The 274542-nt window shown below is 44.2% G+C and overlaps 4 protein-coding genes across 6 annotated transcripts; 1 reads left to right on the top strand and 3 right to left on the bottom strand.

Moving 5' to 3' along the window:
• Positions 1-74335: 74335 nt before the first annotated feature.
• Positions 74336-85215, bottom strand: OPN5 (opsin 5). The gene is made up of 6 exons (XM_054970847.1): positions 85047-85215; positions 81732-81851; positions 79221-79391; positions 76477-76811; positions 75234-75478; positions 74336-74402 (listed from the first exon to the last, which is right to left on the bottom strand). The coding sequence occupies exons 1-6, from the start codon at positions 85174-85176 to the stop codon at positions 74336-74338; spliced, it is 1068 nt and encodes a 355-aa protein (XP_054826822.1). The 5' UTR covers positions 85177-85215.
• A 16331-nt stretch (positions 85216-101546) lies between these two features.
• ADGRF4 (adhesion G protein-coupled receptor F4) lies at positions 101547-131508 on the bottom strand. Of its 2 annotated transcripts, none has more exons than XM_055000953.1 (10): positions 131422-131508; positions 126246-126361; positions 120643-120682; positions 116806-116960; positions 111833-112066; positions 106809-108167; positions 104760-104801; positions 104613-104651; positions 103274-103328; positions 101547-102864 (listed from the first exon to the last, which is right to left on the bottom strand). In XM_055000953.1, exons 2-9 carry the CDS (start codon positions 126330-126332, stop codon positions 103290-103292), a joined length of 1995 nt encoding a protein of 664 aa, XP_054856928.1. In that variant the 5' UTR covers positions 126333-126361; positions 131422-131508; the 3' UTR covers positions 101547-102864; positions 103274-103289. The 2 variants fall into 2 exon arrangements, with proteins under 2 accessions (XP_054856928.1, XP_054856936.1); XM_055000961.1 differs by having other exon boundaries at positions 116806-116957.
• A 7645-nt stretch (positions 131509-139153) lies between these two features.
• On the bottom strand, positions 139154-235796 carry CD2AP (CD2 associated protein). 2 transcript variants are annotated; one of them, XM_054998650.1, is made up of 18 exons: positions 235599-235796; positions 207187-207347; positions 184039-184192; positions 175532-175632; positions 172724-172847; positions 171194-171381; positions 170356-170464; positions 168143-168237; positions 167033-167137; positions 164301-164337; positions 163654-163713; positions 159562-159721; positions 158103-158245; positions 153991-154106; positions 151816-151905; positions 149351-149532; positions 148545-148608; positions 139154-147281 (listed from the first exon to the last, which is right to left on the bottom strand). In XM_054998650.1, the coding sequence occupies exons 1-18, from the start codon at positions 235600-235602 to the stop codon at positions 147240-147242; spliced, it is 1935 nt and encodes a 644-aa protein (XP_054854625.1). In that variant the 5' UTR covers positions 235603-235796; the 3' UTR covers positions 139154-147239. The 2 variants fall into 2 exon arrangements, with proteins under 2 accessions (XP_054854625.1, XP_054854548.1); XM_054998573.1 differs by lacking the exons at positions 207187-207347; positions 235599-235796 and adding an exon at positions 194442-194510.
• A 34819-nt stretch (positions 235797-270615) lies between these two features.
• Positions 270616-272764, top strand: LOC129323956 (uncharacterized). The gene is made up of 2 exons (XM_054970835.1): positions 270616-270750; positions 272051-272764. Exons 1-2 carry the CDS (start codon positions 270616-270618, stop codon positions 272762-272764), a joined length of 849 nt encoding a protein of 282 aa, XP_054826810.1.
• Positions 272765-274542: the final 1778 nt, after the last annotated feature.

Raw genomic sequence — 274542 nt, 5'->3', positions numbered from 1 at the left:
CAGTCTAATATTTCAGATGGCCAAATAAACAGCCATACAGGATTGATAGGAAAGCAAACAAAAAGATTCTCAAAGTCAAGTGGCGAAATCGGTCACTGCTAAGAAAGGTTAGGAGGGAAGATCGGAAAAACAAACTAGTTGGCCACAATGCTGATCATGGTTTTTTAAGAAAAAAACCCAAGTGGTCCAAGTAAAACCTATGCAGTTGAGAGGTAGATATTCAATCGATCGAAACCAAAGTTCTTCCCTCCTATGAAACACCCAATTTATTGATATGCCACAGCCGGAAATTGGTGATGTTTGTTCAAAGAGTAAATGGTAGCTGAACCCTGAAACATCGATATAGAGGCTTTGTTCGGCCAAAAGTGAAGCTTTCCTTTGGCTCAAACTTCTTTGAGTCTCTTCCATCAGAGAAAAGTTCCTGGGACCCCAAGGAAGGAATCAGACTTGGCCAAACATAGTGGTAAGATAGAATCTCTCTACATGAGACACCTGACACATGAAGAACACATGTTGGGAGATGCAACGTTAGCTGGGAAGGGTAGTTTAAAAAGACAGAGGCAGCGGCAGGGCAAAGGCTTTGCAATACACTGGAGCGGTGTGAAGGGGCTGTGAAATGCCAGAAGGGAAAGTTCAGCCCATTATAACCTCTCTAGGTCCAAGCCCGGGTCTGGAAGGAAGCTCCAGCCCATTTCCATTCCTTGCTGCCCTCTGGTTGTGATCCACACAGTTTTAGACTGGAGAGGTGGAATGGCTGCCTTCTGGAAGGCGAAGATGAAATTAACAAACCCTCTTAGGAACAATCTCAGTCAGCTCTATCTTGTTAAACTACGCTTCCCGGCTAACATTGCATCTCCCTACATTTGACGAACATGCACCGTGGCGTCTCATGTAGAAGACTCATAGAAGCCAGTATAGATGGAGAAAGAATTTATTAGACATTTTTCGTTTCTACTAAACTGGCATTTGGCAGTTTTCCCGGTGTGGGTGGAGTGACCCTTGGTATCAACAGCTGTCGCACATATACTTAAATTCTGGGAAACACCCCAGGTTCCAGCCACTGCAGTCTTACCTATCATTACTGCAGTGCTGTCCCTTTGACTCCGGCATTCTCTGTACCAGCATTAGGCACAGAATACTAATCAGGCAGATGTGTCAGCCGTAACGATAGATCGCCAGCAATCGACACAGCTGGTTGATCGTTCTCTGTGCCTGAAGTCCAGCCTTGAACACATAGAGACATTCAAGGTGAAACCGTCATGTTCTTTCCCTTGCAAATGTGCTCCGAACTGTTGTGTCTCCTTCGGCAAAACTGATCAGTAAACTATGCCTTTTGGTCACAACAAGAGAGGGAAACAATAATATTTTCACGAGAGTGAAAATAGAAAAGCGGAAAAGCACCGGGCTGTTTTGGAAAGGGGTTTTTATAAAGCATTTATGACTCAATGCCTGATAGAATGTCTGCAACAAAGCAAAGCTTTATGGCTGTTGAGAATTATAGATGAATGCAGTAAATTCTCCCCTTACTGCATGAGATACGAGTTATACTATTGCAAGCAGATAGCCCCCTGCTTTACAAAGCATACATGCTTAGTAGCGCAAGAAAGGAATGAAAAGAGAACGAGCCGATAACACTCAGATCGGGTGAATTTTTGCCCTGTTAAGCCACGTCTCTCTCTCTCTCTCTTTCTCTCTCTCTTCCAAAAGGATCTTAGAAAGGGCTTGCTTTGTGCATTCTTGAATGCAATCTAGCCTTGCGTAAACTAGCAATGTCTTCCTTTTAAATATATATATATATATATTCTGTATGTGATCACTGTTTAAAAAGAATTATCAAGGGGCTGGGGTGGAGTATTGTTGCTTTATTGATTCCGTTCGAACTAGATCTGTACATTTGCAGGACTGTAGCGTATTTGCACACATATGATACAGATCGGTACGGGAGCTTGTATGTATGAGAGGGGATTGAGATAAAGCTTCATAGAGCCCACTGGTTTCCTCCCTGGCTAAACTTCAAATAATTTGGCATCAGCAACTGGTATGCGGAGTGGGGCGGGGGGATGGCTGGGTGAAAATGTGGTTGGTGTTCATGGTCATCACATTGAAAGTAACTTCTGGTCCACAGCCATGACCCTCAAGGCCAGGCAAAACAAGGAGAGAGCCAAAAGGCATCTCTTGAGCCACGTGTTGATCTTCACTCTACATGCAGTTGCACCCATGGGGAGGTGAGGGGTGGATCGTGTTCTTTCTCTGTTTGTATTCAGTAAACTTGTTCCCTTGCCTCCAGTGCTGTAAAACAAATGCGGATAAGCTCAATCTGCCAGATTGCCACCAACCTATGATTTTGCCTTGGGCCCCATCTGTCCATCCATCCATCCAACTGCCGAACTTTATTCTGACGGTCAGAGGTTTCCCAAGATTGCGAGCCATTTCCCAGCAAAGAGAGTCTCTTTTATTGTCAATGGAGATTCTTCTTGATTTGACAATGGAGATTGTCAATGGAGATGGAAATGGGAACAGGGCCTGAGACATTTTTGCATACAAAGTCCATGTTCTAGCAGTGATCCATGGCCCTATCCCTTCAAAGGGTTTTCATTTCATTCTTTCATTCACATATTATGCAAAGCACCTTTGAAAAATGAGACTGATTTCACACACACACACACCCATGAATTTCTTCTGCAACCACAGAGGAACTTCTTCCCTTACACTTTTCTTCAGTGTTGTAGAGGTAGTATCTGAAACAATATCAAAGATTTAAAACTGAGACTGGGTTTTGCCATACCATTTGGTGTGTGTTTTTGGCAACCTTTGAATCAGAGGTTTACATTTTGGCAAAAGGATCTTTGTGTAGGGTTGCCAGGTGTCTGGTTTGCTCCCAGACACTTGCATATTGGCCTGCCCAACATCTCAGACTTCTGGGTGCCAGGGAAGTGGCTCACCCAACTGCTTGGCCTCCTTCATGCCTGTGATGACATCACTTCCGGAAGTGACATCATCACACTGGGGCTGGAAGTGCACACAAAGGCAAAAAAAATGGTGCCAAACCCCCCATCCTGTTTTTTTTGGGGGGGGGGGGGAGCCAACTGGCACCCTATCTTTGTGACAGGTCTTTGCTTATATTGTTTAGAGAGCTAAATGTTTCATTTTTACCTCATACGTCAACATTTCGAAAAGACCTGCTTTCATGTGACCTTTGGCGATATGGAATCTTTTGAAAATTGATTTTGGAACAAGCTGTATTTTGAAAGTTTGTTGCACTAAAAATACGAAATTGGGGTGGGAAGGAAAATATGGTCAGTGAGCCTGAGACATGTTTTGAGGCATGACGCAGTGAAATGTATCTGCTGTCTTTCTCAGGCTCCAATGCACACGAGGCTTTTCTACTAAAGGAAGGGTGCCTGGTGTCAGGGGAAGGCACATCACAGTGGAGGAAAGCACCATGTTATTATTGACACAGATCTGTGTAAGTCAACACATTAATTAGCCATACTCTAGGGTTTGCCTGCTGAATGCTGGAAACCAGTGGGAGCCTTTGGTGAGCAATGTTGCACAATGATGCAAGACATAATGTCACTTCCAGTTTGTAACTGGAAGTAATGTCATGATGCAATCTGTTTGTCTCTATAGGGTTTTTTACCATAGAGATGAGTGATTCCTAGAGCATTGTGATGTCACTTCTGGCTTGTACCTGGAAATGACATCACAACGTTACACATTATCACCCAGTGTCGCTCCCTGCCCCTTCCTTTTGCAGGAATGCTGAGGCCTGAAGGAAGCCTGGGGGGTGGAAGCTTGTCCACTGCCCCCAAGAAGATGGCAGCCCTACTCTACATGCTCATAAAGCCATTCTCCCCCGTCTCATGACACTCTGCTTCCGTACTGCAGGGAACATGGCAGCTGTTCTGTCATGTGACAAAAGACTATCCAGTTTCACCCATGGCCATAGCAGTTACAAGCCCTCTGTAAAATAACACAGGAGGCCCCTTTCAAGATCTCAAGTAACCTGAGCCATTTTTTTACTTTTATATTTTACTTATCTCCTGCATATTATATAGTATAAACAAACCAAAATATGCCATCAACAAAATGCCCCAGGCACTAATGGGTTTAGGGTTGCCAGATCCCCTTATCCTTCCGGTGGGAGAGATGGGTGACCTGGCACTTACCGGCTGTGTCTTTGTTGCACGTGCCATATTGGCCCCCGTGAAGTGCGCGACCATGGCCACTGCTGGGCACAATGACGTCACTTAAGGAAGTGACATCATTGTTCCTGGCAGGAGTGTGCTGGCTGTTTGCTGACCCAGGAGGGTTTTTTACGGTGTTGTATTTGATGTCCTTTGGTCATAGCAGGGCTCACGGTGAATTACCGAAAACAAGTGCAGAAAGGATTTGAGTGTACAGAGGTCACAGAGCAAGTGGCTGTTGCCTTGGCCACGCCGGGGGTAGGTCTAGGCAAATAGTCCTTGTGCATGAATTTCCTTGCTGGATTAGCAGGCGCACAAACTGCCTGGATGCTGATGATACCAAATTGGGAGGAGTGGCAAACACCCAAGAAGATAGAATTAAAATTCTGTCTCTGGAGAAATGGGCAGCTGTGAATAGGATACAATTCAGCAAAGACAAGTGCACAGTATTACATCTGGGCCGCAAAAATGGGAAGCACAAATACTGGATGGGGGATACACTTCTGGGCAGTAGTATATGTGAAAGAGATCTTGGGGTAAGAGTGGACTGTAAACTAAATATGAGCAGTCAGTGTGATGCGGTGGCAAAAAAGGCCAATTCAATCCTGGGTTGTATCAAAGGGGCCGTAGCGTCGAAATCGCAGGAGATCAAAGCCCCTCTCTATACTGCCTTGTTCAGGCTGCACCTGGAGTATTGTGTGCAGTTCTGGAGGCCTCAATTCAAAAAGGATGTGGCCAAAATCGAGAGGGTACAGAGGAGAGCGATGAGGATGATCAAGGGTCTGGAGACTGAGCCCTACGAGGAAAGGCTGAGGACCCTGGGAATGTTTAGTTTGGAGAAGAGGAGGTTGAGGGGGGGACACGATTGCTCTCTTTAAATATTTGAAAGGCTGTCATTTGGAAGAGGGCAGGGAGCTGTTCCAGTTGGCAGCAGAGGGTAGGACCCGAAGCAATGGGCTTAAATTACATGCACAAAGGTACCGGCTGGATATTAGGAAGAACTTTTTCATGGTCAGAGTAGTTCAAAAGTGTAATCAGCTGCCTAGGGAGGGGGTGAGCCCCCCCTCACTGGCAGTTTTCAAGAAGAGGCTGGATGAATATTTGTCAGAGATGCTTTAGGCTGATCCTGCACTGGGCAGGGGGTTGGACTAGATGGCCTCTATGGCCCCTTCCAACTCTATTATTCTATGATGCAGATGCAGCACATTTCAAGCATGGCATCTGGTGGCAATACCCCTCGTTCCATTGTTGATATGGCCGAGTGTTTCTATTCACGAGGCAAAGAAGAAGGGTTTGCTTGCTCCCAACCATTGACTTTGGCGGCCTCAGCTTTATGCGTGGATTGGAGCCAATGTGCTCTGAGATACTGGGGCGGGGGGAGCTCAATCCAGAGAGGAGAATGGCCACTGGCCACTGGATGAAAATTTAGTCTTGTTGTGTTCCGGCAGGGACTCCAGTCAGCTTGTGACCTCATCGAAAGCATCTTGAAAATCATCATTCAGCTATTTCGTTCAGATTGGAAGGTTGGATCCGATGTTCAATTCCATTTGCACGAACACCAAATCCTGTGATGCTAGGCTTTTGCCAGTTCTCCTTTCCACTGCAGTGTCCTCTCCCAACTTACCCCGCACAGCTCCTGAGGGTCCATCAGCCCACAGGATAAGAATTCCTAGCTGCTGCAGGCAGATAGAGCTGGTAAAATTCCATCACCTGAGAGGTTCTTGGCATGCTGCTCCGAGGATCTGCCCCCGCTATATTCAGGGTTGTTTTGGTAACGGTTCCCGTGCTCTTGATTGGAGCATTTTCAGTTCTGCGCTATGCATCTCTCGTTCTCTAATGCAAGGTAGGCATTTACTCTGGAAAAGCTGCAGTCCTTTTGGCTTTGTTTCGCGGACTCATTGAACATCAAGGCATCTAGTGTCAGTTGAGCGATGAGCTCTGAAGTTGCAGGAAAGATACCATCTACTCCGCACTGAGGGCCTCCTTTGTCATGTTTGCGATTCCGCTTGCATTCTTCCCAGCCCTGTTATTGATGTTTGTTCCTTTGATTTCACTTTTTCTGTGCTGAGCACACTCCCCAAATGCCCATTATCAAATCACGCACCCAACTGATGAGATGTAATATGATTACAAATGATGAGGGGGGAAAACCCTTCGCAACATCCATTTTTAGTGTCTCACTAATTTAACTACACACAAGGCAATGTGCACATAATAAGAGAATCAGGTTCGTCCTCACATAATGTCAAAATAAAAGTTTTGTTACATGTTAAATTTCACTGATATAAAACCATGCAATAATGTGAATCATGAGTTTTATTATGGCTGTTGTGCTGTATATTCCAACTTAACAGAAACATCAAAAGTGGATTTAGCACTCTCAATTTTGTTAAAAAACAAACATTTTCCTCTTTTTAATTAATAGTGCCCAGGGGTTAAGTGGTTTGGCTGTGAATCAGCACTCTACTGGTTCGAATCCCACTACTGCCATGAGCTCAGTAGATGGCCTTGGGTAAGCCCCTCCTCTCAGCCCCAGCTCCCCAGCTGTATTGTGGGGATAATAATAACAGTAACTTGTTCACCGCTCTGGGTGAGGCACTAATCTGTCTAGAAGAGCGGTATATAAGCACAATTATTATTATTATTATTACATGGCCAAACTGCCCCAGTTCAATTCAAGTTTCTTTATGGATTTACAATATAATTGGAGTATGTTCTATGGGGAAAAATTACACATATTTGTCCTTGCTACAATTTGTATTGTGGCAATACTCTGTCAAACATGAGAGTTAGAAAAAAGAGTGTCTTTAGAATTTTGGAACCAAATTCAAACTTGAATATTTTTTCCAAGTTTATTTTTAACGGAAGTAATAAAACTAAAAACAACATCTAAAGATTTGTTGACGAATTTTAAGGCAGTAATAAATATTAAGAGCCAGATTCAAGTCCAGTAGCACGTTAAAGTTCCCGGTCACATAAATACCTGGAAGGAGGCAGGGGTTTAATGGCGGAGCTAAGCCATCAAGTTCTCAGAGGATATAATCAGGGCCGCTCAACATAACTTGCCACATCAGTGGCAGCGCCATTCTCTTTCCATTGCTACCACAAGACTTGGAGACATGAGGCAGAAGCAAGAAGTGTGGGAAGGGAACTTCCAGCTATGTCACTCAAGCTAGCCCCAATTTTGGACCCAGGCAGGCCAGCCCTCAGCCTGGGCTCTCCATAGCAGCTGCCATCTGAACTGGGGCTTGCTTGCCTGCTGCCACAACTTGCAAACCCCTTTCAGGGGCGGCAGGCAGCACCAAGCCCAGAAGAGAGGAGCTCGTTGTAGCCTAGGCTGGGAAAGAAGCTTGCAGCAGTTGCTGCTGGAGCCCAGCCTTCCTTGGGCACACCTGCAGTGACATCATCAGTTGGCGCCTGCCTGACAGCAGCATCAGCTCAGCCTGCTCTAGAACATGCCCTGCGGCTCAGGGAAGGCTGGCAGAGGCAGCAAGGGAATGGCCCCTGTGGAGTGTGGCCAGGAGGCGAGAACCCAGCTGGGGCAGATCCAGGGAAGCTGGGGCTGCTCTGGCAGGTGCCCTCTGCCCTTTACCAACCAGCAGCATCCCTACATAGGCAGTGTTTGCTGGGAGCGCTCCCTGCCTTCCTGGCAGGAGGGTTGGGAGTGACAGAAGCCTACAAAAGGGAGACTCCAGGAACAGGCTGTGGTGGAAGGTGGGGGTGGCTTTGCTATCTGAGTAGGGTTATCAGTCCCCAGTGCTCTGGAAGGTAAACCCTGTAGCATAATATCCCTGCTGAGCTCCTTCCCTGTCTCCCTGGACCTTACCCTCAAATCTCCAGGAATTTGCCAACCCAGAGTTGGCACCCCTAGGGCGGGAACACCCAAAGCACGTCCTTCTAAGAGCAGAGCAGGGGATCCCCCACTTTCACCCCCCACCCCCCACACGCACACCATTCACCTGGCCAGTGGGGGGAAAGGTGCAGAAATGGGCCTCCTGGGCATGCTCCCAAGGTGACATGATGATGTCACTTCCTGGGAGTGATGTCATTGCACTGCCCCGAGAGTACTCCCACACTTCACAGTGGGCCGATTTGGGCCCCAAACAAGCTGATTTAGGCCCTTTTGGGGCCCAAATTAGTCTGCTGTGAAGGGTACACTCCTGCGCCTGACCAATGATGTCAACCAGAAGTGACATCGCAGGAAGTGACATCATTGTGCAGGGACACAGAGAAGGTGAGTGCCGAGTTCCCACCCTCTTGAGAGACCACAAACCCAGGACTAAAGGGAGAACAATGTGGTGCGACCCCCTCCTTTGCCCATTCTGAGGCCTAGGGGAGTCTCCCCAGGAAAACCTCCAGGATGGCTGAGGGACGTTGGATGAAGTCAGAGAGGGAGGGGAGTCACTGCTATTTTTGGCTATGATCACAAATATGTCATTTGTGATTGGTTTGGTTAGCTCTATGGGGTATCACACCCCTGCTGTGCTCCCTTCCCTCCTCAAACAGCATCCTCCCCAGGCTACACCCCAAAATCTCCATGAATTTTTGAACCCAGAATTGTCAACCCTAGACCTCCTTCCTTTATCCTCAAGGAGAGAGTGTGACATGGGCAAAACTCGCAAGCCAACCCCATCTACACAGGTGTAAGGCCAAGTAGTCTTGATGGAACTTTCCTTCTGAGAGAACAGATTAGACTATATCCAAGAGTAAATGTTACTTCCTTCAAAAGTTGGCCAGGGAACTAATCCGGGCTCATGCAGACACGCAGACACACAGCACCTCCGGAGAGCCCAAATGGGCTCAGAAAGCTGCCACCAGGTTGAGAGAAAGTTCCTGCCCTTCTTCCAAACCAGTGCAGGAGGATGCTGCATGTGGCAGCAGAAATGGGAAAACTGCCCCCCCCCTCACACACACAATGTTTTTGCATGGGAAAAAAAGCTTGGGAGAAAGGCGGGAACTTCTGGTCCCTGGCTGCAGCTTGCTGAGCCTTTTTGGACTCTTCTTTTTTAATGCAAGCCATTCCCCAGAGCTGCTCTGTGTCTATATGAACCCTGGCTGGCTCCATGGCCAATTTGTGAAGACTGACTCCAAGTTTCTCTCTCTCTCTCTCTCTCTCTCTCTCTGTCCCCCATCTTATCTCTCCCTTACCCTTTCATCTCCTAGGCAGATGCATGTTTTGTTTGCACAAACATTCACTGCCACCAGCTCAGCACAATCTGAAATTACAAAACAGATTAGTGTAATTAGATGGTCAAAAAAACTGAAACCATATTACTTGATATGCATAGTAAAAAAAAAAATTGGCACAATTCAGCAGATAGCTTTTCATTTTTGTGGGAGACCATCTGTGCACCCAGGTTTTTATACATTCTCTGTTATGAAAAAGTCAGCAATATGTGCCATGTAGTCAGGACCATCGTTTAATCTGCTAAGATTCCCCAAATGCTTATTCAGCACCGGAGTATCTGAACTAACAGCAAAAAAGCTGCATTGAGCAAATTAAAAAAACCAAAAGTTCTCAGGAGAATTTATGAATATTATTTAACATCTAGTATGTCATATATCTGGCATGACAAGTCAGAGAAATCAGACAATACGAATATTGTATTTTTCATACTGTCACTTGGAATCTTGCTTCCAAATGCAATAAGAAGGTAAAAGGATTAAGAAAAACTTCATCTGTATTGGATAATCATCTACACCTTTGGGATGAAAGGTGGCTTCGGATACCATTATCACGCATACTTCAGTAGCATAGACGTTACAGAACAGACAATTGCATCTACATTCAATGTGAGGGATATGATTGATAAGAATGAAAAATCCTACTATGGCTAAGGATTAGGCTTTAATCAATTAAGCAGGGCTTTTTTTCAGTGGGAACGCAGTGGAACGGAGTTCTGGAACCTCTTGAAAATGGTCACATGGCTAGTGGCCCCGCCCCCTGATCTCCAGACAGAGGGGAGTTTAGCGTGTGGAGGGCAATCTAAACTCCCCTCTGTCTGGAGATCAGGGGGCGGGGCCACCAGCCATGTGACCATTTTCTCCAAGGGCAACCCATTGAGTTCCACCACCTCTTTTCCCAGAAAAAAGCCCTGCAATTAAGTAATGTGATCAGTCAATGAAATCGACAATTAAATTATCAGATTTTAGGAGGAGTTATGCAGATATCACCCCCAAGATAGTATCTCATGGTAGGACGGTGGCATAACCCTAGTGTCCCCTCGACAAGATGATGAAGGGGAATTTCTACATTCAGAGTTATTAAACATCCAAAGACCAGTGCTAGGAGACAACATCAGGGGAAGGGTGTGATGTAGATGTTGGAAGGTTAGACTAGGACCTGGGACAGTCTCTGTGCCATGGAAGCTCCTCTGCCCATCACAAACTCTCAGCCTATTGTTGTGAAGATATAGTGGAGGAGGGGAGAATTATGTAATTCCCGTTAAGGAGAAAAGTGGGATATAAACAGAAAATATAGGCATCTACTCTGTTTGTTGGCCTTCTAGGTTAACTGGTTGGCTGCTGCATGAAACAGGATGCCGGACTAGATGGGCCACAGGCAGGGCTTTTTTTCTGGGAAAAGAGGTGGCGGAACTCAGTGGGTTGCCCTCAGAGAAAATGGTCACATGGCTGGTGTCCCCGCCCCTGATGTCCAGACAGAGGGGAGTTGAGATTGCCCTCCGCACCGCTGAGCAGTGCGGAGGGCAGTCTAAACTCCCCTCTGTCTGGAGATCAGGGGGCGGGGCCACCGGCCATGTGACCATTTTCAAGAGGTTCTGGAACTCCATTCCACCACGTTCCTGCTGAAAAAAAGCCCTGGCCACGGGTCTGATGTTCATATATTCTTATGTCTTCCAGCAGTTTAGGGCGGAATGCATCGTATAACCATGTATGCTACCACTTTCTCCATCCTATGTTATTACTGCTGCATCCTATTGTTTTTCTAACTGTTCTGGATAAAGCTTCAATTTATACATTCATTCAGTAATTCCCCTGTACAGGTGCATCTGTATGATTTTTGTAGTTCATCCTTCAGATATGTCTGAAGAAAAATAGCTGATTCTATTGAGTTATTCCTTATTTATGTTTTCTGCCATTGTCCTTATTAATAATATTATGCAATACAGTAAAAATCATGTTGGGATTTGCCAGGTCATGCAGTACAATCCTATGCTAAGCTTTTCCCAGGCTAAGCCCATCCATTTTGACGGGTTTAGGCTGCAGTAATTCGTCCTAAGTCTGAACTGCTAAATGTGTACTTAAGTATTGTACTGAAATGAAAGGAACTGACTAGAAAATTAAATTTGACTGGATCATATTCTTAATTTCAGGGGCCCTTGGGCACCATGGCAGCAGTTGACACCTTTCCTAGTGCCCACCAAGTGGTTTTAGAATATGGTCTGCCCAGGTGGGGCTTTTGCCCAGCAGGGCATTTGATTGGCCACTGGAGATTTGATTGGCTGTGCATTTTCTTTAAAAAAAATGTTGCTTTGGCAGCAGCTGGCATCACAGCTCAAGGATCTTCACAGTGTGACTGAAGTTAAGCTGTGGCAGCCATTTTGTGGCTGACTCTGCCTCCTGTGGTGGCCATTTTGTGGCAGCCATTTTGTAGTTGTGTCCACCATATTGTGTCAGAATTCTAAAGGTGCCTAAAAGCTCAAAACAGGTGAGAAGCCCTGTTTAATTCCAAAAATTTCAAATTGTTATTCTCGCTGTATACATTAGTGAGAAGTTCACTCCCTAAGAAACGTTTAGGCAAGTGCTTGTTCAATCCCCTTTTCATTTCTATCTAAAACAAACTGGCTCTAACTGAATTTTTAACTAAAAAACAATGAAGGAGACCATTCGTTTCCACTACCCTCCCCCTCATTGTAGCTTAGTTTATAAAATCTTATTCACAGCAGTAGTCCAATTTGCAGTTGACACCGAAAGATTCAAGTGTAGGTCATAATGTGCCCAAGTCTGTGCTGTTGGCTGAATATTTAAAGAACTTAAGGCTCTGCACAAGCAAGAAGTTATTAATACCAGGGTTTATCTGTGAAGTTTCAATTACCATGGAAGGGGGTGGGGGGAGAGAGAAGGCCTGGAGGCAGAACTTTTCCAAAAAAAGGGGAAACTCATCATATATAGCATAGACTACTTCAAAGGGATTTGGCCGCAAGTAAGAAAGTTCGTGGCAGGAGTAAGCTGTAGATGGTGACGCCATCTCTTGTCACCCTTTGTGGTGTGCAAGCAGTGCCCCCTGATGGGCACTGGCATTGATGCCATTGGCTCCGGACATGCCCATCAAATTCTGAGCCACTAGAAGCTCGTTAGCATTCAGTTCAGGATACTCTACGGTGGCCAGGTTGCCCACAGTACATCTGTTCCCTGCCACCACTGTGTGCCACGGGTGAAAAAACAAGGAGAGTGGTGATGTCGTGAAACACAGCATCACTTCTGGGTGAACTCCCAAAAGTTACATTACTACATTGAGTGCCACTCTAGGAATTTCCCCAATTATAGAGATGCCATGCATTTCTAGAATGTTCATAACATAGGCCATTTCCACACACGTTGAATAATGCACTTTCAATGTACTTTAGCAATACTTTGGAAGTGGATTTTTTGTTCCACACATGGAAAAGCAGTTCCAAATGTTCACTAAAGAGTATCGAAAGTGGATTATCCAACATGTGTGGAAGCAGTCCTTATTTTGTGTTAGATATTGTAATGGGCGTGATGCCCTGAAAGTCAGACACTTTGAAGTCTTGTGGGATTTCCATGGGAATGATTTAGCCACATGTTTTTAAGACACTTTGAAATTAACAGTACTTGTTCCTACTTAACGTTGGCTGGATTGCATCATAAATCAATTTTACTTACTTTGGGGGAAGGATGAAATGGTTGGATGTAATGAACAGGCCATAATATGGGTGTGAAAGCATTATTAACATTTCCCAAACAATTTTTCATTATGTCAGGTTTTGAATTGGGTTAAAATGTATAGTAATAGAGATTGTTATCTTAGGATAGCGCAATAAGTTAACTATCCTCCCAAGGGCAGCAGGCAACTTTCTGCCTCTGGCAGAAGCAAGGAGCGGGGCAGGGAGAAACATTGCACAATGGTGCATGGCATCACTTCCAGTTTGTACCCAGAAATGACATCGTGACCCTCTAGGAATGACTATGGTTAAAACCAGGGCTTTTTTTCTGGGAAAAGAGGTGGTGGAACTCAGTGGGTTGCCAGCACAGGGTGCAAATCCTGGCAGGAGGTGGTGCCCCTGGTACCACATGTGCATGGGTGAAGTGTGCGCACATTCCCAGGACCATGCAATGACATCACTTTGGGTCAGCTGGAACAAGGGGGGGGGGGGTTAAAGTTTAAATCACCCTCAGTGAAAATGGTAACATGGCCAGTGGCCCTGCCCCCTTATCTCCAGACAGAGGGGAATTTAGATTACCCTCCGCACCGCCAGTGGCGCGGAGAGCAATCTAAACTCCCCTCTGTCTGGAGATCCAGCCATGTGACCATTTTCAAGAGGTTCCGGAACTCCGTTCCACTGCGTTCCACCTGAAAAAAAAGCCCCGCTTAAAACACTCCACAAAGATATGCAGTTCGTTGAGCATCACGATGTCGCTTCTAGGTATGAACCATAAACAACATCAAAACATTGTGCATCATTGTGCATCATCACTCCTTGCCAGGGCTTTTTTTCTGGGAAAAGTGGTGGTGAAACTCAGTCAGTTGCCCTCGGAGAAAATGGTCACATGGCTGGTGGCCCCTGCCCCCTGATCTCCAGACAGAGGGGAGTTTAGATTGCCCTCCGTGCTGCCGAGCAGTGCGGAGGGCAATCTCAAATCCCCTCTGTCTGGAGATCAGGGGGCGGGGCCACCAACCATGTGACCATTTTCAAGAGGTTCCGGAACTCCATTCCACTGCATTCCACCTGAAAAAAGCCCTGCTCCTTGCCCACCAAAGGCTCCATGCGGTCACATTATTTTCACAATTACAGACAGACATCCATATCCATAAATGCACACCATTCTGTTTTGATCATATTTTACAGAAAAGGGTTGCTTGTAACTTGGGTGTTTGATTGGAAATGAGTCTGTACTTTTCAGTTTTATTTTCACTCAAGACAGCATAATGTGTGCCCATTCCTCATCAAATTAGTGTTTGTTTCACGTATATATTTCTGCGACAGCTTTAGTACTTACGAAGGATTCAGTAGGAAGCCAGTGAATGAATGCCTATAAATTAGTGCATGCTCCTCTTTGAAACTCCAAGCTTCGTTTTAACAGCTGAATAGCTAAATGAGACAGCAAAACCCGACTTAGACACAAAATGAACAATAGAAATGAATGACTGAAATGAGGTTGCAAAATATTTTATTTTTGTTGTCTTTCAAAGGAAGCTGGCACAGTTTCCCTTTATAGGGTACCTTTGCCCACTGCAGTTTCACATATGCATCTCAAGGAAGCTTCTTTAGTGATGTTTAATGAAGGAGTGTTCCTATGAATCAGCAGTCTGCTGGTTCGACTTCCACTCCTGCTGTGAGAGTCAGACTAGACATGCAGGTTTTTAAAGAGCTGGATCTGGGTTCCCCTGATGCAACCTGGATTCCCTGCAACCACTCAGCAGCTTTGGAGAATGAGTGTTAAAAAATGAAGGAGAGCCCAAACAACTTCCCAATGCCTCTGCAGGGGGGAGAAGTGCCCCTCCTAGGGCTGCCAAGTTCCCTTACTCTCCTGGCGGGAGGGGGGTACCCAGCACTCACCTTTTTGTCGCTCCTCGCATGCATGCTTCCAGGAAGTGACATCATTGCGCAAGCCCAAATTGGCCTGCTGCCGTGAAGCACAGGAGCACACTCAGGGTGGCGCGATGACATCACTCCTGGGAGTGCCACCCTGCGAGCATGCCTGGGAGGCCTGTTCCCCCTCCTTTCCCCCCTGCTGGCCAGGTAAGTGGGGGAGCAGAGGTGGGGGGCACTAATCTGTCCAGAAGGGCTGTATATAAGTAGATATTGCTGCTGCTGCTGCTGTTGGGCCATCTAGCCCAACTTTCTGATCAGGAAATTCAAACCTACAGCATCCCAGACAGAAGGCTGTTCTGTCTCTCCCTGAAAATCTTCAACAAACAAGAGCCCCATCCTCTCCGCCAGGTACTTGGTATGAAGATCAAATTGCTCTTACTGCTTGGAGGTTTCTCGTAATGTTCAGCTGATATCTGTCCTGCTGCAATTTAAGTCTACTAGATCTCACTTTGCCCTCCAAAGCAGCAGAGAAGGAGTCTTTATCCTCTTCTTTGTGACTGACAGCTTTCCAAGTATTTGCAGCGCCTCTGAGTAGAGATCTGTTGAAAGCAAATGTCTGCTTGTTAAACCAAAGAGGTAGAGTGCCATGTTTTCCAGCCTGTAGTATACTACACTGGAATATAATGGCAAGCAGACCCAAACAAATAGAATATCCCAGCCAAGCGCAGATTTCCTTCCTTCCTTCCTTCCTTCCTTCCTTCCTTCCTTCCTTCCTTCCTTCCTTACTTACTTACTTACTTACTTACTTACTTACTTACTTACTCACTCACTCCCAGGACTTTTTTCTGGGAAAAGAGGTGGTAGAACTCAGTGGGTTGCCCTCGGAGAAAATGGTCACATGGCTGGTGGCCCCACCTCCTGATCTCCAGACAGAGGGGAGTTTAGATTGCCCTCGTGCAATCTAAACTCCCCTCTGTCTGGAGATCAGGGGGCGGGGCCACCAGCCATGTGACCATTTTCAAGAGGTTCCGGAACTCCGTTCCACTGTGTTCCCGCTGAAAAAAAAGCCCTGCTTACTTCCAGTGTTAAAATTAATCAGCGCAAAGTGACATGGTGATCATGATGCTTTTTTAAAACAACGATTCATGTAGTAGCTCAACTTCTGTTTTAATTTAAGCTCTTTTTGGGGGGAATAAGAAGCTCTTTCCTTAACATCAGTCGTTTCTCTTCTTCCTTACGCATGCCAGTCCAGCTGCAACTGTGCTTAGGAGGCACATTGTTAATATTCAGCAAAGTGATGTTAGCAAGGAATTCTTAAAATCAAGTTTTTTGCAAACTGGGTCCTTTCAACCAGCTACTTTCTCATCCTGTAAGCTGTAAAATTACTAGAGGTGTGCTCCAAAAAAGTATTCGTACCCATTTCTGTTTTTTCTTTAAAAATGTTCTCTTCATTTTTGCTAGGCATCCACTTATTCCATTTGTTAATACAGCCCCCATTGCTTTCACTGGGAAACATTTTCATCTATAACTTTATTTTCTCTCCAACTGAGACGAAATCTTCAGGGCTTGTATCCCACACTCATGGGATCCTATCTTCCAAATTGCAGGGGAGAAAGGAGAAATCATCCCCCTTTTAGAAACAATTGAAAGCACAGCACATTCCCTCCTCTAACTTAATATTTCACCATCCAATCGGGATGAAGTTCTCAGGGAATTGTACTCCTCGCAGAAAGAATCCTCCTTGTCAAATTTCAAATGGAGGAAGGGGTCTCATTTTAGAGGTAATTAACATTCTCATTTTCGAAAAAGGCTTTAGAACTGGAAGATCTTTGGCACCTCTAGAAAGTCTGGCAAAGCTACAAACCAGCACCGAGACTTGTGTTGAGTGCTTCAAAGGCAGGAACGAAATCATACAGTGTAGCAAATTCAGATGAATAGCAAGTGACCAAGAAGAGAATCCGTAAAAAGAAATACTTGACAAAGACATGGAGGTGGAGGTGGTGCTCAGTGGCTTGTATCTTCCGCTCTTCTCAGCCTAGAATGAAGCCTTCCGACCCAGCCTCTTCCACTGGAGGAATACTCCTTGAGTCGGAGGAAGTCTTCAAACTGAGCTGACTGGTGGAATCCGAGCCAGTGCTTATACACCATCGAAAAGCATTTCTCAGCAGTGCAATGATAAGTTTCTATGCACAACATCACTCCAATCAGTGCATTTCTTTTGGATGGTGAGATCAATATGCACTGGCTGTTTCCACATGACTTACCGGCCTCCGGAGCGTTGCACAAAACTCGCGGAAGATAGCGTCTTCTTGCATGAAATCGCACCAGGAAGATGCTATCATCTGGGAGTTTTGCGTGACATTGCGTCTTCCTGGTGCGATTTCACGCGAGAAGACGCTATCTTCCGCGAGTTTTGCGCAACACTCCGGAGGCTGGTAAGTCGTGTGGAAACAGCCACGCTCTCTGGTAGGTCAACATGCCTGTCTGTCAATTAAATTATTTGCTGGGTCCTCTCACTCCTTGTCAAGCTGAAACAGCATTAGAAGACATTGGAAAACCGGGGTTTTTTTCTCATTATTTTGTAATGCATATAATTTCCCGATAGAGATCAGTTACAACTGAAAGAAGGGTACTCATTGCCCGCTCCCATTTGTTTCCCTATGACACTGCCACATCCCCAGAATCTATGAGACCCAAAGGAAGGTTCTTTGGAGGGGGCTTTTTCCTCCTTTCCTTACCTTGACCTGCTCGAAGGGCTTTTTTCTGGCAGTATTCACTGGAACACTATACCTGAATTTGTTTTGTCCAGTGGAGTTGGGTTCCCAAGGTGATGAACATCACAAGTAACAGCACCTTGGGGTTTTTTAGGGGGAAAAGTACTGTTATTGGTATTAGAAGGGGCAAGTTCGAATCCTTCACAGAATCATGGGAAGGGAGAGAGATGAAAAATTGAGACACCCCCTCCCCAAGAACTACAGAGCAAGATAAAAAGTGCTCTGTTCACCTATCTCAGAGCATCTCAGAGTCTCTCTACACTAGACGTCTGACACATGAAGAACACGTGGCAGCAGATGCAATGGTAGCTGGGAAGGGTAGTTTAAAAAGACAGAGCCAGTGGCAGGGCAAAGGCTTTTCTATACACTGGAGCTGTGTGAAGGGGGTGTGGAATGTCAGAAGGGAAACTTCAGCCCATTATCACCTCTCCAGGTCCAAATCTGACTCTGGAAGGCAGCTCCAGCCCAATTCCATTCCTAGCTGCACTCTAGTTGCAATCCCAAACAATTTTCAATTGGAGAGGTGAAATTGACAGAGCCGGGACGATGAAGATGAAATTTACAAACCTTCTGAGGAGCAATCTACACAGGCTCTGACCTTTAAAACTACGCTTACCAGCTAACATTGCACCCCCCTCCCTTGACAAACACACTCCCAGGTGTCTCGTGTAGAGAGACTCTCATCAACCTGGTGCTGAAGCACTGTGCAGTTACCCTGACTGCTGAATTCCAAGACTAGCAATGGAAATTAAGTTATCCAGGTCAGCAATCTTGGCTCTGTTTACTCAGTTGTAGCTCTCCCCAAAAATATAATATGCTTACTAATTATCAAGTGTAAATTTAGGGTTAAATGTTTCTTTTCCAGTTAGGATCACATCAGTACATTCATCAGCAGTATTCTGGTTTTAGAATGCACAATATAAGCATGGATGGAGAAAATATCAAGCATTGCACCTCCAGATAAAGCGCTTGCAGTGCGCGAGTCAGATCAGACTGTCGCATAGAGTCACTTAAACTGATGTGACTTGATGCTCATTCAGGATCTCCTAATGTCAAGAAAGCAGAGGGCCAACCCTGCCTTCAGGCAATTGCAAAATGACAATGGTATCTTCATCGCTCCCACTAATTGAAGATACTGACATTGTTCCATTTTAAAGGGAAAATATTATCTAGAAACTACCCTTGGGCTGGGGATCAGGGTGGCCAATTATCGTGCATTGTTTGCAGCTTCAAAAGATGCCTCCCTCTTTTGTTGACATTGTGAAGTAGAATGTTCATCTGTTCTGGGATGATTGTCTTTCCTTAATAGGTTTTGTTTGCCATTACTGGCGGCACCACAGTCACTACAGAACCCCTGACTGGCTAGGATCGCTCATGTGCACAATGCAGGAATCATTTGCTTTCACTCTAAATGGGCTAAATTTGCCCTGGAGTCAGCCTGTAATGAAATCTAACAGGCTATGTAGTGTTATGTAACCTTGCCCACTATGTGATCCCTGTTTGGCTAGGAAGGAGAAAGAAAGTCTATTTGAGACACACAAACAGCACCCAAGAAGCAGCAGATAGGAGGAGCAAAGGCCGTAAGCCGCTGTGAAAAGGAAAGGTAACATGCATCTTTAAGGGTTTGGGGGAAATGTATTTGTTTATTTGTTTAAAACATTTGTAGGCCTCCTTTCCACCCAATTAGGTTTTCAAGACGGCAAAAAATTAAAAAGACATTAAAAATAAACTTTTTTAAAAAATACCTATTTATAAAACCTGCAGTTCGAAACAAGCAGGACAGAGGGTCAGTAAGGGTATGCTGGACAAAACAGAAAAGCCTTCACTTGCTCTCAGAAGATAATGATCAAGGGGAATAAACTAATCTCCCTGCTGAAGGAATCCTACATTTTTATCTCCCTTTCTCTCATCTATTTTCATTCTAAAAATCAAATGGTCATCTATTTTGCAATCATCTTTTTTGCAGTCGTCTATTTGAGGCGCAATTGGCAATGGGCAATTAAGTTGAATAACAGACAAGGGTGGGGCTAGAGGGTTTATTGAAGGCTATCATCATAGAATGATATTGCAAAAGGCAGAAGGTAGCTTCCCGTTCCGATAAAGCTTAGAACATTCTGTAAGGTCAAGGACAGCGATCTTGGAAAGCCTATATTGAGAATTGGGAGGTCTCTTTTCAGACTTGTTCTGGCAGGAAGAAAACCTCTCTGACTCTCAAGCCACAGGAGATAATATGAAGGAAAGTTGATTGGTGTGTCTTTGACATCTCAGTAGCAGGAACAGCAATTATCAGCAGACAGGAGAGGCATGCCAACAGCCTCCTTGTCAGTTCCATCAGGATCATAAGAGGTGGCATTAACTGAGACGTCCCAAACCCAGTCTAACAGCTACAGTATGCTATCCTTCACATTGCACACACGTTTGACAGACACACACACAAAAGAAGACAAGTCTTTAGCACTAGGTTGTAGCCACAGGTTTTGAATGTGGAGGCCAAATTTGGGGGCCCTTAAATTGATTAAAACAAAGCAAGCGGAATGCTTTAAGCAGAGAAATCAGTGGCCTACTTTTCAGAAGGGGGTCAGCAGCATCCTGCAGTTTCTACGGGACGCTTGCTTGCTTTGTTCCTTTAAAGTACAATGAAGGTCTTTACAGTGCAATCTACTGCAGTTACTGCAGTCTATACCCACTGAAATTTTGGGGCTTACAGCAAAGTAACACTGCACACAATTGCATTGCTAATGGATTATGTGGGTAATTCACCTTGGGTCTCTGTGGCCAACTGCTATCAGAGGCCATATCTCCAGTGATAACAAGTGACGCTCATATATATATGTCTGTGTGCACACACGCACATGTGCGTGCGTTTCATTCCTGGATAAGTACATATTTAAATGCAGCCACTCTATATTTGCAAGGCAGCAAAGCTAAAGATATTGTCAGAGTTCAAGTGTTTGCATGCTTAGTGTGTGTTTTCTAAGCTGGCATGAGGACACGGAGACACTTTGGCTGTATGTATTTTGGGATCTGAACCCAAAAACAGCAGGCACATTTTTAGAATCATTGCTGCTCCAGCACAAGCCATATTTGGGTGCAAGTAGATGAACTCGGTTGACATTTCGTATCCTGGTACGACTCGCTTCTTCCCCTGCAAGCATGAATAATTGATAGGAGCGCTCATGTTTTATTGCCGAGTACAAATGAATGATTCATTAGTTGTGCTCAAAAACAGTTGTCTGTAATCACAGAATCAGTTGCGTTGGCACATGACCGAGGGACTGGAAGGGGACATGATGAATCAGCAACTTATTACGAAACTGCAGAGGCACGCTGATCTTGAGAAAGTTTATGGGTCCAAGCCTGCTAATAACAGATTATCCCCTGACTGCAAGTCTAAGGAAAACGAGGGCAAAAAATTAGCACTTACCTCCCACTCCATGCAAATAATTGGAAAATATAACATCCTTTCCCCTTGAAGTTCTCAAAATGCAAATTCTGCTTTTACATTTTCTTAACAAAGTACCAATGAAGGGTTGTCGTATTTTTAAAAAATTATAGAGTCCAAGCTCCATTGACTTCGGAGAAAGCAAGCACTTGAACCTGTCCTGCTGAAATGAATTAAAATGTAATTTTGGATTGCACTCTTAATTTATAATACAGGGGCATTTAATTCAGGATTCCAGAGAATAGCTCCAGGGGTACAGAATGCCAGTAAGAAAAGGGTGGACGGAGTATCTCACGTCTTCTGATTAGAGCTCTCATGCCATGACCATTTCCATCCATTTTGGAGATTCAGACTTGCAAAGTAATTATTTTTGTTAATTAGTTAATTTTTTCCTTTCCTAATACATCTCTTTTGACCACAGCCCTCAGCCTAATCCCACATTTTTTTTAAAAAAAAGGAGGGGGGAATCTTACTCCAATCACAAAAGTTTTTGTTTTTTTTTTAAATTAAACTGGATTGCTAAAAGGTAGGATGCCAGCGATCTCGTAATGTATGAGTCTTTATCTTGTGAAAGAAAAGAAAGGCTCTGATTAGTATTTGTGAACTCATTCTTCACAAGTATTGAGGTAATCAATCTCTGTCTCCTCGCTGAAATTGGGACATACAATAACTAGATGAGCCAAGGTACCTATCTTCCCCGTACTGAAGAATCACCCGTGTTCTGCAAAGGGAATTCTCAAAGTTAATTCTCGTAACACTTGGAAGTGGCTGTTGAAATACAGATTACGTAATAATGGACTGAAGCAGGCATGCAGCAGATTCAGCGTTATTTCCAAATTATGGTACACCGTTATTGTGGTTGCTGTCACTCAAAGGGGAAGGGAATTCCTGCCAATCACCCCATCTCACTGCAGACTCCCAAACCAGATCCCACACTATAAGTTTTATTGGGAAAATTGTATTGTGAAGAACTCACTACAGAAGGTGACAAAATTCCAAAATCAAGTTACATAATATACATCATGTTATACAAATCTTAATCATTAACAAAATGTAATTAAAATAGTGATGATTGCAAAAGAAATGTGGAGAACCTTCATTCTTTAAAAGTTTTTCCAATACCGGATACCATTTATTCAGGAAATTTGACTCTGACATAGGATACTCATATGGCCCCCTAACGTCTGCTATTTTGTCAAAGTTTATATAATCCCACAGGCACATGTGCCACTTCTTTATCTCTGGTAACTGGGGGGGCTTCCAATGAGAAGCTATTACTTTTTTAGCTACCAATATTAGCATTACTATTAAATTTTTCTGTATATTAGGGGTGTCTAAATCTGGAAAAATATTCAACAATATTTATTGTATCATGAATGGAATTGTATGTCCAGTAATATAAGTTATTTGTTGCACGATCTTTTTCCAAAATTTAACACCCACTAGATAAGACCACCCACAATGAATACAAGTTCCCTCCCCTCCCACACCACTTCTGAACATCCCTCCAACATCTGGGGTGCAGGCCTTTGCCGTCAGAACAGAGGGGCAGGAAAGATCGGTTCCATGAGCAGAACTTTTGAACACAATCCACAGAAGTCAGCAGGGGAATGGCCAACTCCTCTCTTCCATCCTTTTTGCACCCGTAACCAGCAACGTCACATTTACATTTTACACACAATAAAGTTTTATTCAATAATTAACTTAATCCAGATAATATGGGGAGTGTTTGTGTCCTATTGCCTTTTGAGGGTTATGTGATTTTCTTGATCTTCCTAGTAGACATGGGCACAAACCAGAAAAAAAAACAAACCATGGGGTTCGTGGTTAGAGATGGGCACGATCCAAAAAAAATTAATGATCCAGCTGATCATGGATCGGCGCCGGTGACGATCCCGAACTAACGATCCACACCGATCATCTCCCATTCCTGAGCCGTGGATCGTGTAGGCCAAAGCGAGGCGCGCTGGTATTATGTGGAAAGGCGGGTGGTGCCGGCGGCCGCCGGGTCTGGTGGGCACAGGGAGGCGCCGACGAGCCGCTTCCTTTCAGGGGGCGGGGGGTCTGGCCACTCGTCTGTGTTTGGCCGTCAGAGCTGCCTATCAGGGTTTGCAGGGATGAGATTGGAATGCCCATGGCTACAGAACACCCCCTTCCCCCTCCCTCCCCCGGGTGTCTTCTCCCAACTTGTGACTGCTTTGCTGCTCCGTGGTTGGAAGGAAGCCCTGCTGATCAAGGAAAGCTGGGCTTCCATTCAGGTTTCCAGGGTGACAGAAGGAGGGCAAACAGAGCTCAGGCTTTCCCCTGGCTCCGTTGCCAGGGGAATAGATTGTTGGCGCCTGAGTGTCTGGATCCCCAATCCGAGCCCGAATGCAATGATCCAGGCCTCTCCCGATCGCTGGATCGTTGGCTATGGATGATCATGATCCGCCAGTTCACGATCGCGCGATCGCCATTATCGTGGGGTTTTTTCGATCATAATGCGGATCGTGCCCATCTCTATTTGTGGTTCATGGGGTTTCCACGAACTGGCACAGAACTGGCCCAGTTACGAACCAGTTAATGGTTTGTGGGGTTTAAATGCCCCTTTCCAACAGGGAAAGGGGTGTTTAATCATTTAAAGGGCCCTTTCCTGCCGCTTGCAAGGGGCAGGACCCTTTAAACTAACAGCTGGCAGGCAGCAGAGGGGGATCCCCCCTCCCCCGGGGAAATGGCCATTTAAACTGGCCCTTTAATATGTACCAAATGAACCAGTAGTCCAGTTCATGGAAGTTCGTGGAAACCAGCTTCCACAAACCCTGGTTTGCAAACCCTGAACCGGGCTGGTTCATGGGTTTTTTTGGTTTGTATTTAGGTTCGTGCCCTTCTCTACTTTCTTGCAAAGATTTTGGAACACTTCAATCATTTTAGCTGTCTGGTTTAAAATATTTACTAGGGATCAGCTATTGCAGATCTAGTGCTCCTTTACTGTGTGAATCTAACAATTTATCAAAAGGAAACATGAGAGACCATGGTAATAATCTCTAGCTATCATAGAAACAGATCTTTAGTGACAGTAAAAAAAACCCTTTGTTTTAAAGAGATAACCTATACATTGAAACAGGAGGGAAAAGGGACCTTCATAAAGTGTTTATATGAATGATACTTAAACATCTCAAAGGTATAGTTCATTTATTGCTGTCACTGATTATAAAACTCTCATGGATTTCTGTTATGGTTTCCACCAAATCATAGTTTTATGAGTTGTTCATATTCGGCAAAATCGAGTTTGTCCTCATTCATGGGCAATAGTAGTTCTGCCCAAATCTGTCTTCTGTATGTTTTTGAAAATATATTTGAGCAATAAGGAGCATGTGCAAAAGACAAGCAAAGGTAGAGTACAGTTTGAGTAATATTCAATTGCATTAAATGGGAAACATATTGGGAAGGTTAGATTCATTTCCTAGGAAATACATCACACGCTCTTTAAGCAAATGTATTACTCAGTTGTTCCCTGTAGGCAGCAATCATTATTTTCAGCTAGGCCCAATTAAGATTCAGGATACAAAGCAGCCGATTCATAGTAGCTGCATTTGGGGCTGAGGTAAGCACAGCCAATTACTCGGTTGTCATTGACCATGTGTTATAACTTTACAGATACTAGACTAATATATAATCTGCATAGCTATTGGAATAGCATACCTCATCATTCCAGCTTCTAATTTCCAAATGCCTGAAATTAACTGTGACATAATAATACACAAAGACTTGTTGGTTTACTCATATTTCTTGTATCCTACCACTTACCCCTATTCAAAGCCTTCCTTTGGCCCAAGGCAATTCCTCCACTGGAAGAGCCTCTCGTGCTTTTTCGTTAGAGGAAAGTTCCTTACGTTGGAAGAACGCTTCAGCCATGGCTGAAGAGAATGGTAAGATACAAGCCAGTGAGCTTAAACTCTGTTGTTATTAGCAAAAGATATCCAATGTGCTATGCAAAACAAAAATGCAAACTTGACTTTCTGTCTGTTGATTTCAGCATGAATTACATAGTGGCTAGGGTCACTAGTTAGGAGCTGGTGCCCAGCAGTAGACTGGGAGGGGGAGGACAGAGACATAGGGAGCATTGCATGTGCAACAGTTTTGCGTCACTTCCAGGAAAAATGTCACAGCACTCTAGGATTTAGCAGAAACTCTGTGGTACCCATGGAATTTCCACCGATTCCTAGAGCAGTGTGATGTCATTTCCAGGTTTTCCCCAGAAGTGATATAATGCATTGTGCCAACAGTGATTTTTTTTTTATCTCCCACACCCCGTCGGCCTACCAGTCAGCAGTGGGGGTTGGGGGATGAAAGCAGGAGATCCCCCTCTGGAAATGGGAACGATTGCTCTTTCTGGATGAAACAAAGTAAATGTAAGAAATTAGCTCTTCCTCTTGAAATCCTAAATTAAACCCAGGACTTTTGAAATAAATATACAGATGGAGGCTAGAATCCCACTCCAGTTGTGTCAGGTTCCTGTGTGGACTTGACAACTCAGTTGTGAATGATCATTCTCACCCAATGTCCCACAATGTGTGGCTGTAGCTTGAGTTTCTTAAGCAGCAGGATTGTTCAAGATGCCTAGCCAATTAAAACTGCAATGTTACCGTATGGATTTGATGTAGCCCTTGTGTGCCAGTCTGGTGTAGTGGTTAAGAGCGGCAGGACTCTAATCTGGAGAACCAGGTTTGATTCCCCACTCCTCCACTTGAAGCCAGCTGGGTGACCTTGGGTCAGTCACAGCTCTCTCAGAGCTCTTTCAGCCCCACCCACCTCAGAGGGTGATTGTTGTTGTGGGGATAATAATGGCATACTTTGTAAACCGCTTTGAGTGAGTGTTAAGTTGTCCTGAAGGGCGGTGTATAAATCGAATGCTATTATTATGCTAGTATTATTCCAAACTGCCCCTTCAAGAGAATGGATCCAATCCAGCAAGCTCTTCTGCAGTGTGGCTTCCAACCATCCCAGTGGATTTGTGGGAGAACTCCACACATTCCATAAGCACATTAGAAATGTGCAACAACGGCATCCTATAGACAATATGCACTCTTCCCCCCAATTATTTCATGAACAAAAGAGAAGTTCCCTCCAGCACTGGTCTGAAAGTTTGCATTTCATAGGCTAGCAGATAGCTCATATCATAAACCAGTATGATGCACCAGCATGCGGCACCCACTCCAGCGCACACCCAGGAGTGTGTCCCCCACTATTCCACTCAGCCAAGTTGGATGAAGACTCCTTGGGAGGGAAAAAGTCTTCCAGCTTAGCTGAGCGGAAGGGTGGCGTTCGCGCCAGAGTTTGGACATTCATGAGCACTATTGACTGACGCTATTGCTATCAGAGCCGCACAGCTTTTTGTTTTGCTTTGTTTTCGTTGGTTTGTTGCGTCAGAACCCTTTTACCCCTTTATTATTTTACTGCAGTCACTCGCTGTTTGGCTTGTTGAAAATTGTCAATGAATCCCGATTATGAGAATTGTTCCTTGAAATGTTTCCATAAATACAAACACGCATATATATGCTATTATTGGTAGGGGGTTGACTAATAGGCTTTTTATATTAGAAGTGATAAATTAGGAGATGATAACTTGATGAATGCTGTTCATTATTTTAAATTTTTTAATTACGTTTAATGACGTTCATAGGGGAAAAAAAGAACTATTCTCTCTATCTTGCCAGGATTTATCAGCTTGAGTAATTTTGTATCAAATGAAAAACTGTTTTTTTTTCCTAATTAAAGTTTTATCAAAATAACAAAAAAAAAAGTGTATGTGATTTTTTTCTGGGGGCCTGTGGTATAAAATATTTATCATCATATCCTAGTACAGAGGAGTCTATGGGTTGAATGCAGAGCAGACCTAGTTTTTCTGTTGACAGAAGGCACTCCTGGCTTCAGGAACTTTCCTGCCTCTTAGGAGACAGTGGTCAAGTCCACAAAGTAAAGTGGGCCACAGGGGGAGGCAGAAACATTCCATTGCACGCCCCCCACCCCCAGTTGGAATAAAGAAGCAGGCACAAGTCTTGGGAACTAACGGGCCACTTTGTTAAACAACATTAATTGCAAGCACGGCAAGGGCCTAACTAGTGGTACAGGTTAAGAACTGGGGTCACCCCTAGACTTCCACATTGACCTGTCTGGACGAGCCCCACTGCCCCAGCTGCGAGCCATCCATGCACCTGGCTGGGACCCGGTTGGGCAGGAGAAATGGTCCCGCCCCCATTAAAGCTCCAACCACACCAAACCATGGAGCCTGAGGGGAGGGCAGAGTTGTACAGGGGGTCCCCACCCGCCAGTCTGCCTTCACGATTGGTAGCTAGTAAAACATACCAGCCAATCCTGACAGACTCCGATTCCCCAGCAACAGGGATGTGCCAACTGGCTTTTCCCAAACTCTCTCCCGCCAGTGACAGACCTATTTACAGCTCTACCTTAAGCCAATTACCCCAACCTATCCATGCAGTGCAAGGTAGGTGAAAAAACACCTCTCTTCGATGGCCAACTGGGGAAAAGGGGGGGGGATTCCTACCTGGCCCTGGCCACCAGCAACCAGCAAAACCTGCACTGCTACAGGGCGGGCAGGTGGGCCAAACATGAGGCAGCAACTGCCAAGCCAGGGGGTGGAGCCACCTTTTAAAACATCAAGCTCTGCCCCCCATGCTAAGTACCTGGATGGCTAGGGAAGGGCCCTGCTGCTTTCCCCTTCTGGGGCAGCCAAGGTGGCCCTTGGCCCTAGCATCCATGTCTGCTGGTCGGGAGGGCTGGATTCTATTCACAGAAGTGTCTTCCATGAGCATAAGCTGAACTTTGGATCCAGTCCTATCAATGTCAAATTTGGAATGGAAGCAGGGCCGATTCCAGACGGCCCTCTGCAATCCGAAACGTTGCGCGACAACGCGCAACGTTTTGGATTGCAGAGGGCTGTCTGGAATCGGCCCAGGACTGCCGCGTCTTCTGACAATGTGTGAGTGTGGGCAGGGGTAAGAAAAAATTCCTAGTTGATAAACTTGATATTATGAACAAATTAGTCCTCCATTCAGTATTAGTTTTGAATACATGAATGCCTGCAAGACAGTGGTTGAATTGGGACAAGCCAATCTAATTCCTTCAGAACCTCTTCCACCAGGGGTCAAGGAATTGGTAGCCAAACATGGACAGTTCTGCAGATACAGTTAATGAGAGTTCAGTGTAGCCATCGAGGCGTGGGTGTACCACCAACCGCTCAGGGCCACGCCTTCACACAGTGAAGATTACACTGTATATCACCAGCCCCACCCACCATAATGCAGCCCATTCTTTTTATTGCTCTTCAGAGCAATTCCCAAATCAAACCAGAAACTGAGGGGCATGAGCTATTCTAGCATTTCTGTCTATGCTGATTCCTGCATTCAGCATCCAAATTCTGCCTCCAGCCTCAATGCTGCCTCTCACTCATGTTAGCCGTGGAAGTAGGTATGGCTCCCTGGCATCTCCTCCTATGGAAGTATGTGTCCCATAGACTTTGCTGGCAAGCCACAATTCAGCACAACATTTTCTGAGGCACCGCCAATCTACGCCATCATCCATACCCCTTTGTTGATGTTCAAATGCTTCCTTGCTGGTCATATTGCACTGTTCCAAGATGCACCCTTTTCAGCAGCCTTGGTTATCTGGGCCACGCTGAAGATATGTTTTGCTCTTGGAAATGATATAATTAAAGGAGACACCTGAGAAGTTTGCCAGTGCTAAAGTGTTTCCTTTACACAATTCTCCAAACATGCTTTCCGAAATCTGAAGCCCCTCATTAGAAAAAAAAACACATCATAGGCAAGAGCACACATTAGAATCCAGCCATTAATTTTGATTGTGTTAATAACACTGTGTTGGCTAGAGCAACATCGGCCGCTGAGGGATGAAAAGGAGTCGACTACCCGTGCACGCTTGTGGAAAACAGGACGTTTTATAGAGCAGCCGCTTCAAAGGTGTTCAGAAACATTCATGCTTCAAAAGGTTGGTTCAAAGAATCCTGAGCCTGCAAAATTAAGGCAAACACGTTCACTATTGTACTAGTACACACTTGAGGTTTATTGGGGTTATGCGTTAGATAATCATAAATTCAATCATGGAATGACGATACACTTTTTGACACCACAGAGCACATGTGCTATTGACTGATTATAGTTTTAACATGCTTCATTGTTTGCTTTAAAAATCCCTTGGGGGACTTTTTTACAAAACTGCAGATAACTTACATTCTTTTCAGACCTCAACAACCTGTGATAGATTTCAATATCCTGACTCCAAAGGAATGGTGTTAGATATATAGAAGATGGTGGTGGAGAGTGCCCTCAAGTTAGAGTTGACTTATGGTGACCCCTGGTGGGGTTTTCATGGCAAGAGACTAATGAAGGTGGTCTGCCATTGCCTTCCTCTGCAACCAGGGTGTTCATTGGAGGTCTCCCATCCAATTACTAACCAAGGCCGACCCTGCTTAGCTTCTGAGATCTAACGAGATCAGGCTCACCTGGGCCATCCATATCAGGGCACATTTTCCCATATAATGCTGAACAAAATTTGAGCCAAGTATCCCCTTAAAGACCAACCAAATTTTCCAGGGTATATGTTTTCATGAATCAAGGCTCACTTCATCTGATACAAATTAGGTCCATCATCCCTTATATCCAGGGCCCTTTTCACACTGCTTACCTATATGGGTAGAAACTGATATTACCTTGGAAATATTGCGCAAAAAAACGTGGAAGATAGCATCTTCTCGGAGAGTTTTACGCGACATCGCACAAAACTCTCGCAAGAAGACGCTATCTTCCGTGGGTTTTGCGTGATATTTCGCAACGTTCCGGGAGCAGGTAAGCAGTGTGAAAAGGGCCCAGGTCAGAAGGTAGTATCAGTTTCTACCCATACAAGTTTTGTTTTCATGAGGTTGATGGATTTCTACTCAGTAAAGCTAAATGGGGTGCCTTCTTGGACAGAATGGCTGATGGATCTTCGTTCTCATTTGTATCTGGGGAGTAAGCTTTGCCACATGAAACTCGTACCCTGGAAAAAAAATTAGTCGGTCTTGAAGGTGCTACTGGACACAAATTTTATTGTACTACTGAAAACGAGCCACCTGCAACAGTTTTGCCTACAGACCAGAGAGGTATGCAGAAGGGCAAGGCAGCGAAATTGTTCCTTCTGCCAAACCAGCTGAAAGGTTGATCCCAAGTACACACACACCTTAGTGTTCTTTTTCAGTATTTTCATTTCCCAGAAATTAGCTCCCTCTGCTGTTTAAAGAGAGAACCACAATACTTTCTCTGTAGTCTTTTTCAGTTCTTATGATTTTGGGACTCAAGCAGCATATAAGGAGAGCTCGTGCTACCCGTAATCCTCCCAATTCACGTGAGGATTGTTTTGTGTGAATAGGGTAATGTGTGTATTCTCCAGCGCTGATGAACACGACCGTATAACCTTACAAAATCAGGGTGTCTAATTGTACGTACTGAAGCTGGAAAATATACACATTGCCCTATCCACACATAACAACAAAATGAGAGAGAAATGCAGTGAAAGATGGCAATGCAGCAAGCAACCCGCAAGTACTAACTAAATCTCCTCTTAAGTAATAACAATAAATGCAATTCCTTTGCCAATTACCAGAAGTTTTACTAACGGTAATGCAATGTTTAAACACCTCTGAGATGGTTCACAAATATTCAACTGTATTTTCAAACTGGCTTTCTGTGCTCAGAGAGAGTTAATTCTTAAAGTGCCTCAATATGAACAAACCAATTCCTATAGGATACTTCAATAAACTGATAAAGTGCTAGTGCTAAAGTGCTAATTCCATGTAGAAAGACATATTGCACATAAAATCCATAAAGTGCAAAAATATAGATGGCACCCTTCAACAAAGAGTATCCCCAAAATACTTTTTTCAAGTGTCAAAGTTCATTAGTCTTAAAGTCTAAGGTTCATATATCTAAATAGTCACAGAGTTCATCAATCTTGACTCGATTCTCCTGGAGTGGCTGTGAAAGTTCCTCTATCTTGAATCCTCTAATGGGTTATCTAGATCCTTATTGGCCCATTTCAAAGTGTGTCTTTTTCAAAGAGTCACAGTCAAAAGATTCTCAACATAATTCAAGCTTATAGAAGTGCTTGATTCCTTGTTCAGTCTCACATAGTGAATTAATAATAATAATAATAACAACAATAGATTTATATACTGCCCTTCGGGACAACTTAATGCCCACTCAGAGCAGTTTACAAAGTATGTCGTTATTATCCCCACAACAATAATCACCCTGTGAGGTGGGTAGGGCTGAGAGAGCTCTGAGAGAGCTGCGACTGACCCAAGGTCACCCAGCTGGCTTCAAGTGGAGGAGTGGGGAATCAAACCTGGCTCTCCAGATTAGAGTCCCATTGCTCTTAACCACTACACCAAACGGGCTCTCTCTTTGAGCACAGAAAACCTGGGCCGATTCCAGATGGCCCTCCCCATCCTGAAACGTCGCGCGTTGTCGCGCGGAAAACGCGAAATATTGCGTTTTCTCGTGCGAGTTTTGCGCGACATCGTGCAAAACTCGCGCAAGAAAATGCAATATTTCGCGTTTTCCGCGCGTCGACGCGCAACTTTTCGGGATGGGGAGGGCCGTCTGGAATCGGCCCTGTTTGAAAATACGGTTGAATATTTGTGAACCAGATCAGAAATGTCTATCCACACATAACGGCAACGGCAACTGCACATGGCAGGAGTTCTCTTTCATTTCTTTTCAAAGAGAAGTCAAGGTGCCCTTTTGTATCTTCGGCCCTTCCAGTTGTTTTATGTTATACACTCCAAGGTGGTGCTCTAGCAGGACGATAGGAAGGCTTGGGAAGACATGGCCGATCTCTGAGCATCTGCTCAGCGCAATTCTGACCTTGTGCAGAACCTCCCTCCCTGCCCCGCCTCTCTTCCAATTTCTGTTTGATGAAAAAGGAAAGGAATAGACATTAAGTCCAAATTCCTAAAAAGAGGAAAAGAAAAAGACTGTTGGGTTTCAAGGAGAAACTGGATAAAAAGGGAATAAGGGAATTTCTCTTAAGAATCTTACCCAATGGGAGAGGTGAAGTGTGTGATATGATAGTTAAGAGTGTTGGACTAGGACTCTGGGAATGCCTGAGTTCCTGTTCTGGCCTGTTATGAAGCACATTGGGTGACCTTGGTCCAGTCATTCTCTCTGAGGCTCATTCACAGAGATGCTCTGAAGATCAAGCGGAGGAGGGAGACCCGTTTAGGCCAGCCACAGCTCCTCAGGAGAAGGGCAAGATAAAGATACCCTTGAAAAATGAAAGCCTGCCCTCATGTCGTAGTTGACTTATGGTGACCCCTGGTGGGGTTTTCATGGCAAGGGAATAACAGAGGCGGTTTGCCGTTGCCTGCCTCTGCAACTCTGGTCTATGGAGGTCTCCCATCCAATTACTAACCAAGGCCGACACTGCTTAGCATGGAAGCAAAAGCTCCTGGCTGCAGGATAGCTCCAACACGAACAGTCGTCACAGACAGTCTGTTTCGTTTTTTCTTAAGGGCATCAGCTGGCTGCTGCATTTATTTTTCACAAAAGATATTTTACAAGGTTCACAAAGTCTCTGATCATCCACAATTTTATTTTAATGTCAACAGTCTGTGTCTCCATGCCTCCCCTCGCCCCATTCTGTATCTTGGGCCCGAGCCGCTGAAGTGGGTAATGCATGTCGTGACCTCTGTGTTCTTTCAGGATCCCGGGAGGGGGACCAGGGCTGCGGATTCAAAACCTTCATTATGCTTACTGTGGTATTTTATCAACCAGCCTGCATTTCAAAGTGCTTGGATGGCAGGGTAATGGGCTGGAAAATTCTCATTACCCCATAGACATGTCATTTGTGGCATTCCCCCGTATTCCTATGCAAAGAGAAGGAGTGAGCAAGCGGGTCTGTCAGTTCCCCCTGCTTGCAGGAAAATGCCACTCACAGAAAATGCAAGCTTCGTTTTCACTGGTTGCGTTGCCTTTAGCTGTATCTTAAAACTCGCTTAATTAACACACATCCCCTCTCCCTGAGGAGCCCAGGGGATTATGAGGGAAATTGGCTGCCTAATAGAGAATTCTCAGCACCGTCCCCAGATAAGTTCAGGGATTCTTTTAGGCAAGCCAGGACTGATAAACTGATATAAATCTAATATAAGTTTTGAGCCCTCAGCTGAAACCCAGCTGAGCAGATAAATGCTGTATATGAAGTGCCAGCAAGTCACAGTTGATTTATGGCAACCTCTCATGGGGTTCGCAAGGCAAGAGACATTCTGCCATTGGCTGCGTAGCAATCTTGGCCTTCCTTGCGGGTCTCCCATCCAAGTACTGACCAGGGCCAACCCTGCTTAGCTTCCAAGTTCTGATGAGATCAGGTTAGCCTGGACCGTTCAGGTCAAGAATGAGAGAAGCAAAAGTGGTTTGTCGTTGCTTGCCTCTGTATAGAAACCCTGGAGTTCCTTGGCAATCTCCTGTCCAAGTACTAAGCATGGCCAACCCTACCCTGCTTAGCTTCCGGGATCTGATGTGATCAGGCTAGCCTGGGCCATCCAGGTCAGGGCAGAGAAATGGAACATGGTGATATTTCTTTGGCTGATGCTTTTGCTTCCATGGAAGGGCCCACCACGGGACAGGGACTTCTTGGGTGAGCCACCTTGAGATTCAAATTCACAGCTGCAGAATTAATATTCTGGTCAGTGGAAATGGTTTTGGGCACCTAAACAGCATGTTGTATACAGCTGAAACTGGTAGTCACCACTGCAGTTCCCGCTGCAGGAATATCTGCATATCTGTCCCTCCATCCTCCAGGTGGTTCACTAATATATACAAAGGGGTCACGGTTGTGCTAGCAAACCAACAGTGAAAATAACTCAACCACGAATACAATCAAATTTTTAAAGTGCACAGTACAGCAATATACAAAAGTATGTCACTTTCATACAAAAATCAGTCAAAGAGCTTAACAACTACTCTCTCTTAAGGTGCACTATGCAATCTTAATCAATGATTTTGTAGATCACACAATTACAGTCATCAGTATCCACTTCATACACGTTTTTTCATTGAGAGTTTGAAATGGACAAAGTCCGTGTCAATGAAGTTATAATCAAGACACCGATTTCTTTTCCTTGTACAATTCAAAGCCGAGGCTGGGAAAATTAAATTTTATCGTCAATTGATCAGTCTCTTTACCAGGAGAATCCCTGGAGCGGAAGTGGCTCACGTGGATGCTGTCTCCCGGGCAGGAGAAACTTCAAGGTGCCCAGTCTGTGAATTCTCCTATTCAAGATCTCCTGGAACTAAAGAAATTAAAGCAACATCAAGAGAAGTTAATTTGAAAATAGAGTAATTAAAAGTGTTGGGTACAAAACATGCAAGAAATTCCTGATTAAAAACTATTGATATCAAATTTTAGGTATAAGAGGAGAGGAAGAGGAGAAAACGCACACGCCCAGTGGTAGCTCAGTGGGCAGGAAGAAGCAGGAGCCACTGCCCTCCACTTCCGCCAGCCTGGCAGCAGTCAGGCAGATGGGTGAGAAAGCAAGACCCACAGTTAACCCCCTCACCTCCAAACAGTGGGCAGGATGCCTAAGAGATTAATGGAAAGAAGCTGCCAGGGCTTTGGGGGGGAGGTGGGGGAACCTGGGGGGACTCCTGGGAGGAGGTGGTGCACCTCTTCATGCCTGCAGCATGTACATACTCCCGGGACTGCACGATGACATCACTTCCAGGAAGGCTCGGTCCTGAAGGCTCAGCTGGGGATACCCCCCCTCACAAGGGCGGTGAGCTGATTTATGCGCGCCCGTGGAGACTCATGGACCCAATTGGGTTCCAGAATGCTTTGCAGGATCCAATGCTCCATGGCGGTTTGTTAGATGAGCTGGTGGAGGACTGGCAGTGCCGGCTCTCCAAAACCATCGATGAAATCACCCCCTGTTGCCCTCCTTGCCCCCCGTGCAAGACGGGCTCCCTGGTATACAGAGGAGCTCCGACGGAAGTGGGAGCTAAGATGGCTTGAGCGAGTGTGGCAACGATCTTGGGATGAAGAGGCAAGATAAGCTTATAGGACATTTATGAACGCCTATGAGGTGGCCATGAAGGCTGTGAAGAGTTTTATGCAGCCTCCATCGCGTCAGCTAGCTCATGCCTGGCAAAATTGTTTAATGTGGTTCGGTCATTGGTCTCCTTGCCAGAGGGAGGCCGTCAAATTTTGAATTCAGATATTAGCTGTGAGGCTTTTGAGAGTTTTTTTGCTGATAAAATCTTGTCTCTCCGCCGCGACTTACTAGCCACAGTTGATTCAGTGAATGAGCTAGAGACCCCTTGGCTGTCTTCAGGGCCAATGTTTGATCATTTCAGCCCAATCTTTGGGGAGGAGATTGACAAGACCCTGCGATCAGTTAGGCCCACCACATGTCCCTTGGACCCATGCCCATCGTGGCTGGTAAAGGCCAGTGCTGAGGGGCTGCGGTCCTCGCTGGAGGCCATTGTTAACCTATCCTTAGGCTCCGGGGGGTTTCCTGGGCCATTAAAGGAAGCTGTGGTGAGGCCTCTTTTAAAGAAACCATTGCTGGGCCCCACTGACCTGGTCAATTACCGCCCGGTTTCGAACCTCCCATTTCTGGGAAAGGTGATTGAGCAGGCGGTAGTGGAAGAGCTGCAGGGCTTCCTGAAGGATGTCTCAGCCCTAGACCCCTTCCAGTCCGGGTTCCATCCGGGACATGGGACAGAGACATTGCTGGTCGCCCTCACAGACAATCTTCGTAGACATCTGGATCGAGGCGGCTCGGCGCTGCTGATATTATTGGATCTGTCAGCAGCGTTCGAGACAGTCGATTATGATCTTCTGACTCACCACCTTGCCGATGTGGGGATACGAGGGACTGCCTTACAGTGGCTTGTCTCTTTTCTCCACAGTCGGGGACAGAGGGTGGCACTTGGGGAGAAATTGTCATCCCACAACCCTTTGGTGTGCAGGGTCCCACAGGGAGCAATACTCTCTCCATTATTGTTTAACATTTATATGCGCCCTCTTGCCCAGTTGGTATGAAGTTTCAGACTTGGGTGTCATCAATATGCAGATAACACCCAGTTGTATCTGATGATGGACAGCCGGCCTGACTCAGCCCCAGATGTCCTGGAACATGCTTTTGCAGCCATGACTGGTTGAAGCAGAGTTGGCTGAAACTGAACCCGATGAAGATGGACATCCTGTACTTGAGCCATGGGGGATTAGGTTCGGGACTTCAGCTCCCGGCCCTTGATGGGGCACCGTTAGTGCCAGTTCCAAGGGTTAAGAGCCTGGGGGTGATCTTGAATGCCTCCCTGAAAATGGAGGAACAGGTCACAGAGGTTGTCAGGTCCTCTTTTTTCCATCTGCGGCAGACCAGGCAACTTGTCCCTTACCTGTCAACCTGTGACTTAACTACAGTAATCCAGGCAACGGTCATCTCTAGGCTAGATTACTGTAACTCGCTCTACATGGGGCTGCCCTTGAGCCTGACCTGGAGATTACAGCTGGCCCAGAACAGGCCGCTCCACCATGGGGGAGCACCTCCTGCCCAGCACTGGCTGGATCCGAGCCATTTCAGGCCCAAAACAGCCAGGATCAGCCTGGAACAGGCTGTTGCCACACAGGATAGCCCTCCCCCGCAGGGCAGCAGCCTGAGACTGGCCATTTAGGGCCCAATCTGGGCTGTTCTGGGACCAAATTGGGGCAAAACAGGCCAGAAACAGCCTGGATTGCCCTGGAACAGACTGCTGCCACATGGAAGAGCACTCCCTCGCTGGGCAGTGGCCTGATCCTGGCCATTTTGGACCAGATCCTGGCCATTTCAGGCCTGATCCTAGCTGTTTCGGGCCTGAATTGGGCTTAAAATGGCCGAAAGGGGCCCAAAACAGCCAGGATCGAGCAGCTGCTGGGTGGGGGAGCGTTCCCCCACCCGGCAGAGACCGGTAAATCACCCAGCAGGAGTCCAATCCTGGAAGATCACCTGGCAGAGGCCCAATCTTGGCTGTTTTGGGCCCAATCCTGCCCATTTTGGTCCCAAATTGGACCCAAAATGGCTGAAAGGGGCTGAAAGGGGCTGCTGCTGGGTGGGGCAAGACCAGGACAGGGGCCCGACGCTGGCCGTTTTCTGGCCGATTCTTGCCGTTTGGGGCCTGAATTGGGCCCAAAATGACTGCAATGGGTTGAAAAGGCCCGGCATGGGCCGCTGCTGGGTGGGGGAAACCTCCCTGGCCCGGCACCGGCCCGATCCTGGCTGTTTCAGCCATGATCCAGGCTGTTTTGGGCCCTAAATGGGCCCAAAATGGCTGAAATGTCCCGGATGGGGCCAAAACAGCCTGGATTGGGCCACGGCTGGGCAGGAGGATCCTCCCTCCACCCAGTACCAGCCGTATCCTGGCCATTTTGGCCCTGATCCGGGCTGTTTCGGCCCCAATCCAAGCCTTTTAGGAACCATTTTGGCCCTATTGTGCCCATTTAGAGCCCAAAATGGCCTTGATCAGGGCTAAAATGACTAGAATCGGGGTGATGCTGGGCACCAGCCCAGTGCTAGCTGTTTGGGGCCCTATCTGGGCCCCAAACAGCCAAAATAGGCCATTTTTAAAATACTCATGTGACTCCAGTCATGTGGGTATTTTAAAGAGCTGCCGGAACACCATTCCAGGGCATTCTGGCTCCAAAAAAGCCCTGGAAGCTGCTCCCCCTCCCTCAGCCACTATGTAAACCGCAGACGGGTGACAGAGGAAGGAGTTTGGTCCTAGGTGTTGAGGTGAGATATTCTATTGATCCTTTGTGTCATCTGACCTCTTCTAAGCTTGTAGCCTCAGTACCATCTTTGAGCTGCAAAGCACAGCAGATTGCAAAGAAGTAAATCTCCCTTCTCTGCTTCAGAGGTTTTTGGCAAGGACCAAACAGGAGCCATGTGTACCATCTCAAACTCCTTGAGGGAAAGGTTTGTTATAATGTGAGGAATCGAATTTAAAATTCTTTTTGGTGCTAAGCAAAAATGCTTAGCCTAATCATGCTAACAGTAAGGTGTATGATTTGTTCATACTGCATAGGATTTTCAGAAGGGCTAAGTCATATGGAGAGGGAATTTTGTCTGGGGAGTGCATGATGTGCATTTGTCAAAGTGAAGAAATGCTCGGATGTATGTTCTAAAAGGGCTGTCTTAGCACTGTATGCCAACTTTTAGAAAATGTCATTCTCTAACTGTTACCCCTTACCTAATGATACATATATTTGATTGTAACCGTGGCCATTTTCACACATCTTTAAAATAGCACAAGACTCATCGAACGCTGACGTCTTCATAGCCCGATTTCTGACGTCACCTGGATGCAGGCAGTTATGAGGGTGCCACAAAAACAGCATCATGACGGGGTGACGTCAGAAATCATGTAAATCATGGAATGTGTGTAAAGTGCTGTCAAGTTGCTCCCAATGCAAAAGATGAACGGAGGGGGTTTGCCATTCTCTGCCTCTGCATAGGGAACCTGTGGTGGCCTCCCATTCAAGTATTAATCAGGCCTGATCTTCATTGGCTTTCAAGATCTGACAAGATTGGACTAGCATGGGCCACCCAGGTCAGGACTTCTTTGCAACTACATTTCTAGAAATACTGGAGGGAGAAAAAATCTAAGCTTTAAATTGGGCAATTAGAACTGCTGTGCATATGAATCAGTTGGCCCCAAATCCAATTTAGCTTCTGATCATGTTTAAAAATAGATTCCTGGGATGGCCTTGCCACAACAAAAAATCCCAATCAAACAAGCGTGATCTGAGTCTAGAGACTGGCTCCCCTTTGCAAATCAATGACGGATGTAAGCCATTTGGGCATCTGGGTGCTACATATGGTAAAATCAATCATGCCCACCATCAAAGACTCCCTGAGTCATGTCTGTTGTGAAATGGTATTCACACGGACATCTGCTAACGGATTGTAAGAGTGACCAGTTCTGACAGCCAATCATCTTTGCAGCCTGCAATCTTCCTCTCTATTCCCTGCAAGGCGAACAGGCCTCTCAGAGCTTTCAACAGGAATCATCGGTTCAGGGGAAGCTTGCCATTTGCCCACCCACAAGAGAGTCACAATGCAAAGAGAGGCTCCGCGTAGTAACACTAACAAGCAAACTAAGAACCTACTGCGGTAAGGTCTAATTGACCGAGAATATTTTTAAAGCGCACCATACATCTAATAAGAAACCAGCCTCATATTTAGTCAAAATATACACTTTTATATATATTCTTATGTAAAGTGCTGGGCGCATTACAATGATAAGTCAAACAATAATCAATGGCAAATTGAGATAACGGATTGGAATGAGCAAACCGCGTAACAAGTCCAATATACTGAACAGTCCTTTCCAAATTTACAAATGGAGAGCAAACACGCTTCCTTTCTTTCTTGTGCATTCAAGGATCCAAGACCACTGGTAAGCAAAGAAGACGACTCCTGGACTGGAAATCCCACAATGGAGATACTGGAGATGCGGGAAAAAGCACGGCTATTAAAACGCTCAACAGGGCGCAAGCTTAACTCCTGTTTTGGGGAGCTTTCTCAAGAGCATTTACAAGACAGCAACCAAATAACCATATAGTTCCAAAGATATATTCAATCTCACTTCTCTTATCCCAAATGGGAGACCCAGATACCAGGTCCCACCCACAGCAGGTAAATCCCTATCCTCGTTCCAGTGCCCTTTCCACAAGAATTTGAGAAGAGAAAAAAAGGCTGGGAAATGGTCTCTATAGTAACACTCTAAGAATTACCTAAATAATTACCATCAATACCCCCATGTCTCTATGGTATTTACCATAGAAATTAGGGGAAATTCCGAAAAATCATCATCATCATCATCATCATCATCATTTGATATACCGCCCTTCAGGAAAATTTAATGCCCACTCAGAGCGGTTTACAAAATATGGTATTATTACCCTCACGGCAATCACCCTGTGAGGTGGGTGGGGCTGAGAGAGCTGCAAGAAGCTGTGACTGACCCAAGGCTACCCAGCTGGCTTCAAGTGGAGGAGGGGGGAATCAAACCTGGTTCTCCAGATTAGAGTCAGACATTGAAGAGCAAAAAAACAGGGTTTGCACAGCATATTGGGTTTCCACAGCAATCCAAATGGCACAAAGAGGAAGAAGTGAGGATGGAGGGAAGTAGAACCAGAGCAGAAAGTAGAACCAGAGAAGGAACGGGAAGGAAGCACCAGCAAGAGGGAGGAAAAGAAGAAAACAGAGCCATATGTGAGGGAGGGGGGATAGACCCAGGATAAAGTGGAGGTGAAGTGAAGCCAGTACAAGGACCACATCAAAGAGGATATCTGGATTTCTGGAACTGCACCGGGGGAGACAGCAGGAGTTAGGCAAAGAATGGAATTTCCGTTCTCCTCATGGACCATTTCTTGTTATTATACAGTACAAGCAGGGGCTCCACAAATAGCTGTGTGGTAAATGATCTCCCACCCCCAGCCTCCACTCCCTCCCCTTTTACGGACTCTCACCCTCCCATAGCCACCTTGAGCTGGATAGCCTGATCTCGTCGGATCTCAGACGATAAGCACGGTCAGCTTTAGTAATTGGATGGGAGACCTCCAATGCAGACCAGGGATGCAGAGGCAGGCAAAGGCCAAACCACTTCTGTTTTCTCTTGCTATAAAAACCTCACCAGGGGTCACCATAAGTCAGCTATGACTTGAGGACACTGTCCACCACCACACCCTCCTCCGTCCACCCAGTTGCTGCATTCTCTCCTCCTCCTCTTCACCCTGGTCGCTGCTTTCTCTCTCCTCCCCCAATAACTCCATCAGATGGGGGAAGAGGGTTGAAGGGGAAAGTATTTCCAACCCAGACTCCCTCCCGACTCCCCATCACCGGGCCATCAGTGTGGCGTGATTTCTGCTCCAAGTCTTCCACCTCTACCCTCTGCTTCTGTTCATAAGGTCTCTTTCAGAATTGCGAATAGTGGCTTCTGCACTTGTGCAGATGTTTCTCCTCCATTGGAGGTCAGGTTACCAACTCCAGCTTGGGAAATTCCTGGGGATTTGGGGGTGGAGCCTGCGGAAGGCAGGGTTTGGGGAGGGGAGGGACCTCAATAGGGTATAATGCCATAGAATCCCCCCCTTCAAAACAGTTTTTTTCCTCCAGAAGAACTGGTCTCTGTTGTCTAGAGACCAGTTATAATTCCAGGACATCTCCAGGTTCCACCAGGAGGTTGGCAAACCTAGTTGGAGGGATAACACCCCAAAGATTGGTTTTTTTCTGCAAAGCTGGGTTTGCTTGTTTGTTGTTTTGATTCTCACTCTGGTTTCACATTCAGAATGAGATATAAAGACAAAAAGAGGACTCGTGGAGAAAGAAATTTCATCTGCCCAACTTGCCCTTCACCTCACACTACCTCCACTTCCTCTCTTTTCCTACTCCTCAAATCATTTCAGATTATCCCCTTCCCCACTTCCTTCCTCCACTCTCACCTACTTGTTCAATTCTCATCCATCTTTCACTTTCCCTCTACCCCTTCCTTTCTACACTTCCTTCCATTTCTCCAAACCCCATTTCTCACCCTTGTGCTCTATTTCCTTGTTCCTTCCACTCTAGCTTTTATTCTTTCCCCCATCTTCCTTCTTGTCTTTTGTGCCTCCCCAGTTTCCCCCCACAGCTCTCCTCAAACTAAAAGTGTAGCAGCCATTTTGGATTACCTAGGCAACCACAGAAGTTGCCTAGACAACCCAAAATGGCTGCAGAGATCTCACAAGATCCCAGCATTTAAAAACTTCATTGTATATATTTTTAAATGTTCTTTTTTTCTGCAAACCTGGAGACCCTCACCACCACCCCCAGACTGGTAGAAATGGCCTGCCTTTCTGTACCTGGCCCCACTGTACCATTTTTTTAATCCGTGCTATGGGCCCAGGTTTACAATTTACCATACAGATGTGCTGAGAGGACCAAAAACTCCTCCTTTGGGTCAAATTGTAAACCATTTGTCAGTAGATGAAGTTTTCCTACTTAATTCATTTCTTCTTAGGTGTGAATCTTACCCATTATTTCACATTCAAAGTGCTCCTTTTTGCATAAATTGCCACCGGATCAACTATGATATTAGAGATGTGTCTTTCATAGTCACTGTACAGTATTTTCTTTGCATAAAGAGCAACCTAGTCTGAAAAAAGGATGCTCAGATGTGTAAACGGAAATAAATTCATGCCTTACAGCAATGAAGGTATGGGATGCTTGCAGAAATGCATTAAGCATGAACTTGAAAAGTAATGGTTGCGTTTGAAAGAATTCCCTGGTCCTTCCTGACCGAGGAAGAAATACAAAGCTAAATCCTGCAGTCAAACTAAAAGCTGAGAGTTAAAGATAGATGAATAATGCCCTGATCACAAAAGGCCCACAAGAGTGGAGAACTACAGTGAATTAGACTGTCAAACTATGAGCCATGATAGAGGAATCTAAATGCTCTCCGGCCTTTCCCCAAAGCGCAGGAGTGGGCACAGGCTTCCGTTCTGTGCCATGAGGAAAAAGGCCCCACCATTTATTATTCCCATATTTTATTTATAAAGCGACTAAAATTACGTTACAATGAGTTTCTTCAAAAGGCTGGTTCCCTTTCCAGAGCCTTGCAGGGTAAAAGTGACAGAACAGGACTGGACACTAAAAGAGAGGGAAGGGAGGATTTCTTGTGGGGAGGAGTTGCTGCATGGTACCAGTACAATATCTGGATGACGACCTTGTGTTGGTTTTCCCAGCTGCGTGAAGCTCAGGCGCTTACCATGGAGTGGATCCTTCAACTGTTTCCAAACAAGAATCAAGATGGGTAGCCGTTAATCTGTCTGTAGCAGTCGAAAAGAGCAAGAGTCATCTAAGACTTTACCATGACGCAATTTGCCTAGTGTGGTTGAAAGAGTGGATGACGTTAAAGAATAAGAAACTACTAGCTCTAGAGGGATATAAAAAAATATTTGGATGGCACGCATACCTATGGCATGATAAAGTAAAGGCGAACTCGAGGTTCCTGCATCATTATATACGGAGAAGTTTATATACAATCTGGAAGAAGTACAGAATCTATTTACAAGAAGGAACCCCTTTGTGGGTAGTTCCATATGAGGTGATAGACCCGAGAGCTGTTGATAATGAGCAACAATGTTTAACTTATAAAGAAATAACTAGAACTGAAGCATCTAAACTTAGAATAAAGACTCAGGAGGAACTATCACCTTATTACGATTGGTTCCAGTACAGACAGATTAGAGATTTATATAACTCGGACTCTGTAAAGGGAGGTATACGAACAGAGAATTCGGAACTAGAGCAGACCCTTCTTAAAGAGGACAAGAAAAGAATATCAAGGTATACCAAGTACTGTTGAAATGGTATACTGAGGATGAAATAGTTAAAGTACAAATGGTGAAATGGGCCATAAACTTCAACAAAGAAATAACAATGGAGGCATGGGAATACTTGTGGAAGACTACAATGAAGATAACGACATGCACCAGCATTAAAGAGAACATTTACAAAATGATTTATCGTTGGTACATGACACCAAAGAAGATTGCGCTAGGGAACTTGAATATTTCTAATAAATGCTGGAAATGCAGGAAGCACGAGGGCTCCCTCTATCATATGTGGTGGACCTGTGAGGTAGCTAGGCAGTACTGGGGGGAAATAATAAGAGAAATGAGTGAGATTTTACAATTTCAAGTAAATAAGAACCCAGAACTCCTGCTACTAAACCTGGGAATGGAGGGAATTCCAGCCCATCATAGGACGTTGATTTTTTACATGACGGCTGCAGCTAGACTTTTGTACGCGCAAAAATGGAAAGTACAAGAAGTGCCAACTATTGAAGATTGGATTTACAAATTGTTGTATATGGCAGAAATGGACAAAATGACAAGAAAACTGAGAAATCTGGACCCAGGACAGTTTAACACAGACTGGGAGAAGCTGAAACAATATTTGGAGAAGAAATGGGAGGTGGGAGGAGAACTGTGGCAGTTTGAGAACTATTGAAATATAATAAAATGCAGAGGGGGGTGACTTTACCGGGGGGAGAAGAGGTAAAAATGAATCTCTAAGCAGTTATGTTATTAGATTGATATATATAGAATAATAAATAGAATATTGATAGACAATAACTAACCATAAGGGTTAACTATAAGGATTGACTAACTAATAATATTTTCTTTCTGATTTTGTATAATGTACCAAACTGAATATGTTTATATGAAGGTATATATGAGTCAAATTGATTGATATCATATATAAAATATCAATGTAAACAAATATAACTAAAACAGAAAGAAGAAGATAGAATGAATAATATATAGAGTATAAGTTAAGTTGGTTGATTTATATGATTTTATGGCTTATATAGTTTATATAGTTTACGTTATAGAGAAATATTTGAAAACGGAATTATGGGATAAATTGTTTATCCATTATGGGTACAGAGCATTAAAAATAGTTAAAGGAGTATTGCTTAGAATAAAAGGAGAATATACATTTGATTAGATAGAGGAATATATAAAGAGTAAGGGAAAAGGGACAAAGGGTTGGAAAACTGTTGGAAGTCAACAAAAAAGGGGGGGAAAGGGAGGGGGTTAGAAATTGGGAAATGGGAAAATTGACTGTGATGTGTAAATATATGATCCTAACCCAATAAAAAATTTTCAAAAAAAAGAAAAAAGAAAAAAAAAGAAAAGAGCAAGAGTCCAGTAGCACCCATAAGACTAAAAAAAATTGTGAAAGGGTATGAGCTTTCGTGAGTCACAGCTGATCTGTGACCCAACAAATATGTTCACAGAAATTCTTAGCTGAGTGTTTTACTTTTTTTTCTCAAATATTATGTATCCCCCTTCTTTGTTACAGTTATGATGTTAGGAGAGAATTCCTTTTTCTTGGTCTATCTTTGGATTAGATACATCTGATGAAGAAAGCTGTGATTCTCAAAACCTTATGCTGCTATAAAGTTGGTTAGTCTTAAAGGTGCTACTGGACTCTTTACTAGTTCATGTGCTGAATGCTTTGGCCATTCAGGAACAACACTGATCCATGACAACAAAGAAAACTTTCACCAACAAGCAGGAATGATGTTTTTTTTTTTGAAGGAAGCCTGTACCAAAGGGAGTGAGATTGTGTGGAAAGCTTACAGATCACTCTTACATTGTGTCAATTATTTATTTATTTTTATTTTACTTCTTTTATACTCTATCTTTCTCCCAAACAGGAACCCAAAGCATCGTACATTATTCTCCTTGCCTCCATTTTTTCCTCACAACAACCTTGTGCAGTAAGTTAACCTGAGACACTCTGACTGGCCCAAGATCACCAGTGAGTTTTCATGACAGAACAGGGAACCAAACCTGGCTCACTCGGATCCTAGTCTGTGCCTCTAATCACTCTAGCCACTCCACAACATCAGTTCATAATGGAACATGCCAGCGATTGCCAAATTACGGACATTCTTTCTCATCCTCTGGGATCTTTCCTGTGGGCCTTGTCAACAATGGAAGGCCTACCTACAGGAAAACAAAGAAAGCCACATTAGCTCATTATCTGAAAGTGGTAGAGGTGCCAGGTTGTATATTCAGACTTGGCAGTCGTATAATAACAACAACAACAACATTCGATTTATATACCGCCCCTCAGGACAACTTAATGCCCACTCAAAGTGGTTTACAAAGTATGTTACTATCTATCCCCACAACAAAACACCGTGTGAGGTGTGTGGGGCTCAGAGAGCTCCAGAGAACTATGATTAGCTCAAGGTCACCCAGCTGGCTTCAAGTGGAGGAGTGGGGAATCAAACCCAGCTGTCCAGATTAGAGTCCTGCCGCTCTTAACCACTATACCTCTTAACAAGCAGCTTGTTGGGAATCGTAAATTCTGTTAAGGTGGAACAGCTCAGCATAAGAAACGGTTTCAACTCCTTGATGACATTTGTAAGAGTGTGATTTATCACCTCTACAACACTGTACTTATGGGTAATTATAAGAATTTTTTTTAATTCAAACTTGTGCCTCGTTTGTGTGGCCTTGGTAAGTTTTACACATTTCATTCCTCAGCAGAGAGTAGTTCTCTCATCACAGAAAATGCCAAGGCGAGTTCATATGCTCTTCCAGATGGTGCCACTCTTCACTGTAGCATTTATGGAACACAGGCAGCCACTGCTTCCAGTCCCACACTCAAATTCCCCTCAGCATTCCACTTGAGACTATGCAATCTTGGAGAAAAAGGCTCTGTATGTGTTATGGTACTATTCTTGTGGTCAGCTAACCCAGCTGTGTGAGTGGGAATATGGATGTTTCGCTTGCAAGCATGCAAAGGAGAGCTCTGCAGAACTGTCTTGCTTCTTGCAAGACCAGCAGGAGAGAGAGAACAAATGTTAGGAGGAGGAGTCAGATAGAAGCTTATAGCTCAGACAGAATGAGGCATCACACAAATATAGTCTAATTGTAGTAAAAGGAAAATTATAGTGTGCATCCCGCCCCCCGCCTCCCACAATGTCCAAGCATGCTGAGTCATTTCTATTCCAACAGTTACTTCCCCCTCCCCTCAGGTTGCTCTTAACAATTAGTAGCTCAAGTAGGCGAAATTCTCTTCCCCTATTCCTAATTATTTCTTAAACTAAATTACAACTGCCCTGAATATTCCATGCCTTCTGGCAGGAAATGAACATGACCAGCCCCCATCAGATTAGGGATCCCAGATCCCCTGGTGGGGGTGGGGGATCCCCTGCTCCCAAGCTCAACCACCACCACCACCCCACCACTCACCTGGCAAGGAGAAAAGGCAGGGGAATAGGTCTCCTGGGCGCATGACGCCATTGCACAGCCCTGGGAGCACTCTCGCACTTCCCAGCGGACCAATTTGGGCCCGAAACGTGTGTAAGCTGCTTTGGGTCTTTTGGGGGAGGAAAGTGGCAAAAAAACAAAACCATTCACTGTCAAGCAGGCCAAAATGCAATACAGATTTCTTTCCCATTCCCATCTTCTATGACAGACCTATAGCAAAAGGAAGAAAATATATATTAATCTCCAGGGCTCCATGGGGGAAATGAATCTGCTCCAGAGTTTGTTCTTTGAGAGTATATAATGAAGTTTCCTATTCATGATATAACAACCGTGTTTGGTTTTTTCCTTGCCAGGATAATTGTTTTTATTATCTCATCACATCCCAGTGCAGCAGATTGGAGTTACAGAGCTACAGAGCCTTTATGCCTGTTTTTAAGAAGTATCTAAGAGCAACAATATTGCTTGATTCATTTGTCAAATTCATTTTATACTGTAGCTCTGGGTGACCTCTGAGAACTGAGTAAAGTGATTTCCTAAATGGTATGATAGTTAGCTGGATCCCTAGAGTCACGGAAGGAAACGGGATAACTTAGCCCCATTGTCCAGAATTAAGATGTGAATTCAGCTGCTGTCATACAAAACAAACTTCTGTTTGTGCCCTTGCAGCTGGAGCTGAATCATTAGATCTGTACTGAGGGATGTACTATAATCAATATTTCTTTAAACTGGGTTTTGTGCCAATGCTTTTGAATTCACATCACGGGTATCAAAAGCCGTTATGTATGAGGAAAAGGTCCCGAAAGATCATTCATTCTTTACAGGACACCTCAGCTAAGAAACACCTTCATCTGAGTTCAGCCTGGAAATATGCCATCCTCAATAAAGCCTCTTCATAACTCCATCATTGTGACATTATAGCTAGCTGACAGACCAGGAGGAACCTTAAATTTTGAGGACAGTTTATCACCTAGATACTGTTCCAAACCCAGTACTAAAAGTTTGGGGTCAGATCCAAGGGCAGAAGGAACTTGACTAATGCCTGTGAGGGACACTAGGCAAGAGATTGCTTATAAACATATGTAGACATTTAGACTCAGAGTGGGACCACAAGTGACGCCTGACACAGGTTGGACACTTGCCAGCTTCCCTCAAGTTTTGATGGGGAATGTAGGCAGCTTGGCGGAATGTTGGACAAGTGACAGTTGAAAAGTCCATTGGACAGCAGTCAGAGAGTCAAGCTGCAAGACCAGGATGCCTACATTTCCCATCAAAACCTGAGGGAAGCTGACAAGTGTCCAACCTGTGTCAGGCGTCACTTGTGGTCCCGCTCTAAGACTTGGAAGGTCTGGGTTCAAATCTTCACTCCACCAAGTTCACTGCATAAACTTGGGCTGTTCGTTCTTATTCTAAGGTATCTCACAGGGTTGTTGGAAGGGCAAAATACAGAAGGGGAATGAAGAACCGTGTATGCTGCCCAGGGCTTCTTCTATAGTGTAATAGATTTGACTGCAAAAATAGAAATTGGTAATATCCGGAAATCTTTAAAATGACCACTATTCTGGTGCATCACTGTCTGCTGTTTAAAGTTGCAGAAGGCAAGGGCTGTAGGATGGCAAGTGAGGGGAGAGAATTAACAGCTGAACAAGTTTCAGATGTGTTGCAGTGATCTAGATTAAAGTACATTGTACTAGGCAATGCAGAGTGATGCAGTTGTATTCTGGGTGAACTGTGCGTTTTTTTCAGAATGTTAAGTAACCAAAACAGGTATGCTTTCATCTTTTGACAGCTAATTAAAATTAGTGGACTCTATCTAGATTAATGCTCCTCTATCAGAGAATGAACCAATAGTGATCTACCATCTTAACTCTTTCTGCCATCTCTCACAGACTTATAGTTTTGTTTTGCAAGTTGAGTATAACGTCACTTTTTGGCTAATTAAGAGGTTACACGATAGAAAGTATGAATATGAAACACTAGACCAATCATAGTTTGTTTATGCTATTACATGAAAAGATCTTAGCTATTTGCATAAGATAACCTATAAAACATGCAAATTCAGATAGTATGTTAGAGTTCTGATTGTAAGAAATCTCATGAGAATCTAGGTGAGATTTTTATCTTTTCATTGTAGGCTATGAGAATCTTAATGCATTTCATAGAAACTTTGATTGTTTTAAACTTAAGAGATTAATTAGGAACTATTAGCAAACCTAATACTTATTACCTTTCTGTGCTCTGTTTTTGTAGGAGTTATATTAATAATCATATATATTTTGACAATTTGCTTTATTAAAAAATGAGTGTATTTCAATAAAAGGAAATAATAAACTCTAGAGAGGTGTCTGTGTACTTTGATAAGAAGGGATAAAGCAATAAAGAACCCTATATAAATAAATGTACTGATAAACAGATTGTTCAAAGAACAATTCTGTTTGACAGGTCTTGAACTAATTGTTGAAAGCTGTCCAAGAGAAAAGATAAATCTTTCTTCTGGAATAGTGGAAGCTTAGTTAAGATGGGGAAAGGGATAGCGAAGGGAGCTGTGACTCTCAAAACCTTACACCCTCGAAATCTAGTTGGTCTTTAAGGTGCTACTGAACCTGAAACTTGCTCTTCTAACTGACAGGGTCATCTTCCACCCACAACAGCTAACAGATATTCTTGCCAAAGAAAACCTTCCCAGCAGGTAGTTCTGTACATAGGATTTCCACATTCCACCAACCAGAATACTGTCTTGGTGACTTGAGAGGAAATGTCTTGCTTATATAGAAGCTGCCATGGGTCCTGCATCTTCTACTCCGTTAACTCTGTGTTTACATCTATAAGACAGCTGAACAACAGAAAGTGGTCATTGAAAAACGACATGATCTATCCATTCAAATGTGTATCCAGAGTCAGAAAACAACTTGAGACACTTCATGCATCGGGGGACACTTCACCTGCTTCATGGGGTTGGTGTTGAGCGAGTCACCTGGAAGAGGCACCTAAGGGGTGGAACAGGAAAGCCATCTGGCAAGCTCTTTTCCTCCCTTCCTGCATGTGACAGACTGGAGCCACTTCCCCCTTGTAGCTGCATTCTAAACGGAGTTTGCCTTCTTCCTTGCCCCCTTCACAATTCCTACAGGCAACAATAAAATGAACAGCCTGTGAAATTCAAGAGCTGTGCCTCCTTTCTGCCTCTCTGCTATTGCCCCCCCCTCCAATCTCTCACGCTACATTTAAGACTTGCTGCGAATTTGCTACTTCTGGCTTGCACTGGGGTGCTTGGTTCTCAACAACTGAATGCCCAGGTGGACCTTAATGGAGCTCTACTAACATTAAAAGGGCCGCCTTTATTCATACTTGAAGAGATCTCATCTTTTAAATGTCTCTTCAGAGTGAAGCCATTTCATAACCACATTTTTTTTAATAACGGAAGAGAGAAGCGGCTGCTTGGTATGCCTGTGTTATTCTTAGACGCTGAAGCCGGAAAACAGCACTTCAAATAGGAACCCCAAAACCACACTTGGGCACTCAAAGAGTTGTTTGCAAAAGCCTTCCACATATTTTGTATGTTTTTAAAAGCAGCTCAAGCAGTGGAGTTAGGGTTCCCAGGTGCCCGAGGTCTCCTGCCACTGGCAGGCACCCCAGGAACACATGCCGTGCGTGTGCTCCCAGGGGGTGTGACTTCACGTCTGGGAGTGATGTTATGCTCCCGTGCTTCGTTTGTGGCTAATTTTGGCCCCAAATGGGCCGAATTACTCCATGCAGAGTGCAGGAGTGCTTGCACAGCCAGCGTCATGATGTCACCACTGGAAATGATGTCATTGCACATGTGCTGAGAGCACGTGCATGCAAAGTGCACATGCGATAGGAGACACACTGCCAGAACAAGGTAAGTGCCAGATCCCCTCTCCCACTGGGAAGAGAGAGGGACCTGGCAACCCTAAGTGGAGTGCCAGGAGAAATCCCAATTCCTGAGGAGGAAGAATGGGGTGTGGTGCCCTTACCAGAGGGCACCAGAAGGCAGAGATGGAGTAGACCTGCCAAGTACCTACTTATGGTGGGCAAACTCCTGGGAATTAAAGCCTCTGATTTCAGATCCTCAGCTGATCGGTAGAAGCAGCCGATCGGCAAGCCAGCAAAATGGGAAGTGCAGTCCTCAGCTCCTCATGATGACATCACTTTCGGCATGACCCAGAAGCAAGAGGTCATGCTGGAGCCAATTCTTTAGCATGTGGCCCCAAACGCTATTTTTTTGTCCAGGTGGTAAAGAATCAGCCCCAGCATGATGCTGTTGCTTCCGGGTCATGTTGGAAGTGACATCATCACCTGGAGATGAGGATCACACACACCCTGCAAGTTCACGCCTACCCTTCCCTCTTCTCATCAACTGTAGACCACGCCTACAGCACTACAGAGGTATGCGGCTATGGAATGGATATTAATAGCCAGTATGGGCACAGGTGAGGACATCTCTTCTGGTTTTGCTAGCTAGAGCTTCTCAGTATCTTCGGGAACCACCATTCCCTTACCTGGCAACAGAAGGAGAATTAAAAGCTGAGCCCTTTCCTGCTTCTTTCATTTTTCTTCCCCCTTTGCAATGTAAGTTTGGCAAGAGCGGGGGGAGGAGAGAGATCAATGGCAGGTAGAAGGACTGGCAGAGGCCACCTAAACAACCCAAGCTTGCTTTAGGAAGTCTCAGGAAAAGCACACATTTTCTGGGGAAACTCAGGAAAATGGTCCATTCCAAATCAAGGTGACCAAGTTTAGCCCATCTGTTTTCTGATTCATTCCCACCCATCCTATTATATAAAAAGCAAGCCGTATTCCAGACGACTCAACTCTTATCCTGGTGCACCTCCAGAGGGCAATGAAGTGGCAGGAAGCCCAGCTGAGGCAGCCCACCCCTTCAGAGAGCGTGCCGCAGCGGGAATCCCAGGACGGAATCAGGCGCAGAACAAGAGGTAATGCCTGCCCCCCCTTCACCCAGCCGGGATCAGGAGTGGTTCAGATGGTAATGCCCACCCCCCTTCACACAGCTGGAATCACGTGCAAAGCAGGAGACAATGCCCATCCCCCTTCATCCGGCCGAGACCAGGCGTGGAGCAGGAGATAATACCCACCCCCCTTCACGCGGGCAGAATCAGGCACCGAGCAGGTGGCGATGCCTGCCCGCTCACCCTCCTCTTTCAAGAGCCAGTTGAATTTTTCCCCACAATGGTAGAAGGCATGTCCAAACCTGCCAGTGAAGCTAGCAGCTAGCCAACATGTTATTAATATTGCAGAGCTGCAAAAAGATATCTCTGTGTGTGTTACAATATTGCTTTTTTGCATTTAACTGTGTGTTGTTACCTCACAATGTCAACTGTGACAGCCAACATTCTGTAATGGTTAGAGTGTTGGACTAATAGCTGGGAGTCCCAGGTTTGAATTCCCACTGAGCTGTGGAAGCTTGCTGGGTAACCTTTGGCCATTCACACTCAGCCAAACCTCCCTCACAAGGTTGTTGTGAGGATAAAATGGCAGAGTGGAGAATAATGTAACTCTTTGGGTTCCCGTTGGAGAGAAAAGCCGGTTAGAAATGAAGTAAATAAATCTCCTGCACTACTCAACAAATTGCATAAGCATTATTTGTAAACACATCACAAAAATGCTACTTTCCTTTGCGGATGAAAGTTCCATGAAATTGCAGGCAGAAGAGCAACTGCTTCCAAGTAATGGAATGGGTCATACCGAACGTCAGGAAAAGGTAGCATTTTATCTGCCCAAAGTGCTCGTCCTGATGGCAACTGGCACAGGAAGCATCCCGGGTAATACAGGCTCCTTTCGCCCGGGAGCACTGTGGCATAGGAAGCAACCTCTCTCTATTCACCAGCATCTGGGCCAGTCAGGGCCAACGAGCAGGGTTTCCAACCTCCAAATTGACCTGTAATTCTCCCAGGGCTTTTTTTCTGGGAAAAGAGGTGGTGGAACTCAGTGGGTTGCCCTCAGAGAAAATGGTCACATGGCTGGTGGCCCCGCCCCCTGATCTCCAGACAGAGGGGAGTTTAGATGGCCCTCTGCGCTGCTCAGCGGCGCAGAGGGCCATCTAAAGTCCCCTCTGTCTGGAGATCAGGGGGCGGGGCCACCAGCCATGTGACCATTTTTAAGCAGTTCCGGAACTCCGTTCTACCGCGTTCCAGCTGAAAAAAAGCCCTGAATTCTCCTGAAATTATAGATTACAGAAATCAATTCCCCCAGAGTTTTGGAAGGTGGAATTTATGGGATCGCATCCCTGCTGAGCTCTCCCCGTCCCAAAATGTCCTCTCCAGGCACTTCCCAAACCTCTAGGAATTTCCGAACCCAGAGGTGGTATCCTGACCAATGTGGAAGGGAGTTCAAAAAGTACCAGAACTTAGTTGTTCCAGGAACCTTGAGAGGCCAGTCAGTTCACTTTTCTGTTTTTGCCGTTTTCTGGTACAATGCCTCTAACCGTGGCGCTTCTGCTATAGCTAGCCACCCCCCTAGGAATGCATAAAACACTCGTATTAATTTTTTCTTCATCTTGAAATTATGCAGTCCCGAAGCATGAAAGCTTGTGGAGGCTGGTGCAAGTTGAAGCAGCCAACTGAGCAGGGCTGTTGGCTATGCAAAAGACTAAAACAGCTTGCTACCCATCCATCACCCATCCATTAAGGATTGTTAAATGGGCAGTTGAAATGTTCTTCCAAAGTTCACCTTTTATCAGCAGAGCCAGTGTGACATGACACGAGGGATAAAGTGCTAGGTGTGCACTGGAGAATCCTGGGGTCAAATCCCCTCTGTCCTGCCAACCTTGAAGTTCAGTTGGCGGTCTTGTGTAAGTCACCTTGTCTCAGCCATACCACTTCCAGGGGCTAAAAAGAAATAACTCCCCACACTGCCTGGAGCTTTGGATGGTTTGCCAGATGGTGTTTGGGTAGGTCAGAGTTTGGGGAATATGCAATGTCACTTTGGGGGGACCCTCTAGGCTGCCTCCCCTTGTCTCTATGGTCTTTGCCATAGAGACTAGGGGAAAATTTTAGACTGTCACTATGTGAAGGCCCTTTTTTCTCTCCCTCCTCAGTTCCTCGGGGGCAGGAAATTGGGGCTGCGGGCAGGTAATTCCCTGCCTCACGTGGGCAGATGGGAGTCTTACCAGTGCTCCTTGGAGGATAGGAAGAGTACAAAAATACCATCTAATTTTCTTTGAAAGTAGAATGCCAGTGTGGCAACACATATTAAAATAAATCTCTCTCAGCCACAGAAAGTGTTGCCGTCTGATCCCGGAGCTCTGAATCTTGACATTTCAATGCGGTAGTTCAGCAAACAGCTCATTTACAACTTGGAAAGGTTAAATGCTTTCAAAAGTAAGTATAATGAAGCACAACGATGTGAAAATCCATCATTCATTTGATTACAACTGTAGACGCAAACCTCCTCCTCCTATTAGATAAGCAGAGTGTTTGGCGTGCCCAGTTGTGTTACGGCTCCCCCACAGCTCCTCTCTTGTTTATTTCTTCTTTAAAGAGATCTTATTTAATTAACAAAAAAGTCTTGCTGAAAAAATGCCAGGAATCCATGCATTACTCGCACAATTCTGCTTGCTGTGGTACTCAGGGGCGCTCATACACTATGGCACGGACCCGCCAATATAAGCTTCGACCCGGTTTCTCTTCTTCTTCAGACAAAACAGCACCCAGAAGGTCTGTTGCTTTTTTACCACAGTTACTAAAGTTTTACTAAGTAAAAGTTGGTAAAAGTTGTCGCCAATTGCTGATATTTGAGATCAGATTTCTGGCTCCTCTTCAGGCAAAATCTCCAAGGAACTTCCTTAGGGAAACAAAAAGGGTCTTGGTTAGAGTTGTCAGAGAAATCTGGGGGGTTTTGCATCTCCCTCAATTGCCAGGGGCAAAAACATCAGAGGGATTTAGAGGGAAGGAGAAACTGGCTTGATAACATTTCTTAGGAAGACCCTATTCATGCCTCAGGGCCAGATCTAGGGTTGCCGGTGCCCAGGGCAACCCAAGTCCAGCCTCCCCCCACCCCTGCACGTGCACGCAGCGCACGTGCACTCCCGGTGCTGCGTGATGACGTCACTTCCGTGATGTCATCAGGCAGGGGCGGGGTGTACCGGCCGCACAGCAAGCCGGCCACCCTGGCACACGGTGCACCATGGAGCTGGCGGTAGCAGCGTGGGCAGCTGAGCAGAGGGCTGGGAGGCCACCTGTGTCATTCGCCTGCCCCACTGAAGGGGCGGCCTTGTTGGTGGGGCAGACAAATGGCGCGGACAGCCTCCCAGCCCTCTGTGCAGCCGCCTGCGCTGCCACCGCCAGCTCCTGCGTGCTCCCGGCAGCTGGCAGCTGCGCCCAGCGCCCCCTCTTTGGCAGCATCAGCAGCAGGCTACCCCCCTGCCCCCCTATCGATCCGGCCCTGTCATGCCTAGATATAATCCAACGAAGTTCTGAAGCTGCACCCTGGACAACAGCACAGAACGAGGCCAATTTCATTCATACTCTCTGGTATTTCTTTTCTGGAGAGGGACGTATAGCATTATGTATTTAAATCTCCCTTTTCTCTCCAACAGAACCCCTACGCTGCTTAGAACATCAGTCTCCCCACCTCCATTTTCTCACAACAACAACCCTGTGAGGTAGGTTAGTCTGAGAGAATACGACTATCCCAAGATCACTCCGAGCCAAGCTACAAGAGACAAATTACAAGAGGAGGAGCACATGAAAGGAGTCGCAATGTTATCCGGGAAGCGGAGTTTTAAAAGAGATCAGAAGGCTTTGTCAATTTCCCCTCTCTACAGAGCCAGGGAGATTCCTGCCCAGAGGGTTTGTTAATTTCCTCTTTGCCTCCGGAAGGCTTTGTCAGTTTCACCTCCCCTTCTAAGCAGTGAAGAGGAAATAAATAAACCTTCTGAGCAGCAATCTCCCTGGTTCCCTGGCTCTCTTGAGAGGGGAAGTTGACAAAGCCTTCCGATCTCTTCCCTTCCTGGCTAACATTGCGACTCCTTTCACGTGCTCCTCCTTGGTTAATTCGTCTCTTGTAGCTTAACTCTCAGTGAACTTCCATGGTAGAAGTGCGGATCTGGGTCTCTCAGAATCCTACCCAGATACTCTACCCAGCTACACCACACCAGGGCCTCTTCAGCACTCCACACTTACTCTTCCTTTTTCAAGAAGTCAAGCCCAAACCAGTGCAATAGGCTTGGCCACATTCCCTCTGCACTTCTTCCATGTAATGATGGTATGGTTTTGCTTTATTTATTCTGCTCCTACTCAGATAAATTTGAATTGAAGAGCACTGGTGCTGTCATCACGAATGGCATCATTGTTGGCATCAGAGTGCCAGCCCTTTAATTTTTTTTTCTTTTTGTACATGCTAAATTGTGATGCATCGCTGGAATGCTGAAGGCCGGGGTTGCTATTTCCGGAACTTCTCCTTCTCAGCCCCCTCTTTGTTTATTCGGGCTCTATACTTCCTCCTATACAATATTCCAACCCCTACAAACATGGAAAAATGAAAATAATGAAAACTTTAAGGAATCCTGCACCTCCTGCCCACTTGCAAACCATTGGTGCATCGATCCAATGCTGGATTTTTTGGGGGGGGGGAGAAAAAAGAGGAGGGAAGAGGGGAGGAGGGATGGAAAGGAGGGAAGAGGGAGTGGCTGGATAGATGAGTGGCCAATCACAAAGAAGTGGGCTGGCAGGGGGTAGGAGAGGGGCAGAAGAGGGCCAAGTGCTAAAAGGCAGCATCAAGATTATGCGGGGGGGGGGGGGGCTGGGGAGTGCTGACTGTAAAATGACATTTTAAAAAAGTCAGGGGAAAAGTGCTTGTAGAAAACGCAGGGAAAAGCTGCAGACTCACTACTAATGGCACAAAATAAAGTGTGGAGAGTTGCAAATAAATTGATGCATTTGGGGGAACGAACCGGCAAAATTAACTAGTGCAGAAAGAGTTCAGCTCTTATGCCAGGATCCATTTAAGTGCAACCAAGTTAGAATTCTTTGGGTCATGATGACTCATGACAGATATACTGAAAAGGACTGAATGGTAAGTTAAAATTTCTGTCTCCGTTTTCTCATCATGCAAGACTTCACAAGGCCTCATATATTGCATTCTCTTACCACTTGGCCTCCAGACACCCACTTGCCCCTTTGGTCTTTTAAGCAAAATCCTTTTCTCTTTTGGGGCAATGCTGAGGTCAACACTACATCATGTTTAAAGATCAATGGCGGTCTGGGGTTTCCCCCTCATTATTATTCTTATGATCTGCCTTTTTGCAATGCAAGTCTTAAGGTTAAAGCACTATGAAGAAGATTACAGAACGGCTATCAGTTCCTGAAAAGTAAACCCTGTGTAGGATTACAATTTGGATTGGGGTCACAGGGGAAGACGAGAGGGGATTTAACCCTTTGTGCCCTGTTTGGTTTTGCTATTCAAAATCAATCTTCTCGCACTGCTGTTAGTATTTTAAGGGAGAAAGACAAGTTTGAAAAGGTCTTTTTCCATTCAAAACTTAAAATAACTGCAGAAAGGCCAGTTTCAATCATGGTGCAGAAATTAAGAAAGGAGTTAGAGGTAACCTTAATTTACAAGTTCCATTCTGGGGGAAAGAGGTTCGTGAACTTGTCGGTGCCTTATAAACCAATGTTTTTTCATCCTAGAATTAGTTCTCTGGGACAAGGACATGGGTGCTGGAAGCTGCAGCAATCATTGAACTTCACTGTGGCTTCAAAACTGTATTTACATTGCATTTTAACATATAAAAACATTTTCAGAGATATCAGTGCTGAGATCAGAGATATCAGTAAAGAGATATCTTTACTTCAGCCCTGAAAGGTAAGCCATAATATAACGTAGCAACACTCTGTGATGCAAACACACAGACACACCTCACTTCTTCCACTCAATTTAGGGCTGCCAGTCCCCCACTGAGGGCGGGAGATCTCCTGCCTCCAGCTGCCCTGCCCCCCCCCAGCTCACTGGCCAGGAGGGAGGGAGGTGTGGGGAGGTAGATGGAATATGCAGCAAGATGGCATGCGTGTTCCGTGGCACAAATGGCATCACTTCTGGTTCAAACTGGAAGTGAAGAGTGTCTCCGAGGGGCTAATTCTTTAGGAACTGGCCGGAATTGGTCCCTCTGAGAGCCTCGCTACAAGTGACATCTTTCACGCGAAGGGCACTTGATCATTTTCGCAAGTCTTTCTGGGTACTGAAGTCCCTCTCCCCCACCCCTTTTCCTTCTGTTCCTTCCCCTCTCTGTTAGCACGGCTGCCTGAAGAGACGGAGAAAGCCTACGACAGCAGCTTTTGCAAATCATCTTGCTGGGGGGTGGGGAATGCTCTAGAGAAAGCTGACATGTCGATGAAGTCCTCCCCTCTCTGTTAGAACTGTTAGGATCGCTGCCTTAAAAGTCAGAGAAAGCCTGCGTTTGCAAATCGTTTCTCCAGTCGCAAGCCTGCTCTCAATGATCTTTGGGGGCGGGCAGCTGCAACTTTCTTAGCTTTCTCCAGAGCATCCCCCCCCCTCCCCGAGCAAGACGATTTGCAAAGTTGCAGCTGCCCACCCCCAAAGATCATTGAGAGCAGGCTTGCGACTGGAGAAACGATTTGCAAACGCAGGCTTTCTCTGACTTTTAAGGCAGCGATCCTAACAGTTCTAACAGAGAGGGGAGGACTTCACCGACATGTCAGCTTTCTCCAGAGCATCCCCCCTCCCCGAGCAAGACGATTTGCAAAAGCTGCTGTCGTAGGCTTTCTCCGTCTCTTCAGGCAGCCGTGCTAACAGAGAGGGGAAGGAACAGAAGGAAAAGGGGTGTGGGAGAGGGACTTCAGTACCCAAAAAGACTTGCGAAAATGATCAAGTGCCCTTCGCGTGAAAGATGTCACTTGTAGCGAGGCTCTGAGACAATGCAAGCCCCACAGAGTGCAAGAGCATGAAGGAAAAACTGGCATTCCCTCTCCTCTTCCACCTGGCATCCCAATTCCCCAGAATTAAGGTAGAGAGACTTGCCCTCTCTCCTTCACACACACACCAGTGGTAATGCCAGAATTTGCATCAAGCTGTTTTTGCAGTTGCTCTCCCCCATTTAACGATTCCAAGTCCCAACTATGTCTTTATTTATTTAAAACATTTATATGCCACTTTCCCATCCAAATAGGGTCCCTGAGACTGCAAACAACAGATAGATCCTGAAACATTTCCTTTCCTTTCATCTGATTCAAGCTTTGTGACTAAAAGCCTTGAGGAGTCAAAGCCAGTCCGTTAAGAAGCGTCATCTAGATGCAACACTAAACCAGTGAACGCATCTTGCAATTAACATTTAAAATGTATATAAATACAATTAAAAAATTTAGACTTATAAGCAAACAGCTACATACACACACAACTAAGGAGGAAGTCTAATTTGAGTTTACTGAGGGGGTGGTGGAGAGTGCCCTCGACAGGGCCGGCGCGCCCATTGAGGCCAGGTAGGCAGTAGCCTCAGGCGCGGGGTGCCAGAGGGAGTGCCAGAGGAGGGGCAGGGGGCGGGAGCGCGCGCCACAGAGCTTCAGCCTCCTATCCCTCCCGCCCCGCGCCGCCACCGCCACCAGCACATGTCCCCGGCCGGGTGCAGCAGCCACGGGCAGGCGTCTGCGGCGGCGCAGGCAACCGAGCGGGAGAGCTCAGAGGCCACCCGCACACCGACCCAGCCGCCCGCCACAGTGATTGGGCCTGTGGTGCACCTGTATTCGTGATGACGTCACGTGACGTCATCATGCAGGCCGCTGCATGCGTGCACGCACGGGGGGGGGGGGCGCCCGGCAGGCCAGCCACAAGCGCCGAAAACCCCGGAGCCACCTCTGGCCCTCGAGTGCCCTTAAGTGCCCTCAAGTCACAGCTGACTTATGACGACCCCTGATGGGGTTTTCATGGCAACAGAGGTGGTTTGCCATTGTCTGCCTCTGCAACCCTGGTCTTCATTGGAGGTCTCCCATCCATGGACTAGCCAAGGCCGATCCTGCTTAGCTTCTGAAATCAGATGAGATCAGGCTCACCCAGGCTATCCAGGCGTACTGAGGGTACACCAAACCAAACAAAAAGTCTGTTGCCAACCTCCTGTAAATCATTCTAATGTGTTGTGGTAGTTTTACCATTGTAAGTAACCCCCACAAACATATTCCCGTATTTTCTATGATAAATAATTCCCGCTAAAATATTAGGTTAATCTAATCTACAATGAAGTTGCATTTCTCTTGGGGCCTTCCCCATTGCTGTCGTATCTGGGAAATCTTAGCCTCGATGTGCATCCTAGGCTGACTTCCTGTTCTGCTATTTGGTGAGACTAATTCCCTTCTATCATTTACATTAATATCATTTGAAGCTATTTATAGAACACGGATCCCATTTACTCCCCCGTGCTCTTCTGTGTTCTAGAAGGCTTAAACATAATGTCATCCACATCTCCATATAGTCTATTTTTAAACATCATTTTTTGTTTCTGTTCTTCTTTATTGCCCTCTTTTCTAAAATGGGTCACAGTAAGCACGCTACTATAAAAGAAAAAAATGCCATTAAAACAATTAACCAAAACCATGAGCTATGTTCATATTTTCTGGTGCCACACGGCTTGGCCTATGAGCCACAGGAACTCTGGCTATGCTGGACCACGATGTTCTTCCAGTATGGTGCCAGAAATGTGTCAGGTATCTATGGACCTTGGGCAATGATAGGAATGAGACACGCTACGGTTTGGTGTAGTGGTTAAGAGCATGGGACTCTAATCTGGAGAACTGGGTTTGATTCCCCACTTCTCCACTTGAAGCCAGCTGGGTGACCTGGGCTCTCAGCTCCACCCACCTTACAGGGAGATTGTCATGAGGAGAATAATAATATACTTTGTAAACTGCTCTGAGTGGGCATTAAGTTATAGTGAAGGGCAGTATATAAATCAAATGTTCTCATTGTTGTTAATAACAATACCCAACTTTCTGCATCATACTAACAATATTCGTAACTAATTTGGGCCTATTCAAACATTTGCAGATAACATAAAGGGAAGACACAGAATGACGGGAGGGGACTCCAGGGAGGGTTAATTCCATCCCGTTTAATTTCTCTCCTCTCTTGACACTTCCACCTTCCATCAAAGCTCAAATTTCCCCAGAGCAGGAGTGGATACAGCAGAACCACCCCAAGCTCACCCCAAGGTCGCCAGCTTCAAGCTGGAAAATTCCTGGGGTTTGGGAGTGGAGCCTGAAGAGGGTGGGGATTTGGGGACGGGAGGGGGCCTCATCTGGGTATAATGCCACAGAGCCCACCTTCCGAGGCAGCCATTTTCTCCAGGGGAACTGATCTCAGAAGAACAGTTGTAATTCCAGAAGATCTCCAGCCCCCTCCTGGAGACTGGCAACTTAGCCCCCATTGTCTAGGAAGACTTGGGGGAGGTGATCTGATCTTCTGGGCTTTAATTGATGCATTTAAAGGACTATCTCTGTCCTGACCTGGCTAGCCCAAGTGAGCCTGATCTCATCAGTTCTCAGAAGCTAAGCAGGGTTGGCCTTGGTTAGTAATTGAATGGGAGACCTCCAGCAAAGACCAGAGTTGCAAAGGCAGGCAATGGACAACCATCTCTGCAAGTCTCTTGCCATGACCCGCCCCCCTTGCAGGAGTTGCCATATCAGCTATGACTTAAAGGCACTCTCTACCACCAAAGGACTATTTCTAAGCTCCAGGATCAACTCAGACTGGAACTTGGTTGGGCTGTAGTATAAGAAGATTATTCAGATAGTGATGCTTCGGTAATAGGAAAGGGACTGTAGACTATACTACTGCGAACTGCCTGTTGCTGTCACCAATCTCCTCCTGTGTCATTTCTGCATCTTTTAACAAATCATGTTTAAATCGTTAGGCTTTGTTTCAGCATTGCTTCAGCTCTGGACAATATTTCGGCTTGTTTTCAATTTCTGCAATCCAAACCTTAGTGCACTGTTTGTTGAATGCCTCAGCCATTGATCCTATTGACTTACACTATGTAAGCCGCGTTGAGTCTCGGTGAGAAAGGTGAGCTATAAATCATGTAAATCAAAAAAATTAAAATAAATACATTAGAAATCCCGTGGAGGATTCGGTCCCCTGAGTGGTCCAAGGGAATGAAGACCCAGTCTCAATTGTGAAATCTGAAAGGACTGGACTTCACGATTATCCCTAACGTTGCAGGCTGCTGGGCTTTGCAAGTATAGTGGTGTAGTGGTTACAGTGTCAGACCAGGATCTGGGAGGTTCCAATCCCCCCTCAACTATGGAAGCTTGTTGGGTGACCTTTGCCCAGCCATATGCTCTCAGCCTCACCTACCTCACAGGGTTGTTGTGAGGATAAAATGGAGGAGAGGAGATTAATGTCATCTGCTTTGGGTTACCATTGGGGAGAAAGGTGGGGTAAAAATAAAGGAAATAAATAAATCCTAAAGCTCCATCTTGCTCTTACAAAACTTTGGTGCCTCTAAGACTTTTAAAAGATTTTTTTTTAATTGATGATGAGGTATCAACAAAGCATTACATTTATCTATTCAGACATACAAATAATAACAAAACCACTGTTTTCCGTGTCTGTAATGTACTAAAACTGAGAATTAATTTAACATCAACTTGCATTTTTAAAAACCCTTCTTTTACCATATCTTATACTGCCCTCTAGTTCTTTTTACGTTGTGTATAAATCTATAATAAATCCAACATTTTCAGAAAGAGTGCCATGTCCTTTGCTTCAAGAAACATGGGGAATCAGACCAGGATCAAAGTTTCATTACAAAACTAAAATGTTAGGCAGTATCTCCGGGGCTCCAGATTTATAATGTAAGAAGGATTTTTGACAATACAACCATCTTTTCTCCTGGCTAAAGAGGAAGGAGGGGGTCCTCGAAGACAACCAGAAAAGGCTATGCTGAGAAGCATCATGGAACGAAGCCAGGTGGGACGAGGACTATGGTAGGGAGCAGAATTGAGAAAAGGTGAGTGAAAAAGTTGGCTGGGTCCAACCTAATGAGCCCACAAAGGACTGATACGGTCAAGACTCAATTATAAACACAATTTGCTTTGTCTGACTAGCAGTGTCCCTAGATGGAGATGCGTACCTTCCTCGCCTGTATCAAGTTCAACAGGAACCCAATGAGCACCGTAACACACGGTTATAGTCTCTCTCAGGGGTTTTTTTCTGGGAAAATGTAGGCCGGAGCAGGCATGCCACACAGCCTCCATTAATTGCTCTTTTACATTTCTACATTCCTGATCTCCTGGTCAGTTGGCATGCCACACGGGAAGACTCAGGGAGTAGTTTAAATGTGTAACATTAAGTCTCTCACCATTCACAGAGCACAACATTCCCATACACTCTAAGTAACATTCTCCTATGCTCAGAGGCTCATGATGTACCTTTCTTTCCATTATACTTCCTAGATAAGACAAAAGTCTGATCGCAGCATATTTCGCTTAGTTGGCTGAGAATGGAATGTGTAACTTGTACCTGTTGCTATAACCATATTTGGGCATCCGGGACTTCCTGAATACGAGCTAATAAAACTCTCGCCTCCATCTTTGGAGGGACAGACTTTGCATCCAGATCCTGTCTCGTGTCGTTACTACAGGAAAAGAGGTGGCAGAACTCTCAAGAGGGAAATGAGGAATAAATACACGGGATTATTTGAAATAATATTATTTTCACGCACTATTGCAGAGTATTTTCAAGAGGTGCTGGAACTCCGTTTCACCGCGTTCCCGCTAAAAAAAAGCCCTGGTCTCTCTACAAAAGGCATCTTACACAAGGATGCTCAAATGTAGGGAGATGCAATGTTAGCTGGGAAGGCAAAGATGGAGGCGAAGATAAAATTAACAAGCCCTCTGAGGAGTGATCTCCTCCAGCTCTGTGTAGAGAGGTTAAATTGACAGAGCCTTTGGCTATGTCTTTTTTGTCCGGGGTCAGCAGCCCAGCCCCCAGACTTGCTGACAGGCAGCGGCAGGGGGCAGCCAGGAGACAGCAGTACAACCGCTCTGTCTGGCAAACAGAGCCAGAACCTGCCTACTCCAGGGGGAAGGGGCAAAAGGCCAAAGCCTCAGAAGGCTGGAGGGAGCAGGGAGAAGCCAGCTAGTCCCACCCCCCAGGGGGAAGAGAGGGGGCTAAGCAGGCTAGAGGAAAAGGGCCAAGGCAGGGGGAATAGGGACACAGCAACAACCCAAACAGAGCCCTTACCTTCCAAGGAGGAGAAGCAGCCACTACAGCCCAGAGCCACCCCCTGGCTAGAGGACAGCAGCCTGGCTCAGGAGGTGCTAGGAGCCAAGCCCCTCCATGTGGAGCTGCCACAGGCATTCTGGGGGAGGAGATGGGTAGCCCCGCCCGGCATCAGTGAACAGGCAGCACAGAAGCTGGCCAGGGCAGCTCCTCGCGAGCAAGGCCAGCCAGGCTCAGCAGCACATAAGCCGGCTGGGGCAGCTCCTCATGAGCAAGGCCAAGGAGACCTCAGCTGGGGATGGCTCGCATTCAATCCCACCCTGCCAGCAAGGCAAGGAAGCCAAGAAGGGATTAGTGGTAGGAGGGAAACACCTGAGGGAAGGCCCAGCTGGGCCAAGTCAGGAGATGGCACGAGCCTAGAAGGAGGGCGGGGCGGGGAAAGGAAGCCCTATATAAGGTGGCTAGGAAGAGCTCTGAGGTGGTGGGTGTGAGTGAGGAGTGATGATGTGGAGTGAGAGCAGTAGGATGCAAGGGTGGAGGCTTGGAGGAGAGTGCTGGAAGGAGGAGATGAAGGAGGATGCAGGGGGTAAGCAGGCCAGGTTGAGCAGGCCAGCGAGTGGACTGAGAGGGAGTCTGGGTGAGGTATACCGCCCCTCCTTCCACAGAGCAGGGTCCTGCAGAATCCCTGGCCCCCCTGTGACGTCCGGTGCAGACCGCCCAGTGCCACGCCCAGTGGCAGTCGCGGCAAGCCCTGACATTTTTAAACTACACTTTCCGGCTAACATTGAGTCTCCCTACGCTTGACTGTCCTCATGTAAGAGGCTTTGTGTAGAGAGGCTCTCAGTTCTGAACATTGGAGTGAAACCATTTTCTTTTAGGCTTGCTGCAAATTGCAACACAAATACAATCAACCAGGAGAACTTACCTTGCTCGACTCCCCTGATTAGACGTGAGGGGAGTTCCATATCAAATTGTCTTGATGGTATTTATCAGAGTTCATGTCCAGCAGCTTTGCACCTATGCAGTAGCCCTTTAATATAGTAGGGCCTGGTTGTTGAAGTTTTGATTGTTGTATCTCCAGTTGTTAATCTGTGAACTGCTTGGCACAATTGGCACTTTTAGGAAAACTGAAATGGACACTATCACACTATTTCTACCATTAGGTGATATTCCAAGTATCATGGCACAGTAGCACTAATTGACTCAAATTGAGGGAAAAAATATGAAGTTTTAGTTCTGCTGATGCCAGTAAAAAGAGGGAGAAGAGGATTCATGATCATAACAAATAGACACCTAAGTAGTAAGTCTCAACTCAGTCGGAATGTGTACTTTTAACTATGTGTCTTTTAAAACTGGAGGTGGCAGCAGAGGATCGGGGGGGGGGGCTGCAAAAAAACTTTGTAATTGCGCAAGAATACGGCTCTCCGGGCCAGCACCTTCCACTGATAAGGCCAGGGGCCGCTCTTTGCCTCCTTGGAAGGAGGAGGAGACAGAGCATTTCCATGGTATCTGGGTCTCAGGCCGGAAGGGCAGAGAAAGGACGAAGCGGAAGTTGGTTCCCGGTTCCCAGTTCCTTATTTGCAGTTCCTAGTTCCTTATTTGCAAAACCAAATAAAAATGTTGTGGGGAAATTGAAAAGCTCTGAACCCCATAATGAAGTTTGCAGGGGCATATATTATATGCCTCCAGATTCAGAAGACTCAGCACTCTAAGTGGACCTATACTGGGTCATCCTACAAAACCCAGATCTTGAGCAAACAGCGTGAAAATAGGATGTCCCCAGAACAATTCAATAAGAAGAAAGGAGCGGCAGCTGCAGGAGAAAAAAAACTTTGGGTCACCCCAAATCGCACAGTCCTGAACTCCAGACTGTCCCCTACAAGAGGACATGTGCTGGTTCTGATTCAGTCTCTGGTTCCAGAGTTGAGGCCTACTATTTCACCTTTCTCTCAGAACCTTGTACTTTACATTGCAGTGAAAAAGGAAGTCAGAAATATAAGAGCCCTCTGCACCCCCAAATAATCTTTGGATCACCACATATCAAACAGACCTGAGTTCCAGAGACAGTCCCTCACAACAGGACATGTACTGGTGCTGATCCAATCTCTGCTTCTGGAGCTGAGGCGTCCTATTTGGCCTGCCTCCCAAACCTTCTATCAGACAGTGCTGTGAATAAGGAACTGGGGAAAATAAAAGCCCTCTACGACTCAAATCACCCAAATCACACAGCCTGAACTCCAGAGACTGTCCCCTACAAAAGCACTCTAGCACTCTAGTCCAGGCTCCAAATTTGAGCAGACCAAAGACCAGGTCTGCTTTGAGACAGAATCTGTTCCCAATATATGCTTCTGGGAGGCAGCCCAAATAGGAGGTCACAGCACCAGAACCAATGTTTGGATCAGAACCACCACATAGCTTTTTCTGGGGGACAGTCTCTGGAGTTGAGGGGTATGTGATTTGGAGTGATCCAAAGATTATTTTGGGGTGCAGAGGGCTTATCTTTTCCCCAGTTCCTTATTCACAATAATGTTTGATAGAAGGTTCTGGGAGGCAGACCAAATAGGAGGCCTTAGCTCCGGAACCAGAGACTGGATCAGAACCAGCACAAGTCCTCTTGTAGGGGACGGTCTCTGGAGTTCAGAGCTGTGTGATATGGAGTGATCCAAAGATTGTTTTGGGGTGCAGAGAGTTTATATTTCCCCCACTTCCTTATTCACAGCAATGTAAAGTATAAGGTTCTGAGAGAAAGGTGAAATAGTAGGCCTCAACTCTGGAACTAGAGACTGAATCAGAACCAGCACATGTCCTCTTGAAGGGGACAGTCTCTGGAGTTCAGGGCTGTGTGATTTGGGGTGATCCAAAGATTGTTTGGGGATTCAGAGGGTATATATTTTCCCCACTTCCTTATCCACAGCAATGTCTAATACAAGGTTCTTGCAAGTAGACCACATAGGAGGCCTTAGCTACGGAACCAGAGACTGGATCAGAACCAGCACATGTCCTCTTGTAGTGGACGCAGAGGACCCAGTTCCTTATTCACAGCAATGTCTAATACAAGGTTCTCAGAGAAAGGTGAAATAGTAGGCCTCAGCTCCAGAAGTAGGGACTGGATCAGAACCAGCACATGTCCTCTTGCAGAGGGCAGTCTCTGGAGTTCGGGTCTATGTGAGTTGGGGTGATCCAAAGATTGTTTTGAGGCATAGAGGGCTTTTATTTTCCCCAGTTCCTTATTCACAGCAATGTCTGATAGAAGGTTCTGGGAGGCAGGCCAAATAGGATGCCTCAGCTCCGGAGCAGAGATTGGATCAGCACCAGCACATGTCTTGTTGTGAGGGACAGTTTCTGGAACTCAGGTCTGTTTGATTTGTGGTGATCCAAAGATTATTTGGGGGTGCAGAGGGCTCTTATATTTCTGACTTCCTTTTTCACAGCAATGCAAAGTACACGGTGAAATAGTAGGCCTCAACTCTGGAACCAGAGACTGGATCAGAACCAGCACATGTCCTCTTGTAGGGGACAGTCTCTGGAGTTCAGGACTGTGCGATTTGGGGTGATCCAAAGTTTTTTTCTCCTGCAGCTGCCGCCCCTTTCTTCTTATTGAATTGTTCTGGGGGCATCCTATTTTGACGCTGTTTGCTCAAGATCTGGGTTTTGTAGGATGACCCAGTATAGGTCCACTTAGAGTGCTGAGTCTTCTGAATCTGGAGGCGTATAATATGTGCCCCTGAAAACTTCATTATGGGGTTCAGAGCTTTTCAATTTCCCCACAACATTTTTATTTGGTTTGCGAATAAGGAACTGGGAACCACGAATAAGGAACTGGGAACTGGGAACCAGCTTCAGCTTCGTAGAGAACAGAGCCTTATGGGGCAACTCCACCCAGCTGGCTGGCAGTTGTTCTGCATGCTCAGCCTGAGCACAGCCCACCTAAAGCTCTCTCAGCCAAGCTCCTCGGAGGCTGTTTTGCAGAAGGCCCTCCTGGTTGTGCAGGGATAGCTGCCTGGGAGAAGTGGTGACATTCCCCTGCTTGCTCCCTTCAGACTCCAGGAGGAGAGCCAGGGCCCAGCGCCAGGCTCAGTGGTTTGGCAGAGGCTTTTTCTTACTTACATTTGGGACCTGTTGTCTATCAGTCAGGAGGGCTGAAGCAGGGTGATACCAGCCCTTGCAGGTCTCGGGCCTACCTAGGCACCTTTCTCTCTCTCCCCCCATTTTACTTTGTTGGGAGAGAGTACTTCTAGCCTCAGCAACAGGTTTCGCTGCAGGCCACAGGGGTGAGTTGCAGCCATCTGGAGGGAGGATTAATTCGTACTTTATTCCTACTGGCCTAGCAGGGTGGATGCTGGTAGCCCCCCTCCCCCCGTCTAGGCTTTTCCCTCCCCTGCCGTTACACTTACTTGGGAGGGATTATTTCAAGCGCTAATAGCTCGGCCTAAGGCCTTCAGGCAGCAGGCCCCATTTTGTGGGAGGGCTTGGCAGTTGATTCAGTTGGGTGCAGCTATTTTGAGTGTGTCTCATAGTGGCCTGCTTAGCTTCCTGGCAGTGGCAGCCATGTTGTGAAGGCATCTGCAATATGCACAGCTCTGGGGGTGGCCATTTTGAGTGTGGGCTTTGTGTGTCCTGATTTGCCTCCTGCTTACTGGCAGGAGCAGCCATTTTAGTAGGGCTTTTGCAGCTTATCCTGTGCAAGGGTGGCCATTTTGAGAGTGGCACTCAGTGATCTGCTTAGCTTCCCGGCAATGGTGGCCATGTTGTGAAGGCATCTATAGCATGCATAGCACCGGGGTGGCCATTTTGTGTATGGGCTTTGTTTGGCCTCATTTGCCTTCTGCTTACTGGCAGTAGCAGCCATTTTTGTGGAGCTTTTGCAGCTTATCCTGTGCTGAGAGTGACCATTTTGAGTGTGTCTCACGGTGGCCTGTTTAGCCTCTTTGCACTGGCGGCCATTTTATAGAGGCCTCTGCAGCCTTACTCAGTGTTTGTGCTGCCACTTTGGGGGTGCTGTGTTCCTATTGGGCTTTGAAGTTCTAAAAGCAGTCATTTTACAGTACATTGCATTACTTTACTGTACGTTTCCATCATGCCTCCCAGATAAGGGCAGCCAGAAAACAGGCCTCCTGCAAAGCGGCCCTGCAGACTCTTCCTTTGAGGATGATGAAGTGGCCAAGAAGAGGAGGGAAATACTGGGCTCTCAGTGTCTCTCAGTCAAGAGGGCTGAAGCAGGGTTAGGTCCAGCCCTTGCAGGCCTCCTGCCTATCTAGGCCTCCCTCACTTTTTTCACATTATTTGGAGAGTGTACTTACAGCAGTGAAGGCCTGGCTGAGGCTCGGAAGGGAGGGGGGTCTTGCAGTCATCTGAAGGGTGGTTTGCTGCACACATTATTTCTACTGGCTTAGCAAGGATCTACAGTCCCAGGGTGGTGGCTGGTTACACTCCTCCCCCTTTTCCCTGCTCAGTTTGCAGCCTTTGTGGGCCTAAAGAGCTGTTTTCTTTTTAGGTTTTCTCACTCGGGCCACCTAATGACATGCTGTGTTATTGCATCTGCTGAAATCGGCAAAGCTGTCACGCAGGGCACCGAAGTCTAAGATGTGATCTGATCTTTCTACCAGATTAGCACAATTAATAGCCAGTAGTGGATCTGGCCTGGGCTGCTGTAATCCAGTCATGTTAAAGTGACAGTGGACCTGACTGACAAGATAGGTAAGTCCACTGGCCTCTAGTGCCTGGCTATGGCGGCGCCAGGGGGTCAGGCGACAGCCTCTCGACTCCCATGTTTAGGCTCCTGGGTTGTATCGCCTTGGGTCTTGCCTTTGGGTTTTGCAGTTTGGCCACCGGGTTGTTACTTGACTCAGTCCTAAAGGGACAGCCATAAAGGGAGCAGCATGTTGGGGGTTAACTTTCCTCTTCAGGAAGCAGAGGAGAAGGATGAGGTGGACCTGAGGAGGGGGCAAGTCAATGAGACTTAAGAAAGTTTACTGCACCTGGGCCAGTCGGCTGCTGGCCTTTTTTAATGGGAGCTCCAGCAGTTGGTGGGGAACTGAGCCTTATCTCCAGGGTGTTGGCTCCTAGAAGTGGAGTTTCCTTGGAGTGTCTGCTACCTTGGGGCCCAATGGCTTCTGGGTTTCGTTCAGGGGCACTGGTGGGCTGAGCAGTGGCCCATTGACCAGCCAGTACAGGAGTCTTACTATAAACCATATATGATTGGAATTCTCCAGTCCTCATGGCAGTTGGATTGTGGAGGAGGGAACTAGATAACCCCTCAGCCCACTTCATGTGGACAGTTATGCAGTGGTGCCCATACCTGACCCTGATCCAAGTGGCATATGATTTTGAGGAGGGTTCTGGAGACTGGTCCTGGCGTTTATGTTTTAAGGCAGCGCCCAGTCATGCCTGCAGATGGAATGGTGCAGCTTATCCCTCGGATTTCCTCTGAGCTATGCCTCCAGGGAGGATATTGATTCTTGGCAACCGGGTGTAGCCGGCAGTCTCTAGGCTGGGGTACCAGTTGGTCTGTGGGAGTTATGGCTGAGCTGGTGGATCTCTCCCAGTTATGGGGGAGTGGACTGTTAGGGACCTTGCCTCATATCCAGTGGCAGCCATCAGGAAGCTTAGGCGCATTTAGGTTTACCAGTAAACCCCCCAGTTTGATGTAAGCCCGGGCAGTTTCCGGGGTCGCGGAACATTAATGGTGGGCATGAGAGTTAGATCCTGAGCATTAGCACAGTGATGACCCAAGCCCTTAAGGAAGGGTCTGGCTGACTCCGCATTAGCCACGGGGAAAGTGATGGCTGAGCTGCTGCTTCTGTTTGATGGGATGTGGGGTCCTTTGCCTCACTCCTGGTCATTCACCTGGGGGTAATGAGCTCGGATTCCCACGGGCACGGCCCTTCCATTACAGTCCCCACAGATGTGCATGCATAGACAAGGTGGCCCAGTGTGCTCAAGGGGAGGAGCAGTCCTCCGCTTCATGCACTGGTCATTCACTTGGGCAGTAATGACCTTGGCTGCGGGGCATGGCTGTTCTGGTATAGGCTCACGCAGATTTGCACACATAAGCATGGTGCTCGTGAGCTGGAAGGGAGGAGTGGCCTCCATTTCGTGTTCAGGTCGTTCACTTGGGTGGTATGACCTTATCTCACAGGGCAGGGCCCTTTCCTTACTGGCTCACACAGGCTTGCAGAGCCAAGGCAAGTAGTGGTTGAGGGGAGGTGTGGTCCTCTGCCTCACGTTCCGGTCATTCGCCACGTGGTGTTGACCTTGGCTCACTGGGCATGACCTTGGCTGCAGGGCATGGCCCTTTCATTACAGGCTCACACAAACTTGCAGTGCATAGGCCTGGTGTGTTGATGATCGGTCCTCAATGCTTCCATGTGTGGTGGGAAGCTTGGGACTCATTAGCCCCTCAGAGGGCTAGCTGAAAGGCTAACAGAGCCATACAGAAAGCTTTGGAGGAGGGTCTGGGCATTTATTTGCCACACCTCCACATACTAGGCTGAATTTGCCAACCTTTACCGAGGTAATAGGGGTTCACCTGGCCACTGAAGGCAAGGACATCTTCCTCAATGACCTATGGCAAGGGCTGAGGTTGGCACTAGGCCACCTGTGGGGCGCTAGGGCCTAAGCAGAGGCTTGGCCCTGGCGGTGGCAGGATACAGTTTGGGAATGGGGAGCGGGCCAGTGAGTACCCTAGGCGCTTCTCCACTGATGGGGAAGAGGGGTCTGCCAGGAGCGGATGGTACTGCTTGTGACGGCTGCCATGCTGCGTCGGCAGACTGCCTTGGGGAACCCCATGTGCAAGTCCTTCCCTCACTGCTGTACAGCTGAGGCTTAGGAGCTTGAGCTGGGGGGATCCATTTTGCCGGCTGGCCGGGTCCTAGCTGAGTGTATGACATAAATAAATGTTACACTGTATGGAAATGTTCCACTGTACGGAAACTATGGGTCTTAGCCCTCCATAGGACGGCTTGCACCTGGGGCTTCGGGGCTCACCCAGACAGGTCAAAGCGGAGGTCCAGGGGTGACCCCGTGGCTTGACCTGTACCGCTAGTTGGCCCTTGCCGTATTAATGGTTGACGTTATGTTTAATAAAGTGGCCCTTTCGTTCCAAGCCTTGTGCCGGTCTCATTATTCCAACTAGGGTGGCAAAGCAGCACAATCAAGAGATGCAGCCAAATTAGTTCAGAAGCAGGTAAGCAGTTCTCTGAATGAGCAGCTCCTCGTTTACAATGGGCAAGCAGGACACGAGCAAAACCGGTAGGCGCTCGAGGGCACCCACATTCTTTACAATGCCAGTTAAAATGGGGGGAGGGGGAATTTTTAAAAATTATGTCTCTGCTCCTGCTCTCCTCTTAAAAACATGTTACAACATCCTTGAATAGGTTATTTAAGACCTTTTGGGGCTCTATAAACAACTTGAATAGTTTTTTAAAATGTTGTTTTGTTTGGTGCTCCCCCAGTAACTGTTATTGGCCCTCGTCCCTTATTGTGCTGTTATGTGTGTTCGCGCATTTATGTGTTTTTGTTGCGTTGTTTATTTTATTTATATGCTGCTTTTAATTGTGAAATGTTTTGATGTTGCCACCTTGGGTAGAACAGTGGCACAGAAATGTTTAAAATATTTTAAACATCAGTAGGATTGTTTTGAAAAGAACTGTGCATTAGACTTTAACAGTTCTATTTGACACTTTCCAGCTGGATAAACACATGTCAATATCAGGCACGAGGGCTGTTTGGACTGTGCCTTCACTTATTTGCTCCAGAGAGGCTGTGGTTTGTGTTTGCAAAGGGGCAGATGTTAGTCTGTTACAGCAAAATCAAGCAGAAGTCCATTGGCACCTTAAAGACCAATAACCTTTATTTCAGTATGAGCTTTCATGAATCACAGGGTTGTGACCCATGAAAGCTCATATTAACAAATGTTTTTAGTCCTTTAGGGGCTTTTGGACTTCTTTTTTATTTGGCTGTTTGCGTCCTAGACAATGTGATGACTGGATAGATGATATTTTAACAAATGGAAAGTGGGGAAGGCAGATAGTCAACATTAAATGTGACAAACACGTACCACACACTGTGTGCTGTGACTCATGAAAGCCCATACCCGACCACAAATTTTGTGAGTCTTATAGGTGCTACAGAACTCTTGCTCTTTTCTACTTACCACACAAAACACCTGCTTACCATAGCTTGGATCCCAAAGTGCCATTCTGTTGGCAAAACAGAATTTCCCTTTGTGGAGGTGGGGAGAGCAATTTTTGCAGATTCTTTTCTCGTGCTGCAGATCTCCAACTTTACTCCTGTGATCTATTTATCGTATACATCAAAATAGAATTCCATTCCCCCTCTGATATTTGTATGCATCGCTTTAGTCTCATGGGGAGGAGTCCCTGCTCAATTCTGTTCATTAATTAGAGTTAAAGACTGCATGATCTTCCTCACTTCTTAACTAGTTACCCCCAGGGCTTTTTTTCTGGGAAAAGAGGTGGTGGAACTCAGTGGGTTGCCCTCGGAGAAAATGGTCACGTGGCTGGTGGCCCCGCCCCCTGATCTCCAGACAGAGGGGAGTTGAGATTGCCCTCCGCAGCGCGGAGGGCAATCTAAACTCCCCTCTGTCTGGAGATCAGGGGGCGGGGCCACCAGCCACGTGACCATTTTCAAGAGGTTCCGGAACTCCGTTCCCCCGCGTTCCAGCTGAAAAAAAACCCTGGTTGCCCCTATTCCTGTATCTAAAATATGGGTCATTTTTTAACATTTGTTGTGTGAACCTAAGAGCGGGAAACGGATCGAGAGCTCTATTTCAGATTTACAAGCAAAAGGGAATCTCACAGCTCCCGTGTGGTCTTTGAGGGTCCCTTGACCCACCCCGATCAGAATTTTGGAGGCCAAGTGGACAGCAGCAGAAGAGGGGAGGGCTTATTTATATAAGCATACCTTTATAAGCTATTCATAAAAAATCAAATGACTCAGAGAGAGCATAGCTTTAAAATTAAAAAGGCAACCTTTTAAAAAGCGTCTTCCAGTTAGATTTGGTAGATTGCATGGCACTGTAAGAAAGAAAAAAAATCCCAGTAAAACAAAGCTGCCAGGATTGTAAAGCCATTTGCAGAAGAAGCCCGGTTGAGCTGGCTGCTGGTTGCCAGCACCGATTTATGCCCTGTCCAGTGGAGTTTCATTCATTCCTTCCGACTTGATTTCTGCAGATATAGTGTGCAGCCTGCGGGAAGGAATGGAGATAATCAACGGCAACGAAACACCCCATGCCTGTTAACATCAGAGCCACATACCCAACTTCTGCTTAATTGGGCAAACAGTCTTTATCAATGCAAAGGGCTACAAGGGCTGGATCTTGGGGAAGGATCTTTCCTGTCCCAGCAGCCATTTCTGACCCCAAGAAGGCTGATTTCCACAGTTGGGGAGGGGGGCACATGGAATAATCGCTACGTGGGTTGGGATGCCATGAAGAGGGGAAAGGGCAAAATTATCCTCCATGTCTCTTCTGTTAGTGCAGCGCCACTAACAGAAGAGGGAGAAGAGAGTGGCTCTAGGGTTGCCAGATCTCCCGGATTGGTGAGAGACCTTCCACAGACTGCCCTCTTCCTCCGTCACCACTCAGAGCAGCAGGGGGAGAAATGGAGGGGACACAGGTGATGCGGCGACATCCACTTCCATCATGGCCCAGAAGTGATGTAATGTCACTTCCGGCATGACCTGGAAATGACATCACCTCATAAGGGAGACACTCTAAAATTCGCCCCAAACTCTATGGTTAAATGATGTTGCTAAAGAGTCTCCCTTCCCTGTGCCAGTAAGTCTCCCAGTGGTTGCCAACTTCAGTCAGAAATGGCTTCTAAGGGAGGGGAAAGAGGGAAATTTCCATGATCCATGCAAAAAAGATCCGTGTTTCTTGCCCAGCTCCACCCACTGACATTGTATCCTCATATGTTGCAATTCTCAAATTAAATGCCTCTTCTGAGATAACACCAGAGGACCAAGCAGTCTTTTAAAAAGTAACAGAACAGCTGTCAGAAACACACACAAAAAATACCTGGATTTCTCCATGGAGTTTTTCTTCTGCAGCGGCTTGAGACCATGTGAGCGGCAACAGGCTGATTTGCAGTCAATGACTTGATAAATAATGGGGTTGTACATCGCTGCTGATTTGGCAAGCAGGGTTGGTATCACTGAGACGTTAATGGGGACCGAGTCAGGCCTTCCAAACGCAGACCACACTGACACCACAGCATAGGGGATCCAAGCAATGAGAAATCCTGCGCAGATCAACATTGCCACCTAGTGTGGAAAAGGATTAAATAAAGAGGACAGAAACCTATTACTTCACATAACATCATATTGCATGAAAATAGTTTGAGATGGGCACCCGTGTCGGTCGGCAGTAGAAGAGCAATTGTCGAGAACAGCAGCACCTTAAAGACCAACAAGATTTCCAGGGTATAAGGCTTTCAAGAATCAAGCTTCCTTCATCAGATAGGAGTATGAATGGAGATCCCTGAGCCCTTCTGACTGGGATATAAGAACTCAGGGATCTCCATTCCTATTTGTATCTGACGAAGGGAGCTTGATTCTCGAAAGCTTATACCCTGGATATCTTGTTGGTTTTTAAAGTGCTGTGTGTGTAAAGTGCCATCAAGTCACAACGGACTTTTGGCAACCCCTGCTGGCGCTTTCAAGGCAAGTGAGAAGCAGAGGTGGTGTGTGATTGCCTCCCTCAGCAGAGTCTTCCTTGGTGGTCTCCCATCCAAGTACTCACCCTGCTCAGCTTCTGAGATCTGACAAAATCAGGATATACCATGCCACCTTCGCTCCTTTTAAAGTGCGACTAGGGACTTGAATCCTCCTTCTCATATTGCATATTACTTGTACTGCACAGGGTGTAATATCAGAGCTATAAGTGTACGGAAGCTTTATAAAACAGGGCAACAAATAATTCACAGGTGTCACTTCTAAACTCATCGAGAACACTGTGACTTAGTTCACTTTTTGACATCTGGGCCGATTCCAGACGACTAACCTGAAGGCGCTGCATGCCGCCATGTTCCAGATCGTGACGGGGAAAACGCGATATTTCGTGTTTTCCCCGTTGCGATCTGGAACATGGCGGCATGCAGCGCCTTCAGGTTAGCCGTCTGGAATCGGCCCTGCTGTCTTTATACACATTTTTATCTTTTATTTTGTTAGCAGAAAAGCTCCCATAAGATCAGGCCAATTATGGTTCCCTTTCAAAAGCTTTGCGTGTGCGTATGTGTGTGTGTATGTGTGTTGTACCTTACCTTTGTTAACTTCATTTCCAGGACAGGCGTGTTTTGGATCCTGGTATCATAATGAGCAACTTCTTTGGTGGACGACTTGACTTTTGCTATGATTTTAACATAGGAAAACACGATCACTGCAGTCGGGAGCAGCAAACAGAAGAAAAGGATATTCAGAATAAAAGCCCGCCCAGCCACGGAGCCTTGAGCCAACCACCAGTCCAGGGTACAGGAGGTTCCAAAGGGCTCGGGGGCATAATTGCCCGCCCCAGAGAAGGGCATCACTGCCCAAAAGGTAGCGTAGGACCAGATGAATCCCAGACAGATGAACGCGTGGTGTCTCTTCAGCCAGGTACCTGGAGGGGAATAATTGCAGTATTTTTAATGGAAAATTTAAAGATGTAATGAAACACACAGATCAGAACTCACTGATCTGTCCTCATTGCTGTTCTTTAGAAATTCTCCCACTCGTATGGGATCTACTTTTCTATGAGCATCTTTGCACAAATGGGAGGATGCTCATAGATGCTTTATTCTGTCAAATGCGACTCCATTTTGTATTGCCAGATATAATTCCGTTTCTTGTGGCTAACATTTCAGTGAGTTCTCGCTCGTTCCCTGGTGGCCGGGTGTTTACCGGTTTGAAGCCTGCTTCCTGACTGTGATATGTCTTCTCTCCTTGTAGCCTGATAGCACAAATATGCATAATGTTCTCACACAGAAAGAACAACACTAGGTTGTTTGGAAATTGGGAGGGGGAAGGAACAGGGGTAGAAAAAGGATGTACTTTTCCTATGTAGCCATTCTGGTCAACTTTCTGCTAGAACTGCTTAGTTGCTTACCTTACTTCTAAGTAGACCTTTAGATCTGTATATGGAAAGAACTGATTTCTGAATAAAAGTCATTTAACCAAGAAACTGTGTCTTGCTACAATGAACCAGGGATCTGTCTGCTGTATTTCATCATCCAGAGACTGACACTCACCAACTTGAGAAAAGAAAACATGAAGCTGTCTCATACTGGATCAGATCCTTGGTCCGTCGAGGTCAGTATTGTCCACTCAGACTGGCAGCAGCTCTCCAGGGTCTCAGGCAGAGGTTTTTCATATCACCTGCTACCTGGTGCTTTTAACTGGAGGTGCTGGGGATTGAACCTGGGACCTTCTGAATGGACGACCTTTTGTGCCAATCCCATAGGAAAGACTCAAACTCTCTACACGAGACATCTGACATGTGAAGAACACATGTTGGGAGATGCAATGGTAGACAGGGTAGTTTAAAAAGACAGAGCCAGCGGCAGGGCAAAGGCTTTGCTATACACTGGAGCTGTGTGAAAGGGCTGTGAAATGCCAGAAGGGAAACTTCAGCCCATTAGAACCTCTCCAGGTCCAAGCCTGGCTCTGGAAGGAAGCTCCAGCCCATTTCCATTCCTCACTGCCCTCGGGTTGCATACCCACACAGTTTTAGACTGGAGAGGTGAAATTGACAGAGCCTTCCCAGAGGTGAAGATGAAATTGACAAACCCTCTCAGGAGCAATCTCTGCCAGCTCTGTCTTTTTAAACTACACTTCCCGGCTTATATTGCATCTCCCTACAATTGATGAACACGCGTGTAGAGACTCTTGCATGGTAGGGCTTTGCCCAAATGTTCAGGTCTGTAGATAAGCAGTCCTCATATGAGTGGTGCTTGGAGTGTGTGTGTGTGTGCTCTTCCCTTGATGTCTCTAGTGGCCATAGAGGGTAGAACTCCACCTTAAAGTCAAACCTCCTCATTGGGCAAACAAGCTACCTTTGTGTGATATGGGAGTTTAACCTCATCAGCCCTTCTGTCTTCTCACTCTCAATGGCTAACCATTGGACAGTCCATCTCTCACCAGACAGTGGTCCAGTCTTGATTTGTCTCAGAATAGCTGCCCCGTCTTTGATCTCTCCAGGAGCTCATTTACTACATCTCAGCTCTCCAGCTCTTCCTTCAGTTTCCCCCAGTTTGAGGAATGAGTTGCTCCCACAGAGGTTTTGTGGAGGAGATCCTTCCTCAACAGCTCACTGCCATCTTCCCAGTCTGTGTGTGTGTGCCATCAAGACTTACGGTAACCCCAACAAGGGACTTCCAAGGCAAGTGAAGAGCAAAGGTGGATTCGCCGTGGCATTTGTCTGCAGAGCAACCCCAGTCTTTCTTGGTAGTCTCCCATGCAAGTATTGACCAAGGCTGAACCTGCCTAGCTTCAGAGATCTGATGAGATTGGGCTATACTCACACACATTCCTAGTCTAGGAGGACCTTCCTTATTCTCCCTAGTAAAAGCTGACCCCATGGATCATGTGTTGTGATATCACTTTTGGTTTCATTGAAGCCAGCTTTATTCATGATAGTAATGGGAAGGGTCCTGATTAGAGATGGGCAAAAACTGGCATGAAATTGCCCAGTTCGCGAACCAGTTTGTTTGGTTCATGAATATGTCACTTCAAGGGCAACAGAAAGCCCATCCCCCCCTCCTCATTGCCTAGGAAACTGATTGATCGGCACCAGGCTGTCTGCAGTGACGAACTGAAAAACGAACCAAACAAACTGCTCTAAAAATTGTTGCGGTTTGTCAGAAATGCTCTTCGACAAACCACTGTTTCGCAAACCAAAAAACGGCCTGGTTCATGACGAACTTTGGTTCATATTTCAGTTTGTGCCCACCTCTAGTCCTGACAAGATTCCAGAAAGAGAAGAGAGGGGAGAAGGAAGAATAGCATCACTTTCCTACATTTTGTAACTTACCATAAGATAAATGGCAGATTTTGAAATATCTGTCCAGGCTGACTGTTGTCATGGTAATGAGACTCCCAGTGCCAAAGAAGAAACCAGCCCATCCATACCAGCGGCAGCCACTCCAGCCAAAAATCCAACGGTGGGAGAAAAAGGCAATTATACTGAAAGGCTTCCCTGCCACTACAAAGAAAAAGAGAGTTGGAAACAGGGATGCTTCATACCGCCAGTTTGGCTCACGTTCTGTTCACCAGTCACAGTTGGGAACTAAGTATTTGTTGATCAGTTTGGCTGTTCGCAAACCATTTGAACCCGTTTGTTGGGATACTTTAAATGCATTTAAAACAGTACAACACTGTACAGTGCATTTGACAGTGTTTCGCACATGAACATTTGTGCACCTCTCCCCTCCCACCAGACCTGTTATCACAGCATGCCAGTTTGCACTATGGTTGTGAACTCCAGGCTGGGGAATTCCTGGAGGTGAGATGGGGGGTGGCGGGTGAGGGGAGGGACCTCCGCTAGGGTTGCCAGCTCCAGGTTGGGATATTCCTGGAGGTTTGGGGTGAAGCCTGAAGAGGGAGAGTTTAAGGGAGGGGAATGAGTTCAGCAGGATATAATGCCATAATGTCCACCCTCCAAAGTAGCCATTTTCTTTAGGGGAACTGATCTCTGTGGCCTGGGGATCAGTCATAATTTCAGGAGATCTCTCCACCTGGAGGTTAGCAATCTTAACCTCAGCAGGGTATAATGGCAGAGACTTCAACCTCCCAAACAGCCATTTTCTCCTGGAGAACTGATCCCTGTCATCGGGAGATCGGTTGGCAATCCTAGCTGACAATCAATTGTTTTTAAAAAGAGTGAACAACGCAAGCAGTATGTGGGTTATATCCAGCCCAGTTTTTCCACTGGTGAAAAAGGGAGGAGGGGTTCACCAACAAATTTACTCTGAGGATCTCAGGGCCTGCATGAACAAAAGGCACACTGGATGGGGGGTGTAGTAAGGAGAAGGACTGGGCGAGATTGAAAGAAAAAGCTGGCTGGGTGCAACTCAGTGATTATATACAAACACTGGGTTTTTTAATGTTCGGTGGTCATTTGTGTTATCAAATTATTTCACACAAGCACATGTTGCACAGCCTTATGGGAGCTGTAGTTCCCCCCACAAGCCTTTTAATGACCTGACATGACCATCCATGATTGGAGGGTGGAATTGATTCCACCTCCTCAGCTGATACAAATCCCTCCCAAGGCAAGGAAACAAAACTCCACCCCCAGATCCAGTGTTCAACTGCACAGTTGTTTGCCAGCTGTTTGAGGCATCAGATAGACAGATTTTAGGGATGTCAACAGATTTTGCAGGATGATCATTGTGGCTGTCGGCACCTAAATTCTACTATTCATAATTTATTATTTTTTAAAAATCATTTTAAGTGTTCTTATAAATCAACTAACAAGCACGAACAACAAAATAAAAACAAAGCCAGAATTTATAAGACCTTAAAGTCACATTTTTTAAAAAACAATAATATTATTGATCTCTGTGCTGCATATCAGATTCAGCAGCTCTGCTATGAACCTTGGAAATGTAGAAATGCCAAGGCTGCCCTGAGAGTCTCTCTACACGAGACATCTGACATGTGAAGAACACGTGTTGGGAGATGCAGTGTTAGCTGGGAAAGGTAGTTTAAAAAGACAGAGCTGGGAGGAGGGCAAAGACTTTGCTATACACAGGAGCTGTGTAAAGAGGCTGTGAAACACCAGAAGGGAAACTTGGACCTCTTCAGGTCCAGGAATGGCTCCGGAAGGCAGCTCCAGCCCATTTCCATTCCTTGCTTATCTCTGGTTGCAATCCCATACAGTTCCATTCATTCATTCGACTTATACCCCACCCTTCCCAAAAGCGGGCTCAGGGCGGCTTCCAACAAATATATTATTAAAAATACAATAAAACATAAATAATATAAACCCCAATATTAACACACTATTAATAACAAAGTTATCATCTCTGTACAGGACACATCTATTCTGGACTATTGCTATTGAAAGGAGCCAGGAGGGCCAGCCCAAGGATTTTTGGCACCTTAGGCAGATGACTTTCCCAGCCCAACTATGCCACACGGAAGCCACTACTTCCCTCCACACTGCAGGGAAGCCACCACCTTCCTCCTCGTCCTTCCCCCTGCAGTGTGGGGAAGCTGCCCCTCTCTAACATCTTCCTCACTGGGTCCAGGGCAGTGGCTTGCTGTAGTACCTGACTCCCAAAGAGGAGCTGACTGGGAGGGGGAAACAGCCCTGAAACCGCCCACCTCCCACACACCTGCCCCACAAAGGGAGGGGGAAGGAAGGCGCAGATTTGGCATGAGCCAACTACTGGAGTTTCTTGCTGCAGTAGATGCCATGGGCAGGTGGGGCACCAACAAGACTAGTTTGAGCACCCTTCCACTTCTGACACCCAAGGTGATTCCACTTCTGACACCCAAGGAGATTGCTTCATTCTCAACACACCTGCTATGACTTTACCTGAAATGCCCAGGTCACATACTGCTAAATTGACAGTCATGATCTCTGCAGGCCTCAGTTTCTTTTTCCGTTGTGCAGATGTATAAATCACATATCCATTGCCCAAGGTGGACAGGATCCCTGTATAAAAAGAAGTAACAAGCCCCCCCCCCCAATTGTGTCATCGTCTATTGAGAAGAAAACTGCCCAATATTTCCTAGAACAGGGGTCCCCAAGCTATTTGAGGCTGTGGCCACATTTGGGATTTTGAGAGGAGGTGGTAAGCGCCACACTCAAAATGGCTGCCACAGGTGGCGGAACCAAGCTCCCACCTTGCTTTGCAAAAGAATAACAGAAGAGGAATAAAGGCGATGAAGACAGAAAGGGTTCGTGTTCTCTTTATAGAGATCTTCAACGAACCATTTGCAACAAGCAAAACCAGCAAATCAAAGAATTACTATCTAGTGCCATCAGTTCTTAAAAGGTGGGAAAGGGGGGGGGGGGCAGGATTCAAATTACCAGTTATGTTGTCTGTCAAATTACATGGGTTAATGCAGGCTATTGGTCATTTTCTTATTTTTATATTCTTCAGTTTACATGTTAGCATGTAATAACTTTAAATCTGTTTCCTTAAATTGTAAACCATCCAATCAAGTGAGCAAGATTGACCGCAGCATTAATTAAAGAACATGCTGATATACTCATACTACCGGAAATGCACCTGAAACATAATATTTCTGTTTTGAGAACATTTAAGTTCGATAGACAATTTGCTGTAGTAGTGGGTTCGTCAAAAGCAAGAAGGGTGGCAATTCTCCTAACTAGGAGGTTTTCCTTAGAGGTGGGGTTTTTTTCCGGGAAAAGAGGTGGTGGAGCTCAGCGGGTTGCCCTCGGAGAAAATGGTCACATGGCTGGTGGCCCCACCCCTTGATCTCCAGACAGAGGGGAGTTTAGATTGCCCTCAGCAGCGCAGAGAGCAATCTAAACTCCCTTCTGTCTGGAGATCAGGGGGCGGGGCCACCAGCCATGTAACCATTTTCAAGAGGTTCCAGAATTCTGTTCCACCACGTTCCCCGCTGAAAAAAAGCCCTGCTTAGAGGTATAAGACTATTTGGTAGACCAGAGAGGCAGATGTCTATTTATGAAAGGTAAGGGCTTGATCTCGTCAGATCTCAGAGATAAACATGGTTGGTGTTGATTAGTAATTGGATGGGAGACCTCCAACAAAGACCAGGGTTGCAGAGGCAGGCGATGGCACCTCTGTTAGTTTCTTTCCATGAAACTCCCGCCAGGGGTCGCCATAAGTCAACTATGACTTAAGGGCATTCACCACCACCACAAGAAGGACGTTGGCATGGTCTAGTCTGCTCTCATCAGATCTCAGAAGCCTGGCAGGGTCGGTACTTGAATGGGGAACCACTAGGGAACACTCTGCGAAGAAAGGCAATGGAAACCCACCTCTGCTTCTCAGTTGCCTTGAAAGCCCATTGCCAGGTTGCCATTAGTTGTTTACAACCTGATGGCATATACATATGTACATAATTGGAAAAATAATACATCAACCCCTGGGACATTATATCCTCCAAGTTCTGGCCAACTGGAATTCTTCATTAATACTCTAAAATATTTGAGGACTTTAAAGAAGGAGAGGTTCTCCTAGGGGGTTATTTTAATTCCATCTCCTAAATATGATAGATTCTCCACCCCTTTTAAAAACAGGACAATTTCAAAAATATCCCCCTTTCCAGAAACTTATGAAGCAGTACAATCTGTCTGATATATGGAGAAAATCTATACTTGCAAGAAAAGGACATTCTCACATTCGTAACTGTTCTTTCTTGTATCGATTTATTTTTTTATTTGACTTCTCTGTTATGTAATATTCTGCAAGCTGAAATTGGATTAAATTATGGCCAGATTGCTTACTGATTTCATTTTTGCTCGATACCAAGGAACAAAATGGATTACGACCAGATTGGAAATTAAGACAATTAAAATGACTTAGTGAAGAAATAGCTAAGACACTTGCAGAGGTTTACAATAGTACTCGAAAGAAAATCTTTACAGTGCTAGGGCCCTGCCAAAGAGTGTGGGGTGCATTTAAAGCCGTCATCAAAGGTAAATGCCTAAGCACAGCAGCACGTTTTAAAACTATCAGTGCAATCCTAAACAGAGTTACTTCAGTCTAAACCCATTGATTTTAATGGGCTTAGAGTGAAGTAACTCTTCTTAGGATTGCACTGAAGGAGATGAAGAAAGAATCCTAGCAATCCTACCTGTAGAACAACCTCCAGTCAGCATTCATTTTGGAATTGGTACGGTCTGGATCATGCAAGAAGCAATCTGCTGACCCAAAAGCGATTGATGGGAAAGGATTCTGCATTAGGGGAAAGCTCTTTGCACTGTAAAAAAGCACTTCACTGACTGGGACAGATCTACAAGATTCAACTTTTAATTTATATAGAAACAGAAAATGCGTAGTGAACTCCTATTGAGAGTTCAAGCCTATTGAAGTTGATGGCCTTAGACTGGAGTAACTCTCCATAGGATTGCACTGGTAGTTTCCTTATGTGGCAAAATTAGGCTACTACCTGGCCTGACCTGGATAGCCCAGGTGAGCCTGATATTGTCAGATCTCGGAAGCTAAGCTGGGTTGGCCTTGGTTAGTAACTGGATGGGAGATCGCCGACGAAGACCAGGGTTGCAGAAGCCAGCAATGGCAAACCACCTCTGTGAGTCTCTTGCCATAAAAACCCAACCAAGGGTCACCATAAGTCAGCTATAACTTGAGGGCACTCTCTGCCACCAAGCTATTACCTACTTGGAGTTTTTCTCCCTCGCAATGTTCTTTTATAATAATAATAATAATATTTCGATTTATATACTGCCCTTCAGGACAACTTAACGCCCACTCAGAGCAGTTTACACAGTATGCTATTATTATCCCCACAACAATAATCACCCTGTGAGGTGGGTGGGGCTGAGAGAGCTGCTAGGAGCTGTGACTGACCCAAGGTCACCCGGCTGGCTTCAAGTGGAGGAGTCGGGAAAACCCTGTTCTCCAGATTAGAGTCCTGCGCTCTTAACCACTACACCAAACTGGCTCTTTTAAAAGAAAGTTCCTATTTCTTTCTTTCCAACAAAATGTCCCTTAGTTCATAAACACTGATGGCAGCCCACTCAAAGCTTTGCAGTACGGTATCATGATCTTAAGAATGACAGTAGCTGGTAGACTATTATTAGCCAGCCACGTTGTACTTTCGGGGTTGCATCATTTCAACCAAACAGAAATAGAACAATTCTGTACATTTCCTTGGAAGAATCTGTGAGTCTTACCAATGACCAGTAAATAAAATCCAGCAACGATGTCAGCTTCCTTTGAGAGTTTGGACGCAAAAGGATCTTCATTTTGATGGTAATGAGGCAGATAGTCATCTTGGGATGAGATGTTTTCACTCGACTCCATTCAGATCACGTCGGATTTAGTGACTGAGAAGAACAATAATATGGTTACACAGTTGCCGCTTCCCTGAGGTCTAGGAGAGCGCAGAGGCAAGACGACCTGGGTTTGACTTCCCTTAGATGAGACAGCACTGGAGATTTATGGTGTTTTTGTAATCTTCAGTTTATTTTCAGATATACAAGTCGAAAGTAGACGGTCGTCTGATTCACTATGGATGAATCACACCTGCCACGATGTTCCAAATCTGAAGACCTTATTGATTCCCAAAGAACTTAATGATTCCTGTTTCATGTGCTTCGCCTACGCAGGTTTGCATTTCCACTTTACTCTGGTTCAAAAAGGCCTTTTCCAGCTGGAACGTGGTGGAACGGAGTTCCGGAACCTCTTGAAAATGGTCACATGGCTGGTGGCCCCGCCCCCTGATCTCCAGACAGAGGGGAGTTTAGATTGCCCTCTGCACCATGGCTCAGAGGGTAATCTCAACTCCCCTCTTGTCTGAAGATCAGGGGGCGGGGCCACCAGCCATGTGACCATTTTCTCCGAGGGCAACCCACTGAGTTCCACCACCTCTTTTCCCAGAAAAAAAGCCCTGGCAATGAGCATGGGGGGAAAACAAACCAATGCCACAGCCAACCTGGAGGCCATCTCACAAGAGCGGGGTCTCCCACAAGAAGATGTGAAATGCCCCCCTCCCTAGGCATACGCAACAGTTTGCACATTTTATGAAAGGCCTGGGTGGGTGGCCAAAGATGCAGAGGCTGTCGACCCACTCCGAGCAGGAAGAAAAACTCTAGAAAAGTCCTATTAACATATTATTGAATGAACTGACTTTTTGTATATTGAGTTTTTCCATCAGGGAGGAGGTAATCCCTATACCTCCGGGTGTGGCTTTTCCTCTTATTCACACACCCTCTCACAAAAGAGAGGGATGCCTCTCTTTTGTTGTATTGTCGAAGGCTTTCACGGCCAGAGAACGATGGTTGTTGTGACTGTGACACTGAGAGATCTCTGTCTTTTGGTGCTACACCTCTGAAGATGCCAGCCACAGCTGCTGGCAAAACGTCAGGAACTACAATGCCAAGACCACGGCAATACAGCCCGGAAAACCCACAACAACCATACCTCTCTTTTGTGTTTGCTGATTCAGTCTAAGGCAGTTTAATGTGTCCAAAGGGGGTTCTAATCCATACAAATGTGTGCTGGAATTAAATCTTAGTAGTGTTTAAGGAGCCACTAAATTCTTGTATCTAATATTACTCTTGAAAACCATTCCCATCATAGCGTGAGTCTACATATACGGACCGAACCCTGAGGAAGGAACATTCAAGTTCTTTGAATCATCAAATGGTTCAAGAAACACAGTCTGCCATCCTTAAAACACTTCCCTGAGAGTAAGCCTCATTTAATAAAATGGGAGCAGACCTGGTTAAGGTTGCCAGTTTGGTGTAGTGGTTAAGAGCACGGGACTCTAATCTGGAGAACTGGGTTTGATTCCCCACTCCTCCACTTGAAGCCAGTTGGGTGACCTTGGGTCAGTCACAGCTCTCTCAGAGCTCTCTCAGCCCCACCCACCTCACAGGGCAATTGTTGTAGGGATAATAATAACACACTTTGTAAACTGCTCTGAGTGGGTGTTAAGTCATCCTGAAGGGCAATATATAAATCAAATGTTGTTGTTCTTATAGTTATTATTATTGCTCCTACAGTCGCTTTGCTTTTGTAGTTAAATTTCAAAGCATAAGAAAACAACCTGAAGAAAATTATGTGATCAATGATTTGGGCAGGTTAAGTTATGAATGTGTTTAAATCCCTGCTGTTGAAATCAGCTAGATTTTACCCGGATTTTAAAATTGTATTGACAACAATATGAACCTTTTATTTATTTGTTTATTTACTCCATTTATACTCTTCCTTTCTCCCCAGTGGAGACCCAAAGCAGCTTACATCATTTCCTCTCCTCCATTTTCTCCTCACAACCACCCTGTGAGGTAGGTTAGGCTGAGAGTGGCCAAAGATCACCCAGCAAGCTTCCTTGGCAGGGTGAGTCTATTTTGACACCAACCACTACAACACACTGACTTTAATGACGTTTAACTCTGTGAGAAGCACCAGTCCTATTGCATGAACTTAAAGAACATTAAGAAATCTAACAGAAGCTGTAACTCTTAAGAAAAGTTTTTCAGTTTGGAATCACTCTTCTGAATAAGAGATGTCAATTTTGTGAAAATTTCTCCCTCGCTTACGCCTTCTCATGCAGAGAACTTTACTCAACAGGACGATTCTAAAACCATTCGACAAAATTCATATACACTCACAGAAATTCCATGCAAGCTAAATTTTCTGGATGACAAAAATGATTCAAGTATTTGGAAGTACCTCAGTCTTGAGTATTCCCTCCGAAGTTCTTGGTGTCTAGATCGGAGCCAATTCGTTCCTGAAAAGGATATCCAGGAAAGGCTTAACCACAGCTGTAAGCGACAACTAGAAATACGAAAGGACGATCCCGCTGTGCTGTTTTCCATTTGCTGATTTCTGTTTCTTGCCCTCCCTCTCCGGTGGCGTGGGTTGAGATCTTGATGTTTTATCACATGGAGCTTTTTCATTTGGAGCATTCAACTCTTTGAGACCTCCTCGTCTGCCTCCTGAAGAACAAATGATGCCTTTGGGGAAAGAGGTCTGCAACAGAAAGGGAGGCAACTACAGCCTAGAAAAGAAGTATATTGAGGTTATATTGTGGAGCAAAAATAAAATTAGAAACCCAATGCCAGGGATCATATGCTTAAATAGAAGTTATTTCCCCAATCCTATAAATTGTTAAGTAGTCAATGCTTTTGTAAGGATCGTTGCTTAACTTTCTGTAAAAAAATCAACGTGCTTCTTCATTTACAGGAAGGAAAACTCTTATTTTAGCTAACACCTACAAACACCAAGATTTATTTTGCTGCCAGCTCCGATTCATTTACCACCACCACCACCCGAAAAATTTACATACCACTATATGGGAAGGGGGGGGCGGTTAAGCCAAAAAGATTAAAAGAGGAACTTTGTAAATCCTTGAAATCCTATTTTGTTCTTCTATTTGGAATAAGATTTTTAAAAAAATGATGAGGGACATGAGTTTGGTTATTCTGCAGAGTTGCATTGCATGAGTTTACTAGAAATTCTCTCTCTCTCTCTCTCTCTCTCTCTCTCTCTCTCTCTCTCTCTCTCTCTCTCTCTCAGCTTTTTATACTTCTTGAAAGCGGCCTATGGAATTTGTCGATGGCGCCTGAAATTGAAATTAAGATTGAATTACCGTGATCTCCTTTTATAGCTCTTTGTTTAAAATTTGTATTTATTGTTATTACTGCTACTGTTCGCCAACCTGAGCCCGTTTGCGGAAAGGGCAGGACACAAATCAAATTAAACAAATAAATAAATGTGGGCGCAGTTCTCTTGACACTGTGAAGCACTCTCCAAGTCCACAAAGGGTAATAACTAGGGGTGTGCGCTTCGCTTCAGAAGTCCCGAAGCAAAGCTTTCCGAAGCATTCGTAATGCTTCGGGAAGCTTTGGTTCAAACTTTAAATGCCTGTTTCTTTGCCACTGAGAAGCAGCAGGGAAAGGGGCATTTAAACCCCTGAATCAGCTGCTCATTGGGGGCTTCCCCAACGAGCAGCTGAGTGCCCGAGCCGCTGTTGGGGCCAGAGAACTCCTTGGCCCCATCTGTGGGGGCTGACAGGGGCGGCAGGGACAGGCATATGCCTGCGAGCCCTCACCAAGTGCTCCCTGTCAGCGGATGGGACCGGGACTTCCAGGGCCCCATTGGCAGCGGTTGACAGCAACGGCGGGAACGCAGGCATTTGCCTGCAGCCCCCACCAGAGCTTGCTCTCAGCCGCTGTGGACGGGGCCGGGAAGACCTGGGCCCAGGTGGTAATGGCTGACAGCGGCGGAAGGAATGCAGGTATTTGGCTGCAGACCCTGCTGGAGCTAGCTGCTGCCAGAGCCCAGGGAGTCCCAGGCCCCGGCAGCAGCAGCTGACAGGGGTGGTGGGAACGCAGGCATTTGCCTGCAGCCCCCGCCGGCGCTCGCTTTCAGCTGCTGCGGACAGGGAGTGCTTGGCTGACATCCGCTGTGGCTGACAGGGAGTGCTTGGCATCAAGGAAGTTCACCTTCTTACAAAAATTATGGCAAAAACAAAACAGCCACTGTAAGAATAGCCATTATTGAAACAAGCCAAGACTGAAAAAACAACATTCAGAGCCTGTTTGGAATAGTGGTTAAGAGTGAAAGGACTCTAATTTGGAGATCTGGATTTGATTTCTCACTCCTCCACTTGAAGCCAGCTGGGTGACCTTGGGTCAGTCACAGCTCTCTCAGAGCTCTCTCAGCCTCACCCACCTCACAGGGTGATTGTCATGAGGATAATAACAACACTTTTTGTAAACCGCTCTGAGTAGGCATTAAATTGTCCTGAAGGGCGATATTTAAATCAAATGTTGTTGTTATTGTTGTTATTAAAATGACATCCATAAACCAGCTCTCAGTCTAGAAACAGACCATAAAGACTGCAAAAAAAAAATTAGAACTACTTAGTCAAAAGTAGTGTTTTGCCCAATATTTTAAAAGACAGTAAGGTGGGCAAGCAGGCAAGCCACAACATACAATAGTTCCAAAGGTGAGGTGGTGGTGGAAAGCACCCACAAGTCATAGCTGACTTATGGCAGGGTTATAGCTGACTTATGGCAGCTGGCAGGGTTTTCATGGCCAGAGACTAACTGAGGTGGTTTGCCATTGCCTGTCTCTGCAACCCCGGTCTTCGTTGGAGGTCTCCCATCCAATTACTAACCATGGCCAACTCTGCTTAGCTTCTGAGATCTGACAAGATCAGGCTCACCTGGGCTATCCAGGTCAGGGCTCCAAAGGTGAGGTGCCACCCCTGAAAGGGTCCTGCCACTGGTCACCATCTGCCTTCCCTTTGCAGGCAAGATTTTGGAAGAGGATCTTAACTGAGGAGCTGGGCAGTGATCCCAAGGCAGACTGTTAGTCCTTAAGATGCCACTAGGTTTCAATTTATTTTGGCATCAACAAATTAACAGGACTACCCATGTGTAATTATTAATAGGACACCCAAGTTAGATTTTCCTCCCTTGTTCTGCAGCTGGAAAATTTTATCTGATCTTCATTGGATGCAAAGCCTGCTAATGTAATTTATCACAGCAAGGAATGGAGCAATTAATTAATTGCATTAATCACTACGCAGGCAAAAACATACAACAAGATTTTTGGGTTTGTTCATGGTTAAATGAACAGAGAGGACAGGGGAGGCCTGCTTTTGCTAATAAGATCTAATCAGGCTCCGCTGCACCCACCGTGAGAAAACATTTATGAGTGCTTCGGCACTTGTGGGCTGCATGATATCCCACCTTTGAAACGAAGAGGAGCCTCAAAAGCAATTTAATCCAACATATGGAGCAAGGAGAGGCTGCTGCTGCTGGAAGAAAAACAAATCCACAGCATCCCACAGGGGCTTCTTATTATGCTTTTTGAAAATTACCTGTTGTACTTTTTCCTCTTTTCTCCCTGTTCAGTTTCTCCTTCTTCTTTCCCCTTCCCCTGCTTCCTTCCATCCCTTCCATCAGTTACTCATTTCAGCCACTCCCTCCCCACCGTGGCAGGATTGGCCATTATGGTCTCCAGAAAAAAGATCTTGTCAAGTTGTGAAAGTCACATCAGAACAAGTACCTGAGCAAGTTGTTTGGGGGGCATGGCCAAGCCCAGCCCAGATGCGCAAACTGCATAACAGTGAGTCTGCATAACAAGCAAGCCATGTGACGGCTGATAAATAAATTGTATGTTGGCCCCAGAAACCTAATTAAAAGATTCCATGTTTGGGCTGTTAGCAGAGTTTATCGTTTAGCAGTGGAAGCGTGATTATAGGTGGCTGTGAATTGGTTCTGCTGGCTGGTGTGTGTGCAGGAGAGAAAATAACAAAGCATACGCTTGCTTATAAGAAAGGAAATAAGAGTTCTTTATTATAGGAACTCAATTCTCTGATAGGAAAGGAGGAGAGACAGATTCTATCTACTTATCTAGTCTAAGGATGGATGTGGATACTAGGACAAGTCCTGCATCCATGGTTTGAAGATGGAGGGAGGAAAAGGATAGAGATGATGCCTGGAACAAAGCCAGGAAGAGAAAAGAGTAAGAAGGAGGAAGTCCTGAGAATAGTAATCTACATATCAAAGGGATAGTCAAGAGCAGTAGACAGTAAGCATGATGCCCTGACCTCTCTGTCTTTCTAACTTTTTGGTTAGTCCTCCTCTGAACCCTGAGGAAAGGGACAGCGTTGAGTCCTCCTCTTCCAACTACAGCCACCACCAGGCCCCAGGAAGCCACATAAGTTGTCTGGTAGCAAAGCTCTTGGGCAGATCACACACTGGCTGGTACTAGGCTCAGCCAAGTTGCCCAAGCTGTGTGATAGGCAAGGCAACGAATGGCTTAATAAAGGCCTGATCCAGCCCCTCTTGTGTATGTACTACTGAACATGCAGGAGTTTCCTCAGCAGCAACTCCCTTCCCTTTGTTGCACCTGTAATCACAGCAAGCAGAACTACATACAGCACAGACGAGAGACTTCCAGCGGCAAACAGGTTGGGCTGAAACAATTTGAGAAAATCTTGAAAACGTAAGTCAACATGGAAATGGTAAAGGGAGGGGATACAGGGGCAAGTGATGGGCCCCCTCCATAAGTTCCCCACTGCACAACTTGGTCTGGCCCAACCAGCACAGCATGACTCAGCCAGACTTTTCCCAGGGAGAGTTTGTTAGGGAAGGGACAGAAGGAAAACTGAAGATGGAGGGGGGCAGATAAAGGTAGGTGGTCTGGTGGGTAGGAAGGAGAGAAGGAAGCTGGAAAAGGGGAGAAGCTGTGAGGGCTTTGGTAGAAGGGGAAGAAGAAATAGGGGAGGGGAAAATGAGATGCCCTCCTGCAAGTTCTTGTAGGTCCCCCCTTGTTTATTCTATTTGTATATTGTCTAATTTCAGAGTGAAGAAATCCAGAATCACTTTTCAGAATCCAGAATCTAGGAATCTCCTCGTTCCATAACAGTTGCTGGATGTACCTTATTTAATATAAATCTTTCTTTTTTGGTCTTTCATGTAATTCTTGACCTTTGTGGTCCAAAAACAGCAGATTTGCTCTCCTAATGCTGGTGCAGTCAATTTCCTTGTTGCTGCTTTGCCTTCCGACTGTTATAAACTTAAATTCACTCAATATGTCCAGGCCCTTGCTTGGACTTTCATTCCCCACAGAAGAGATTTGTTCCTCCCCAGCTGCTGCCAGCGTATCAAGGCCAGATAAATTTAAGAACAAGTAAGGGGGAAAGTTGGTGGAAAATATGTAGGAAGATCAAATATAGCATCAGCAACATCGATAGACCATTGGAGAACAACTCACTTTGCTGGAACCATCAACAGCCGCGTCAAATGGAAGGCCAGAATCTTGTTTCTACTCCAGAAAAATACCACCAGATTTCCTAGATATGATGCATCTCTCTTGTACTTGATGATTTTGGGTGAGTTCTTTTGGGCAAGATGACCAATTGTCCAGTTTGCTGTTACATTTAATTAGGGGTACCTGTCTTTTAACCTACTTGACTATTTTTGTTTAGAACAAGATAATTAAACTGACCAATCAGTACACGTTAACCTTCTACAACTAGGAATTGCAATGGAAGTGCCGTATGTCCACACAGAGAGGTAGCGGTGAAATACATTCCAGCAATAGGGTTGTAAGTTTTTGGTGCAACTAGTATACAGGGCTAGTAAATGGAAATTAAATAGGGTTAAGTTGTGGGGTTGGTGAGGATTGAGCGATTGGAAAGTTAAGCAAGTCATCTTGGAGGATAAGGCTACCCTGAGGCATCTGTGCAAGAGGTCTTTGTGAAGAACAGGAGCCAGAATCTTCTTGGGTTAGTCTTTCTGGGCCTCTAGCTATGGTGGGAGGTTCCCAGTGGCAAACCCTATTACTCATTGCCTCTTGGAATAGCAGCAGGAGAAAACATTTAAAAAGTGACATCACCAACTTCACTATGGGGTTCAACCCCATAGAGTTTTCATTCATTCCTACAGCTATCCTTTGTCACTTCCAGGTTGTGCCTGAAAGTGACATAGCAGCATTGGTGACATCACACATATGCCCCCCTTTGCTCCTAGATCTCCCACCAGTTGCCAGGCTCAACCTGCTTCTTGTGTCCTGCTTCTCCTACTTATGCAGGGCTCATCTGCTTCAGCCAGGCCTCCCTTAGCACATCCTTGGGACATGTGGGCTGTGAAAAGCCAAGAGAAGTACTTGTGAACCTCTGGGGTTTGGAGCCAAGATGAAGGAAACACATCGCAAAATATAGCCCTACACATAGAAAGGGTGGGAACTGGGCTCTAGAGCTCATCCTTGCCTGCCCTACATTTTAAAATCTCTGCATCCTCTAAAAAGGCTGTGATCTGTTATATTGAATAGCGTGAAAAAGAGACAGGCCACTTAGGGAGCATTCTTCTCCACACTTTTCCATGAAAGGCCATCAGCTTGTGAAGATCTTTCACGGGTTTCTTAAAGCCTAAAAATCCCATAAGAGTGGTGATAATGACCAACTGTGATTTTTTTTTTAAAAAAAGGTTCCAGTCCTGCCAACACAACTGAGTCTAAATTAAGTTGAAGGGAAAATAGCCAGCTAATACATGTAGGGCTCCTGCATTAGAACCCAGTTAAATCAAGGCATCTCAAACTCTTAGTTTGCATACTTGATTCCCCTTCAAAATCTTCTTCCAGAACCACAAACACAAAATCAGCGGTCTGCTCCTCTTCAAGACAGGCAGAGTTTGTTTTCCTTTTCCCCGTCCTGCTCTTCTTCATGAAGTAAACCTTCCATGTCTTTTTACCCACTCTTTGTTCCATAGCTCCTCCATCTACCCTTCTTGGCCAGTCTGCATATGAGATCTGGTTCTTCCCCATTCATCTATAGCCTGGCAGGGACTCTTTCCTTCTTCCCCAGAATTCTTTCTCCATTTAACCCACCATATTTTCTGTTCCCTTCAAGGAAACCCCTTACCTATCTCTTCTCTCCAGGTTTGCTCTGGACTAGCCACATGAGAATATAATTTAGAACTGGAGATTTAACTAGGGTTGCCAGATCCCTATACCCTCCTGGTAGGAGGGGGAGGTACCTGGTACTTACCTTGGTACTCCCAGGAGATTTTTCCCCACATGCACTTTGCACACATGCTCCCGAGCTTATGCGATGACATCACTTCTAGGAAGTGACATCATCATGCTAGTCACAAGCATGCTTCCATGCTTTGCACAAGGCAAATTCAACCCTATTGGGCCAAAATTGGCCCCAGTGAAGTGCGAGAGCATGCCTGTGGCTGGTGCAATAATGTCACTTCAGGAAGTAATGTCATTGCACCCTGCCAGGAGATCACCCGGTCCATGCTTGCCTGCCAGTGGCTGGCAATTGCCAGGGGGGTTGCAACCTCCTGCCGATCTGACGGATAAGGGGGCAACCCCCTGGGAGATTGCCTTCCATTGGCAGGCAACTGAGAAGCCTAGATTTAGCTAGAAATAACAGAAATATACTCTAAGATTTGGCAAACATTAATGGTTTTATTGGATTGTCATACGTAAATTGCCATGGTCCTAATGGAGTCGAGCAGTTCATTCTCCGTGCTTCCTAACTTCTGTCTTGATTCCCCACTTTCTGTTCTGTATCATGCATAGGGTGATCAAGTTACTTGTTGATTAAGTATTTGTCTCCCTTCCATCTTTGCCTTCATCAAGGATTTATTGTGCCAAACTGGGACCCATGTGTACAATAAACTAAAAAGATTATTTTTGCCCCAGAACTTGTGTTCTCATGTGGGGTGCTTTGCACAGGTCAGGCCTGTCACAGGGACCAATCTGAATATCAACACTGGAGTTCGAATAATAACTCTTACATATTTACTATACAATAAACCATGAAAATAAACTATTACATGTCAGCTATAACCCATGCTAAAAAAAAGTGTGGCCTGGCTACAGTGATAACGTCCAGGTGAGATTAATGTAATGCATGCTACATGGGGCTGCCCTTGAAAATTGTCCAGAAAATTCAGCTGGTCCAAAATGTGGCAGCCAGGCTATTGTCAGGAGGAGTTACCCCAGTTCTGAAAGATCTACATTTGCTGCCCATCTGTTTCCAAGCACAATTCAAAGGGCTAGTTCTTACTTTTAAGGCACTAAAAGACTTGGGGTCATAGTACTTGAAGGTCCACCTCCTCCCTGACTGTTCTGCCTGCCAGTTAAGATCATCTTCTAGAGGAGGGCACAAACCAGGAAAATGGTGGTTCATTGCGGTTCGTGGTTCATCACATTTCATGAATGACGAACCACAAAATGGCATGAAATTGCCCGGTTTGCGAACCAGTTCATTTGGTTCGTGAATATGTCACTTCCAAGGCAGCAGAAGGTCTGCAGAAAAGCCCCCCCCCCCATTGCCTAGAAAACTGATTGATCGGTGTCAGCTGTCTGCAGTGATGAACCGAAAAATGAACCAAACAAACTGGCCTAAAAATCATCATGGTTCGTCAGAAATGCCCTCCAACGAACCGCCAGTTCGTGAACCAAAAAATGGCCCGGTTTGTAACAAACATTGGTTCGTATTTCAGTTTATGCCCACTTCTATCATCTTCCCAACCCCTGCTGTTGGGTCCCCCACGTGCTCAGGAATGGTGGGTTGCGACCAGAGACATAGCTTTGTCTGTGGTGGTGTTTGAGCTCTGAACTGTCCTCTCCTGTAAGACTTAAGAAGTGCCTACCTCACTGCCCTTTAGTCACTAAACTCAAATATTTATTTCCCCTGGCTCTTAGATGATGTTTTAGCATGAGGACTGTTTTATGGATATCATTTTAGTTTACTGTGTATTGTTTTATCCTGTTTCTACGCCTTCGGCTTATTTTTATAGCTTGTTTTATCATTGTTAATTCTTACATTGTTTTTTTTTTATTTTGAGAGCTGCTTTTAGCAGGTCTCTGGAAAGGCAGCATATAAATCTTCTAAATAAATCAGTTATATGCACGAAAGAGTGATGGTGATAAACGTCAGAAACTCTATAAAAGTTATCCTTACATTTTTATGAGAAAATGAGAGTAAATCCTGCATGTTAATAAACGTACAGTGAAATCCTAAGCAGAATTACTCCAGTCTAAGCCATTTGGAGTAACTCTGCTAGGATTTCACTGTTAGAGAAGGACAAAAGTTGTATTATGTGTTGAAGAACTAGGTGGGTTGGATCCAGCCAGTTTCACGCGAAGACCTGAGAAGTCCATTTTCAAATCCCCCCTGGCCAATGCAGACTGTCATGAGAAGGAAAACTGCTTTTCAGTAAAATGTCAGCTTCTATTACATTTGCACCTTCAGTAAGAGTGCAAAATAGGAATGTGTGAATGCAAGGAGGTTTGACCTTGAACTAGCAAAACTGATCTATCAAGGTCATGGAGTATCTCCAACTTTTGACCGAGTACACTCTGTTGATGCGCTCCTTTTGGTACCAAAAAGTGTTTTGGTGTTAAATGACTAAAACTTTAGGTTTATCTTAGTACAAAAGATCTGCGTCTGTGTATTTCCAGTTTTCACATCACCAATCTTGATTTTTCTACAAAATCTAAAACTGCCCAAAGTTGAAATTCAAGGCACATTTTGGCTGAACAGAAAGCAGATGGGAAAGGTGGAACCTTTGAGCTTCAATGCAAAAATTGCTTCAACTTTGCCCTTCCGCCACCATTTTTGAGATTTGGTCAGACTATACCAGAACGATTCTCCTAGCTAAGACAAATTGTCCTGGCTTTTTGAATAACAGAATTTTCAAGTTTGATGATGATGGAAAAGCTGGCTGCCTCTGCAGCCACTTCTGCAAATGTATGGCTGCTTCCACACGTCTTACCTGCCTGTGGAACGTCGTGCGAAAGACCTGGAAGACACCATCTTCTTGCGTGAAATTGCGCCAGGAAGACGCTGTTATCTGGGAGTGAATCACGCAAAACTTCCAGATAACAGCATCTTCCTGGAGCAATTTCGCGCAAGAAGATGGTGTCTTCTGGGTCTTTCGCACGATGTTCCGTAGGTAGGTAAGACGTGTGGAAATGGCCTATAAGGCCTGGACTAATGCTACAGAATTGGTTGGTAATGAGGAGGCAGAATCCTGAGGTGATAGAATGGATTGTAGCATTTCAGACTACAAGTTCCCTTGCATTAATCATTCCCTGTAAGTGGAAAGCTGACCCAGCATGGGAAGGGTAGAGTAGAACCTCTCTGACTGAGGTGCTCATTTGCAGGGAGTTTTTAGATGGGAGAGCATTAAGACTGTACCTTCCACACACCACACATACACCCCTGCACATGATGTCACCAGCAATCAGTGAAAGGTGGCAAATTGCCCAGTCGTTGCCCACCACTGGCAGACAACCTGGCTAAATTCACAGGACACATGCTCTGGTGAGGTGTAATGACATCACTTCTGGACGTGCTGGCCACAGGAGTGCTCCTGTGCTTCGCGTGGGACCAATTTTGGTCCCCAAAGGCAGATTTTCAAAGAATCCTGCCACCTGCAAAATGATGTCAGTTCCGGAAGTGATGCCATCACACAAAGACTAGGAACACTCAATAAGTACTGTCCCTCCTGCCACTGGTTGCCAGGGAGACCTGGCAACCTTATTATCAAAGTATTGATCTTGGGTGTTGCAAACCACTTAATTGTTCATAAGGGTGAAATAATTGAGCTAGATTAGGGCGAGAGGCATCCCTCAACTTTCTTGAGCTTGTAGGCACACTTCTGAAATTTGAGGGAGGGAAAATAGGGGCTATGACAAAATGGCTGCTATAGGGGGGTACTTTGGGACCAATCTCAACATGGCTGCCACAGGGACCCGGAAGAGGGCAGGATGGGTGCTATACTTTAGAAAAGAGATACTGTTTGGTTTTAGTTTCCAAAGAAACTAAGAGCCAGCACCGTGGAGCATGCTGATTCTCTAAAAATTCAGCCCCAAACTTTGGTGTAGTGGTTGTAGTGGTGCAGTTTTGTGTAGTGGTTAAGAGTGGCAGGACTCTAATCTGGGTTTGATTTCCCCACTCCTCTGCTTGAAGCCAGCTGGGTGACCTTGGGTCAGTCACAGCTTCTCAGGGCTCTCTCAGCCTCACCCACCTCACAGGGTGATTGTCATGAGGGTAATAATAACACACTTTGTAAGCCGCTCTGAGTAGGCCTTAAGTCATCCTGAAGGGTGGCATATAAATCGGATATTATTAGTTGTAGTACCCACCACCACCCGCTGCCCCCCAGTCCCCCAGTTTGGCCCCCAGGGGACCTGGCAACCATGGGACTTTTAATGTTTGTGCTTACGAACTTTCTTTTAAAATATTTTTAATGCCTTGGTTTTCACCCTTATTAGCTGTCCTGAGACTCTGCTGGAAGGGCAGAATGTAAATATTTTAAATAAAATCAGTAAATACTCTCTTGTCTGTAGTCACCTCTATGCTGTAAGGATGCTGGTTTTGTAATTGCCGAGCAAACTGCCAACCATTAATGAGACCGAAGTTATGTTCCTCGGCGCTCTATAACTTTTTGTCAAATCCAGCTTGCGCTTGTGCCGTCCTTGCACAGTTAGACGTACTGAGACCCTAAGGAGTTTCAATGTCAACCGAAGCGAAGGCAAGATTTTGACAAAATGAAGAAAGACATGAAACCGGTAACCAGGCAACATAGCCTCTCCAACAAATGCAACTGTGAAAATAATTGAAAAGATAAAAAAGTGGGGGGTTGTACATTCAAAAGTGTGATTTCCAGCCAAGGCCAAACAGCTGTGATATATTGAGGGGTATGATTTAATTAAGAAATCATATCAAGGAAAAGAAAATAGGGCTGCAGGCTGATTTTAGGTTTATTTTTCCCTCAAGATTGTTTGACCAAAGAAGTCTCTCTTTCTCTTCCCCCCTCCACACACATACACTTCCAATGGGGTTGGAGCCATTTCCCCATATATAGATCAATTTCCCATAGATGTGAGGAAAACTTTTCCTCTAGGCCGAAAAGATGGCCTTCCTCTCACACGTACACATTCCCAGAAAAGGTTGAAACCTCAGAGTTCCACCTGCCTGAAGAGACACCCCAGGGGCAATCTTAGCCAATGAGCCACAGGGGCAGCTGCCCTGGACCCCATACTGGTTGTGCAACCTTCCACAGCCCCCCACACTGATGGAAGAAGAAAAAGAGCAGGCTCCCAATGCCACCACTCGAACCCAGGCTATCTGGGGCTTGAGCAATTGTCTCAGTAGCAGACACTTCTTGCTCTATCTGAGATGGTAGGCTGCAGTGCCAGCAAAGACTCCAACCTGCCTCACATGAGGTGAGGACTGCTCCTTGTTTGGCCCTGGCATGAGGGAAGTGGTGGTAGAGGGGCTGAGGGGGCTGTGATTCTTCTGAGGCCCCATCCTGGACTTTTGGCCCAGAATCACGAGGACCACCTCTGAGCCACCCAAGGGTCATAATGAGACTGAAAAGAGGGTTGACAGGGATATTAAGCTTTGCCCCCAGCCCCACAAGTGACGAAGGAGTCCTGGCCAAATGAGAGGGGGTGGAATATCTCTCTGCAAAGCTTGGCTAGCCTGTGCTCCAGATAGGCAGGCATGCACGCCCCCGTTCTAGTGGAAGTTTTTTCTAATACCAGAGAACGGGGGGTTAACAACAACAACAACAACAACAACAACATTCGATTTATATATCACCCTTCAGGATGACTTAACACTCAGAGCGGTTTACAAAGTATGTTATTATTATCCCCACAACAAACACCCTGTGAGGTGGGTGGGGCTGAGAGAGCTCCAAGAAGCTGTGACTGACCCAAGGTCACCCAGCTGGCTTCAAGTGGAGGAGTGGGGAATTAAACCTGGCTCTCCAGATTAGAGTCCTGCTGCTCTTAACTACTACACCAAACTGGGTTCTAAAACACTCACTGCATCCTCAAGCGCTTGGCCCTGAGAAAGAAAATCCTTGAGAGGGTGGTGTACTGCCTGGGATAGCTCTTGTCATGGATGGTGGGTGTGTTATCCGAGGTTTGTGAGTTGAGCAGTTCTTGGCCACCATTTGGCAGGGACACTTCTCTTGGCCTACAATCCTGTTGGGGGCATCATTTAGCAAGGAGTGGACAAAATCAGCAATTGTGTCACCATGTCCCTTTGACCAGGTAATGAATGGGAGGGGAAAGCCACTTGTTATTGGGAGGGGAATTTCTTTTTCCAAAATCCCCCTTTTCAGTTATAGCCATTCAGTCCTCGTTCCTTTTTAAAAGAAATGTTTCTTTTTAAGAGGGGGGGGAAGCAATGCACTTTTTTGTAACTTCAGTGTTTGCAATTGTTTTATGTAACACACCACAGCATTCTAGCAGACGGATAGGAAGGTTTGGGGAGTGATTGCCTGCCTCTGAACATCTACAGAATGAAATCTTGACATTTTGCACAACCTCCCTTCCTGCACCTTCTCTCTTCGAATTTCTCTTTACTCAAAACAGAATTGATTAGAAACAGACTCTAAATTCCTAAAAATAGGAACTGAAACAGATTGTTGGATTTCAGAGATAAATTGGGTAAACAAAAAATAAAATAAAATTTCTCATTATGCAGATGACTCCTGCTGTTCTGTCTCTTCTCTTTACAGTACTGCTGCTCATTTTCTTTTACTCCCCCCCCCCCTCCCACTCGGTCTCATTCTTAAATGGAGCTCTAGAGAGTGTGTACTGACCTGCTTTGCTTTGTCTAGGTAGAAAGACAACATGGAGTTTGAGGTTAAGGTCCCTCCTTCCTACCAAAGTTGCTTTGCTCTGTCTACCAGTCCTGTTTTCTCTGGGGCTTTCCCATGACATAAGACTACAGGCACGTGGATTAACTGAAGTTAGCTGGGAATCTAAACCATGGTTTAATCCAGGATTACAATCTCAGTTTGTGTGTGGAGGGGTACTTAACTCTGGCTAACCCATCTGCCTATATCTGACACTGAAGGAAGGCTGCTGGCCTCCAGGTGGTGGCTGGAGATCTCCCAAAATTACAACTGATCTGCAGGTGACAGGCATCAGTTCCCCTGGAGAAAATGGCTGATCTGGAGGATGGACTCTTTGGCATTATATTCCACTGAGGTCTCCCCCCCTCCAAATCCCACCCTCCCCAGGCTCCACACTCAAATCTCCAGGGAATTCTCAACCCAGATCTGGCAACCCTTCCCTGAAGAGCTGTGAGTAAATAAAACTGACCTCGAGGGTCTGATTCAACACGAGGCAGCTTCATGTGTTCAAATCAACCACAGAGATTTTATACAGAAAAATTTATTGCAGTTGAGCAGATGCATGCCCAGACTCAAATACTTGAGAACTTTTTTTACATTTCAGCATGAATGAAACAATAATCTTAGCGATACTAAGGCAGGGCCAGTTCAAAGGTCAAGTCACCCAGGAAACTGCTTGGGGCGGCACCACGAGGAGGGCATCAATGCACTACAACGGCTTGGCTCGTTTCCACTCACCAGCAGCTGCCAGGGCTAAGCAAAGCCCCTGCAGAAATGCCCCAAGGTAAGGTTGTCAGTCCCCCCGCTCCCACTCTCCACCCACCACCTGCCCCTGCTTACCTGGAAGGCAGGGGGAAAGGAGGGGGAACGCCTCCTGTGGTGCACTCCTGGGCGGGGCGGTGTGCACCCACGTTCCACACCGGGCTGGATTTGGGCCCCAAACGAGTTTGGGACCTAAATTGGCCTGCGGTTAAGCACAGGAGCTCTCTTCAGGGCCCTCCTGACAGCAGGCCAAATTGGGCCCGTTTGGGACTGAAATCGGCCTGCTGCGAAGTGCGGAAGCACTCCAGGGTCTGTTGTGACATCGCAGCAGCACTCTTGCGTTCTGGGAGCACTGCCAGGAGGGCCCTGGAGGGCTGCTGCGCTTCACAGTGGGCCAATTTAGGCCCCAAACAGACCCAATTTGGCCCACTGATGTCTTCCAGTGAATTGGGGAAAAAATGGGGGCCAAATTGGCCCACTGCAGGGCATGGGAGTGTTCCCTGGGGTGGCACGAGGCCCTGCATGATGATGTCACTTCCTGGAAGTGACATTATCACGCCGTCTGGGAGTGCATGCATGCTATGTCCATGCGCAAACGCTACCAATGTAAGTGCCAGGCCTCCCACCTCCCACCCCAAGGGCTTGACTTGGTTTCATCTCAAAGCAGCACAGGACCTCGCAGGAAGTGATGGGTATGACTAAATATTTAACAGAAGCACCTTGAAACAGCCTCGTTCTGAGGCTAGACAATCACACCTAACAGGTGTGAAATCCCCTAAGAGCACCAATGTTTCCTTCTCCTTGAGTAACTCAGCCTTGATGCTAGTTGGTTCCGCTGCCTCCACAGGCTTCCACCCGGGCTGCTCTCCCCTTCCACGCTTTGCAATGCCTTCATCAGACCCTGCTATCCACCCTCTTCCACCTCCAGCATTCCTCAGGTTCACTGTGTGTCCTCAACTGCTCCTCTTTACTCCGGCCACAAGGTGGACACTGAGGGAGTAGGAGGAGACGCACCGGCAAAATGAAAATGGAGCGACACGTTGATTCTGTATGGCACGGTGCTCATATTTTCCTTGGTGTGGAAGCACTGCAGAGAGAGAAAGAAAAGAAGGAAGGCCTGAGTGATGAAACATCTCGAGGGAGGGGGGTTGATATTTTAAAAGCACATCTTTCCATAGCCGCCTATGTGGTACATGGTTTGCCATACATTTTTTTAGAAAGTTTTTATGCCACATTTCCTGGGAACCTGCCCAAAGTGGCTTACAAAATGAAACATAATAAAAACATGAAAAATTAAAAGTTATTAATTGAAATCCAGAATGAAAAAAACCATCCCGAGCTTAAAAATATAGCTCATTGAACAACAGTTTTCAGACTAAAAGTACATTATAAAATGTTATTAAGGGATCAACTCCTTAATTTAAAAAAAAACAGAAATATTCTGGCTAGATAGGGGATTACCACACACAGCAAAGGGGAATTTTGCTTACACTCACTTTTAGATTTCATAGATTATTTCAGGTGACCACATGTGGTATCAGGTGATGGAATCTGAAATGGTGAAAAAAAACCTGGTAAAACCACCATCCCTTTCTAAGCAAAAACATTTTAAACATCCTATATAGATAAAGATTTCTTTTAGAAATACTGTCTTTCATGCAATAAAGCTGGAATCAGGATTTTCCAAGAGAATCACAACAAAGTGAATTTTCTGATTTGTGTCCCTTAAAAGGTGTCTATAGACTTTGGAAGCTTCTCGCCAGTAATAGATTTCATATCGATCATTTACGTTGTATAGTTAACTTTCTTCCTATATCATGGAATCCTAGCAGGATCCATGGCAGGTTTAGGTAAAGGTAAAGGTAGTCCCCTGTGCAAGCACCGAGTCATTACTGACCCATGGAGGGACATCACATCATGACATTTTCTTGGCAGACTTTTTGTTACGGGCTGGTTTGCCATTGACTTCCCCAGTCATATGCACTTTACCCCCAGGAAACTGAGTACTCATTTTACCAACCTCAGAAGGATGGAAGGCTGAGTCAACCTTGAGCTGGCTACCTGAACCCGGCTTCCGCCAGGATCGAACTCAGGTCATGAGCAGAGCTTGGGCTGCAGTACTGCAGCTTACCATTCTGTGCCATGGGGCTCCTATTACGGCAGGTTTATTCACCTTGAATTAAATCTGGTTCCAAGCTATTCAATTGAGGCAATTTTTTAATGTATGTTGGGAAGAAATCAATTAGATTAGTTTCAATAGATTTGTTATGATAGTCTTTCAGATAGGTGGAACATGCTCCAATTGCAACACAGGACACCAATAAAAATCATTTATGTGGGAAATACAGTGTATTTGGCTGCCTAGATCTCCAGAATTACAACTGATCTCCAGACTAGAGAGTTCAGTTCCCCTAAAGAAAATGGCTGCTTCAGAGGGTGGACTGGCATTAGACTCCACTGAGGCCCCTCCCCTCCCTGAACTCCACCCTCGCAGGCTCCACTCCCAAATCTCCAGGAATTTTCCAAGTTCTAACTCAGCCTTAGCAACACTAGCTGAGGCCGAAACAGTTCCTGGTATACTATGAACTTCACTCATGATCCCATTTCATGGTATACTAAATGACTTTACAAGGTTTTAGTAGCTTCTGTGCACCAGACTCTTCCTGTAAAGATGAATGACACATCCTTCTGTAACTTCCAGACAAGCTGTTCAGAGTTCATTCAGAGCCCATGCTGGGAGGATTGTATTCACCAATTTGGTAGTTGTCTATATATTGTAAAAAGTCCAGGTGACAATGAGAATATAATTTTTTTTTCAAGCCATGAATTGCTTACCTTTGAGGGGAAGAACTTCATCCGTAAACTTTCTCTTGTCTACCAAGATGGGAAACAGGGAGACAGAAATGCAAGATAGGTAAATTTATCAGACTTGCACAGGCAAATTTGTGCGCTCTAGAGAAAACATAGCAAAGAGTCCAATACCTTCCTGTCCAGAAGCGTCCCAAACAGCAAGATAAAAAAGCCCTAAATATATGTAAAAGGAAAACAGGGAAAATTAGGCTGTTGCTTAAAATGAACACTTACATTACATCCAGGACTTTTTTTCTGGGGAAAGAGGTGGTGGAACTCAGTGGGTTGCCCTCGGAGAAAATGGTCACATGGCTGGTGGCCCCACCCCCTGATCTCCAGACAGAGGGGAGTTGAGATTGCCCTCCGCAGCACGGAGAGCAATCTCAACTCCCCTCTGTCTGGAGATCAGGGGGCGGGGCCACCAGCCATGTGGCCATTTTCAAGAGGTTCCGGAACTCCGTTCCACCGCATTCCAGCTGAAAAAAAGCCCCGATTACATCTATGCTTTAGAAATACACTGGAATATACTACAATAGGACAACCTAACCCTTCAGCCATGTGTTCTTGTCTGCCATGGTTCTGCTGAGACTAGAAGGGCCTGGCAAGGGACAGAATGCAAATTCTGGGCTTCACTGGACTTGAAAGATCACAGGATGTAAAGGCCTAGAATACCCGGCACCACTGGCAATAAAATAGTTGGCCAGGTGGGAAATTATGCCAGTTGGGGGAACCCTGGTTGGAGATGCCATGTCATCACCAGCATCATGCTGATGTCACTTCCTGTGCACCCAGAAGTAACATCAGTGTGTTGCCAGAGAAGCAGTAGAGTTTTGCCTAAATGCTAGAGAGTCCCCGGAAATGCACTAACATCACTTCTGGGCACATGGGGAGTGATGTCACTGCCTCAGAATTCTGCCCATCTTCTGACCCTAAGTAGCACAAGTATTACTCAACATGATTTGTCCTGTGTTCTTAACATTATTCCAAAAGGTCTTCACACTCTTAAGTCTGGTACAAGCCATAGTCACACTCACTATTTCAAAGTTGCTGCTCTGAACAGTGGTGTAGTGGTTAGTGTGTTGGACTAGAATCTGGGAGACCCAGGTTCGAATCCCTGCTCTGCCATGGAAGCTTGCTGGGTGACCTTAAGCCAATTATACATCCTCAACCTAACCTACCTCACAGGGTTGTTGTAAAGACAAAATGGATGGGAGAACAGTCCCCATTGGTTAGAAAAGTGGGGTATAAATTAAACAAACAAATCATGCCTCCCAAAGGCACTAGAAGCTTGGATCCTAGGACATTGTTCCCCCCACTGTTCTCTCTGGTCATTGTGGAAGATTTTTTTCTGGTGCAGCATCTACTTTCTCTGCTGCGATCAAGATCAAAGTTTTTCAAGGAGTCTATACATAGCATGTAGATGTGCTAGTGGTAGAGGAAGAGAGCACGGCGGTGGAGGAAAGCCTCTGATGCAGCCAGAGAGAGTCAGTTTGGTGTAGTGGTAAAGAGCAGCAGGACTCTAATCTGGAGAGCCAGGTTTAATTCCCCACTCCTCTGTTTGAAGCCATCTGGGTGACCTTGGGTCCGTCACAGCTTCTCGGAGCTCTCTCAGCCCCACCCACCTCACAGGGTGATTGTTGTGGGGATAATAATAATGTACTTTTTAAACTGCTCTGGGTAAACACTCGCTCAGAGCAGTTTACAAAATACATTATTATTATCCCCAAAACAATCACCCTGTGAAGTGGGTGGGGCTGAGAGAGCTTCGAGAGAGCTGTGACGGACCCAAGGTCACCCAGATGGCTTCAAACAGAGGAGCGGGGAATCAACCTCAGTTCTCCAGATTAGAGTCCTGCTGCTCTTAACCATTACACCAAACTGGCTATACTTAAAAGATAAAATTTTAAAAAGGGGAGGGAGCATTCCTGAGGTGAGGTGCCACCACAGAAAATGCCCCGTCTCTAATCACCACCTGCCATAACTCTGAAGATAAGGGGGGGGGGGAAATGCAGGGCTTACTAGGGATATCTTAACTGGTAGGCTGGTCAGTACAGGAGGCGGTGCTTCAGTACCCTGGGCCCAAGCCTTAAATGTAAGAAACAGCCCTTTGAATTTTGCCTGGAAACAGCCCTGCAGATCTTTCAGAACAGGAATACAGACAATAGATTCTTCTGGGTTTACCTGGAACGCATTAAGCAGTGAAAATGTAACATGGAGCGCCAAAGATGCATCGTTAACAACCGTTGCCAGCCCAAATCCCCAGGTGAGTCCTAGCAACGGGGTCAGGAGTGCCACATTTTTGCTCACTCTGATCACTGTAACCAAGTCCTGTGGCTTTGAGCGGTTCCCGACAGAAGATCTTCCCGATCTGGCAATGACAACCAACACCACAATCAGATTGATGCCAATGATCAGGAGGGCTGGTATTATGAAGGCCAAGAGGGCTTTGGTGTGATGCCAGTTCAGCCAGCAGGCACCCTCTCTCAGGTAGCCTTTCCTCGGTTCGGTGATCATTACAGTGAGAAGCGCGATTACCAAAGGGCAGCCGTACCCAATGCCGAAAGCGGCCACCAACAAAGTAGACTTTCTCAGGTGCCAGAAAATGACTAAGAGGCCATACAAGATCAAGAGTCCCAATGCCAGCATCCAGAAAAACAAGGCAAGGTAGAAGAAGTGTACAAAAAATGTGGCGGCAACACACGTATTGTGGTTTCTAGGCATGTTGTTCACAAAGGCTGCTACAATGAATAGAACATCTGCGACTAGCAGGGACACCGCTATGTTCACCAGGCAGATGTGGCGCATGTAGGATATTTGGGTTTGGGTAATCTGATGCCAGACGACCATCTCAATGGCCAGGCACAAAACCAAGCTGCAGATGGAGACAACTAAGCCCACACAAGTAATGGTGTGCAAGGCTGCATTCTTAACGCCATTTTGGGACATGAGAATCGAAAACGATTGGAAGAGGAAGGGCTGGTGTTTGCAGCGGCAGATGGCAACGGCAGAACTCTCTTCTTGCAGGTCGCAGGCAGTTCCGTCCCATTTTTGATTCTTCGAGTGCCAGGCAACACACTGGGATTTCAGGTTTTCTGTTTTATTCATTTTTTCAAACCTGAGGGAAACTTCCTTAAGTACCTCTGGCAACGTTACTGACAATACCATTCCGTTCACAGAGATATTTTTCAAGAGGGTTGTTTCTATAATAGGCCCAAGAGTTGGCAAGGCAACGCTGATCGCTTGAGAATCTGAAGACAAGAGCCGGAGTCCTTCCGGGGGAAGCGAGACTGTCCCGTTGATGTTACTCTTTGAATTGTTAAACCCCAAGGAAAACGTAAAGCTCTTCTCCAGAGTGTTTTTATTGATTCTGGCGCACTTGGTCGCAATGAAACTATTGGATACATTCTGAGGGACGCGCAGTTTCCCAGCAAACGAAATCACAGATTCGAGCAAAACACAGCTGGCGTTTTTTTCGCTAATGAAAGCCCAGTCTGGAAGGAGGGAGCCGTTGAGAATGCGGTCAGCCATTTTGCTGAAGCTCTGCAACAGAGGAGGAAAAAGAGGCCCCGTTATTCTTCCGAGTGGGTTTGAGTGTCACATTTCTGCCTCACGCTTTCTCTAGCAAAATCAGGTTGTTGTTGAGCCATTCAGCCAGGGCTCATTTTGAGGGGGAATGCACAGGAACGCAGTTCTGGTAGTTCCCCATAGAGGTCACATGTCAGGTGGCCCTGCCCACCTGACTCTTGGCCATTTTGGACCCGTTTTGGCCTGGATTGGGGCCGAAATGGCCCAGATCGGTCCTCTGACGGGTGGTGAATCACCCTCCCACTCAGCAGCAGCCCGATCCTGACCATTTTGGGCCCCCTTTCAGCCATTTTCAGCCCCTTTTTGCCATTTTGGGCCCAATTTTGTCCCTGAATAGCCAGGATTGGGTCCAAAACAGCCAGGATAGGTGATGCCAGGGGGTGTGGCATATGCAAATCAGCTGTGCTAATGACACACTTCCGGTGATGTCAAGGGGCGTGGCATATGCTAATGAGTTATGCTAATGAGTTCCTCCAGCTCTTTTTCTACGAAATGACCCCTGCATACAGCAGTATTCCCCAACCAGGGTTCTGTGGAACCCTGGGCTTCCTCAGGACATTCTCAGGGGTTCTAAGAGAAATTGCGAAATGAATGAATAAATAAATTGAAATACCATGAAAAGTTTCCAAATATTCCTCTAAATGTCACTGTTATTAAAGTTATGTAAGCTCTCTCTCTCTCTCTCACACACACACACACACACGCACACACACACTCAAACAGCAACTCTTCACAAATAAATTTTGTTGACATTAATTTAGCAGCAATTGAATTGTGCTTCCCACCACCAACTATTTCTGGCCTGTAAACGTTTTCATAGATAGACATTCCTCAACATCTGAAAATTTAATTTAGGTGTTCCTCCATGGAAAAAAGATTACAGCAACCCTCTGAGAGACTCTCTACACGAGATCTCTTACATGAGGATGCTCAAGTGTAGGGAGACGCAATGTTAGCCAGGAAGCATAGTTCAAAAGACAGAAGCAAAGGCTCTGTCATTTTCACCTCTCTACACAGAGCCAGCAGAGATCACTCCTGAGAGGGTTTATTAATTTGACAGAGCCTTCAGGGGAGGCAAAGATGAAATTCCTGGAGATTTTGGGATTTTTTTTAGCAGGTTCTAATGCCGTAGGACTTCACCATCCAAAGCAGCCATTTTCTCCAAGGGGAATGATCTCTGTGGCCTGGAGATCAGTTGTAATTAATCCCGGGAAATTTCCAGCCACCAGCTGGAGGTTGACAACCGTAGGTCAGAAGCTCCATTACATGATACAGTTTCTTCTATATTTTCTTCTTTTCCCTTCTCCGTTTCCAAAAGCAGCATCTGGAACTGTTTGGATCCAAGAGGAGAAGGTGACTAAACTCAAATCTTTTCACAGGCACAATTTGAACTCAGGGGCTGGTGGTGCAGGAAACATCAATTTCTTGCTTGCAGAAAGACAGCAGTTGCAGCATGCAAACACGTCAGGTGGTGAATAAATCAGCCTGGGCTGAGTAAACAGATGCAAATGGCCGGGCTTTCACAGCCGTTCACAATCTTGGCAAGATTATTGTCCTGGACAAACCAGTTCTGCAGCAGAGCAGAGGTGCCACATCATAAAGTTAATGACAGCAATTGCCAAACACATCAGCAGCCCAGACTGCAGAATTCCTTCCCATGCTAGCCTTGTGCTTCTGTCTGGCTTTGGAAGAAGACGCCCTGCAACCTTTGACGCCGGGTACACTGTTTTGATGCTGAGTCCGGGTCCCGTAAAACTGGGGTGGCTGTAGGGTGGGGCCTAGAGGTCTTCTGAAATTACAGCTGATCTCCAGATGACAGAGGTCAGTTCCTCTGATGAAAGTGGCTGCTTTGGAGGCAGAAGTCTATGGCATTATGCTGAGGTCCCTCCCCTCCTCAGGCCCCACCCCCAACTCTCCAGGCTCCACCCACCACTCTCCAGGCTCCACCCCCAAATCTCCAGTGATTTCCCAGCCCAGGCTTGGCAGCCCTCAAGATGACAGCAATGCCGTTCTACCCTTCAAGGCAGCTTTGTGAAGTTTGTGTTGGAGTTGTGCTTTATTGGTTTGTTTTGTTGGCGTCTAGGTTGTCACCCATCACTGGCAGGCAAACCAGGGACCAACGGGCAGTCTGAGCACTCCGGCCTGGTGCAACAATGTCACTTCCTGAACTGACCTCATTATGCTGGCTGTGGGAGCACTCCCATGCTGTGCGCATGGCTGATTTCAGAATGGGCCTTGTGCAAAGCGCAGGAGCACCCCCGCAGCCAACACGATGACGTCAGTTCCAGAAGTGACATCATGATGTGTCACTCAGAAGTGTGTGTGGGTGCAAAGACAGAGACCCTCCCACCAGTTTCCAGGAGACCTAGTAATCCTATTGGTGGTGGACCTGTTGCCTATTGACAAATTGGGTTTAGGGCAATCTGTATGACAGATCAGATAATGTGATTTTTAAATAAAGTATTGTTAAAGCCAATATCTGTATCTGTTCTGCACTTCATCTTTTCTAACTTCCCACCCTAACTGAATAGAGCCCCGTGGCACAGAGTGGTAAGCTGCAGTATTGCAGCCCAAGCTTTGCTCACGACCTGAGTTTGATCCTGCTGGAAGCCAGGTTCAGGTAAACGGCTGAAGGCTGACTCAGCCTTCCATCCTTCCAAGGTCGGTAAAATGAGTACCGTAACAAATGTCTGACAAGAAAACGTTGTGATGCGACGTCCCTCCATGGGTTAGTAATGACTCAGTGCTTGTACATCTTTATCTTTACCCTAATTGTAACGGAACAATGGGAAGATTTACTTTCAATCATCTATGACGGGGTCCCCAACATGGTGCCCAGGGGCACCACGGCGCCCTCCGACACCTTTTCTGGCACCCCCAAATGCTTTAGAAAGTGGGTGGGGTGAGATGGGCCTTTTGTGCAGCAGGGCTTCTGATTGGCCATCCAAGATCTGATCAGCTGTGCCGATTTTGGAAAACGTTGCTTTTTAATTTTTTACATTAATTATAGTCCGCCTTTCGCACTGAGACCCAAGAAGAATTACATAGTAATAGTTGCATTGGCCAGAAGTGCCAACACACCACCAAGACCTTCACAATGTGATTGAAAGGAAGCAAGAAAATATATTTAAAGATCATTTTAATTTTAAAAGACATCCTGTTAAGCAGAGCTTCCACCTGAAATAGTGAAGATTTACTATTAGAGTCAGGGCTTTTTTTCAGTGGGAATGCGGTGGAATGGAGTTCTGGAACCTCTTGAAAATGGTCACATGGCTGGTGGCCCCGCCCCCTGATCTCCAGACAGAGGGGAGTTTAGATTGCCCTCCGTGCCGCTGGAGTTCCACCACCTCTTTTCCCAGAAAAAAAGCCCTGATTAGAGTTATGCATAAACTGACTCCCCTTGACACTTTTTGGTTGGCTCCACCTCCCATGGCAGCCATTTTGTGCACCCAACACCCTGTGCCAGAGTTTCAAAGGTGCCTGCGGGCTCAAAAAGACTGGGGGCCTCTGACTGACGGCATCCATCAACAAATCTGCTCATCTCTCCTCATTAGAACAAAACCAGCAGTTACAACTGCGCTATGCAATCGTTGGGTATGACCTTCTCTTATGAAACCTACCATTAATTTCTCAATGGTGACATTTGTAGATAAATTTATGGAAATGCTTCTTAGCAGCTTCACAATGTCAACAATGTTTCCTGCAACAGGTGGAGCAGAGAGGATGTCCTGGATTATGCAAGAGAAGTCCATGGGACACGGCCACTCTTCTCCTCTGGTTGTAGAACTATGGCTCGAATAGTGATGCATCTCATATTCTGGTTTTCCAGCAACAATCCGTGGCTTGGAGATCCTCTAGGAAAGAGAAGGACATTTCAGTGATAGTTTGCATTATGTGTAAGACACTAGAAGCTCAGAGACTGCATTATAACAACAACAACATTCAATTTCTATACCGCCCTTCAGGATGACTTAATATCCACTCAGAGCGGTTTACAAAGTATGTTATGATTATCCCCACAACAACAACCACCCTGTGAGGTAGGTGGGGCTGAGAGAGTTCTGAGAGAGCTGTGACTGACTCAAGGTCCCCCAGCTGGCTTCAAGTGGAGGAGTGGGGAATCAAACCCGACCCTCCAAATTACAGTCCTGCCGCTCTTAACCATCACTCCAAACTGGCTCTCAATCACCTGCTATCTTGACAATGAGAATTTGACTATTTTTTATTCAGTGGGGCATTTATATAAGGGTCAAATCCACATTACTCATTCTAAGTCGCATGTTCCCCGCATTCCCCACGCAATCCCGAGTGCCGGTCACATTACCTCATTAAACAGATGCATTTCATTCGCATTTCTCCCAAATATGTGGTCACAGGTTTTCAACGGGAGTTTCACGGTGGCCGTGAACGGGCCAATGCGCAATTTATGCGTTTTTTTAAAAAACCACCCCCTTCCTTTCTCTCTGGCCGTTCCGAGAGTTCCTATTGGCTGATTCAACTTGCAAGTGCTCCGTAGTCTGCAAAAGACTGTTTTTGACTTCATAGCATTGGATTTATTGATTATGCTGTTTCTGAATCAAATCTGGTAGTTTGAAAAATCATTTTGGGGTGAATCCACCCTCAGAACGGACTCGCGAAACTTCCTTTTTAACTGTTTTTTATTTTTTTTATTTTATATTACTGTAATATCGAAATTATGAAATATCGAAATAATGACACTCCAAGGAAGTGAAACTTCAGTAAAATTCAGGCACTGAACTGTCCTGCATAGGAAATGCCCACGAAAGCTTCCCACATGCTTCCAAATTTCCAAAAAAGAAACGGGAGAGAGCCATCAGTGCTGTCAGGGGGGGAAAGAGAGGCATCATTATCTTCAATGATGTTTCTTTATAAGGCAAGATCGAAATAACGGAAAAGTGCGCTCAAAATTTTTTTAAAAAATGGGCGGCGAAAAAAGATCCCGCCCAAAAAAGCGGTTTTCGAGCGGCCGTGTGACCAGAGGGACGCGCGAGAAAGGCGGATTGGAAGCAGGAATGTGAACAAAGAGGAAAAAATCACGGATTGGAGGCAAACGGAAGATATCCGATAAACATGCGGGTAATGGGTGAATGTGGATTCGACCAAGATGGGTTTCCATTTTTAAAGACCTTCAAAGCAGCGGGGGAAATGAAACCAAGTTCAAAATCAACAGAAAAATTGCAGCAGCAAAAGACTCTGAACACATTCTGATGAAATTCAGGAAGAGAGCAGAAACCATCAGTCCATAAGAAAGGCCTTGGCGAATAAAAAGGTTTTAGACAGGTTCCAAAAGGGAAATCACACAGGTGTCTTGCTGTCGTGGCCTCTGAGTCCTCGGAGGATGAAGACCTCGGGGAGGACGACAGGAGTGGGAATACTCCAAGCTCCTCCAGCGTCAGCTGCTTGGAAAACCAGCAGGGACTGGAGCAGCAGGAATCCCTGCCAGAGCAGGTTGAGGAATCCAGGGCAGACTCAGGGACAGAAGCTGCCCCTGTACCTGCATCAGCTCCTGAGACTAGGGCAGCATCCCCACGTAGCTCCCCCGAACCTGATAGGCAGCGCAGAGGGAGGCAGCGGCTTGCTGCACAGGAAAGGAGGTGAAGTGCAAGGCTTCAGGCACTCAAGCAGCGTCGGAACGACCTTGAGTTGTAACAGAGTGCAGCCCCGTCCTGCAGGTGAGAACTCTTAAGCCAGGACGCCCTCTCCTTCGGTGCAGAAGACCCGCCCGGTTCCACTGCAACTCCATTCTGCTCTGACTGCTTTTCGGCTCTGACCCCCTGCATTCGGCTCCTTGGACTACGCTCCCGGCTCACTCCCTTATCGGCTTGTTTGAACTCGGACTGCTGGAGAGGCTCGTGGCTGTCTCCCTGCCTGCATTCCAGCACACTTGCTGATCTGTCTGGGAAGAGAATCCATAAATGGCGTGCCATTAACTCAGAAGGTCACCTTTCTGCATGCGCTCGGAAGGAGGGGAAGATACTATAAGAAGAAAGTGTGGTGCAGGTCTTACAAACTGAGAAGGTTTGTATGGGAGAAGGCAGTCCTTCAAGCATCCTGGCACCAAGGTGTTTAAGACAGGTGTGCAAGGTATTAGGCAGGTGTGGACCCAAGCAGTGTGCAAAAGGTTCTTTTTTTAAAACAAAAGGTGGTGGAAAGTGCTGTCAAGTTTCAGCCAACTTAGGGCACCTTGTAGAGTTTTCAAGGCAAGAGACATTCAGAGGTAGGCTGTGTGCCATTGCCTGTCCCTGCGCAGCGAACCTGGATTTCCTTGGTGGTCTCCCATCCAAGAACTAACCAGGGCTGACCCCGCTTAGCTTCTGAGTTCTGATAAGCTCAGGCTAGTCTGGGCAGTTTTAAATAATGAGTTAGATCTGGTGATCAACTATTGATGCCTCTGTTTTGTAGCACCAAGTTAGAGCTGGTTTTTTAAAATTATTTCTTTTATGAAGCGTTTGAGCCAACGACAGTCATTTTTCCAATTAGTTATACCTGCCTTGTTTCATTTACAACATTAGATGGAGATTTGACAGCGCACACGCGTGCACACGCACACACACGCACACACTCCTTTTCAAGAGAGACACTGAGAAAAAAAAACAGGCTCAGCTATTCCAGCTGCAATATGGTAAAATCAGTCCTCTAAGAACTCTACAAAAACCATCTCAGTAAGCTGGAAAGGAAGCATATTGTAGTGGTTAGAATGTTGGACTAGGATCCCAGAATCCCAGGTGCAAATCCCCTCTCTGCCACAGAGGCTTGCTGGGTGATCTTAGGCAGGGCTTTTTTTCTGGGAAAAGAGGTGGTGGAACTCAGTGGGTTGCCCTCGGAGAAAATGGTCACATGGCCGGTGGCCCTGCCCCCTGATCTCCAGACAGAGGGGAGTTTAGATTGCCCTCCGTGCTGCGGCGTGGAGGGCAATCTAAACTCCCCTCTGTCTGGCGATCAGGGGGCGGGGCCACCCACCATGTGACCATTTTCAAGAGGTTCCGGAACTCCGTCCCACCGCGTTCCAACTGAAAAAAAGCCCTGATCTTAGGTCATCACACTCTCTGTGCAGAACCTACCTACCTCACAGGGTTGCTGTGAGGATAAAACAGAGGAGGGGAGAATGACGTTGCAAGCTACTTTGGGTCTTCACTGAGTAAAAATACCAAAGTAAAAGGATATCCTTGCACCTTTTACAGAATCTTTCCTGCCATATGGTTTCCAAGCTCATTTCTAATTGCTGCTATTGACTTATACAGCCCCAAATGGCTGGAGAACAGAAGGGACTTCCTTGCTATGGGGGGGCTACTTCCAGGTGGGAGCATGGATACAAAAAAGTCAATGACTTCTGTATATCCAACGAAAACTCCCAGAATCTTCTGGTCAAACCTCAGAGTCTATATTCCTTTCACATCTCTGATACATTATTGCCAAAAATAAAATATCTGAATAAGAACAGTTCGTTTTTAAATGCGGAAGTATTTCCCCTCTTCTAACGAACACATGCCCTTCAAAAAAGTATTCTTCCAACCTAAAGCTTCCTGCCACACTCAACAGTTACAGAAACGAAAAGGAGGAAATTTCCAGGATTGCATAAAAATATAAAGATCTTGGGAAAACCCTCCTGTGGACAGAGTTTGGCGGGTGAGCAGAACAATGATTACTTTACTTAGAAATGTTCCTGTTCAGGAAGTATACTGTTCTTTAAATGGAAGCATCACGTATTTAAAGGCTGTCAGGTATTGCCAGGTAATTCCCCAAGCACTTTGCTGCATCACTTGGGTGTATGAGTTAAAGTTACTTTATTGAAGAGAAATACCAGTATCAAGATGTTCAGACAGGGTCATTAGCTGGAATGGCTTAGGGTTGCAAAACAAGGTTAATTATAGGACATAGCGCCCCCCCCCAGTGGAGGAAAATGTCTGTTAGGATTTTGGCACGCAGAGTCTGGGAAGAAGGGAGGAGGGAAAGGATGAGCATTACTCAGTCTCTCAGAAGTTTGGTGTAGTCTCTGCTGTGCTCCAAGGTCACTCTCTCAGGCCTTCCAGGAAACGGTTGCCAAAACACCTGCAAGATAAGCTCCTAGCAGTTCTTGTGCAAAACAGGGTTTACTCTGCATGTTCTCAGAGGCATGGGCCGTTTTCACACTGCTTACCTTCCCTCGCAACGACCTGGAACATCGCACACAAAACGCGGAAGATCGTGATTTCTTGCGCAAGATTTGCACGATGTCATGCAAATCTCGCGTGAGAAAACGCGATCTTCCGCATTTTGTGCACGATGTTCTGGGTCGTTGCGAGGGAAGGTAAGCAGTGTGAAAACAGCCATAGTAATTCAGCTAGCAAAATTCATGACAGACACAATAGGACATATAACTCATGGCAGATGTGCTGGGGCTTATCTGACAAAGGCCTGCTTTGGAAAAAAAAATACTTAGCTGGGACAAATCCATGTGGGGCAGCGCACCCTCTGGCTTCATCACAGCCTTGAAAGTTAGTGTGAAACTTAGAAGTTTAACCAGCAGAACTCTCTCCAGAACCGTGAAGGCTGTGAAAACAACAGACTAGTATATCAGCACTGTAGCACGCACCTGGAGGAGGGATTGGACATCCAGACTGGAACACGTCTCTGTCGACTTCTGCCACTGTCCTGCCAGGCAAACAAAAGTCTTGTTTCCGTGGAAGGGGTTCTTGCAGGGCTCGCTGCATTCCTGTCCACCAGCACGACAATTACCCACACATTCTTCTAGAAACATACAACAATGTTAGCGGAAGACGATGCCAGTGATTTGAAGGTTAGCACCATTACTGAATTTTGCCTCGTTTCATTTTATTCGCTTCATTTGTACCCCCACCTTTCCCCCTAAAAGGGACCCAATGCACTTTACATCGTTCCACGATGTTATCATCACAACAGCCCTGCGAAGAAAGTTAGGCTGGGAATGTGTGAAGGGCAGAGATGGGATTTGAACCTGGGTCTCCTAGATCTTAGCCTGTAACCACTAGGCAACACTGGTTCTCATAATACTAGCCTGTTTTCACACTGGCTTCTGGCTCCTTTCAAATACAGCTTGCCATCTCAAAGGGACAGAAACACTAGATACTGACTTGAAACATTCTGCAACGTGAGAACTATTTTAGTTTTTCTGCACTGGCAAGACATTTTCTAATTCATTTTTATTTGATATTACAGCTCCGTAGAAGGTAAGCCTTAGAGCTGAACGGTTTTTCCTTCACGAGTTCTCCATGGAGCCAATCCCAACTCGCCCAGACACACAGCAGCTCTGGGGAATGGCTTGCATGAAAAAAAAGAGTCCAAATGGGCTCAGAAAGCTGCCATTGATCAGGGCTAAACTTACAGCCCTGATCAGAGATAAAACATTGGCCGATTCCAGACGGCCCTCTGCCTCCCGAAACGTTGCGCGTCGTCGCGCGGAAAACGCGAAATATCGCGTTTTCTCACGCGAGTTTTGCGCGACCTCGCGCAAAACTCGCGCGAGAAAACGCGATATTTCGCGTTTTCCGCGCGACGACGCGCGACGACGCGCAACGTTTCGGGAGGCAGAGGGCCGTCTGGAATCGGCCATTGTCTACCTTTATGATTAACTGGAAACCGCGTATTGACTTTCTGCATGAGATGAGGAAAAATGAACTGATGATTTGTGGTTTTGTTTTCTAACAAGATAAATTTGGGAAGATTAAATAGAAGAGGGACAGTATTGAAAAGGTAAATTTTGGAGATATTAAAACTAAAAGTGTAATGTTCGTTAAAATATGATAGGTGTTGTAGAGAAAAATGAAACGTATTATTTTTCTTTCTTATTCTCAATCTGTGTTCTTCTTTTTCTCTTTGTATTCTTTTTTCTTTACTTTCTTTTTCTATTTCTCTGCCCTTTTTACTGGGCTTTTAACCTTATTAATAAAATAAAAAGCATTCCTAAAAAAAAGAAAAAGGAAAAAAAAAGAAAGCTGCCGCTAGAGGAAGGAGCACTTCTGCCTTTCTCCCAAACTTTTTCCCTCTGTCCAAAAACAGAGAAGGGGGACAGTTTTCCATTTCTGCTGTCTCATGTGCACAAAATACCTCCACGTGGAGCAAACGAATGGGAAACTCTCTCCCTCCCAACTCTCTTTGCATGGGGGAAAGTGGCAGCTTTCCGAGCTCGTTTGTTCTCTCCTTTTTTATGCAAGCCATTCTCCCGAGCTGCTGTGTGACTGTGCAAGCTCAGATTGGCTCCATGAAGAACTCATGAAAGAAGTAACGTTTAGAGTGACCCTTAGTTGGTGACCAGTTCTACAGAAATTAGCAGTATAAGACTGGTTATGGCAAAAATGCACCAATACTTCTCGCACAATTACTTTTGCAAACCATTTGGCATCAGCCAATATGGCTGCATTAACTGTTCTTGCTCTAAGAAGGATATTGTGTAACCTGAACACACAACTTGCCAATTCCTGTCTTTTCTTACTTCTGTAACGTTGTCAGTGCCAGATGCATGTGCTGCTGGCACATACATTTAAGCACAGCTGAAATGGAACCGATTTAATACTGCAAGCAGCTAACACAGTTTAAAATAACATTCTGTAGCATTGTGGTACGATTGCCATCTCCTGCATGTGATGCCGTTGCATCTGCCCTAAGAAGATGCCATTTTTCCCAGGGGAACTGGATCCACAGATCTGGGCATTGTTAAATCACTTGCCAGTATTGTATCTCTGAATCCATGGTGCTTAAAGAAAGCAATGGGAGTGGGGGGTGGCTGTTTCCATCTTACTCTGTTTGCATACTCCCCAAGGACATCTTGTTGGCCAGGGCTGAAGACAGAATGGATCGTCCATCTGATCCATAGGCCATTTTGTACTGTTACTCTCAGTGCAGACTTGACGTTTGTTGAGAGAAATGGGGCTACAACAACAAAATCAGGCATTCCTCAAGATGACCTGAGTGGCCTACCCAGGCTTGCCTATTAGGCAACTCCCTATTTTCCTATAGGTCTACACATGTTTAGGATGAAAACAATATGGAGTTCTATCCAAATCCACACAACTTATTCTTCATGCAAGGTTAGTTAGAAGACAACACACCACTCTAAAAGGCAGTATCTGCACAAATCAAAACTTTGCCATGCACTCCTGCAGTTCCGGAACGTTCCACAATTAACAAAGTAGAGGAACATTTTGGAAGTTCCATTACATTGATAGACTTTACCTGTTCATGCGATATAGATATTTATAGGAAGAGATGGGCATGAACCAGAAAAAAAATGAACTGTGCAGTTCGTGGTTTGTCACATTACACGAACCACGAACTTTCATGAACCTGCCCCCAGTTCATGAACCAGTTCATTTGGTTCGTGAAAACGTCACATCCAGGTCAGCAAATTGTCACTTCCGGGGCAGCAGAAGGTCACTTCTGAGCCAGCAGAAGGTCACTTCCAGGTCAGCAGAAGGTCTGCAGGAAGTCCATCCCCTAGGAAACTGATTCATTGGCGCCAGCCTGTCTGCAGTGACGAACCAAAGAATGAACCAAATGAACCAGCCTAAAGTTAATGGCGATTCATCAGAAATGGGCTCTAACGAACTGCCGGTTCACAAACCACAAATCGGCCTGGTTCGTTACAAACTTAGCTTCATATTTCAGTTTGTGCCCATCTCTATTTATAGTGCTTTGGGACATGGAAAGCATCATCATACATATTCTTCTTCATGATTTGGAACTTACAATTCTAAATTCAATGACTTTCAGAATTTTTCTGAATAACCCATTACACTATGAATATGGATCCAGAGGAGTTAGCCGTGTTAGTCTATAGTAGCAAAATCAAAAAGAGTCCAGTAGCACCTTTAAGACTAACCAACTTTATTGTAGCATAAGCTTTTGAGAATCACAGTTCTCTTCGTCAGATGCATCTGACGAAGAGAACTGTGATTCTCGAAAGCTTATGCTACAATAAAGTTGGTTAGTCTTAAAGGTGCTACTGGACTATGAATATGCAATCTGCAATACACAACACTCTTGGTTAAATATGTGCAAGAACTTTGAAAACCATTCTAAGCAGATCTATTCAGAGGTAAGTCTCATTTTATTTAATGGGGCTTACTCCAAAGAATATTATTTTAGGATAGCAATGTCTCTGTCTTTCCTTGTAAACAGCTTCTTGTTTATGATGCAGAACTGGTTGCAAAATTGAGTTTGTTGGCTGTACTTGTTTTGAGAACATGCCCATATTGCTTGATAAGCACTATGGTGGTGTACAAGGTCACCTGGTGGAACATTGGCAGGAGAGGGATAGCTTTGAACCCTTTTTTTTAAAAAAAAAAAAACTCTTGAAAACCCATGTCTAAAAAGAAATAACACTTATGATGGTGGTCAGGAACCAGAACCTCTGACCCTTCCACACTTTCCTGTTCATCTAAAACTACAGTAGTACCTTGTGGATTTCTTCTGACCTCCAATTTATTGTTGAAGACCTGAAAGATAATTCAAAGGATAAGCTGATGAAATAGGCTGGATGTCAATAACAACTCCCACCAAACCAACTCATCAACATGTGGAATATTTGAGAAGTTACCAGTTCCAAAAACATCAGCAAGTAATATATACTTCACCCCCACCCAATCAGTTTTTGTAGCCCATCCCGGGAAGATCTTAGACACGGCACTTTATTTTACAAAACAATGTGACTGAAATACACAGCAACTCCCACAAGCATTGCACCATGGCCCAACACACAGCTTTTTGTGTCTACTGGAAATAGTATGCCTATAGCATATGCATGGGAGATTGCATAGCCAGTCAACTGGCAAAGTCCAACTACCGATTTGGGGTAATCCTTTGATAAGTATTGTCACATGCTTCCCACTTTGCTGAGTGACAAGAAGTCCAATGGCAGCTCCAGCGTATTTGGATGAGTGATCTACGATATCTTTGTAATTCAGCTCTGCCTTTGTTTCAAAACAAATGTGGAAAAAATGAATTGCATAATACCATTCATTAGAATAATGAAAATAAACTGGAATACTAATGAATGATTCATTTCATTCATTCCCACGATGACTGAGTTTATTTATTCACAATATTTTCATCTTTCTTTCTGCATTATAAAATTCCCAAGGCAGCTTACAGCAAAAATCATTAAAATACATATCAATAAAAGTTAAAAAACATAAATCACAAAATTATTTAAGCCTCAGCAGGTAATAAAAACACAGGCATAGGAACAGCATAAAAAAGAATTTAAAGAATACATTTTTTAAAGGAGCCAGGAAAATATATTCCCTTTCAGATTACTGGAAGGTAATTGAGGGGAATAAGACAGAAGTACTTGTGATTCATGAACTTTTCCTGCAGTTGATTATTAAACTGGGCTGTGAGGACAAATTTCCTGGAGCTGGGGTTTCCTCAGTGCCTGGCCCCAATTCGGATGCACTTGCAGCAAGAATTTATTACCAGAATAGATATGTTCTGATGAGTACTACAGCACAAAGTGCTACTACAACATAGTACTTCAGGTTTTAGCGGACTCCACAAGACTGTTAATTGACACACTATATATGCCACTCTTTTGGACATCCCAAAAAGCCAATCAGTTGACCATAGGAAACCTCTGTTCCAAACCATGCAAGAGAAACCAGTGATCATTAGAGACCGGGGGTGGGGACTACCACTACTTTCACAGCCAGTCCCAGATACCAGAGGGGGAAGGCTTTTTACTCTGAAGCAGTAATGGAAACCTTTGTACTTGCTGTTGGATGTTGAGGAAGACCTGGTGAGGAATTTATTCACTGTGAATCCATGGGAAATGGATTCTGGAATGGTACCTGGACCACCCCGTTCGACATAAACCCAAGATTCATGAGCAGCCAATGGAGTCCTAGGTGCCAGGCCAACTGCAGAACTCCCCCCACCCAAACAGGCCCCTCATGAGAGGCCCGGGCAATCCACAAGTTGTCTCCCACTACATCTCACATCTCACTCAGACCATTATCCTCGCATCTCCAGGAGCTCCTAAAAGTGCACACTTGCCTTAATAACAACAAGCATTCACTGAGGAAACATCAGTCAGTGATTCTGAGCCACCAGCCTAACAAGAGAACAGCCAGCCAACAACCACAACATCATCTTGAAGACCCCAAAGTAACACAAAAATGTTTAGTATCAAAACTTTAGAGACTTCAACTATTCTAATATTAATAACAATCTTTATGATGTGTTAAGTGTCTGTAGTTAGGCAGGCTCATAATTTACAATTTACATGTGGTAAAAGGATATGAGGTAAAAGACACATGAGGTAAAGGACAATTTACAATTTACATGAGGTAAAAGGACATGAAGTAAAGGACAAAGGGAAAATGCAGTTGAAGGGACTAAGTCCTCAAACGTCTTGATAAAGAGATACATCCTAAAATGTTCTTTGAACGTCAAGTAAAGCCATCAAGATACAAGAAGAGGGGGACTAAAGATTCTTTAAGATAGATACTAGTGCTAAATCATAATAAGAATCTACACATACAACTTTTTAAACAGATAAGAGGGTCATTTTCCTCTATTGAGGTTGACTATTGAGTGTTTGAGAACACAAGTCAGCAAAAACAACTTGGGATGATCCACTAAGGGCAACAAACAGAGCTTAGGAGCAATTTCTTATCAGCTCAGGGTTCATTTTGGGTTAGACGCATCTTTAACAGGACCGGTTTTCACAGTACGTTATGAAGAATCTTCAGTGTAGTATGAAAGTTACTGCTGATGTTTTGAATCTCTCATCTTCCAGGACAAACGCAGCAACGAAAAGGGAAAGTGCCAATGTATTGTGATTCAGAGTTTCTCTCCCTCCCTCAAATAGCCCAGGGCTGAAGCCATGGTTCTGTAGCCCTGCCTACACACATGCACACCCTTTCTGTGACTTCCTCCAAACGGGATAAGCCACTGGGTCTTTACAGAGAACAGTGACTCTTCCTGACCAGCTATTCCCAGTAAGAGCCAAACTACAAGTGACATCTTACACAGGTTGGACACTAGTCGGCTTCCCTCAAGTTTTGATGGGAAATGTAGGCATCCTGGTCTTGCAGCTGTAATGGAGAGCCAAGCTGTAAAACCAGGGCGCCTACATTTCCCATCAAAACTTGAGGGAAGCTGGCAAGTGTCCAACCTGTGTAAGGCGTCACTTGTAGTTTGGCTCTAAGTCACAGGTACTGGGTCAGATCCCACAATGTCTGCGTCTGCAGGAATTCCCCTTGCACCAGCCAAAAGTCCTCAACTGGAGGATCTAACCCATTGTTTGTTAATTGGTCAGAGCCTTCAAAGAAGTCACGCCTTAGAAATGCAGCAACCTCCCTTTCTGAAAATATTTCGCTCAGCGTCTATGGTGATTTTGAAAGGTGCCAAGCAGATTTGAACATTCAAGAGGATCGCAAGCGGCTGGCTAGATTCAAGCTGTTGCTTTCTGTTACTGCCACTACATTTTATTGGATTTAACAGGTGATTAAGGAAGATTTCAATAATACTAAAAAAAATCAATAAAAGTTTTGACATCTCTGAATTGCTGAAACCCTTCCTGCTTTGATTCACCTGCGCAACCACCTTGGCACAATAAATTTCAGTTATTTTTACAAGAAGACAAACTTTTAATGTAAATTAACAGGGTTTTTTACCATTTATTATTATTTTGTGAGATTCCAAAAAATTAACATTCAGTTAGAGAACTCTTTTTCAATGGCTTCCAAGCTGGGTAATCTCTACCTCCATATGTATAAAACGGGCAAATCTAAAACATCTTTTGTCCATTGTCATCTCTACAGACAGAGTGTGATTTCTAGAACCATAACAAAATTTATCTTGCTTCAAGGGACTCTGCAGCGATCCAGAGCATGGCAGGTTTGGGGAGCTTCTGCCTCTCAGATATAAATCCTAGAATAATCTGGGAGCAATTGTCATTGTTTTAATTATTTTATAATAGGCATTTTGAAAAGTTGCTTTTAGTCATTTTTATTGTTTGTCGCTTTGGAGACCCTAGGGGTCAAGCTAAACATCCCCCAGACCCAACTCGAGTTTTCTGCAGCTACACAGCAATTTTGGGGAATAGCTATTCAAAAATAAAGAAGAACCCAAACAGCTTCAGAATGCCTCCACGGGGGAGGAGGGGCTTCTCCATCCCGCCCCCAAGCTGTTTCTCGTGTCAAAATAGCATGAAGGGGAGGGTGTTTTCCTCCTCTTGTTTTCTGCTCCACATTCAGTATTCTATCCATGTGGAGCAGTAAAAACAGAAAGGGAAAACTCCCCCCCATGCTATTCTGACACAGGGAAACATGCCCCTTCCCCCACCCCCCACCTCCGGCAGAGGCATTCTGAGGCCGTTTGGGCACTCCTTTATTTTTTAACAGCCATTTCCTTTTTAGCTGCTGCATGGCTATGGAAATCTGAGTTCCTTTAGAAACCCAACTCTCCAAACCTGAACATTTCAGCTTGACCCTGTTTGGGGGTGGAAAGGCAGCATTAACTGACCCGCTCCTGTGTGGCAGGATGTTGGAGTAGAAGGCCCACTGGTCTAATCCAGCAGGGCTCTTCTGATGTTCTTAAAATGCTTTTAATTAATTGGGCAGGGGTGGAGGCTGAGAAGACTGGAGGCATGGTGGGGGAGGGACGGACTTGGCTCCTGCTGTGGGAGTGGCATCACCATACGGCTCCCTGGATGCCAGTGGCATCGTTATGTTCTTTGTCCTCTCAAGTGACATTTTTTCCAATTGTGCTGCTAGGAGTGCAAGGGACATCAGCTATACTACACTGAAATTACATTGCTCATCTGGGAGTATGGGGTGTTCCGCCCACGGGAGGTCTAGCTCAAACAAGAAGAGCACATAGACCATATTAGTGACATCTTTCCAAAAGAGACCACCCACTGCCAGGTTAAGAGTCAACATATCCTGAAGCACGGCAGGTCTCAAGGCACAAGGCTTCCATTGGGTCCACAGCCACACCCTTCCTCAACTCACTTGCCCACATGGGAGCCCTCCCTTCATTTGTGCTCCAGGCTTCATACACTGCCCTGCACTGCTGAGAGAAGGAGGTGCAGGCGACTCATGGCGGTGCTGCTCCCAGCTGCAGACAGTGCCCAGCACCGTCAGTGGAAAATACAGCTGCAAGGTGGTCTCTCCCGCAAAATTGGACCCTGGGAAGAGGGGGGGCAGGACTCACCTTAGACAAGTTCCTTGTGCACGTGCTCCTGGTCCCGTTTTGTGGTGGCAAGTGAGCCAGCTTCCTCCCTACTGGGCCACTCTCTCCCCCTTCTTGCCTTTTCCTTCCCTTCCTCCACTTTTCCTCTATCTCCTGAGTATCCAGTATTTTGAGTGCCTTTCTCCTGGACATCCCAATAAATATTAGACTGTTGGGGTGAAAACTGGACACTTGGCAATTCTAATGGAAAGGCATGCAGGTGGTTCAGAAACTGGCCAGTGGGTAGATACACAGGTGAGTTGGCAGGTAAGAGATGGATGGACAGGTGGGTGATGGGGAAGGCACACACAGATAGGAAGGAAAGTGGGTACGAAAGTGGTCAGAGGAAGGTGACCTGAGTACTCACTGGCCAGCCCCCCTCCCCAACCTAGAACCAGCCCTAATAACTGGGCATTTGGTACAGTATACACTACAGCAGTGTAGTGAACCCCCAATATGGTACTTATGGCTTCCACGGCATCTACGGATGTGTTTCCTAGTGTCCATTTCCTTCTTTCCAGAAGCAAAGACCACATTCTGGCTTTTCCTCCAAAACAGAGCAGGACGGATTGCACTAGAAACGGTTGTCTCCATCGGAGGATGACACATGGCTTGGAACCTCTCAGTTTTTGTAACTGGCTCCAGAATCCTCAGCAGCCATTTTATAGTTGGAGGCACACATAAAGCCCAGTAGCTGCCATTCTGTGGTGGTACCCAATCCCATTCGAATCAAATAGAATCGAATAGAATAGAATAATTTTGTGTATGTGTGTGCATGTACAATCTATATAAGTTCTGGACTAGAGCTGAACTCAGAAAACCTACTTTGCCTTTGATCTGTGGTTCACCTAAGGAAATCCAGACAACACAAAAGACAACCAGTGAGTGGCATATTATCCGTTGTGCAGTCATGCTGGTCGATCACATTTAGATTCTGTTCCCTGAAAGAAAGAAAAAAATATAAAAATCAAAACTGATCTGTAACTCAACATAGTTTATTACATATATTGCAGTGGATCTTCCCCCATCTTGCCACTCTATTAAGCAAAGTTTATTTATTTATGATTTATTAAAATATTTATAGTACCACTTTTCCGTTGGGCTCAAGTTTGAAGTCTCCCTCCAATCTAAGGAGCCTACTCCCTCCCTCTTCTCCCATTGTGGGAATCTTAGCCTGGAGGAAGGCTACTTGACTGATGGATGGGTCCACCCCATTATAACAGGTTTCAGTCATTCTTTCTTTGTTCATGGCATGTGCTTTTGCATGTAATGGCTTTCCCACTGATTTTGGGCAGAAATGATCTCTTGGGATGAGGATGCAACTGCTAAAAAATTAATCCAAGTTTGACGGCATAACAGATATCACCGCTGGAAAGCTGTGTCCAGTTGAAATAAATTAAAATAAAATCACAAGAACAATAAATAAAATTGCACACTCTTAGTTTAGAGAAAGAGATTATTCTCCATTAGTTTGAAAGAAAACATCTAGTGACACCTAATTTTTTTTTAGGTAGCATTGCCAAGTTGCTGCAGTGGCAGGAAATCTCCCAGCACCCAAGCATCATGCAATGCTGCAATGTCACCTCTAGCCACCTATCTGGAAGTGACATCATGGCATCATACAACGCTCTAGGAATCCTCCAAATTTCTATGGTAAAAAATATAAAGGTTTAGAACATTCCTAGAGCATCACACAATGTGGTGATATCACTTCAAGGTATGTGACTGGATGTGATATCACCAGGCCATGTAATGCTGCTTTTGGAGTCTCCACAATACTGAAGCCCAGGGTGCGTGCTTTAAAAAAAATCTTAGCTATACTTGTAAAGTATAATGCTAATGCAACAGATTTGTTTGAAAATATATGCCTTGTCCAGGAATGCTTGTTCCAGATATAGAGAATAAATGGACACAAATCTGACATTAGAAATGGAAACGTCCAAAAACCAGTGGGAGAACACTTCAATCTACCAGGACATTCCACCAAAGACTTAAAGGTCGCTGTGGTTCAACAGAAACCTTTCAAAAACAAAATCCAACGGGAGGCTGCTGAATTGGAATTCATATGCAAATTTGACTCTGTCAAGCTGGGACTGAATAGAGACTATGAATGGTTATCACATTATCACAGGTAACAGATTCTCTTTACAGAGGCGTGATCTGGGGGAGCCCCGTGACGCCTGGTGTGGGCTTTCGGGGACCACAGTTCTCTTTGTCAGATGCAGCTGGCAGGGAGAGCTGTGGTTATTGAAGGCTTATACTACATAGGAATTGGATACTTTCACTGCTACAAACTAATACGGCAAACTGACTGCACACCAAAAGGAGATGTTTATATTTCCAAGCAAAGGAATGTTTTGATTGCCTCCACGCTAATTGCATTCTGTCCCCTTGTGATTTATGTCCCCTTCTTTCCTCTCTCTCTCTCTTTCCCCCTCCTCTTCTGTATCTGTCCAGTTTTGATCAGGCATCTGACGAAGAGAACTTGATTCTCGAAAGCTTATGCTACAATAAAATTGGTTAGTCTTAAAGGTGCTACTGGACTCTTTTTGATTTTACTACCAAGTGTACACGCGATGACCAATACCATGTTTGGTGCTACTTAAAGTGCAAAAGGGCCCTGCTAGTAGGGCTGCCAGGTCCCCTGGTGGAGGTGAGGGATCCCCCACTCTCACCCTCCATCCCCCTGCAAACACTCACCTGGCCAGCAGGGGGGAATGTGGGAGAACATGCCTCCTGGACATGTTCCCAGGGCAGCGCAACAACATCACTCCAGGAAGTGATGTCATTGCGCCACCCTGGGAGCACTCCCGCTGCAAAGCAAGGGAGCAGTCCCAAGCCCTGTGTAATGACATCACGTCCTGGAAGTGATGTCACTGTGCTGCTCCAGGAGCGTGTGCATGCGAAGACAAAGAATAAAGTGAGTGCTGGGTTCCCCCCCTCCCGCCAAGAGCATAAGGGGACCTGGCAGCTCTACCTGCTAGTGGGAATGGACAGCAGCACCTATCCCTCTTTCTCCTCTCAAAGATAACCCTCCGTCCCCTGGGCCATAGCTCTAGTGCAAATTAGAGGCCCTCACACCACCTTAGGAGATCCAAACACAAACCTGAATGCAACTTGTAATGCCTAAGGTACACATAGACTGTGCACAGACATAAAGATAGAATCACGGAGCTCTAAGGAACACCAAAGGTCATCTAGTCCAACCCCTTGCACAATGCAGAAAATTCACAGCTCCCCCCCCCCCGCATGCACACACACTTCTCCTGCTCAATGCCCAGAGGAAGGCACAAAAATCCAGGATCCCTGACCAGTCTTAGACCTCCTAAGAAAGGTCAGGACTATACCGTCAGCCTGCATTCTACCTCCCCATCTGTGCAGAAATTTCTCCTCCATGAAATTTAAAACCGGATTAAGAAACTTGTTTGCAAATACCAGGTCAAAGTTAACAATGGCTAGCATTAACATCCACGCAAAGTAATGCAGCAGCATTTGGTTACCTCCCAAAGCGGAGGTTCCAGGCAAGAGGGAAGGATAGGAGAGCCTGAGTCAGAAAAGTAGTCCCGGCGCTGGGCTGTATTGAATACAAGAATTCTTAACCTGGTCCTGATCCTCTACAGTTGCTCCTTTGCAACTGCTGTGGAAAAACAGGTCAGATTGGTACCATATAGAAGTTCTAGGATGAAATCAAGAGTTTAGCTTCTTTGACACTGTCACAGTTTAGATGCAACTTTAACTTCAGAACCTAAGGGAAAGCTTTGGAAGATGAAATAAATTCTATCTTCCCCACTCAGACTGGAGGTGAAATTTCAGGGGGGGGGGGTTGTGGGATCTTGTAAACTATGGGTCATTTGGGATCTTTTCTGACCGTACAATCAATTAGATTCAAGCTCTATTTTTGTATACAAAATGCAAATATATACTCTTCTGTTTTATTTTTAATGTTTGGTCATTTTTGTGCCTCCCTGTGAATTTTCTACAATGTGCAAGGAGTTTTGAGGTAGTTCTGGCTCCAGATTTTTGTTTGCCGTTCGTCTGGCAGAGAGAGATCTGTAAATACAGGCAGTACAATAAGAAGCATGAGGCTATGAGAAATTATGGAGGGAGTTATTTTAGAATCCCAACACACTCTTCAAAATTACTCCCATAAAAATAGGGGTAATAAGAACTTTTTCATCTTCTAAGATAAGGAGTAGAAATAGGTTTGAATTCCGCACGTGCTGTTTATTTGAAAATATATACCTTTAATAATCCCAATATTGTTCTAACACTCTTAAAGGTTATGATAATTAGTTACATTAGGAAATCAGCATTCAGAGGAGTTAGCTGTTTTAGTCTGTAAAATAGTAGAGTCCAGAAGCACCTTTAAGACTAACCAGCTTTATTGTAGCATAAGCTTTCGAGAGCCACAGCTCTCTTCATCAGATGCTGATGAAGAGAGCTGTGGTTCTCGAAAGCTTATGCTACAATAAAGTTGGTTAGTCTTAAAGGTGCTACTCGACTCTTGACTATTTTGATATCAGCATTGTTATTAAGAAAAGGTAATGATAAAATAAGATAATGATAAGATAGAGGTAATAATGGACTAGTAAGGGTTTTTTTAAGATGAGTAGAAATAGGTTTGAATTCTGCACGTGCTATTTAAAAATATATACATTAAACGCTTTTAATTATTATTCTAACACCTTCAAAGATTATGATTTTTGTACTCTACCTTGATAATCCTTGTAGCACACAGCTTTATATTTGTTTTTCTTGTCTCCTTCATTTATCCCTCTTTTTTCTGTATTCCCTTTTCATTTTAATAAAACAAAATATATTTTTTAAATTACTCCAGTAACTCTGTTTACAATTTCACTATAATTCTGTCTCTTCTCTTTCATGGCTGTCAGCCATTCTTGACCTGACATGTTCCACGAGTACTTTTCACTTCTCATCAGGCTGGTTTTTGAGGTTTCTTCTTCTTTTTTCTCTTTTGATTTACAGTGTCAGATTTTTCTGCATATCTGGGGAATCCAGGGAGTGTACAGAGTCCTCCACTGTGTCTGCAGGTGACGCCACAGGTCACCCTACTGTGCGGACTCATCACAAGTACAGCAACAAGGTTTGCCCTGTTCATACGGTGTATCAAAATACAAAACCCGCTTAATTCCTCTCTTTCTTTTGGAACTCTTTTCAATATGCTGCCTGGGAGAGAGGAAGTAACACGAGGAATTGTACACATCAAGAAAACTTGGAGTGCTATAACTCGCTCACTCTCCTTGGCAAACTTGGAAAGATTCTTTCCAGAATTGATTTAAATATCCAGAAAACAAAAGGGGATGGGATCTGAAATGCCATAAGCAAAGCAAAGCTCACAGAAAGCATCTTTGCCTCGTTATTTTCTGAACCTTCTGCCCTCCATGCTACTGAAAAACCACTTCTGAAGGGTGGGGGGGTGGGGGTGGAGAGATACATGACCCCCAACCTGAGGAGATATACATGACCCCAACCTGAAGAAGATACCTTGGTTTCAGAGGTGCATCATGCTGGATGAAAAAAGAAGGAAGCAGCAAAGATCTTTTTACTGTGAGATCTGCTTTCCTTGCAGAAATTTGAATCCAACCCAGGGGATGGAAAGGAACAACGTCCAGGCTAAAGAAAACATGTACCTAGTGCAAGCATACACAGTCTTTCACCCTTTATATTTAAGATTCCCGGGGCTACCCAGAGGCTGAATATCACGTTCCCAGAACACCAAACGTTTCCTTCCCAGCTTACCCGCATCCTCAAATCTTAGAAATATTTCAAACTACTGGGCCACAAAGGTTGGTTGCTACAAGCTCTCAGGGTCCTAAGTATGCTTTCCTAGGAGTCAAGACTGTTCTCAGAGTTATATTAACACAACCAATTGTATAAGATTCGATAGGATCAAGATGTGTACACAGTCCTGCAATGTACACCAGGAGTGTTTCTTTCTTTTCTTTTCTTTTGCAACAGTTTCCCACTCGATAGTACTCACAGTTTTGGTAGCTCTGAAAGAAAGATGGTCAGATAGCTGAATGAGAAGGTCTCTGCTGCTCCTCCTGCCTTCTCCCTGAGAGTCATGTCATACTACTCCATAGGAGTGGGTAGAGTTCTCGTATTTCCTGACAAACTGGTATAGTATGGAGATTTGACATCGGTACAATCTGTGCGCAATTAGATTGACTCACAATTCTGGCACAAAGCGCAACATACAAGTTCTCGTCATTGCTGGGGGAGGAGGGAGAGCATCGAGTCAGCTGTGTGGGGCTCTTTCATGTATCAACATACAAGTGGCTGTCAACAACACAGTCTCTTTGCCAAGGTTAATGCCCCATCGATGCATTTAGAGAGCTGGGGAACCCAACAAAGCTTCTGTATTTACAAAAGAAAATGTCATTAGGCGCCTGAACCTGGCAACTCCGTATGTTTGAGATATCTCACATACATTTAAAATAAAAAAACGAACACAGAACAGTGTAAACTTAATTTTTTTTTTTTAAGACAGCATACTATTACAAATGAAACCAGGGATTGGTACCTGAGTTTCAATCACGTGTTCAACTGTACATTTGTTGAACGTAACATGAGAATTAGTTACATATTTATTTTATTTATTTATCTCATTTATAGTCTACCTTTCTCACTGAGACTCAAGGCGGATGACCCAGTGTGAGATTAGTTCAGTCAATATCAGGAACATTTCCATAAACAATGACATAGGGTAAATGTTCACAAGTTCATAAAGACATAGCATTAGCAGGAATCCAATACAACATAGCGGTGAAGGTCTATGGTTCTCATTAGCGGATCATCTGAGATCCCATCCCTACCGTACCGCCCCTCCTATCTGAGTAAAAAACCTTTTTGAATAATTTGGTTTTGCATAGTTTGAAGAAAGCCAGGAGCGTGGGGGCTCTCCTGACCTCCTCAGGCAGGCTGTCCCACAGGGTGGGAGCCACCACAGAGAAAGCCCTTGTACGGGCTGCTGTCAGTTTCACTGATGTGCCGGGTGGCACCTGCAGGAGACCCTGTTCAGAAAAGCACAGCTGCTGTGGAAGAGCATAGTGTACACCGTACACAGACTGTGCATGCATTCACGGTAACTTATGAACAGGGCTTCTGTCAGTCAAAGATGCTTGATTTCCCATCTGTTTAGTTCTTGGTCTTCCAACTTGTGATCACTGAAGTCGAACATTTGGCACACACTCGGCACACAGCCTTAAAGTGTTCAGTTAAGAGGGGGGGTGGGATAATGCATATGCAATTATAGACTAGCTTTGCCACAGCTAACCTCTCTCTAGCCAACAAATCCATTGCCGGAGAGCCAAGCTACAAGTGACAAATTGCACGTGCCTGGCAAGTGAACAGACTCACGTGTATTCCTCCCTGTTCACTTGCCCTCCACTACATAGTGATCAAGTGGAGCACAAGTGGAGGGCAAGTGAACTGGGAGGAATGCACGTGAGTCTGTCCACTTGCCAGGCAAGTGTCATTTGTCACTTGTAGCTTGGCTCTCCGACTCCAAAAGTTTAAAGACACATTGTTGGAACCACCGCCCTCCCAATCACAGATTGAAATGCAACTCGCGTGTTAAAAAGTCTTGGGGGTTGTGAGGCGTTGCTTTTGCTTGAGCAGAAATGCTTCGTGTCAGAGGAACATGCACCCCACAGTGGACGAATTGCTGTGCAGGCAGAAAGAAGGTGCAGGATCCAAGCCAAGGATTTCTGGAAGGGCATCAGCAGGAATTTCATCCAGTGCAGGATGTGCTACAGGAATCCGCTTAGGCGGTGAACATTTAGGTGGAAATGCCTAACAAACACCCTGCAGGCAACATCGTTCTTGGCCCACCTTCCTGGGACATACAGCCTGGCACGCACACACGCACCACCCACTTTCTAGTCATCAGTGTGTGATTTCCTTCATGAATTTCCCAGACAAAAATTGAATGTCCATTTCAAACACTAAATAATAAGCAATACATGCAGTTAGCCACTGGGGCCCTTGTTACAAGAAGCATTTAAACCTCTTATTGGAAGAAAAATAGTAAAGAGTCCAGTAGTACCTTTTAAGATTAACCAACTTTACTGTAGCATAAGCTTTCGAGAACCACAGCTCTCTTCATCAGATGCATGGAGGGTATGAAGAAACTGGCCATATATATATAGGTGGGGAGGGGAGGGGGGAATTAGCTATGGAGGGGAGGGGTCACACCCAGCCTGGATTGTGCACTCCACCTCTTTCATGACTTTTGCAACTGATTGCATCTACACCCCTCTCCCCTCACCACCTATATATGTGTGGCCAGTTTCTTCATACCCTCCATTCATCTGATGAAGAGAACTGTGGTTCTCGAAAGCTTATGCTACACTAAAGTTGGTTAGTCTTAAAGGTGCCACTGGACTCTTTACTATTTTGCTACTACTGACTAACACAGCTAACTCCTCTGCATCTATGTTACTAGAAGAAGTTTTCCAGATTTGCTTTTCACTAGCCCGGCCTCCTTCCATTCTGCACAATACTGACTGGCCACATCACTTGGGGATGAATACCCTTTTGGATGTATGGTCGAAGGCTTTCACAGCCGGAGAACGATGGTTGTTGTGGATTTTTCCACAACAACCATCGAATAGCTTTTTGTTCAGTGCTGGCAGTTCTCCCACACTAAAAAGCACAACTTTTGTTCCAACACACCCATTCAACCTAGATTTAAGCATAGGAGTTTGTTTCATTTTTGTTACTAATTCCACAATGGACTGTTTCATTACTGGGTTATTCCATATGGTTTTGTCTTGTTATTGTTTTTTATTATTGTTTTGCTTTCATCATTCTATTTTATTTCACATTGATTTCAACGGAAGACACACACAACCCTTTTCACAGAGCCATACCTTTACACACACAAACACACACACACACTTTTTTTTGAGGTAATAAATGGCAACCATGTTTAACATTAAAGGCTATGGGAGAAGTGATAGGAAAGAGTCCAAAGAGTAATGCAGACAGAACTGCAACCTCTTAGCTTGAAGAACAAGAGCATGAGGACAAGGCCTGCTGAAGACATTTGGTGGCACAAGGACGGTAAGACGTCTTTTCAATATTCTAACCCACCATTTGAAAGTGATTGGCTGAGGCTCCTGGAGGGTGGAACTCGAAACCATCCATCAGTGTGAAGGAGAGAAGGAAGCAGGAAAGATTATTATGGGGGCTTTCAGGGAAGGCAAAGAGGAACCAGTGGGAGAGGGGGAAATGTGATGCCCCCTGTAAGTCCCTGTGGATCCCCCATGTAATTATTATAATTAATACTAAAAGAAAGGCACGCGTCTAGTTCAAATATGACAAACACAAAGCCGATGTGAGGGGGCAGAAGGGGTCTTCACAAGTGGAGCAAAGGCACCAGTTGAAACTTAATCTGCTCACTCAAATCAGTCACCTCCTCGGACCTACTTGGCTCCTCTGGTGAGCTACTATAGTGCTCATTCGCAGCCCTCCGTTCCTTACTCGCCTCACTGGCTATTCTGGAGTCTATGTTCCAGACGATAATGCATCCTGGGACTGCTGGAGAAAGATGTCAGCAGAAGACTGATGACTTGGTCATTGCTCCTGGCTGGCGGAGACTATCGACTATTCCTGCCTTGCTGTGCTCTGGCAGCCTCCTTTGGGGTGTTTACATTGGAGCGACCTAGCGGTACTGCGGGCCTACCAGCTTCCCTGCATTATCAGGAATGGCAACACTTGGTTTGGGGGCTCATGCTCTCCTTTCACTCACTGTGATAGAAGACTTCTTTAGTTAGGATTAGAGATGGGAATGAACCACAAAAAAACCAAACCATACGGTTCATGGTTCGTGGGTTTTCACGAACCAGGAACCACAAACTGGGGCAAGTTCACGAACCAGTTCGTGGTTCGTGGGGTTTAAATGCCCCTTTCTGGACACTTAGCAGTGGCAGGGAAAGGGGCATGTGACAGTTTAAAGGGCCCTTTCCTGCCTTGCAAGTGGCAGTTCCCTGTAAACGGCCCAAACCCCAGCCCCCAGTCCCACACATACTATGCCCTGCCACCCTGCGGGCCCACCCCTCCTCCCATGAGGGGTGGGAAGTCCATTTTTGGCCTCTTCCGCTGCTGCACAGGCCTGCAGTGTGGCAGTGGAGGCAGAAAACGGCCTTCCCACCCCTCACAGGAGGGGGAGGATGCTGCGGGCTCGCAGGGCGGCTGTGCAAGGTAAGTGTGGGATGGGGGCTGTCGTTTGGGCCGATTAAAGGGCCCTGCCACTTGCAAGTGGCAGGTCCCTTTAAACTATCAGCTGGCAGGCGGCAAGGGGGGGATCCCCCCTGCTGCCCGCCAGCTGATAGTTTAAAGGGACCTGCCGCTTGCAAGCAGCAGCAAAGGTTTATGTGGCCATTTACCTGGGGAAATGGTCATTTAACCTGCCCCTTTAATACGACTCAAACGAACCAGTAGACCAGTTTATGGAAGTTGGTGGAAACGAGCTTCCACGAACCACTGGTTCGCAAACCACAAACCAGCATTGTTTTGGGTTGTAATTCGATTCGTGCCCATCTCTAGTTAGGATGTCTTCAGTCTAATCCCAGTTGGTTATGATGATATCTGAATGGAGATGCCCTCAAGTTGGGTTTCTTTCTCAGTAACCAGAATTCTAATCTATGATTTAGAATTACTAGATTTACAAATTACTGAGCATTCCATGAAGCTTTCCAGCTGAAGGCGTATTTTGTCTCTGTGAAGTACAGGTGAGGTTTTTAAACTTCATATTTAGTAATGTTTATTTCTAAGTCTGGGAATATATGAAGAATGTTTGATTGGACATTAATCTTAAAAGGATACAATTATTAAATGTCAGGTTTGTTTCTTTAGAAGATCCTAGGCCAAAGAAATGCTCATTTTTAACTTGCCTTTCTTTAACCAAAAGAAGTTGCTTTTTAAAGCAAATTTAAAAATAAAACTTTTTCTTCAAATGCCTAGGGATCCTAAGATTGCCTATAATATATCTATAGATTCATGCCTCTGGTGCCTACCTATACATGTAAATGCTCTTTTGTATGTACTTAACATACAGCCAAGCTACAAGAGATGAATTACACAAGGAGGAGCACATGAAGGGAGTTGCAATGTTAGCCAGGAAACAGTTTTAAAAGAGATGGGAAGTCTTTGTCAATTTCCCGTCTCTAGGGAGCTAGGGAGATCACTGCTCAGAGGGTTTGTTAATTTCCTCTTTGCCTCCAGAAGGCTCTGTCAGTTTCACCTTCCCTTCTAGGAGGCAAAAAGGAAATTAACAAACCCTCTGAGCAGCGATCTCCCTAGCTCCCTAGAGATGGGAAATTGACAAAGACTTCCGATCCCTTTTAAAACTCAGCTTTCCAGCTAACATTATGACTCCCTTCACATGCTCCTCCTCGTGTACTTCGTCTCTTGTAGCTTAGCTCATAGTAGCAAGTGAACACACATGATTCTGCCTTGGGCCCTTGACCCATCAAGATCAGTATTATCTACTCAGACTGGCAGTGGCTCTCTAGGGTCTAAGGTGGAGGTCTTTCACATCACCTACTGTTTGATCCTTTTTTTAAACTGGAGATACTGGGGATTGAACCTGAGACCTTCTACACGCCAAGCAAATGCTCTACCACTGAGCCACAGCCCATCCTCTAAGTGATAGGTAAATAACATTTGATTTATATACAACCCTTCAAGACAACTTAACACCCACTCAGAGCAGTTTACAAAGGATGTTATTATCCCCACAACAAACACCCTGTGAGATAGGTGGGGCTGAGAGAGCTCTGAGAGAGCTGTGACTGACCCAAGGTCACCCAGCTGGCTTCATGTGGAGGGGTGGGGAATCAAACCCGGTTCTCCAGATTAGAGTCCCGCCGCTCTTAACTACTACACCAAACTGGCTGTCAATGATAACTGCCGTATTGTTGAGTTTTGTAACGGGGCAGGGTTAAATGGGTATTTTATTATTTTATTTAAAACATTTCTATGCCGTCTTTCCACCCAAACGGGCTCCTCCCCAAGGCAGCAAACATGAAAACACTTTTGACATTAAAACAGCATTTCCAATAATATATATATAAAATAAAACAATTCAGTAAAAACATATAAACGTACAAATACACAAAGCACAACAGACAAGAGCAAACAACAATTATTGGGGGTACACCAAACAGAAAGGTCTTCAGGAGATGGCAGAAGACAACAGTAGAGGGAGACAGACGAATCATTCTGGGAAGCTCGGGTGCCACAACTGAGAAGGCCTTTGTTAGGTTGCCACCCACCTTATCTCAGATGGTGGGAGCACTGAAAGCAGAGCCTCTGTAGATGACCGTAATGGATGGGTAGGTTCATATGGGAGAAGTTGCACATCGTGGACTTGCAATGCTTTGAGTGTCAAGGATGGAGACCTCACTACACATTACAAGGCCATTTGGGTTGTGTCTACTCCCCCAGAAGGACTTTTAATCAATGCAAATTGTGATTTCCTCCCTGGGAACTCATTTCCTCAGCATTCGTGGGTCCTATTTGGATCAGAACCATGAACACAGAGAAATGAGGCTTATATATTCATGCCATCTTTCCAACCAATTTCAAGAGGGAATTGTCTCCCTACTCGCTCCATGAATGTCAGTCATTCTGAACTGGTGCTCCTTGTATCTAGACAAGGATCTAGAGGGCGTATATCGAAGCAAGGCTTTCCTTCAGAACCGGAAGGAAGCCATTCCATGACAGGAAGAGGGTGTTCAACGAATCCTTACGAATCAAGACTCCAATTCAGAAGCAGTGTCTTAATTTCCTCTTCACAACCTAAAATAACGTTTATTTTCTGGAGCATTACTGTTCCCAGGTCTTCTTGTCAGTTTAGCTGATATTTTTAATCATTCTTTCAAATAACAGAATTATTTTACTATTGTATGTTCCTATCTTCAAATTAAAATGTGCAAAGCAGCCCAGACGGGTGGCGGCTGTGGAAATCAACCGACTGCTGGTTAAGGAGCATCGTTAAAATGACACTGCATTTAGCATCTCTAAGATCACTGGAGTGAAGTTGGCCATTTAACATATTGCAGAAACAGGCAGGGTGGATTAATGGTCAGACTAGGATCTGGGAGACCTGGGTTTGAATCCCTGCTCCACCACAATGTTCACTGGGTCATGTTGGGCCAGTCATATTCTCTCAGACTAATGTACCTCACAGGGTTGTTGTTGTGAAGGTAAACTGAAGGGAGAATGTTGTTGGTTTGTCCCCACTGTGGAGAAAAGCAGGGTATAATTCTCGAAATAAATACCAGAAGTAGGAACTGGCAGGAACATCAGAAAAATGTTAATATATCACATTTCTGGTGAATAAGCAGCTTCAACATCACAGGTCACACTGTATTTTTGTAGTTATCACTAATTGGAAATTAGATTAAATTCCATTTTTAGTTTTAGGTTCTGCGCTATGGGCAATGAAATAATGTTCTGTGGATAGCCTGATCTCATCAGATCTCAGAAGCTAAGCAGGGTCAGCCTTGGTTAGTAATTGGATGGGGGACCTCCAACGAAGACCAGGGTTGCACGAGCCGGCAACGGCAAGCCCACCTCTGTTAGTCTCTAGCCATGAAAACCCCAGCAGGGGGCACCAGAAGTCAGCTGTGATTTGAAGGCAGGATTTCATTTTCATCCCAGCGGCATGACCCTATCTGAACAAAAAACACATCAACAGCATCTATGCATTATATATGTTTTATTTGTGATGGTGTTTTTTTTATTTTGGAATGTCTGCATACTGCTTCCCACTTTCCATTACAAAATATGAATGTAAGACATTGTTAGGGAGACCTTCTTATCGCTAAAAATATTCATAGCAGCGACTTTCAGAAGTTTATTTAAAAAAATCAAATCAGGTCATTGCACTTGGTCATTTTATTGCTATAGCAAAAAAAGGCCATTAAATAATCATACCTTTAACTGATTGTCTTCTATTCGTGTGCTATACACTTAAGAGGCAGACCGTATTGTCTTCCAACAGCTTATCAATAACTTTTCGTAACCTTGTTGTTTTGCATAATCAGGCTTAAGGTGAAGAGGTAATACTTTGACTAGTCAGCATCAAAGAAAAATTGTGTTCCTTACTCATCCCAGATAGCATATACAGAGGCTTTTCTCTTTACTTTTGATGCAGTTGACTATTTAAATAATTAGTATCAGATTAGTTTACAAAAAGGATGAATCTGCGCAATAGATTAATAACCTGGAGATACATTCATTTATTACTGAGATGACTAAAAATGTAAATTGGCAACAGCAGTTAAACATTACGGAACCAACTTGTTAGATTTGCAAGGTTATGGACAAATAAACTCAAGGGTCATGATTTACTACATGCCCTTAAGTTTCATTTCACAAGTTCTAGATTTTATCCAGATCTACTGCATCTGCTACCGATGCAGAAAAAATGAGATCCAGACCTGCAAACAAGTAACCTGTCAGCATTCTCATCAAACACAGGGAGGAAAGTGGGGCAAGCAAGTATTGCCATTTATATTCTGCTGAGATTGGACCGAGAGATATATACCAAAACGTCTGATGCACAAACCTAGGAATTCATTCTGTTTTAATTTGGCCAACCTAAAAAGCACTCTCAATATATTGCTCTCCCCCTCTATATTCTCTAATAATAGCAATGAAGAAGGGACATGATAACGGAAGTTATATAGTAAGCTTTGGCTTTACTGCACAGCTTCAGTGACCTACACATTTTAAGTGTGTTCCTCCACAGGAAAATGGAGGCCCGTGGCGCAGAGTGGTAAGCGGCAGTACTGCAGCCCAAGCTCTGTTCACGACCTGGGTTCGATCCTGGTGGAAGCTGGGTTCAGGTAGCCAGATGAAGGTTGACTCAGCCTCCCATCCGTCCGAGGTCGGTAAAATGAGTACCCAGTTACCTGGGGGTAAAGTGTAGATTACTGGGGAAGGCAATGGTAAACCACCCCGTAACAAAAAGTCTGCCAAGAAAACATCATGACACGATGTTCCCCATGGGTCAGTGATGGCTCGGTGCTTGCATAGCCTTTACCTTTTTTTTCCTCCACAGGAAATAAATTGGGGTGGGGTGGAGAATCACTATTTTCACTGAATGTAATACCTCCAAAAGAAGTTCTATTGTTTCCTTAGAAAAATCCTCTTGATAGCTGAAGCCTGTTGCAATACTACTGTGTATATAATACTCACATATTTATATAAGACAACAGGGTTGCGCTTACCAGCCAATGGAATTCAGTGAGTGGTCATCCATGCGTGTGTCTCATGAGGGTATTGTGCATACATGGGTCAGCCACAGAAAATTCCAGAGGCCATTGGCAAGGTACTCCCCTCTGCCCCTTTCAGTTGTTTTTTCTGCATCTGGGCCACATGAGAAGCGACAGGCACACCCTTTCTTCTCAGTCCTCCTGGACCACCGAGAGAATTCCCAAGCAATAGTGCTAGGCCAGCTTATGGCAAGGTAGAAAGAAGGGGTGAGGGATTGCATAGATCACCGCTTAATGAATACCAGTTACGGAAGCACAACCCTGGTTTCATCGCTGTGGCCTCTGCACAATCCCACACTGGAGATACGCACATTCACTTACCGAGTGGACGATGGATGTGGGCTCTGGGCTTTAAAGCATACCTAGTGCCCCTTTACCAAGTTCTGTCTTCACAATGATCAATGCCTAGATGTCAATATCTGGAAAGAGGCAGAAGACCACACTCTTAAGTTCATCCATTTCCTCTGCTGGAATCCCCCCTTTTGGAGCACTTGGTGGAACACAAATGTGTGGGAGACACCAAATCTTAAGAGCTTGTAACGTAATGATCAGATCCAAAGAGATACAGATTGCTCGGAAGCTCTGCATCCGTTCCGAGCAGATCAAAGGACAACGGTCTTCCAAATTCTTTATTTCTTTGAAAATAAAATTTGTTTGATGTCTAAGCTGCATAAAGTTGGCTTTCATCAGCAGGTTGAGGGAACTAGGCTGGCCCTACTCTCCTAGTTAACATGGATCAGACAACTTTGGGCAACTGTGCAGCCCAAGACCACTTTGTCCAACATAGTTTTGAAATACATCGTTCCAAGCATGTCTCGAAGCACGTAATTCATTAGTTGTTGTGTGCAGATGTCAACAATAAAAAATGCTGGTTTTGGGGAGCAACCACAGAGAACATGAGTCCAGAGTCTAGAAGAGCTCTGAGATTAATGTGGGTAGAACTAGTCAAAAGCTCCATTGAAGACACAGAGGACTGGAAGGTGGATACATATCCATCATACCTTTTAAGGATTCCTTCTAAGCAAATGAAGTCTTCCTATTGTGGTGGAACCAAAAGCCTTTTTACTGAGATCTTCTACTTCTGGCAACAAGTGAGAACAGGACAGGGACAGTAAAATGGTGAATCAATGCTGTCCGGGCCAACATGGCACTTCAAGAGTGTAGCAGTCAATGCCCTGGTTGGCTTGACACAGGATCAGAGTTTAGGAGGTAAACACAGATTTTCACTGCATTGCCCTCCACCGAGCAGTCCTTTTGAATTTCAGAATGATGATGCTAGGATTCTGGGATCTGTGTAGGCAAACAATCACATAGGCTGTGCCCTACAAGTGAGGAAGGGGGGGAAATATCATCCTACTCCCTTTAGCAAGCAGAGCTTTACTTGCCAAAGTGGTGCTGGCGAGTACTCTCAAGTCAGAGTTGACTTATGGCGACCCCTGGTGGAGTTTTCATGGCAACACAGGTGCTTTGCCATTGTCTACCTCTGCAATCCTGGTCTTCATTGGAGATCTCCTATCCAATTACTAAGGCCAACCCTGCTTAGCTTCAGAGATCAGGCTCACCTGGGCTATCCAGGTCAGGATTACTTGCCAAAGAGGGAGATTACTTCCCCCCCCCTTTATTATAGCCCCAGAATAATCTTTCCAGGAGCCAAGGACTGGCTAGGAAGATCCAGGGAAGATCAGCATCCAACAGTGACTTCCACTGCTGCTTCACTAAGCCAAGGATTTTATGTTCTGGGAATTATTCATTTCCTGTTACAGTTGAAATCTGACAAACCACTTTTTGGAGAGGACTTGTCCTCAATATGGCAAAGAGGACTATCATTTTAGCAGAGGCCATTCATTTCTAGATGTTGTGCATGTAGTGAGAACTCTGCCTTGAAATTGTTGTCTCATGGCGCACATAGCCTTCACCCTTTCTTCTGGAGGATAGACTCTGCCCTGCTCTGAGCCTAGGATTGTGCCTATGAAACAGACTTGAGGAGTTTTCTAAACTGACAAGTAGACGTCATTTTGGGAATCTCTAGGGCTATGTGAACGTATTCTTTCAGAGATTTTTTTTATGGTGCTGGTAGGACAGCTCCATAAAAAAACTATAGGACAGTTGGGTGGACTATAGGACAGTTCGGTGGATAGGGAACTGGTTGGAGGACCGCATTCAAAGAGTGGTGGTCAACAGCGTTTCATCAGATTGGAGGGAGGTGTCCAGCGGGGTGCCGCAGGGCTCAGTTTTGGGCCCGGTACTTTTCAATATTTTTATCAATGATCTGGATGAAGGAGTGGAAGGGCTGCTCATTAAATTTGCTGATACCAAATTGGGAGGGGTAGCAAACACCCAAGAAGATAGAATTAAAATTCAACAAGACCTGAATACTCTGGAGAAGTGGGCAGCTGTGAATAGGATGCAATTCAACAAAGACAAGGGCACAGTATTACATCTGGGCCACAAAAATGGGAAGCACAAATACTGGATGGGGGTTACACTTCTGGGCAGTAGTATATGTGAAAGGGATCTTGGGGTAAGAGTGGACTGTAAACTAAATATGAGCAGTCAGTGTGATGCGGTGGCAAAAAAGGCTAATTCAATCTTCGGTTGTATCAAAGGGGCCATAGCGTCGAAATCGCAGGAGGTCATAGCCCCTCTCTATACTGCCTTGGTCAGGCCGCACCTGGAGTACTGTGTGCAGTTCTGGAGGCCTCAATTCAAAAAGGATGTGGACAAAATCGAGAGGGTGCAGAGGAGAGCGACAAGAATGATCAGGGGTCTGGAGACTGAGCCCTACGAGGAAAGGCTGAGGGCCTTGGGAATGTTTAGTTTGGAGAAGAGGAGGTTGAGGGGGGACATGATTGCTCTCTTTAAATATTTGAAAGGCTGTCATTTGGAGGAGGGTAAGGAGCTGTTCCAGTTGGCAGCAGAGGGTAGGACCCGAAACAATGGGCTTAAATTACATGCACAAAGGTACCGGCTGGATATTAGGAAAAACTTTTTCACGGTCAGAGTAGTTCAAAAGTGGAATCAGCTGCCTAGGGAGGTGATGAGCTCCCCCTCACTGGCAGTTTTCAAGAAGAGGCTGGATGAATACTTGTCAGAGATGCTTTAGGCTGATCCTGCATTGGGAAGGGGGGTTGGACTAGATGGTCTGTATGGCCCCTTCCAACTCCATGATTCTATGTCTATGGTAGATTCCCGTATTTAGGTAACTGGCTCCTGTCCCTTCAAGTCTCAGAGCTAATACTGCTCCACATTTCATAAATATTCAGGTGAGGGGCGCTATGGATAAAAACCATATGCAAAAATTCCTTTAGTTTCAGTCTAAACATTTCCATGCTCAAAGCACAGTTTTTTTAAACCAAAAAGAAGGACATTTCTGTACACGGTGTTGAGAAATGGAAATACGATTTAATGCCAGAAACCAGCAATTTAAATCAAAGAATGGGTTTTAACTGAACCATTCTGAGTTTCGGAGGTTCTATGAATTCACTGAGTGACCTTAGATCAAATACAGTTTCGCTCTCTGCCCGTTATATTCCAGTCAGCTCTTTTTTCCCCCAGATGTGACCTCTCTGGCCATAGGTCTCCCCCGTCAAAGAATTACTCCTGTAAGAACCTGAAGCTTGACTGGGAAGCAGCTGCGAGGAAAAAAGGATGAGAAGGCGGCACCATAATGCTGCTGCTTCCTCCCTCAGGAGTTGGCCTGTGAAAACCAGTCCCCTTGGGCCACCTGGCAGAGCCGGTGTCTGCGCCCAGAGAGGAAGCAGAACAGGAGATGCAGCTGGTGGCCTCACTGGACACTAAGAGCAGCAATGTGGTGTGTTTCCTCAGTACAGCACCCAGCAATGGTTGCAGGACCAGAACTGACATCACAGCTCCAAATCCACAAAGGCCTGGAGGTGTGCTCCAGCCCTTCCGAGCTTGGCTTCATTGCTGTTTTCTGCAAAAAGACAAATATGCTGCTTAAAAGTCTTTATTCGAAAGCATTAAACAATATTGTAAAAGCGGGAGGTTATCTGCTCTCCGTCAGACACTCGCGTTCATAGTCCTTTTGCCTGTAAGAGGGCAGCAATGCTTTTTGGAAAGACTTTATTCCATACAGAATACATGTATCTGGACATGTTCAAGAATTGTTTTCTTCTCCCCTGTAAAATTACAGAGCTCAACTACTCATCCATTCCTTTTCATGCTGAGTGTTGCCAAGACCAATTCCTTTTCCTGAACATGTTAAAAATATTAAATACAATTAAAATAGCAACAGCCATTAAAATCGCAACAAATAAAGCATTAGAGCAGCAAGAGATCCCCACCACGCAGCCTTTTCTCCTGAGCCCCATGCAAGACAACTGTTAACGAGTTTTTTAAAAAAAACTTTGCTCAAGGGAATATAAAATAAAATTTGGTCTCCAGCTTCTCTTTTCCAGGAATGACACCCAGGTCCCCTGCTGCAGTCACAGCCTCTCTGGGGAGCAGAGCCTGTCACAAGTCGTTTCGTGTATAAGGTTGCAGGATAAACTTCTTTGCATGCTCAATGGAACTGGACAGATGAAATCATCTGCTAGTTTCAGGCTTGAGGGGATGACTTCTCTGATTTCGCCACCGGAAACTGGACAGTGAACATTACTGCATTCCACAAGTGTTCTTGGAAATGGAATGATTCTCTTTATTCTCTCGTGTGTTTTTTGCTTTCTTTAACTTCCTCTTGTGGAAAAAAAGTAGTTTCTCTCTCACTCTTATTGCAGGATTTCTTTCAGTGTTTTGTTAAGTTCTGCATTTATTTTGCTGGAAGTTCCAGAGGGCACTGATACGACACCCTATAGACGATACCTGCCTTGCAGTTCTTGCTCTGGATGGTCAAGTTCCAAAGATGGAAAAGAGGACCTTCAGTACTTCTTCTGAGGTAGCGTTTTTCAGCCCCTCACTGGAGGTGTCTCCAACAATCCTAGCTTCTAAAGCCCTTTCCAGGAGGGCAAGTTTAGACAGAAGGCTCTGTTACTTCTTGATTTAGGTGGGAATTTCTTGCATACTGGGTCATGAGGAGTAACTTTGAAATTCCCTTCACCAAAACAGACACAAGGTATTGGGGAGGGACCTTCTACTTTAGGACAGTTTCCCTCAGTGCCCAGAGCATTTTTAAGAGGGCTTTTTATGCAATGGTGGAATAGGAGAATGAAAACGATAGTTGGGGGTATGCTATAATTTTTCATTTCTTTCTCCCCCCCCCCTTTTTTTTTTGAAGTGAGCAAAACCTGAAGTTCTCCATGTGGTGGCAAAGAGGACCAGGAAGAAAGGAAATACCCTCTCTTCCTCATGTGACCCAGAGGCAGAAAAAACTGTTGAAGGAGTTGAGTTGAGTCTCTCATACTTTGATGAGTTTCGGAACCTTCTGCAGCTGGCATGCACACCTGCGCAATTCCCACATGCGATTGTGCAGAGACCACAACAAGGAACTGATCTGTGACTTGTCAAATGCTGTAACAGCCTTGCAGTGGCATTTTTATTTTACGATTGTATTTAGTTGCATACAGAAGACCAGAAGCTAGGACATTTTATTGACACATGAAGATTTTTTGTAAAAAAACCTGAAATCGGGATTCCTAATAAAAAAATAAAGTCATAAGAGTCCTCAGTGTTTAATTATAAATTACAACAGCACAGGAATTATGAATTTCAAGAATGTTTGCATGCCATGTGCTGCAAAATCTAGGCACATCTGGTTGAATTATAAGATCATTTCCGTATTATGCCTGGATTTCCTTACGGTTTTAAGTATTCATCTTGCTGCGGCATTCTTGGTGGTTACATCATAAATCCCTTTTATGAATCATATAGTGCAAGTGACAATGTTCTTCTAAACTAAAAGGATTACCATGGATTAGGGTTGGGATGGGGAGGCAGAAATTGCTTTGCTTTGGCAACTCAGCTAACACATAGCACGAATTCCCAGAATCACCCTGAACTATAAAAAAGTATATTATTAATACTCTCACTGCAGACAGGCATAACAGTGTAGCCCTGGATAGGAATGTTAAAATTAAAAAAAATATACACATATCATATTCCCTTCCGCAGGGTGGGAAAAGTAGTGACTATAATGGCTGCAGGGCTATACCATTTGCCTTCCATAGACTATTTTACAGATTAATTTGCAAAGATACATCACCATATAGTACAGATCTATTAAAAATTAGACTACAGGTATCGATAAAAATTTATTAAGAACCCCCTTCCCTCTCTCCTTTTTATACAGATTTCAGTAGTATTTTCAAGCAAACCAAGAAAATAAAGGTCTGCGATTCCAGCACAGTAAGAAATAAGGCCTCTCTCCTATATTGGCAAGAAACAAACGAACAAAAAAAGTAATCCATTTTCTTCTATTAGCTCACTGAATATAAGATTTATATCCATTTATTCATTTTAAAAAATGGAATGCTAGCATTCATTGGTTTGAAGCAGGAAGATCAACTTCATTCTGAGTTCCTGGTATGTTAAGGACGAACAGTCTACGGCGCTTTCATGTAGTCAACACAGCTTTCTTGAGCTTTTCTATTTCCGCCTGTGGATAACATACACAGCAGGCCGTTAAATAAAACAACGAATGACTCTGTCCACTGCATTTTTAATTTTTTCCCTTTAACATGTATCACTTTGCAAAGCAAGTATGTTTTGATATTCACTAGTACTTAACATATGCTATGGCATCTTAGCCTAAACGTTAATCATTACTGTGATGATAATGACTTCTGCAAATTCGCCTCCCATTGAAAATACTTAGCCCATTCCACTACTGGATCTTTGTTGTTCCCTTAGCAATGAGACTATTTAAATTCAGGTGAATGTAAGGAATTATGGCACATGGGGGAGAGATGGGACAAATGACTGGGAAATTCTGAGCTCGGTATGCTCCCCTTCACAATATTATTGGTTCTTAGGTGACTGAGCAAGTCTCTCTTTAAACTCATTTCCTACTGCTATCTTTTCAGCATTTTGAAGATAATGAATACACTCAATTCTCATTGGGGCATCTGGGGAAGCAGCTGTTCTTTACTTAATAAAATTCTGTTCCGCCATGTTTGGGACTTCCCCTGGGCCTGCAGAAATGGCATCCTGGTCTGTGATCCAACTCCTTCCTGGTCTTCATGGCAGGCACCCAACCATAAAGACTGCTAGTAAAGAAGATGATGGCTAATCCAGGTCATCACAAAAGGTCACGTAAGGGGAGCCTGTCCCCTGGGAACCGATGCATAGATAGTTCAAAGTCTGGCTGACTTCAAGTTTCTGGTGCATGGGTGTGAGGTGAGAGAGCAAACTCCGTAAGCCCCATGAACCCATTTACTGTCCTAGCATGCTGATTAAGTGCCAATCTGGAAGGCTTCTTCATGAGTAATTCAATTCGCAGGAAGCCAGAGCTCAAAGGAAAGCCCTTTTCTGTGCTTTCCTTCACAGTGCCATCCTCCACACTCCTGCTTACAATTTCAAAAGATCAACTTGCCTTGAAATTAAATGTATTCACTTTGCTACAGAAGGTAGCTCTGCTAGCAGCTCAGGGTGGTTAAGAATGTAGTTTGGAAAAAATACCTTATTTTTCAGATCTCCATGATGGAAGATTACAAATACATGGTATCAAATGCGACTTCCCCGTTTTGCTCAGTGTGTGTGTATATGGAGTCTTCCATGTAAGCAAAATAATCAAGTAGAGAATGTAACTTTTCACACTGCTAGACTATACAATAGCTCATGATTTTAAACTGCTGAGAATACTGGAAAAGGTAAAACAAAGCCATTTATGTCTTCACACATCTTACTCTTAAGATGTTACCTCTAGGTTATTCCGCATATGTTTTTCTTCCTCCAAGTCTTTTTTCAATCTTTCCAGTTCTTTCCTTTAAAAATTAAAGGCAGACCTAGTTAATATTTTCATGTTACAATGTTAGTCCCTTACAGGAAGAAAGATAATCCAGCTACAAGCTACATTTGGACCTAAAGGAAAAAAGAAAAGCCGTATGAAATTTAGATAAACTTTACTTCTGGAATTGTCTTAGAGGGAAATCAGAGGTTGGCCTCCGATTCCCTCCTCCTCCCAGGGGGAATCAGAGATATCAAGGGATAGCTTATAGCCTCTTCACCCATTTTCTTTATACATGTGAACAGCTGTGAACAAGCCCAGATATACATTTATTATGTACAAACACAAAGAAATTCTGCTGTCACGACTCATTTTCTAGTTTACGAATGTCCAGAAAGCAGTATTACGTGCAGTAAATTGGCAAGAGCCACGAAACCAGCCAGCAGCCTGGCATATTGGGCAGTGCCAGCCGGACCCATGGACAAAAAATCATCTAAATAATGCACCGTGTCCCAGCATTGAAGCTGTTGGCGCAGCTCCCACTGCAGAAAGGAGCTGAAGCACTCAAATGTGGCTCTCAGCCAATATGATTAAAAAGCAACTAAAAAGGCAGAATAAACACAATTCAAACTGGAGCTATGTTAACATTTTGATCATAGTGCTTTCATATGAAGATGTTAACTCACACAGCTTGTTCCTGCCCCGCTGCCCGTCTCTTAAAGGTATAATGCACCAATCACCATTCAAAGCTCGAGTAAGAAGAAGGGAGTAGAACTTACCCGTGTTCTTTTTTCAGTGTTTCTACAAGAGTCAAAAGCTCAAAAATCTGAGCCTTGAGCTCTTCTACAGAAGATTTTTCCCCTTCATCTGTATCTCGTTTAAGTTTTGGTTCTGCAGCACAACCGCTGAGTATCACAGAGTTTGGTGATGAAGACAGGCGTGTTGAAGTAAATATGGATGGCTGCCAGAGGGAAAATGTGGTTACCAGAAAAGCGCACTATGCAAATACAGGAAGAGTTGCAGGTGATACAAATTTGTTCACCGATGCCAGTGAAACCCTGTTGGGCAGCTGGCATTTAGCTTCTAGTTAAGCTTAGGAAGCTGCTCAATACTTTACAGAAGAATGGCTATTTGAAGTGCTCCTTTTATGGACCATATAGCAGCAAACCAGCCTTATTTCAGAGTTCATACAAGTATTTATTCATCCACATGAAATCATCAATTCCATTTACCCACTCGCTGCAACAGTATATCAATTCTAACTCATATTCAATGACTGCTTCAACGAATAGTTAAATGCAATTGATTTATTTGGAAAATTTCTATGCTGCCACTCCAGGGAACCTGCTCAAGGCAGCTTAACACCATAAAAGTTATTAAAGCCCAGCATCAAAAACACAACCAGAGTGTAAAACAACATAAAACATGAAGCAGCAGCAAACAGGTTTTAAACATTTATCAGGCCAAAAAAAAAAAAAAAAAAAGACGACAGGATGATTTTTTAAAAAATCCCTTAATTAAAAGCAAGGGAAACTTTTTATTTTGCGATCTGTATATGTTCAGATACTGGAATGGCCTCTCGGGGCTGGACGAGGTACTAGGAAACCCGTTTTTCCAAGTTGGATGCCAGCAGGAAACCCAACCACTCTTGAGGAAAGTGCACTGATGCATAGATGACTGACTTGGGGACAGAAAAGGTGTGTTCTCTACACACGTGTCTTTGGATTTGATAAAGAAAGCCTTGTTTGAAAAAGAAGTGGAAAATTGGGAGAAAGCACAAGAAATTCCATGAAAAGCTACTAGTTGGGGGTTTGAACCTATTCAACTTACATCCATGACATAAAAGTAACTTAATTCTATAACCTTCATTTGCACCTAGAGCAAAGTTGAGATTTAGTGGCCGATGATACATTTATACTTTCTTCCTCCCTTGCTGTAAATAGACATTTATTTATTAGACTTTTTTTTTTTTTGCAACATGTAACTTTAACATAAAAGCTATTTTTTTTCCTTTTCAATGTATGGGCTTTCTGCTTTGCAGGCTTTCTGCAGCTTAAGAATCTCACCCTATCCCAAACCAACTCAGATGTATGCCAAGGGGAGAAGATACATAAATGTGTGTGTGTGTTTATAAAGTGCTGTCAAGTCACAGGCCACTTACAGCGACTCCATGGGGGTCCAAGGCAAGAAACTAACAGAAGTTGTTTGCCATTAACTGCCTCTGCTACAACCATGGAATTCTTCATGGACATACAAAACTGCCTTGTGCCAAGACGGATGATTAGTCTGTGTACCTATTGTCTGTTCTGGCTGACAGCAGCTTTCTAAGGTCTCAAGCAAAAAAGTCTCTTTCTTAATGCCAGTCGCTTGTGATTCTTTATTGAAGACTCCCCGGATCGTCTGCATGCAAAGTACGTGTTCTACCACTGGTTCATGGCTCCTCCCCAAGAACGACTTTCTAAAGCCACTCCACTGAGTTCACGGCAGAACTGGATCCGATTCAGAAACTTCTCAGTTCATGCATCAGCCTCGAACCACCAAGCAACAGTAGCTCATCAAGCTGCAGTTCTAAAGGCAAAGGCCTCCCTAACCCCTCTGGCAGAAGTTGCTGCAGGATTTGAGCTAGCACCTGTTCTTTCGGAGGACAGAAAAAGACTTTCCAAGAATTGCTGGCGCCAGCTGGACATATAAACAAAAGATGCTTGACTCCTAGGAAACTGCCCAGCACCCAAAGAAAAAAGAAACTAAGGGAGTGCTTGGGTAGGTCACTTGAAAAAGTGACTCGTGAAAGGTAGCCAAGGGGTGGCGGTGGATATAACTGGCTTTTCTCCAGTGAAAAAGGGAGGAGGTGGTCTCCTCTGACTACGTAAAAACCTATGCTGTGGCTCTTGGAATCTGTATGGACAAAAAGCATGTGGGATGAGGACTGTAGTAAGGTGGAAAGTTGGGTAGAACAGTGAAAGGGTTAGTTAGATCCAATCCAGTTTCTAGAAGATCTCTACCTCCTTCTAGTGGTTGCAGCAGGAAAAGCAGTTTTAAAAGTTTTGTCCTTTTATCAGTGGCAGGGGAAGTGTGTTCACGGAGGTCATGTATCTTAAGATGTTTCATTACTTGGATAAAATGGGGAAGCCCGTAGCGTCTCTTGTATTGGTCTTATCTTACATGTACAGACAAAACATTATTCTGAACAGCGGCCAGTATTAGGCTCCTGTTGCGAGTGACTCAAGTCATGTCAACATCACACCTTTTTAATTTCAGATGGCTTCAGTTTGGCACTTTCTTCTTCCTCTTTATGCACCTTCACAGTTTTTTCTGTGCTTGAATTCTGAATTGACTGGAAGAAGGGAAAAATATGCAATTTGTAAGGGCTGGATACTGGTGCTCTTTGAAGAGCACGTACGCTATCTTCCTGCACTTTTAATTTTAAAACTACAGTTTTGAAATGGTTTATGCACTAGACCTGTTTTTTAAACACAGGCCTAGATTGATGTCTCATGATCAAAGGAAGTACACAGGCTAATCTTTAACGGGACCCTGATATTGATTAGAACCTCTAGAAAGGATCAAAAATTTATAGCGGGGCCAGAGTAAGAATGAAAAACTCCCTCATCCGTATTTCTTTTTGCAGCTTGCTACTGGCAGCACAACCTTAAATATTTATTTTGCCTATCATCATCAGTTCATCACTTTTATTACGGTCCTAAGACCAGCATACAAATTGGTCAAAGAAAAGATACAATTAAAAAAGAATCACGAATTTTAAAAATGCAACTCCCGTAGTTTAAGAATCAGCGCACAGAATTTAGCAACTTGACATGTAATTGTAACATTTTTTTCAGATAAAAACCAGTGAAGCCTTGCTTTGCTTGTGGTTATATGCCCAGTATTTCTTTTTGAAGCTTGCAGCACAATCTTAAATATTTATTTTGTTTATGTAAAACATTTCTGCGCTGCCTTGCCACTCAAGTAGGGTCCCTAAAATGGCAAACTTCCAAATGTTTAAAAATTAAAACAGCATTTTAAATAAGGTATAAGTTAAATGGAAGCCAGTGCCGTTAGTTTAAACAGAACTAACATCCCCACATGTTGGCTTAGGATCCCAACACAATTCTAGTTGTGAATGAGGAGCCCTCAAACGAAACAATGACTCTTTTCAGTTAGTAAATTAGACATACTTAAGTGATGTGGGTAGAAATAAATGCACAAAAAGCAACGTATGAAATGCTGCACACACATTCTGCAGGTATTTGTCCCGTTACCGTTATAATAGGGTTGCCAGCTTCAAGTTGGGAAATTCCTGGAGATCTGGGGGGTGAAACCTGGAGAAAGTGGGGTTTGGGGAGGGAAAGGACCTTGGCATGGCATAATTCCATACAGTCCACCCCCCAAAGTAGCCATTTTCTTCAGGTGAACTGATCTCTGTGGCCTGGAGACCAGTTGTAATTCAGGGAGATCTCCAGCCACTGGTACCACATGCATGTGCGCAAAGTGCGCGCACGCTCCCTGGACTGCACAATGATGTCACTTTGGGTCAACTGGAACACGGGGGGAGTTTAAATTGCCCTTGGAGAAAATGGTCACATGGCTGGTGGCCCTGCCTCTGATCTTCAGACAGAGGAGAGTTTAGATTGCCCCCCGCGCTGCTGGAGCAGCGCGGAGGGCAATCTAAACTCCCCTCTGTCTGGAGATCAGGGGCGGGGCCACCAGCCACGTGACCATTTTCAAGAGGTGCTGGAACTCCGTTCCACCACATTTCAGCTGAAAAAAACCTGGTTATAACGATTCCCTCTCAGAATCTTGTCCGTGCACGCTCCCACCAGTATTTTATAAAGATCTCTGATCTCTATTGGTTAACAAGTCTGCTTACTAACCAAGTTCAAGGTGCTAATTTCAGTTTTAACAGTGCAATCCTAAGCAAAGTACAATTTGTTTAGGATGGCACTGTTAAAGCCTTGAACAGTTTCGTAATAACACACCTGGTGCCTCTCACCCACAGAAACTAATAGCAAGAGGACACGTGACTTCACTGTTAGTGACAATGGCACGTGGCATCAAAACCCGGGCATTTTCCCCCAATGGTGGTGCCAGCACTCCTTTCCCAAAAGAGATGTGCCAGTCCCAACACCAAGGCGGCTGGTGACCCTCTCTCTAGCCCACCAGACTGTGGTTTGTGTACTTGTGCCTTTTTCTTAGTCTGCTGCTGACTAGCTACAACGCTGCTTTATAAAATTGTGTTTTAAATATTTTTGCTACAAAACACTTGGGGGGGGGCTTTTAAAGTGGTATTTAATATAAACCAATACAAATAAAGATATGAACAAAAGACGGGTTGTTGTTTTTTTCTTCCTGCCCATGTTGATACAAAAACACTTCTGATGTGGGGAAACAGATACTAGTGGTCCACCCTCCATATACTCACAGAATTATTGCCATTGAACCGAGCAGGCAACCTTCTGCCGGGCATCTTTGGCCTATTTGCTGTGGGATGCGATAAATTATCTGAGGTAGCTATTATGTCATCAAAACTGAGAAGATCTGAAAGAGAGCGAGAGCGTAAAAAGCAGAGGCTATAATTAAAGCTCCAAAGAATTCCATGAGTAGAACTGTCAGGCTGCAGTTTGAGATTATGTTACCAAGAGAGCAACAATAAAACTAGACCGCTATCTGAATAGGTAATTATATTCTATAATGAAATTAAAACCAAAGCGTGCAGCTTGAAACCTCCTGGAACTGAATATTTTCAGATTAATCCCACACTCAAACTTAACATGATTAATGTTTACCTGGTGCTTATAAGAAATCACAGAGTGAGTTAGTAAATGCACAGACACAAAAAATTGTCCTTGAATATCTACAGAAAACACTTGAGAACACAGAAAACTTTAAAAAAAGGAATTTTCAAATGTACCTTCTACTGAAAATAACTTCTGTACAGGCCAAGAATGCAAGAACTGATATGGAACATAGAATTTGGATCACCACATAGAAAGTTACCTTATCAAAATGAAGAAGGGAAGGGTAATATCCTGACACGTAAGAAGGAAAACATGTCAAACAGGATAGGAAATAAAATCTGGAAAGAAAAGTCAAGTAGAGGAGTATCTAGGAAAAATTCTGAACAAAACAAAACAAAAAAAGATTGCAAAGCAAGTGAAATGCATTTGTTGAGATACCAAAACTCAACATGACAGCATTATGTAATCAGGTAACTGTACTTCCACTATATTCATTTAACCCTAACCAAGTTGGAAGATCAGTGCTATGCTTTGAAATAAACATGTGGCATATAAAAAATACAATTGTTTTAACCTTTAATTTTTTTTAAAAAAAGATCATGACTTTCTTTTCAGAGCTGGTGAATGCCAACTGAAGTCCAGGGTCCTTTTGAACCAGTGATCCCCAACAAGGTACCTTTGAGAGCTATGGCACCCACTGATGTGTTTTCCTGGAAACTCCGTATTTCTCGAGTCTTGATGATGGGGGGGGGGGCTTCACGTTACTCCCTACCAACTGACCAGAAAGAAACTGAGCTGTCCAGAGCAGGCAAATAGCAGCTATGACAATCAGCTTTACTACAGACAAACTTTGTTATGCTTCTGAGACTGATAGCTTTTCAATAGCTGCACCCTCCTCATTTTTTTGGAAATTGAAATCAGCTTCTCTTCTGCAAAGAAAACAGCTGATTCTGCACCCCATAACAACCATTCTGTGAAAGGACCCTCTATTATTCCTCAAAATTCCAAAAAGTAGGGGTTGTGGACCCCTGCTTTACACAAGCAAGCCCACTACTAAAACAGAAGAAAATCTAAATTTTCATTTATGTATCCTTTAAATATATCATCCAATAATAGTTGTAATTTTAATTGATTAGATGTAGTGTGTTAGATGTAATATTTTTAAAATTTTTAATGGCATTTAGTATTTGTATTTCTGTTATCTGCCCTGAGCCTGCGAAAGCAGGGAGGGCGGAATATAAATGTAATAAATTAAATTAAATTAAATAATGTCTGCACATAAATCTCTTCCAACATTTCCCACATTCACAATCTAATCCTAAACCGAGTTACACTCTTCTAAACCAATTGCCCTCAATGGATTTAGAAGGGTGTAACTCTAGTTAGGATTGACCTCTTAGGGTAATCAGCTTTGTAAACCTCGATCTACTTGAAGCACAAGCAATATCTCAATTTGTGGGTTAGTTACAGCCAAGATTGCTCCAATGTGGTCTATGTGTGCCTGTCTCTACAAGCAAGTCTGGAAATGTCCAAGAATGTGGTCTATGGAGCTGAACAGAGCACAACACATAGAACATATAATGTTGATTTTTACATCAACTGGTGGCACTTGCTCTTCTGGCCACAGAAAGCCACATTTGCAATTACCAGGAACTAAAGAGCCACATTTACTTTCAATCCTAGCATGTGGTCTGGCCTTCAGAGAAGATTACAGCTTTCTGTTCCTTTGGCATCAGCTGTCTCAAGGTAGGAACCAACTGCCAATCACAGACCCCAACCCGGCAAGGATCTTTCCCACTTCCCTGAAACATCAGGTGGGTGGCACATTGGGTAATGGTGCTCAGAGGAGCCACGTGTGGTTCTCCGAATCACTGAGTGAGTCTCACTGCAGCTACCACACTGGCTTCCAGTCAGTTTCCAGGTCTTATGCCGAAGCATTGCCCTTAACTCTTAAAATTCTGAACAAGCAATCCACATCTGGGATAGCTTAAGGCTGCCTTCACACACATGAGCCTACCTACAAAGATCTTCCTCCGAGGCTCTGTTTTGTGGATTGTGGATCTTATAATTTTTGTGAGAAGGTCTCCCAGAGCAAGAAGCATGCAATAATTAAGAAATATGCATAACCCAACTGGATTACGAGTGAACATGGAGTCAGAATAGTGGAAATTAAACCTTTGAAATTATAGTACGAAATAACCGCAAAGTACAGAACAGATGACAGGGTAAGAACTTAATGGTAAAGTTAGCAAAACTGCAACATATAATGGGAAACAGAAGAAAGAAACTTTACACAGGACAGATGGAAGCTGTACTCTAAATCAACACATTGCTAACCACACTGCTACTGAAACTACTTCAACTTACTAGCTATTCAACTCAAATGGGAACGAGGGACATTACATGATGCTCTTACCCAACCTGGGTTGGTTAGAAAGGAAAACAGAGAATTCACTGAAGTACAAGAATGACTAGGAATGCTTAGTATTCTTAAATTAGATTCTACAAGGTAAACAGAGTACTGCTTTATAAGTCAGTTTCTGATTGATGTGGGGCGAGCTGATCGGAGAGAGTTTACTCTTCCACACAAAACAATTTTCTGGATCTTAACAAGCCAACAGAAAGGACACCAAACCTAGAATATACGGCAAGATTTGCTACAATAAACATTCTGGCAACTTTTCAAGCACAATGTCAGCTCCCCAAAACATTACCACAAATTACGCAGTCGAATTGCCCGCAATTGGGGAAATCAAAGAGGTCAGCCCCCGTGGTCGGCAGCATTATGCACAAACAAACTTAGGAAAGTGGAGTTAATGCTATGCAAAGAAATACCTACTAAATCCCCAGAAAACTCTGCAGTATGATGACTTCCTGTTCACATGTGCTTTACAGGAATGCTAGACTCCCCATTTTTAATGGTCAAGTATTATACTTGGGCATGCCCACAATCAGAATACAAGGAATGGCCCAATGTTCTATAATCTAGCAGTCAGAGTTTACTTGAAGACCAGAATCTTGAATGATTTGTGCCACTGCTATGCTAACAGGATCTGTAGTCACAGGTCATCAGGACATGTATGTTTCCCCAGTGAGGCAAAGAGCCATTCTCAGGGGCCATTTGAGGGTTGGACAAACAGTCTGTGGGGGACACTTCAGGCCCCTCTCCCTGCAGTATTGATCCAAAATTGGGATTATGAACGTCTGGGAATTAAGTTCCAAGCATGGAACTCTCAGAGCACACCTGTCAACAAGACTGAGACAGAGACAAGGACTTTGTGATGTGTGATTCGGCACTAAGAAGGATGCAGTTTAGAAATGATGTGAGGGGTCTCATCACCATTCTCTGAAATTCTATCAAGCTTCACAAAGCTGTCACTGAAGTCTTGTCAAACAGGTAACGTTTAATTGAACATTAGTCAAATTGTCTTGAGGTGTATTAAAATGGTATCAAGGAACAAAACTGGGAAGAAGGCTTTCCTTATAATAGAAAAACCTTTTGTTTCAATTATCCCTTTCTAAAAGCCCTACACTCCTTTATTATATGAGACGTTTCTTCATTTCCTCTAATACTGTACCATTCACTTGTATGGTGAAAATGCATACAGATTATGTACAAGCAGCTACAAGGCCTCTTAGGCTACAAACTAATGTGGTGTTTCAAATACTGTGGCAAATCCAAAATTCCCCCTGGATTCTAGGAGACTCTGACAAACTAGTGAAGTGTTCATTCTAATTCTGCAGAAGGGAAAAACTCCAGATGTTTCTGGAGTTGTGCACTGCATTTAAAGCTTACCTGTATCTTTCGAGTTCTTTATTGCAACTGAATCTACCTCTACGGATTTTGGTCTCAGGGGTAACTGCTCCGAGTCTGACTTTGGTTTTGCTAGAGGTTCAATTTCAGATTTCGGTCTTAAGGAAACTAATTCCCCATTTGCGCTGTGTTTGAGAGAGAAAAGTTATACGTTTATTAAAGTAATTCATATTCTGCATTATCAGCTACTCAGACCCACATTTATAGAGTACAATTATTAAAAACAAAATAAACACTACAGTTCTTAAAACGCACGGTATTAACCATTTTAGAAGCTTCCATCTTATAACCTTTAAATGTCTCAAATTCCAATTTTCTTTTTATAATAAACACATTTTTGATATTATGATACAATATCACATCTTTCTTTTTTCACTCTCCATACCTAAATCTTTACTGTGGTTATGCATACCATGTTGGTTTACCATTAATACTGTTTTTTTCTGACTCTTTCACAAAGACAGTTGAAAGTAAACTTTCCGAAGGGGTGACAACGTATTATTGATAGGTTTGGACTCCTTTGGAAGCCAGGCTGGAATTCCAAGAACTCCTTGTGTTCTCAAAGGCTTAGGAGATATCACACGGTGCCATCACTGAAAAGGCCCTGTTGTCTATCATCACCTACTGAGGAGACATACAGCGCAAGGCCACAAAGGGTGATTTAAGTGTATTGGGGCTTCATACAGATGGAGGTGATCGTGAAGTAAACTGGGTTCTGGGCATTTAGGGCTTTAAAGTTCAAAACAGAATTTTAAGTTGAACCCAGAAACCAACTGCAAGCCAGTGTAGATGTTCCCAAACTTATTTAATAGACTGACTTCAGCTACAAACCAGGCAGCAGCATTCTGGGCTTACTGTAGTTCCTACACATTTTCAAAGGCAGCCTTCCTGCAAATCATGCTGAAGTCATCTAATCCTTCTTCTTTAAAAAAAATCACATTAGGCATGCAATTAAAGGGGGAGGGGGAATCCAAACAATTTTTTGTGCTGTAAAACAAAATGCGGCCTTATACTAAGTCTGGTTTGGAAATCACGAACTCAGTTTCCCCCAAAGCATAGTATGGAGGCAGAGTTCAGAGCTCATCATGGTTTGCTGACTGCAGCGAACTACATTTCGTTTGCTGCACGTATTGGAAGACGGAAAGGAATGAAATGCAGGCAGCCGAGGCACCTTTCTAAGGCTCAGAACCCCTGCTCTTGAGAACTGGGTTCAAGGAGTCTGAACCGAGCTGCTGATCTAAAAAGATCCGTAACACAAGCAGTCAATGTTCTTTACTACTGTTGCACTTGTAACATCCAAGCAGTGCTTTTCAATAGGCATTCACAATGTTAAGTGCAGCAAGCTTAGGAGACATGCAAACTTGGCAATATTACGATGCTGCACGTGATGCCGCAGGCCACAGTTTCTGATACGCAAAGGGGGGAAAAAAGACACACTCACCTGGGCGCTGAGGGCTGCAAGACTGGCTTCTCTGGCCGTTTTGGGTGCAAAATCCCAGCTCTTAATATGTTATTAGACTTGTTGGGAGGGGCAGGTTTCTTGGGTGGTACTTGAGGAGCTGCTGGCTTAGGTGTCTTCTGATCCAAAGCTGCTTTTTCATCTGGGCAATAAAGCATCCGAGTATTTAGATGGCTGCAGATGCAACTTACCTGCAGACTTTCTTCTGGGGACCTGGGCTGCTGTGCCTCATGCACGTCTCCCTCTGCACAGCCCTGCTGGACATAATTCTGAATGGGAACAACGCTCACTCCCTGGCAAATAATATAGAAAGCAAACCCAAGGAGGAGGCCCCAAGAAATAAACCTCTTCCTTCAAGTCTGTCATCTTAGGAAATTCCTCCAAAGAGACGTTTAAAATCTGCACGGCTAATCAAATCTCCAGCAGCCAATCAGAAGCCTTCTTGCTTGACAAAGCCCCACTTGACCCTGCTCACTTTCTAAAATGCTTAAGCACTAGGAAAGGTGTTGGTTGGCGCCACGGTGCCCATGGGCACCATGCTGGGGACCCCTGGTGTAGAGCTACAAATGGAAGCAATGAGGGTTTTAAGGGGATTCCAGTGGAACAGACAGAGATTCCGATGCTTTCAACAGAATCTGAGCACGCCAGTAGAGCAGGCGACGGCTATGCAGACTCTTGCCCACTCCTAGTTCCATGCCTTACAGCAAAGACACATGGAACAACATGAGCTTGGTCACAGGGAAAATATATGGCTCAGTAAACCAAAGAATTGTCATCCTTTACTTTAATGTCCACCTTACACAAAATTTATAGCAACATATAGTATTCTAGGAAAGCAAAAACAAATCTTAATAAGACGACAACTCAAAGATATTTCAAAGTACTTTCCTGACCAAACCCTTTTAGCCTCCTCCTTAAGTAACGTCTGCTGCAAAGCAGTCATTAATCTGGGAGTTGATGACTAAAATAATAGATGGGGCATCTCGAATTTTACAAAGCAGACTAGCTGGAACGTGTCAAAAGATTAACTATTGCCTTCTGAAAAGCAACGTGATCCAATTCAGTAATTTTCAGTAACTACATGTACTGTTAGAAAGGCAAGCAGAGAATAAGGAAATAGTTAAATAAATATACTGATAGGTTATACTATATATACTATAATGCTAGTGGATCAGATTGTATATTATATAATGAATGTGTAGTACGGTGTTGTATGCTGTGCCACATTGGTGGCAGGGCACACAGTAGGGGTTTTAATACATATTATAATGACGACAGTATATTTGATAGAATATAGGTTTAAAAGAAATAGAATATGTTTAAATTAAGACTTTGTTATATATTATACTATATTATACTGGTCTGCTATATTGAGGGGTATAAGATTTATACTATATTGATAGTATAACTGATAGGTGTATATTATACTGATAGAATATTTGATAACATAATTGATAGAAGTATATTATATTGATAGGATATTTGATAGAATGTGCTTAGAGTAAGGGATTTATTAAGTAATAAGAGGGGTTAAGGGTTGGAAAGCTGTTGGAAGTCGATAGAGAGGGGGGAGGAAAAGGGTGGGGGATAGGGTTAATTAGATATTGAGGGAATGAATGTATTGAATTTGAAAAATATGCTCACCAATAAAAAAAAATTTTTTTAAAGAAAGGCAAGCAGATATTACCCTATTTATAAGAACACCCAGTTGTTTTAGGATTATATGCAAATACAATTGATTTCATTTTCTTTCATAGTTCTCTCTTATCCAAGCTTAAGTCCTGAAAAATACTACATTAACAAAAGACCTTTAAGTTCTGGCATTTATGCAAGTTTGAATTATTGGTGAAAGTGGCAGTCAAGCGGCAGCTACATGACATAGAAAGAAGCTTCAAATTCTGATGCTCCCAGTTTGGCAAAAGTTATAAAATGCAGTAAATATTTCATATATATGATCAAAGCAACATCAATGCGTCTGACACAATCATACTTAATGTACAGCACCACTGAAATCATTACATATTTTATTAACAGAAGTTACTATTGAGAGATTTAAAACATGTATCAGCAAATATGATTTTATTTATACAGTAGGGTTTTTTTAACGTTACCTTTGTACTAGAAAGTCCCAGGTATTACAGAATTTCTTAAAATAAGGCTTTAAATTTTTATATTTATAGAATTTCTTCCAATAATGATGCTTAAGCTTTTAAACATTTTAAAAAGTTCAAAATGCTTTATAGCATAAGAACATAACAAGGTTCTTCTAGATCAGAGAAGTGGTCTATTTATTTATTTAATTAGATTTATACCCCGCCTTTCCCATGAATGGGCTCAGGGCAGCTAACAACAAAGAATACATCATATATTACAGTCCAGCATCCTGTGGCCAGTTACCCTACAGGGCCAAACAAAAAGGACTCAGGCTTGCCCCTGATGAATACCAAGAGTTACACTTCGGAAACTAGTCTAGGAGGAGGAGAAGCCAAAACTGAAGTTGGTCCCGGTCAAACTGGAGTGGAGGGCAGATCCAATATAACTGGATGAGATCTCTCTGTCTATACTTCATCTCAAGTCGTGTTCAAAATATTCGTCTCTTCCAAGCTTACCCCCATATTGCAGGTTTTGTAGATGGGGAATGAAGCAAAGTTGCTTGCCTATAGCTAGCTAAACTGAGTTCAGACAGTCAATTTAACCCTGGCTATAAATGAAAGTGTGTGCAAACCCAGCCCAAGCCAGACTTGCCCCTGGTTCCTTTCCCTATACTTCTCATAAGCAGTACAATGACGGATTAAATCTTCCTAAGAATCTCAGACTGTGGAAAGAAAAACTAACTCCAATTAACCTACACCTGTATACGACAGGTAAATGGAGTTAGTCCTAAAAACAGCTTCTCTTCACTGCAGTCCTTACAAGGGAGGAAATGGAAACTCCTGGCATAAGCCAGATTCTCACACATTTTCGACCATGGTTAAGCTGGAAACCTGAATACAGCTGTCTAAAGATTTTGTTGCTGCAGTGAGATCCAAGCTGCTTCCAAGGGTACCACCCAATTTTATTTTTGGGGAAAAAATCATGAAGACATTTTCTTTGCTTAAGCTGAAAACCAGATGTGGATTAGCCATTTAACTGCAAGTCAGAAAATAAGCCAACTCTTTTATGGCAATGATTTTTATGAAGTCCTGAAATTGGTAACGCAGGTTACAGGATGAGGGAGAGGTGTGTCAACAAGTTATGACGCCTTTATATAATATCTGGAGAAAATGACTAGAAGGGAATTTTAGATGGGTGACTGCAGATCAATTTACACTAGAGCAGAATCCACAAAACTGGGGGGAAGAGGAAGGTAGACAGATGATTAGGAACCAAGCTCATTCACTGTATGCAAAGGTAGTCCCAGCTGAGCTTTTATCTTAGTTGGATGAGGAAACTAATCTGTCTAGAAGCACGCTGTCATTATTACACTGTTATTGTAATTAAGTCCTTTCCTACCAACTGTATCCAAGACAGCTAAATGACCGAAAGCTCTACTGCTTACTGCTTTGCAAGATGCTGAATATGAAGTTTAAAACTCTTTTACCATCAGGGGCCAACATGGACATCTCCTCCCTGCCAACATCTCTCCCCATGCCAAGTATTCTGTTCTGGTCATCACCTCTGGGACAATCCTCTACCCAAGACTGCTAGTTAAAGTCATGTCAATTACAGTGGAGATTCTTCCTTTCATGAAATTGCCCCCTACTCTAGGGAACGACCTCCCTGAGGAAGTCTGCCATGGAAGTGTTCGGAAGCTTGTTGTAAGCCAGTTTCATTTGCAAGGGTGACTGGGAACTGAGCTGCAGACGTTTTGTAAGGATATTTTAAATGCTGTTTACGTACTGCATTGTGTATAAATTAAATGAATCATAGGATATAAATATATTAATAAAAAAATAAACATGTAAAGCAATGCATTGTGGGATTTCTATTATTTAACTTATTCCTAACCCCATTATCCATTACGGCATTTCTTTCTCAAAAGCACAACTCTACCCATTGTTGTTCATAGCCCGTTGGAAATAAAATAGATCTAACCTTTTTCTTCATTCTTAAGAGGAAACTTCTTCTCCATACATGGAAGCTCTGGTTTTGGTCCTGAATACAAATGCAGTAATTATCTTACAAATCACACTGATTTTGTTCCCAAAGACAGCCTACCTAAATATTATTAGCTGTTATTAAATGTATCTGTGTGCAGGCACATACACATGTAAATAGAAAGAGAGAGATGCCTTCACCAGCTTTATCAGGCTGCAGAAACACAAGTAAAGAGCTTGTGAAATGTGCACAAACCAACAGCCGTAAATGAAATGCTCTTAAATAATCCAACAGTATTGCAAAGTAAAACCTTTGTATTATGATTCTATATACATTGCTTAATGCAAGACTTCATGATTATTCTCTCTGCCTTCCCTGGAGAGAGCCGTGAACCCAGGCATGTAGTCCAACACAGGGTATTTCAGTCCCTGATTTCAGTTGTTACTTAATCGTGTCTTAACTGTGCTGTAAACCTTAAATGTGGTTTTAAACAGAAAGGCAGTACATAAATCTTAAAGCAAACACAGGGAACTTTCATGTTGCCACTCCTCTTGAATTTTACACTGGAGCCTCTCCCACAACATTTCAGTAAGTTCCAAGTCTTCTTTTTCTGCCAAAGTCTGATAAACGTCTCTTTTACATACCTGGACTTTTTACAGGAGGTGGGGGTTTCTTTGGCTTCTGTAAAAAAGGGAGACGTTTTAGTAACTCATTCAAAAGTTCTGTCATTTCACCCTACAATGCAGAACGTTAGGCTGAATTAAGTAACAATGGGCTCCTGCCCTGCGCACATTCAGAACATGGGCTGCTTCTACCAGCATGAACCGCACTTCAAGTGGGCCTAAGTTCTTGGACGCATGCAAGGAAAAAGCACACCAACATAGGCCATTGCTGGTGGGATAGGAAGGAAGAGGGAAATATGCAGCATCAGCCAATTCTATTCCTTCCATTCTCTACCACAAGAGCTCGTTTTCTGTCCTTAAAGCACAGCAGGCCTAATTATGGACCATTTCTTTTCACCATCCATGAACTGGAAATATGCTACATAACAGTATTCCTTCTAAGTTATTTTCAAATGACTAGGCTGCATGCAGCAGATACTCCAAAACCCCCAAGAAACTCTAAAAAAGAGGTGGAGTAGAAGAACACATTTTGGCAGAGAACTACATATTTAGCAAATGTGAATATATCAAATTCATCCCTTTCTGCCCCAAGTTGTTTGACAACATGGGACAGATATGAGGTAGTGTGAAGGTAAAGCTAGAGTTCAGCACTGATCTTAGGAAGTTAAATATAAACTGATTTTTTGTTTTTTTTAAAAAAGCATATTGAGGTAGATCTTACAGAATTGTTTGCACCTGTCAATTCCCTGTCTACTTGCTTGCTTAACAGTGAGTCAAAGAACCAGGGCTTTTTTTTCTGGGAAAAGAGGCGGTGGAACTCAGTGGGTTGCCAGCACAGGGGGCTACTCCTGGCGGGAGGTGGTGCCCCTGGTACCACATGCACACGCGCAAAGTGCGCACACGCTCTCAGGACTGCACAATGATATCACTTTGGTTTAGCTAGAACAAGGGGGGAGTTTTTTAAAGTTTATATCACCCTTGGTGAAAATGGTACATGGCCGGTGGCCCCGCCCCCTGATTTCCAGACAGAGGGGAGTTGAGATTGCCCTTCGCGCCGCAGCGGGCAATCTAAACTCCCCTCTGCCTGGAGATCAGGGGGCGGGGCTACCGGTCATGTGATCATTTTCAAGAGGTGCCGGAACTCCATTCCACCACATTCCAGCTGGAAAAAAAAGCCCTGCAAAGAACCAGGATATTCAACTCCCTGTTTATCACTTGGGGGCCGATTCCTCAAAGAAATATTCAGAAAGGAGGCTGGTACCAGGAAACACACACTCATTTGCTCCCAAAGGAAGGTATAACCATATCTAATCTCAGATAGAAAACAAGTGATGAAAACTGGAACGCTTTAAAGAAATTATCTAAAGTGATAAAATTCTAGAACTGTAATTTCCCACGGAGATTCATCCATACCCTTCTGTTAATAATCTTCTGCCAGCGGGTAAAGACTTCTCTTGTTTCATTTTGTGTTCCCTCAATGATCCCTCCTTCCTGTCCAAAATTTTAATATTTTTGTATGAATTTAAGCTCTGGCTTTACTTGTTTTAATTATTTTGGGGTTGGTTTTAAAATGTGATTTTATTATGTGTGTGATCATAGCTTTCTCAATTCACATTTGAGGATTACGGCAGCCAGCCTTCTTATGTAGGTTTTAATTTGTTAGCTGTCTTGGTGACGCTTGTTAGGGCAGGAAGGCAGGATATAAATTTTGTAAAATGAAATTTAAAAAATCATGGAAACCTCACAGATTGTCTCCAGAACAGCCCTGTAAAATATGCTAGGCTGAGCAAGACTGGCCCAAAGGCACTCCACTAAACATCAGGCCGAGGGGGTTTCGAACCCAAGTCCTCCTCAGTCCTAGTCTATTTGCTATACCACACAGGCCCAGTGGTACTCAATTTGACCCAACAAACTTAAACAGCTTCAAAGTGGCTTAAACAGCTTCCTCCCACCCCGCCCCAGAAACTAGTAGTCTCATACTACAGCGTTAAACTGGGCGGTGGCGTGTGGGTGTGTGAAATTCATCTGCTCCTTCTAACTAATACATTTTAAATGCCAGTAGGAAGAGATGAAATTTTGATTGTAATATCCTTTGACAGATAAAGTATAATTTCAGGGCATAATGGGAAGGATTCTATGCTTGTGTTTCATTTGTGGAGAAGATTTCATCTGGAGCAAGCTGCTTTGCTCGTCTGAAAATGGTTCTATTGCTAGGGGAACAGATTCACATGCTGAGATCCTAAGGGGGAAAAAAGTCTTGAACAAATTCACCTGACAGCATCTAAGTATGCCATCTACCTAATTGTCATTATCATGGGAGCCAAAGGGCTGTGCTTTCCCTTAGGAGATCAAGGAGTGTACTTGGGTTTATCTCCTTTACCTTCCCAGCCATTACTTTGAGAGACAGCGACTTCCAAAGACATCCAGTTAACATCACAACTGGGCCAGGTTTTGAACTCCAGACTCCTTGGCAAAGTCCACGGCCACACCGGCTCTGTACTAATTCACACAGGGACCGTCAGTGTCATCAAATTCAGAAGCAAAATTCTAAGACCCAGTATTTTGAATTATTTCAGGTTTTTCTATCAGGCTGGCATTAAGTGACTTGTTAAAGACGAACGGCAAGCCTTGTGGGTAAGAGCTAGGACTATATCGGCTTCATCTGGCCGTAAATGTCATTGATTGTCTTGCTTTTGTATCTCTGTCTTGGGGCGAATTTCTAAAGTTTCTTTAGGCAACAAGCAAGAACTTACAGGGAAGTCTTTATCTGATTCATACAGCTGAACAGCAAAGTTGTCCGGAAAAACACCTTCTTTACCATTAAGCTCTCCTTTCCACCATCCTGGTTCTCCAGTATCCTAGAACAAACAGTGGTCGGTTCACTTCAAGGGTTGCTGATTTCTTTTTCCATTTCGGTTAACAGGCATAGACCATTTTTTAAAAACGTGCTAAACCTACAGAACGGTTATTTTAGAAACATTAAATATTCATTCTTCCAGATAACTGATGTGATGTGTCAGAGATAAAAACCCAAAGCAAGTCTACACTGAATATTTAGGCTACCCCTTTTGCCTATGAAACAACCAGGAGACGACTGAGAGGTGATATCATCATGATAAACATCTTCAAGTACTTGAAGGGCTGCCATATAGAGGATGGTGCGGAGTTGTTTTCCACTGTCCCAGAACCTTGGACCAGAACCAACGGCTTGAAATTAAATCAAAAGAGCTTTCAGCTAAACATTAGGAAGAATTTCCTGACAGTTAGAGCAGTCCCTCAGTGGAACAGGCTTCCTCAGGAGGTGGTGGGCTCTCCTTCTCTGGAGGTTTCTAAGCAGAGGATAGTTGGCCCTCTGACAGCAATGCTGATTCTGTGAGCCTGGGCAGATCGTGAGGGGGAGGGCAGGAGGGGTGGCATCAGTGCTTGGTTTTTGCGGCCCTCCTTACATGCCTAGGGTGGTGCTGATCGCCACCTTGGGGTCGGGCGGTAGTTTTCCACAGGCTAGTTTGGCTAGGGATCCTGGAGATGTTTTGCCATCTTCTGGGCATGGAGCAGGGGTCACTGGGGCTCTTTGTGAATTTCCTGCATTGTGCAGGGGGTTGGACTAGATGACTCTAGAGTTCCCTTCCAACCCTATGATTCTATGAACCATAATGCTCCTAAACATGTTTGAAGAAGGAAGCTCTGACTCTCGAAATCTTCACTCGAAATCTTCACTCTGAAGATCTTGTTGGTCTCTTAAGGTGCCACTGGGAGAAAATAACCCTAATGCTCCTAACCCTTAATGGCCATTGTACTGGACACCATCCAAAGACTACTGTTATTATATGCTTCACCTGCTCCCTTTCTTTTCAATCTCTTACCTTACTTATTATTTGGATAACATCACCTTCTTTAAAACTAAGCTCATCCTCGTTGGCACCATCATAGGCAAACAAGGTCTTGCAATATTCTTTAACTGAAAAGAAGCAATGCAAAAATAAAGCTAGCTTCAGGTATTCCCAACGTTGCTAACACTGCTTCAAAGTCAACAACACATATAAAATCAGGAAGACGATTGTACAGCACTTGACCAACTGCTACAACCGTTTAACAAGCAGTTGGCACCAGGGCATTGGAGGCTTATGCTCAGAAGGGGCATGGTCCTCTGTTTAAATAAGCTGAGTTGGTAGGAGAAGAGCAAGGAATCGCAAAAAGCGGTGTAGGTACAAAAGGGAGTTTGCTGCAGCGCAGGCAGAGCAGCAGCTAATGGCAAGCCGATGGTCATTCAAAAGCTTCAGAGGAAATCTGGGTGCCAAGGGAAGGAGAAAAGGACTAGGCACAGCTGACAGGGAAGTGAAAATCAGCAGCAGACCCAGGCAGACGTATCCATACGGAGTGCATTTATAATACTAACTGATCAGAAAAGCAAAATATAATTTTTTAGCTGCTGTACACAAACTTGGTGACACTTGTAAGCTTTCCCTTTCATCCACTGCTGAACTGTGATGTCACAGTATGTTCACAAACATTCTGGTAGCTGAGAGAAAAGGTCTCAGCACCGCAGAATCTAAGAGGAAATGAAAAGTAACTTTGGCTGGAAAAAAAATTCCCTACCTGGGCCCTAGGAAGAGAAGAACCTGCGTGCTGCTCGAAGGAAGCAAAAACAGATGCCAGAGTGCTTGGCAGACAGAAGTGGTGAGGCTGGGAGAGGAATGAGAAGGTAAGGGAACTATGGGTTTGGGTCCCAAGCAGAAGCAAGGCTGAAAGAAGGGGAACAAACACAGCAGAATGAGCTGGTGTCGCATAACGGAGGAAAGAATGAGCTGTGACCTAGATGGGGCCCAGGTCAAACCTCACCAGCCACAAATGCACAAGGTGTCTTTCCACAAACCACTCTCTTCCAGAGACAGAGGGCAGTAAAAACACAGGCCCACACCCAAAAGAACCGCCAAAAGCAGCTCACTTTTTTATTGCATCTTTCATGCTATGCTCATGCCAACTTTGTTAGGTCAGGTTGAGAACGCCCGACTGGCCCAGGGCAAACTTTGAGAGCTTCCAGGCTGGGGTGAGGGATCTGAGCCAGGCCTTCCCAGTCCTGGTCGAGCAATCTAATTTCTAAGCTATAGTGACTCATAGAATTACTGAGATAATGTGAAGAGCAAGAATCCAGTAGCACCTGTAAGACTAACAATTTGTGGTAGATTGTTGAAGGCTTTCACGGCCGGAGAACGATGGTTGTTGTGGATTTTCCGGGCTGTATTGCCGTGGTCTTGGCATTGTAGTTCCTGATGTTTCGCCAGCAGCTGTGACTGGCATCTTCAGAGGTGTAGCACCAAAAGACAGAGATCTCTCAGTGTCAAACACAGTCTCACTGTGACACTGAGAGATCTCTGTCTTTTGGTGCTACACCTCTGAAGATGCCAGTCACAGCTGCTGGCGAAACGTCAGGAACTACAATGCCAAGACCGCGGCAATACAGCCCGGAAAATCCACAACAATCATCAATTTGTGGTAGGGTATGAGCTTTCATGAGTCACAGCTCACTTCATCGGATAGTAAAAGTGAGCTGCGAATCATGAAAGCTCATATCCTTCCACAAACTTTGTTATAGGAGCTACTGGACTCTTGCTCTTTTCTACTGCTACAGACAGACTAACATGGCTACACATCCTGAGATAATGTAAATCACCCTGAATACTGAAAAAAGTATATAAAGGCTAAGTACTGTTATTATCTGTAGGGTTCTGTAGGCAGATCGAGAGGTACATGGCTAAGGAAAAGTGACCCCTAGAAGCATACAAGGATTGCAGAGGGCGGGTGGGAGAAAACCTCACACAGAGCCCGGGGCACAAAGGATAGGCACTGTTGGTACACAGGCCGCGTAAGGGACACAGAGCTTCTTTCTTCGTCCCCCAAAGCAGGAATAAACCAACCTACAACGAGCAGCTTCTGTGGAAGTATTTGAGAAAAAGGAAAAAGCTCAAGCTAACCATTTTCCAAACAGTTGATGCACAGCCTTAAAGTCAAACCGCGTTAAAGGTCTTTTATAGCTTTGTATAGCAGATAACAGAGTCAAAATGAAAAACGACGATACCTTTTTGTTTGGTTTCTGTTTCTGCCTTTGCTACCTCTGTTGCAGTTTCTGATTTTGTTGCGCTAGGAAACTGGGTAAGCTTTGGTCCAGGCGGATGGTTAGGTGATGGCTGCATGGATTACAGAGAGAAAAAGGAAAAGAAGAATCAGCTGCCAAGTGCTGCGGGCTTCTCCTTTCTTGCATGCTGAGTTGCTCTTGCTGTCGTCTGCCTACCTAAACTACCGTTCTTTCTTTTTTAAAATAAAGCCAATTGCCAAACTTCCAAAGTGCCACAATCAGTATTCCGATTTCAGAGAGACAAAGCTCTGCTTTCATTCGATAGAATAAAAAAAAAAAAAGGGAAACCTTCACTCAGGAACTGGGCCCGACAGAACAAGGAGAAGCTCATACTGGCAACTGCAAGATTTCCCCAGCTGGGAAACAACACAAAAGTCTCTCACCAATGAGGCTATCACTGTGCTAAAGCAGCATCTTTGGAGATGAACACATGGGTTTACAAGTTCCGTCATCACTGCCTTCTGCAGCTGGCTACTTGGGCAAATTTCTGTGGCTGTCACTTTAAGAGTCCATCTCTCCAAGCTGAGAGCAGGAATCTTGACTAGTGTCTACTACTGTTTTCTGTCATGAGATGCTGCTGCGATGCATTGCCTTACATTTGGAGAAATTCGGAGCAGAATCACCCACGGAGAGAAGGCCACGTCAGCACAGAGAGGAAAGCACGGCGAGATACTGGTTTTTCTATGTTACACTCTAGAGTTCATAGGGCTTTGGCAAATACGACATTGCCACGAATATGGCAACGGATTCCGTGGAATTTTACGTGTGACAGCTGCAATACCTTATCTGGCTTCTTCTCTTCTGAATCATTACTGGACAGTCTGGTCCGGAGCTTCACCGAACCTTCTTTGAAAATATCTCCAAATCCAACTCCTCGGATTTTCTTTGGCTGTGCTATTTGTGCATTTCCAGGCTCGTGCCCATTTCCCGGTGAAGCAACAGGCGAGGCCGGGCCAGTAAAAACAGCCTCTGGAAAGTTGTTAAGGACAAAAAATACAGAATTAATACCTCTGTGGCAGCTTGCTTCGTAAGCCCTTGCCGACTATAGCTCAGTTCCGACATCGCCGCCTGCTTGGGGCTCAAGCTCCTGCTTCCCTTCACACATGCCACTTCCCTCCCCCACTTCCTGATCTGTAGCAGGAATAATTTGCTGGGATGTTCAAATTGGGCGAACTACAGGTATTGCAAACCGCAGCTGAAAAACCACTTTAAATCATGACTTACAATTCTGGTTTAGAGAAAAAATGCAGTTGGCCACAACCACAGCCTGAACGTCATGGACACAACTATATGCAATGCAAACCAAGAAACGCGGGCAGGAGTTGTAGCATGTGAAGGAAAAGAGGAAGCACACGAGCCCACATTATGTACATGGGGCAAATCGTAGCACATTCTTGCTGACAAGGAAGTTTTTGAGCGCAAGTGCTCTATCTATAGCACTAGTAGCTTATCATGTTTGAGCAGGCACGATATCAGTTGTTTGCTTTTCAATTAGATATGTACTCCTGCCTTGAGAACCTCATAAGAGTTTGCTCCCGTCTTCTGACGCACCTCAGACAGGATACGATTCAACTATGCAGGTAAAACGTGTTGCAATCCCATAATAACCTTCACAAACCATTAGCAAAATTCTGTTATGTTCAAAAAGGAATTTCAAAGTCATGAAACTACACGCATACGCTCATTTTTGTGAAATGCGAGTATGGTAAAAGCCCCCCTCTGCATTCAGAATATCACCTTGCTCAACAACTGGAAGAGTCCAATATGATTCTGGCTTGTTCATCAAAAGTTAAATTACATCCTCCTAACCTTCTGGCAGTATTAAGCAAGTCACGGCAAGTGATTAGTTCAGAATCCTTCAAATATTTACATACCTGCTTGGCTCTTAGCAAACAAGTTATTTCAATGAACCCTAACTGAACCCTAACATATATGCTTACGCTACGCTTCAAGAGGGGACTGGACAAATATATGGAGCAGAGGTCCATCAGTGGCTATTAGCCACAGGAGATAGATGGTATTCTCTTTGTGGGGAGGTGGTGCTCTGTTGTCTTGGTGCTGGAAGGAAGGCAGTGGGAGGGCTTCTGGTGTCCTGGCCTCACTGACAGTCCTTTAGATGGCACTGGATTTCTAGCCACTGTGTGTGACAGAATGTTGGACTGGATGGGCCACTGGCCTGATCCAACATGGCTTTGCTTATGTTCTTATGTTCTTACGCACCGTCATATTTATTGCTGCTTGCTGGCTAGTCTTTAAATGCACTCCCTCCACTATTCTGCCCACAGGATGATCACTTATGATCACACAATACCAGCATCATCCAGGCAGGCTTCTTGGGAGTCTCCGTCATCTGTGACTTCCAGCTCTTTCACAAAGTTTGAAGGAAACAGGCCTGCTTTTCCGTTCAGCGTTCCGCTCCACCAGCCTTCTTCCACCTATGGTGAGAGGAGGATCTTGATTATCACACCGAAAACAGATGTCATGAGCTGTCTACAAACAGAAATTCAGAGGGATGCTAATCACAAGCGTACGACAGGAGCAGCAGGAATCGAAAAAGCCCCTCGCTATTTCTCAGCAACCGGGAGCATCTGCCCTGGGCAGGCTTATACGTGATCATGCCGGGTCAAGTCTGCAGAGAACAGCGAGATTATGGCAATGCGAGCAGCGCCTTCCATTCGTGCCAACCTCCGGCAATTTTTTCAACGCTAACTACATTACACTGCACAAAATGACAGCAGGGGGCACTAGGATACGGTTCCAACCCACAATTCATCCTTTATACCTCCCATCTTGCCTGGCTTGTTCTTACACACACACACAGGCAGGCCTTAGGAAAATGAGCTTTTCCTTAGAGAACAGCTCTAGATCTCTCTCCAGGTAGCTTTTTCTCAGCAATAATAGATTACGCAAAATAGTCTTTGAACGCAGAAGTAACACCTGCACTGAGCCCTGGCACCAACTTTGCCCCTGCCCTTATTCTGGTAACACTGACCATAGCTACCCCCAAGTCATTCTTCCACTACTAATCATGTTCTGCCATAACCAAACAGCAACGGCATTCCATAGTTTCAGCCAGTCAAACGTGCCTTAAGGATATATAGAGTGACGTAGCAGTGGACATTAAATAAGGGGGCGATGCAATAACAAGCTGAGGAGCATTTCAGTCATGTGGACCTTACTTCAAGACCTGGGTAGCCCAGGTGAGCCTGATCTCATCAGATCTCAGAAGCTAAGAAAGGTCGGCCTTGGTTAGTAATTGGATGGGAGACCTCCAAGAAAGACCAGGGTTGCAGAGGCAAGCAATGGCAAACCACCTCTGTTAGTCTCTTGCCATGAAAAGCCCACCAGGGGTTGCTATAAGTAAGCTGTGACTTGAGGGCACTCCAGACCTTAGTGGCCACTCTCCAACTGAATTTCGCAACCCAAATGTACAACGAAACTGCAGAACTGGAATTTGTTTACCAATCTGATCATTTCTCAGGGCTAAAACAGACTGCATATGGCTGCATACCTACCAGGTACACCTGACAATTCACCAGTGTGTTTTTAGCCCAATTACCTTCAGTTTTCTCTTGGTTAACATTTTACCTCTCCCAACTACTCATGCAGACAGAAATACAGCCCCATCACTTTCTTAGGCAATTCCACTCATCTGATAAAACAAGCTACAGATTATGAGCCAGTTTGGTGTAGTGGTTAGGAGTGCGGGACTCTTAATCTGGAGAGCCAGGTTTGATTCCCCACTCCTGCACTTGAAGCCAGCTGGGTGACCATGGGCGAGTCACAGGTCTCTGGAGCTCTCTCAGCCCCACCCACCTCACAGGGTGTTTGTTGTGGGGATAATAATGACATACTTTGTAAACCGCTCTGAGTGGGCATTAAGTTGTCCTGAAGGGTGGTATATAAATCGAATATTATTATTATGAGAGCCCACGATCCAGAAAACCAGTCGGCCTAAGACAGTCCAGCCATTTCTCGCCTTTTAACACAGCTTCCTCATTGTTTTGCATCATCTGTACAAATGTTCCAGTTCAAACTACACCTCCTGGCGCTGCCTCTTTATTAGAACACTTTGGATCTCTTCCACAGTGCATATCATCTTTCAGAACATTCCATTAAGCAAATCTTACAAAAGTTTTTATCTCCCTAAAACTGTAGCCACAAGAGGGAGTCTGTCATCTCAGACAACGTATCCCATTCACAGCGAAAGTTGCACAAAAACAAGCACAGACAGTGAATGCCACAAAACAACAAGAGTTATTATGGGCCTGCAGCTCTTTGTAAAATAAAAATTAATGGCACTGTCACCGTTTATAATTAGCAGGTTTGGTTTACAAACTTTGGCAGGAACAAGAGCCTGCTTTCAATCTCAGACATTCTCAGGCTGTTTCATCACCCAAACTAGAGACGAACTCCCTGCCCTGCCCACTTTCTGGTCGTCTGGAGATGGTAGCAGGGAAGCACTCCCTGCACCTGTCAGCAGGGCAGGGAGCAGGAGAACAATGTCAGCTGCTTTAGAGCCTCACTGGGGAGAAGGGAAGGGTATAAGCAGGGCTTTTTTCCTGGGAAAAGAGGTGGCGGAACTCAGTGGGTTGCCCTCGGAGAAAGTGGTCACATGGCTGGTGGCCCCGCCCCCTGATCTCCAGACAGAGGGGAGTTGAGATGGCCCTCCGCACCGCTGGAGCGGCGCGGAGGGCCATCTCAACTCCCCTCTGCCTGGAGATCAGGGGGCGGGGCCACCAGCCATGTGACCATTTTCAAGAGGTTCCGGAACTCCACGGAGGGCAATCTGAACTCCCCTCTGTCTGGAGATCAGGGGGCGGGGCCACCAGCCATGTGACCATTTTCAAGAGGTTCCGGAACTCTGTTCCACTGCATTCCTGCTGAAAAAAAGCCCTGGTTGTGATCATTTCTCTTTTAATTCTTCTGCAGATGCCAAGCACGTATCCTAAAAGTGTAGTTTTACAACTTCTTTTTGAATGCTAAATCAAAAAAACATAGTATCACCCAATTTAGTCATTTAAGACACCAGAAAACTGTTTTATCCCGCTCCCTTCTATTTTTTTTTCTGTGAGAAAGATTTTTATTTTAGACATGCCCACACGTAAAAATGGCTTACCTCTTCATTAATATCTATAACATCTCCTAGTTTCAGCTCCAACTCATCTTCGTTCTGAGGAGCGTATTCAAAAAGAACTTTGCACTGCCTCTTTTTCGATTCTGTTAGAAGCGAGAAACACTTCAGTACAAAGTAACCAAAACAAAAGCGACTGCTATGAATCAGCAGATGAAAAAACCACTTTCTATCAGAGACACTCATGACATCCTGTTAGGGCAGATTTTGCAATTAAATCTTGGTCCTTCCCTCACTCTGGCTGCTCTTCAGATCAAGACCCAATCTATAAATACCGCTAAAGAGCCTAAAAGGGGCTTGCACCTTGCAGAGTTTTTAATTTCTTCCCCTGTCTTCAAAATCCCGTAAGTGTGCACATCAGCAACCCAGAGATCTAGGGATTTTAGAAAAAAGAACATCACTTGTTACAAAACAGATGCTTTGCTAATGAGTTTGGGACCACAGACTTCACCACTATGTTACCTTATGTACTATCTGTTGTTTTAAATATATATTCCTATGAGCTACATGTGCTTCATATTGTCTAATGTTCTGTTTCGGCATTTTTTCAACTCTGTATTGGATTCTTGCTAATGCTATGTCTTCATAAACCTGTATTTACCCGCTATGGCATCGTTTATGGAAATCTCCTTGATATTGACTGAACAAATCTCACACTGTGTAAGCCGCCTTCAGTCTCAGTGAGAAAGGTAGAATATAAACGATATAAATAAATAAAATAAATTTTATCCCTGTGTGTCATTTTGCTTTTTTTAAAAATGTGTTGTTCGGTACACTACAGTATACTTTTGAAGGGATTCCCCTCCCCCTTCTGTGCACTTCTGCAAGACAATTGCAGCAAGTGTTGTGTTGAGAGAGTTGGACAAGAACCGGGGAGACCTGAGTTCCAATCTCTGCAGGCCACAAAATTTTCCTCTCTCAACCTAACCTGCCTCACAGGGTTATTGGGAAGATTAAATGAAGGAAAGGAGAACCATGTAAGCTACAGTGAGCTCCTTGAAGGAAGGGCGGGATAAAAATGAACTAAATAAAATCAAATAATTAGTGGTCTATAGAAACAAACAAGCTAGTCTGTACACTGAAAATCTTATGTTTGGCAAATGAAGGTTTGATTCCTGAGAAGATTCTATTATTTTGCTGTGGATTTAATGTTGCCACACATGGACACCTTTCCCAGAATCCCAGGTTCTCAATGCTGCAAAAACGAACGAGCACCAATGGAGCTCAAACATCCCCCCCTCCTTTGTTTGTGATATCAACACACACCAGGGATATAGAGAAGAATATTATAGAGAATATAGAGAGAGGGATATAGAGAAGAATATTACAGAGAATATAGAGAGAGGGATATAGAGAAGAATATTCTATTTTTAATCACTGGGACTTGCTCCTTGACACATCACGGCCATCTATCTGGAAGGAGCAGGAAAGGGAGCTGCTAGAGCGGCGAGTTTTTTTCTGTTGCCTTCCTTAACTGCTTGGGGAATTTGCTGAGGTTACTGTGTGGGAGGACCGTTGTTTGGGGCTGTGTGAGTGTGTGGAGCCTGCTGTAAAGTGGTGCCAGTTGGAGTAAGTGTTTCCGTTTGTCTTTTTTTGCCTGAGCTGGAACTGATTGCAGAGGGGGATTGTTCCTGGGAGAGAGCAGGAAGGGGAGCTGTTGCAGCTGCTGCCGAGCTGGTGAGTTTTGCCTTTTCTTAACTGCTGGGGAGAATTGGCTGAGTTGCTACGTGTGGAAGGAGGAAGTCTGAGGAGTGAGGAATCAAGGGGAAAAGGCCGAGTCTCCTAGTGCTCCCAATAAAAAGACTTTCCACAAGGAGACCACATAAATACGTAGGGTATTAAAAGGGGAATATAAAATAATAGTAAGATTTTTTTTGAAAAAAGAGAAATTATGAAGGTAGTATGCCAGCAAGGGGTTGGGGGCTATCCAGTGTTTTGCACTGAGTGTCACATGTATGACTATCTGCCCACTGGGCAGAAGTCTTGGGTGTGTGCTCGGTGCAAGGAGTTCCCGTTTCTCAGGGAGCGAGTTCGCCCCCTTGAGTCCGAGGTGGCTGACCTGGAGAAGGAGACAGATTAGTCAGACACATGGAGAAGACTCTCGGGGACTTGTTAGATGTGTCCCACTCTGAGAATGGCTGCCTCACCACTGCCAGGGAGCATGAGGGTCAAGAGGAGACAGGGCACCATGCTAAGGATAAGGGGAATATGCCCTCAGGAGGGACTTCTTCAGTTGGTGAACGAGTATCCTTTCGCACCAAGAAACCATCCCTAGGCAGGGAGGGAGGGGAGCTCTTGGTAGTTGGTGATTCGATCCTTAGGCGGGTAGACAGCTGGGTGGCAAACCCGTGTACTGACTGTATGGTGACTTACCTGCCTGGTGCGAAGGTAGCGGACATCACACGGGTTCTAGATAGGTTGGCAGACAGTGCTGGGGAGGAGCCGGTGGTCATGGTACATGTTGGTACCAACAATGTGGGGAAATGCGAGTGTGAAGGAAAAATTGAGGCTGCTAGGCAGGAAACTCAAGGCCAGGACCTCCAAGGTAGCCTTCTCAGAAGCGCTACCTGTTCCACGCGCAGGGCCAGAGAGACAGGCTCGGATTAGGAGTCTCAATGCGTGGATGAGACAATGGTGTGGGGAGGAAGGGTTCAAGTTTGTGAGGCACTGGGATGCTTTTTGGAACAAGCGGGAGCTGTTCAAAAGAGATGGTCTCCACTTGTCCTGAGAAGGAACCAGGCTGCTGGCGCTTAAAATTAAAAAGGTGGCAGAACAGTTTTTAAACTGAATCTTGGGGGAAGGCCGACAGGAGACGAAATGTCTTTGGTTCAGGATGGTTCATCTCAAAGAGATGAAGGGTTAGCTGTTACTTTTCTACAGGGAAATGGATTAGAGTTGTCCACTGAGACAGTGACAAACAATATGGACTGCCTGACAAGGTCTCAGGGCAGCAGGAGGAAGGTTGCAGGCTGAATGTGCCTGGGAAATTATAGATGTTTATATACGAATGCTAGAAGTGTCCGAGGTAAAATCGGCGAGTTGGAATGCTTAGTGTGGGGGGGAAACATAGACATCGTGAGCATTACAGAAACTTGGTGGGATGAGGAAAACCAGTGGGATACGGCAATTCCTGGATATAAATTATATCGTAAGGCTAGGAAGGGAAGGGTTGGAGGTGGGGTGGCTCTGTATGTCAGAGAGGCTTTACAGTCCAGTAAGACTGAGAAGGTAAGAGAATTAGATTCGCTTCTGGAAATGCTATGGGTTAAAATATTGGGCCCAAAAGGAAACTTAACTCTAGGAGTCTGTTATCGCCCGCCTGATCAAAAGATAGAGGATGATCATAATATGATGAAAGAAATAAGGGTAGCAGCTAGACGAAATAACTGTAGTAATAGGTAATTTCAGTTACCCACACATTGATTGGGTCAATGTATGTTCATGTCAAGAGAAAGAAACTGATTTTCTAGACACTCTCAATGACTGTGCTATGGAGCGGATGGTTGCAGAACTTATCAGGGGAGAGGCGATCCTGGACTTGGTCCTAAGTAATGCCCAAGATCTGCTGAGAGATGTAAAAGTGGTTGTACCGCTTGGGAACAGTGACCATAATGTTACTGAGTTCAGCATTTGCATAAATAGGGAGTTGCCCAAAAAGACCAACACAATCACTTTTTAATAGGCGTAACTTCTCTGAGACAAGGGAGCATGTGAAGAAGAAACTGAAAGGAAGGTCGAAAGGGTCAAAACCCTTGGGGAAGCTTGGAGTCTATTTAAAACCACAATCTTAGAAGCTCAGATAAAATATATACCACAGGTTAGGAAAGGCACAAATAGGCATAACAAAAGGCCTGCATGTTTAATAAACAAAGTAAAGGAAGCTATAAAAGGTAAGAAGGTTTCCTTTAAAAGGTGGAAAGCTAGTCGGAGTGAGGTATATAAAAGGGAACACAGGCTGTGGCAAAGAAAATGCAAGTCTGTGATCAGGCAGGCAAAAAGGGACGATAAGGAATACATTGCAAAAAACAAAGACCAACAATAAACATTTCTTCAAATATATTAGAAGCAGGAAACCAGCCAGGGAGGCAGTGGGGCCCCTGGATGATCAAAGGGTAAAAGGATTACTGAAGGATAGGGAAATGGCCGAGAAGCTAAATGCATTTTTGTCTCTGTCTTCACTGTAGAAGATGAGAGGTGCTTGCCCACTTCAGAATTGCTGATTTCAGAAGGAGTATTGAAAGACCTGAGTCAGACTGAGGTGACAAGAGAGGAGGTCCTACGACTCATAAACAATTTAAAAACTAACAAATCACCAGGCCCGGATGACATACATCCAAGAGTTCTGAAAGAACTCAAATATGAACTTGTAGATCTTCTGACAAAGATATGTAACCTTTCATTAACATCTGCCTCCATTCCTGAGGACTGGAAGGTAGCTAATGTCACCCCCATCTTCAAAAATGGTTCCAGAGGAGATCCGGGAAATTACAGGCCAGTCAGTCTAACATCAATACCGGGTAAGTTGGTGGAAACTGTTATTAAAGAAAGAATTAGTAGGCACATTGATGAACAAAAGCTATTGAGGAAGACTCAGCATGGGTTCTGTAAGGGAAGATCTTGTCTCATGAACCTATTAGGGGTGTGCACTTCAAGTTCCTGGTTCAGGGGAAAAAACCAAACTGGGCCCGGTTCGTAAAGATTCGGTATGATGGCCCTGATTTGAAAATACTGAATCAAAGCTTCCCGAAGCAATTTGGATTGCTTCGGAAAGCTTCGGGGCCTTTTTAAAGGGTGCCCACCCTCCAACCACCACCCCACTTACCTGGGGCATCCTTCTGGTGGTGGAAGCCTCTGCGGCAGCCAGCAGGGCAGCCTTCCCTGCCGCCCTGCCAGCTTCTGCAGAGGCCAAAGCGGTGGCGCAGGTGGCACAGGCATTCGCTGCGGTGTGCCGGCTGCCACAGATGCAGAAGCAGCAGTGCAGGCAGCGCCGGTGCCGGTGTTCGATGCCGCCCTGCCAGCTGCCAAAGCGGCGGTGCAGGCACCGGCTGCAGCTTTCCCCGCCGCCCTGCTGGCCGCGGTGGTGGCAGCAGAAGGCCTACTCTGGCCTTCAGAAGGTAAGTGGGGTTGGGGTAAGGGAGGCTCAGGGGGAGGTGGGAACCTCACTTCGGTATGCTCCGAATCATTTAGAAGCACACTGAAGCAATTTCTGACAACCCGAACCCAAAGCAGCTTGCCGCTTCGGGTTTTGGCTTATTCCGGATCGTTTTCCCACTTTGGGTAAATCCGAAGCAGGAAACCCAAGTATTTCCCCGTTGCACACCCCTAGAACCTATTAGAGTTCTTTGAGGGAGTGAACAAACATGTGGACAAGGGGGAACCAATAGATGTTGTCTACCTGGACTTCCAGAAAGCTTTTGATAAAGTTCCTCATCAAAGGCTGCTATGTAAGCTCAATAGTTATGGGGTAAAAGGACAAGTCCTCTCATGGATCAAAAATTGGCTAATGAATAGGAAGCAGAGAGTGAGTATAAATGGACAATATTCACAGTGGAGAATGGTAAGCAGTGGGGTACCGCAGTGCTCAGTATTGGGTCTGGTGCTTTTTAACTTGTTCATTAATGAGTTGGAGTTGGGAGTAAGCTGTGAAGTGGCTAAGTTTGCTGATGACACTAAATTGTTCAGGGTGGTGAGAACCAGGGAGGATTGTGAGGCACTCCTAAGGGATCTGTCGAGGCTGGGCAAGCGGGCATCAATGTGGCAAATGAGGTTCAACTTGGCCAAGTGCAAAGTAATGCACACTGAGGCCAAAAATTCCAAATATAAATACACAATGATGGGGTCCAAACTGGCAGAGACTGACCAAGAGAGAGATCTTGGAGTCGTGGTGGATAACTCCCTGAAAATGTCAATACAGTGTGTGACGGCAATAAAAAAGGCCAACGCTAATGCCCCTGTATAAATCAATGGTACGGCCTCATTTGGAATACTGTGTACAATTTTGGGCACCACACCTCAAAAAAGATATTATAGCACTGGAAAAAGTGCAGAAAAGGGCAACTAGAATGATTAAAGGGATGGAACACTTCCCCTACGAAGAAAGGTTAAAGCACTTGGGGCTCTTTAGCTTGGAGAAATGACGACTGAGGGGTGACATGACAGAGGTTTACAAGATTATGCATGGGATAGAGAAGGTTGATAAAGAAGTATTTTTCTCCCTTTCTCACAATACAACAACTCGTGGGCACTCAATGAAATTGCCAAGCAGTTGGGTTAGAACGGATAAAAGGAAGTACTTCTTCACCCAAAGGGTGATTAACACATGGAATTCACTGCCTCAGGAGGTGGTGACAGCTTCAAGCATAGACAGCTTCAAGAGGGGTTTGGATAAACATATGGAGCAGAGGTCCATCAGTGACTATTAGCCACAAGGTATAGATGGAACTCTCTGTCTAGGGCAGTGATGCTCTGTATTCTTGGTGTTTGCGCGAGCAATCAGTGGGAGGGCTTCTAGTGTCCCTTCCCCACTGGAAGACCTCCTGAGGACACCTGGTTTTTGGCCACTGTGTGAGAGTGTTGGACTGGATGGGCCATTGGCCTGATCCAACATGGCTTCTCTTATGTTCTTATGAAATTCCACAAAATTTGATGCAACATCATCAGAACACAATCCCAGGATTAAAAACAGAAGGAATAATTAGGATGGAATTGGAGTAATCCATTCACTCCTACTATATACCTACTTAATAGCAAAGCCAGTTAGTAAGTTGTGCCTTGTTCTACCGTTTTTCCTTTTTCAGTAGCCATAAAATAATTGCCCAACAAAGATCTCAAAAACAGACATGAGTAACGAGTAATATGTGGCTTAACGTTTTTAAAAAGATTTTTAGAAATTACCCTGGATCATTTGCTCTAAACATCTATTTAGCACTGGAATATGAAGATTTCAATACATTTTATTTGAGTAGAACTGCAATCTCTCTCTATCCCCTCCGACCTACTGCAGCAGCACTCTTTTTCCTGTTTTCTGGGCTGATGCTTTCAAGCTGTGAGCTACTTTAACTCTCTCAAAGAAGTTGCATTTCAAATGTTATCCGTAACGTTGGGAGGAAGAAACGTATTAAGAACCTTTCCTTCAGTAATTTTACAGGTATCTTTTCTCCGAATAAATTTGTTTGAGTTATTTTTCCTCACTCCATAATTTCCTTTATCCTCACATCTTAAAAACTGGATCTTAATGCACTTGTACTATTTTGCCAGACTCACACAAAAGAGGTAGCTGTGTACTAGGTTATAAGTAGATCACTAGTTCAAACTAGATTTTACATTTAAAGACCAACTTACTTTCCCCCACAGGTAGGCAGCAGCTGCGGGGGAATTTGTTTTTAAAGAACCAGAGGGCCTGATTTGGATTAGGATTAGGCACAGGGGAAACAGGCTTCTGTTTCCCCCCTCCTCATTTTCCTTATCCAAAAAAGCCACAGGTGGGTATTATTTGCCCCATTTTTTAGCTGTGCATGCCCTGAATACTGCACATGCAACTCCAAAATTGGGCAAACACCTACCCAGGCTTTTCAGGTCAGGGAACCCAGAATAGACTTGTTTAAAAAAATCAATCTATTTAATTCTCAACATGGCCCCCTGTGGATATTTAAATCTGAGGATTGGGGCCATGCAGACAGAAGGAACAACTATCTATAAACCTAGTGGGAATCCTCAGGCTTGCTGAAAAATGTAAAACCTTAAAAAAAGAAGTGTGTGGGGGGGGGGGGGCGGGATTTCATTTCTTCCAAAACAGAGGAAATGTCTGCGCTGGCACACAAAGCTTCTCTGCTGGCTTGGCAGCACCCACACTCCTTGCCATGTGTGACAGACTTCAGAGGCGAGACAGCTGCTGCTGCTTGTGCCAGATAGGAGATGGAGGACAGGAGCTGCCTCTGCTGCTGCTCACTACAGAGCATCATGGATGAGGACAGACAAGTGAGGGGTAGCCAGAGTGGAGGAGGGATGGGCAAGCAAGATTCCCGCTCTCTGTGAATTTGCATGTGGGGAATGGAATGGGAGCCTGAGTGGTCTGTGCCACATCAGCCAAGCCCACTGAAGGTGAACTAGCAAAGGGAAGGATGCAATTCCTCACCCAACGCTGATCCTCACAGGTATCTACTTGTAACAAGTCTGGCTAACAGAATAACATGTTCCTACTCCAGATCAAGGTACATGAACTTTAGCCCATTATCACTACTTTCCTAGAAGATGCAGATGTGGGACAGAGAGCAATCCAGGCCATTTCTGAAACCCTTGGAAGCATGTTAGAATCAAGGAGACTCCTGCTTTTAATTTCTGCACTCATGACTGTACAGGTAAATTTAAATCTGTGCTAGTGCACCTCCCACCCATTGCAAAAAAATCTTCGATGAAATCCTACTATGCGTTCTATGACTGCAGTGAAGAAATGACAACGGAGTACTTTCACTACCAAGGAAAATGCTACATACTCCTCCTGAAGCCTTTGGCCTGCGAATGAGGCTGGAAGGCCCCTGCTGGAAGCCCATATGTGCTCATGCGCTGAACGAGGCTGGCTACATTTCCGTGCCTCTCTCTCTTGATTGGCAAGCTGTCATCTTTAGGTTCTGCCTCTTTCTTCACTTCCTGAAAAAGAAAAATGAAAATGGATTCTATTTTATATATGTTCTATTTTATATACAGATAAACGATTCACGCAGCATCTAGATGCTGGTTCTTTAATTCAAGTGTATCCTGAATATTGAATTTATGACTCAAAATAGGGAATCACACATGCAAATTGGGGCCTGAAAAGATTAAAATCAGAGGTCAAAATTGGGTTTCAAAACACACAGGCAGCTGGGACAACTGATGTCGTATGAATTGGATATGGACATGCTACCTAATTCCTTTCCAAAGGCAAACATCTGCATTTGGCACTAAAACTTCCAAGCTGTTTTAGAGGGCAGTTCTACATAAAATGCAATAAAACCAGAGAGGTACTCCCCTGCTGGTCTCCAGATCCAATTCACCTACTCAAGCGTCTAAAGCCATTTGTCACACAACCAAGCTAGTTTCTGGTGGGTAGCTGATGTTGGTCTGTAGTAGAAAGAAAAAGATTCAGGTCCAACCAGGGCCTTTTTTTCAGGGGGAATGCGGGGGAACGGAGTTCCGGAACCTCTTGAAAATGGTCACATGGCTTGTGGCCCCGCCCCCTGATCTCCAGACAGAGGGGAGTTGGCAATCTCAACTCCCCTCTGTCTGGAGATAAGGGGGCAGGGCCACCAGCCATGTGACCATTTTCTCTGAGGGCAACCCACTGAGTTCCACCACCTCTTTTCCCAGAAAAATAGCCCTGGGTCCAACTAATGACCAACTAGATTTCCAGGGTATCTGACAAAGGGAGCTTTGATTCTCGAAAGCTCATACCATGGAAATATAACCATGCCAGACCCAAACTGAAAAAGGCCAAGGAAGGGATCCAGGAATGACTAAAGATGTTTGTCCACAACACATTCTTTCACTTTTCTCTAGAATGGCAGACTGAGAACTGATCAAATGGAAGACTGCAAAACCGACCAGGTTCTCCTTCATCATTTTTTAAAAAAGAGTTGGACAATCCCCTTAACACTTCCCGGAACCTGCCCTCCTTCAAACAGACACTAACAATCCTAGCCAAAGAGACACTTAACAATCTTAGCTCACTCCACAACCTCAAAGGAGAGCAGACTGAATTGATCCAAGGGGCTATGAGAAGCAGCTGCTTCTAACATTAAATACTGACATTGTTCAATAAACCAAGGGGCATGCGCTCAACAAAGTAATGGCTCAAGCAGACTGTTGATTGCCCCTTTAACCCCTTTATTCCATACCTTGAATAGGGCATCAAAAGAACCTCTTTCATATTCTACCATCTCTTCCTATAGAACATTCCAAAATCTCTTAAGAGCTGTAATTCTCCAGAGGTATACTATAATGACTGGTCCCCCTTGCAGGTAACCACCTCTTAATATATACAAAGGTCTTTAGATTCATACCAGAATCTGCATGCCAGTTTCTAGTACACATGCAAATTTCAGTTGCAGTATCTAAGAAAGGCATGCGTTAGACTATAAATACTGAAACAGATACTAGAGATCTTTTCTTAGAATCAGTGAAAATAACCCAGATTGTTATTGTTAGGTCTAATTTACAAGTTAAAAAAAACTAACACATTACTGGGTCATATACCCCAACGGTTTTTTTAAAGAACTCGTGTGTGAAACAGCTGAACTCTAAGCAGTAATGTACCATTTGTAACTAAAACTGGTCTATCGACCAAAGAGTTGGAAAATAACCAATGCAGCAAGAGTTTTTAAAAAGGAAAGCAAGGGGAATTCAGGAAGTTATAAGCTGACCAGCCTCACACGTGGTCCAAATAAACTGGTGAAAACCATTAAAAGAGATAGAAATATTAAGCATATAGAAGAACAAGACTTGCTGAGGAAGTGTCAGCAGGGCATTTGCAAAGTTTTGCCTTTTGGAGTTCTTCAGGGATGTGGATAAGGGTGGATGATTCAATAGGCATTATAAACTTGGGATGTCTGAAAAGCATTGGAAAAGGCTCTCACCCAAAGTTCCTGAGAAAGTTGATTTAGTGTGCAGCAGCAATGGAAAAAGCAAATTCTGTGCCAGGATTTATTAGAAAAGGGTTCGAAAACAAAACGGCCAGCATCATAAGGTTGTTGTGTAGATCTATGCTTCAGCTGCATCTCGAATACTATGCACTGTACATCTAATAGCCAAGTAGTCCCAGCATACAGATGCTTAAAACTGAAAAACAGGAACACTTGACTGCAGACTGGATGGTTCTGGAACCTTTGGAGAATCTCTCAGGGTTGCAAAAAACAAAAATCTGAAACCGTGTATAGTTCTGGCCATTTCAAAAGAAGGATATCAGAACTAGAAAAGGTATAAGCAAATGATAGAGTTGGAACATCTTTCTCACAAGGACATGCTAAAGAACTGAGGGGGTTTCAATGAAGAAAAAAAAACATTGAAGGGACATGATAGTGGATACATGTTAATGAAAGATAACAGATACATTTGGCCTCCACACCCGGCTTGTGAGCCTTTGGGGCATCTGGCTGGCAACCGCAGAAGAGGCTGAAAAGTCTCACCAAAGAAATGAACAGGTGCCTTCCTTCTGCCCAAGGGCTCTGGGAGTGGCTGTTCTCAGCACCCAGAAATAGGAGTGGGGGGGGGGTCCCTGGTTCATACAGAATTGTCTCCTGGCAAACAGACATTTATGATTGTCTTCCTACAATTCTGAGGAACGACTCTGGAGCAAAGCAGCTTTCAGTTGGCTCTTTAGCTTTCTCCAGATATGCTTCTCTCTATGCCCAAAATTTGCTTGACAGGTTCCAAACCACTGCCCCCAAACATTTCCCCAACTACCACAATTCCATAAGCATCATAACCATGATTTTCTGCACTTTCAGCTCATTCTTCTCCTCTGCCCTTTCTTGTTTTATCCCCAAAGATTATCCTACACTGTGTTTACATCTTATCCCTTCAGTAATTACCATGGGATTGCTTTAAATGTGTTAATGCCTTCCCCTTCAAATTAATATATCGAATTTTCAACATGACCCCCAACTGTGGATACTTAAAACCAGATACTGGACTCGTGAACAGACAAGCCAGATTTTCCTTCAAAACTGAGAAAAGCTCCAAATTTGCAGATAAATCTGGGGGAAAAAATTATATTGTTTTTTTTTAAAAAAAAAAACCACCTCAAAATAATAGAAGCAAAGCCTGTAGCTTTTAGAATCTTGGGGGGTTGCTAGATAAACCTGGTTGCTAGACAAACCTCCAACATCCCTAGAAAATTGGATTCTGTCAGTAAAAGGCACGGCAGAGGAGGGCTCTTTCCACGGCTGTTTTGGCCTTTGAGGGAGGACTTTTTGGGATCAGGCCTGACAGCAGCCACCATGCAACAGGCATGATTCACCAAGGCCCAGTGGCTTGCTACTATTCAACAGCAGCCATCTCATGAAAGCTAGTGCGTTACAGAGATCAGAGTGTCAAACTAGGATCTGGGAGACCCAGGTTAAAATCTTCCCTTGGACATAACTTGAACATAGAAAGAGGATTATTTTCAGGTAAACAGAACTATTTTACTTTTGCTCATTCCACCTGCTGTGCAGGTTTGTTCTGCTGCCACCCAACCACGGTGCACTTTCAGAGGCTGCTTCTGCCATATGGAACAGTCTTCTGGCTGATTAAGGCAGACCTCATCATTGTAACACTCTCAGAAGTATTGTAAAACAGAGTTTTTTAAGAGGACCTTGGGGGAAGGCACATAACTGCATTCCAGCTTGTTGGGAGTTTGTGTGTGTGTTACATGCTGTTAAATTGCCTCTGACCTATGGCGACCCTATGAATGAAAGACCTCCAAAACCTCCTATCGCTAACAGACTTGCTCAGATCTTGCAAACTGGAGGATGTGGCCTCTTTTATTGAGTCAAGCCATCTCATTTTAGGTTTTCCTCTTTTCCTACTGCCTTCTACTTTTCCTAGTATTCTTGACTTTTCCAGAGAATCTTATCTTCTCATGATGTGACCAAAGTACTATAGCCTCAGTTTTGTCATTTTAGTTTCTAGGGAGAATTCCGGCTTGATTTGATCTAGTGCCCACTTATTTGTCCTTTTGGCCATCCAAGGTGTCCACAAATCTCTCCTCCAGCACCACATTTCAAATGAATCAATTTTCTTCCTGTCAGCTTTCTTCAATATCCAACTTTCCCTTCCATATATCATAACGGGGAATACCATTGTTTGGAGGCTTTGATTGAGTACTATGTTTGTTAATCCCGATAGCGGCTTTTAAACATTTCCAGATTTTAACTGTTTTTTTAATCAGCATTTTTGAGAGAAAGGAGGGCTTATAAATATTTTAAATAAACAAATTTTAAAGGTAGCTCCGGAATCCAACCTTCTGAAGACAGGTGACTAAAATGAGATGAGGCAGGATGGATTTTATGATCCTGGACTTAGATTCCTTGTCTAGCTGTACAAGAAAGAAGTATGCCAATGACTTTTAAGCACACTGTGCTATCTGCCATTCAGAAGGATGAAAGGTACAGGGCACCCTGAGAGGCACAAAATATCCAGCTAGTAGAAACAGTAGCCTAGTTCTTAAGCACATCTGGGTGTTTTATGGTGGACTCTTGCTCTATGCAGACCAGGGTCTGAAAGAGCAGAACCAGAAAAGTGGAATGTCCATTCAGAGTACATCTGATGAGGTGCCTACTCCCAACTCTCCACTTGCAACCTTACAGAACTGAGAAAAGAACTGCAGGTCTAGTCCTCGGAGCAAATAACTTCTCTCTTCTGCTCAAACCATGGTTCCGGGGTCCCCAACCCTTTTCAACTGGCAGGCTCAATGGGAATTCTGAAATAAGAGTGGTGGGCACAGCTACAAAATGGCTGCCATAGCCCACCTTCAGTCATACAGTGAAGGTCCTTGTGCTGTGGTGGCAGCTTCTGCCAAAGCAATGATTTTAATAATCTGTACAGCCAACCAAATCTCCAATGACCTATCAGAAGCCCGTCTGGATAAAAGCCCCACCCACTTGGCAGGCACCAGGAAAGGTATTGGCGGATGCAATGGTGCCCATGGGCACCATGGTGGAGATCCCTCACTTATTGGGCTGTCTAAATGCAGCCATTTCTGAAGTAAGGTCTGTCCCCCTCACATATTCTCGCTAATGAATGCTCCACATGGAGGACTGTTTCCCAAGGGCTTGTACTGGAGGAGAAACTATTTCTTCTCTGGGAATTTTCTATTTGATGGTCAATTTGGACAGTGGCTTAACCCATCTTCCTTAGGTGCATATAATGGTACAATAATTCCTTTTATTAGGAGCTACCAAAATCATAAAGTGGCAGGCAAGGTTTTGATTTCACCACAACCAATCTTGCAGGATGTCCGGTTTTTAAAGGGGGGGGGGAGAAAGACACGTTTGACAACATGATAAAAAAAAGTCCTGCAGTTTCAATCTGCAGAAATCTTAAAATAATGTACAGGAGGCAAGACAAACTTCATCAGACTGGGTGCTGCAGAACAAATTTCACATTTGACCAAAAGCTACTAGGACAAAGAAACAAAGAAATGGCTCTTTTCCTTAGAAAGTATCTAAACACCCAACTACCTAAGAACTCATAAGAAATGGGTTCCTTGAAAGGAAGAGAGCAGAAGAAAAATATAGTATTTTTTTCCCATCAAAGCTGAAGACGGAGTATAAATGGTGCGCTAGGTAAAGAGTCAACAGAAGACAAACCACTTAATGTGCTGACACAACTTTTATCTGCAATCTCTGCTTTGGGGAAATATGGGATGTAGATACTAAGAAATGTGCAACCGGAGGAAGATGGCCTATTACTAACTAGTAGGAAATTGCTTAGAGGGGTTGCAGGCCCCCCAGCCATCACGTGATATTGCCCAGGTTGGCTTCTCATCTTACTGAACATGAAATCAAGGCACTTAGGGGCACTTCCAATAATACTACTGCCTTTTACAACTTATGATCAACTAAAGGAAGAAGGCTTTGATATTCTGGCCTGGATATCATGTGCCATGAATGTGAAGGGAAATACTGATGGAGAAGCTGGGCAATTACATGAGTTAACCTTAACAGCAGCAGTTTTTTCCAGTGCAGCGCTGACACACATTCCTTCACTGGATGTTTTCCAGTATCAATGGCATTTTAATTTATTAAACAGGCAAAAAAGGTTACCTTCGCTAATGTTTACCTGAGAAAATTCCCAGTAACATCTCTTACCCAGAATTGTCATTGGATGGCATATCATGTCAGGTTTCCAATCGTCTACAGCTTTCCATGATATCAGAAAATACAATAATCAGTCTTACACGGCCATGACAACACAAAATCACAGCTTTAAAACATCCTTCTCAAAATGCATCCACATAGGAAGACATGAGGAGAGCTAGGTTTTTTTTCTTATATACAAAACTTTATGCCGCGTCACATCCAACAGCTATAGACTTTCCCTTTCTCTAGTCCAAGAAAGCCAGAACAAAATGGGAAAGGCTTATCTCCATGCCCAACTCCCCAGCATGCACCATGAAACTTGGTTGCCATAAAATACACAGTTGCATGACGCTAGTAATAATAGCTCTGGACAACATGTTAGTTCACTGATATGGCCATAGGGGGGAGGGGGGAGTCATATACATCTTTCAGTTTATCAGTCACATTTTGCATTTGGTCCAGATAGCAGATAATTACACCTGGAAAATATCAGCTTTCCCCACTCTTTCCCCAACCGATACACATTCACTATGGCAAACTTTTAAAACCTCATTTAAAAGAAGCCAGAGTTTCCTTCATTTAACAGGAGTCTCATATATATCTTGTAGTAATTAAAAGTCTTTTCATGTGCTCTTGTAAGCTGCAAATGCTAGCTTTGGAGATTCAGAAGCTGTTTTTTCCTGTACAAGCCAAAACTTTCATCCCATAGCCCTTAATGAAGTCTTGGAAGTATTTTGTCCCCTTTACATCAGAACAGATGAGAAAGAACCTGAACGCAATGATTTCCATCTCTGTTCAGATTTTCCCATCTTTGCCGGGAGGCAGATTTTTTTAAAAAAAATCCATATGCATATTTTGCTTCAACTCTTCTCTGCCTCCACCCGTATTATTTTTTTTATAGCAATGGGACTGGGAAAATCAAGCTGAAATAACTTGTATACTTTTGTGTTGAAAGTGTCCCATCTTGTTTTTCACTAGAGCCTCCACTGGAGCTTCTATTAATACTCTTGAACTGGTCATCAAGGAAGCTCAGTTTGATCTGCGCATGGGGTGTTTCGTATTTCCAAAGGAAGGAGGAAAAAAAACCCGTTTATTTGTGGAGACAGCTACACCGGCACAATTGACAAACACCCACGGTGCGTAGTCTTTGAAGAAGGATAGGTAGCTTAATCGCATTGCTTTTATTTCCTAAGCTGTCAAAGGGAATTTAGTTGGAACATGGTTTGCACAAAGCCTCAATGTGCTGTTGTGTATAGAGATGCTATGGCTGTGTGTGCAATGCATCGAGGATATCTTAAGCAGATTTATATGCAAAACAGTTTATGTTCTGCTTTTACCTATCACGTTTTCATCCCACTATTTCTCCTAGCAACTCACAGCACAGCTCTCCCCTTCATTTTACCCTCACAACCAGCCTGGCAAGGTAGGTTAGGATAAGACAGGGCTTTTTTTCTGGGAAAAGAGGTGGTGGAACTCAGTGGGTTTCCAGCACAGGACCACACAATGATGCCACTTTGGGTCACCTGGAACAAGGGGAGAGTTTTTTAAAGTTTAAATCACCCTCAGCGAAAATGGTCACATGGCTGGTGGCCCCGCCCCTGATCTCCAGACAGAGGGGAGTTTAGATTGCCCTCTGTGCTGCTGGAGCAGCGTGGAGGGCAATCTAAACTCCCCTTTGTCTGGAGATCAGGGGGTGGGGCCACCAGTCATGTGACCATTTTCAAGAGGTGCGGAAACTCCATTCCACCAGGTTTCAGCTGAAAAAAAGCCCTGGGATAAGAGAATACAGCTGGCCCAAGATCACTGAGTGAGTTTCTTGGTGAGTGGAGATTTGAACACAGGTGTCTCAGGTCCTCTTAGCCCAACACTCGCAACCCTACTCCACACTAAGTCTAAAAAAGTGGTCACTATGTTCTTCCTACAGCCACTACAGAAACAGAGCCCCCCGCCCCGGTGCACATAAGCACAAGAAGGCTGGCGGTGATCTCTGATAAAGTCCTGCCATTGTAAGGATGTAGTGCTGTCAATAAAGCAAAGATGATGGCAGCAGTTGTGGTGGAAGAGAGAAAAGGGTGAAAGAAAACAAGAATAAACTGACACCTTTGTTTATGTACAAGGAGTATAGACTGTACTTGGAATCTTGTGGCCAAACGATGCTTTTTTTCAAGAAGCTCTCATAAGATGCTTCTAGCTTGCATAATTAAATCTTGCAATTAAAGCTCTTCATAATTATGGTTGCCAAAAACTTGTGACAACAGAATATTTTGGCTACAATAGGATTTCGAATAATTTGGCAAAGACAACTACTTTGATCCACTGGAGCCCCCTTACTATAAAATAATGGGCTTTTCAGAGTGGTGAAAACAGGCTTGTGTAGACTTTTGACTGTTATGTCCTAAAGATTCCTACCTTTTGGCAGGTGCACAACTTACACACAAGCTTATGAAACTTGCCATACATTTTGCTTTTATTTGTTCTATTTTAGTGCTGCCAATAGTTTCTAAATGCAGCTATGCCCACAGAAGTGCAACGTACTAAAGTTTAGTAAACATAACAGTTAAGTGCAGAGGATAGGCCCACATTTATCTTAAGCACATTTCTGCAAGTAAAATGACTGCCACATGTAACCATCCATGTTTTCAGATGGCCAAAGTATGAAAGCTTCTTCGTCTAAGAAAAGCGAGCAAAAATCAACTGCACTTACTACACCCAGGGCTTTTTTTCTAGGAAAGGAAGTGGTGGAACTCAGTGGGTTGCCCTCGGAGAAAATGGTCACATGGCTGGTGGCCCCGCCCCCTGATCTCCAGACAGAGGGGAGTTGAGATTGCCCTCCGCACCGCTTGGCAGCACGGAGAGCAATCTAAACTCCCCTCTGTCTGGAGATCAGGGAGCGGGGCCACCAGCCATGTGACCATTTTCAAAAGGTTCCGGAACTCCGTTCCCCCGCATTCCTGCTGGAAAAAAGCCCTGACTACACCTGTGTGCTATCTACCAGGTGCTAGAGGCACCTGACCTACAAGTTATCACCCTGGAGCTTCAACTATCACCTGGTTAGCTTGGATAGACCAAAAATAACTTGGGGATCAATTTTCCACTTCCCATTGCCTTGTCTCCCTATGTTATCCCATAATATGCATCCCTAAACATGCAGCAGACACCTGCTTGGGAGATGGTGCCCATTGGGAGCACTTCACAGATACCCACCATACTTTCAAGGATGCACACCAGCCTGGTGAGAAAACGGCAGTGGAGCCCCACCATAATTGCAACTAAAATCCTCTTCTTGGCTTTGCAAAGTATACTTGAAAAGGTCATTTTGACTTTGTTTGGGTGGCAGAAATGAGAGAAAAGCCAAAAGACACAAAGTTAACACCATCCTAAACGTAAAATTCCAAAAATTAATCTTTATAATAATTGTTACACCAGATAAAATTCTGAACATAGCCCTAGACCCTCCCATTCCTCAAAAACCTTTGCGTATCTGCATTCACTTTGTCACAATGAACATAGGAAAGATTTTTTTTTGTCTGACAACACTGGATATGAATGTCCCTCCTTCTAAAAGGACAACACTCAAAGCCATGTTTCATGGAAGGCCAACATTTTAAAAAGATTTTAGCCAATAACGTTAACCACAGCTTGCACTGGGGTTGAGAAAAAGGCAGTTGGTGTCTAGTGTCGTCATTTTAAAAGCCAGAAACGCATACAGCGTGTAAACTTCCTGAATAAAGGCATGAACTTTTACCTTGCCATCAGAAACACCAATTCCCAGCACTTAAATGTAAATCAAATTAACTTCCACACACACACTCAGATTCCTAGAACGGTGAACAATTATTTTAAAAAGCAGTATCTAACCCAAAGCCTAATTAAACTGAACTAAAACCAAACAGCTGTCCAACTCTAGGAAAGTTTAGAGAACGTAAAAACATTGACTTCAGGGCATAAACATTCAGCTTAATCACTTTAAAACCCAAACAGGCTTAAGCAATAACCATTTAACCCAGCTCAAACAACCCCTAGTAAAATTTACAAACTTATTATATACTCGCTTTTAAACAAAGAATACGCGGACTTACCGAGTCTAAAGACATATTTGCTTGAACACGCCCAGCTGAGCATGAGCATGTGTGTGCGTGTGTATTGGAAGGAAGCTTTAAACAAAGATGCCGCAGTGAGCAAAGTTCAAGTATTAACCAGACAAGCTTCCTGGTTTTGCACTAGGCTTGCATCTGGCAGCTGCACCCACCTGAGCGAGCGCACATCAAAAAGGCTTTCCAACAGGAACGGCTTTGTACGGCTCAGTGTCACCAGGTCTAGTTAGTAACTACTTTACACAAGGCAACTGCAAATTAAGTCATGTAATTACCCCTCCCAAACGTGCAGCTGCCGTGGAAAAGACACACTAGTTCTATACTGTGAATATTCAATCACTCCAGTCAGTAATATCGAAAGTATTAAAGCTGGGTTTTTTCCAACCAGTATTTTTGTCATTTGGACAACAGTTTAGCTCTAATTGTTGTGTATCACAAATGTAAAAACTGTATTTTTAAGAAAGTAAGTGGGGAAATGCAAAGTAGAAGTGTTCATTTAGTTTATAAAGAACTAAAAATTATTTCTATAATAGGGACACTACCTAAGGTATGTATGTACAAGGGACTGTGCAGAGGCTTTTTTCTTTCTTTTATTCTTGTAACTGCATTGCAAATGTGATTGTCATGTGGTGCAGGAGAGGGTGGGTAGGAGGGGAGATGGAGAATCCTATCCATGTAGCTCCCTGGATTGCATCCTTTTAATCTGAAAAGCATTTGAAATAAAATGCCCTTCAACCTGTCTGTCTGGGCCCAAATCCTGTTATCACCAGGAATATTAACACACTAGCACCTCCCTCCCAGTAAACAGGTGATCAGCAGAAGAAAGCAAGCACTGGTAATAATTCAGTGCTTGGAATGGAAGTGTTCCACAAACATACAACCACAACTTTCTTGGGACCTCACAACTTTATAGGCTGAGGCCAGAACTACAGTGATGGTGGCTCAGCAGGATGAGTCCAGTGGCACCTTAGATACCAGTAAGATTTTCAGGGTATGAGATTTTGAGAATCAAAGCTCCCTTCTTCAGTGAAGGTGGCTGTAACTGCAGGGGTGGCTCTGAACAGACAAGACAGATCTTTTTACAAAACTGAGAAAAGCCCCAGGTTTGTGGGAAATTTTGAAACCTAAAATAAAAAAAAACACAGAGAGTTAAAATACTCCAAAATAACAGAAACAGTGCCTGTACCTTTAAGAAATGAATGCACTCAGTGACCTTTGCTAGGCCACAACAGTACTGCCAGCCCTCAAGCTTTGCTTTCTGTCAGTAAAAGGCAAAGAGAGTGAGCAGTGCCCATTCCAGGGCTGTTTTTGACTTTTTAGAGAAGACTCACTGGGACCAAGTCTGACAGCAACTACCACGTAACTTGCTATCTCATGGTTTGCATGACTCACCCTGCCTTGCTCCTGTTCAACAGCAGCCACCCCACAAAAGGCAATGTAGTGTAGTGGTCAGAGTGTCTGGAAGACCCAGGTCTGAATCCTTATTCTTCCATGGAAGCTCATTGGGTGACTTTGGCTCAGTCACACACACTCAGCCTAGCCTACCTCACAGGGCTGTTGAGAGGATAAAACGGAGGAGAGGAGAATCATGTAAGCTGTTTTGGGTCCCCAATGGGGAGAAAGGTGAGAAAGAAATAAAATAAATAAATAATAAATAAAGCTGAAGACTGGGAGGCAGATAAAAGAAAGGCTGACTGGTGAGTGGGAAGGGAGGAGGGAACCAGGGAAAGGAGAGGAGATACAGGGGCTGCTAGAAGAACAAAAAGAGTACATGGTGTAGGGAAGGGGATTCAGCGGGAAATGAAGTTACCTCTGCAAGTCCTTGTGGGTTCCCCATCTTATAACTGGGCCCAGTGGCCAGCACTGCACAATTCAGTTTTCCTAGGTAGAGACTGCCAGGGGATACAAAAGCGGGGGGGCAGATAAAAGTAGGCTGGCTGGTGGATGGGAAAAACAGAAGGAAGCAGGAAAAGAGGAGAGGCTATGGGGGCTTTCAGGGAACAGAAGGAAGAAATAATGGAGAGGCAGGAGATTACATCCCCTCCCACCCCCTGCAACTCTTTGCAGGTGCCCTACCTATCATGAATTAGTTTTGGAAAAGTACTTTCAAGTGCAGCAGAGCAGAGAACAGGTATTCGGTGCAGGCTGACTCTGGAAGACTGGTCAAGTATTTCCCCATGCAAATGATGGCCCAGCCTCAATAGTGTCTTTGACTCCACTTTGCCTCTCATTTGCTTCTGAATTTCTCCATCAAGTGAAAACCTGCAAGTATTTGAAAACACGTGCCCCTCCCATACAAACTGTTCCACTATTATTTCCAAGGATGTAATATCTACTGTAATGGAGAAGAGTGTCTACTTAATTAAACGATAACTAATTCTTCCTAACACAGCACACTACAATGACAAAACACTGAACTCCATGTTTATAAACATGGGGTTCAGTGTTTTGTCATTGTAGTGTGCTGTGTTAGGAAGAATTAGCTATCTTTTACCACGTTTAAAATAAAAACATACTCTAAGCAATTTAATACAATTAAAGACCCAATACATCATTGCACAGTAAAAAACAGAAAAAAATAACCACAAGTAAGCCACTGGATTCAAACCGGAAGTCTTCAAATTAAAAAAATAGTCATCATTTAAAACTTGTCAGTGCTCATTTTGAAAGCCCTTAAAGGACATTAAAAGACTAGGGGAAAAGAAAATGCATCTTCTACAAGACAGGAAAGACGGTTCCAGTCTGACCTCCACAGGGAAGGGGCTGCATGGGGGACATAGATCTTCCCCTATCCAGCCACCCCATTGATCAAAGTTTGAAGACTTCCTCCAACTTAAGTGGCTCTTCCATTGGATGGTGGTTGGCTCCACCCCAATGATTACAGAAAACACCCTGCTCCTTATTAAGTGACAACCTAACTCCCTGATATGATGGAACTTGAAGGTTCAATTTACGGTGCACAGCCAGTGGGAAGGTACACATAGGGAACAAGTGCTTCCTCAAATATTGCATTACAGAATCAATGAAAATCCAATCAAGGTAATTACTTTTCACATTGTATCTCCACACCCTATTTTACTTCTTTGTAACTTCCCTCCCACCTTCCAACTGGGATAAAACAACTCAGGTCTCCATTCCTCAGAGGGTAGTTGCATTTTATGTTGTTAAAGCTGTAAAATTAGGTTTGATACGACAGTACTGTATATATTTAAAGTTTCTCCAAAATTTCTAGATTTTTTGGGTGGTGGTGGTGGTGGAAAAGAACCCCCGCCCACCCCCAGTGGCTTCAAAATTTCACAAAATTTTACTTCTCTATTCCAAACCACGGTTTTGCTTTGGTAAGCTCCAGTTATCACACCCTGAAGATGCTGAGAAGGTGCTTGGATGGATGTGAACTACTCCCTTTATGCCTGATCCTGGTCCATCTTGGCTGATACCTAGCTGAAGGGAAGAATGACCATTTGAGTCTGGGAAACAACCCCAGTACACCCTAAGAAATCCACCCTTTAAGTCAGGGCTCGACAAATCCCAGGTGCCACACCACCCAGAAATTTCACTGCGGTTCCCAGTATTTTCATCATTCATTCATTCTAAGTGACCCCTGGCAATTCCCAGCAGATATAGGTGAGGGATAAAGGTTAGCTTTTTGTTGTGACGACAACCAGGGCTACCCCATATTAGTACAATGCTCCTGTTCTAGCTTTAAAAAACACTAAACAACAGTGAGAGATTAGGATTAGGTTTTGTGGTAACAATAATTAGAAAGTATGTTGATTAAAATATAAAACCCCTTGTCATGATCTGGCTGTGCCAGGAAGGCCTAGCAAGGCCTCAGAAGCCTGTTAGCAGTGGGAGTAGGCCTGCCTACAATTCCCAGGAGCTCCTGGGCCATTTTGGCGCCCTTTTTGGCCAATCAGAACACAGGGGGCTAGTGCTATATAAGTCTGGGAGGGGGTAAAAGCCTGTGTTCTTTCTCCCAGGGAGCAGAGCAGGCCAGGGGAGGTCTCTGCTAGGGGGAGAGGCCCTCATCCAGGTAGGGTGAGAAGGCAGGCCTGGCAGACAGAGGGGCAGTGAATTCAGTCGTGTTAGGGCCTTTGGTTTATTTTGCTTTCACCCATCTATTGTTGCTAATGAACCTTGCTTGTTTGTTTGATATTAACTGACCTCCTTGTAAATAAACCCTTTTGTTTGCTGTTACTCTGCTGGGTCCTCACGCCTGTTTATTGGCCAAGCTACGGAGGTCAGAAGGGTTGGGAGGGTACTCTGGGCCTTCCCAAGGGACCCTAAATCCCAGAGTGGTGGTAGCGTAAGGTGGCTCACCCCACCTGAGGCATGACACCCCTAAAGGGTGAAAAAATAAGTCTACCTCATAAATTTTATGGGTAGTGCCAAAACTGAAGAAAATTTATCAGGATCTGTTTTTAAGTACTTATACTATAAATAATAATAATTTTTTAAATTGATTCCTAGTTAATTGGGGGTAGGGTATTCTGTTAATCCATTAATCTACTGGCGCAGTCGTAGTTATTAATATTAACAACTATTAGTGTTCAACTACCACCTTTGCAAAATGAATCACAAAAAAGACCTCCTGTTGGTTTTTCAAACTGATTCCACAATCGTGCAAATGTGCAAACTGTTAAACAAACGAGATCAGCTGCATTCAACACATCACAGCATGCATGTATAATCCACTAAACACCGTTATTTTGTTTGTCCTTCAAATAACCAAGAGACAACCATAGGCCTGGCTAGCGGGGGCATCAGACAGTCCTTGAACGGCAAGCAACAGAATTTTGCCTGCACCTGTCAATTTGATCCCGCTGCTAAAACACTGACCACGACAATGAAAAATCATTTTGCATCCACTACCAGGCTCCAAGAACTCAAAAAAGTATCAGATCAAAGCCAGTGCAAAAGAGTAAGAAAGGATTCAGGCAAATAACTCAAAGCAGTGCAATCCTAATCAGAAGTTACTTCAGTGTAAGCCCACTGATTTCAGTAGGTCAGACTGGAGTAACTTTGCTTAGGACTGCACTGTAAGCGACCTAAATTTCAAGGCAGTAGACCATCAAGGGATGCCAGCTGTTGCATGACAGCTTCTAGGCAAGGGGATGACGACGCCACATATCAGGCACTCCACAGACTGCATGAAGAAAAAACGACTGAATGGGGTCTACATTAAATCTAATTGCTTGAATCCATGTAAGGTGCCTCATACAAAAGCTGGGTCATGATTTTTGCCCTATAAACTTGCACTGCCAGGGGGCTATGTTGCCCACCTTATGTAAAACAAAATCTTCAAATTGCAGCCAAGTTCATTTTAATACTTGTTAGGATCCACTGACAGCAAGAATGCTAATATAGGAAAAGCACAGAATAGCAAACCAAAAATAGTTAAATGAGTATAGTTTCAAATAATAGTCATCAAAAGGCCATGGCAACAGTAGACATTTTGATTGAGAAAAATCGTACCTTTGATTACTGATAGTTGATATGAAGAAAATCACATTTGCAATAAATAGAAAAAAATTTCAAGGCACAGCAAACGCCTATTGCTAAAAAAGAACGCAAAACAGCATTGTAGACATAGAAGACCAAAAGGAATTAATGATCTGCCCATTTAGGGGTGTAAGAAACATTTCGGAAAGAGATCATATAAATAATGGCCTCCCTCCATTAGCATTCCACATCCTGGGAAACTTACAGGATGACTCAGCCCAACCCCTCCTTCCTGAGTAGATATAAATGACCTGCCAACATCTTTTCCACACTGTGACACTGAGAGATCTCTGTCTTTTGGTGCTACACCTCTGAAGATGCCAGCCACAGCTGCTGGCGAAACGTCAGGAACTACAATGCCAAGACCACGGCAATACAGCCCGGAAAATCCACAACAACCATATAAATAAAGATTTGAAAGTTGGGAAGCTAATGTAGAATGCTGGTGCACTCTTTGGGCAACTACCTGAATCTGTTAAAAGAGCTCCAAGGACTATAACAAACATTCAAATCAGAGGAAATGTTTCATTGTTTAATTGAACTGAACAATCTAAGCAGTACTGAAGTAGCTGCCAACTTCTCCCACAAACACACATTTATGACAGGAAATCAAGAAGCGAAGCGAAGCGAAGCAACTTGACTGTTCACTTGCCTCTTATTCACTGGGGGAGCTGAAGCAGTATAAAGAGACCGCCCCCAAAAGCTGGGCGCCAAAATCCCTTGAAACGACAGAAGGATCACCTCTTCCCAGGTCAGCCAGCCCAGCCATGGAGAGGCGTGTCTACAACCGGTGCTGCTACTTTCTGAGATGAGGCAGATAGCGAATGGAACTCGGGTAATTTCTGTCACGGTGCCACTTCTCTGGAACTGTTCGCCTGGCATCGACACTACTGTAATTCAGGCACTAAGAGGCACTAGGAGAAGACTATTTTGTCCTCTTCAGCTTTTGTTACTGTTAATATATTTTCTGAAGTTGTCAAGAGTTTACAAACATGCTCATCACAACAAAGATGATTACTGCCACGCTGTACTTTAGCTTTGGGTTTCGTTATTTATCTGGTCCAGAACAGGTCTGGTGGCGGCAGGCCTGGTCTGAAGATATGCAGCAGGTCTGATGGGAATAGGGCTGGTGTTATACGGTACAGCATGTTACTATCCCTGGTTTATTGGTTTACTACTAGAGGTGGGCACGAACCAAAATTCGTCATGAACCACACCGGTTCATGGTTCATGAAATGGCAGTTTGTCAGAGCCCGTTTCTGACAAACTGCCACGAACTTTAAGACTGGTTTGTTTGGTTCATTTTTTGGTTTGTCACTGCACACAGCCTGGCAACGATCAATCAGTTTCCTAGGCAATGGGGAGGATGGGCTTTCTGCAGGCCCAGAAGTGACATTTTCATGAACCAAACGAACCAGTTTGTGAAAGGGGGGGTGAGTTCGTAAAAGTTCGTGGTTTGTGAAACGCAACAAACCACGAACTGCGTAGTTTGTTTTTTCTCTGATCCATGCCCATCGCTATTTAATACATACCTAATATACTCAGGTAACCCAGACTTAAAAGACTCTTGCTGTCCTGTGTTGGTGTCTTCCCTGTGGAGAGAGTGAGTAAAACCTGGCCACGGGACCCAATGTCCTATGGCCTGTTAGTGGAATCTGTGTGGTCGGCAGCCACAGCACTCTTCAGAGGTGAACGCAAGGGTGGCTGTTGCAGGGGGCTGTGGCCCTTTTGTGTGTTGTACCAGGCACTGCCTAGGGTAGCTAAGTCCTTCTATCCTTCCAGCAGGAGGTGGGGGGGATCTGACATCTACCTCATGCCAACAGTGTGTCCCTGACCATATGCGCATTCCCAGCACATAAGCGATAACATCATTTCCAGGAGAGACGTCGTCATGCCGACTGCACAAATGCTCCCGTGCTCTACGTGGGGCTGATTTGGAAACACTCCTGCAGCCAGCATGACAACATCATTCCCGGAAGCGAGGTTCCCTCCCCCCCCCCCACCGCCAGGAGCATGTGCACTGTGTGTGTTCCCCAGGTGTCTGCCAGTGACAGGCGACCTCTGGGGGGGGGGTGTTGGGGGCAAGAATCAAATCCCGGGTGGGACAAATCCTTGGGAGTTTGCCCACCACTGGCGGGCACCTGGGGACCCTAGCATCACCTTGACGAACCCAATTCTTCTTGTGTGATTAAGTGGAGTGACGCCTTCAGGAACAGGGGAGTTGAGAAAGTTAACCAGGAAACTTCAACCCCCTCCTTCAGTTTATTTCATATAAATATAAATACATTTAATTTAATGTATTTACCTGGTTTGGTCTGAAGTAATGGCACCCCTGACTAAGGGAGACTTTAAAACTCAGTGGCCCCTTATGGACTCCTGGAATACCGATCGGTTCTTTTCTATTAGAAAGACTGCCTGCAGGCTAAACAAAAAGGAGTTACTTACCACCCCAGAGTGGGATGTTTACCATCAATTAGTCCTATTCTTATAATGACCCGGATCCTGAGCGTCCTCTCACATTACCCTCAGCTAGTATTTTACCAGCCCCGGAAACTGGGAACGACCTCTTTCTAGTAAAATGAGACTCTTATTGGACTAGCTGATCTCAAGAAACATCTATTGATCTGCTTCTGATTTTTCTGTCTGACAAAACTGTTTCTGCTCTCAGCATTTCAGGCCTGTCTCCATAGGCCTCTTCAGTCTGAGCATATTCTCTCCTGTTTCTATCAATCTGTTATGCTGCAACCTTCTCTATAAGCTTGAGTGCATTATACTGTTCCTCTGATGGTCTCTCGTTAAAGGCTTTTTAAAGCCTACTGAGAACCTTTCTAAATTTGCTGATGAGTTCCTTGTTTGTGAAACTTACGACCTTTCTGAAATGGATCTCTTTCAGTTGGGCAAGCTTTAGTTAGCCCAAGTCAGTTTGAAAAGTGGCTTGATGAAACAAATTGGCTGGCAGCAGAGCACCTTTCTTGCGTCAAGGTTGCTCAGGCCCTGATGCCAATTATGTGGTCTACTGCCACCGTCACTATAGGGAGTTGCATGAGGCCATCACAAAGGTTTGGGCCCCTAAACCAACTGGTCAGTTATTCATGAGCGCAAGCAACGTCCAGGTGAAGCTCCTGGGGACTATAAACTATAAAGTGTGGCTGAACATTGCCAGCAATTCCCTCAGACTAAGGCAACAAAAGGTCAGCAGTGCCCAGTGCAATTTCAAATTTTATGCTATAGGGACCAGAGCCAAAGCCAAGGATGTCCACCTCAGTTAAAAGTAGGATTCCAAGGTCGCAGCCGAGGCTGGGGTGTTGCAGTCTTTATTCCGTTTATTTACGGTCCATGACCACATTTAAACTTATAAAACAAAACATTTCATTATTTGGTAAACAATATACAAGTTAAGAGAGTCTTCGGTTAAAAGAGTACAAATATAGATGTTAAAATATCTGATTAAAATAACATCTCTTCTATGTATTGTCGAAGGCTTTCACGGCCAGAGAACGATGGTTGTTGAGGATTTTCCGGGCTGTATAGCCGTGGTCTTGGCATTGTAGTTCCTGACGTTTCGCCAGCAGCTGTGACTGGCATCTTCAGAGGTGTAGCACCAAAGTGCCAGTCACAGCTGCTGGCGAAACGTCAGGAACTACAATGCCAAGACCACGGCTATACAGCCCGGAAAATCCACAACAACCAACATCTCTTCTGTCTCTCTAAATGTCTGTTTTTGTTGTAAGCTTCCTGGCCATTGAAAAAAAATGAGTGCCTTAATCAACCACAATGGTTCTTTGCACACTCTCCAGCAATGCTTTCCAGTGATTCGGCCTTATTTTGTTTCTTTTGATCGGCCTGACTTTTAACAAAGATATTAGGGAACCGGGTGCATTTTTAACTCCTTTAGTGCCGCTCTCCACAACAGAGGAATGTAAGCTGCATATAGAAAATATCTCTTCTTTTTAGCAGATACAGGGGCTTCTATCACAGCCTTTGACGCTGCTCATCTGCCTTCAAGTTCACATACCTAATAAAAGTATTTCTGCTACTGGTACCCCTCGTGTCCCCTTCTCTCTTCTTTTGTCTCAGTCTCTTTCTGTTTCTCTGGGTTCTTTTCGATTTGAATATGCCTTTCTATTGACTCACGTCTGTGCTACCAATCTGTTAGGACGCAATCTTCTTTATCAGCCTGGTTTTAATACCTACTGCTCCTCAGATGGTGTATATCTTAATATACCTCAGTTTACCTATCAGGTAGCTTTAGATCTTCCACTTCTTTTCATCACTACCTGCTAATGTGTCTGTGCAGGAGCTTAGCTTAGGCACCACCTTCATTACAGCTTATACATTCTTCTGAAGCAGGTTGCCTTTTTAACAGCATCTGTCACTATTGCTATTGATCTTGCCAAACTTCCACCTCGCATTTAACCATGCCCTCTAAATTCTGAAACTGAAGCTGGCACTGCCTCTGTTATTCCCTCTTTGCTTCAACTGGGTTTTACTGTATGACAGTTTAACTGGACATCTCTGCATAAGGCTATGCTGAATCTCTCCCTCTCCTTTCACGCACTTTGGCATGATTTAGCTGACCTAACTTTTCCTGCTGATTCTATCTTGGTGCGATGTGTGAATATTTTTTGGCAGCGCTTTACTGAGGCTTTCATTACTGACTCTCTTTATCCCCTTGCTAAGAGTCATAAAGAGTCTTAATCTAAACTCTAGCTCTAACTTCTGTTGCATATCCGGGTTTTACCCTTTTCCATGGTTAAAGGAATCTTTTTGCTTTTCATGTTCAGACAAATCTTTCTTTTCTTTGCGCTACTACGCAAAAGTAAGTTCATAAGTTCCTTGGCTCTGTTGCTTACTGTCGTCAATGAATTCCCAATTTTGCTCAGTTGGCCAACCACTGCCAGTCCTTACGCGTGCTTCTACTTTTGGCCTCCAGAAGCTGGGTCTTCTTTGTCTCTCTAGCAAGCTGTTACTTCTGTTCCAGCTCTTGGTCTCCTTGATTATTCATGAACAGTCTGGCTGTGGCCAATCTCACGGTGATGCTTATTATTCAACCTTGCTTGATCCTGTCGCACAAGCTTTTCCTCCACGCATCCATTTTTGTGGCAGCAGCACCACACCTGGCTGAGGTGACTGAGCCTCGCGTTCTCCATTCCCCTCTCATTCTGAAGGTTCTTTGATGGAAGCACTATTTCTCCAGCATAACTCCTAGCATCTCACTATTGCCCGCTTTACTAAATATGAACCCTGGCTTCTTCATGTTTCATCCTCCCTCGGCTCCGACGCTCTCCTTGCGCTTTACAGCTCAGTCTTCCTAGCACCGGTGAACTGCATACGTCTGGACTTGTGGAGACCTGCAGTCATCAATTCACCACCTTTTGCTTCTCCTTGATACACCACCAAGTGTTAGGGAGAAAAACATTTCATGAACTTTTGAGCTCAGTTTTCCAGTCTGCGAAATGGGTACTAGAAAACCTGACTTACGGAGTAAGGATGAGGACGAATGTGAGAGAAGTATGACTTGCTAATTGTCTGAGCCCAAAATGAAGTCCTTGCATTCCAACTGCATTTGAAGGGTTCTGGTATCATGAGTAGAAACTGCTGTTCCCGAGCAGATTCTTTGACTATACAAGTAAATCCTCAATATGAACTAAAACCATTGTGGTGACTTTAAAGAAGAGATAGGCAATTAGAGGCCCTGAGGCCTTACCTGTTCATTGTCTTCTAGCCTAGCCTCTAATTCCAAGAAGAATTTATATCCCATTCAATCTATTACACATATCAATTGTTTTTGGCCAGTCTCATGACTCTCTGGCTCCTGTTTGCTTGCCTCTATTCCTCATCACAATTTATCTGATCCTCCTCTCACAAAACGTGATCTCCTATTATTTACTGATGGCTCTTTCTCCCATTCCTCTTATGGTACATTAGTTTCAGGCTATGTCGTTCTCTCTCAGCACACTGTGCTTGAAAGTGCCCTTCTTTCAGGCGATGGCTCTCCACAAATCACTGAGCTTGCTGCTCTCACTCATATCTGTTTCCTGACTGAAGTTTTAAGCTACTACTGTCTGTGCTGATTCTCACTATACTGCTGAATATTCATGATTCTGGCACCTTCTGGCAACAGTTTTCTTACCTCAATTGGTTCTTTTATTAAAAACAGTCCTTACACTGCTGCTTTTCTTTATGCTGTTCTATAACCTTATTCTTTGGCTAATGTTAAATGTCCAGCTCACAATACTGCTGATATTATGGAAGCCAAAGGAAATGATCTGGCAGACTCTGTTGCTAAGGCTAAAACCCTTTGCCTTCTTTCTATAGGTACCTCTTTTTTTCAGCCTAACTAGGGCCAGGTCACTGACCACAGGGGTGTGGATGCCCCATTGAGCCCTGAACTGCACTTAAACAGATGAGCAAATCCCCCATTTTCTCCATCACACATGCTTATTCCTTTCAGTATTTTTTCTAGCAGATGCAATAGCAAGACAGTAGGCTTCCTGCAAACTTTCAAGCAGCTTACTTGCATAGTGATGGTAATTCTGAGGGCTCTCTCTCGCTCTGCTGACACACCAAAACAAATCTACTGGTAAGTGTGGCTCATGTCCAAAAATCAAAGAGTATGGTGTGATTCCAGTAACATCATTCTGTGTAGCATAGCATGCATTCACCAGATATGCAACATGTTAACTCCAATTTGTTTTTGTTCTGGTCTAAGCATTCCCAGTATATTCAAGAGTGTCATGTTAAAGCACTCAGACTGTGGATCTCGTTGTGGGTGATAAGGTGTAGTTCTGGAACAGCTATTTTCTGTCCTTTTTTATCATCAAATCATGGAGGTTTCATTCATTATATTTACCATCACCTTTCTCTGCATGCATCTAGATAGGTTTATTACCCCATATGGGATGAGAATTTCTGCAGGGGGTTCCCCTTTTAGTGGGTGTTCTTATACAGTACTGTTATCTTTACCTTTCTGCCAGAATTTGCTATATTATATTTTTTTTTATTTCAAATTTGTATTCCGCCCTCCCCACTCCAGAACCCTAACTAAATCAGTTTCCAAAACTAAGTTTTTTCTTCCCCATAACACTATTCCAGAATTTAATTTATATGGCGGTTTAATTCATTTCTGGTCTCCAACCTAAATAAGGAACAGTATGGGTTTGATTTAAACACTTAAATGTTACACAACAGCCACAGCAAAGGACTGTGGTGAATGTAAAATACTTGCCTTAACGAAGTTGTCAGGAAACATGCCCCTTTTCCCGTTTAGCTCTCCTTCTAGCCATCCTTCCTCTTCTAGTTTTTTCACATTCCTTAGGATTTCACCCACTCGAATGGTTAGCTCATCGTCATGCACTGCATCATAATCATACTCCACAATATACTCAACTAGGTAGGAGGGAACAAAAGAAAAAGAACCAGGTCAATATGTTGTAGCCCTGAGCAGAAACCAAGTTTTAAGGTCACCTCCACTTTAAATCACCTCCATGATTTAAAGTTTCTAGCCTGGACTCAATCCTGACACACCAGACACACACAATCTTCTTCTCTCAACTAGAAGTGCATATAAGCCACCTTTTTGCAGTTGGTTTCTGGATCCTACATGCCACCCCAGCCCCATGGCTCTCTTACCCTGGCTGAAATCACTTCGTACCTCTGGATTTTCCATGGACTGAAACAGACTTCCTGTGCACTGGATCCTTCCTTCCTCTCCTGATTTCAATGCAGACTAGAAAAGGTATATCTCTGCTCCCCATCTTTAATCGATCTCCCCTTATTTTCCAATTCACACTGCACCACATAGCTGGTATTCTACTTCTCTCTGCTAGTTAGAAAGCCTAGACACTCACTTCTCTTCTGTCCTGTTCCCAGTTTTCCCCACATTTACACTTTAATCTTAGAGGTAACCGATGCTGCAGTTGGAATTGGAATAGTTTTGGTTGATGTCTGGAAATGTGTGACTTGCTTGTGCTTTGTTAACATTGGCTAGTAGAATCAGTCCCTCTCCCCCTCCTAATATTGTACCCAATCCCCCAATAAACTCCATATTCTCTTTTAAACTTTTAAAATCTGTTTCTGTTGCCCTTTTCCAGCTGAATCGGCTCCTGAGAGCCACCTCATTAGGTGAAGATCCCCGTTCCTACTCCCTGCACAAAGTAAGCTAATTTCCTCTGCCAATCTGAAACTGCCTGTTCATGTGTTTGTAGGACTGTGGTAACAAGTACATAATTCAGGCATGCAGAAACATGAAACCTATACTTTTGTGATTTTTTTTTAAAATGCAAAATATAAATAGAAAGTGATCAAGGGTTTTCTGGACTAAGGCTGCAATTTTAAGCTTACTTTTCTAGCAAGCGTCTGACTACAGTTTACTTCCCAACATGCTTAAGGCTTAGAATGCAAATTTTTGTTGTTGTTCCTGTTTTTCCAGCATAGCTAAACAGAGCACAACACACAAAGCAAAACGCACAACCACATCTCCTTGGCAGCTTGGTCTATGTTGACAGCCACAGAATTTTTTTATTTATTTATTTAATTTATTTAATACTCCACTTTTCTCCACAACGGGGACCCAAAGCGCCTTAACACCATCCTCCTCTCCTCCATTTTATCCTCACAACAACCCTGTGAGGTAGGTCGGGCTGAGACAGAATGACTGGCCCGAGGTCACTCGGCTAGCTTTCAAGGTAAAGTGGGGATTCAAACCTGGGTCTCAATTATCCTAATCTGACTCTCTAAGCACTACAGAACACGCTGGCTCTCAAGAGTGGGGGTGGGGGGGGGCGGAATCAGTAAACTTGCTAAAAGCGAAGAATTATGATCCTTAAAAACCACTGCTTGCGTATAACCATTGTAAAAAGGAACAATGAAGTCAAGGTTTTTTTAACTGCCCCCCAAGTCAACTTGGAGCCTGATACACAACAAAACATTGACTGGCCATGAGTGTTCCTTCTCTTTGGAAGCACGGGGACTATCCTGCAAGGTCAGTTCCTTACAACCAGCACAGGAGGTACAGCTTGCTTTTTATTTAAGTTTTTGTGGAGGGCCTGGAGAACTTCTTGCCTGGAAAGTGGCAAACAGGGAGCTCAATCACTTGAATTCCAGAATATACCTGATATAAATTTTAAGTACTCTGGGCATGTTCACAGCGTGTTACACCTTTTCATTAGTATACTTGTCGTGAGTCCTCAGGAGGAACACAGACTTGACATTCAGCATGAAGAGCAATTTGATATGAAGTGCTGTACCCTTGTCAAACACACAGTGCCTCATGCAGACACAAATAGCTAAGGCAAATCTTAAGTCATCACAATTAAAAAGCAACCTCAACCTTGGGCATGCATGACCTCCGGTAAGATAATATAAATGGGTTTAAAAAGCAGCTTTCTGAGCACCATGGGCTGCACTCACGGGCTTTAAATGAAGGGCTACCAGATTTCCACAGAACTTTTCAGGTGTGGAAGATGACTGCAGAGGACAACACCGGTTCACCAGGTCCTTCTGATGCCTACTGAACATGGTACGTCTCCTGTATGTGTACTAACTGGCATGTTGCCTGAACCCTCAGGCTTGAGAAACATGCAGGCAGTGGAATACGGTGAAAGTGCTGTGCAAGTGCTGAGTGCAAGTACCTGTGCAAGTGCTGAGTCATTACTGACCCATGGGGGGATGTCGCATCACGACGTTTTCTTGGCAGACTTTTTACGGGGTGGTTTGCCATTGCCTTCCCCAGTCCTCTACACTTCATCCCCAGGAAACTGGGTACTCATTTTACCAACCTCGGAAGGATGGAAGGCTGAGTCAACCTTGAGCCGGCTACCTGAACCCGGCTTCCGCCAGGATCGAACTCAGGTCATGAGCAGAGCTTGGGCTGCAGTACTGCAGCTTACCACTGTGTGCCACGGGGCTCTATAGCGGAACATGACTCTTGGCATTTTAATAGGGGGTCTTCCTCTTCTGTTGTGTATGGCCAGAGGGAGAAATTCCTCAAGGAGGGCCATAAGGTGATCACACTGCCTTCAAAGCTTGTTGCTCCCCAGTCGTGTGACACAGACCCAGAGCCACAAAGCAAATCCTCTCATTCTTTCCACCCTCCTGCCTATGAAGCAGTACAGTGAAGAGGTTAAAAAAAGGGCAGAGAAGGGCTCCGGTAGCCAAAGCTGTGCGGAAATAAGGAAGCACCTTTGAAGAATCCCTTTGCAGTTGTTGGACGAATGACAACAGGATGGAATCCCTCCCCCCCCCCCATTACACAGATGTTAGAAAAGCACATTTGGCCTCTACAGTCTGTTGAGGCCAGCGCTGTCTCGGGATATCATCTTCCTTCTCCACAGGATGCACGTGATCCGAAAACATCTTTCCCCTGCCACATGCATGCTATTTCTTTGCTTTAGGGCCTAGAAAGTTTCCCGAGTACAACTCTGAGCCCATTTAAGCATCAACGCTGCTAAACCAAACTGTTTCTCTCTTCTCCCAGTAACAAACAAAGAGGCCAGATATTTACACACTATAGAAAAGGAATTCAGGTACACAATTTAATATCATTTCTGAATACTCCTCTATTTTGTTACTAAATGGTTTGAGATACTGAAATTTCCTATCTGAATGTGAGTTTAGATAGAGCAGATAGCAAACTCCTGTAGCCGCGTTAGGTTGGAAAGCAAACTTCTTTTGAATACAACTGGAATCAAAGCAGAAGCTGTATTTGTTTTCATGTGATAAGGTGCCGCTGTTTCATTTTAAGGCTTCTGTTACAAGTGGGTTTCATAATCTTAATTGGAAAAGATTATCAAGAAGTTAATAATTCTTTCAGGCTTGAAATTAAAAAAACAAAGGCGTCAAATACCCCCACCAAAGATAACAGTGTTTAATAGGGCATGAAGGAAACATACAAGGATCACATTCAACACATCTGAGCGCACCTTTGGAAGCCAGGCCAGTTTCTAACACCCTGAATAACCAAGCCACTTGCAACATTCTGCTGTTATATTGACTAGGATTTAAGAATTTGCACAGGACAATTACTACAACAAAGAAACAGAAAGAAAAGGCAGCAGCTTCTTGTTGAAGTCAACCCTGTAGTAGCCCTCATTAGATCTCCACTTCATTTTCTTCCTTCATTGAAAACGAATATCCACAACTTGGTTTCCAATAATGTCTGTATAGGGATCCTTGTCACCTTCCCCCAACAACAGAAATGAGGAGGAAGGCGAGGAAGGTGTGTGTTTGTGTGTGTGTGTGTGGGGGGGTAATTTTCTCTATTGTGTTCTCCATCATGACCTCCACGAGTGACAAAATTCCACCACCTGACCAAGTTACATAATTATGAAGCGTCTCTAGCTGGAGAGGCCCAAGACTGTTGTGAAAGTCATTTATATTTTCTTTATTAAGAATTTTTTAAACCCAACCTGTCCATCTTTCAGGTTATAATGGTAATAATCACAAATTTATTTACTTCATTTACAGCCCCACCTTTCTGGCCAGCACTATAAATACCCAACAACAGCTTCCTATCTTATCAACAGACAATTAAAGGAACCAAAGGACCATTCTAGTAAAGCCCTCAAAGGGCCAAATCCCATTCAAAAGACCACGAGGCAGGAGGCCACTCAAACTTCCCCGGGAGGACAATTCAGACACCCAATGCTGCTGTGCTAGGAGGTCCCTCTCCCTTGTGACGACCCATCCTAGTTCAGTCATATATGAGACACTGCAAACTGTAGACTGCGTGGCATCTGACTTAAGACCGGGAGTCCCCAGGTTCAAATCCCCATCTGACCATGAAGCTTGTTGGGGTTCTTGACCCAGACACTCGCAGGCCAACCTACCTCACAAGATTTCCGCGAGGATCCAGTGAGGAAAGGGAGGACCACGTGCACTCTCCTGAGCATCTCTAAAGAACAGCAGGATCAAAATGTGACAGACTGACCATCTGAGGCTTGGTCCGGTATTCTGAGATTTAGACAGTCACCTATCTATAAAATGACTTTGGTCATATCTGAAATATTGTTAGACGTTCTGGTGGTCTAAGACAGCAACATTCTTCCCACAATTATAAAATCTGTTTACCCACACCTCTTGGGATGCTGTACTTCTCCAGGGCAAATCTTCATGGCATGAGAGACGCCCTTAGCTTGACCAGTTTTAAATCAGTGCTCACTCTCTGCATCTCCTACATTTATTAAGAGCTGCAAGTAAGGAACCGTGCAGTCTGGAAGCCACAATTTTGACTGAAGCAATCAAACACAACCACAGCCAGCCAAATCCCCCCTGAAGCATAACGAAGACATAATGTTCCCTGACCTCTTGACCATGCTTCAAAACACTGGCACCAAACCATCCACAGATCATGTCACTGAAGACAAAACGGTGAAAGGCCAGGGAGAGCCAGCACTGGGGAGCAATTTGAGTGCTAAACTAGGGCCGAGGAGATCCAGGTTCAAATCCTGACTCAGCCATGCATCTGATCCTAGGCCAGCCCGCTCATCTACCTCAAAGGGTTGCCAAATGGAAAGGATGTAACTGCCTTGAGCTCCTTGGAGAAAGGGTGGGGGGAGAGACGCAGGCCCAAAGATACTCCCAAAGTCTTAAAACGTGGTACAAGATCAGTGAATGTTATGTCTACACTAGGCAGAAGGAAGAGCTCTAAATAGATCCATGAGGATCCAATTTGGCATTCCTTACATTTCCAATAGGGTGCTCTATTCTGTTTTTTAATAATATACACAAAGATAACACACCCATTTTATTACACTTTATGCTATATTAAAAGTCACTCTTGAAAGTATTGCATTTCACTATTCACTATCTAATAAACAGTTTAATAGTTACTCTATCAGCAGTGTTACTAAAATAAACCATACAGACTCCCAAATTAAGAAAACAGTTTTCATATACTTGGTAGCTGAACTAAGGCCGCTATCCTACAAGACGTGTTGATGTCGCCCGTTAGAAGTAAACTACAAAAGTGTTAAGAACATTTTCAACATGCTAGGTACTTGGGCTTTTTAAAAAAACCTCTAATGAGGAATTATTGTGTTTGCAGCCTACCTTTCTCCCATTATGGAACTGAAAGCCCTGCCGCACACATGGCCCCCCGGGAGGTTCAGGCTCAGAATAAATGTGGACTTGCTTCCTTCCAGCAAGGCTGCTGATCCATACATCACCCAGCCACTCCCTCCAACCCACAGCTTTGACTCTATCACAATAAATGTACAGAAAGCTTAAGAAAAACGCGTATTTTTGGAAATGCCTTTACGTTTTCCTAGGTAGGGCGTTTTCTTTGCAAGACAGTGTTTTGTATCGGCTGCAGAAGGAAAGAAAGAAGTCATATGAAGATCTTGGCCGTGGTTCTTCGCGGGCATTTTAACAACCGTATGTTTCCTGCCTTATTTATCTACACTAGAGAGTTCAGATGCTTTTCCAAATGGTTCCCTTTCCAAATAACAGCGACTATATTATTAATGCAGTTATAATGAAGGAAAATCTCTCTCCCCAAATCCATTTGAGGTATCAATGGCAGCCAAGTGACTACTAGTTCTGGAATTTATTTGCATCTCCCTCCTTCCACACCCCCCCCCATCAATCATGCCGTTAGACACAGAATTCTCTTTTCCAAAGCTGCTCCTCTCCCAAGGAAGCTCGCTGCATGCCCTTGGGCTCACCACTCTCTCGCACAGCCTAACCTACCGCAAGGGGCTGTTACTGTGACGATAAAATGGAGAAGAGAATGACGATGTAAAGCCACCTCCGGGCCCCACCGGGGAGAAAAGCAGGCTATAATTATATTAAATAAATAAATAAGTCAGCAAGTCTTCAGCTTAAGCTCTGCACTCAAGGGATGGTGGAAGTGTGGGATGCAAAAAAAAGCCCCAACCTGACATCTGAATACAGCCAGCGAGTCTGCCTCATGTCACAAAGAGGAAGCCACCCATCTTCAAAGCATCATGAAGACACACAACGTGGAACACTCTGACGTTAAAAAGGAATGAGCTCATTTTATCCATTTTTAAAAAAACTAGGACTGCTTAGGGCATCGGCAGCGAGCAGTGTGGAAGCAGGTGGCGGCAGTGTCCATACGCCGCACTGCGATCACTGCTGTTGCCCCCAGCCCACCATTCCCCGTTTGCCTTCCGTTGCATGGCACAGATGTGGCAAACTCCACACACACACACCCCGCCCCCGCTGAGCTGCACTGTAAAGCCACATTGCTTAACTTAGCTCTGCACCCTCTCCAGATTGGCTGCAAGCAGAATCTACATGGATGCTTCACACATAGCCACTCAGCAATTTCCCCAATTTAAGGAGGTTTTTCTTCCATTCATTTCTACGGGGTAGGATGGAGATACAGGAGCCGCACAAGTCGGATTGGGCATGACAATGTGTGGATGCCCCGCCAATACAGCAGGGGTTTCCCGCTGTCCACATGGGGGGGGGGGGATACCTAAGGAGAAGCAGCTTAAGTTACTCTAATTCATTCTAATTTGCCCTGAACTGGAATGTTTGAAAATAGTTCTGTTGTAACTGTGCTTACAATCCTGCACGTTTATTTGGAAGTAAGAATCAGTGGAGCATACATCTGATTAGCCACACACAGAATCAGTCTGCAACTCCAAAAACAGCTTTAGTGGTTAGCTAAAAACAACCAAGGAAGCCTAGGATCGCTATGCAAAAGCAGGTAAAAGCAAACCACCTGTTTGTCTTTTGCCTTGAAAACTCTACAGGGTTGCCATAAGTCACCTATGAATTGATGGCCCTTTCCAGCACTACAGCTCACTTTTATCACAGGGCTGGGCAACCCCTGGCATGCATGCCCACAGCAGCACCCCAGACCATTTTTCTCAGAGCCCAGGACTAGATCTCCACCCAAGCACCTGAGGTGCTGGCAGCACTGCAGGAGCAAGCAGAGTGGGAGAAGGACCTGCACAGCCACCAGCTGAGTCCAAGGCAAATCCCAGAGATTTCCGGCAGTGCCACTAGGGCTTAGCTTGCTCCAAGCACAATCTTCAGCTTCCCCAGCCATTTTGTCCGCTAGTGCACCCATGTCTTCTTCACAGGTAGGAAATGCATTTTTAAAGCACTTGGGTGAAAAAGGTCGCCTGCTTCTGCTCTGCAACTCCGTACAGTTGAACTATCAGATTCTGGATGCAAATTCTGGGGGAATTTTTAAACTGTATTCAATAATCAGGAGTTAATGTTGGCTATTTTTGAGTGTCTGCCACTTTGCCTCTTCTCGGGCTATAAATTGCTCGCTCCACTGTCTGTCACCCACACCACCATAAGAATTTTCTGCTTATACCAGCATTTCCTGTTTCGCTGCCAGGCAGTCTTTTAAAAAAAAAGAAACAAAAAAGTTGACTCCTGGCTCGACAGCTTAAAGCCATTTACTTTTCAATCACTGAAAGGGGTAATGGAACAAGAATCAAGCAAACAAAACACAATGCCAGAAATTATACATACGAGGTCCTCTTAAGAAACTCTTATTTGATGCCGAGTTACTTTCTAAAACTCTTTTTTGAGAAAAAATTGCTTACTGTATTTTTCCAAAACTATGCTCTGACTCAAATGCTGAATACAACTATAGCATAGGTATGCATCTAAAGCTCTGAAATGCCAGTAATTTCATAAGCTTAAGATCTGGAATACAATTAAAGCGATTTTGTTCCTTGTTGCAAGCTTATCTGTGACCCCGGTAGCAATACAATACTAGAGGAACTACTCTCATTTAGGGGCCCCCAAGTGCAGTAATTTGAATTTCTGAACCGCCCTATCTTACAGCCAAAATACCAGGAAGCTCCTGAGGCCATTATGAAGTTTCCTCCAAGCATGCCTAATACGGTACGGATACCATCAAGCGGCTCCCAGCACCCAAATCGATATAAAAGTGGATCAGAGGCCCACGCAAGCACATGCCCCCACTCTATCCAACGACCACTAGCTATGGGAATAAACCGCCTTTGGCCTCGAGGTGGGGAGGGCAGGCCCTGGGCAGCAGGGATATTGCCACCTCTGTCCCTCTCCACAGCTGAGAATAGTGCAATGATCTCTGGAAGCCTGAAATTTGAAAAGCAGCCATCATCTCAGTATCTTCCAAGCCCTTCACAGAGACAGACGCCTCCACCTTTTCTCCAGAGACTTGAGAAAGGGAAAGAAAGACTTTGCTTCAGACTAAACATGAGCCAGTTTGGAAAGCTACAGCGCCTCAAAGATTCGAGCTGGGAGGGGAAGAAAGAAGGAGTTTTGATGGAGGGGAAAGGAAAGAAGCTACTTTGTCCCCTTTTCCAGCTTTAGGAAGCCTCCTCCACCCTCTGCTATGCAGCAATAAAAGACCCTGGTTTGGGGGGGGGGGGGAGCAAGAACAGCACAGATGAGAGGGGAAGTTAAGCTTCAAGCCCCCGCTGTTAAAGAAATGTTTAGACAATCAAAGTCCTCCTATTACTTTGTGCTATGTAGTAAAGGGCCAGAGGAATGCCTGGAGGGAGGGAAAAGGGGAGGATGTCCTTATTATTTGCAATCCTCTTAAACACCGCCACCCCCAGAACGGAATGAGCATGATGTTCCAGCCCTGAACAGGAGCACTCCAACTGGGGCTAGGGGATTCCCTGCAATGTGGGTCACCACTCGTACGGAATCTGTTATGGATAGGATCACCTTTTCCCTGAACAGATTATCAACCTGGGAGTACTCCTGAATCCAACTGTGGTCAAGTGAAACTGATAGCCAGACTTGCATTTCATCAGATATTCCAGATATGCCAGCCAAGGCCCTTTGTGGAAAGCAAGAACCTGGTGAGCTGCCACCATATATTTGTGACCACCAGTTCCACTAATACTGCCTTTGTAGCCTAGATATGCTGCCGTAGTTCCTGCTAGGAAGATGTGTAATTTCCAAGAAAGATCTGGTTGAACAGAATTAGTACTACTCATACTAACAGTCAAGCATTAACTTAATCAAAACTTAATTCTTTAAGGCTTCTAAGATTGTCTCAAGTATTCTAATGGAAGATTAACTTTACTCACTTCCTCGGAGAGTGGAAGCAATGAACTAGCACTTCTATATGTCCCTTTCCTATAATTTAGTTTATTTCAGCAATAATCATCAGTCAGAAGCCAACCACTGGCTGGCAAATGTTTAAAAATACAGCCAAATGGCACTTTTCTCAGCTTTTTATTACTAAAACATGAGGAAGGTATGCCAAAGGAGAAACTGTGTTATTCTGTGCTGGCACAAGGATGTTCATTTGTTTTAGAAAAAGTTACCAAGTTAGCGACTCACTCATAGCCTTGTGCCACACTGTGGCTTGAACAGTGATTGGTGATCCTTTTATTAGGAAACAGTACAAGTATACCTTCCAGAAGCCCATTCAAGATGTTTTTTTAAAAAAAGGCTTATTTTCAAAAATCATTTACATAGAACGAGGTCCTTTCTGAGTACCGTTTTAGATACAGATTTTTTTTATTGCACAACTGCATGCACAACGAGGGTCCGAAGTAGTTTTAAAAATACAGTAAAATTTAAATAATATTAAGTTACATGAAATATAAAAATGAAAAAATACACAAAACAGCCTGGGTTGATGTCCTCAAATCATTCCATCATGACCAGGGCATGGACTGCAAGCCAAGAGTTGTAAATGGCTGATTCTGCACACATTGGATAATGTACTTCCAATCCTCTTTATAGATCATTTGGAACGGATTTTTTTGTGTGCGGAACAAAAAATCCGCCTCAAACGATTGATAAAGTGCATTGAAAGTGCATTATCCAACGTGCGCAGAATCAGCCAATATTTGGAATGGGGGGGGGAGTGGAGAATCTTACCAGTGGACCAGAATCTTCCCACAATTTCCCCTCTCTGTGCTGAAAGCCCTGGCACACCTTGGCTTTGAATACCTGCTACCGCTAGCAATTCCTGCCTCAATTTTAAGACTGAACTATTAACACTATGTCACCTGTGAAGGAAACCAGGCCTTGTTAAAAAAAGTTACATCCAAGTTTCATGGTCAAGAAAGGATCTGGAACTTGAGTCTCTCACTTTCAAACCAACAAAATGCACAATGCATATCAACAGTCCCATCCATAGCACTGGAACCTGTAATAAAGAAGCAGCTGTATTTATTAAAAACATTAAGCCACTAGGAGTTGTGCACTCTGGTTGAAAATCTAGTAAGAGATCATAAAGCAGGAGGGGGAGAGGGGGAGACATGTAATTCTACTGAAATGTCGATTTACAGCCACATTTTTCATAGCATTACCATCTATTACCTGTATATTATTTTAAAGATCATTTTTCAAAGTTTTATAATCTGGCAACAGTTCTTAAAAATAGCAGCTTATACATGATCATAACCACTATAAACATGATACATAGACCTCTTTCAAAAAACAGAAGAGATCAGTGACCCCTTTTTCATTTCTCATTTAATAGAACTTGAAATATTAGTCACAAACACACACACACACACACACACACACACACGATGGGTCTTTTATTTCATTGCTTTTTTACAATTTGATAGTAATAAGGATATGAGAATAGGAAATGTTTTTTATAAGCAACAGTTGTGACTAATGCTGCTGCTTCCAGATGAGAGTGCAGTAATGCCTCCTGCGTCCAGCTGCAGCATGTGCTGCAAAAACAACATCCATACACACCATTCCTGTGCACACCTGCTCTGATGCTGCCCCTACCCCTGCTCCTCTCTGTTGCATTTGAGCATTGCATGCACATGCACACACGCACACACCCATCCCCATTCTCTATCCATCTTTTAAAGAAGACAGGCAGCAGTATACAATGCCTCAGAATTTCTCCTTGAACTTAGAAAAAACTGACAGAAAAGTGTTTGCTCATCACCAAGAAATGTAAGGTGGAAAGGTAAGAACATCTTAACAAGCAGGTTATAAATATAAATCCAGTGCAATGCACACTATCAGCATAGTATCAATATAAGATGCTTTAGATGTCTTTGAAGGTATGTCTTTATGAGGGTATTATACCCCTATGGGAACCATGACTGCCCAAAAAAGACAAAGAATGTGTAGAAAACAGGTGATGAATGTCCGGTATCAGGCAGCATAGTTATTGTTAGTATTACCCAGTTCAAGAGAAAAATAAGAAAAAAAAATGCAGGTCAGCTGATGAGATGATATTCATGGACCCAAAATCCATTTCATAGAAAATCAAACTGCCCAGACAGTCTTCCTTGGAAATGATGGCAAATGTTGGGCCGAAGTACGTGGGTGCTGCATCAGCCGAGTGGGAGTTACAAGTTCCCAAACTGATTCAATACTAAATTGTACCTTGCTTTGCAGATAATGAATTGTATCAATATTCACATTTACTGTTATATTGTTAATCACATGTCATTTGCCAGAAAAAAATCTTTTCTACAATTTCAAGTTGATTTTTTGTTCATTTTTGACTCTTGGCCAAGAAACGGTAGTAGTTCATGTAAGGAGGAACCACTTTTTTTGGATTCACAATAGTAGAGAAAATAATTGCCTAAAGTTATAACAAAGTTCTAAAAGATGCAAAAAGGTCACATCTTTTAAAACACAATCCAATGGTATTTTAACCACAAGTGGCATATTTCTTTATTATTTAGAGAAGAAAACAGAAATAGCGTTCGAATAGTATCAACTAAATGCAAAATATTACATAATGAAGCTTATGCTAGTCACCATGCAATTACCCAAATGGGAATGAATAAAATCCCTTCAGAAGCTGTTATATAATTTATCCATATCTAGGATTAAATATGCTCTGAACTCAGGCTTCCAAATAATACAAAATCAGAAAATGTGACAGGGAACTAAAAGACCGTGAGTCCGTGACATCTCCTAACCTGTATCATGGATGTAAGTTTCAACTGTTTCTGAAATCATATTCTGCCTCCTTTTCTCCTTCCTACCCACCACCCAACCCACTTTTATCTCTCCTCCCGCAGCCGGTCGTCAGCTTCCCCTATTTCTCTACATCTAGCAGTCTCAACCCAGGAAAACTGTGGCCCTGTTGTGCGATGCCATTCACCAGGGCAAACCCATTTGCACAGTGGGGAATATGCAAGGACTCGCAAGCCGCATCTCATTTCCTCCCAAATGACTTTCCAAACATCCTTTCCTCTTTCCCACCTCCTGGCTTCCCTTCACCTTTCCCTGCTTCCTTCTCTCCTTCCCGCCCACCCACCAAGATAACTTTTATCTGGCCTCCCATCTTGAGCTATGTTTATTATTTATACCCCACCTTTCCCCTCAATGAGGACCCGAAGCTTACATAATTCTCCTTTCCTCCATTTTATCGTAATAACAACCCTGCGAAAGTTCAGACTAGGAGTGAAAAACCCTAGAAAAGGTCCCCTCCCTCAGCTCACCCTCACCTCGCTCACAAAGGAGGGGAGAAAAGGAAGAAGAGGAAGCCTGTCTAACCAATTTGTCAGGTGTTGCTTTTCCCATCTCACATGGGGCTCAGGGGAGCTGGGCACCAATTATCGCCATGGGTGAGCCAGTCGCCACTTCCCTCGTTTCCTTCTTCAGCTCTCGTGGGGTTTGGTGGGCCAGGAGCCATCTCATAGACTGGGTCAGGCATTGCCCCCTTCTTCACCACAGGTAGGGCTCAGTTCCCTTATGTTACAGGGACTGGCCTGGTCCAGGTGTGTGCATGGGGTAGACCACTGGACCTCGGGGGGGGGCATCCCACCGCACTTAAAGGCCTATCTGTCCCTACCTGTAAGGCAAATTAGGATAAGTGTATAACTGGCCTAAGATCATCCACTGAGTTTCAAGAGCAGAATGGGGATCTGAAGTTCTAGTATGAAACGCTCAACAATACAAACCCCTGGCTTTTATGAGATGGCTACTTTTGAACAGTAGCACGCGTCTATGATGAAGTCAACTTAATCATCAAAAACAGGCTTGGAACATCCCCCTTAGCATCAGCTATAACAGACCCTGATAAAAGAGTAAGGATTTAATAATTATTAAATAATTATTAAATAATAATTCTTAAGAAACAGAAAAAATCTGGACGAGTCACTAGTACATAGCAATAAGGCAGTATCATTTAATTCTGTATGCAGTAAATGCAGTCATTACAGCATTACCATTTGAGTACTTGCAAGTAAAAGATTTTTTAGTTTGCTTTTACCAGCAACCAAAGGGGAAGATTCTGAGAAGACTTACAAAGAATGAGAAGCTAATGACAGGTAAATCTCAGACATCTATTTTCTCTGGTAATTATCTTCTCTTGGACTAAAACATGTAATTTAAATGTGGGAGAGGGAATTATGCTAAATGGAGTAAGGCTATAAGAATGAGAATAAGACAAATACACACCCACTCACCCAAGATTTCTCCTTTTCCGTTAGATTCTTGTATAAAAAAATATAATGAAAATGTCACATCAGTGGCATTTATCCCCTGGAGACTAGCTAAAAATACAGAATACCTCCAACGGCACCTGTTGACATTGCAAATCCCCCTGTTCTAAATATGCCAAATACTACAATTTTATATCCTGAGCCAGGCAAGTTTTCTTTGGCTCTAGGATCCAGCCCAAAAATTCAGGAACCAGATTAATTTTTCAGCCTCTAAGATTTTGGATTTCAACAACCAAAAATTTCTAATTATTGCTACCACAAAACCTAATAATTGTCTCTTCACAGTATATTAAAGCTGTAACAAAAACGTAGTGTACAAAATAAATGTAGGAGTAACCCTGGTTGTCATGACCACAACAAAATGTCAACCTCTAACCCTAGCTTAACGTCTCCCCAGTTGTCCATAACTCCATTTTTGCTTTTAAAAACTCCATTTAATTTAATATTGGAGCCAGTACAGAAAGCAACTGGTTAAGAAATGAATTCATCCACCACCACAGAATGGTGTAAAGCTAAGTTTGTATATAAACAAGAGATGACAAGAACTTTATGCTCATTTATTTTCATGTCCCACAACAAAGCACACTGATGCTAGCCAGCTTTTTTGTTCAATCTCAGCTAATTCCCTGCCTTATGACAACCTCCAGTCCTTGAAGGTCCCCAACATTCATTTTGCTGATTAAGGGGACATTTTCCTTTTTCCACCAGTGGAAAATGGGGAATTGCTTAAGGATGCCCCAATAAAAGATCTGGGAGACCCAGGTTCAAATTCCCACTCTGTCATAGAAGCTTACTGGGTGACCTTCAGCCAGCCACACACTCTCAGTCTAACCTACCTCACAGGGTAGTTTTTAGGATGGAGATGAGAATGGAGATGCAAGCCATTTGGGGGAAGAAAGATAAGACATACGTGCAGTCAATAAATAAAGTCATTGCTGAAAATACTAAGCACCGCATGAAATTTCTAGACGCCATGGTGACCTGGTATCTAAGATTTGTCAAGCCCTGTGCTACGTTAAGAAATGCTGCATTTTAATGTTATGAAAGCAGGAAAAGGTGTAAATTCGATAGGAAACTATTTATTGCATGTGTTTCAACTCCCCCCCCCATGTTATGCCAATATAGATTAAAATCACATGACAATAATCAATACTGAACAATACTAGGCCAAGCTCTTGTATTCTCTAGATGAACTTTTAAACTTTGTATGAACTGTCTGTGTATTTTTTTCTATGTGTTAGGTAATTCAACAGGCGTGCTTTCATCCATTGACAGCTAATTAAAATAGTGGACTCTATCGAGATTGATGTTCCTCTATCAGAGATTCAACCATTGGTGACCGCCCAACTTAACTTTTCCTGACACTTTTCAGAGATTTATAGTTTTCTTTTGCAGATCCGAATATGACATAATTTTTCACTAATTGGAAGGCTATACTATGGAGATTATGAATAGTCAGTGAAGTGTCAAACCAATCATTATTTGTTTGTGCTATCATGTGAATAGACCTTAAATATTTGCATATGATGAGGTATAACGTTTCAAACACAGATAGTATGGCAGGGTACTGATGGAAGAAATCTCTTGAGAGAATTTAGGTGAGAACCTATCTTTACCTATGTATTTCATAGAAACTTTGAGCAATGTTAAACTTGGGATTTATTAAGAAATGTTAGCAAACTTATTTCTTATTGCCTTTCTGTGTTCTGTTTTTATGGGATTTATATTAATAGCCATTTATATTTTGATTACTTGCTTCATTAAAAAACTAGGGTGTATTTTCAATAAAGTGAAATAAACTCTAGACAGGTGTCTGTGTGTTTGATAAAGAGTTGCAAAGCAAAGCAAAATAAATATATGTACTGATAAACAGCTGGTTCAAAGAACTTATCTGTTTGACAGGTCTGAAAACTAATTGCTGTAAACTCTCCCGGAGAGAGATACATCTTTCTCTTGGCTGGTAGAAGCTTAGTTTCAGACACGGGCAAAAGCTCGTTACACCCAAACCATTATTCCCCACAGACCAGAATTTCCCAACCTTTTTTCTAAATTAGTTCCCAAGACACTCCCACCAATGAAAATGTTTACAGGCCAAAAAAAGTTTATGGTGGGGAGTGCAATTCAATTATTGTCAAAAAATAAAGAGCTGCTTTCTTCCCCCCTCTTCAGCCTGCATCATAAGAAAAAAGTAAATTTTTTTGCATTATCTAATCTTTTTTCCCCAACATCCAAGTATCAAATCAAAATAAAGCTTACTTAAACAACAAAATAAAATTCATATCCCAAATCAATAAATATTTCCATTGTGGTATCTGGGCTCATATATTTGGAATGTTTTGCAGTATTTCAAATGTTGTATTTATTTGTTCTCTGACCTTGCTTGAGAAGCATTGCCATAGCCTCCACATTTCCAGAAATTTTACCTCTCTGCTTAAAATAAGTCAGTACTCACTCAAAAACATGGAGTTTATATACGCCACATACTCCACGCCTAATACATGTGATTCTCACCACCTCTCAGAAACTGACACAAAACATAACAGTGTTAACACTAACAGCGCAATCCTAAACAGAGTTACTCCAGTCTAAGCCCACGGATTAGGACTGCACTGTCTGGCTGTGATCTCATGCAACTGACTCCAAATCCCACTGAATTCAGCATTAAATCAGTAGGCTCAAGAAGTTTAATTTTATCTATCGATGCCACCATCACCCCAGTTCAAAAATATAAGGTTTATTGGAGAAGTGGTAGAAGGCGTCTTCTCTATACTTTCTGAAGTAGGACAAGAATTCAACGACAGCAGAGATGGGCACGAACCAAAATATGAACCAAAGTTCGGCATGAACCAAGCCAGTTCATGGTTCGCAAACCTGCAGTTCATCAGAGCCCATTTCTGACGAACCGTCATGAACTTTAGGGCGGTTCGTTTGGTTCATTTGTCAGTTTGTCACTGCAGACAGCTTGGCGCTGATCAATCAGTTTCCTAGGCAACGGGGGATGGGCTTTCTGCAGACCTTCTGCTGACCCGAAAGGATCTCCTGCTGACTCAGAAGTGGTGGCCCGGAAGTGATGTTTTCACAAACCAAACGAACTGGTTCACAAACCGGGGCAGGTTCATGAAAGTCCGTGGTTTGTGAAACGTGACAATCACGAACCGCATGGTTTGGTTTTTTCCCTGGTTCATGCTCATCTCTAAACTACAGTATTCCAATCTGCCATCATACACTAAAGCAGCAGCGGATCAGCTAGCAATTACAAACAGATTAGAGTATTTAAGAGAGAAGTTATTAAAGATTGGACACGGCTGCTCATCCATGGACCTTATGGATTCTACGAGCCCAATGCCATTGCCAAATATCAACCATGTGAGTGTAAACACTACAGTTCCTACTGCTCCTACTACCCCACTAAAGCAGTACGTTGATTTCTATCAATCACACAAAATGGTGCAAATCTTGGTGATCTTTTTCACTTATGAAGAAAACAGGAAGGACTAGGAAACTGGAAAACTCAATATGGGAGTAAATGTGATTAATGAACTGCTGCAAATTCTAGAACAGTTCATGGCCAATGGCTGCTATCATTAAAAAAAAAATTCCTTCAATTCTTTGCATGGAGGTCTTGCACTGAGTCCAGCATATGATGTCACAAGTGATGATAAAGAACAATAAAATATACCAAGGATATTTTTGTTAATTGGTTATTACACTGGGCTAATTTTTGACATGATAAAAAACACAAGTTGACTTGTCACATCATCTTAATATGATGGACTAGCCTCATCTAAGTTCCAATGCATGAGGGTGGAACCTGACTACCACAGAGTTCGGCTCATGGAACACATCTCTACTGCATTCTTATTCTCCCCCCCCCCCCCATTTTTATGAAACCCACAAAAAAGTTGAAGTTTGCAGATGTAAGAGTGTAATAAATACAGCAATAACATCTTGCCTAAAGCTGCCAGTCTACTGTTTAATATTCTAAGAATACTATGAGTGCAATCCTAAGCAGAGTTACTCCAGTCTAAGCCCACTGATTTCAATGGACTTAGACTGGTGTAACTTTGCTTAGGATTGCACTGTATATCTGGCTATATCATGATGGGGCACAAAGACTAGTGCTTTCAGGAGACAATTATCTAGGTATTTTCTCTCTGCAGTCATTTCATGGCTGGTTTAGTGGAGTTTGTTGCTGCTGGAAGAGTGAGTACAAAAACATTTCCTTATACTGACTGTGTTCCCACCCAAATTTTCTCCTCTGGGCTACTCATAGCTGGTTCGGCGGCTCAGAGGCAGTAACCTGTTGTGCAAGGAGAGCATACTATGATTTAAGCAACTAGGGGAGGATCTTCCTCAAATTTCACCAGCCCTCTCAGGCTAATCTGTTCAGGGGCTAAAACTGGTCACCTTCTCTTTAAAAACCCTCAAAGAAATATAAATCCTCAGTATTTGAAGGAGAAAAACAAAGACATTCTTTCTTTACGGTCTCAAAATTCTTCGGGTGTTGAATAGTCAAACACGGTGTGTATACACAAACACGATGCATAAACCCTCCAGTTCGACTGCTGCAAAGTACTTATTCCCCTAAGTGCCACAGAGCCCAACTTTGTGATCATCCCTTCATGTAGATAATCCATTTCTCCATAGCGTATCCTTTGGTTTAGAACTCACTTGACATTATCAGGGTGGTTTATTGTTTATGTTATTTAGAGTCCACCTTTCAGTAAGTCCACTGAGACAGTGGATTACATAGTAGAACTCAAAACAATCAACAGCTAGGACACTCAATAAACAACATGAGTAAGGAGAGCAGAAATGGGAAAACTAGCAGAAATCTAATACAGAGCTGAAAAACAATGCTGAAACTTTAAGCAGAGTGATATGACATATTAAACAGCGCAGAAATATCCAGTAGGAGCATACTTGCAGCAAACGGCAGTACACAGTAATATAGTTTGCAGTCCCTATCCTTGTACCAACACGATCCTCTGAACCATTTCCTGACAGCACAGTCTTATTCCCTGTGTAAGAAAGCCCTCCTGAGCAATTCAGTTTTGCAGTTTGTGAAAAGCTAGGAGAGTGGGAGCATTCGTGACCTCTTCAGTCAGGCTGTTTCATAAGGTAAGAGCCACAAAAAAGAAAGTACATGTACAAGCAGCTGTTCGAAGGCCCTGTTCAGACAAGTGAAGCTGCTGTGGAGATGCACAGGGGAAAGGGTAGCCCTGCATATATGAGGAACCAATGCTATAAAGGGCGTTGTATATATTTATCTACTCCATTTATACACCATCTTTCTCCCCAATGGGGGACACAAAGCAGCTTACATCAGTCTCTCCTCCATTTTATCCTCACAACAAGCCTGTGAGGCTGGTTAGTCTGAGAGAGTGTCATCCACTGGCCCAGGGTCATCCAGTGAGCTTAAATGGTGGGATGAACATTTGGACCCGGTTCTTCTAGATCCTACTCCAACACTAACTTCACCACACTGGCACTCCAGTGTATGTGATAGCCAATACCTTGAACTTAGCCTGGTAACTGACTGGTAGAGATTGGAGTGATGGCAGAATGGGAGGAATATGCATGTTCTGCCTAGTTCCTGATAATAATCAAGCTGCAGCATTCTGCACCAACTGGATCTCCAAGCTGACTTCAAGGGGAGGCCTATGTAGATTGCATTAGAGTATTCAAGCCTCAGTGTTACCATGCTGTGGACTCAGGTTGCCAGATTGGCCATGTCAAGGTAGAGGGGCATTTTCCAAGCTAGAGCCAGTTTGGTGTAGTGGTTACGAGTGCTGAAGTCTAATCTGGAGAAACCGGGTTTGATTCCCCACTTCTCTGCTTGAAGCCAGCTGGGTGACCTTGGATCAGTCACAGCGCTCTCAGAGCTCTCTCAGCCCCACCCACCTCACAGGGCGATTGTTGTGAGGATAATTATAACATACTTTGTAAACCACCCCGAGTGGGTGTTAAGTTGTCCTGAAGGGCAGTATATAAATCGAATATTATTATTATATTATTATATAAACTGAGTTGGTAGAAAACATTTTTTGCAGGTGCATTAACTTGCTTTTTTAGCAGTAGGACTGGATTCTGTATAACCCCATGACTCTTAACCAAGGGTCAACTGAACCCCATCAAAAGTGGGGAGCACTTCAATGTCCTCCAATGTCCCTGTCTTCCCAGTCAGCATCATTTTTAAGTCTGATCTTCAAAAAGCAAAGATCTGCTCCATGAGCAGAACTCTGTGTTTGTCAGGATCCAACCTCGTGTGTTGGAGCTCTGGTAAGAGTAATTCATCGCGCTAAAATTGTGTGACAAGTCAAAAATATTTTTAAAACTCACTTGCCTAGAGATTCTTTTCTGAACAGTGAGGGAAAAGGCAGAATGTTACTTCATGATTTCTTGCTTTAAAGGGAAAAAAAGGAAATGTTCTTTCAGGCAAATCTCTTTTACTACATTGTTCTAATGGCTGTATCCTTGCTTAGCAAATCTTAAAGAGGAATAATTTAGCACGCAGGCATCCTAGTATTAAAGTTAACATGAGATAACTAAGTAGGGGGCATTGTTCATTCACACTGGAAGGATCCCGAAAGTTATACACCCACTCCCAGATTTTATCTAGAAGAACATAATTCCAGAACACAGGAGGGCTGATGAAGCAGCTACCTGCTACTCCAGAAAAGCAAGTTCTTAAAGGAGAAAACAAGCATACACGTACACAGAGAGTGCCAGTTAAACTGCCATTTGGGTTCTTTTAAAAACTCCTCCATTAGGCATATGCCGGCTGCTGCTGAATAAAAGTCACTGGCTTATTAGTCCATATACAAGCACACCCAATTTTTTAAATTAGTTTCCCAATTAGTTCCACAATGAACGTCCAGGGTGAACACACCATCTCATCACTGGAAACTATTTACAGTTCTAAATGCATCAGATTCACCCTCAAGTGGTGAATCAGAAACGTTGCAAACAAGAAATACAAAAATAGTATCTCATTCTACTGTACTTCCTCTTCCAAGTATAGCAGAACACGGCGGGTCAAGCGTCTTCAATGATATTTAATTAAATAAGGAATTCTGTAACAGAATCCAAGATGAGATTAAGTCAGGCTAGAAATTGGGGGGGGGGGGCCTGCCCCTCTGCATATACAAACCGTGGCTGTCCAGCAGGTTCCTTCACTTTTATGTAGCGTTAGATTCTCACTACGTAAAGTATATATGTATTCTGTCACTTGTTCCCCTTTCAGCAGATCATCCTGTGACCACGCATGCTAGGTTATTCTAGATCACTGAAAAAGCATGGACGCAATTTTGACTTTTACTGTTGTCCTTAGTACCATTTTTGTCATAATAATACTGCACCTAGACAACTCTCCAGATGTTTAACAGTGCAGAATGAACAGACTGAATGGCAGTACCCAGACAGCCAGTGTGATTTAGTGGATCCCGGGCTGTACTAGGACCTGGCAGATTTAAATCCTCATTCTGCCTTGTAGCTCATTAGTTGATCTTGAGCCAATGACCACCTGAACTGCTTCGCAGAGCTGACCCAAAAACAGAAATGCGGAAGGGAAGTCATACATGCAGCCCTGAGTTCCTTATAGAAAGGGTGGGATAGGAATAATTTCTATAAAAACCTCATAGGAGCAGAGAAGAAAACATAGCCTTTAACAGCCATGAATATTACAGAGGTTTCTTTTGTCATTTCATCATATTATAAAGTGGCCCAGAGCACAAGTCCAAAATCACACAGGCCTCAGCTAAATCTTATTTTGCAACAGAATAGTTTACTGCAAGTATAGCTTGCTCGTAACAGTACTAGCACTTTGAAAGTCTAAATTTGTATATAAATGAATTATTCCTCAAAAATATCAGCAACACACTTTTGATTCCGACTTATGAACAGATTAAAATGTCAGGACATAATCGTCTGCAAGTTCCAATTTATTGGTAGCACATCTTGAAGCGACACAGATACCTGGAAGCTAAATTTGCAAGACTTTTTAACATTGTTTTCAGCATTCAAAAAATAAAATACTAGTCAAGTAACCCTAACCCCCCCACCCAAGAACAAGTTATTTAACAGACAAAACAGTTCAGTTATTCCTAAAGTGGAATTTCTGAAATCAATGGTAATAAAGTTTCCTTTTTAAAAGACTATCCTTCAGCCACATTTACTGAGTGATTTTAAGCCAGCTATTTAACTTCTACCATTTTCCTGAACACTGTAATATTACACAGACAGCTATCCAGAGGTATAAACACCACTTTTACAGGAGGCAGCATTAACAGTATTTTATAGGCAGCATCCAAGCACAGGAGAATTTGATAAGCATGAAAGACCAGAAACACCATTCTTTTTAGCAGAAATATTTCAGTGAAAGATACTGTCCACCACTGAAGTGAAGGTCTCCTGGCATGAATTTAACAGACTCTCACTGCCCTAATATGCACAACAAAAATTTCTGCACACTCTCTTCCTCAAATATCAACTAAGAGTTGTGCCCACCAGCCTTCCATGTACAGGGGGGCGAGGATAAGATCCCCCCCTCTCAATAGTGCCAGTCAAGAGACTTTCCACTTGTATGCTACGATCTCATCGTTTCACTGACCTGTTATTTGAGTTGAGATCATACTTCCATATAATTCTACGTAAACCTGCCTTGTGACTAGGATAAGATTCTAATAACTATGTTTAACGTGAATATAGCTTTCTTCAGACTAACAGATGCTAAACAACAAACTTGGTCGTGCTGGCAATCACAGACTATTTTTTTCTCCCATGGAAGTGGCTCACTTTGGGGGAATTAACAATTCATCATACTGCTGGGAAATTTGCATCTTCTACCTACTGAATTTTTCTTCCAGATGTTAACTATGTGAATGGCTAGGTTTAGATGTAACAGCCAGAGTACATTAGTTTTTCCATGAAAAACTTTCCATTTCTAAAGATTTAGTGTTTCACAAAAACAACAATGAATGGATGCCGTCATGGATACAGTATTAGGCAAGCTCAGACATTTTAATGTTGTAGTTAATGCTATGATTATCCCTAGGAAATTTGTGAGGGAGTATGGGTGTGCTTTAATTTGTGAATTGGGAGAGATCTAAAAAAAAAAAAATCCGAACTTTAAATTCATGTCATGAATATACGTGGCTAGCTGTACACATCAATTCAAAATGAAAAGTAAAATTCTTATTTTAAAACTAAAATTTTAAAACTATTTTAAAACTAAAATTTAGTGCCTTGGGTTTTTCCCCCCTTAAATTTATACAATATAACTGAAGTTTGTGCTATATTGTCTTTACATGTTTACAAGGCATGATTTGTTTGCAAGGTAAGCACAAGCCAGTTTTTCCTATCAGCTGTCATGGCTAACTGTGGCTTGCTGTAAACTTGGAACCAACATAGTAAGAGGGAGAGGAGTCAGGGCTTAAACTTGATCCTCCAGGCTCATTTACAAATGCTAAACCACTGGTGGACATTACATCTGAAGCCTATGTCTGAACCCATTTTCTTCAGTGCAATACGCCACCCAAGTTCCAAAAGAACCATGCAATTACTGTACTTCTACCTATTCAAGGAGACCTTTGCGTGTGCTTTGATAGATGCCCAAGCAGTAGGGCTATCAAAATTGAAGGATGTTTCAAGGAAAAACTGTGGTTTGGATGACCTTCAGGTCAAAGTAAAAACCTTCAAAAAGCTTCTTGGGCATACCTGAAATAATTCTCTGGATCTCTGCCTTTGAAGAGATGGTATAATCATAACCCCATCCAGAGATCTGTCCCTTATTAGTGCTCCCAGGTTTCTTGGCAGAGACAGTACCTCATTAAAGTAATACTTCATTTCCCACAACATTCCTTAAGATGATGTCTGGATCAACATCAAAGGACATGCATCCTTCAAGCCGTCCTGAATCTTTCAAACAGCACACTAAAATCCTCTCTTCAAGGAAATATTTCTTCCACGCATTGACTTCCTCTGTTCTCTGTCCACTGTCAAAGTTCAGTATGCACAATCTTCACAGTTTTGTTCTTCCTATGCATTTAAGTATTTACACTATGCTGTTTTATTGTGATTTTATTAAATATATTGTGTTTTGTATTGGTTTTAACTGAGGTAATTGTTGTGAACCGCTTAAAGTTCTTAATTGAAGAGACGCGGTATATAAACCACATAAATAATTTTAAAGCAGGGACTCCCAATCTTGTTAAGCCTGCGGTTACATTTGGAATTTGGAGTGCATCCCCCCCAACAAAACAGCTGTGGTGGGATACAGGGCAATCACAATATGGCTGCCATGGGAGGAGGGGAAAGATGATCAGCTCTTTTCATTCAGGAAGATGCTGTTTGGTTTCAGATTCTGAAGGAATTGCCATGTGTAGCCATGGTTAAAGTCAAGTAGAAGGCACGTGGCTGTGCTGCGCCTATCTGGAATGAGTTCAACACTTTGTTAGAACGCCGGAGGAACCACCACTTTCCCCATTCCATTCAAGATCCTTTGGAGTTTATCCCCGAGGTTGTACGTTGGTGTCAGAAAATACAACAGCACATGCTACAGCACCTATGGGCACTACACTGGGAAATCACTGCCTTTAGTGAGATACATACTGAAGGCACTGTGTATAAATCATAATATACAGTATGTGAAAGACAAACATATAGGGTGAGGAAAGCTGCCCTCCACTAAAAATGACCCCTGTAATTCCCCCTGCTCAGCAGAGTGTCTAGTTGCTAAGATATAACACAGAAAACAGAGCATTAGTAACAGAAGACAAAATCTGTTCAAGTACACTTAAATATACATCTAGCTAGAATGATATAAACAATTCAATGTAATTTAGTAGGCCTAATGTCTCTGCTTAGAACAGAAAATGTATTACTTTCATTGCCCACTATATATTTCTGTATGATCTGCCCTGCTACTGATTTTGTGTAAATTAAAACCTCCAAAGCCAGTAAGAAAATGTGGTAACATTTAAGTTAATGCTCCTAATCGCAGCCGAAATACCCTCCCCACCAATGTTCTCATTTCCACTGAGGTGATCCTAAAATTAAGATAATGAGAGCACATTATGGACATTGTCTTTCGAAAATTTGCACCAGACTACGTGCATCTGTTATGAAAGCAAACAGAATTAACTATGCATTGAAAGAATTTCCTAAGCAGTACATATTTATAGGATGCTAAAACCACTGCCATAAAGCTAAGTGCATGCATAGAGTAGAATATACTTTCACATGCACAATACGCTCCACCCTTGCCTAATTGCAAGAACAAAGTCCCTGTGCCATAACAGTGATCAAATAAATGGTTTAGTTTGAGTGGGCAGCCCTTCTGGCTTGGCTTTGACAAGCTTTTAAAAAGTATAAAGTATGGGACAAAACCACTTCATCCAATACAGATACACACGTTCTCCACCTAACAGACGGTTGGTACCGTCAGATGATCACTTATGAGGGAGAATGGACTATTGCCCAATTCCTCCATCCAATTTTACTTACTTACTTCAATTTATACTCCATCTTTCTCCCCAACGGAGACTCAAAATAGCTTACATTGTTCTCCTCCCCTTCCATTTTATCCTCACAACAACCCTGTGATGTAGGTTAGGCTGAGAACATGACTGGGCCAAGGTTACCCAGCAAGGTTCCATGGAAAAGTAGGGAATCGAACATGGGCCTTCTAGTTCCCAGTCCAACACTCTAACCGCTACACCACATTGGTGATCTGCACTGTGGAAGCCAACAGCCCCAGCCATCTGTTTGCATGAGGATCGCTGTGAGTATCGTAGCACAGGTGTGATCCGTTACTATCTACAAGGATCTCTGGATCACAAACACTGGGTCTCTGAAGCCCTTGCCATGAAACAAGCACAACATCAGCAACGAACATTCTTGGAGAGTTAGCCAATAAAGGAATTCTGTATTCTGTGAATGCACTTCCTGAACAGAGGGAAACAGCATTTCTGCAGACAAACGAGGCTTCGACAACAACAACAACAGTACTAGAAGTGCTTTTTATTCTTAATAAGCTGTTACAAACATAGCAATTCCTGTTCTCCACTACAGAAACGTCTACAGCTTGTACTACACTCAGGCTTCGTTTCAAAGAGTTTAAAACAATCGGGTTTATAATAAAATCCTCAGGCAAACGCTCAATCTTCCCAATTAAAAAAAAATTATATTATTATTATTATTAAGCAGCATAAGACACTCAACTAGATCAGGGGCAGGAAACTTATGCAGATGCCAGACACTGGAACACCACACCATTTTGCTGGCCAGTTCTCCAGCCAAGCAATCAAGCAGACCCACCCCACCCACCCATCAAGCAGACCCACCCCACCCACCCATCAAGCAGACCCACCCCACCCACCCCACCTCCAGCAGCACCACTGGGGCCAGCAGCAAAGGAGGAGACAGGCGTGTTTTATGCCTCTGGGTTCAAGGGGAACACCTGACAGATTGACAGCACCAGCTCCCAATACGTGCAATCCTTCCTCATCCTGCCCCCTACCCCCCCCCCCCACACACACTGCTTTTATTTGGTGGAGATTCAGGCACTTGTTCCCCAAAGCTTGCCTATTCCCAAACTATACTGTTCCCCTATATCTACATTATTTCCATACAAAAAGAAGACCGAGGCAACCCAGCTAAAATTAGAGCAGCGGCTAATTAGCAACCAAAACAGGATTTACTCCACCATCCACCACTTCCTCCAATTATTGCATTGTCAGGAATTATGATGTGGCAACAAAATCAGGTCCTTGTACTGTTTGCAAAAATAATATCCACCTCCTTCTTGAAAAGTCTCCCATTCTTCTCTAACTACTCCACACACACACACACACACACACACACACACACACACCCATCTCCACAGAAGGGGGGGGAGTTCCAAGCCATCTAGATCCGCTGCTAATCTAATGCCAGCACTCCCACTGAAGCACCCTTTCCTGCGTCTTCATGACTATCAGTGCAATCCTGTGCAGAGTTAAGCAGCCTTAGCCCATTGATTTCAATGGGTTTTGAAGGAGTAACTCCACACAGGGATTGCACTGTTTGGGGATACTCTGGAGAGTGATTTAGGGGGGCAGCCAAGTAGAACAGTAGGATCTGAGTACAGTGGCACCTCAGAGATTTTCCAGGATATAAGTTTTTGAGAGTCAAAGCTATCTGATGAATTTGTTTTGACTCTCAAAAGCTTGCACACTAAAAATCTTGTCGGTCTCTAAGGTGCTACTGGGTTCAAATTCTGGAAAGCAAAAACCTCTGCTTCTCCCTCCACTGAGGTTATCTAAAAGAGATGCAAGAGGCTGCTCAGAACCAGGTCTCATCCCTTCCCTCCCAATGCAGAATGAAGAGGTGGGAACCCTTCAGGGCAGGAGGCAGTGGCTGCATTCCTCTGCACCCTGACCTGAGAATCAAGCCCCAGTCAATATGGGGAGCTTTACTTCCGTGTAGACATGCCTGGGATTGTGCAGAAAGTGAAGTAGGGAGGCGAATAAAGATTTAGTGGGTACAAACTTAGGCAGAGTTACTCCAGCCGAAACCTGCTGAAATTGATGGGTTTAGACTGGACTAACTCTAAGTGGGACTAGCGAGAAAGAAGTCTGGCTGTTTAAATCTCAGGCTACCAGTCCCCAGGGAGGAACTGCGGGGGGGGGGGGGACAACAGTGGCACTACATATCTTTTCCATAGGCGCTTTCGTCCCAAGTAACCTCGCTTACCCTAGTGCAAAGAGAAAGGTGGTTTCTAACCACCCTCCTCAAAGCCTTTCTCTACTTGCAGCACAAAACACCCATGAGATGATTTCCTGAATAAAGCATGGCAAAATTCCCCCCATCGTTTGTAGGGCAAGTGGATTTGCAGTAATTCCCCCCTCCGTTCTTTTCGGCCCCTTAGGTACCCTGTTTAGTCTTTTGCATTTGCTAAGAGAGAGAGAGAATATCAGCTTGTACCTGTGCAAGTTTCTTTCTCTCTTTTGGGGGGGGGGAGGGGGAGATTGATAGGTTTCCACTCCACAGCCTGCCATGAAGAAAAGTTTGGGGTGGATAAAACTAAAAGTCCCCCTGAAGCTTGTTGCAAGTAGGAAGGGAGCTTTGGCTCTCCCAAGCTTGCACCTTGAAAAATCGTGTTGCTCTAAGGTGCCACTGGGCTCAAATCCCTGCAGCTTATACGAGACCCCACAGGGACCCCCCCCCATACTTGGGGGTCTCCCTTCTCCTCCTCGCAGCCCCTTTTCAGCCGCCCCCTTACCCATGCTGTGCCAGCCCGGCCAGGCGCCGAGCCGAGCCGCCTCTTTCGCCTTCCCCTCCCTCCGCCGCTCGGCTCTCTCGCCTCAGCTCAGGCCGGACGCGGCGGCTCCTCCATCGGCGGGGCGGGAATGGCGAGAGGCGGAATCCTGCCAGCGCCGCTTCCAAGGGGCGGTGTTCCCCTCGCCGCCGCCGGCCTGTCTCTCTCTGCCCGCCCGCCCCTTCAGCGCTCGCTCGGGCTCTCCGAGGCGGGGCCGAGGCCTGCCAACTCCCGCGAGACGGCGGCGCTCGGCCCTCGCCAGGTGCCGCTGCGCGACCGCGGCGTCCCCGCCGTTGCCAGGCGCGGCCTAGCCCGCTTCGCCCGCCTTCCCGCCCTCGGAGGAGCCACGGTGGGGCGCCCGGCCTCCAAGTTCGGGCCGGGCCGGGAATGCGCCTCAAAGTCGGGGGTGGAAGTGGATGGAGGCCCAGGCGGCCCTGGTAGCTGGGAAACGAGGGCAAAACCCGCGTTATGCTTTTTTTGTTAAGAGTCCAGTAGCACCTATAAGACTAAGAAAATTTGTGGTAGGGTATAAACTTTTGTGAGTCGCAGGTCACTTCTTCAGATACCATTTTTCCTCCCAAGCAGTGTGTTTAACTGACGGCTTGGACTAGGGTTGCCAGCCTCCAGGTGGTGACTGGAGATCTCTTGGAATTACAACTGATCTCCAGGAGACAGAGATCAGTCCCCCTGGAGAAAATGGCTGTCTTGGAAGGTGGACTCTATGGCATTATCGCCAGCAGAAGTCCCTCTCCCTCCAAACCCTGCCCTTTCCAGGCTCCACCCTCCCAAATATCCAGGAATTCCCCAACCAGGAGCTGGCAACCCTCCACGTTTTAGAATTCTTCACTTTACCTATCTGGTATGCTCCAAGGAGGTGCACAGGATAGGGTTGCCAGCTCCAGGTGGTGGCTGGAGCTCTCTTGGAATTACAACTGATCTCCAGGCCACAGAGATCAGTTCACCTGGAGGAAATGGCTGCTTTGGAGAGTGGAGTCGATGGCATCATACCAAGCTGAGGTCCTTTCCCTTTCCAAACCCTGCCTTCTCCAGCCTTCACCCCCCCAAATCTCCAGGAATTTCCCAAGTTGGAGCTGGCAGCCCTAGTGCCACAGAGAGAGGTAGGCAGGAATGCAAGTCAGGTGTATGATACAGATTCATGAATGTGTGACTCAGCTCTCAGAAGTATACACTTACTATTTTGGCCACCATTTTTGGCCTGTGTGCCAAAGGTCAATTTCAAAATCTATATTGCTCCTCTACAGTGCAGTCCTAAGCAGAGTATAGTGTTTGTTGTGGTCTTGGCTACCAAAATGAGGAACAGGCGATGGTGAACGGCAGGAGGAGCTGGCAATAATGCGGGCCTCACCTGTGCCATAACCTACACAAATCCTCTTGTTCTTATACACAGGAGTGCCACAGATTCCTGCTGTGTATGTCACATATCAACAATGCAGGTATATGGCCACCCTCTTGATTTCAATGGGGTTTTTAAACATCAGCTAAGATTGTAGACTTTATTCAATTAATTGGTGCAATACTGTCATTCAAACCATTATCTCCATAAAGGTGGTCCCTTCCACCAATGAATGTGGGTTTCCTAATTTTTAAAAAAGAATCTTGGACATGACTCTTCAAAAAAAAAACCTCATACTGAACCCAGAGATGCATTTTCTCCGTCCTTTTTCATCAAACTCACAAAGAGCACAGAGATGGCTTTTTCTAGCTCATATCCAAAACTAGCAGTAGCTTGCCTACGGCAAAACTATATCTACCAATAAGAGCCACCAGCTAGTGAAGCGAACAATGTTAATTGCCCTAAAATACTCTAATCCAACAAGATCTCCAAAAGTCGAAAGGAATAGCAGTTCTTAACTGCATCTGCTGTCTGAAAAGAACTTTGCTCCAAGGAGATGTAGCCCTATCACTATGAAGTTATGTCAGCAGTAGTTAAAATGTTGGCTTTCCATTTGAAATAGGTTCCTATTTATTCACCAGTCTGAAAAAGTCAATTTTGTCTTCCAAGACAAACTGCAAATAACCCACTCCCTCTACTGGCCTGATATAAAAATAACTTACTTGGCAAAAAAACAAGTGGTTTCCAGCAAACATAATGGAAATATTGTGGAAGCACTGAAAGAGGTGTTTTAAAATTAAAAAATGGTACTTCCGAGAATTAATGCAGTGTAATTGTTAGAGTCAGGCCAGAATCTGGGAGACCTGAATTCAAATCCCTATTCTTCCATGACCTAGAATTGATCTCCCTCCTTTTGTCTCTGCCTAACCTACCTCGTAGGAGCTTGGATCAAGCAATGCACAAGCGGAAACATAAATGGACCTAGTGCAGTCCCACTTGCACAAGATCTTGTGCACCACCTAGTGCTTTTCTCTCTGTTTTATTGCTCAGAAATTATATGTGCAATACCTTGCAGAAATGCAAGTGGAGACGCAGTAAGTTTGTTTTAGTGCATGTGGCTACTGCTGCATTTCTGCTTGTGCATGAGTTCTAGTCCAGCTGAAATGTTGCACTGAATCCAACCCAGCATTCTTATGAAGATAAAATGAAGAAGGGAGACCATTACAATATATGCCACTCTGAGCTCCTTCAAGGAAAGGTGGGATAATAATGTCTAGAACAGATAGATCCCTGGGTATGCTGAAGAATGAACTATGAATGAGGAGAAGTAGTTAACGATTGCCAGCCAGGCAAAGTTAAAAACTTCAGAGACCATTCAATGCAAAAATTAAATACCAAATGTGTGTAGTCATCCATATGGCAGCTTCTGTGCTTACGGTTCAGCAATTTACTGCTCATCCAGAAGGGCAGACAGAAGTTGTCATCCTCCCTCTCTCTAAAATTCTACGTCCTTTAAATAAAAAGAACCACACCAGCACTGGAAACAAAGTTTTAGAGACTTGTACCACCAAGTCTAACTGTAACCTACACCAGGGCTCTTTTCACACTCGTTTAACATTGTACAAAACTCACGGAACAAGGGTGTCTTTATGGCACAATTTCTGACATCATCACGCCACGAAAACAGAATCATGGCGGGAGAGAGCCCCATGGCACAGAGTGCTAAGCCGCAGTACTGCAGCCCAAGCTCTGCTCACGACCTGAGTTCGATCCTGGTGGAAGCTGGGTTCAGGTAGCCGGCTCAAGGTTGACTCAGCTTTCCATCCTTCCGAGGTCAGTAAAATGAGGACCCAGTTTCCTGGGGATAAAGTGCAGATGACTGGGGAAGGCAATGGCAAACCACCCTGTAAAAGTCTTCCAAGAAAACATCGTGATGCAATGTCCCCCCCATGGGTCAGTAATGACTCGGTGCTTGCACAGGGGACTACCTTTACCTTTAAAGAGTATGAAAATGGCCCTGCTTATAATAATAATAACAACAATAACAATAATAAAGAGAGGCCTGAATGATTACATCAGTAGAAGTACAGAAAAATTACTTCAGGCTGTGAAAACAGAGAACATATTAAAAACAACCAAAACAACAGCTGAATACAAGAAGAAACAGTTTGAGAACAGATTAAATGGCTGGAAGAACAACCCCTGACATGGGCAACATCTAAAAAATATTGAAGGAAAAAGTGACAACAGCCTAACTTGGGCATGGTTGAAGATGGGTACAATAAAGAACGAAACTGAAGGTCTGATCTTCGCAGTACAAGAACAAGCATTGCAAACGTATGTTATGAAAGCCAAAATTCAGAAAATCAGTAAAAATTCAAAATGTCGACTTTGCCAGGAGAAAGATGAAACCATGTCCCACCTTATCTCTAAGAGTCCAGTAGCACCTTTAAGACTAACCAATTTTATCTTATCTCTGAATGCAGCAAAATTGCACAGACGGACTACAAAGCTAGGGTCGCAAATTGGTCATTGTGTAAAAAATATAACTTGCCAGTATCAAAGAATTCATGGGAACATCAGGTAGAAAAGGTGCTAGAAAATGAACAAGTCAAGATCTGGTGGGATTTCAGAATTCAAACTGATCGGCACCTTGCACATAATACACCAGACATAACAGTCGTGGAAGATCGAAAAGTCTGGATAATTTTGCAATTCCTGGGGGTGCCAGAGTCGAAGAAAAAGAACAAGAAAAATATTAAATATAGAGATCTGGCAATATAAACCACCCGACTTTGGAAGAATAATGCAACAGTAGTCCCCATTGTCATTGGGGCACTTGGAACCATCTCGAAAACTTTGTATTTCATATGGAAAAACTGCAGCTTTCTGACATAACACCTACAGAACTGCAAAAGACAGCGGTGCTTGGAACAGCATACATATTACATCTGGTTGATACTTAGGTCTCCAGCGGAAACTTGTATCAGCTTAGCAAAGCCAATCAATAATAACATGTGACCTCTGCTTAGTGTTGATTGTGTTTCGGATAATTCAAATAATAACAATAACAACTGCACTTATATACCGATCTTCTAGACAGATTAGTGCCTCATCCAGAGCAGTAAACAGTGTTATTATTATCTCTACAATACAGCTGGGGAGCCGAAGCTGAGAAGAGTGGCTTACCCAAGGCCATCTACTGAGTTCATAGCAGAAGTGGGATTCGAACCAGTAGAACGCTGATTCACAGCCAAACCACTTAACCACAGTGGCACAGCAGTTCTACATTTAACTTTAGGACTTTGAAATTTTGAAATTAACATTTCAGGAGTAGTATTAAAAAAAAGAAGTAAATACTAAGTCTAGTTAATAAGTTTTAAGACACTAATATTGAGTGGCTATCTACATACCAATCTCAATATTTTCACATTCTGATTTTTTTTCTAGAATAGAGCCAGTTCAGCAGTTAGAGTATAGGACAAGGGCTGATGATACTGAAGTTCAAATCCCGTCTTAGAAACTCATGGGGTGAGCTTATGTTGGTCACTGTGTCTCAGCTTCACCTGCATTACGGGATGATTGTGAGGATGAAATTGGAGGGAATATATACCACTCTGAGCTCCTTGCAGGAATAAAAATCAAATAATTACTAGGAAAACTATTACATGTTAGCCTATCTAAATTTAAGAGAGTCCAAACAAAGGCACTCCCGGTATAGTATCGTCAGTCCAAAAGAAGAGAAATCCCAACCGGGAGGAAAAAACACTTATCACAATCAAAGCAATATATGTGTTTAAAGTGCCCAAGTGCTCAATTCATCATCATACAATTCATCATATCACGTACAAAGCTAACATCTTAATACATACAATATTGTTAAATACAACAACACTCTCTCCTCACATTCAAAAATAGTCCAAAGAAAACGTCAAGGAGGTAACTCCAGGAAGAATCCTCAAGTAAATTTCAAAGAGTAAGTTTCCAAAGTAGAGTAGTTTTCAATGTTCTTCATTAATGTGCTCTTCTTGTTTTAATTCAGGTGACTTGGTGGATAGATGTAAACCCAAAGATACCATGCCCGAACTGGGGCCGGCTATCAGCAACGCTGATATATACCACTCTGAGCTCCTTGCAGGAATAAAAATCAAATAATTACTAGGAAAACTATTACATGTTAGCCTATCTAAATTTAAGAGCATGCTTCATGATGTTACCAAGAAACAAACATCCCAATTATGCAAATATAAATCAGAGTGTTTGAAAACCAAGCTGCTAGTAGTAGCTTGAACTCAGTCATCTTTGCTGATGTGAGGATAAAATAATGCCAGCAATCCAGTTTACCATACTGAGCATCCCACTGCTGTATGCTGGGTAACTTTCCTGGCAGAGTTAATGTCTTTTGGGGTGCTATGGCACTATCTCACAGCAGAAGCAAAATAGCAAAGAGTCCAACAGAACCTTTAAGACTAACCATCTTTATTGGAGCATAAGCTTTTGAGAGCCACAGCTCTCTTCCTCAGATGCACCATGCATCTGATGAAGAGAGCTGTGGCTCTGGAAAGCTTATGCTACAATAAAGTTGGTTAGTCTTAAAGGTTCTGTTGGACTCTTTGCTATTTTGCTACTACAGACTAACACGGCTAACTCCTCTGGATCACAGCAGAAGATGATTCATCACAAAGGCTGGTGGTTAGTGAAAGCATTTCTGGGTTAGCTTGACTTTGTGGTATTGACCAATTTTCACCCAAATGCAAGCTTTTTAAAAAAGAAAACATTTTGAAAAACCTGGATAGTGGTTTTATCTGAAGGATTTTATATATATCACTTGATGTAAAAGTTATGCAGACTTGACTGTCTTATGTTCAAGTCTGCATAATGTTTATATCAAGTGGTACAAAACACACTTCAGATAAAACCAAAGACCAGCCCTTTTAAATCTATTGATTTGGAAAAGGGATGGTGTGACATGCCTATGGTTTGTAAATAAATTCATGGCTTCTGCATCTTTTAGCATGAAAGTATAACATCACCTGAAAGCTACCAAATACTCTGACATTGGAGAAATAATCTTAGCAAGGTCAAATGAAGGAATTTTTTTTCTATATTCCAGTTCCTAATATCTGCGAGGCTAATTTGTATGCAAATTGTGTGGTATGCTGATTGTACAGTTCAAGCATTGTTCATTGAGGCATTGCACACCAGTCCCTTTGTGTCTGTTCCAGCCAGCCTATTTTAACTGGGCATTTGCTCACGCCAGGAGTAGCTTTTGATTTCTTCAAGGACAATAGCAATACTTGCCAGGAGGCTTCTTCTTGTCCTGAACAATGTAAAACAGGGAAAATCTTATTTCAGCGATAGGGCAATGTACTGGCCAGCACATTTTGCCTCCAAAGCCTGGACTCATTTGCATTTACCATCAGCCAAAACAGCCACATGATTATTGTATGCCGTATGCATCACTCCTCCAAACACACGCATACAACCATATAAGATATTTGTTATAAGATATTGTAATGATTTTAAGTGTGTCTGTCTATAAATGCTTGGTGTGGTTCAAATGAAGTGTGGGGGTTGAAAGAGCGGGATGAGCGAGGGAGATGATTGGCTGATGACTGAGAGTGGGCGGAGTGAAGGCAGTTTTCAGTTACTGAGGGAGGGAAAAAGATTCAGTCAGGGCAAGAGAGGCGAGCTGTGTGCAGCCTGAGGGTGTTCATGTATTTGTGAGGGAAAGGCAACCTGTGTGGAAGCCTGAACTGAGTGTGTCTGTGAGACTACATATTCATTCTGTTTGAAGCAGGCAAACTGTGTGTGCACCTGAGAGAGAAAGTCTGTGTGTAATTGAGTGAGGGGTTGATATCTGAAGCAGGCAAACTGTGTGTGAAGCCACAAAACAAAGAATTCTCCCAATCTACTTCAATAAATTATGTATTTTAACAATTAAAGTGCTAATGTACCTAAGTACAATATCCTGTATACAAAATGTCATACAATAAATATATCTGTCAATTCATGCTCATGTATATTACAAAAATATCCTATACCAGTAAATTCTCATAACAATGAACAACCAGAAATTACAGCCGTGTATGACAATACACATATACACTACAAATAATCCCACTGGTCAGTATAAAGCCAAAATGCCACAATTCAGGAGTTTATAGTGTCTATATCCTGGAGAAAATCCTGGAGTGCCTTTTCTTGCCTTGCAAACTGTGTGTGAAGCCTGACAGAAGATCTGTGTGACTGTGTCTATGAAAGGAAACTATAAAAACCAATAACACTCTGAAACCATCACACTTCAGAAATAATATGATACTGATATGCTTCTTATAAAAATAAAAGTTTTTGTTTTTTTTTATATCTCAGAGTATCTGTCATTCCTATATCCCATTTCTATCCTCAGGGCCACATAGTACCATGAAGGAGCCTGATGCTTGGGCACGTTACTAAAGGGGATATTTAAATAAAATACCTTGGAATATAATTCCTGGTGGCAGCAATCTACCCAGAGGGTGAAAGGGAAAGAATAAAGGCAAAATCTACCCAAGAGAAAAAAAGGGGCTTGTAACAAGTGGAGGCTTAGCAGTGGGATATGAAACATCCTGAGGAGGAGAAAATATTTTAAGTGGGATATAATATCCTGGGAGGAAGGAACATTCTGAGAGAAAGGCATTCTGAAGGGACAGAAAGCCAAAGAGACAGAGTGTTCGGTTAAATTCTATGAGGAATACAGAACTGTTATAAAGGAAAGAGATACAGAAAAACTAATAGGATTTATAAGAGAGAACGTAATCTGGTGAAATTTAGGACAATTGTAGAAGAATTAAAAGAGAAAAATGGCAGAGTTTCTGGGGATGAAAAAGGAGGCTCTGATTCAGAAGTGCAAAGAGTTAAATTTACCTCATGAGGGGAAAATTGTAGAAGAACTGAGAGTTATACTGATACGAAGCGGTATGGAGCCAAGTAGAACTGCAGAGGAGAGAAACCCTGAGGGAATTTACAACCCTAGTCCAGAATATTGAGAGTTTCTGAGGGAAAGGCTGGGAGTTGAAGCAGAACAAAAACAGTCTGAGAGGGAGAAATGGAGAGTTGAAACTCAAGGGATGGAAAGATAAACCAATTTGGAATCAGAAAGATTACAATTAGAGAGAGACTAAAGAATGGGGACAAAAGGAAGGGAAACTCTGAACCCAGAGCTGATTTTCCTAGAGTTACCCCAAAAGATTTTATGGTGTATGTGTCAGGGGAAGATCCACAAATTTCCCTGTCAACTTTTGAAAGATCTGCTCAGAACTGGGGAATACCAGAGCCACAATATATGAAGCATTTACCCAGCTTAATTAGAGGGGAATTGGCTGAGATCTACAATACATTTCCCTCAGATAAACCTGTTGTGTATGCAGAATACAAGGAAGCCATATATGCCAGTTTTAAGTTAGGTGCTGATTACTTCAGAAACAAGTTTAGAAACCTAGTACCTCAGAAAGAGAAGTCATTTAAGTCTTTTAGTGCCAAACTGACAGACTATTTTGATAAGTGGATTTCATTTGCCAAAGCTAACTCTAAAGGGAAAATAAGGGATCTAATGATTTTGGATCAATTTTTATTTCAACTTTCTTCAGAGATCAGACTTCTGGTTAAAGATAAGCTTCCAGAGAATGTCAACCAAGCATCAGAATAGGCAGATAGTTTAACACTTAATAGAGGAGGTTGGGATTGCTGTGAAAAGAAAGACTATTCCTATAAACCAGAGTTTAAATCAAGGAAAGGACAAGAGGGGGAAAGGAAATGAATATATGAGAGAGCTGAGATTGCAAGAAGTCAGGATAAAAATATAGAAGGAAAAAGATGGATACTGGAAAGATAGAAGATGTTTTGTATGTGGTCTGAAAGGGCATTTAGCTTACAAATGTCTAAAGAACCAACTCAAGCAAACAACACTTGAGCATGTACGGAGGGGTACTAGAACTAACTCAGAGAATGAGAGTTAACGGGCAAGAGACTCCAGCAACTTGACAAACACAAATGAAAGATCCAGTAAAAATACTTCCTTACCCATAAATACTGAAGAAACAGTTTATTTGTATGGGGGTAAAGATATATAAGGTTGCGCAGGATACTGAACTGAGAGGTGGTACAAATAAATAGGAGAGATACTTTAGCCATTCTAGACACAGGAACATCAATAACACTGGTCAGGGAAGATTTGGTTGACAAGGAAAATGTGATTCCAGATAAGCAAATATCCTTGCAAGGTGTGTGGGGAAATTCTAAAACGGTGCCCCAGCACAGCCAAAAATTAACTGGAGAGGAAAAGAAGAATATTTCCCTGTAGCAGTTATTAAAGAATAGAAAATAACAGCAGTATTGGGAAGAGATGTAATGGGAGCAAAGGCAAGAATTCAAATATGCACTGACTCTGATGATTTGCTACAAGTTGAACCCAAGGGAGCAGAAAATAGGCCCCTAGGTATCTTAGCAACAGACAAAATTGATACATTGCAGGAGGGAAAAAGAGGGACTCTAACTCCTGTCAGTACTGCTGAAATGTCACAAGGAAAAGGAGGAGGCATAAATAAAAAGTCTGAGGGTTTAAAAAAAGAAATTATAACAGATACTGAGTTAAAGAACATAAGAGAGAAGGCCAGGCAGAATGAGATGAACGCAGAAACAGACATTTTTGTGTGGGAAAATGAGCTGTTACAGAAACGGATCACTAATCTAAAGATGAATTGTGAAAAAATACATACTTTAGAGCAAGAAAACTCCAATCTGGATATGGAAAACAGAAAGCTGAAAAAGACTTTAGCTAGCCAAAAAAAATCAGATTTCAGCTCGAGTCTTTAGAGAAACAGAATACACAATTTGATGAAGAGAATTTAGAACTCAGAAGAATAGCCGAATCTTTGAAGAGTATACACTTCAAGATGGCTCAGTTACAATTAGAAAACAAAGAACTGGAAAGTGAGAAACAACAGCTTCAGAAGAGTCTGGAGCTTATGAAAACATCTCTTAAGAAGGCTGAACATTTAGAAGTCAGTTACCAAGGTTTGGATACAGAAAACCAAAGGCTGCAAAAAGCCCTAGAAAACACCAACAAAAAGATTCAGCATTTAGAAATGTTGATTTATTTTGCCGCAGTTACCCTTTTAATTGTCTTTCTACTAATGCACAGGAGCTATCAGTCAGTTAGAAATAGACTTTTATGTTGGAAGAGAGAAACAACCTGCTAGTAAAGTTGCTGAGAGAGAAAGTCTATGTGTAATTGAGTGAGAGGTTGATATCTGAAGCAGGCAAACTGTGTGTGAAGCCTGAGAGAAGATCTGTGTGACTGTGCCTATGAAAGGAAACTTTAAGAACCAATAATACTCTTTGAAACCATCAAGCTTAAGAAATAATATATTCTTATAAAAATAAAAGTTTGTTTTAATATATCCCAGAATATCTGTCATTCCTATATCCCATTTCTATCCTCAGGGCCACATATTACCATGAAGGAGCCTGACACTTGGGCACATTACTAAAGGGGAAATTTAAATAAAATATCTTGGAATTTAATTCCTGGTGGCAGCAATCTACCCAGAGGATGTAAGAGAAAGATTCAAGGCAAAATCTACCCAAGAGAAAGAAAGGGTCGTAACAGATATTAATAGTAAATTGCCATAGTATTTCTGAGCATGTCTCACCTTCCAGTGGTTCCTCTAGCAGCAGATATTTCAAGGTGGAAACCACCTGCTAACCACAAGCCCCGTTACATGGGGTGAGTGCCGTATGGAAGAGTGCTGCTTAGAAGAGCCACAGGTAGCTTGTCAAAGAGCCACATGTGGCTCCAGAGCCATTGAGTGAGTATCACAGGTCTGGACTTTTTAAAAAAATGAAAAGTGGTATCTAGGCCATCTCGTGACCCAAAGAGATGCTAGGTAGCATGCCTGGAATCCAGACAAAACTTGGACAAGCAGTCCACATGACAATCCTGATAACTAAATCGTTATTTAGGCCCCAGAAACCTAATTAAAGGATTCCATGTTTGGGCCATTAGCAGAGTCTATCGTGTGGCATGGGAAGTGTGATTATAGGTGGTTGTGAGCTCGTTCTGCTGGATGGTATGTGTGCAGGAATGAAAATAAATCATACACTTGGTTTATATTTAGAAAAGAAATAAGAGTTCTTTATTGAAGGAACTCCATACTCTGATAGGAAAGGAGGATAGATCCTAACTACCTATCTAGTCTAAGGGCAAGGCCTGCATCCATGCTGCCAAGATGGAGGGAGGAGGAGAGAGGTGTTGCCTGGAACAAAGTCAGGAAGAGAAGGAGAGGGAGGGAGGAAGTCAGGAGAAGGAAATCCTGAGAATAGCAATCTGCATATTAGACAGTCAGAGCAGTAAACAATAGTAAACAGTAAACAAAGTGCCCTGACCTCTCTGTCTTTCTAACTCTTTGGTTTGTCCCCCTCTGAAACCTGAGGAGAGAGACAGCATTGGATCCTCCTCTTCCAACAAATCCTGAGGGAAACAACAGATACTACAGCCAAATTTAATTTTTAATTTGAGAAAGAAAATATTGCAGCAGCTGAAGCAGCATCCCATAATGGGGAGAAATTTATCACGTACATTTCACCAATTTTCTTCTGCTCTGATATGATCATCTTCAACAAATACAGTAAGATTGCATCCTCATCAACAAGATAATTTAAGCAATTCATGCTGTGGTAGGTAATATAAACAAAGTGAATGCAGGCTGAAGAACTCTGAGGGTTGTCCTTACAAGAAGGGTCACACAGAGAGAATATGCTGGCTAGAAGCTCATTCTGGGAAGCAGAGGCTCTGACAATTTTGCTCTTCTAAAATCCATTAATAAATTAGAGTCTTTCCCTGAGCACAAGGCACTCACATTCAATTTTGGTCCAAATGTCTGTGCAGCCTCCAGTCACGATTCCATGGTGATTGCAGCTGTACTAATCAATGGTCAGAATTGCAAAATGGAAGCTAGCTCAGATTTTTGAATCGAGGGTACAAGCACATTTTTTCCTGCCATTCCAACAGGCACATGCCCAAAGTCCCTGAAATGAGAGGGTAATCTTTCTGGCTTTAGTGAACAGACACTGTTTTTAATGGATCTTGGCTACCTGTTACTGGCACCAAAGGCAATTGTGAAAACATTCCTGAAAGGAATTAGTTTAACAACAATAACAGTCAATTTATATACCACCCTTCAGGACAACTTAATTCCCACTCACAGCGGTTTACAGTGTGTTATTATTATCCTCAGGACCATCCCTTGAATGCTGAGAGCAGAGGAAACACTTGGTAGTCCTTGTATGAAAAATTATGCAGATAAATGTAAGGTGATGTGTCATAGACATAGCAGAGGAATAAAGCGAAGCAGTTGCTTGTCTTGGCTAAAAAGATTGTAGAGAATGCTTCTGCAAGCCAGAATAAGGGCTGTCCAGGTTTCTCGTGTAAACACTGAGACATTCCAAGTGGAGAATCCAGAAAGTCAAAATAGTACAGCCTTGGAGAGGAACAAAGAACAAAGGAGCTATAGACGAATATGGCTTTTAGGAAATTAGAAATACTCCAACGTGGGTGACCCAGACTAGCCCCATCTTGTTAGAGCTTAGAAGCTAAGCAGAGTCAACCCTGGTTAGTACTTGGATGGATACCATCAAGGAAATTCAAGGTCACTAAGCAGAGGCGGGCCATGCCAAACCAGCTCCGAACATTTCTTGCCTTGAAAACCCTACGGGGTCACCATAAGTGGGCTGAGACTTCAGGGCACTTTCAACACAAATATTAGAAATAGTATAATTTGTATCAATAGATTTAATATGTATTGGGGCCCAGGCGTGAGAAGTGTCTGAAAATGGCAAGAATGCCAAATCTAAGTACAGAGGTGAAGCTACAGTTTGAAGATGACGTTATGGGCACAGAGAACCATATGTATGAGTAACTTATAATCAGTACATGTCTTTTGTTGTGATTAAAAGTAGCAAAAATGTATTAACACAGTGATTATGTTTTTTAGAAGATATAGGAGTACAGATAACTTTGTATGACATTTGAGATTATAAAATAACTAGCTTGATACCCGTGCTTCGCTACGGTATTTAATTACTTTAAATCCAGTTATAATACTTATGGACATGTAACATTTTTTGGTTTGTGGTTTTTGTGGGAGTTTTTTAGTTGCAGTTGACCTGAGTCCATTGAAGTGAGCGCCTCTCTACTCAACTTCCAGGATTGCTTTGCTCATAGAGAGATTCTGCTCCTCTGTGCACCTCGGAGTGATCTTGCTGGTACTTGGCTACCGCTGCTCAGTGCACTGCAGGAGTATGATGTGCATATTTCTTTGCTGCATCTCTACGTTGCTTCCTCCTTTTGGCATCAGTGTATCTTGCACGACATCTGCCAGGAGGCTTCTTAGGGGCAGTAAGAGGTGATGGCTGCGAGAGGTGTGAGGTGGAGCTGGACTGAAGGAGGGGTGGTGTGGTGGGCACTTCGGCAGGTTTATGTGAGAGGTTCACATCGAAATGGCCCCTAGAAAGGTCTTATACCATCTCCCCATGAACATTTAAAAACTCAGTTGCCATACTGACTTTTATATAAAATTCCTTTTCAGGAGTCTTGTACTGTCTTTCTTCAACTGTCTGCAGTTCCCTTGACCTAATTTTTACCTCAGAACATAGAGTTCCACAACTGACCCATCAGGCTGCCAGCCACACAGGAAAGTCAAGCCCCACAGGGAGATTGGCAACCCTAGTGAAATTTTACGGGAAGACTAGGAAGTGCATTTTACCTCAGCACATATTCAATGACTTCCAACAGCAACTGTTTAGAATGTGGGGGGTGAGGACAAATCAGGCCGCATATGCAAATGACCTTTGTGTTCCAACTGTCTGGGGGGAAATGAAGTGTGGAATGTTGTGAACTCAAATCAGCCCGCATATGCAAATAACCTTGAACAGCTGGTCCAATCAAGGAAGAGTGGCTGAGCTGGCAGTGGGTGAGGTGCAAACAGATAGCAGCCTGCCAGCCACACAGGAAAGCTGTATGCCTTTGGGGAAACACATTTTACCTCTTTTTACCCCCTTAGGGGGTGAATTTCTTAAAATCCCTTCTTAGTGGGTGTTTACATCATGAAAGGAATGTTCTCCCCAAATTTCATGTTTCTAGGTCTAGAGGTTTGGGCTGGACATTGATGAGTTAGTAGGACACTTGTCTTTATATATATACACTAACTTAATGCCCGTGCTTCACTACGGTATTTAACTGCTTTAAATCCAGTTATAATATTTATGGGTATGTAACATTTTTTTGGTTGCGGGGTGGGGTTCAGTTGGTTTTGTAGTATAATAGCATAGTACCCGAGTTTCACAAAAGTGTTTGAATAAAGTGAAGCATGTTGATGCCTAAAACTGATGAAGTGACATTCGAAATGTAACATTTATTGAAGAGATTTTTAAAAGGAAAAGATTGTAGTGCAAGAAATAAAGTGAAAAATACGTACATCCTTTTTTCCCCCCTACTGAAGGACATCTTTGTAGACCTCATGGGTGGTTTTCCCCTCAGGTGCTAGGATCACCAGGTTGCTGGATGAGCTCATTCTGGAGCAGGCCACATAGAACTGCCCATGTGAGAAGCAGTCCTCTCCCTCAAGTCAATTCCTGCCACCTTCAGTGTCTGGCCCTGGGACTTGTTGATTGTCATAGCAAAGCAGGCCTTGAGGGGGAACTGCAGTTTCTTGAATTCAAAGAGGTTCTCTCATGGTAGTAGTGGTATGCGTGGTATGAACCCCCCCCCCCCCGAGCACTGCTGGTGAACAATATGGCCTTGATGCCGTTCCTGTGGAGGGCTTTCACTCTCAGTCTGGTGCCATTGCAGAGTTTGGGTGGAGTGAGGTTCTGGAGCAGCATCACTGGAGCCCCCACTTTGAGGAGAAGCTTGTGGACTGGGAAGCCAGGAGGGTTGAGCATGTTGAGGAACTCCACGGGGTAGTGGACTGCATCATCCATTTGCACCACTGAGTCCACAAATGTGTACTCCATTTCTGCCCATTTGAGGGAGTTAAGTCGTGTTTCATTAATGATGGCAGCCTTGTCGTTTTTGGGGAGCAGAATGGCACGCTTGCACAGCCTGTCCCTAGACTCCTCTGTGATAGTGGCGATAACAGGGTATATCGTGGCTGTTAGGTCTGCTAGGGTTGTCACTACTGTGCCCAGGCCTGTAGGGATGGTCACCTTTCCCTTGGACTTGGGACTTGCTGGTACTTGGCCACTGCTGCTCAGTGAACCACAAGAGTACAATGCGCATATTTCTTTGCTGCATCTCTAAGTTGCTTCCTCTTTTTGGAATCAGTGTATCTTGCACGACATCTGCCAGGAGGCTTCTTGGGGGCAGTAACAGGTGATGGCTGCTAGAGGGGTGAAGTGGAGTTGAACTAAGGGAGCTCCATCTGTAATATGGGTGACAATAATATTGGTATACTTTATTGGGTTGAAGTTAAGGATTCACCTTGAATGCAGTGAACTATGCTGTGGCATAGTGGTTAAATGGTTGAGTTCAAAGGCAGCACTCTGCTGGTTCGACTCCCATGATTGCCATGAACTCTACAGGTGGCTGTGGGGAAGCCACTCCTCTCAGCTCTACCTCTCCAGCTGTAATGTGGAGATGATAATAACACTTAGATGGATGGACCGACTGCTGCAACCAAAGGAACCACCTTGAATGATGCTGTGGTGTCCTCTAGATTAAACTGCTATGGTGTGCTCTATGCTGGTCTGCTCATGACTAGAGATGGGCACAGTCCAGAAAACGGACCAAAATTCTGCACGGTCCAGCCCAGTTCGTGGTTCGCGAACACACAGGTCGTGAACTCACCTTTTTCATGAATTTTGCTCCGTCTGGGCCGGTTGGTCCATTGTCTGTGAGTTTAGGCATCCTGGCATCAATCTATCAATTCCCTGGGCAATGGAGGACACATCCGCAGACCTTTCGTAGCCTTTAAAAACTTAATAGGCAACTCTGCCTGCCGAGCAAAAAGCTTCCATTCTGCAAGGGAGGGCGGGGACATTCTGCAGCCAATCTTAGCCCTCAAAACCTTGATAGGCAGCTCTGCCTGCCAAGCAAAGAGCCACCAGTCTGCAACGGAGGGCGGGGACGTTCTGCAGCCTATTAGCCTTTCCGCATGATCAACTTTGATCAGACTTTCTGAGCTGTCATACTGCAGTGGAGTCGTATGAATCCACCTCTCCCCGATTCCACATTAAGGATTTTGTTTCACATTAACATTTCATTTCATCATGCTCAGAGTCCATCATGCGGAATTTCCCAGTATTAAAATCAATTCCCCATCGTTTTTTCCAGGAGAAGTGTGGACAGACTTCTTCTTCATTATTATTTTTTTTCTTCAAAAAAATGTTGCTACATATAAACTTTGCATCAAACAAACAAATCTGATAGGTCAGAGCTTTTCCCACCAATATCGTGGAATGAGTATTGGTTATTGACATTTGGAGGGAAAATTGTTACCAATGACCCTGCCTCTATCTCTTCCGCCTTCTTTGTGAGCTGTGTGGTGGAATGATCGACTGTTATGAACTGCCACCCGCTTGTACTCCTGATGGAGTTCTTTAGAGTTCATTTGGCATTCAGTTGCCATCCTGCAGTGTCCCCTTTCCCACATCTGCTCCAATATGCACTCAAATATGTCTATGTTTCTGTGTGAAATGGAGAGGGCTTCCTGAATTTTCTCCTCTCCCCATAAATCGAGCAAGGCAAGGGTCTCTTTCTCCCTCCATGAAACTCCTTGACCGCCAGTCAAGCGCTGAGGCCCCATCCATCATGCTTTCCCTCTGCCCCAGAAGCTGTCAGTGAGTAACAAGTAACAAAATTGGCATGTTGAAAAACCATCTGTTATTGGTCAGCTGTCGTCGCGTGACACAGGATATGTTTCTGCATAGACATGTAGAAACGTTGCAATGTTTTTTATATATTTTTTTTAAAAAAAGAAACAAAAGGGGAAGGGGAAGGGTAGTGGCTGTGGCAGGGCAAGGGTGGGGAGAACATGGGATAAAGAATTTCGCACAATTAAAATCCCTAATCTGCAGCGAATGGACTAATAAGTTGGGGAAAAGCAGGAAGGAAAAAAATGGACAAAACCTACAGTGACTTTGAAGCTGCTGCTAGGATCGCCTTCCCACGTGCGGAAACGCAAAAGAAAAAATCAAGGTCATTTGGAAGCTGAACCGTGGAAAACCACTAGTGTGGAATCACTAAATCTTAGCCCTCAAAACTTTGGTGGGCAGCTCTGCCTGCCAAGCAAAGAGCCCTCAGTCAGCAAGGGAGCGCGAGGATGTTCTGCAACCAACCTTTGCCTTCAAAACGTTGATAGGCAGCTCTGCCTGCCAAGCAAAGAGCCCCCAATCTGCAAGGGATGTTCTGCAGCCAATCTTAGCCCTCAAAACCTTGATAGGCAGCTTTGCCTGCCAAGCAAAGAGCTCCCAGTCTGCAAGGGAGGGCAAGACATTCTGCAGCCAATCTTAGCCCTCCAAACCTTGATAGGCAGCTTTGCCTGCCAAGAAAAGATTCCCCAGTCTGCAAGAGAAGGGTGGGGATGTTCTACAGCCAATCTTAGCCCTCAAAACCTTGATAGGTAGCTCTGCCTGCCAAGCAAAGAGCTCCCAGTCTGCAAGGGAGGGTTGGACATTGTGTAGCCAGCATTCGAGTAAAAAGCAAGAATTATTTCCTTAGACAATGCCTGGGAAGGTGCCTGTGTGATGAGTGAGGGGGCTCTTCTCCCACCCTTTTCTGTTTGATTTTGCATCATTGCAACTTTTTGGTGCTGCTAGCCAATGCAAGTCAATCGGCGTTTGTGACTCTAGTATCTATGGGAAGTTTCCTGGGGCGGCCACTTTGGGGTCTGTAACTTGGACGTCCAAAATGTACTACGTTGTAGATAGTGTGTTTGTGAGGGAATACACACTTACATATATGTTGGGCCTGGAAATCCAACCAGAAGAGCAGCAGCACTTGCTCCCATTGTCTAGTGGTTAGGCTTGGCAGGTGCCCACCAGAGGTGGGCAAACTCCCAGAGGGTTGCCAGGTAGCCTCCAGCAGGCTCTTAACTCCTTCTTGTCTTCTTTTTTCTTTGCTTGTACATGTGATGTCGCTTCCAACGACGTCACTGTGCAGGCACAGGGATGTGCCTGCTTTACTGCAGGCTGATTTGGGCATAAATGGGCCCCAATCAGCCCGTGGCAAAGCGCAGGAGAGCTCCCGGGGTGGCACGATGACATCAGTTTAAAACATCGCGCCATCTTCGGAGTATGCCTGGGAGGCCCATTCTCGTGCTTTCCTCTCCACCAGCCAGGTGAGTGGGGGGGCAGAGTGTGAAAGCGGGGATCCCCTGTCCCCTCCAGGGAAATGGGATTCCTAGGTTTGCCCCTCTGCCTACAGACCACTGGCATTGGTGGGAGTTGGAAAGCCACCCAGCAATTCCCTGCCACCCGCAGGCAACCTGGGCAAATGGGTTGAGCACGATCTCCCAGCTGAGCCCGGTGATATCCGTTCTTCAAGCTGGCTTTAGGCCTGGTTATCAGATGGAGACGATAAATCTGCAGTGTGGGATCAGGCCTTTCACCACATTTTTAAAACATCAATGTCAGGCCTTTATCCAAGGTCATCCAAAGCCTGTTTGCTCACCCTGCAGGGGCCCTTTCACTGTCGGGGTGATTTCGCCAGTGCCGGGGGTGACCCATAGCTCACTCTCATAAACAGTATAGGAATGATTTTTCCTCTTTGGATGTGAAATTTAATTTTATTCCACTGAACTTAATGTTTCCAAAAACACCCTCTAGAAGGATCTTTGGCATAGGTATGGCTTTCCTCTATTCTAGGAGACTGAAGGTATTCTCTTCTAGGGCAGCTAAGGACAGTATTTAAAAAGCTGAGAATGTTAGGCAGACATCTCTGTAATTGTACTAGAGAGACGTGGTCTCCGGTATGCATGGGAGACCTCCTAGTGTCCTGATTCATGGCCCACCAGCCTGCTGAGGTCCGGTGGGAGGAAAAAACATTTAAAATGGTGCCCTGCTGGGGTAAGAAACTTTTGTGGATTCATGTAATTGCTCTTCATTAATGATCTATGCAGCAATGGTGGAGGGAATGATCTTCTATTGGTCAGTCAATGTTAAGAATGTTGGTTATATTTTAATAAAAGTTTAAAATGGAAGCAGAGAAGTTCTCATATTGTTTTTGTGTGTACTAGACAAGTTAAGAGACCTAAAATGTCAAGATGTCCCTCTTGCCAAGAATTAAATGATCTGATATAGGGGAGCCAATTAGAGGCTTAGGGCTTCTTCCAAGTGCACGCCTGAAGCAGGCTCGGCCGTCTGTCCTGAATCTCCCACCCCTCAACTTCAGTGGATGACCCCGGGTTCTAGTTTTAGTAGAGGGAGAGAAGCTTCTCCCTGCCCACACCATGCATAATTGTATAGACCACTATCACCTCTCCTTGCTCACATTTGCCTAAGCTAAAAGGCCCTAAGCATTTAACTGATCCTCATAGGCAGATGGTGTAGCCCCCTGATCTTTTTGCTTGCTCTTTTCTGGCCCTTTTCAAGCATTCCAATATCCTTCTTTAGGTGCAATGACCAGAATGGTATACAGTATTCCAAGTGTGGTCTCATCCTAGATTTGTATAAGGGCAGTATGATAGCGGCAGTTTTCTCCTCTGTTCCTCTTCAAATTGTGGAATTTGCCTTTTTCACAGTAGCTGCACACTGAGGTGACGTTTTCAGTGAACCGTCCACTACCACCTCAAGATCCCTTTCTTGGTCTGTTGCTGACAGCTGAGATCCCATTAATGTACATGTGAAGTTAGGATTTTTGGCCCCAGAACAGTGCTCATTGGAGAAGGATTTTACTAATAAAGGCTATCCTGGGACAGTGTTCGGAGATTGCAAAACAAGAGCTGAAATAACTAGACGAGACATTCTTGGGAGTAGACAGAAGGTAGCCCAAGATAGGTTGACCTTTGCATTAAACTCGTGAATCCCATCAAGAAGATAATACTTAGATACTGGCCTCTCATCCAGGATATACCAGGCTGCCCAAATCCTCCACGTATAGCATTGCGTAGAGCAAGGAACATTCAGGACTGTTTGATAAATCAGATTTACAGAAATTTACCTCGGGTCAGGACTTACCAAGGGGTCATCATAGATGTGCAAATTGCCCTGTTTGCAATTTGATAAGGCCTAGGACCCAGTTAGACACGCTGGGCTTGCCGATGTCTAACTTTACTAATTGCAACACTAAAAATGTAGTCTATTTGATTTGCTGTCCCTGTAATAAATTTTATATTGGCAATACCACCAGATCCATAAAAGTGCGAATCCAAGAACACCTATCAAGGATTCACCGCCAGGTTATTGATGCTCCCTTAGTTGAACTCTACCTTGAACAAAAACACAGAGAACGAGATTTGTGTTACACAGTTTTATTTGTTAGCAAACAGAAAGAGGGAAATCTTATACAGAGAGAGCTCTACCAGAAAGAAACCTGGTGGATTTTCAAACAACACTGTCAGCCCTGCTGGGCTTAATATAAATATGGATTTCTCATCTTACTTGTGAGGGTTTTTAGTCCTTTGGTACTGGTTCTTTAAGAAATTGGAATATTGTACCTTGAAGTTAGTTGATCATGTTTTTTTCCTGTTGGGTAGAAGTGGAGTGACGGCAGGCCCAGATCTCGGGACCATTCCTGGCAAACTGCTGTCATGCCGTATCTCCTTTTTCTTTTTCATGTTGGTGCCAAATGGCAATCTCTTGGTGAGAGGCATTGTGTAACCCCTTATGGAGAGTGCAGGTGAGCTTGCCAGGGGTTCCTCCTGTGGCTGCCTTGTCTGTCTCCGCAATGGTCTTTCTGAGGACTTTGGGGGTTCAATCTTGGGCAATCGATTTGGCAGCGATTTTTTTATTTCTTCCAGTTGTGCTGGGGGTAGAGGAGGCAGAAAAGTGCTCGGTGTCTTTTGCACTAATTCTGGCAGGTGGAGTCTATGTTGTTCAGTCAGACTCTTCTTCACCTGCGCTTCCCGGCCTTCCTTGGAATGGGTGACCTTTCGAGGGCCTCTTTTCATCCCGCTGGCGTCATCACGGCTGCTTCCCCCAGCTGCAGCCACTGGCACAGATGGGGAGGGCTCCGTTGGCAGAGGCTTTGCCCATGAAGAATGGGAAGTGGATGGGGTCACTTGCATGCCTGGACGCCTGGTTTCCCCTTGCTTCCCTGGGCAGACGCCCTTTGGGTTCTCTGGGGCTCTCTGTGTGACCCTGGGCCGTAGCGGGGACGCTTCTCCCGTTGATGGAAAATCGGGTTCCTGCCGCTGCCGCAATCTTTGATGGTGCTTTTGCGGATGCGCTTTCCTTTCGGTGGAAAGGGAGTCGAGGTCAGGAGCAGATGTCTTCAGCGCATCCTGAAGAAACCTGGGAAGCCCCCAGGTGTGTCCCAGGCTCTCCGCCAGGCTCTGAGGAGCCAGATATGCTCCCAGTCTCGCTCCCGCTACAGTCCCTTTGTCCAGTGGGACTGGGGCGAAGGCAGGTACGGATTCCTGGGAAAGGGACAGCATTTCCCACTCTTGCTGAACCCTTTTCTGCCTCATGTGGAAGTCCAGGAGGTCCCAGGCCTGATCTTTGGGTCATATATATTCAGCCAATGGCTTCACCCGAGAAGCAGTTTTACACACACAACCCCTTTTTTCTTGCATGCAATGCTTTGCTTTCAAGACCTTCTCCTTGGTGGATCCTCCACTGAAGAACAGAGTATCAAAGTGCTGCCCAAAAGGTCACAGAACATCTTGGGGATGGGCCTTACTTTGCCCACTGCCAGTGAGTTGAAGAACAATTCCCTTGCCGCATACAGCAGGGAAAGTTCGTGGTGGCCATGAGCAGGCAGGAGTTAGAAGATGAGATAATGCCTATTATTGAGTGGCTCACTCTACATGATACTCTATGACACAAGGATGCTGAAGAGAAAGGAGAGCAATGTTAGCCAGGACTTGTAGTTTAAAAAGACAGAAGGGAAGGCTCTGTCAATATCTCGTCTCCACAAGAGGGTAATTTAAAAAGACAGCCGGCAGAGATGCTCCTCAAAGGGTTTATTAATTAGATGCAATTAGCAAACCCTTTGAGGAGTGATGGGGTCCTGTCTTTTGAGGAATTATGAGGAGGACCCATAGCTCACTCTCATAAACAGTATAGGAATGATTTTTCCTCTTTGGATGTGAAATTTAATTTTATTCCACAGAACTTAATGCTTCCAAAAACACCCTCTAGAGGGATCTTTGGCTTGGGTATGGCTTTCCTCTCTGTTCTAGGAGACTGAAGGTATTCTCTTCTGGGGCAGTTAAGGACAGTATTTAAAAAGCTGAGAAAGTTAGGCGGACATCCCTGTAATTGCACTAGAGAGACCTGGTCTCCTGTATGCATGGGAGGCCTCCTGGTGTCCTGATTCATGGCCCAACAGCCTGCTAAGGTCTGGTGGAAGGAAAAAAAGTTTTAAATGGTGCCCTGCTGGGGTAAGAAACTTTTGTGGATTCATGTAATTGCTCTTCATTAATGATCTATGCAGAAATGGTGGACAGAATGATCTTCTATGTTTAGCCTGTGTTAAGAATGTTGAAAAGTTGTTTTAATACAAGTTTAAAATGGAAGCAGAGAATCTCTCATCGTGTTTACGTGTGTTCTATACCAGTTAAGAGACCTAAATTGTTGTTAAGGTGTACCTCCTGCCAGGAATTTAATCTCTCTCTATATAAAGAAAAGTGTCCTGACTGATGCACCAACACCCAGCCCAAACCCCTGGACCTAGAAACACGAAATTTAGGGAGAACATTCCATTCATGATGTAAGAAGGGATTTTAAGAAATTTGCCCTTTAAGGGGGTAAAAGGGGGTTAAATGGGTTTTCCTACAGGGATACAGCTTCCCTGTATGGCTGGCAGGCTGCTGCCTGCTTGCACCCCAGCCCAATGCCAGCTCGGCCATTCCTCCCTCATGGGCCAGCCTTTCCAGGTCATTTGCATATGCGGGCTGATTGGGGCTAACAACATTCCACACCCATCACCCCCCAGACAGATGGAAGACAGAGCTCATTTGCATATGGGGCCTGATCGGTCATCACCAATCCCACATATCAAGTCCACATAGTGAAGCATGGGTATTAAGTTAGTGATTTGATATAGGAAAGCCAATTAGATGGTTATAGCTTCTTAAATTCATACCTGTATCTGAATCAGACCTGACATCTGTCCTGAATCTCCCACCACTCAGCTTCAGTGGATGATGCCAGGATCTAGTTTTAATAGAGAGGGAGAAAAGCTTCTCCCTGTCCTCACTATGCATAACTTTATAGGCCACTATAATCTCTCCCCTTACTCAGCTTTTCCTAAACTAATCCTCATAGGTAGATGGTGAAGCCCCCTGATCTTTTTGCTTACTCTTTTCTGCACCTTTTCAAGATTTCTCATATCCTTTCTTAAGTGCAATGATCAGAATGGTACCCAGTATTCCTAGTGTGGTCTCACCCTAGATTTGTATAAGGGCAATACAATAGTGGCTGTTTTTTTTTTCTTTATTCCTTTTCTAATTGTGGAATTTGTCTTTTTCACAGTATCTGCACACTGGGTTGACATTTTCAGTGAACTGTCCACTACCACCTCAAGATCCCTTTCTTGGTCTCTTGCTGACAGCTCAGATCCCATTAATGTACATGTGAAGTTGGGATTTTTGGCCCCAGAACGGTGCTCATACTGAATCTCATTTGCCATTTTAATGTCCATTCCTCCAGTTTTTGTTTTCACTACCCTAATTAATTTGGTGTCATCCACAAACATGGCCCTTTACTACTCACCCCAACTCCATACCATTTATGAGCCAGTTGAAAAGCACCGGTCCCAGTACAGAACCCTGAGGGACCTCTCTGCTCACATCCCTCCATTGCAAGAATTGACCATTTATTCTTTCTCTCCACTTCCTGATTGTTAGCCAATTTCCAATGTATTTTCCACTTATCTCATGGCTGTGAAGTTTCTTAAGGAGTCTTTAGTGAGGGGATTTTTCAAAAGCCTTTTGGAAATCTAAATAGCCAATTTCTACCGGTCCATTCATGTCCATGGGTTTCTCGACACTTTCAAAGAATTCTTAAAGCTTAGTGAGACAGGAGTTACCTTTGCAGAAACCATGTTGATTTTTATTCAGCAGAGCTTTCCCTTCTATATTCCTGACCATCTTATGAATGCTGTCCATCAGTTTACCCCGAACAGGAGCCTCCTTCTATCCATGGACAGTGAGAAACTATATACAGTAGCACAGTCCATAGTCCATCCATAACTCTTTACCCAAGCATTGCTGAGAACCATTTTGTTGCAGTACAGAGTATTACTAGGAGTGTGTGATTTGGGTTTTCGATTCAGGAAAACTACCCAAATCAGGCCAAATTCGCAAAGATTGGAGTTTTCCAGATCGGCCCCAGGATGATGGGCCCGATTCAGAAACCCCAAATCAAAGCTTCCCGAAGCGATTCGTATCACATTTAAATGCTGGCTTCAGCTGCCTGGCTACCAGAGGCCTTGCGTAACCCCTTACTGAGAGCACATGTGAGGTACAGAGGGTTTTCTCTTTCCCTAGCTGCCTTGATACCTGTCCTTTACTAGAGGGTTTCTTCACTGATCTTTCTGACACCCTTTGGGGTTCTGTCTTAGGCAACTGGAGAGATTCAGACTGTAGGTATACCGGGGATTTCTTGATTTCTTCAGCTCGTGAAGGTGATGCAGGAGGCAGAAAAGTGCTTGCTGACTTTTGCACGAGTTTTGGAAGGTGGTCAGACTCTTCACCAATGGTAATCTTGCAACCAGAGGCCTTGTGTAACCCCTTACTGAGAGCACAGGGGAGGTCCCAAGGGGTTTCTGCTTCCCCAGCTGCCTTGATACCTCTTTTCCTTGAGGGTTTCTGCACTGGTCTTTCAATTTTTGGCATTAGAGTAGTCTAGCCTCAATGTTACAAGGGGCCATCTTCTGGGCTAGACCAAGTTGGAAGAAAGCACTTTGTGCAGCTGCATCAGTTTGTAGCAGTTTGAGTTGTTTGTAGCACCAGATTTCTTAGTTAATTATCTCCACCATTCCAAGCTACCCAGAATCCGGGGCATGTTGTACTTCAGGGCCAGGATCTAGAGATTCCTCTCAAAAGGCTGAGGCCGGGGGGGGGGGCATTCCGTACAGGCAGCTCCTGAGCATCCAAGGGGAAATGCCCACAATAGGTGGACAGGTGCGCACCAGGAGTGGAAAACTGGCAGCCTGGCATGTGGAGGGGGAGCTGCTTCTTTTGCAAGCAAGGAGCGATTTCTTGATGTGACCTTCCACCAACTGGGAAGTTCACCCTACATTTCAAGCACTACAATCCCCAAACATAATGCTAACAATATATTGAAGCATTGAACAAACAAAAAATCTTCTATACGACGGCCTTCCTCCTTGCCTCTTCACTTCTGGCTCTGGTCTCTGCGGCTCGATCTGCTGCCAGGATATTGCTCAGATTTCGGGCCTGGGAGTGGCAAGCTAGGGAGAGATTTCTCTAGCTCCCTTGATACTACCCTTTTGGCCAGCATTTTGTGTGTGGGTCTTAGTCCCTGGAATATCTCTGGCAGAACTGGAGTAACGGCATGCCCGGATCTCTGAACCATTCCTGGCAAACTGCTGTCATGCTGTATCCCCTTCACATAGCAGGAAACAAGTCTCAACAAATTCTGAAGGTCAAATGAATTCACCTCAGCAATTGTAATCTGAGCAACACCTTGGCACGTTGGCATAGACTTCACGGAACAGCCAAGCGGAATCATATAATATTTACCCATTTACAGCGCGAGCAAGACCTCTTTTCCCACATGCATAGTAACTTCCATCTGATTAGAAGCACCAGGATCATCTCAATGCCCCAGAGGAAGTAGGGCTCCCCGAAGAAAGACAAGGTATGAGCCCTGTGCTCACACACTCAGCAACCAAGGACCAGTTGTGCTCCCAGTCCTGGCTGGGTTTCAGATAGGAAAGTAACAATACAAGAGAGTATCACAAAAAGCAAGAAACCAAAAAAAAGAGAAAAAAATTCGTGAACCTTACCACAATGACTCACACCAACAGTAAAGCTATATTAATATCTCTATTTCATTAATATTTCTAGAACCACAATTCTAGTTAACATTCAAGTAATAACACACACAAAGGCACCACAGCCACTTCCTGAGTATACAATTCATTAATAAGAGGCTACAATTTAAAGTGCTATGTGCTCAGCCCTGCTGTAAATATAGTTTTTATAAATACAATTAAAAGGATATTATTAAAGGGCAAGGTACAAGAGCAGCGAATGTTCATTCAAGCACAAGGTGCCTCATAGAAGGTCAGTCCTAAATAATGGAAGAGCCATTGGCAATTTTCAAGAAGGAGGCATCCAGTATAAACAAGCCATCGATGGATGGACCGGTTCCTAAGAAGCTGTTTCGATTCTTCTTCAAAGATGGCCAGAAGATATCAAATAAGATGGAGATGCATTTCTAATTCATTCCTATGATAATTCAAAGTATTACTATACCACAAAACTGTACACAGAAAACACCCCTTCATGACAAATATATACTTACACAGTAGTTTCATACACATCACCACTCTCCTTCATAAGCATCAGCTGTAACAGTGTGTGTGCTCATTACTCGTCCAAGGAGTCACTTTATACAATACTAAACCCATCAATCAATTGAACCATTTAAAGGGATTCCGACCGGCAGCCCTGAAGTGCAGCAACAAGGGAAAACAGTTAATCAGTATTTAAAGAAAACACAAGTAGTCATTACTGGCATTTAGACCCTGAGGTGCTAATGTTTGGAGTTTGTAAATCCAGAAAGTTTCTTTCCTGTGTATATCAATAGAGGCTGCCTCTGGTTGTTTAGTTGTAGTGGCATATAGAACAGTGTACTTAAAATCCTGGTCACTATGGCCAGTATTCAAAAAATGACTAACCAGAGGTGCCTCTAGAACGCCATTGCAAATACGAGATTGATGCTCAAGAATACGTTGTTTTACCTGGCGTGTGGTGCTTCCAACATATAGCATTGCACATTTACATTGAATTAAATAAACCACATTGCAAGTGTTACAATTGCTAAAGCCCCAGTATGTTTTAATACCTAACTCCTGAAATTCCTTTTCGCTGAGTACCAGAGCACAGACTTTACACCTACCACAGCTAAAGTGACCAACAGGTAATTGCCTGGAAGCAGCTGTATGTGAAGTGGCGAACTCAGATCTAATGAGTAAGTCTTTGATGTTGCGAGTTCTACGGAATGCAATAACAGGAGGTGTTCAGCAGCCAGTATATCAATCACTAAGTGCCAATGCTTGTAGATTACACGCCTAATGTCGTAGGCAAGAGGAGTATAGTCTAGGACACATGTCATCCTTTGTTCTCTATCCTTTTTTCTTGACACTAAGAGATCCTGGCGATTTGCTAAACCTGCTCTATGATGAGCCCTGTTAATAAGCTCAGTGGGATAGCCCCTAGATGCAAATTGATTCACCATCATTCTAGAGTTGGTCTGGTAATCTGTTAGACAAGTGGAGTTCCTCCTCAGTCTTAAGAACTGCCCGAAAGGAATATTATTCCTTATACTATGAGGATGGAAGGAGCGGTAATGTAAATAGGAAGCCCTATCTGTGGGTTTTCTATATGGTCGTATTGCTAATTGACGTTCAGCATTCCTGAATATAGTTAAGTCCAAAAATTCAATTTGGGACTCACTGTACTTCCAACTAAACTGTATACTGGGATGGATACCATTCATCCATAAACAAAAGGTCTTTACCTCCTTCATATCTGAATAAATAATGAGCAAATCGTCAATGTAGTGACGAAATAGAATTATTTTTTTCAAAAAAAGGGTTGTTATTGGGATTGCAAAAGAATCTGTGCTCCAATGTGTGCATAAATAAATTTGCTACACTGGGTGCAACTGTGCACCCCATTGCCACCCCCTTGGTCTGCAAAAAAAATGAATTATCGAACTTGAAATAGTTTTGTTCTAATACTAATTCTAATAGTGAGACCAAAAAATGGGTGGGTGGTACCAGTGTTGGACGAAGATTTAAGGTGTCCTCCATGACCAATCTGGCTTCATCATGTGGTATACTGGTGTAAAGTGAAGCCACGTCCATAGATACCAGCGCTGCTCCCTAAGGAAGAGACATCCCTTCCAATAAGCCAATAACATCTCTAGAGTCTTGCAAAAACGTAGGCATTTGTCTAACAAATGGACGCAAAAAGCTGTCAACATATTGTGACAGGGGTTCAAGCACTGAATTAGAACCCGATACTATGGGATGACCTGGGGGGGGGGGGGCAGGTTTATGAATTTTTGGAAGCAGATAAAATACTGGTGTTCTTGGCTGGGTGTTTAAAAGAGCTTTATGTGTCTGTTCATTAATATATCCCAATGCCAATCCCTCATCTACAGTCACTTTGATTAGGTTGGCAATATGCCGTGTAGGATCTGCAGGGATGGGTACATAACTGCCTCTATCCGATAGCTATCTCTGTGCTTCCCCCACATAGTCTGATGTATTGAGTGCTACTATTGCCCCACCCTTGTCTGCCTCCTTAAATATTACCTCGGGCTCCGCTGCCAACGTATCAATTGCTATTCGCTCCTCTCGAGTAATGTTAGTCCCTCTAACTACCTTAGTGGTTTCATTTTTATTAATATCCTTATCTTCGAAAGTAGTGACATGCGGATCACTGATATTAGGCACAAAACTACATTTTATTTTAGGCACGCTTGGAGCTACAGGTGCAGTTGTCACTCCAAAAAAACAATCTCAGCTTAAGCTGACGTACCAATTTATATATATCAACCCTAGTCTGAAAACCTTTGTAGACAGGTGTGGGGACAAAACCTAACCCCTTATTTAGTGCTCGTGTCTCAACTTCAGTTAACGCACGTGAAGACAAATTGACTACTAAGTTCGTCTCCCCTGTTGTCGGGGGCCCCTCTGTAAAAAATTACTAGCATTGCTGCCGCCTGCCCATTCCTTAGATGAACTGTTTCTGGAACAGAAACGACTTGTACTAGGTCCTTCCTCCAAGGAGGTATCGGTGTCCTCCGCTTCAGTTGTTTTGAACTCAGAGGCAGATTCCAAAGGGTCCGACCATGTGACCCGCTTTTTGGGATTGGCACTTTCAGATTTCCATATGTAAACCCGCCCAAGGGAATAGTCCTCACAGTCCCTATGATATTTTTTGATTTTTAATTCTTTCACCTTGGTTTCAAAATCCCTAACCAATTTCCAATTCTTCAATCCGTTTCTTAAAGGAGTCAGATGGTAATTTCTGCTCCAATGAGCCACGGAGAGAGTCTATATCCATAGTTAATGTATCTGCCTCCCTGTGTGCCTCTAATTTAGGATGCAAAAACATGGAAGGTACATACCTGAGAACAGGGGGAGAATATTCCCTTGAAAGCAATGGGAAATAATAATGAAATCAAATTACGAAAACAAAATAATAAGATGAGAAATTATTATGAAAGAAAACCATACAAATCAACCCAAAAATGAAACAGTCCCTTTTGGAATTATACAAAAATGGAAGAAATGGAACCAACTTCCCTGTGCAAGCCTAAGCCCCTCATTTCCCCCCTTCCTCCCACGATACCCGGTTTGTCAAGGGAACTGAACTGTCAAAGGGTCAGAATGAGCTTGTTACCTGGTTCCAAGCCGACAACACTACCCCAGAGAACGGGGACGTCCACAAAAAAGAATATAAATGTACCCAGTATCATTTCTGTTCGTGCAAGAGTGCACACACAACCGACAACTAAGGAGTTGTGCTCCCAGCACTGGCTGGCTTTCAGGTAAGAGCAGACTCCTAGGGAAATTAGGGAGTACCTCAAAAAGGAGCAAACTTGGGTCTCGCTGGAGCTTCTGTGACCTCAGCCAGAGGCAGGGCTGGCCATGGTGGGCCCAGCAGGCACGCAGCTGCCTCTGCTGGAGCCCCTTCGCGATGTTTCGGCATTTTGTGCAAGTGTACCAACCTGCACGACACAAGATCAAACACGAACACTTCTGCATTCCTAGGGCCAGTCCAGGCAGGACACTTGACCGATCCATGAACGGATCTCCTGATATGTTTTTATTCCTATGGGGACAGGAGTTAGTTGAAGTTGTGGCTACAGCCCAGGAGAGGAAGACAGGATAACCTTCCTCCCGCCTCAGGCAGCCCCCTGCAGTTGCTCTTTACTGGCAACCCAGGAGAGAAATGGCAGCTTTGGGAGAAAATTATCTCCCCTTCTAGACTCGGCCAGGCTACTTATGCTGATCCATGCATCTCTAACCTCAATGCTAGACTACTACAGCACACTCTGCATACGGCTGCCTTTGCGGATAAGCTGGCATCTTGAATACAAAACCCAGCTGTTTGTCTGTTCACTGCAGCTTGCAGATCTGATCCTATTACACCCATCTGCTACCTGTTTGTTTCCAGGATCCGGGATCCATATCCTCAAAGGGCTGCTTCTCCCAGGGTGAACCTGTGTGCCAATTCTATTCCTTGGTCTGCACCTCCACCCTGATGGAATGAGTGTAAATAATGCAGCGGAATTACGCTGTGCTGATTAGACAGGCAAAAAGTTTTGAGGAAGTTACATACTTGATAGTAAAGAGGAGAGAGAGAGCGATCCTTGCTATCTGACTACATCTTGCAGAGAGAGAGAGACGAAGTGTGGCAGGAGAGAGAAGAAGCAGGATATTGCCCTGTTTAGCCCAATAGGAGACAAGACAAGGAAATGACCCCCAGGAAACAAGAGAGATGCTGCTCTCACTGTCCTAACTAAGTGATCCTTGCTGCCCCCTGCATGGTAGGCTCTTCTTCCTTCTTGCTGCTGTTGTACACCAGACATTGCTATTTCCAACACCCCTTCTCAATGTCTAGTGTACAAAGTCCACAAAGTTCAGTCTTTCATGTAGACTTTGAAATTTCTCTTTGGCAAGTGGCTTGGTGAGGACATCTGCTATCATTTCTTCTGTAGGGCAGTACTGTAGCTCAACAAGCCCTTCTTCTTGCATATTTCTCACAATGTGATTCTTTATGTCAATGTGCTTGGTTCTTGATCCAATTCTTTCTGTATTTGCAAGTTTTATGCAAGATTGATTATCTTCAAAGAGTTGTATAGGTTTGGTTTCATCTATCCCAAAGTCTTCTAACAGTTGTAGAATCCACTTGAGTTCTTGGCATGCTTCTGCTGCTGATATGTATTCAGTTTCTGTAGCTGATGCCGCTACAAGGTCTTGCTTTCTGCTTGTCCAACTGATTGCTCCTCCACCATAGAAGAACACTCGTCCACTGGTAGACTTTCTGTCTGTGATGTCTTCTGCCCAGTCAGCATCCATGAATCCCACTAGTCTGGGATTGTCACTTGCTGGTAGCTTGAGCTTCAGTTGTGCAGTACCTCTCAGGTATCTTGCCAGTCTTTTGACTGCTTGCCAGTCATTCACACTTGGTGATGCACTTTTCCTGCACAGTATTCCAACTGCTGCTGCTATGTCAGGTCTGGTTACTGTACTTATGTAGAGCAGTTTTCCAGTTGCTTCTTTGTACACTTTGATGTTTCTCAGAGGTTCATTGCTTCCATCTTGTTTCAGGAAATCTGTTTCCATTGGAGTACATGTTGGTTTTCCATCTTTCATATCCATGTAGTCTAGGAAGTCCAAGATCTTTTGTTTTTGATTGAGAAGATAGCTTCTATCTTCCTCTCGCTCTATCTGAACGCCGAGGTAAAAATTGACATTTCCAAGATGCTTTACCTCAACCTCTTGGTTCAGATGCTGAATTATTTCATCACAATCTTGTTGATCCTCATAACAAAGGAGAAAATCATCTACATAAATCAGAATAAAAGTCCATTTGTTGTCTTTCTTTCTTGAGTACAGGCAGCGTTCTGCCCCACCTTGCTTGAATCCTTCTTTGATGAGCATTTGGTTCAGTTTCTGGTTCCAGGCCCTTGCAGCCTGTTTCAGTCCATAAATGCTCTTCTGCAGTTTGCATACAAGTCCTCTGTCTTTGGACTGTTCAGATCCAGGAGGCTGTGTCATATACACGTCTTCTTTCAGCTCTCCATGTAGAAAAGCAGTTTTCACATCCAGATGCTCCACATGCATCTTCCTTGCGGCTGCTATGCTCAGTAGAGTTCTTACTGAAGTGTTTTTCACTACTGGCGCAAAGGTTTCATCATAGTCTTCTCCATACTTCTGGGAATATCCCTTTGCAACTAGTTTTGCTTTGTACTTCTGTACTTCTCCATCTGCATCAAGTTTGGTTTTGAAAATCCATTTGCATCCTACTGTCCTTTTTCCAGGTGGTAATTCTGTGAGAATCCATGTCTTGTTCTGGATCAGAGAGTCAATTTCTTCTTTTGCAGCTTTTCTCCATTTCTCTGCTTCTCTTGCTGGCATTCCTTCTACATCTTCCCAGCTAGAAGGTTTTGGTACAGCTTCTGTTTTTGCCAGGTAAGAGAATTTCAGTGGTGGAACTCCTTTGTTTGTTCTGTCTGAGCATCTGACACTCGGCTCTGCTTCCCCTTCTCTTTCTGTGGGCTCTGCAGGTGTCTCTTGCATCTCAGTCAGGTCCCAGAGTTGCACAATTTCTGGCTGCTGTGCTGCATCAGCTTCCTTTGGTGTAGATTCTCTGATGTCTGGCTTGCTTGCCTTCTCTTTTTCATCAATGTACACCACGTGGCGGATCTTCACCGGTCTGTCTCTGGGTTGAGGATTCGATATCCTTTGCATTCCAGTGCATATCCAACAAATATGCCTTCTTCTGTTCTGAGATCCATCTTAGACCTCTTTTCCTTCAGAACATAAGCGTAGGCTTTTGATCCAAACACTCTCAGATGCCTTACATTGGGCTTGCGGTTGTACCACAGTTCAAATGGTGTGCTGCTTGCACCCTTTGTAGGTAGCATGTTCTGCAGATAGGCAGCAGTGTTGATAGCTTCTCCCCAATATTTTTGAGGTAGCTGTGCTTCTTGCAGCATACTTCTGCACATTTCTGTGAGAGAACGATTTTTCCTCTCTGCTATCCCATTGAGTTCGGAGGTGTATGGCACGGTCAGGTGATGCTCTATTCCTTCAGCTGCTAGGAAGCTTGTCATCTCCTTCCCCACATACTCGCCTCCATTGTCTGTGCGGATAGCCATTGGTTTTCTCTGGAATCTGTTCTGCACCATTGCTAGGTACAGCTTGAATTTCTCCAGTACTTGGCTCTTTTCTCTGAGCAGGTAAATTACAGTAAATCTTGAAAAATCATCAGTAAAAGTCAGAATGTACTTACTTCCACTGGGTGTTGCTGTTCCCATTGGTCCACAGACATCACTGTGAATCAGCTCCAGTGGTCTTGTGGTTTGCTTCTCACTCTGCTTGGTGAAAGAAGGTCTTGTGCCTTTGGCTTGAATACAGCAAACACATTTCTCTGCATCAGGACATTTTCTCATTTGCAAATCATTAGTCAGATTCTGCCTTTCAAGCTGATATACATAATCCATATTAGCATGTCCAAACCTTTTATGCATAAGATGTGTACAGTTCTTATGACTGCACCCTTTAATCAAATTCACTGCCCCTTCAGAGCAATCCAGCATATACAGTCCATCCTTTAATGTGCCTTGTGCAATTAATTCACCTTCATTGCTAATAAAACCGGATATCCGGTTTTTCCGGATATCTTCCATTTGCCTCTAATCCGCGACTTTGTCTTCTCCGTTCACATTTCCACCTCCAATCCGCCTTTTCCGCGCGTCCTCGCGGTCACACGGCTGCTTGAAACCCGTTTTTTTGGGCGGGACCTTTTTTCCCTGCCTTTTTTTTTTTAAAAAAAGCCATTTTCCGTTATAACGGACATGCGTAATAAAGAAACATAACCAATTCGAAACATCAAATGAGCACTGCAACACCATTGGTCCGCGTTTCTTAGCGGGGTTTTTAAAAACATTAAAAAAGGGGAAGTGTCTGGGGAAAAACTCTTTGTGGGTTTGAGTGGTTGTTTGGTATGTTTGGAGTTGGTGTTTTTGCCATCTGTGATTTTTGAAATGGATCCTATTCTGGCTATCATCGGGCATGTACTTTTGATTATGATGGCATGCCAGTCTCAGATGCTGCTGGCCTACTGGCGGTACCGTGCCCAAAGGCGCAGGACTGTTGCCAGGTTTTTGTCCAGCAACTCGTTTACCACCTTGGCAATGATGCGTGCATGAAGACGGCGGTGCCAGCACCGACAACAGTGGTTTTTTCTGGCAGAGATGCAGGAACCGAGGCAGCATTGGGTATACCCACGCAGCACGGATTGGTGGGAGAACATCGTGCTGCGACATTGGGATGAACATCGGTGGACTCGCTGTTTCAGAATGTCCAAGGGCACATTTTTGGAGTTGGCCGCCGCTCTCCGTCCAACGCTTCAGCGAAAGACAACAACCTTTCGCTCCCCAATATCTGTTGAGCGAAGAGTAGCTGTTGCAATCTGGTGGCTTGCAAGCGGCATGAGTTACCAGGTCACCAGTGACTTGTTCAGACTTGGAAAGTCAACGGTTGCATCGGCGGTCGTAGAATTCTGCCTTGCCGTCGAGCTCCAGCTGCTTTCTCGGACGGTGCTCTTTGGCGACTCTATTGGCCAGGTAAGTTATATGGTGAACTAGCAGAATTTCGTTATGCCGATTATCCATTTAAAAAAAAAATTGTGTAACAGTTGCTACTTAAAAACCTTATAAACACCCTTTTATTCACTGTGCTGCCCCCCTCCCCTACGCTTCCACTCCCAGAAAGAAGCTATTGGTACACTGGAGTCATGGATTCCACTGCGTCTCATGCCACATTACTGTAAAACTGGATGGGAAATTCCTACCCAAATATATTTGTGGATGACCTTTGAAACTGCGGTGAACAGCATCATAATAGTGGCCATGTGTCCGCTATGGTACGTCCACTGCTGCAATGTTAATGCCAGCAGAATTTAGGCAAGACAAATTTAACTTTGTTCCAATTCCCATTTAGGGAAATTCGAACACATCCTCTCTTATTGCCATCCCCCCCCCACCTTCAGGTTATGATGGCATAATTGGGCTTTTGGTCCACTGGGGTCATTGTCTGCACAGCGTGTCATGCCACATAAGCGTGCAACTGGCTGGACAATTCTTTCCTGTGATCTTTGTTTTTTTAAAAAAAGGATTGTACAGCTTTATGATTGGCCCCATGGGACTGCGATGGTGTCTCCAATTGCGCATTGTTAATGCTTGGTGTCCCTCGGTCTAAAATAGACCTCTGTATAGAGACCACATCATAGATTGTTGTTGACATGACTAAGCCATCAATTTGACAGCGACTGACGTGTTTTTTTTGGTTCTTCGTTTTATGTTGAATCGAATCGGCATGACGGATCAGAGAGAGACCATATCATTCACTTTCTGTTTTTAAATGAACAGAATGCAACTTCTATGGCGTCATTCCCCCCCCAAAAAAGGGTTTTAGAATGATGCCACCACGTGAAAAATCCCCTCTCTATTCCTCAGAAAGATCTCGATAACGTTTGTAATAGATGTCCCTGGCACAACCCAAGAAACATTGTTACATAGTAAATGTTCACATTGCTTTCATGTGCCAATCACTCTAACATACATGGCAACTGTCTTTGAATCATTAGACATGAGAGACAGGAACAGTCAGCAGTGAATGTGATGTGGATTGATTTATTTATGGGGTTTGAACACTTCAGAACACATTTAACAATCTGCTACAAACCTATTGGAAATAGGTCCTTCAAGTATCAAGCAATATCAACCCTGGGCATTTTGTTATTTTGTTTACTGTGGAATCTTTTTCTTCTATCAGTATTGAAAGAACACTTGACTGTGCTTCCAAATTGTTCCCTCAGTTTGGTAAAACAATACTCTTTATTCCCCACCCTACCTTTTCAAACAGATAATGGATGGCTTCAGGAGGATGGGGTTTCCTCATTGCGTGGGAGCAGTCGACGGAACACATATCGCCATTTGTGCCCCTGGTGGCCGTCCAGAGCAGTATGGCAACCGGAAAAACTTCTCCTCGGTACTGCTCCAGGGGACTGTGGACCACAGAGGAAGGTTTGTGGACGCCGAGGTGGGGTGGAGTTGCAAAAACCATGATGCGTTTGTTTTTGCCCACTCCGCCCTCTGTTCTGCAATGGACTCTGGCGCACTGATCCCCGATAACCACGACATGGTGTTGGATGGGATTAGAATTCCACCAGTGATTTTGGCTGACGGTGCATATCCCATGCGCAGATGGCTCATGAAGCCATACGGCCGAACCGCAACAATGACTGCACAGCGGAATTTTGATCGGCAACTTGCTCGCTGCAGGAACGTGGTGGAAAGGAGCTTTGGTCGCTTGAAATCCAGGTGGAGGTGTCTCTCCCACAGGCTGCAGATAAGAGAGCAAAATGTCATCTCTGTTGTGACTGCATGTGTGGTGCTCCACAATTTGTGCGAGAGCAAAGGCCATCCGATAGTGGGTGGTGGTGAATGCCCCGCACCGGTGCTGCTGTCCCAACAGGAGGAGCAAGATTACAATGGCAACACCGGGCACCTGGCGGAGGGCAAGATGGTCCGCGATGCCCTTGCCAGACACATGTTGGGAAGGATGGACTCACTTTGAGATTGCTGGTGTGTGTTGGCCAAACGTGAATACCGGAACACAGCACATGTAAACCAGGCTCAAGAAATAAAAAAACACTGTGATTAGGGTTGCAAATATTCTTCTTTCCTCTTCTATGCTAATAAAAATTCCCTACATAACATCAGAGAATCTCTCCTAATATTTTTTTTTTAATTGATAATATGAAATTTTAAGGTTTGGAAGGAAAATTGACATAGATAGTGTGGGTGACTTGCCTTCCAAAATGAGATATTTCCAGTGTGTTTACATGGTAAGGCACAATGCGGTGTGACAACAGAGAAACAAATGATTTTTCCTAAAAAACCAGTATTTTTGAAATTTCCAAAGTCTCCAACAATGAGATTTTGGCAGCCAGCCATTGCTAAATATATTTCTCTTTGAACCATTAGAGAACAACGTACTTGGAATCATCCAAGTAAGCAGTCTTGGAAAAGGGGGAGAAATCTGATTTGGGATGGCCATACACATCAAAGAAAGCTACAACAGCCACTTTGCAAGATGTGCTTTTTAGAACCAACCAAGTTATCCTTGAAATAACTTATGGGTTCCTGAATTATCTTTGTCAGGTTGCATCTCACCAAGAGAGCATTGGTTCTTGAAAATCAAAAACGCACCAATCATTGTTAGTTGGAAAGGTGCTTCTTGTCCCAGAAATATTTTGGAACCATAGCTTTTAAGTGCACTCTTTTTTTCTTTCACAGTTGAAGAAAGCGCCCCGGGAACGTCTGCAGAGGATGCTCCCTCAACTAGTGCTCCAAGAATCCCCAAAACCCAACCCAGGAGGAGAGGTGTGGAGGATTTTTAAATTGTCAATAAAGCTTCGCAGCATGTATTGGAAATTGTAAATGTTAAATTTCAGGAGAGCAAATACTTAAGGAAAAAGCATGTTCAAACAGTACAATGTCCCACACATGCACAACTTGTACCACTAAATACTAAGCTGGAAAATAAATGAATGCCAATGGACAACGCTTCATATGTTCTGAGGAGCCGAAGTAGAGCAATGTGCTATTGAATTGTTGACCCATGCAACTTGTGACCACCACTGAGTGGAAATTTCACTACTATGCTCACCAGAGTGTTGCTCTGTCCCTGGAACCTCTGAGTCCTCCCGGGCGGTTTGTCCAGGTGACTGTGGAGGAAGCTCCTGTGCTTCCTCCTCTTCTTCCTCCCCTGCACGATGAGCTGCAACTCTTCCATGAAGTATGGCTGAGAAGGAAACAAGCCAAGCATCAGAGAATCAACTCAGACTCAAACATAACAGTGATCCTTTCAATTAATGAAAACAAAAGCCAATAATATTGATGTTGGGGGGAAAGCATGTGTTGCATACACATATCTAGGAAAGCTAAGAATTATTGACATTCTCAACTTCTCTCAAACACCAATAATTGGTGGAATCAACTCTAATGCACGCTAGCACGCCTCAAGACTTTATCTATATTACATTATTTCGCAAAACTAAAGGGACAGATAACAGGACATTCCCGGAAGTAAGGGGATCTGCTGTATCCTAAGAAAGCCAAAGGGTGAGATTTCAAGTAACACTTAGAGAACGCAAATTATAAAAAAAACCCTTACCTGCATGTCTTCGGGTCTGCCAGCTGGGTCTTCCGGCGAGATCCCAGAGGTGCATGAGACTGGTGAAGTAGGGGGGCTTTCCGCTTTGGCGAGGAATCCCCTGCCAAGCTTCCAGCGCCCCATAAAAATCACCTTTTACCCTTTGAATTTGGACCGACACTGCTCGGGGGTCCGCT

Source organism: Eublepharis macularius, chromosome 1 (assembly GCF_028583425.1).
Source record: "Eublepharis macularius isolate TG4126 chromosome 1, MPM_Emac_v1.0, whole genome shotgun sequence".
NCBI lineage: Eukaryota > Metazoa > Chordata > Lepidosauria > Squamata > Eublepharidae > Eublepharis > Eublepharis macularius.
This window is presented reverse-complemented; position numbering and strand designations above follow the sequence as displayed.

Excerpts from the sequence above, each read along its gene's own strand:
- OPN5 (XM_054970847.1), bottom strand. The coding sequence starts at position 85,176 with ATGGAGTCGAGTGAAAACATCTCATCCCAAGATGACTATCTGCCTCAT. Across the intron at positions 81,852-85,046 it reads ATTTTATTTACTGGTCATTG|GGATCCTGTCCACCTTGGGC; the intron begins GTAAGACTCACA and ends CTTTTTATACAG. Across the intron at positions 74,403-75,233 it reads AACTCCATGGAGAAATCCAG|GCTGCACACTATATCTGCAG; the intron begins GTATTTTTTGTG and ends TCCTTCCCGCAG.
- ADGRF4 (XM_055000953.1), bottom strand. The coding sequence starts at position 126,332 with ATGACTGCACAACGGATAATATGCCACTCACTGGTTGTCTTTTGTGTT. Across the intron at positions 120,683-126,245 it reads AACCACAGATCAAAGGCAAA|GTCTTCAACAATAAATTGGA; the intron begins GTAGGTTTTCTG and ends ATTATCTTTCAG. Across the intron at positions 112,067-116,805 it reads ATGTCCAATCCCTCCTCCAG|AGGATCTCCAAGCCACGGAT; the intron begins GTGCGTGCTACA and ends TCTCTTTCCTAG.
- CD2AP (XM_054998650.1), bottom strand. Across the intron at positions 167,138-168,142 it reads TTATCCAAATAATAAGTAAG|GATACTGGAGAACCAGGATG; the intron begins GTAAGAGATTGA and ends TGTTTGTTCTAG. Across the intron at positions 163,714-164,300 it reads ACCTCCTGTAAAAAGTCCAG|GACCAAAACCAGAGCTTCCA; the intron begins GTATGTAAAAGA and ends ATTTGTATTCAG.
- LOC129323956 (XM_054970835.1), top strand. The coding sequence starts at position 270,616 with ATGAGTTACCAGGTCACCAGTGACTTGTTCAGACTTGGAAAGTCAACG. Across the intron at positions 270,751-272,050 it reads TTGGCGACTCTATTGGCCAG|ATAATGGATGGCTTCAGGAG; the intron begins GTAAGTTATATG and ends CTTTTCAAACAG.